Source organism: Theropithecus gelada, chromosome 4, assembly GCF_003255815.1.
Source record: "Theropithecus gelada isolate Dixy chromosome 4, Tgel_1.0, whole genome shotgun sequence".
NCBI lineage: Eukaryota > Metazoa > Chordata > Mammalia > Primates > Cercopithecidae > Theropithecus > Theropithecus gelada.
In genome coordinates, this window is record NC_037671.1 from 43,290,403 (window position 1) to 43,574,538 (window position 284,136).

At 43.7% G+C, this 284,136-nt stretch overlaps 10 protein-coding genes and 1 long non-coding RNA gene across 31 annotated transcripts; 5 read left to right on the forward strand and 6 right to left on the reverse strand.

Moving 5' to 3' along the window:
• Positions 1-42,801: 42,801 nt before the first annotated feature.
• On the reverse strand, positions 42,802-55,125 carry UNC5CL (unc-5 family C-terminal like). Its single transcript, XM_025383604.1, has 9 exons — positions 55,073-55,125; positions 50,565-51,010; positions 49,755-50,055; positions 48,761-49,023; positions 47,917-48,018; positions 47,562-47,629; positions 46,568-46,668; positions 46,301-46,414; positions 42,802-44,508 (listed from the first exon to the last, which is right to left on the reverse strand). Exons 2-9 carry the CDS (start codon positions 50,947-50,949, stop codon positions 44,286-44,288), a joined length of 1,557 nt encoding a protein of 518 aa, XP_025239389.1. The 5' UTR covers positions 50,950-51,010; positions 55,073-55,125; the 3' UTR covers positions 42,802-44,285.
• A 2,865-nt stretch (positions 55,126-57,990) lies between these two features.
• On the forward strand, positions 57,991-60,127 carry TSPO2 (translocator protein 2). 2 transcript variants are annotated; one of them, XM_025383932.1, is made up of 4 exons: positions 57,991-58,577; positions 58,765-58,957; positions 59,346-59,487; positions 59,729-60,127. In XM_025383932.1, exons 2-4 carry the CDS (start codon positions 58,785-58,787, stop codon positions 59,924-59,926), a joined length of 513 nt encoding a protein of 170 aa, XP_025239717.1. In that variant the 5' UTR covers positions 57,991-58,577; positions 58,765-58,784; the 3' UTR covers positions 59,927-60,127. The 2 variants fall into 2 exon arrangements, with proteins under 2 accessions (XP_025239717.1, XP_025239718.1); XM_025383933.1 differs by having other exon boundaries at positions 58,517-58,607.
• A 9,180-nt stretch (positions 60,128-69,307) lies between these two features.
• APOBEC2 (apolipoprotein B mRNA editing enzyme catalytic subunit 2) lies at positions 69,308-82,339 on the forward strand. Its single transcript, XM_025383117.1, has 3 exons — positions 69,308-69,583; positions 77,275-77,839; positions 80,245-82,339. Exons 1-2 carry the CDS (start codon positions 69,453-69,455, stop codon positions 77,816-77,818), a joined length of 675 nt encoding a protein of 224 aa, XP_025238902.1. The 5' UTR covers positions 69,308-69,452; the 3' UTR covers positions 77,819-77,839; positions 80,245-82,339.
• A 268-nt stretch (positions 82,340-82,607) lies between these two features.
• On the reverse strand, positions 82,608-88,684 carry OARD1 (O-acyl-ADP-ribose deacylase 1). 11 transcript variants are annotated; one of them, XM_025383120.1, is made up of 6 exons: positions 88,406-88,684; positions 87,672-87,751; positions 87,208-87,352; positions 86,152-86,210; positions 84,974-85,086; positions 82,925-83,571 (listed from the first exon to the last, which is right to left on the reverse strand). In XM_025383120.1, the coding sequence occupies exons 2-6, from the start codon at positions 87,708-87,710 to the stop codon at positions 83,469-83,471; spliced, it is 459 nt and encodes a 152-aa protein (XP_025238905.1). In that variant the 5' UTR covers positions 87,711-87,751; positions 88,406-88,684; the 3' UTR covers positions 82,925-83,468. The 11 variants fall into 11 exon arrangements, with proteins under 11 accessions (XP_025238911.1, XP_025238910.1, XP_025238908.1 ...); XM_025383118.1 differs by having other exon boundaries at positions 88,390-88,684; XM_025383119.1 differs by having other exon boundaries at positions 88,305-88,684.
• Positions 88,685-89,034: 350 nt separating this feature from the next.
• On the forward strand, positions 89,035-114,839 carry NFYA (nuclear transcription factor Y subunit alpha). 6 transcript variants are annotated; one of them, XM_025383866.1, is made up of 10 exons: positions 89,035-89,156; positions 91,694-91,829; positions 93,496-93,582; positions 96,405-96,551; positions 101,964-102,095; positions 102,588-102,693; positions 103,914-104,080; positions 105,285-105,458; positions 106,770-106,871; positions 109,813-114,839. In XM_025383866.1, the coding sequence occupies exons 2-10, from the start codon at positions 91,755-91,757 to the stop codon at positions 109,864-109,866; spliced, it is 1,044 nt and encodes a 347-aa protein (XP_025239651.1). In that variant the 5' UTR covers positions 89,035-89,156; positions 91,694-91,754; the 3' UTR covers positions 109,867-114,839. The 6 variants fall into 6 exon arrangements, with proteins under 6 accessions (XP_025239651.1, XP_025239655.1, XP_025239654.1 ...); XM_025383870.1 differs by having other exon boundaries at positions 103,932-104,080; XM_025383869.1 differs by having other exon boundaries at positions 93,499-93,582.
• A 14,650-nt stretch (positions 114,840-129,489) lies between these two features.
• Positions 129,490-151,946, forward strand: LOC112623263 (adenylate cyclase type 10-like). The gene is made up of 12 exons (XM_025383583.1): positions 129,490-129,613; positions 130,074-130,129; positions 130,873-131,056; positions 134,711-134,844; positions 135,532-135,660; positions 137,159-137,431; positions 138,388-138,723; positions 143,369-143,457; positions 149,713-149,830; positions 150,825-150,894; positions 150,971-151,320; positions 151,715-151,946. The coding sequence occupies exons 1-8, from the start codon at positions 129,513-129,515 to the stop codon at positions 143,386-143,388; spliced, it is 1,233 nt and encodes a 410-aa protein (XP_025239368.1). The 5' UTR covers positions 129,490-129,512; the 3' UTR covers positions 143,389-143,457; positions 149,713-149,830; positions 150,825-150,894; positions 150,971-151,320; positions 151,715-151,946.
• Positions 151,947-160,665: 8,719 nt separating this feature from the next.
• TREML1 (triggering receptor expressed on myeloid cells like 1) lies at positions 160,666-165,768 on the reverse strand. Of its 3 annotated transcripts, XM_025383644.1 has the most exons (6): positions 165,671-165,768; positions 165,183-165,515; positions 162,684-162,786; positions 162,222-162,310; positions 161,664-161,716; positions 160,666-161,321 (listed from the first exon to the last, which is right to left on the reverse strand). In XM_025383644.1, the coding sequence occupies exons 1-6, from the start codon at positions 165,711-165,713 to the stop codon at positions 161,007-161,009; spliced, it is 936 nt and encodes a 311-aa protein (XP_025239429.1). In that variant the 5' UTR covers positions 165,714-165,768; the 3' UTR covers positions 160,666-161,006. The 3 variants fall into 3 exon arrangements, with proteins under 3 accessions (XP_025239429.1, XP_025239430.1, XP_025239431.1); XM_025383645.1 differs by lacking the exon at positions 165,183-165,515; XM_025383646.1 differs by lacking the exon at positions 161,664-161,716.
• Positions 165,769-169,982: 4,214 nt separating this feature from the next.
• On the reverse strand, positions 169,983-174,771 carry TREM2 (triggering receptor expressed on myeloid cells 2). Of its 2 annotated transcripts, XM_025383373.1 has the most exons (5): positions 174,634-174,771; positions 172,747-173,097; positions 171,278-171,368; positions 170,348-170,541; positions 169,983-170,254 (listed from the first exon to the last, which is right to left on the reverse strand). In XM_025383373.1, exons 1-5 carry the CDS (start codon positions 174,761-174,763, stop codon positions 170,238-170,240), a joined length of 783 nt encoding a protein of 260 aa, XP_025239158.1. In that variant the 5' UTR covers positions 174,764-174,771; the 3' UTR covers positions 169,983-170,237. The 2 variants fall into 2 exon arrangements, with proteins under 2 accessions (XP_025239158.1, XP_025239157.1); XM_025383372.1 differs by having other exon boundaries at positions 170,001-170,541; positions 174,634-174,762.
• A 32,975-nt stretch (positions 174,772-207,746) lies between these two features.
• Positions 207,747-218,511, reverse strand: TREML2 (triggering receptor expressed on myeloid cells like 2). 2 transcript variants are annotated; one of them, XM_025383415.1, is made up of 6 exons: positions 218,466-218,511; positions 217,495-217,659; positions 214,647-214,967; positions 210,973-211,381; positions 209,316-209,413; positions 207,747-209,021 (listed from the first exon to the last, which is right to left on the reverse strand). In XM_025383415.1, exons 2-6 carry the CDS (start codon positions 217,556-217,558, stop codon positions 208,942-208,944), a joined length of 972 nt encoding a protein of 323 aa, XP_025239200.1. In that variant the 5' UTR covers positions 217,559-217,659; positions 218,466-218,511; the 3' UTR covers positions 207,747-208,941. The 2 variants fall into 2 exon arrangements, with proteins under 2 accessions (XP_025239200.1, XP_025239199.1); XM_025383414.1 differs by lacking the exon at positions 218,466-218,511 and having other exon boundaries at positions 217,495-217,738.
• A 6,655-nt stretch (positions 218,512-225,166) lies between these two features.
• Positions 225,167-226,351, reverse strand: LOC112623775. The gene is made up of 2 exons (XR_003119201.1): positions 226,215-226,351; positions 225,167-225,770 (listed from the first exon to the last, which is right to left on the reverse strand). It is a non-coding gene; the product is annotated as an uncharacterized LOC112623775 (long non-coding RNA).
• Positions 226,352-255,903: 29,552 nt separating this feature from the next.
• Positions 255,904-269,060, forward strand: TREML4 (triggering receptor expressed on myeloid cells like 4). Its single transcript, XM_025382333.1, has 8 exons — positions 255,904-255,939; positions 256,309-256,380; positions 258,806-258,979; positions 259,204-259,534; positions 260,015-260,065; positions 260,556-260,616; positions 267,173-267,302; positions 267,740-269,060. The coding sequence occupies exons 1-8, from the start codon at positions 255,904-255,906 to the stop codon at positions 267,761-267,763; spliced, it is 879 nt and encodes a 292-aa protein (XP_025238118.1). The 3' UTR covers positions 267,764-269,060.
• The last annotated feature ends 15,076 nt before the right edge of the window (positions 269,061-284,136 follow it).

The following is a 284,136-nucleotide window of genomic DNA, read 5'->3' on the forward strand; positions in this document are numbered from 1 at the left end:
ACCTTGCAAAGGAAAATGCCTGTGGCCAGTTGTTGCTGCCCACTCCTTCCTATGTGAGACTCTCCTGTTCTTGCTTGTCGAGTGCTCACCTGTCCCACTCCCCTGCAGTTCCCTGTCTGACTTCTCTTCCCTCCCCACTCCACACTGTGCCTGCTCCAAGGGCCCTTTTGCAGTCCCTGGTCTTGCCTATCCTCTCTGTTATTTCTCCCTGTTCCAGCTAACACCTTCAAATCTCCATCTCCATGCAGGATCATCTCTCAACTCCCTTACCATCTCTCTAACTGCCTCTCGGACACACACCTCCAGAAGCCCTGCTGCCCCTGGAAGCTAAGCCTGCAGCCAAATGCGTCTTCTAAAGAAAAAAGCAAACAAACGAGCTAAAGTGGGTTCAATGGATCCTTACTTGCTAGTCCTGATAACAATTCTGCTAGAAACAATTTCCTCTTGTGCTTCCTCTTCTCATCTCAAACTAAACTGATCATGTCCCAAATGCTATTAATACAAACTTTCATATTTTTTTCTATCAGGCCCTTCCACCTGCCCCCGTCCCAGTCCAGAGGTCGATAGGTCACTGCAGCAGCTTCCTGACTAGCCTGCTCATCACTGCATCTCCTCTCCCCAATCACTTGTAAATGCCACTGTCAAGGGGAGTTTTGCAAGACAACACTTTCTCCTTACTTGGATTCTCCCAACCAAGGCTTTCAATGACTACCTTAAAGTCCTATTAGATAAAGAACAAATACTTTTCCTAACATTCAAGCTCTTGAGTCCTAGCTAAGGGCTGGATGAATGGAAATGTCTTGGCCAAGTTCAAGGGTTGGGCCACGATGGTGGCCAACATTAGATTTCGAGCATGAAGGCTAGGGATACCAGTTGTCATGAGCTAACTGGCCATGGGCTGGGTTGTTCATGGTCAAAAAAAGAGTCAAGTCTTGGGAAAGAATATAATTGTCAACATTTGAGCGTAAAGAACAACCTCCCAGAGCAGAATCATTCCAGAAATGGAAAGGAACACAGAGATGAGAGGCAGGAGGGTGGGCTTCAGAAACATTGACCAGGTAGACAGAAGCCAAAGTTGGGGCCAAAGAGGCCCTTCCCATGAGCAGACCGGAAGTGTGCTTGCTCAGAGCCCAGGAGGCTGAGGTTGGGCAACATAGTGAATGTGAAGCCAACTCTGTGGAGCACTTGCTCCCCACACAGTTCTCACTCTTCTCCATAGAATAAGGCAACCTGTAGCTCTGACAAAGGCAAGAGCGTAGCTTCTGGAAAATCAACCTAAAAGTGTAGAAGCCACTCAAAGCATAGAAAGCATCCATTCATCAACTGATGAATGGATGAACAAAATGTTGTATATCCAATACAATTGAATATTATTCAGCCATAAAAAAGAATGAAGTATGTTGCATACTGCAATATGATAATACCTTGAAAGCATTTTATGCCAAGTGAAAGAAGCCAGAAACAAAAGGCCACATATTGTAAGATTTCATTTATATAAAATGTCCAGCGTATGCAGATCTCTAGAGACAGAAAGTATCACAGATTGGTGATTGCTTAGGGCTGGGAAGATTGGGAGGCTGGTGGGTAGTAATTAAGAGGTATGGGGTTTCCTTTTGGGGTAATAAAAATGTTATAAAATTGATGGTGGAGGAATGTACAACTCTATACTAAAAGACATTGAATTATACACTGTAAATGGTAAATTGTATGTTTTATGAATTATATCTCAATAAAGCTGTTTTTTTTAACAAGGTGGCAGTTGGTTCAAAGTAGACTTCAATTCTACAAGACCAAGGAAAGAATCAAAAAACAAGTCAGCGAGGAAAAAGTGAATTTTATAACACCTCTACCCTGGCAGCTGTGGAAAGCCCAAAGATGTGCTATGTAACCTTTTCTGTCTCCATTGTTAGATTATTTTCTTTCTCTGCCCCTTGGTGCTACCTCTGCAGCTTACACATCTTTCTGTTTCTCCTTTAATAGCAATAGATTGTAATTGTTGGCCACCCTGGCTGCTCCCCTACTGCACACTGTGGGTCTCAGAGGACTGAGACCGTTCCCTATTGGCTCCTATATCTCTAGTACCTGGCACAAGACTGATGCTGAATAAATAACTGTTGAGTTGATATCAATCGTATAAACCCTTATCCCTTTTATCTAAAAAATCTTACTATCTCATGAGAAATGAGTAACACTAGTTACTGATGAGGAGAACTCAGTAGTTAGGGAGAGGGATGGGAGAGAAGCATTTTGCACACACTTTAGTACCTCTGGAATTTTATGTATGTCAATATGTCACCTACTCCCCAAATACATTAATTTAATGTTTTAAATTGTTTAAAAATATATCATTTATTAGCAAAGACACAGAATTCATGCATTTGACAAAACGGAGAACAGTAGAATGTGACAAAGCTCTCAGGAGATCTGACTCAGACAGCAAACTCTTCAGTGGGAGGCTCAGGGGAGTGGAAATCTGTGTGTGTGTGTGTGTGTGTGTGTAAAGAATTATAGCTCTCTTCTCATAACTCTAAAGAAGGTATTGTATTTCTCCATTCATTCGTGGTAATGACATCAGAGTTTCTCTGCCAGCCTCAACAATCAGACCACCGCCAGTCTCAAGGCTGATACAGATTCATCCGCATCATGTGGCATTCACATCCTTGCTGCCATGCCCAGCTGTCCACTCAGGAGGACAGCTGCTACAGCCAGAAACTAGGAGAGAAGACCTCAATGCTGGGCAGAATTACTCACTAACTAGTACAGAAAAGGAAGACCACCCTTGCCACTCAAGGAGAGGCACACCTGGAAGCACTGGAAGACAGGCAAACCTTGTCCCCCATGCCCTTTCCTCCACTCCTTGTAGGTTTTTCCCCTCTCTTGGGCCCCCTTATGCACCCCAAGACCCCTGGACCCTCATGCTGCAGCCCATTGTCCCTAAGCCGTGACCCACATCACAGTGAGAAAATAGAAAATAATGGGACCCAAATGTCCCCAAAAGATGCCAGCCCTCACAGGGAGCCAGCACCTGGTTGGGGTATGCTTTGAAATGGCCTGTAGATGTCTCAGCCTCCCTCTCCTCCCAGAAAGCACCCTGAAAGCAGGTCTGCATCTCCTCACTATCCATCACCAGCCCCAGCATAGTCCTGGTACGTGACAGGCACTGAGGATTTGTTGTTTAGCTAACAATGAATGAGCACACAGTAGTGCCATGCACTGTTGCAGTTTATTTAATCCTGACATCAGCCTTAGGAGGCAAATGCTATTAGTCTCATTTTACAAGTGAGTCACAGAGAACTTGAAATCACTTGCCCAAAAGCCCACAGCTACTAAGTGACAGAACCAGGACACAAACTCAATCGGCTCCAGAATCCATTAGCTTAACTGAAATGCTCATGATTCATACAAGAGATATTGAGAATGTGTGTGTGTGTCAGGGTGAAGGTGGGCAGGGTTGGGGTAGAAGGAAGAAAGAGAAAGATGAAAAAAGAAGGAGGGGAGGCAGGGAGGGACAGAGGAGGAGAAAAAGGGAGGGAATGGAAGGGAGGTCACTAGGTCCCGGGCACAGGCTTTCCACCTTGAGAGGCAGCAGCTCTATATGGTCAATACCGTACAGGCCAGAGACTGACCCAGGTTGAACAAACTCTCAAGCGACAGATGAATAAGCCAGAATATCAATCAGTGTATTAGTTTCAGAGAGAACTATTACTTCCAAGAAAACCAGGCCTCACGTCCATTGGTGGGAGGCCAACATACATGGGAAAAGGATTGGCCTCATCTGAAGCTTGCATGGAAGGCAAGGACTCAGTGCCAGAGGACCACAGGATGATGTTAATGGCTCATGTCAGTGAGTAATGATTGTCTGGTGCTCCCTGCTCCTCCTAGACCCATCTGTCAAGCAGAGCGGATGTTTCTGTCAGCCAGTCGGGCCCCCTTGCTTTGGACAATGCCGGAAAAACACTGACAAATTACTGCTCCATGGCATCCCCTTCCTCTAGACGATACACAGACCACCCCACTTTGGTTAATACATTTGTTTCCCAGACAAGGCACATTGTGATTGACTAGATTTCACAATTGATTAGGTTTCACAATTGCAGATGTTTAACTCCATTACGCATGGATTCTTCTTACTAAAATAATCTCAGAGGACAACCATTCTGAAAAATAAAGAGGGGAAAAAAACAGGCCTTATTCTCAGGCCTGTTGCTGCTGTCAGCCTCTAAGTTGGCTCCTTGTCTCAGAAAAGGGTCCAGTTTGTGTCTTGACAGTGTGAACATATTGGGAACTGGTTGGGAGGGGGACATGATGGGATGGGATGAAAACCAAGCCTGGAGTAAAGAGGCTTCTCCAGTGCAGAGGAATGAGCTTATAGCTCAAAAAACTATGATGCTACTCCAATTAGTCTAATTTAAACCTAGCTGCTTGTGAAGGCCATGTATAGGCTGCCTAGCTTATCAAATGTCTGTGGTACAGGACAAGACCCTATAACCGGTAGCAGAATTTTTTGGTATCACTACTAAGAGTCATATTTAAATTTACCAAGCACCTTCTACATTCTAGATGTTGTGTCAAATTCTTACATGCATATATTAGTTAACCATTGCTGTGTAACGAATTATCTTCCATGATTTAGCATCTTAAAACAACATGCATCTACTATCTTGCAGTTTCTGTGGGTCCAGGCACAGCCTAGCTGGATCCTCTGGCTCTCACAATGCTGCAGTCTTACCTTGAGGCTGGACTGGGAAAGACTCACTTCCAAGCTCATGTCCATGATTATTGTAAAGATATCTTCCCTCTTGAATTGTTGGACTGAGAGTTCACTTCCTCATGGAACCCCCATGAGCTTTCGGTTGGAGACCTCCACACTTCCTTACTATGTGCCCTTCTCCATAGACCATCTCATACCATGGCAGCTTGCCTCGTTAGACTGAGCAAGTGAGAGGTCAAGGAACAGTACCAGTGAGAGAGAGAGAATGCTAGCAAGAAAGAAGTCACAGACTACAGACTTAACCATAGGAGTAACAACCCCTTACTTCGCTATATTCCATTTGTTAGAATCAAGTCACTAGGTCCCATGCACACTCAATGGAAGGGGATACAGAGGGAATAAATACTAGGAGTTGGGGATTGTTGGGAGCCAGCCAGAAGCACATGACTTCCTCAAGGCAACCCTGTGAGATAGATGCTATTCCTGTTCTATGAATTTTCTAGATGTGGAAGCTCAGAGAGGTTAAGTCAGTTGTCCAAAGTCACATAGCTTGCTGATGGTACAATCAGATCTCAAACACAAATCTGATTTTATAATCATTCACTGAGTTCAGCTTGGTCAAGTGATTTTTCCATAGTGGTCCCAATATGCTATTAAAAGAACATCACTCATTCTGTCAAGGGGTAAGGTTGGTTGCCTCTAATTTAGAATGAGACTAATTTGAAGGGAGCCCAATTTTTGGTGGCCACTAGTATCAAGACCAAGATCTGGGCCTTTCCAATTCTGGACTTTGAATCTCAGACTTGCTGCAGAGATGTCCTGTGCTCCTCATCCATCCTGGCTCTGTCAACACAAGGCAGCACCTCCCTCGGTCACTGCCTGGTTTCCCTTGCCTGCTATTGTAGCTGATGTTTGTATATACATTATTCCCCTTAGCAACCTGCCCAATGACATAACCCTGTAGCTACCAGACTTAGTTCAATAATGTCTCATAAACACTTATTAAACACTACTTTGTACCATGCATTGAGTGATGCAGAAAAAAATCAGACATTGCACCTACCCTCAAGACAGTCACAGAGTGTCTCGATTCTAGCATTGTACCATCCAATACAGTAGCTACTGGTTACCTTTGGGTACCAAGTACTTGCAATGTGGCTGGTCTGAAATGAGATATGTTGTCACTCTAAAATAACAGTGGATTTCAAAGACATATGAAAAAAGTAAAAAATCTCATCAATTTTTTATATTGATTGTAAAACAATAATATTTGGGGTATGTTGAATTAAATAAAATATACTATTGAAATCCATTTCACTTCTTTTTGCTTTTTTTAATGTGGCTACTAGAATTACACATCATGCTTACATTTGTGGCCCTTGTTACATTTCCCTTGGACAGCCCTGGTCTAGAGGCAGGGAGTCACATGATACCAACAATTCCCATTTATTGAGGGTTCACCCTGTGCCAGGCTTGTGTTCCACATGCTCTCTCTCTACATCTAGTCCTCATAATAAACTCATGCAGTAGACATTATTATTTCCTCTTACCGCTAAAGTGGAGGCTCGGTGGGCTGAAGCACATTGCCTACAGTCACACAGTAAGTGGGAGAGCAAGATTGAGAAGCTACGGGGCTCCAGAGTCCATCAGAAAGAGGAATACACACCTGTGCTGTTCAGAGTGATGGACACTGGAATGGAGCCACATGGGGAACCCAGGAGAAAGCATCCAACTCCACCTTGGAAGGCCAAGGAAGACCTCCAGATAGACATGATGCTTAAGCTGAGTAAGCCCAGAATAAAGATGTCCATGAAGCCAACAGGCAGGAAAGAGCTTTCCCAGCAGAGGAAGCAGCTGGCGTGAAACCACAGAAGCGTGAAATTGCGTGGTGCATTCAGGGAACAGTGTGGGTTTGCAAGTGGAGGGAGATAAGACCAGCAACATAAGCAGAAACTTTGCAGTAAAAGAACTGCACGCCGTGCACAGGGGTTTGGACTTTGTCCTGTTGCGTCAGTAGTCTCAACTCTGGCCGCACATTGGAATCACGAGGAGTTCTTTTTAAAATACCAATGCCTAGGACCCATTTCAAAGCAATTAAATCAGAAGATCATAGGAGATGATGATGAGGTGACCCAGACTCCAGAATTTGTTAAATACTCTCTCCAGTGATTCTAATGTGTGGCTGGGTTGAGGAGCGCTTCATAGTATTAGGAATTTGTGGAAGAGCTTGAAGAAATGAAGTCAAATGATCAGAGTTTTGTCTTAGGAAGATCATTCTGAGGGTTGCATCGAAAATGAATTATTTTCCATTCTCCAGTAACACTGGAGGTTGGGAAACCAAGCGGGTTTCTACTGAAATAGTCAGGTCAGGGATGTTGAGGCCTGAGGCCACATAGATGAATGCAATGACTGTGGGGGTTGAAGTGAGGAACCACCTGAGAGAGGCCCCTGCTATGGTTCTGACCACCTCCAGCCTCAAGCACTTCCAACTGGCTCCTGCATCTCTCCCACTAGGTATCCCACAGACATCTCTAGCTCATCACACCCTAATTGGAACTATTACATTCCCCCAGAGCCTGTTTCTGCAGGTTTTCCTAAGGTTTTCCTAATTCTCCTTATGGCTCCTTAGAAACCCTCCACCCCTCCAGGTCCATCATCAACTCCTCTCCCTCTCTCCCCTCTTTTTCCACATCCAATCAATCACTAGGTCTTGTTGCTTTTACCCTCAAAGACCCCCAGAACTGCTCTTCCCTGTTCACTCCCCAGCCCCTCTCCTATTCAGGCTCTTTCATTTATGGCTTGAATCCCTATGACAGTCCCTGTGACAATCGCTACTAGATTTAGAGGTCCAAAGCCATTTGCAATTCTGATTCAATAGGCTGGGTGTAGGGCTCAGGCATCACACACACACACACACACACACACACACACAGAGAGATAATCTCCCAAAGTTATTCTAACTTTCTTCTAGACATATGGTTCTAAAAGTACGGTCCTTGTACCAGCGGCATCAGCATACCTGGGAACTTGTTAGAAATGAAAATTCTTGGACCTCCACCCCAGGTCTACTGAATCAGAACCCTGGGGGTAAGACCCAGAAAGCTGTGGTTTAACAATCCCTTCAGGTGATTTTGATGCACATTCAAGTTTGAGAATCACTTGTCCAAACTACTCATGGAAATCTCATTCCTATTTGCTAATGATTTATTTTCATTGTGCACATAACCCAGTTCTGGCCAATGAAACATCAAAGAAAATCTTCCAGGAGCGCTTCTGGAAAAAAAGTGTTCTCCCTGATAGAAAGAAGGAGCCATATTAAAAGAAAGCTCTTTCTCCAATATGTATACTTTATGTGAGTAATGGGACCTGTTCTCATGTGAGGCTGTGATGCTTGGAGCTATGGCAGCTATCTTGGGACCATGAGGAGAAAGTGGAGAGGGTCACAGGAAAGCTAATCCAAAACCTGATGTTGAACTTCCAAATTAATCAATTCTGGAACTTCCCAATCTTCATATTTGATGTGAGATCATTAATTGTAATTTAAACCACTCTTAGTTATACAGTTTCTTACTTGCAGCCAAAAGCATCCTAACTTCTATAGCCTCCTAACTGTTATCCATAGTATCCTAACTTCCCTTCAAATCTGTCCTACTGTGAGGAACTGTGAAGGGTCTTAGTTTTTACCCTATCTACAGGCTAACAACTTAGCATGAACCCTGGTGAAAGGCATAAGACTTCTTGGCCAGAGGCAAAAGATTATATTACTCATGATACAATAAGCACCATATTTGCAACAGTTCCCCTTCTCAAGTCACACACGGACAACACTGTGGGCCCATGTGGTACCTACACACCCAGTGGGTTGCATTACAGGAGAAGAACCCCAAGCCAAGGGCCCAACAAAACAGCAAGCAGCAAACAAAAAATAGGTTCTCCTCCTGTCCTCCCAGGTAGGGATGGTTATCTTGCCCTACTTAGTTACCTTTATGACCAGCTACAGAACTGCTCAGCATCGAGAAAGAGATAAACCCTGCAATCTGAGACATTCGGCAAGAAAGTGCAGGGAAGTTCAGAGCTCATGGTGAACTGCCTCTCCAACACTGTGTTTATCTTCCAGCTAGAGCTCCCAAATGTCCATGGCTGTAGTCACCTAAGTCCTTGCCTCAGATACTAGCTAGCTCAGAGCTCTTAATCATCCCTCCTCATTTCTGTCTGAAACCTATCACACCCTCCAAAAAAGACTGACTATGCCCCAGCGGCTCAAGAATACTCACCAGGCACTTTCTCTTACCTCCGTGCAGAGTCCACTTCTTGTCTCGCATCACAGTTTTCCAGACTTTCATCTTTCACCCGGGCCCCTCCTCTCATCTGCATCTCTTTGAATTTATGCTTCAGTGAGAGTCTCAGTCTTGATTCCGCTTTTGGTCCTACGTGCCCAGGGTTCTGCATTTTCCAGGGCAGTCTGAGTCTACTTTGTTCTCTCACCGCCAGCACCCCGGACTTCAACCAGTCCAGATGAGAGTTCAGAAAAGCAGCTCCCTGTTGCCTCCTAAGCACATAACACTCCTCACTCTGGAATCAAAGCCCTACACGCCCTCCTCCAATTTTCTTCTCTGAAATTATCTCCAACTATCCCTCTACAGTCTACACATTCCCCAGGGTTCCTGGAGTATGTGATTTTCTCCATCCCATCTGTTGTTTTTCCCCTCTAGATCTTTCCTCGTGTTCTTTGCTGGACTTAGAAAGTGCTCTTCCTCCCCACTCTGCTCCTGGGGAAATCCTATCCCTCCCTTAGGCTCATCTGAAATGAAGACTTTGGTAAAGCTCTGTATGGTTCTCTCCCTGCTGGCCAGGCCTTCCGCTTCTTTTCAACCCAGGGGCTGTGAACTTCTCTTACAGTTCTCATCTTTCCAGTCTTCTGTGACAATCCTCCTGGGCTGGTCTCATTCCTGCTACAAAATAAAAGCTCACAAAAGCAGGGACTACTTGATACTCCCTTTTGTCTCCCTTTCTGACCTGAGTACTGTTGCTAGCTCTCTTACTAGTATAATAGTGTTCCCCCCTAGATGCGTTTGAACACCATGACTGCTTTTTCCCAACTAAAGCAAATGAGAAAGGCCTGCTGTGAACTGCATCCCCGCCATGCTAGTCCATTTTTCTGCTGCCTTAGATACCAGAGGAGGGATGAAGCCTTCATGTCACTGAAACTGATGTCACTTGTTGAGTCCACCAAAGGGCAAACAGGCAAAATACAACTCTATAGGGGAAATATGTTGTGATCGGGGGTGTGCAAACCACACAATCTCCCAAACAGTGTGCTGAGAATTGATTCCAGGTATATCTGGATACTTCAGCCCTGGGTTAGCTAGGTGGGACCTGGATTGGGCTGAGCCCAGAGGACTGTAAAAATATCACTTTTGCGTATTTATGAAAATAAAAAGGATGGAAAGCCCAGCTTTAGGGATGTCAAATTCCTAGCACCAAAGGGCCTAGCATCTTGAACGTCTAATCCTGCAAAGGTTTAGACTCTTTTATTTATGAGCACCAAATAAAGAGAATTGTAAATGAAATGAAGACTAGAATGAGGAGTTGAGAGGGGGACAGGCTATGCTGAAAAATGTGATGAAAGCTTGTGTATGGATGGAATGGATCAGAAGAAATGAGATGGGGGTAGATCTAGCATGAATTGTGGTAAGAACAGGAGGCAATTGGTTAGAGAGGGAGTTAATGGAATTTGTGTGAGCTGGAAATAGGGTGGATGGATAGGGGAGTCAGGCTCCACCCAGAAAAACCCACGTGGCTCCCTCAAAGTTTCCTTTCCTCTATCCTTCCCAGTACCCTGATGGATAGCTTTACACAGATAAACTTTGCTCCCAGTCCATGTCCAAACAATATGACAAAATCAGCCCCGGCCAGTTGTTTCTGTTTACAGTCCTGTCTGTGATTGATCCAGCTCTGGAAAAGCCCATTTATCATGAGGAACCAAAGCTTCATGGCCTACTATCTATTTTGTTGCTTTATTCCCTAGCACTAAATGGGACTTCAGGACCTCCCACTTGTTCCAGTACCTAATGACATGCCTATATTTCCACACTCAGTTTGCCCCTCCCTTCAGCCCCTCTAGCTCTCAGCTTTCCTGGGACCTTAAATAAACCACGTGGCTCCTTTCACCCACTCTGTTCTTGTTCCGTTACTTCTGGGGTCTTCCGCCTTTCTATCTCGTCTCCTTCTTCAGCAGCTCATTGTCCTTTCCAATTTCAGCTGAAATCAGATTCCTTCTCCCTTGCCTTTGCTTTCCCACCTCCCATGGCCTCTCTTGTCATTTATTATTTAACTCACTGTATTATGTATGCACAAGAGCCATTTCTGAATACGGTCAGCATGAAAAAAATAAGACCCAAAGCAGAAGCAAACTCACCTCTTCCCCACCAGTCTCACAGCTCCATTGTTATCCTGCTCCAGTCCTGAGTGAGGTCCCAGCGACAATGGCCAAATCTGGCCTACACACCCTCAAGTCCAATAAACAACTTCTTAGGTTGGACACGTGGAAAATTTCCAGATGGCTTTTTACAGATATCCTTCAATTTATGTAAGAGATGCCTTCCTGGAGGTGGATGTTTGAATGAAATTCCAAATGGAATATGGGGAGTGGCAGGCACATAGGATGAGTGGTTCAGGGACCCAGCTTCTATTCTTCTTGAGACAGAGTCTCCCTCTGTTGCTCAGGCTGGCGTGCAGTGGTGCAAGCTTGGCTCATCGCAACCTCCACCTCCAGGGTTCAAGCAATTCCCTGCCTCAGCCTCCCAAGTAGCTGGGATTACAGGTGCCCACCGCCACGCCCGGCTAATGTGTGTGTGTTTGTGTGTGTGTTGTTGTTGTTGTTTTAGTAGAGACAGGGTTTCATCATCTTGGCCAGGCTGGTCTTGAACTCCTGACCTCGTGATCCACCCGCCTTGGCCTCCCAAAGTGATGGGATTACACACCTGAACCACCATGCCTGGTCCACAGCTTCTATTTTTTAATGGCCCTCATTAACTTACTACCAGACCTTGGGTAAGACCTTTAGCTTCTCTAGATCTCAGTTTCCCCATCTATAAAGCAAGGGAGCCAGACCATAGTTCCTTAAGTTTCTTTCAGTGTGAACATTCTAAAACTCCTATTTACTTAATGATCCACATGATTCCACTGGAGATCCATTCCTACAGTTAAAACTCAGCTCTCTCCTCATCAGTAGGTCATTACCGAGCACGTGCTATGCTGCTGTTCCTCATTAGAAGGGAATTTAGATTAACCTGGTGAAGCCCTTCTTTTATAGATGAAGCACCTAACCCCAGGGTCACATGGCCAGTGAGAGGCAGAGTCAGTCTAAAATGTACAGCTTCTGGCCTGAGACTACTCTTTTTTTCCTGTGTGATATTTTAAGCATGACTGCAAATATTTTTACCCTCCTTCCATCAAGAGGTAGATCTATGTCCCCTACTTTCTCTTTTTTGAGATGGAGTCTCGCTCTTGTGGCCCAGGCTAGACTGCAGTAGCATGATCTCAGCTCACTGCAAACTCTGCCTCCTGGGTTCAAGCGATTCTCCTGCCTCAGCCTCCCAAATAGCTGGGATTACAAGCATGTGCCACCACACCCAGCTAATTTTGTACTTTTAATGGAGACAGGGTTTCTCCATGTTGGTCAGATTGGTCTCGAACTCCCAACCTCAGGTGATCCACCCGCCTGCCTCCCAAAGTGCTGGGATTCCAGGCATGAGGCCCCACACCCGGCCCTGTCCCCTATGTTTTATCTGAATGGGTCCTTGGCTGCTCCCACCAATAGTACATTTGTAAGGAATGCTATGTAACTTCCAAGGCAGGGGGCATAGAAGGCCATACAGTTTCAACCTAACTCTCAAAGAACATTTATTTTCTCTCAGAGCCTTCACATAATAAGTCCAACAGGCCGGGTGCTCACGCCTGTAATCCCAGCACTTTGGGAGGCCGAGGTGGGTGGATCACTTGAGGTCAGGAGTTTGAGACCAGTCTGGCCAGCATGGTGAAACCCTGTCTTTACTAAAAATACAAAAACATTAGCTGGGCGTGGTGGTGCACACCTGTAATCCTCCTTACTTGGGAGCTGAGGTGGGAGGATCTCTTGAACCCCGGAGGCGGAGGTTGCAGTGAGCCGAGATTGAAACATTGCACTCCAGCCTTGCTCTGTCTAAAAAAAAGAAAAAAGAAGTCCAACAATCCTGGGAACTCCATGCTGTCTCAGCTGAGCCCACCTGTAAGCCAGCCCAGCCCTGCTGCCAGACATATGAGTGAAAAAACTACTGGAAGTGGATCCTCCAGCCCCCAGTGGCTGAAAGCACCCCTGTTTGCGTCCTCCCCCGAAAGATCCACCTCTGTGCTTTTTTCTAACTTCTGATCCACAGAATTTGGGATCACAAAAAAATAGTGGTTGTTTCATGCCACAAAGCTTTGGAGCAGTTTTTTACACCGTATAGACAACCTGAAGAACTAGTAAACTCTCATGTTGGCTAACATTCTTGGGTTCCCTTCCCCCAGGTGACAAATGCCAGGAGTGTGTGACTTGCAGCACATGTGCTGAAGGTGGAGAGAGGTAGCCTCTGCCTCCTCACACCGCACACCCCTCACCTGCCTCCAGTGCGGTCAATTCACATAGGCTTTCGCTCTTCTGCCCAGGCAAAGTTCTCCTCTCTCCTGCCACGGTCCTTTGTTTATACCATGAGTGCAGCCTTGTCACACCGGATAGTAACCAGATTATTTATGTTTGTCTTTACTAGACTACAAGCTCTACAGGGACACAGCTGTGTTCTGTGCATTTTCCCCAGGCCGGTGCCTACCTAGCACATAGTAGGCGTGAAATAAATACACGTGGAATGAAACTATCAAAGACCATGTGACCAGCTGGCCCTGACCCCTGCTAACAAGCATCAGACCCTGAACCCCTTTTCCGGTTCTCCTCCAGGCAGGGCACAGTTGTTTCCTATCTGAGCAGGCTCCATTTGCTTCACATCAGCCCAAGAACAGGGAATGGGAAATGCCTCGTGTTGCAGCAGGGAAGACAAAGTAAGCCAGAGCACTTGGCCATCCGGGGCTGGGAGCGGAAGACAGTTGAACCATTCTGGAGAGGCAGACATTTGTTTTGCAGTGATTGCCTTTGTGAATGTACATGTCCTGAAACCCTGGTTAATTTTCTTGTTCAAACATTGGTTTAAAATTGCTGGCTCTAGGAGAGATACCGACCTTCAGCAGGTTCTGTTATAAACTTTGCAACTCCAAGGTCCGATTCAGCAACAAGCTGGAAAAGTTCCTGGTTGCTAAGAGACCAGAGAGCAAATTAGCAGCTCACAAAAGACCCAGCTAAGACCAGTAAAAAATAAGACAAAAGGAAACAAGGTAGGAAATGGGCCTCCTCAACATCAAAATAAGGTAAATAAACTGGCTAGGAAAATGTCTTATTGGAAAAGACAATTATAAATATTCTTCATGCTGAAGTAAAATGCACTATAGGTAGCTAAACTCTATCTCTGTCCTTTCGTCACTTGAAGAAAATAGCAGAGGAGCCCCTTTCTAGTCCTGAAATTCCGGATCTGTGAGTCGGCAAAACAAACTGTCCCAGTTGATAAGGAGGAAAAACAAAAGTGAAATAGGCTGCCTCTTTTATAAGCTCTCCCTGCCAGGAGGGTGAATGGGCTACCTGGGGTCGTGGCCCAGAAACATTCCTGCAAGCAAACAAAAGCTGACCCCCAGGAAAGGTTTCTGATCACTGCTGGTCCAAGGCCCAGCCACAATGGAGGGCTCTGACCCCCACAGGACTTGGCCAGACACTTCAAGCTTCCATCCGGCGTTAATCAAGCGTGAGAATTCAGGTACTTGTAATAAGAAGGGGCAAAGAGAAAAGTACCAAATAGGTCCCAGGTATTAAATATTTACTTTGTTAAAGTGCCTCTGTAGCTATGATTTTTAGTAATTTCTTTTCTGGTCAGACAATTTAGTAAAATATTATAGTAAAATTATTTTTAATGATAAAGAGAAAAAAGCATGCCAATCATTTATCTCTGATGGAAATTCATTCTCAAAGACACACAGTTTTCCTAAGAACCCACTGCTTAGCTAGACAAAATAGTGGGAAAATGCTCCAAGTGGAAATTACCAGTCTGCTGAGGGAGGAGCTTGAAAATCTTAGGTGATCACAGAAAAGTCACAGTCATCTGGGTTTTGGAGAGAAAAGAAGAAATGAAGAAGGGCAAAAAAAAAAAAAAAGATGAGGGGTGGGGAGGGAGATGGGGGGACATGGAGCTAGAAATTGGGAGAAAATTAAGGCAGCCAGTAGGCATATGTCAGGGAGCTATGGCGTGATATGCCTAAGAACTGTGTGACTGAACAGCTTCCACTTATTGATATTTGTTGGACAGCAAAAAGATTTCAGAATATGATGGATCCAACAAGCATGAAATAATCTTCAGGGGAAAAAATTACAATTCCCCACATGGCAGCTTCCTTCAGATCTTTTCTGACAATCCTGTTTGTCAGATTTCTAAATGGCATGCAACTGCTATATTTTAGGCAGAACTGGTATCCTCCTAAAGAAAGACTGTCCCGAATAGTCAGTGCCCCTCCCTGCAGGAGAAACAGACACCTCCTTTCTGAGGTATGCAGCTCTGGCCAAATGACTTGCTTTGGCCCATGAAATGTGAGCAGAAGTCACATGTGTCACTCCGGAGTATAAGTTTTAAGAGCTAGCACGTGGTTCTCTGGCTCTTCTCCTGCTGTCACAATACTAGAAAATGTTCCAGATAGTGCCTTATCCAACATGCTTGGTCCCCAAGAGAAGAAAGCATGGAGCAGAGTTGTGGCCAGATTGCAGTGGACACATAACAGAGGTGAGAAATAAGTTCTGTTGTGCAGTTATCTGCAGTTGCAGCAAAACCTAGCCTATGTGACTAATATACATGGCCCATGGGACTAAAAAGTGGCCAGAGTTGCCCCTCGTCCTCATTCACATTTTCTCACTAGCTGGCCACAGTTTCACCTGGAGAGGAAAGTCATTATGCTCCAGGTGGCTTTCTTAGAATTCAAATGTGTTGCCTGACTGACCCAGGAAATCAGGGCTGGCAGCCCTGCTGCTGAGCATGGTTCAGTACCCAAGAAACAGGTAAAGATGGTGCACAGAGCTGAGAGGAGACAGAACCATTACCTTTGAGTTGGAGATGCCAGGTTGGAGCTGGCTCACCAGTTCTAATTTAACCCCAAAAGAACAACAAAAAACAAAACAAACAGAAAAAAAAACAACAACAACAACAAAAAACACTAGACCTTCTTATTCCTACCTTTAGAACTTTAGAGAGTATTGATATAAAAAAAAAAAAAAAAAGGCAAACAAACAAAAAACTGACTCCCAAAGCCAAAGGAAATAACATGTCTTTATTGAAGAAATGTCCATTCTTCCTTCCTCTTTCCCTTAACAAATGTGGTATGCACAGCAAAATGGGAAGGATGTCAGCCTCCACAGCAGAGAGGAGGTGAGGAGAGCTGCCTCCCAGCGCACTGTGGAAAGGCAGGGCCTGGAGCAAAGCTGTGACCTCAACTGTACATCTGGGTCCTACGACCACTAGAGGGGGCTGTGCTGAGTCAAGGTTAGAGAGGCCTTGGCAAGCAGATCCCCAGCAAGGCAGCCAAGCCAAAGAGGAAGTTGGAACACTTAACGGGACATCAAATGGGATTTTCCCTGCAGTCTCAGAACTTCTGCTAAAGCACTAAAGTGAATAACAATAAGTAAAAGTGCCCCACAGTCTAAAAAGAAAGTGATCAGAGCATGCCTGCAGGATTTACTCAAAGATGAGTGATCCAATCCTGCCATCCCACCTCCACCACCCCAAGAGAATACTAGAAGATTTGTGAGTCCATTGAAATAGGCGCATTTCTAAGGAGTAGGGAGTTGTCAGCCTAGTAGGAAAGGCTAGGGTATTTCTCCATCCCTCCCTTTCCCCATGAAGGCAGGAGGAAGATATTTCTCCCATCCTCAAGCCAGGCACGAGGATCCAAGAGACCAGCAGGGAGGTCAGGAGGCCTTCGAGAGGGAGAGAGCGAGTCCAATACCCAGCTGGGTGCTAGGTTGAGCCACAGAAACCAGTAGGCTGACATGGTGCTCCCCAGACAGGAGTTTGGAGAATGTCCTTGCCCTTGCCCCCAGGCTCTGGAACAGGGAGGCTGGCACCTGCTTTTTGTCCAGAGACTTGTAAAGGAATGTGGGAAGTTGGCTGGGCTGTCTTGCAGTAGCAAGTACAGAAAGGGCATGAGGTGGGCATCCCTCTCATCTGGGTCACATGACCACTACGGAATGTGTCCCTACTCTAGGTCTGATAAGACTTCCTCCCAAAAGGGAAGCCCAGGAACTAGAGGCAAGGTGTGGAGGAAGGTGGTAAAAGGCAGACTAGGCCACCTCTCCAAGGCAGACCTAGCTCAGGCTTGAACTGAGGGATGGGGAGGGGAGAAGTGTAGAGCTGGGTATGAGATTGAAGTTTTGATTTAGCCTGGCCACGACCTTTCAATGCTTGAAAGTGAGGTGAGGCAGCCAAAATAAAACTAGTTATTATAACTGAAGGTGACCAAAAAGCTGTGGGCTGTGCCTGAGACAACGTCAAGGGATGGTCCAGGAATAAGGAAGAGAAATGCAACAGAGGGCTAGAAAACAATAGTTGGAGAAAAATAAAGCCACCTCCTAATTGTACTCCATTGAGTCACATCAGTCAAAAAACCAATTACAATAGGAGGGAAATTCACCAGAGAGAAGTGCTGTCTAGAGAGTGTGCACCTTGAGTGACTATGAGGAGAACTGCCCAAGGACATTCCATTCTCCATCTCATTAGAGTATGCATTCTCCAGGGTGTGAATGCTTCCAAGGGCTCCCAAGGGGGTGAAAATTGGCTGGGGTGGGGATGTGAAAAAACTTAGATGTTTCAAAGTTTTATGACCCTCCAAAGTTTAACCCTACCCAACAAAATAGTATTTAATTATTTCTTAATTTATTTTTACTATACATTTATTTATCAATACATATGTTATATCTCTATACATTTATATTATTTTATGTTATTATTTAAAATAGTGTTTAGGATAGGGAAAAATGAAAGAAAGGGAATTTTTTTTCCTTGGGGGAACAATAATGAAGAAAAATCTAGAAACACTGAGTTAGAGAGAAACACAACATTCAACCCCAATCCAGAACTGGTGTTGGGATAAAATTTTTCTGGCTCCCAGTAGAATTGCTTTCACTGAATTTGTTTTGATATCTTACCTTTTGAGGACTTTATCCTCTGCTTCACAAGGTGTCCTTTTCATAAGGAACCAGAAGAGAACATTCTTTCAGGTTTCACTGTAAAGAAAAGCAGTGCTTCTCCTGGATAAATGGTTTGTTTATCTTTTATGTTTTATCTTTTATGAGATTTGCTATGCACATCTCAAATTAGATCAAGTTTCCCTCTTTGCTTCAGCCACAGGGGAGCTCAGGGCACCTTTTGTAACATGTACAGGACTGGACCATATGCATATGTGGGACTTTGCCTTATCTGCGCTTTTAATATTTTTCCACTTTTAACTTTGCCCCAATTCTCTCAACTGTGTCTTAACTCTTTCCCATTTCATGTATGTTTATAAGCCCCACTACAATCCTTTGTGGAATATGTGGGGTATAAATATGTAAAGAGGAACACTACCTCTCCTTCCAAAGTTTTCTTTCCACCCACTGTTATTAAGTCTCTCCTTATGCAGTTGCTCTTTTTTTTTTTTTTTTTTAACTCAATGCACAACTAAAATGTATTCTGTTAGGTTTTACCTTTTTCTTAGTTTTCCGGTATATTAAGATCATCTTGAAAACTGATTCTGTAACCCAACATGTTTGCCAACTTTGTGTTATCCATAGTGTTGAGGACCATACCTCCCATGTCTTCATCCAAGTCATTGATAACAATGTTGAATGGAACAGGGCTAAGACAGACCCCTAAGGTATACCGCTAGAGACCTTCTTCCAGCCAATATCAATGCACTAATCACCTTTCTCTTCTGATATGGTTGAACCGGCAATCAGTCCACCACATTTCTACCAACTGTCTTCTGGCTAAGCTACTTGGTCAAACACCTCTCTGACCAAGGAGCCTCTGCCTACAGCATTCCTTAGACCTGTTACTCTTAATATCGCTCCCCAAAAGGAAGTAGGCTGACACTGGATGCCAGGAACTCAACTGTACTGCAATTGTGTGGCTGCCACCTCTGCACTGGAAATTTGATACTGGATCCCAAAAACAAGAAGCCTGAGCTGCCAGCAGCATGAGTAAAATGAATACACCACCCAGAGCTATGTGTTTCCAAATCAAAGTCTAATGTAGGTTCTCCTCACCGGTGGAGTCTGGGTCACATGACTGGCGCCAGCTGCAAAGAATACTAAAAATCTCAGTTCTCTGGATTCTGCCTTGGAGCAGCAGTTCCCATATGTCAGGAACTCTAGCAAGGATTAGAATGATGCTCAAAAAGTGCTAAGCAGCCAGATGTGACAAATGTCCCTACAGCCCAAACGATGGGGGGACATGGCTGCCCCACTGAGCCCAGGCTCCATCCTGCAGTTCTCAGACCCTTCTCCAAGCTCCAGGAGGGTTGACCTTGGACTGGGTGCTTTCCAGAGACAGACTCAGCTAGTTTGCCAGGGCTGCGGGGTCAGGCAGTGCTGTGAAGGCTGTCGGTGCCCTCCTGGTGTCCCCTCGGGGCATTTGGCCTCCTCCTGGTGTGCTTCCACCTGAGTCAGCCAGCACCTGAGTCTCTGTGTCAGAGGACTGTTCTTGGGAAGCCTCAGCCCTGGGAATTCACATCCCCTAAGACAACCCTCAATCAATATGACTGACAACGTAAGGGGTAAACATTCTCCAACCTTCTCCACGATCAAACAACTCTGAAGTGAGACTTACACTATTAACAGATGTCCCCTGTGGGACTTTTCCAAAGTTACCCTTGGGGAGACTTTGCTTCTTTCCCATCCCTCTCCCACTTCCCTACTCCCTCTGGATTTTCTCTAGGAACACGCTTCCTAACACTTTCGCACAAACCTTTGCCTCAGGGTCTGCTTCTGGAAGCCAACCTAAAACAGGAAACCATGGCTGCCGGAAGTCCATGGTGATAAATCGGGAATTACTGGAGAAGGAATGAAGAGAAGACCCCAAACGTGTCCATCGTCCCCCTGGTTGGACCCCCTCCAGACCACCTTGGTTCTGAATGTAGAAACTTACCCTCTAACTATCTGCCCAGGCCCTGCCCTGGTCCAGAAGCAGAGCTGGAACTCAAAACCAGTTTTGCTGAAGGTGTGCACCTTCCCATGATCCGCTGGTGAGAACATCCCAGCACACTGCTCTGTAACTTCCAGAATGCATTCTTTTCCCCTTTTTGAATGTCAAGAGCTCATATGCCCATCTCATGTCTTTGAGCACAAATCCCCTCCCCTATAATTTATCAAAGATTGATGACAGTGACTCTGAAATCGCATGTCAAGTCCCTCCCGGGGTGCAGGACATAATTCATCAGGCTCAGAACCCTGAGTTTATTACAGCTGCTGCTACTGGATTTACTGCTTCAATGCCTGTCCTTGACTTCAATCCCCTCTTTGCAATGTTTGTTCTACGCTTTCCAATTGGAAGACCACTTTCCTTATTGGAAAAGAAGGAGGTAAAATCGTAGTTAGGCAGCACTGCCCTCGCTTTATCTTCGGCGAATGTTAAATCATTTTGTCCACGCAAATCTTTCCCTTAATTTTTGCATGCAGAACAGAGAACAATGGGATTCTTCAGAGAGTTCATAACCCCAGCTCACTTGAGACAGTAGATTTCCCTACCCCACTTCTTACAGGTTGGGCCACACTGATGGATTCAGCCTTCAGCCCTTGCCCTCTGTCGCTTAGGGGACGCTGAAGGCCATTTTACACAATGTGAACCTTCATGGCCACTTCTGAATCCTAAGCCAACTGTTTTGGGACCCAGGTTGCTTCTTCTCTTGCTGACAGCTGTCACTCCTTTATTCTCAGCCACCTCTCTCTTTAAGAGCCTGACTAAAAGTTCTTTTTTTTTTTTTTTTTTTTTTTTTTTTGAGACAGAGTCTCACTCTGTTGCCCAGGCTGGAGTGCAGTGGCATGATTTCAGCTCACTGCAACCTCCGCCTCCCAAGTTCAAGCAATTATCTTGCCTCAGCCTCTCAAGTAGTTGGGACTACAGGAGTGTGCCACAATGCCCGGCTAATTTTTGCATTTTTGGTAGAGATGGGGTTTCACTATGTTGACCAGGCTGGTCTCAAACTCCTGATCTTCTGATCTGCCCACCTCGGCCTCCCAAAGTACTGGGATTACAGGCGTGAGTCACTGCACCTGGCAAGAGACTAAAAGTTCTTAATTATAATCCCTGGCCCATACTTTGAATTCTCTTGGCTTTTATTCCTGAGGGCAGGCCTCAAGAAATCACCCCTTTCCCTCACTTTAAGAGAAGGACCACCCTGCCCCATCCTCAGGGAGTAACGTTTTTCTGCAAGTTTAGCCACCAACAACTGCCTTTAGGGTCATCAAATTTTTGAGACTCTCGAGCCCAGAAGATGGCCTGGTTCCCTGGCTTCTAAGCCTCTTGCATCCCTCATTTCCTACTACAACTTTCCCTTCCATTCTTGTACTATTTTTTTCTAATCTATCTGTAAGAGAGATTCACTTAGTTTCTTTAGCTAAATTTCCATTTTCCTCTTCAGCTGGATCAATGCTATTTTAAAATAACAACAATACCAGGAAGAGTAAATGAGAATCTAATGAAAATAGTTGTCTGCAGGGTGTGAGTAGAAATGTAGAAATGTAGCAAAAGGGCTAGGGATGGGAGGCAGACATCTTCTAGTATACCTTCTTATATATGTTTGACTTTTCAATCATTTAAATGTTTTTACATGTTCAGAAACAAAATTAAATCACCAAGAGTGAAAAAAAAACTAAACCTAAAGACGAGTTTTAACAAAAGCAAATGAAATCTAATTCTGTATCAAATCATATAGAAAAATTCTAATTCAAAGAATTTGGGACACAGTACCCTGACTCTGCACCCTTAATGGAATATATTCTAAACAGAATAAGCACGACAAAGACGCCTTAAACCTGACTTAGTAGGTTTGTTGTTAGTAGTGTAACTGGTACAGTAACTCTGAAATGACTTGCATGTGCTGTAGAATAGAGAAAGTTAATGAATATGTTGGCATTTTGAGAACCAAGTTCTCACTGTGAGAGAAAGAAAACATCAATAGGGATTGTGGGAAGGGAAGGAAGACCCTGGGGTGTTGGATTTGAATTGGAAGTATCAAAGTAAATACAAGATTTCTTTTTTTGAAAAAGTATTTGCTAGCTCTATCCACTGAAAAAGCCTAGAAATCACAATGCTCCAACGGAATGAGTGCACCAAGCACTCAGAATTTGGTTTTTTAATAGTGTTCTCCATTAAAAGGAGCCAGGAGCCTTGGGAGAAATGACTGATCTGATTCTGGAGCAGAGAAAGTACAAGGTGAGCCTAGGATGTCAGGTTATGCTAACAATCAAGAAAGTCCTCAAATTCTAACGGAGACATGTCAAAGGAGCACAGGAGTCAAACTGAAAGGGCTCCCACCGGGTAAATTTTGGACAATTTGAGTTTTAATATTTGTAATGAATTACGACACATCGATTTTTTTTAAGTCCCCCAGTTCATGGTGATATTCAAAGGGGTGGGGAAACTCTTCTTCATGGAAGAATGCCTGTTAATGAAGTAGAACGATAGAATTAGACAATTACCATTTTACAACGTAGTAAGTTACTCGGCTAAGAATCCTCGGTGTATTCTGTTACCATTGAATGAAAGGTTGGTGAGATATTTATACAGTTCAAATATAACCCCTTCAGATTACTTAGTAATTAAAAAGGGGCAAGGGTGCAATGGAGAACAGTGGTGGACACCACTTAACCAAATGATCAAACTCAGCATCTGATAACGGGACCAACTAACATGAAATGGCAGCCAATTTCTCCACAACAGAAATGGCATGGATTCTTCAAAAATCTCAAGAAGGACTGAGCGCAGTGGCTCACGCCTGTAATTTCAGCACTTTGGGAGGCCAAGGCGGGTGGCTCACTTGAGGTCAAGGAATTCAAAACCAGCCTGACATAGTGAAGTGACGTGGTGAACTCAGCCTGACATGGTGAGCTCGGTCTCTACTGAAAATACACAAATTAGCCAGGAGGTGGCGCTCGCCTGTGGTCCCTGCTACTCGGAAGGCTGAGATAGGAGAATCGCTTGAACTCGGAGGCGGAGGCTGCAATGAATCGACATCATGCAACTGCACTCCAGCCTGGGCAATAGAGTGAGACTCTGTCAAAAAAAAAAAAAGAAAAAGAAAAGAAAAGAAAGTCAAGAAGGATTTTAAAAAATTATCTATTCTAGACTCAAGGATAGTAAAGACACATACAATGCATGATCCTTGAATCAGGGAGGGAACTACAAAGGACATTGTGGGGACAACAGAGGATATTTGGATGTGGATAGTACATCAAATAGTACTGTATCAGTATTATATTTCTTTAACGTAATATGGTATTGTTGTTGTGAAGGAGAGTATCTTTAGAGGAGACATGCTGTAGTGTTTAAGAGAAAGTGTTATGATTATGATGTCTCCAACGTATACTCAAATGATTCAGTTTTTAGAAATATATATACATATATGTGCTAGATGTGGTGGCTCATGCCTGTAATCCCAGCATTTTGGGAGGCTGAGGCAGGCAGATCACCTAAGGTCAGGAGTTCGAGACCAGCCTGGCCAACATGGCAAAACCCTGTCTAAAAATACAAAAATTAGCCCAGCATGGTAGCACATGCCTGTAACCCCAGCTACTCAGGAGGCTGAGGCAGAAGAATCACTTGTACCTGGGAGACAGAGGATGCAGTGAGCTGAGAGCACACCATTGCACTCCAGCCTGGGCAACAACAGCAAACTTCCATCTAAAAAAAAAAAAAAAAAAACCAAGAAAAAAAAAAGAAACATAGATAGATAGATAGACAGACAGATAGATAGGCAGGCATAGACATAGGCAGAGAGAGAGAGAGAGAGAGAGAGGTGGCTAACATAAGTGAAAGGTTCGAGGTGTTCATCGTACTCTTCTTTCAACTCATTCATAGATTTGAAACTTTTTGAAATTAGAAATTGAAGTAGGAGAATGCTCTGGCTCACCTCAAACCATTTAAGTCAAAATCTCTAGGGGTGGGCCCAAGTTTCAATATTTTATAGTATTTCTCCAGAAGTGTTTATTGTGCATCCAGGGTTGAGAACTACTGGCCTACCTGATTCATGATGATGTCTGGGCCCTCAGAACCTGCCTCAGCCCCCAAGGACCCTGAAAATAAGTCTCTTCAAGGTCACAGGGGCATCTGAGTCTCCAGCAGGCCCCTGCAGCCCTGAGTCAGTAGCCCAGGCTGAGGAGGAGGAGTAAAGAGTCTTCGTAGAAGTGTCTGCTTAGCATAGGAACCCTGACTGCTTTTAGGTCCTTCTGGCTTCCTCCTGCCAGGCCTCCCTTCTCAGAGGCCCCTCTGAGACAACCCTCATTCTGCCCGTTTGAGATGACTCCGAAAACCTCAAGCCTCTCTTCCTCCTCCCGTGTTCATAAGGCCTCCAGCAAGTGACCTTGCATGGCACACCCTCAATAAATGAGTGCCAGGTGAGCCGAGGTGGGCTCACTCACACTGTGCCTCTCACTGTCACCCTCGGGGGGAGGAGGAAAAGCCCATATCAAACATGAACAAAGAGTTTTACTTTGTCCCCAAAAAAAAAGAAAAAAAAAAAGCAGAAGCTGAATGTCGAAGAAGAAAAGAGAGTGGGAAGGAAGAGTCTCTTACAAAGAACAGAGTCATGGCACCTCACACTGGGCCCTTGCTAGGTGTAGGTGCTGTGGCAGCACTGAATCTGTGTTATCTCATAAAATCGACAGCCTAACCTTATGGGGTAGGTCATAGTGTCATCATCACTTCACACCATGTGTCCACAGCATCACACAGCTGGAACCTCAGCAGTCTGGGACGAAAGCCCACACTTCTAGCCATGGTGTTAGACTGCCTACATAGGACTTACGGAGGAGAAGGAAAGCAAGAGCCAATATTGATGAGGCACCTACTAAGATGATCTTGTTGAATTCTCTCTGCAGCCCTGTGAAGTCAATCTTACCTTCTTTTGATGAAGCTGAGCAAATGCACTCTGAGATAAAGTAATTCCGTTCCATCATGTTGAACAAGCCTAAAAGGCATCACGATCTGCGTCGCCTTCTGTATGAATGGCAATCTCTGGAATTGTGCAACTCAGGATCAAGTGTGACTTGCCCAGGGCTATGCTGCCAGTAAGGGATGGTCTCTGGATCTGGAAGCAAGGTCTCTCAGACTTTGGCCTCCCTGGAAAAGCCCTGCTGTCTCCTCACCCCCACCACCTCAACTGTTCTGTTACCAGACATCTCTCTGCAGGGATCAGAACCTCCCTTCTGTAGGGAGAAGTGAGTCTTCCACTGTGCTGCCCTCAAGGAGGTGCCAGAACCCTGAGTTCTTCTAGACAGACCTCAACTGTTGAACATGTGAAAAACATGCCTTTCTGCAGATGATGAGGTGGGGTGTGGGGGATGAGAAAGCAGAGGCAGAAAAGTCTGAGGCATACCCCCCACAACTCAACAGACTGTGGGGTAGTGGCCCTCATAGCTAGGATGACCAGTTCATCCCCGTTTTCTCAGGACTTTCCTCATTTTAGCACTGAAAGTCCCACATCCTGGGACAACCTTCAATCCCAGTCAAGGGAGACAGTTAATGTCTTGGTCAGCTTGAGCTGCCATAACGAAATCCCATAGATGGAATAAAACAACAGACAAATTTCTTTCTCACAGTTTTCCAATATCAAGGTGCCAGCCAATTTGGTTTCTGTTGAATGCTCTCTCCCTGGCTTGTAGAAAGCACCTGCCTAGCACGTGCTCATGTGGCCTTTCCCTGGTGTGTGCACACGGAGAAAGACTAAGAAAAAGAGGGAGATCAAGAGACAGGGAAAAAGAGAAAGTGCACTCATGAGAATGCTCCAACGTCTCTTCCTAAAGGACATTAATCCTGTCATGGGGGCCCCATCCTCATGACCTCATCTAACCCTAAATACCTCCAAAAGACTATCTCCAGATACAGCTACATTGGGGCTTCAACATATGGATTTTGGGTAGACACAGTTCAGTCCACAGCAGTTGAATACCCTACTTGCAGCCAAATCCCTCTTCTCAATCCCTGGTCCCTGAGATGCCCAAGGGGAGAAAGCTATCTATTCTTCCAGAAATCCACTCATCCACAACAGCTAGTAGATGAGTACCTCACACTGGAGTTTCTGGGTTTTGCCAGATTCCACCTAAGGAACTCTAAGTGGTGCCTGGCTTTCTTTTCCAAGGCAGCATCTCCTAAGAGTGGGCTGGGTAGGGAGGGTGACCTTCAGAACTCCTAGTTGCTATGGGTAAGGTTCTGAGAGACCCCACATCTGTACACAAAGTTACACCCAAATGCTTCTTTTGTGGGCCTTTCCAGATGCCCCAGTCAAGAGGGAGAAAAGGCAAGGAGGCTGTGCATAGACCAGGGCTAGAATTCTGGCAAACACTCATAGCCTGTATAACTTCCCTGTGCCTCAGCTTTCTTTCCTGTAAAATGGGGATGCATTATAAGGGTTAGAATAAAATGAGTTTCAAGTGTTTGGCACCTAGTAATTGTTCAGTAAATGGTAATCATCTTTATTTCTCTCCTGCCTACCTTGCATTCTCTCCATCCCCCCTGCCCACCTTTCCCATTCAGTATTTACTGAATAACTACTATGCTGTAGTCACTGGGGATGCAGGAGTGAATAAAACAGTTTTTCCCTCCAAGAAGTTTATATCATGGCCTGAGAAAACTAACAGAAAAATAGATATCAAAATAAATATGAAAGTGACATTATGTGATGGTCAACTTTAGGTGTCAACTTGACGGGGCTAAAGGATGCCCAGATCTTTGGGAACACAGGCTCTATGGGAATGTCTGTGAGGGTGTTTCTGGAAGGGATTAGCATTTGAATTGGTAGCCTAAGTAAAGAAGATCCGACCTCACCAATCTGGGCCGGTATCACCCAATCCCTTGAGAGCCTGGATAGAGCAAAAAGGTGGAGGAAGAGCAATTTCCCTCCTCTCCTTGAGCTGGGGCATCCATCTTCTCCTTCCTTTGAACATTAGAGCTCTTGGTCCTTGGGCCTTCGGACTCCAAAACTTACGCCACCATCCTTCCTTCCCCCTGGTTTGTAGGCCCTCGGCCTCAGAACTACACCACTGGATTTACCAGTGAATTATTATTTACCAGTGAATTATACCACTGGCTTTCCTGGATCTCCAGCTTACAGACAGCAGACTGTGGAACTTCTCCGCCTCCAAATTGCATGAGCCAATTCCCATGATAAATTTCCTCTTATGTGTACAGATGGCCCCCGACTTACAATGGATCAACTTACGATTTTTCAACTTTACAATGAGTTTATAAGGGTGTAACCCCCTCGTAAGTCAAGGAGCATCTGGACTTACAATGGTCCGACTTTTGATTTTTCAACTTTACAAGCGGTTTATCAGGATATTAAATACATTTTGACTTACAATATTTTTTACTTACAATGGGTTTATCAGGATGTAGGCCTATTGTAAGCCAAGGAACATCTACATCTAAATATATCCTACTGGTTCTGCTTCTCTGGAGGACCCTGACTAATACAGACTCTAACAGAAGCAGGAAAGGAGGCCAGAGGAGGCAGGAGAGTGGATGAATCTGCAGTCCAGATTCATCTAGGATGGATAAATGGAAAGGGATGAAAGGGATGGAAAAAGATGGAAGCTGAGGGAGAAAGAGATCAGAAACATAAACTTGGGAACCATCAGAGTCAAGACAGCCTTTAAAGTCAGAAGTAGATAAGATAATTGAGGGAGCAATTGCAGACAGAGAGAACCTCTGAAGCCTGCAGGGCTCCAACCTTCAGAGGTTGAGGAGCCAAGGAAGGACCTCTAAAAAGGGGTCACAGCTAGTGATAGGAGATTGAGGGAGAGGGCAACCTAGAACTCCACACTGCAGAAGATCTGAGGGGAAATGGGAAGAGAGGTCAGGAGAGAGCAGTGTGGACAGCTCCTCTACATTGGAGTGTGTGCCTGGGAGTCGGCATCCCAACTGCAAGGAGAAGACCCAAACGGCATGTCCATGTTTCTTTTATCTCTGGGTCTCCCCAACACACAGTGGGTTCTCAATCAAAATCTACTGAGTTGGCATCAGTTAAATGTCCCGTTTATGGCTGAGGCAAAGGCTGGAGATTTCCCCTACCTCTCAGGCCCTTGCTGCAGGCCTCTGACACTCCAGGGATAGCTGGCAAGCCCACAGGGCCTCCCCAAGAGTCCTTCTCTCTCAGGAAATATCAGCACATGTGTTCAGCAGAGCCTTTGATGGCTTCACACAAGAGGAGAGTCATGTGGGCATTTCTGGCTCTCTGGACAAGAAATAAATGTTCAGGCGGAGAGGGAGAACTTGGCTGAAGTGGAGGAGGGAATTGAAATCACTGAACAAAATAACAGCAACTCCAATAACAACCATTTATTGATCTCCTGTTCTGTAGCAGACACTGGGCCAAATGCAGGCTGTTTGTTGACATTGTCTTTCATCTCAGTCCAGTTCAGTCCATCTCCAGTTACCCGGTGAGGGAGATGCTGCAAACCCCACGCTAGAGTGAGTTACCCTGCTGCCTGAGGCCACATACACAGTAATTCCAAGGCTGGTGTTCCTCAACCACTGTGTGAAGATTTGCCATTGAAGAAAGGAGAGATGGAGGTAGGAATAGCAAAGGCTAAAGACAAAGCTACCCCCAGCAGCAGCATCTCCTTCCACGACTTCAACTCCACTGACACCAGGCTGACCTGGGATTTCCCTTTGCCCTTCCCACCATCACTTTCACTGGCTGGTGGGACTTTGAGGCCAATGGGTATTGGGCTGGGGTCAGCAACCACCGAACTTTCCTCCTCCTTAGTCATTGTCATTAAGTAGGCAGAGATTTCCTGACCCTGTCAATAGCCCTGTATTAGTCCATTTTCATGCTGCCAATAAAGGCATACCCGAGACTGGGTAATTTATAAAGAAAATGAGGTTTAATGGACTCACAGTTCCACATGGCTGGCGAGGTCTCACAGTCATGGCAGAAGGTGAGAGGTACATCTTACATGACGGCAGGCAAGAGAGAAAGAGAGCCAAGTGAAAGGGGTTTCCGCTTATAAAATCATTAGATCTCATGAGACTTATTCACTAACATGGAACAGTATGGGGGAAGAAGCCCCCATGATTCAATTATTTCCCACCGAGTCCCTCCCACAACACATGGGAATTTTGGGAGCTACAATTCAAGATGAGATGTGGGTGGGGACACAGCCAAACCACATCAAGCCCCTTAGCCAACATTTCATGGTGGCAGCTGCTCATGAAGTGTCATCTAAAAGGACTTAAAAAAATTCATCACACACACACAAACGCACACATACATACACACACAAACATTCATCACACACACACACACTCAAAAAATCTCTCCCACTGGCTCACCTCAACACCTGAAATTCTGCCAAGTTAAGGTCCTATGGAGCCCGGAGTACTTGTTATGTTTATCAATATGTGTACACTCACTGACTGCACTTCAGGGAAGCTGGAGTTTAAAAACTGGAGGACTAGGACCAAAGAAAGAACAGTTGTGCTGGTGGAGAGGAAAGGAATTGAGACAAGCTGAGCCTTGCCAAAGAAAAGGCAGCCAGGATAGTGCAGAAGAGGGAAAGGTGGAGGCTCTTGAAGGGGTGGAAGCCAAGCATGGAAGAGGGAAAGAGTTGGGTCTTTTTCTGCTCTCCTAAGAGTTCTGGTTTGGTACCGTGGTTGGGGGTGGGAAATCAAACAACCAGGCCAGGCGCAGTGGCTCATGCCTGTAGTCCCACCAGGCAGGTCACCTGAGGTCAGGAGTTCAAGTCCAGCTTGGCCAACATGGCAAAACCCCATCTCTATTAAAAATACAAAAATTAGCCTGGTGTGGTGGGGCTCGGCGAGGCTGAGATGGGAGAATGGCCTGAACCTGGTAAGTGGAGGTTGCAATGAGCCGAGATCACACCACTGCACTCCAGCCTGGGTGACGAGCAAAACTCCATCTCAAAAAGAAAAGAAAAAAAGAAAATCAAACAACCAGGGCCCAAATCCCAGTGGTGTCACTTGCTAATTCTGTGGCTTAGGAAATTACTCAATCCTCATGTCTGCATCCTTAAAATGGGAAGAATGACAGTACACATCTTGAAGGGTGATCTTGAGGCTTCAGTGAGGTAATCCATGCAAGGAGCTTAGCACAGTTCCCAGAAGTGAATAAACACACAGTAAATGTTTAATATTATTATTAATATTTAAACTGAAGTCTGCGATCTGCTTCCACCATCAGCTCCTCCAGCCATGAGTTGGAGTCTGCCAAGGATTTTAGAGTTCATTGATTCTCTGGATGTGAATCATTGTAAACAGATAGATTGGTGTGTTCTGTTTGGAGACACTATCTCCCCTTCTTCCAATGGCAGAACATCTGGTGACTTCCCGGGAGATAAAAGGGTGGAGTACAAGAAAGGCCAGAAACCTGATTCTCCCTGACGGAGCAGAATGAGAGGAATATGTCCCAGTGGCATATGCTGCTTTCCTTAACCTTGGCACCTGTTCCAAGCTGGCCTAATGCAGAGGAAGGAGCACTGGGGACACAGAAATTGGTATAACACCTACAGACAGCAATGTGCTCATAACTCAAGATTTTAAATGCGTGTCCCCTTGACCCTAAATTTTGGTTTCTAGGATTTTTTTGTGAAGATATGCCCCCATACACGCAAAATGATGTAAATGCAAAGTTATTCACTGCAGGATTTGTAATGACACAGAGACTGGGAAAAAATCTAAATGTTCACACTTTACTGAATATATTATTGTCCATCCATTCAAAGGAATATTATGCAACAGTGGAAAACTATGAAGAAATTTCTATAAACTGATTATGAAAAGATCTCCAAGATCCATTGTTAAGTAAAACAGCAGGGTCCAGAAGAACATAGAAAAAGTGAAAAAGAGTAATATGTATTCAATATGCATAGACTATATATTCAATACGCATAGAATAACAACAAAAGAGAATAGAATGCATAGAATATCAACTCAAGAGATGATGGTATTGATCTCTGAAGAAGGGATCCAAGAAGCCAAAGACAAGATAGTCACTGACTTTTCTTTCATGCATTTTGAATTTTAAAATGCTGAAAACAACTACGTTTTGTTTACAAGCACTGGACTTGGAGTCACACAGACCCAGGTTCAAAACCCAGATCTACTGGCTATGTGATGTTGGGTAGGTCACTTCAGTGACCTTTAATCACTTTAATCTCTTTAAGCTTTGTTTCCCATATGTAAAACAAGGATGAGAATAAAACCTATATCACAGGGTGGTTGTGAGCATTCACTGAGATGGTATTTTTAAAAATATCCTATGTGGAGACAGGCATGGTGGCTGACACCTATAATCTCAGTGACTCAAGAGGCCGAGGCAGGAGGATCGCTTAAACTCAGGAGCTCGAGGTTGCAGTGAGCCAAGATCACACCACTGCACTCCAACATGGGCAACAGAGTGAGGCTGTCCAAAATAGAAAACAAAACAAAATGTGGAGGTAGCTAGAGCAAAGATGACTTTTAATAAATTTATGATGAATCTGGATTTATTCCCTTTTATATGCCTAGTAGAGCATTATAAGGTAAGGTTCAGGATTGCCAGTAGACAGAATAAAGAGAAATGAAAGTAACTATCTATCTTACAAGGAGTGGAGGGTGGCAGTTCCCTCAGTGCATGTGTGCTGAGGAATTCGCATCACTCACATGTGCTGAAGAGTCCACCCAGCACACTGTTTATAATGCCAGGGTTTGCAGGGGGCAGTCCCCTTCGCCAGGTCATTGGATCCTCACTAAGGACCCTATGACATGAACAAGCTGGAGACTCGTGGCACCATTTTACAGATAAGCTCTCCCAGGGAGATGCGTGATGGGCCTAATGTTATTAATCAAACAGACAGGAGTGGAGAGGCAGTAAGTCAGTGTAAAGTGAGCATAGGTTCTGGGAAGAAAACAAGTTCTGGCCTGGTCATTTACCTGTTCTGAGCCTCAGCTCCTGCAGCCACAGAAGGGAGATCATAACACTGACTGCAAAATGTTGTGTGAACCAGAGCTTCAGGCACTGTGACAAAGACATGGGAAAGCTCAGTCAATGGAAGCTATGATGATTTGTGTGGGATTATGACTGGAGGAAGGCAGTGTGCCTGTATACCCCCACAAGTGCCTTAACCACTCAAATGAAGAATCTCTGCCTTCAAGGAGCTCACAGTCTAATAAGAGAAAGAGAGAGACAGATCGTCTCTATTCAATAACGTTCCCCCTAAATAAAAATACGGCTTACACAAGTGTACTCCTGTTTATCATGGCCTCATTATAGGTGCAGTGCTGGGTGCTCCCATCGGCCTTGATTTAAAAAATCAAGAGGTCTGTGTCAAGGAGTGGAAGGGTGGGAAGGCTGGACGCAAAGCAGAGGAGAAGTTTGCAAAGATCCCTGCACGATAAAGGAAGATGGGGAGGAGTCAAATGGGGCCTCCAAGGAGTTTCCTTTGGGAGGCATTGGTGAGGAGGAAGTGCAGTGAGCTGTGTACCGGAGCCTGAAGCAGGGACCTGGGCCTAGGGCACCACAGCAAGCATCTTAGGGAGGGGCTGAGAACTGCGCCCCCAGGTGTGCTGATGACATCACATGCAAGTCCTGCTTTCCTACTTTATTTTTCTTGTGAACCTTAATTATTCCAGAGAGTGAGTCAACAAACAACCCTGAACCATAAAGTCAAAAGGCCTTCACAAAAGGATGCTGATAATAGCATGTTGTGCACTTACTCTGTTGGGAATGAGATCCTTCAGAACCACCCAGGAGCAGGGTTCCATTTTTCATCCCTCCGTTCTGTGGATGAGAAAGCCAACTCAGAAAGATTCATTCATGTCTGAGGTCACACAGCCAGCTAGGGGAGAAGCCAGGATTCAAGCCAGGTCTGTCTGATGAAAACACTCTCGCTCTTTGTCACTTCGCTGTAGGTTTTGAACATACTTTTTGCTGCTGTGAAGCAAAATAAATGCAGATGTGGCAGCAGTAGTGTATGAATCTATACATGTGATAAAACGTCGTAGAATTATGTGTAAGGCATACCAAGAAAAATGAGTACTTGCAAAAACTGGGGAAATCCGAGGAAGATCTATGATCTAGTTAATTGCATCGTGCCAGTGTTTGTTTTCTGGTTTTGATAATGCACTGTAGTTAGTCAGATGCCACCTTTAGGGCAAGCTGGGTGATGAGTCTACAGAAGCTCTCTTTTTGCAACTTCTTGTGAGTCTATGCTTTTTTCAAAGTAGAAATCTGGAAAAGATATAGGTAGAAATCTCCTGTTGAAAATACAAACAGGGCCAGAGTAGGACCAAGGAGACTCAACAGCTCCTAGTGAATAAAGAACAGCACCAGGACATTACCAGGGCAATAGGAGCCCTCATCCCAAACGTAAGAATTACAAAATGATACAGCTGCCCCCTTACTTACTGGACTCTTGTATAGTTTTATTTTAGGGTAACCCAAGTTTTCCAGATTCACCTGGCTACAGGGGGGCTCACATTTACAGACATCACCCATGTTTCACCAATTTTTCCCCTCCTTGCTATGACAGAGCTTCCAGAACACCCCAAACCTCACCCACCCAGTCATTGCTGGGGTCCTCTGAAGGTGTCTCACACAAGCCTACTGACCAGATGCTGTGGTCTGCTGCTCACCTCCTACCCTGTCTGCAGGTGCCCTCTGTGCCCGGAAATTCCAGGGTGTTGCATCAGCAGGGCCCCTGTGCCAGGCACAGAGGTGACTAGGGTCTGTGCCCAAGACTGGCCTCTGGATTTTAGCAAACCCCAACCCAATTCCACTGGATTCCCCTGGCCTGAAGCCTCTGCATTCCACACAGAAAGTGGATGGATGCCCACTGCAGGTCAATCTTGATTACCTGGCACCAAAGCAGGACAGCACATGTCCAACAGAATCCTCGTGAAAACTGCTCCCAAATCCTCCACTCTGAGGTTTAGAGATGTGTGCAAGGTTTTGAAACACAAATACAGTAACAGTAAGAGCTAACATTTACTGAGCATTTACTATGTGCCAGATGAAGCAATTCACATGGGTAAACTTGTCTAACTCTGATAGATAGGTAAGCTGCTGCCACAAAGAGACGCATCAATCATAATCCAGTGGCTTAAAGAAGATAGAAATCTAGTTCTCTCTCACATCATCTGAGGGAGTCCCCCTGATCAGCAGCAGCTTTGCTTCAGGCAGAGTCCACGGCCCAGGTTCTTTCCATCTTGTTTCTCTGCCATCCCCCAAAACGTCCTCAGCATCATGGTGGCAGCTGGGTCATTGCCATGCCTGTTTGCAGAGCAGGAGGAGAAAGACAGCAGGCACGAGGCATGCTGATCGCCCCACATCACTGGGCCTGGGACTCTCATACATCACTCCACTCACATTCTGCTCATGAGAACACTCTGCAAGTGAGAACTTAGCTACACAGGCTCACCTAACTGTAGGGAGCCTGGGGAGATGGGGATATGTGTGCCCGAGCAATTCTTTTACAGTGAAAGAAGAGAAAATGTGTTCTGCTGGACCACTGTCCCTCCAGCACACTTCCTCACAAGTATGACCAAAGATGTTCAGAATGGTTCAACGCTTGCCCTAGGTAATAACTATCTGATCCGATAAATTAATTTTAACCAGTGAAGTAGAGCTGGATGCCTTTCAGATAAAATATGTGTTTTGTGTGTTTCAATATGGATCTAATGGAGATGCAAAACTTAACCCAGAAGCATAGCTCTAGCGGAGATACGGAGTTGGGGGCTGGGCAGGACTTTTTGAATGGCATCATAGTCCAGGCTTTAGAATGGGGAGGCTTGAATGAGTCCAGGTCCTTTGCATGGGAAAACCACTAAGCATCTCAGCCCTCAGCTCTCTCTGAGACAGAATCCAGGGTGATAATGGATGTGGCACAGCCTAGTGAGCTGCAAGGGACTGTCACATGTGGGGGGTTATTTTTGATCTAAGGGGATCTGCACATCCCACCACCAAAGCTGCCCTTTGGGAAGGTAACAGGTGACCCTGTCCAAGGTCTGGGCTGTGAATGAACAAGGTTCCCAAGGTGAACTGCAAGGAGTTTGGCAGGTGTGTGTGTGCGTATCTGTGTGCATGTTTGGTTTGTGTCTATGTGCACACATTTGTGTGCATGTGTGTGTATGTGTGCAAATGCACATGACCAGCTTCAGCCAGCTGGGCAGCCAGTCATTTATTCATATGGATGACCTGATTTTTGATTGAGTTAACAAGTACTTATTGAACACAGTTTTGCAAAGCCCTGCAGTAAATTGGAAGCTATACCGGAACCCTATAAGTTTTTACAACCCTGCATTCTTCAAATATTGGAATAATATAAAAGATAAGTAAGGAGTAAGGGGAAGGAAGAGCAAACACTAGAGAAGGAGGAGCCATGGGAAAGTGGGTTAGAGGAGAAGGAGGAGGGTTGGTTGTCCTTCTGGTTTCCAAGCACCAGTGGGTCCATTCACCAATGAGTACAAACCAACCGATTGTGCAAATTATTAGACTATCCATCCTATATCTATCATCTATCCTATATCTATCATCTATCCTAGTCTGAGCTAATATTCACTACAACAGCTCATGTTGCTGAGTGCTTACTAAGCTCTAGGCACTATACTAAGTGTTTTATATATTCTATCTCATTTAACCCTGACTACCCTGAGAACTGATACTATTATTGTGACTGTTGTTAGCCTATTTTATGGGTGCAGAAATGAAGGCAAACAGATGTTAACAATTCACTCAAGGTCACACAGCTAGTAAACTGCAGACTCAGGCCTGTCTGATTCCTAACCTAACCACCATGTCTAACACTTATTGGCCATAGGCCTCAGTCTCCTCATTTGTGAAATGGAACCACTACATCCAGCTCTACTTGCCCTATGGGCTGTTGCAAGGATCCACTGAGAAGTGATTGCCAAGGTACACCGTGAACTTTTACAAAACCTAATGCAAAAGAACCAAACCATATTGCTCCAAGTTTTGCTAAGATGACTCTACCTTAGTATCATCTAGAGAACAAAACAGTTACCAGCAACCAAGATTAAAGTAAGCCTCCTCTGTTTGGAAACAACTTTAGAGGAAGGATATTGTTGATTTGCCTGGCAGAGAATGGTTCCAAGCCTAAGAGCTCACAGTTGTTTTTATCCCAATCACCTTATCAGAATATTTAGGTATCAATAATGTAGTGGCATGCTCTGGGGACTCTCAAGAAGTCCTTTGGCAAGCCCCACATGCAGAAAAACTAAAAACCCCTGGTCAATAATCAGCAACAACTTGCCAGCCATTGACTGGGTCACTGTGGAAGTGGATCCTCCAGCCCCAGTCAAACCTTCAGATGATTGCTGCCTCATGGAGTCCCTGAACCAAGAACGCTTCTGACTCCTTGAGCCACAGACACAGTGAGGGATTATAAATGACTGCTGTGTGAGGCCACTAGGTTGGAGGGGTTGGTAATTTGTAATACAGCAATAGATAATTCATATAGCACCTATGATACCTTATGACTTAAGTACAAGGTTACTGGGTATTAATCAAAATTCTAGTTTTCAAGCAAGAGAAACCAATTCTGGTACATGTAAGCCAAAGGGGAATTTTCAGGGAGGGCGTCAGGGCTCACCAAATCCAAGAAAAGACTGGAGACTCCAGTGTAGGATCCTCTGGCAACAGAACTCCAGTTCCAGTTCAGGGAGAGGAACAGCCAGGTGTCCACACCTCCATGACTCCAAAGAGCCACTAATCATTCCATATATCTTGATTTAGTCTGTTCAGACTGCCATAAAGAATACCACAGACTGGGTGGCTCAAACAACAAACATTTGGTTCTCATAGTTCTGGAGGACGGGAAGTCCAAGATCAAGGTTCTGACAGATATGGTGGCTGGTGAGGGCCCTTTTCCTGGTTCTCAGACCACCATCTTCTCATTGTATGCTCAAGACACAGGAAGCAAGCTCTCCTGTATCTCTTCTTATAAGGGCACTAATGCTACTCATGAGGGCTCCACCTTCATGACCTAATTACCTCCCAAAGGCCGCATTTCTGAATAGCATTTTATTGAGGGTTAGGATTTTAACGTATGAATTTTGGGGGCATACAAACGTTCAATCCATAGCACATCCTCAGTCTACTCACAGAGGATTCAGGGTCTAGAGTGACAGAGACATTGATCATGTTCCAGTCCCCTGGCTACACCAAGGGCAAGAAAAAGCATCTGCCCCTTGGTATTATTTCCCTCTGAGACAATCCCACTAGGGAAAGATGTTTCTTGAAAGCAAGTCATGGTGCTCTTAAAGAAGGGGATGGGATGCTCTGCAGCCAACATCAATAAATGTCCAGCCCAGTGATCATTACAAGGTGTTAGAAAGAAGAAGGCTTTGAATAATATTGAACCAGGCTACGTGTAGGCCATGGGCTTCATAGTCATTAATCCTCACAATAATCTTAAAAGGAGGATGATATTATCCCCATCATCCAGACAAGGAGGCAGAACCTCAGACACATTAAGTAACTTGCCAGAATCCACATGGAAAGTGAAGAAGCTGGCTTCTAAGTTAAAGTCTGTGGGGTTCCAGAATCCTTACTTGTCCCACATAACCAGGCTTCCAAGAAGGGCCTCAAGGGAATGGAACCACATTCTTGCTTTGATGAAGTCAAATAAATTAAAAAGAGTTTATTAAGGGAAAGAGACGGAGACTGAAGTAAAGGATTCACCTGATCTTCTCCCAAGGAAGAATGTGCCTGAGTCATATCTGACTGGCTCGACCCAGAAAGAAGAGGGTAGTCACAGGCAGAAAGGAAGGACAACACAGGCTCACAGAGACGGGCGATCTCCAGAACTCGAAACTTCCCAAGGGCTTACACCCTGTGTACTAAACATGGTCTGCTTCTGCCACCTAGCCACAGATGGTCTCCTCAGCCAGAGCACAAGAAGCCCAACTGTGATGAAACCCTGTGGGTGGGTATGCAGCGAGGACAAGCCACATGTGAAGACTTTCCTGGTAGATTTCCAAGATAACCAATGCCACTGGGTCCCCTTGTCTGTCATGTGCCTTCTTTGTATTTATCTGAGATTCCCAGGGAAAGGATGGCCAGCTTCTCCCTTAGATTAGGGGGGGGTGTGCCCTTCCCCACCCCCATCTATACTCTCTGCCCCACTAAAGAACTTTTCTATAATCTCGTCTTCACCCTATTCAGCATCTTCCAAATATTATTCTTCATTTTCCAATTGTGTCTTTTCTAGTTTATTTGGAAATGAAATCTGGTTTCACCTGAAGGTTAAGAGCCAATATGAAGCATATTCCTGTCCTTGGGCTAATATCTTTATGATGTCATGACACTAACCAGCTAGGATTGACTTAGCTTTTTTTTGGCCAGAAGGCATAACATCTCTGCCAACAAGAAACTAGCATAGGCTGGATTAAAGTCAGCATGAGAAAGAGTACCTGAAGATAAGAAAATAAATGAAGGCCCACCATGTTTCTAAGCACATAGTAAATAGTCAAATATGTGCAGAGGAGATGAATAAACATATCTGTGTAAGGCTTTCGAAAGGATCAGGATGACAGGTCTCACAAAAAAAGCATTTCCAGGCTTTTGTATTTTACAGACCAATATTTTTGTGTTTTATTTTTTAATTTGGGGAGGAGAAAATCAACATAGGATTATTATCTTTTTACTTTACCAAGTAGACATTTTAATAAAGCTATCATTGCTTTACCATCCTTTCATAAGGTAATAGGCCTGTTAACACAAGCAAAGTAAGAAGTATATGATCACAGAATAAAGAACAGTCTTTGCAGTGAAAAAATCATTGGCACACTGGATACAGGTCTTTGTTTTATACTATGTAGTCCCTCTCTGGCTAGTTTAAGCACAAACAATATATTATGGAGCCAGATAGATAGTTCACAAATCACTGGAAAGGCTGTAGGGATATACTCCAAGTTGAATTCCATATTAACACCCCAAACTATGCATGCAACTTGCCACTAAGGGAGCTGCTGCCACAGCTGCTGACCACTCTAGCTCCTCAAAATGAGCACCAGCTTCATGCCCTCTTCAACTCCCTCCATTATTCCAAATCATCCCTCCATATTCCAAATCAAAGTCCTGCATGAGTCCAGCTGATTGGCTGAACCTAAGCATATCTAGATCCTCATCTGCCAAGAAGTCTGGGAAACATCATTTTAGTTTTCAGCCTCTGCAGTACAGGGAGGCACAGGGGCTGGAGAAGGCATGGAATGAACCAATTTGCCACTGTTGATGAGCTTGTTGTCAGACCATAGCACTTCTAAACCATGTCAAGGTCTAAGCCTGGGTTACAGGATAACATTTGTGTGTACTGGCATGAGAGCCATCCTAAGGAACGTGTGCAGGCATGCTTTACTGAGAAGATTCTGAAGGTCAGTGGTCTTACACAGGCACCGTATCAAGGTTCTGACTGGTGTCTGGTGACGGCCCTCTTCCTGGTTCTCAGACCACCATCTTCTCATTGTGTGTGCCCATGTGATAAAAAGCAGAGAGAAATGAAGCAAACTCTCCTGGGTCTCTTCTTATAAGGGCGCTAATGCCATTCATGAGGGCTCCAGTTTCATGACCTAATTACCTCTTAAAGGCCAACTTCCTAATACCATCTCATTGAGGGTTAGGATTTTATCATATGAATTTTGGGGGCACACAAACATTCAATCCATAGCACATCCTCAGTCTACTTTCTGCCAGGACCTTGATACGGCACCTACTGAGTGCATGGCTATTCTTGAGAAGGGAATTTGCTGCCTGAGGCTACAGCATGACTACACTCTGACTGTAGTAGACATCTGTCTTATTTGTGGCTTCTCATCAACTTTTGAGGAGCTTTCCCATATTTGGGGATATTCTCATGTAATAAGTCCCATTTCCCTGATACTGAAGTCAGAGTTCCAGTCAGATTTCAGAGCTTCCAGGTGTCTTTGCAGCTAGGATTCAGGCATGTGGTCTGAGCTCTCACAACCCAAGGCCAGCACTAGAGATTTGATTCAGAAGTGAGTAGTGTAAAGAGCAGGCAGTGCATGGAGCTTCTGTTTTTGCTGGCATGGAAGGCAGAAGAGGCCTTAGCTTTCAGAAGTGGTGGTGAGGGACCAGGCACAGTGGATCACGCCTGTAACCCCAGCACTTTAGGGGAGGCCGAGGTGGGCCGATCATGAGGTCAAGAGAGCGAGACCATCCTGGCCAACATGGTGAAACCCCGTCTCTAGTAAAAATACAAAAATTAGCCGGGCGTGGTGCCGCACGCCTGTAATCCCAGCTACTTGGGAGGCTGAGGCAGAAGAATCGCTTGAACCTGGGAGGCGGAGGTTGCAGTGAGCCAAGATCGTGCCACTGCACTCCAGCCTGGCAACAGAGCAAGATTCTGTCTCAAAAAAAAAAAAAAAAAAAAAAAGAAGTGGTGGTGAAGTCTGGTTCCTGACTCAGAGATAGCATCAGTGGTGGTAGCGGGGGTAGCTGTAATAAAGTCAAGTTCCTGGTGTCCAGTGCTCAGTAGCAGCAGCCATAGTAATACCAGTTTCCCTCCATGATCTAGTCCTACAGTACAGTTTAGGGCATTGTTCCTGGACACTTTACCCCAAATCTATTTCTCCACCCTCCAAATGATTGTTTTTCCTTCAGTTTCCTTTAATAAATCCCATCTGCCTCAACCAGCTAGAGTGAATCCTGTTGTCATCAACCAACAACCCACCTGATGTACTAGGTAAGCCAGGAACACTGACCCTGAATCTACTGCCTCTACAGCAGGCTGCAGTGTGAGCCATTTCTGCAACACAGAGTATCGGCCTGAACCTCATCTCCCATTACCTTCTTGAGTCAGGTACAAAGAAGGATGGGAGGAAAGCGTCCTTCCTTCTGACTCCCAGCTTCTCAGGAGCTCCTACGAAACAAGAATGCTCTTCTTCATTGGATTTTTATCACCAACAATTTGTGCAGGGCTTAGCACAGAGTAGGTATTCAGCAAATGTTTGAAGAATTAACAAATAAGTGAATGGTCAAGTATACTATAAAGTTATACCCAGCTGGATTCCTAACCCAGATCTGTGCTGTCCATTAACAGTACCCACTAGCCACACATGGCCACTAAACAACTGAAATCTGGCTAGTGCAATTGAGGCACTGAATTTTTATTTTATCTCGGTGAACTAAAATTTTAAAACTGATACCTAATTCCATTTTTGGAAAACTTTTGGCTTGTTTAATTTGCGTATGTAAATGTACGTTTTAGTTATAAATTGTATAAAAGCTGAATACAGAAGAAATCTTTCCAATGAAAAATTAGCATACAAATTGAGATGTGCTGTAATTGCAAAGTATACCCCAGATTCCAAATATTTAATATAAAAAAGAATGTAAAATATACTATTAATGTTATCTTGATTACATGTGGAAATAATATTCTGAATATATTAGGTTAAACGAAACTTATTAAAGTTGACTTCACCTGTTTCTATTTACAATTTTCGATGTGACTACTAGAAAATGTAAAATTATATATGTGGCTTTCATTGAATTTCTGTTAGCACAGATCTGAACATTAGCATAAATATTGCTCAGTGGTCAAAGGGGATGCCAAGGACACATATTTGCTTTGAGCGCTAGAGGCTCCAACCCCACAGACCTAGGCCCAACCTTACCCTTTCATTTCCCCAACCCCTTTCCCCAGACTCCAAATCCAGCAGGAGGAAGTGTAGATGTGGGCCTCTGCAGCATGTGAAAGAGCAGAAGTCACAAATGCGGTGTTTTTAGGCAGGTGATTTAGGCAACTCTTTATCAGTGAGAGGGCTGGAAGTAAGGCCACAAGCAGTGATCAATTGTTCTATTTGAAGGCAACTCAAAAAGAAAAAAAAAAAAATCCCCAAGTGAACGTTCCTTGGGTGACCAGTGTGCCACCTCTGCATAAGTCTGTGAAACCAAAGGCCCTGGGACAGCCTCTAACATGGTAGCTTCATTCCAAGGAAGAGTTTAAAGCCCAAAAGAAGAGCTGTTCTAGTTAGTATGAGTCAGGGCTAAATGTTAAGTCTCCTGATACCCAGTGGGGCACACCATCTCTCAGCATTAGGTGCCAATACATAACATGCCAACTGCGTTTGATGTGAGAAAGGAAGGGTCTGCCTTGTAGGAATCACTCAGCCTGCAACTACCCCAGGATTTCCAAGCCTCCCTTTGCCAGCACTGGAAACCCATTTTGAGAAATTGGAGTTGGGGCCAGAAAGCATTCTATTCCCATCACAGGAATCTCTGTGGCTTCTATTTGCAACTCCAGAAGACGTGAAACTCTTAAAATGATTTTTTCCAGGGTTGGAAGAAACACAATGATGTCTTTGGCTAAACAGTGCCAGGCTACTGCACAGTTCAATCCTGAGCTAAGTGAAGGGGGAAAAGCCCGGGGCACTAATCTGGCATGACTGGCAGTCCCTGGTGGGGTAAGGAGGACAGATGAGAAGGGTAGGAGAGGACGGGTGGCACTAGGGGAACAGGGAAGGGATGGAAGGGCCTGCTTCTGAAGGCTTGCATCTAACAGAAAAGAAGGGAACCTCCCTGACTTACCATGCGGGACCCAGATAATTTTCATACTGGAAGCACAGTCTACAAAATGCTTCCCTCCAACCCATCCCCATAGGTACAATTTTACCAAATAAAATCATTGATACTTACATCCAAATTTGCCAATCTGAGCAAACTACAGTTAGTAACAAAGAAAGGCGATTTTCATATTTTATCATTCATCATAGAAAAAAAGCTTTAATATTTTTTAACTAAATACAGAAGAAAATTGTATTGCCAGAGAGATTGTTTGCCTGCCTTTGAACAAATTAACAACACCTGTTTGCAAACAAAAGCATTTCCAGAATGGAGTCAAACCCTTTATTCTCTGTTCAGGACCCAGCCCATTCACGTCTTTTGTATACAGTATCTAACACATAGTAGGTGCTGAATAAGTATCTGCTGACTGAATAGGGTGCTCTTTCATCCCTATCCTTTATTTCCTGACCCTAAACTGGATCTTAATCCATGGGGAAGGAAAATATCCCCACCCATCCATTCCTAGAGTGGCCCTGTCTCTTTCAACAGTCTTTGACACACAACATTGGTTTAGAGACATATGCCTGAAGGGAAAAGAGGGAGGGTTTCAGACAGAGAAAGAAACAAAGACAGGGCACAGAGACTAGGCAGAAACAAAAAGATCTAAGAGAGAGAGAGAAACAGAAACACAGGTGCAGAGACTGAACAACTGCGGGAGATAGGGACAGAAAAACCAAGTCAGAGAGACTCAAAACGCACACCGTTGGAGATAGAGAGATAAAAGGATTGGGCCAGAATGATCATCTTGAAGTTTCTACTCAGCTTTAATGTTTTCTGATAGAGAAAATGGCAGAGAGAGGGGAAGACAAGACCTGAGCAGGAGGATACAGAGACAAAGGAAGTTAGTAGAGGCAGAGGCAGAGGCAGACAGCCAGGCGTGCCTAGCCGGGAAGCCAAGTCCTACCCAGGCCTCACACCCATGGGGCTGGGCTCCCATGGCCACTCTCGGCTCCTACCTAAGTCCAGCCACCCTCTTCCCCCACCCGCACCTAAAGATCTACAAACCACTCAGCAAGTCAAATCCTCTCTCCCCAATATCCTCCGTGAAGCATTCTCGCTGCTCCAGCCCGCACTCAGCTCTTCCCCTCTGAACTCCTAAAGCCACACACACATCCCCCAACCACAGGTCAGGGCTGTTTTCGAGTTTGCCCCTGGCTGCTATGAGAACATCTTGACTCCTGCAAAAGAACTGTGTGCTTGTCAGGGCTCCAGTCCCTGCCTCCTATATTCCAGTATTCTTCATGACACCAGCCCAATGTCCGGTCTGCCTGAGCGCTCAGTGAATACTCGGGGCCTGACTGGCCCTAAAGTGCACGCGGGGACCGTGGCCGTCCCCTGGTCATTTTCGGCAGCCGGGCCACGCTGAGGCCATCTCCTGGGCTCCTGCGCCCTCTGCCGGCCAGGAGGGGACCCGCACGCGGGACAGATCGCGGCCCGAAGGGCGCGCCTGCTGCTGGGAGGCTGGCGAGGACGCTCCGGCTTCGCGGGCAGCCCCGGGCACCGTCCGAGGGTTCTGGGAAGGGTGGTGGGCACAGCCAGGAACAGCTGCTGTGTTCCTCATAGGCGTGGGGGAACAACCCCTCTCGCCGCCACACCTCCTCCAGCCCTGCCCGCTGGGCGCTCAGAGCTTCTCGTCCAGCTCCAGGCCCTGGTTATACCGGGCGCCCCCGCGCTCGGAGCCTGGGCTGCCGCCGTGGGTCCCGCTCAGGTAGTTCTGGATGGCGGAGGCGCAGTCTAGCCGCTCCATGACGGTCATGAGGTAGTGCAGCTCCTGCAGGCTGCCGTTCTGCTCCTCAAACAACTCCAGGATGGCCGCTGCGGGGCTGCGCTGGCAGGACAGGAACCTGGCCCGAGGCAGGGGAGGAGGAGAAGGGGGAAGGAGCAGGGAGGGGCTCCTTCCCTGCTGCAGGCTCCCTCGGCTGCGCAGCACGAGGTCCATCCCTCCCCCACTCTGTAGCTTTTGTCCTCGTCCTGCTCTTGCTTGCCTTTCAGGGGACAGGGGGTGGGAAGCCCCAGGCCCTTGAAACTTGAGATTGTCCTCGCCTGGAGGCTAACTCTCTGAGCCCTACTCTTCTCTAGGCTTCAGTTGCCTCTCATTAAACTGAGGGCTTAGATAAGAGGACCTCTAAGTTTGCTCCAGCTCTGATGTTCTGTAATTGCCTTCTCTACCTCCCCTACTCCAAATACAGCCCTAGCCTCCCCCTAGCCTCCTAACTCCCTCCTTCCTGCCTCTCTCCTAGGCCACAACATCCTGCTCACTACTAAGGAAACAGTTGCCATAAACCATGGCTTTTTATCACGATCCTCCCGTCCACAAAAACCTTCCAGAGTCTCTCACTTCCTAACCAGTCCATGCTCCATGAGCCTTTCCGGCTCATCCAGCACCTGGCCTTGCCCTGTCTTTATGCTTTCTCTCCTTTCTCCCATCCTGAACCTCCTTAGCTCAGGCCTCTCCCTTTCTCGTCTTGCAAACACTACACCCACAGCCACCTCTGCTGCTCCCCAAAACAGAATAGCTGATCTCCTCCATCACTTCCTCCCTGAAGCCTTTTCTAGTTCACCCCTCCCAGGTGGAAGAGACCATTCTGCACCCCCCAGTTCAGACTTCTGATCATAACGCCCACAGTTCATTATTATTTTTGCTTCGGCTGTTTTCTGTCTCTCTTCGATGTGTTATACAATACTGGATTCTTACAGGAAGGCACAAGGAACACTTGCCTTTATTTTTCAAGCTCTCTGAACCCCTTACTAGTGTGTGCGCTCCTAGGCGCTGGGACCATGCCTCATTCCTCTTGTATCACAGTGCTTAGTACAGTTTCCAGGGCATAATAGGTACTTGATAAATGCTTAAATGAATGATTTAAAAATCCACCCTGTAGTTGGAGACCAGCCTGGCCAACCTGATGAAACCCCGTTTCTACTAAAAATACAAAAATTAGCTGGACGTGGTGGCGCATGCCTGTAATCCCAGCTACTTGGGAGGCTGAGGCAGGAGAATTACTTGAACCCGGGAGGCGGAGGTTGCAGTGAGCCAAGATTGTGCCATTGCACTCCAGCCTGGGCAACAGAGCAAGACTCCATCTCAAATAATAATAATAATAATAAATAAAAATCCACCCAGTTTTCAGGGTCCAACTGTAGCCCCATCACCTGGATAAAGTCTTCCCTGACCACTGCACTCATAGTGTAGTTTCTGGAGCTTAGCTCGGTATTCTACTGCTTTCTGAGTTCCTTGACAGGGATCATGACTGCACTGTCACCATTATTGCTAACATTTATTGAATTAACAAGTGTCAGGCACCCCGCTACATACTTTACACATATTATCCTATAATCTGTCTTTCTCCTCCTCAGGGCATAGCATGGCAAGCACTCAACATGTACCAAATAACTTCCATGTTAATGGATTCACTGTTAAATGTTAATTGAGCACCTACTATGCACCAGGCATCATTCTAGGTACTGATGATACAGTGATTAATAGAGCTGCCCTTTTATGGGAAATAGGATGGAGAGTAGCCATTCTCTGACTTTTAAGTCACTCCCTTGCCTGTGATCCAGTCTCCAGAGTGTCCTGAGGACCCCCACCCCAGCCCACCCTCCTCTACCATCCACAGACATCACCCCTCTTCCTACCGGATCTTCATGCCGCAAAGCCCCAGGTGAGAGGCTAGTCTGCGCCAGTCATTGCCTGTGATGCTGTTTGGCTCCAACAACATCTGCAGCTGCTCAAAGAGCTCTGGGGGCAGTCTGAGGCAGGGGAAAAGGTGTTCTTGGAAGAAAGGGACAAACAGACCCACTCTGGTTCTCCCATATACACCGTAAATGCTGTAGTCACCCTGTGGGTGCCAGGGTAGGAACCCAACATCCCCCAGGCAACAGCCCAAGCAACCCCCATCTCACCTATTGCATGGGGGCGGCTGGGAGACAGGGGGCGGCGCTGCCCAGGATTCCTCCTCTGATGCCTGGAATCTGAGGATTTCCATATACTTGGTCTCCAAGCCCTGAGTCAACACAGGGCAGGGAACATACTTAGGGGTCACAAGGCATCCCCTTGAGTAAGAAGCTGGAGTCCTGCCTCCATTCCTCATGTCTCTCCTTCAGTCTGTCACTTAGAGCCACCTTACCAGGAGATATAACCCCACTCCACCCAGCACCCTCTACCCGCTGTCTCCCTGACTTCAGAACCCCACCTTCAGCCTTATGTTTGCCCACTGAGCTCTTTGGGAACTGGGACATGAAGACCAAACAGGATGCATCCTGAGCCACCAGGGGAAATCCTGGGAGGGGCCATGGTGCAGTGGGAGGTCATCCAACCATAGAGACACTGATCTCAGCCATATGTTTCCCTTCCTCCATTCCAACCTTCCCTGCCTCTTCTCCAAGTGACAACAGGGTATCTGCCTGCCCTCCAATAAGGTGCCACTATGGTTCCCCAAAGACTCTCAACTCTGATTTCTTCACATCTTCCCTTGGTGCAGCAGGAGAGGAGAGATACCTAACTCCCATCCCGCCTACTCAAGACCCTCTTCCTGGCCACTTCCCACACTGAAAATACAAAACATCGTCTCTCAAATGTAGACAATCAACCTAGAAAGAAACCATATCAACTTGATGCCCCAGTTCTCTGAGTTGGGAGAAGGGGTTAAACTAGGGTTTGGTTCTTTTAGCCTCCCGCTGGATTCATCCACTGACAGACAAGGAGAGTCAGGGATGAGGGTAACTTGGAGCCCAGATGATCTGAGCCCCTCAAAGAGCTGGTATAGGGTCTCTATGGAAAATGCCATATTTACCTATGTGATTAAGACCATAATTACTGGGCACCATACCCTGTGCCCACTTTGCCTAGGAGTCCCCCCAGGCGCTGCCCTTCCTCTGCCCCTCAGCTCCAACTCACATCCTGGAAGGTGTGCATGGTGACAATGATCTCATTGGTTAGTGCTGAACAGTCCTCATTCTCATTGGCTATAAAGAGAAGATGAGAGCATGGCCAGTGAGTGAGGAAATGGCCTGGGGTAAGAGGAGGAGAGGGTAAGGGACTCTATAGTAAGACTTGGAAAATCTGAAGAAGCTGGGGTCCAACACTGCATTTTTCTCTCTGCAAAGATCTGTGTGGCTCCTGGCCTTTCAGGGAAGGTCTGTGTGCATGGCTGCCTCAGGGTCTGCAGAGCTCCAGGGTTACTGGGAGGGGAGAAGAGGAGACGGGAGGGGAAAAGAGAGGGGAGGAGGTACACACAGGGTTCCCGAACTACCTGCTTTTCTCCGGAAGCAGAAGGAGCGGAATGGGCACTTTCCATGCCAGATGTGGAGATGGGGAACCAGCTGGCAACTGCTATCATCCACATTCTCCCAACCTGGCGAGTAGGCAGAGAGGAGAGGGCCTCAGAGAGTGGGGCCTTCCACAAGTATTGAAGGGGGCTGTGGGGAGGCATGAGGACAGAACAAAGGCAGGAGGGTCTCAAGGGGATGGGAATCCCCAGAGCCTGGGCAGGGACCCCAAGAGGGCCCTTGCACTGTAAAAGCCTTCCATCCCTTCCTGCTTCTGTGGGGTATAACCCCTCTCCTCCCGCCTCCCACCTGGCATCACCCTGTCCTAGGAGTGAGTGGCAAGGGCTCAGTAGACAGCAGAGTGGTCAAAGTCCTGGGGGCTCCATGAGGCTACTGCTGGCCCAGAGGTCACAAAGAGACTTGGGGCCTGGTGCGGTGGCTCACACCTGTAATCCCAACACTTTGGGAGGCCGAGACGGGCAGATTACTTGAGGTCAGGAGTTCGAGACAGCCTGGTCAACATGATGAAACCCCATCTCTACTAAAAATACAAAAAAGTTAGCCAGCTGTGGTGGTGTGCGCCTGTAATTGCAGCTACTCAGGAGACTGGGGCAGGAGAATAACTTGAACCCAGGAGGCGGAGGTTGCTGTGAGCCAAGATCATGTCACTGCACTCCAGCCTGGGCAACAGAGCAAAACTCCGACTCAGGGAAAAAAAATAAAGAGACTTGGGGTCCCCAGATCTCCAGATGTCCAGGGGAGCCCCAGAACCCTTCATTCCTGTGGGGCTCCTGATCATCCTTTCGCACAGGCTACTGCCTCCCTCACCCTCTGAGATGTACTTGAGCTTCAGGCACTGGTCACCCCTGGCCCCACTGAAGTCGAAGAGCTGGCAGGGCCCACGCAGGCGCCCACCATGGGGCTGCTCGTTGGTCAGTGCCCACTGCAGGGCACAGGGCGTGTTGTTGAGGAAGTAGATACGCAGCTGCAGGTGGGACTGTCCTGGCGCCAGCGGTGAGCAGAATACGGCCAGCTGCAGCCATTTGCGAGCTTCGCGTCCCACAGGTGCCTCCATCACACAGGTGTAGAGGCTGCAGAGGGAGCCATTGGCAGGCACTCATGTGCAGGGAAGGCTAAGACACCAGCACACTGCCACCAGCCTCCTGCCACCTGAGGGGCCTCTGTGGGGCCTTCAGGGAGGTTCGGAGAGCACTCGAGGGGAGCACTTAGGGAGGAACTGGTGGGGGGGGATGAAAAGTGAGTACATCATGGTGACTGGTGACTGAATGGGGAGGAGAACTGGCAGGGGAAAGAGGGGAAGTGGGCTCAGGGTGACCATGCTTGGGAGGGCACCTGCACATGGCTCTACTCCTGTCAATGGCTAGGAAGGAGGCTGGGAGGCAGAGGACCTAAGACTCTAGAAAGACAAAGAGATGAAGGACAAAGATGGAATGGAGTCTTAGAGAACTGGCACTAAGTTTGGGGACAGTCCTGAAAGAGGCACACAGTAGAGAGAGATAATTTGAGACATAGAGAGAGGTGGAGAAGGACAGGTCCCTTCTAGGTGGAGAGATGGGGCTGAGTCAGACACTTCCAGACAGACAGATACAGCGGTGGGATTTGCAGTCCTGGACATGATTAGTGTGAGAAAAACTGCTACAGACATTAGGACAGAGGGGCCAGAAAGGGTCACCAGGGTATAAAGGATTTGCAGACCATCTTCTATACAGAGAGCTGGAGATAAGGCAGACAGAGAAAGTGGGCAGGAAGACAGTCCCCAGAGAGATGGGTGTGGGAAGACAGGCCAATGGCATGTGCCTACCTGAAGTGGGAGAGGTGGATGCGACACTCATCCCGGGAGGCGTGGGCCCCCGGCTGCCCCAGGGGCCTCCATACCTTGGCATCGAGCAGGGCAGTGTTGCTGCTGTAGGTACGAGCATGGCTGGGCTGCTGGGCACAGTGTTTAAACGTGAGAGTGCAAGGCTTCAGGAAGGAGGCCCCATGGGGGCCACATGCCACCACAGGGCTTACCAGCCCCTGGGCTCGGGACAGTGATGGGGCGTCCGAAAGGTCCCACACCAGGATCAAAGACACCCGCTCCTGGCGGCCCACAGTCACAGCACCTGGGGAGGACAGGGAGAGATGAGATGGGCCTGGTAGGCAGGCACACCCCTGCCCCTGAAAGAGGCCAGGCCAGAGAGAAAGGAGGTGGGGCAGAAGCCCAGGAGAGACGTCCCCAGCAGGGCACACAGGGCGGTGGTATGAACAAGAGTAAGATGACTGTGGAGCTGACTTGTAGTGTAACCCTAAGCAAGACACTCCCCTTTCCACCCAGGCTTTTGCTAGCCCATAGTGTGCCTAGTATGAATTTGCAAATGGTGCTCTTGCCTCCCTTTACTGGAGAATTGTCACAGCATACTGATTCATTAGAACAAGGCACTTTACTTCCACCTGCCAGGAAGTTGTCCTAAAAGATATGTAATATGTCCATCCCTGAAGTCAATAAAACTATACTCACAATACAACAATTATCAGAAGTAAAAAGTGTCTATGAACATTGCTCCCTCAGATGTGGTGACCTGATGTACAGTCTGAGCAACTGTATGTGGAGAAGAGAGCCGGGAGCTGTTACCTGGTGGGATGAGCAAGGAGATGCCTGCATCCTGGAGCATCAGGCAACCGCCGCGGTGATCCACCTCTCGAGCTGAAAACACCAACAGCTTGTGCATCAACTGGCGGACCATGGTCTGGCCTTGAGTGGGTGTGTGCAGCTCCTGATAGAAGGCAGCCATCTCTGGCAGTGTGGCTGGCAGGTGCTGCCTTGAGACCTCATTTTCTGGTGGAGGGGTAGGCTGGGACACTGGTTCCTCTTGACCATTCGGCATCCAGCAGGCCCCCAGTAGCCTTCTAGGGCAGTGCCATCGGAGGCACTGGGCCAGAAGGAGGACACTTGCCACCGGGACCCCCACCAGCAGTAGGAACTGGGAGGGTTGGAATGAATTCTCCTGGAAGCACATTCGCCCGGTCACTCAATGCTGCTGGCTCTCCTTCACCCCTGTGCCAGCCAAAGCCAAAGGCCTGGTAGGGAAGAAGGGGTCAGTGTCAGGGTAAGCCCTTTTAAGTTGTGGAGGTCAAGGCTTGACTTCCACATAGTTGCAAGTTGTCTTCATCCCAGCGCACCCTGCACACTTTAGTCACACCAATTCTTTTAACCTGTCTCTCTTACTCGAGAACCTACCCTGGCTCTCTGTGAACTGCTCTGAAGCAGAGTGAGCTTGGGTTTACAGTTAGAGAACATGAGTTCAAATGCCACCTTGGTCACTATGGCTGGGTAAGTTTTATCACATTGATGTAAGGCAGGACAGCCCCAAAACTGGGGCTTGGCCTAGGAGGGTTTGTGGCTTCACCTAGGAAAGAATTCAAGGGTGAGTCAGTGGTGTTAGACAGCAACTTTCCCTGAAGTGGCAGCGTATAGCAGCAGCAGAGGTATGCTCCCTGCAGAGCAGGGCTAACCCTAGGTAGTGTGCCCAGGGTAGCAGCTTGGGGGCATTTCTGCCATCATATTTATGTCCACTTTTAACTACATGCGATAAGGGGCGGGTTATTCAGAAATTTCTAGAAAAAGGGATGGTAGCTTTGGGTCACTGCCATGGAAAGGGGCAGTAACTTCCAGGCATTGCCATGGCAGTGGTAAACTGTCATGGCACTGGTGGGCATGTCTTATGGAGAGGTGCTTTTGGTGCCTCTTCCCTGTTTCAGCCAGTTTTCCATCTGGCCTGGAATCAATTTCCTCCTCCTGCCTCAATATTGCTTAATGTACCTCAGTTTCCTCATCTGTCCAAATATCTACCTTGATCTACAAATGCTGATACAAAAAAATCTATAAGTGGAAAAAGCAAGTCACAGAGAGATAAAATGTTCTGAGCTCATTAATGTGAAAAACAAAACTGCATATAAATACGTATTTATGGGTTATATATGTAAATGTAAAGGTATAGAGAAAGGTCTGGAGCAGTGGTGTACAATAAAAATATAATGTGAACTACACATGTAATTTTAAATTTCCTGATGGCCACATTAAAAAGAAGAAACAGGAGAAATTAATACATTTTATTTAACCCAATATATTCAAAATGTTATTTCAACAGGCAATCAATATAAAATTATGAGATATTTTTACTTTCTTCTTTCATACCCAGTCTTTGAAATCCATGTGTAACTTATACGAATAGAACAGCTGACTTGGGACTGGCTGTATTTCAAGTGCCCAGTAGCCACGTGTACTAATGAGTCTGGTCTTAGACTGTGCAGGTCTGGAAGGACACACCCCCAAACTATTCCCATGAGTCATGACAAATTGAGAAGGTGGAAGGTGTGAACAAAAACTTTGTATTTTTAAAAATCCTTTTCTCTGTACTTTGAATTTTTCACATCAAGCATGTAGTTTGTATTACCTTTGTAATTCTTTTCTGAAGCTATTAAAAGTGGGGGAAAAGTGCCTCTTTGGGTAATGGTGAGGATGGCATAAGGTCATGTGAAAAGTATTTGTAGATGAGAAAGCACTGTCCAAATGTATGTGTTTCTTTATGCCCCTGCTTCCGCCAGAAAGGCCTGAAGGTAGCTCACAGGGACAGGTGACATAGAGGAGTAACAAAAGCTAAAACTGGAAGCAAAAAAAAAAAAGAAGAAGATGAAAAACAAAGATGCGAGCCTACAGTGAAGCTGGAATGAGGCAGGGCAAAAGCAAACACTCACCTCCTGCTCACCTGGCTACCCAGCCAGGCCACAGGCTGAGACTTCCCAGAAGCTCTTCCTGAGGCCCTCCAGAACCCACCTCCGCCTCCTCCTACTTCCCCTCTTCCAGCCCCTACAATTTCCAACACCCCTGCCCTGCAGCCTGCCCAGGCTTCCCACACCTGCTTAATTCTAGCCTCTGGCTTTTGCTTATGCTGTTTTCTGTTTCTCCACTCACTTGCTCTCCCCACTTGTTTCTTCTCCCTATGTGGACCCTCCCATTCAATAGCGCCTCCCGCTGGCACACCAGCCTTTGACAGCCTCCAGCTCACAAAATCTCTCTCCACAGCCATCCCACCATGCTGAGTCATTCTTGATTATGTGCTGTCATGTGTGATTTTCCCACTCAAATGAACATTTTCTAAGCACTGGCTGTGTATCGGACACTGTGGGAAGTTCAATCCTGCCAAAGATGACGTCTTATTCCGCTCTCAAGAAGCTTCTGCAGAAATGGAATTCATTGGCTTGGTAGCTGAGTTCTGTGAGGCACAACGTCCTCCTTCAGAGCCCTGGGAGGCCCCTCTGGATAACTCACTAGAGACTGCAATGGAAGAGCTTCCAGTGTCCAGTCCTCCCTATGCCCTTCACTCACACTACCCACCTGGAACTGAGGCTTGGCCCACCTTCTTCCTTCCATCCCCAGGACCATGAAAACTAAAGCCCCTTCCTAGTGCCTCTTAGACTGGGGCAGAACCTCCACCGTATCCTCAGGATTGAAGACTGGGGCAGTACCTGTTTCCTCCATGTCCTCACTGAAAGCATGAATAAGAAGCGGGGGATTGGCATTGTTCTCTTTGCCTAAAGAGCCAACCCGACAGACAACGCACTAGCCTTTTTCAACCAGGCCTCTTAGAGGGCACACAGGTGAACCAGGTAAATTGGCAGTGCCCCAAAGCTGATGAGAAGGGGGTTGGAGCAGCAAGCTACCCTTGATGTCCCATCATTCCTTTTGGTTCTTTCACATTAGTAATAATTATAACTCCAACTGTAATAACAATAGCTAACATTGGCAGAGCTTTACTCAATGCCACTGTGTTAAAGCTCTCTCCACGGCTTGTCTCATCTCATCCTCACAGGAGCCTTAGGAGCGAGGTGTTATTTTTATCCCCATTTCACAGATAAGGAATCCGAGCTTTCTCCCCACAGTGAGGATGGATAGGGAATTACTAAACAACTGAAGACAGGCAGGAAAGAGGAGCGAAGATGAACACCCTTCCAGAGACACCCCCTTTCTCTCTCCACCCCTTCTTTTTCCCCAAGTATCTTCCTTTCCTTCTCTAGAAGAAATAAAGTTGGAAGAGAAAGAAGCAAAAGTGAAGTAAAAACAAATAGAAGGACCTAAAGGTACATCCTCAGTTCTGTGGTAATACCTACCCCATCACCCACATCCCCACCCACCAAGGCACCAGTGGCAGGGGATGGAATAGCTAAAGGAATGAAAGGAGGGGCCCCACCTCGGTTACACAGCAGTAACCTGCCTGGGGCCACTAAAGACCAGAGTCCAGATCCCCAGTGAGGTGCACCTCACTGGGTGGTGCAGCAGAGTCCCCTGGCTCAACCTCTGACCCTGGAGAAGTTGGCACGCACCACTCCCAAAGCCCCACTGGGCCTCTCATGGGGGCTCCCTCCTTTACCTGGCCTGAAGCAGGATAACTCCTCCTGGGCCAGCCCCAGGTCTCCCAGGCTGACAGCTCTTCCAGGCTGCCCTGGCCCTCACTCCATCCTCCCTGTGGCCCCAGAATGGGGAAAGGTCCCGAGTCTGGTTGAATGGCATCTATAGCACTGCAGCCATTCAAGTGTGACTTGGAGCTTCCCAACCCCATGCTGGACTCCTCATTACCCACTCCTCCAGTTTGTCTTGCCCCAGACCCCAGATCACCCTGGATAGCGGGTCCCCGAAACAAGAGTTCTTTAGAATGCTGCCATCACCTGTCCCTAGGCAGTTGCATCCTCCAGCACAAAGATCCAAACTCCTGCTGCAAAGTTCTGCTCATACCCTTTAAGAAAACTCTCAACCCTTCCTCCACTTCACTGGTTCTCTCTGTGCCTCCCCAATGCCTGATAGATGTCCAGTTACTGCAGAACATAACAAGTACTGGGATAGATGGTCCAAACACAAGTCATGAACAGCATTTGTTAGTATAGTAGACATTTCCGTAGGACACAGATCATCCCAGTGGTCCTCATACCCATTGGCCAAGTCCCATTTTCCTCCCCTCCTCCAGCAGAGGGTCCCTACACTCCAGCAGGTAGGCTGAGCTGGCCTGGCTCCTCCCTGGACCTCCAGGTAACCCCATCGCAATGCCCATCCCCTCTCCAGCTGCCCCAAGGGGGTGCTCACCTTACCGTCTAGGTGGTCTTAGAGGCTGCTGGCTGGTCCAATTCCTTCTCTGAGAAACGGATCAGCCAGACCCAGTCGACAGGCCAGCAGACAAGTGGAGGTGGGCGGGGAATCCAGGCAGGAGTGGCCTGGCATTTCCTGGCAGAGTCCTGCCTCCCAGCTGCCCTAAAGAGGGGTGAAGGAGAATGTCCCTCTCTATTGGCAAAGTCCAGCCCAGGTAAGGGAGTAGCTGAGGATCCCAGAAGTCAGTGACCTTGCCAGTCTAGGTCTGCAAGGAAGGAGGGAGGGAGGGAGACAACCTGGGTGTAGGGGCTGCACCTTGAAACCCCTCCCTACAGTGCCCTCTGCTGCTGAGTGGCTGTCCCCAGCCAGAGGCTATTATTAAATTAAAATGGCAGATAGGAGGAGGAGGGAACTTTCATCTGAGTTTCTGAAACTATAATGTGCCCCGCAGTCACCTGGGAGATCTTGTTAAAATGAAGGCTCTGAATCTGTCGGTCTAGTGTGGGGCCTGAGATTCTGCAGCTCAAAGAAGCTCCCAGCTGATGCCAATGCAACCGGTCCAGGGAGCTTAGAGAGCATCTAGTTCCACCCGCTCCCTGCACAGAGAAGACAATGGAGGCACTGAGAGGGTAAATGACTCACCAGTTGCTGGTGTACCTGAGATGTATCCATATCTGTTCCTTACACCAGGTGCTTTCTACTTCCCCCACCCAAAGTTGGCAGAAACACTACCGCTTGGGAGATGGCTGAACTTTGGGGCCATTTGCCATTCTGAGTTCTGAGAAACTCTGACTAGGAGCGATGGCACCACAGAATGAAAACTCCTTGTGGAGAGGAACTTTTCCCATGTTTTCTGCTGTCTCCTCAGCTCCTGGTACAGCCTGATAGATAGAAGGTGTTCAATAAAGATGTCTTGAATGAATGAGTGAAGAAGTTGAGAGGGAAGAGGATGCATTTTGGATCCAAGTGACCGACACTGAGCCCAGGTGAGCGACAGGTTGGCTATGTAATATTGGGCAAGCTACTTAATTTCTCTGAGCCTCAATTCCCTTGTCTGTCAAATGCAGATAAGAATATCTACCTCGTGTGAGATAATAATTGTCGTTATTGAGCTAATAAATGTAAAATGCCCACCACTGAATGGGTGGTCAATAGATGGTAACTGTTATCACCAGGGTCTGGCCTCCTGCAGTTGAGGAGGCGTGGTGAACGCCCCTAGGCCACTAGTTATCATCTCCCGTAGAAAATAAGTAACTTCCTCTGCTTTTGTCTCAGTTAATAATTCTCTAGCCTCTTGTCTCTGACTGCAATCCCCTCCCCTCTGCTTCCTTCCCTGGTGGAGGTGAGAGGGTGGAATAAACCTCCCACAGGAGCCCAGTACCCCAAAGTGCAGACATGTATCAAAGGAATGGGTAGAGAGCAGGCAACCTGGGAAGCAGACCTCATGCTTAAAGACAAGCCAGGAAGGGTTGCTCAGAACTTTGAGAGGGAACGAAGGGAGTAGGGTAGGGATGTTCGTCTTTAACAAAGCTCTGTTTGAGTCACACAGGAGGCTGGACTTCGCCAACAGATAGGGACACTCTTCCCTACCCCTCTTTAGGGAGGCTGGGAGGCAGGACTTTCTGCCAGGGCACCAGGTCACTCCTCCCTGACTCCCCACCCACCTCCACTTGTCAGCTGCCTTCTCCTCTGAGTCATAAAGTCCTAGGGGTTTGTGAAAGATCTGTCGAGCTAGGGTTCTAAGCCAGGAAGGTCATGCCAACCAGGAGGCTATAACGGGGGGCTGTGTTCATGGATTATGAACTCACTTCCAAAGCTGGTGCTTGCCGCTCTTGGGGACAATCCCAATTATAAGGAGGCTCCTGGAGAAATCTGAAGGCTCATACCACTCACTCCCATGGCCACAGAGCTGTTTCATGGGATGCAGAGACCACAGGCATCAATAGCATTATAACTGGGGGCTGGGCTGTCACAGTAGGGCCAGGTCTCTCAGTGTCAAACCCTCAGCACAAACCCTCAAACATTCCATCAAGGGGTAGCCTCCAGAGGCCAGGCACCAAGGAGAGTCTAGTAGGCCAGGGGGCTCCTCCTGAGAGGAACTCTTTGGGGCCATGAAACAGCAACTTGGACTTCCCAGCCAGTGTCACCACCCTTCTCATCTGAGAAAAGCAGACCAGCTGGGAGCACCACTCCACCCTCCTCCCAGCCCCACCTTCTTCCCAGCCCCACCCTCCTCTGCCTTCCATACATCATATGTCGTCAGGCCCCCCACCAGGAAGGTGTGCTGCCAGAGGTAAGGGGAGCACAGGCCTGGGAACGAGGAGGTACTGGGAGAGGCAGGTGTCAGGAGAAAAGAGGATGGGGGCAAGGAGGGCCAGGGAGGGGGCCTCCACCAGTGGACAGAAATGTAGAAAAACAGGAAGGCAGAAGATGAGCAAATGGACAGTGAGGAGCAGAGAAAGACAAGTAGAAATATGCACAGGTGGGCACACTGCTCAGCTGTGTCCCAGATCCTCCAGGACCAGTGTCCTCGACCCTTGACAGAAAAGGATGGATTAGGGCCGGGCACAGTGGCTCACGCCTGTAATCCCAGCACTTTGGGAGGCCAAAGTGGGTAAATCACCTGAGGTCAGGAGTTCAAGACCAGCCTGACCAACACGGCAAAACCCCGCCTCTACTAAAAATACAAAATTAGCCAGGCATGGTGATGCACGCCTGTAATCCCAGCTACTAGGGAGGCTGAGACAGGAGAATCACTTGAACTTGGGAGGTGGAGGTTGCAGTGAACCGAGATTGCACCATTGCACTCCAGCCTGGGCAACAAGAATGAAACTCTGTGTCAAAAGGGGCCTTGGTTGTAGGAAGGTCTGTACATTGTCCCACATGCAAATGACATGCAAAGCAACATGCCAATCAGCATGGCAGCATTTTAATCAAAGACCAGGCAGTTGTTTCCTTGAAAAGTCAGGCCACAAGAAACCTGAACACTTGTGCTTACATCCTGACACTCTGGGAATGGAAAGATGGAGCAGGAAGCTCATCCCCCCTGGATCCAGGGGTAGAAGAGAGCTAAAGGTTCAGAAAAAGGAATCCACAGTGTCAACAGGCCAAGTTTGAATTTGGGCAGGAGATAAGCCTGGGTGTGCCCCATGAGTGTGCCAGTCTAATATGGTGAGATAAGCCTGGGACAGATGGGCTGCCGTATTTGTGACTAGAAAATAGCCCCCAGGAATCTCTGGCTCCTGCCTTCAGATTGTGATCTTTCCAGGTTGGTAGATCAGCTTAGGTAGAACAGTTCTCAATGAGGGCCAGCTACACACCTGGCTAAGTGCTGCCCACTGTGGGAGGCAGAAAAGCTGGTCACCCGGGACCTTATCTCCAGGAGTCAGAAGCACTTGGAGGAAGGTCTTTCACTCAGAAGCAGTTACCAGTGCTGGGCAGTGTCCTCCAAGTGCCAGAGGAATGCTGTGGAGAAAAGAAGTCCATGGAAGCCAGGAGATGGGCAATGTGGGGCCTGGGGTTGGAGAGAGCTCAGAGGTACAGGACTGGAGCTGGACCAGGGAGAGAGGAAGGACCTCCATGACTAGACCTCCTCTGAGGGGCTCAGGCCAGGAAATGAGTCAGGTTAGGAGGCAGAGACAGACGAGGAGCCGCAGGGGAAGGCTCATCACTAGCGTGTTCTCTGCCTCCCCAGATTTTGCCTCCTCAAGGTGAATGCAGCTTCAAGGGGCCATCTTTGTGCTCCTGCCCCACCTGGGGCCCATCCTGGTCTGGCTGTTCACTCGTGATCACATGGCTGGTTGGTGTGAGGGCCCGAGGATGCTGTCCTGGTGCCCACTCCACAAAGTCGTATTGCTTGTACAGACAGCCATCTACTCTGTCGTGGGGTAAGTACTTGTTTCTCACACATGGCCCTGGTACCCAGTGGGGTGGGAACAAGTCCCCTGTATCTGAATTACTCCCATATATTGGCCTCCAAAGGCAGGCACTTTGGCTTGCCTCTTATGGTGGGTCCTCCAGAAAGTAAGAAACCCTCTATGCCTGCCTGGGGTTCCAATTAGCCCTTCTTCCACCCTCTCTAAGTCTCCCAGCCCCTCCCCAACCTCGCTGTGCCCAGCTCCTCCCACCAACTCCCTCGCTAGCCCTTAAATGATGCGTAGACCCATTCGCCCCCATTTCAGCCCACAAGGGTATCCAAGAGTCCTTATGCCAGAGAGTCTCCTCCATTCACCGTGGAACCTCCCATTGAATGATTTTGCCACCATCTCTCCACAGCTATGCCTCCTACCTGGTGTGGAAGGACCTGGGAGGGGGCTTGGGGTGGCCCCTGGCCCTGCCTCTTGGCCTCTATGCTGTTCAGCTCACCATCAGCTGGGCTGTCCTGGTTCTCTTTTTCACAGTCCACAACCCTGGTCTGGTAAGGCACACGGGGATCAGTAGCAGAAGTAATGGGGGAGAGGGTGAAACCACCTGGGCCCAGAAGCACATAATTTGGCAGAGCAATTGAGTGCAGGCAGGTAATGGATAGGCAGACTTCTCTGCACTTCCATGGTGTGCACAGAGCCCCAGGGACTTAGCTTGCGGCTGGGCTGGGTACTGCAGAAAGGTGGAGGTGCTGGTTCTTGGGCGGCCAGCTGACCCCCGGCCCCTGTGCCCAGGCCCTGCTGCACCTGCTGCTGCTGTATGGGCTGGTGGTGAGCACAGCACTGATTTGGCATCCGATCAACAAACTGGCTGCCCTGCTACTGCTGCCCTACCTAGCCTGGCTCACCGTGACTTCAGCCCTCACCTACCACCTGTGGAGGGACAGCCTTTGTCCAGTGCACCAGCCTCAACCCACGGAGAAGAGCGACTGAGGCCTTAGGGCACGGGAGAGGAGGGACGGCCAGGGTGGGGAGGAAGAGTCTGCAAGCAGGGCTGTGGAGCTAGGGTTCACCCCAATGGGACCACCCTCCTGGGTTCCCTGGTGCCGTCTTTCCTTAGAAATCAAAGAAATGGGAAAGAGGGGGGAAAGCGATTTCACACTTAAATAATAAAATCCTATTAGTAACTCTGAAGGTATGATGTGAAGTGTGTATTTGAATGCATAATATGATGCCTAGGGCGGCAGAGTGGGATGGAAGCTTCTGGACCTGTGTGTGAGTGTGTGTGCGTGAATGAATGTGTGAAGGCCCATGGGGGAGGGGTGGGCACACCAGCTCACCTCCACTCACATGCCTCCCCACCTGGCATAAAGATTTAGCACTCAGATGTTTAATTGCCTGAAAAACAAAAGGCTTTTAAACTGACAAAAAAGCCAAAACAGAAAAATACACTTTATAAAAAGGGTACTAGAGGGCCAGGCACTGTGGCTCATGCCTGTAATCCCAGCACTGTGGGAGGCCAAGGCAGGTGGATGACGAGGTCAGGAGTTCGAGACCAGCCTGGCCAACATGGTAAAACCCTGTCTCTAAAAACACAAAAATTAGCTGGGCGCAGTGGTGCGCACCAGTAGTCCCAGCTACTCAAGAGGCTGAGGCAGGAGATTCACTTGAACCCGGGGAAGCGGAGGTTGCAGTGAGCCTAGATCATGCCAATGCACTCCAGCCTGGGCAACAGAGTGAGATTCCATCTCAAAAAAAAGTGGGGATACTAATTATACATGTTAAGGTTATATAGTATATATTATACATTAATTTATATATCAGATTTATGATGCAGTATCTCGTTATAACATATACTATTGTTGTATGATATATATGTGATGCATCTCTGATAAATAAGATTATAGACCTCCTTTTTTGCTTTCATATATTCCTATGCTTTCTTTATTTTACATCAATTAATCACTATTAGAATAAGGCAAAGAACATTGAAAAAAAAAGAGATTATGCCTCAGAGTGCTGACAGGTGAATTCATAGGAGCTTCTTATTCAGCCTTCTATCTTGCTTCTCTTTTTCTAAACCTTCTTAGTGGCTTTTTAATTTTTGTCTCCTCCCTTCTCTGATTTTCTTCTGTCCTTGTTTCAAAGCCCTGATGGTGGCAAGGAGTGACTGCCCCTGAGTATGCCTCCTCAAATCTTTAACAAGGTCAGCTGGAAGACCCAGACACCTTGCAGTAGGGGGTCTCCACCTGCTGCATGATGGGATCACCAGCAGTGTTTAAAAATCCTCATCAGCCTCTCCAGGGAGGAGGCCTGAGCATCAACATTTTTAAAACGTCCCAAGACCTCCTCAGGTGCAGCCAAGGCTGAGAACCACAGCTGTTTGGTGCTTTTTAAAAAAATGCATATTCCTCAGACCCCACTCAAGACCCATAAGTGAGAATGTTGTGGGTGGGCTCTTGGCATCTTTAGATTTAAAACCTCCTGAGCACTTCTGTCAGCTGCTAGCTAGTTTGAGTGCTTTGGGCACAGATCATTTATCAGGGCCCGTTTAGCCTTGACAATCTGAGGTTTCGTGAGCTGAGTTTTAGAGCTGAAACAAACTGTGTGCTCTCAGGTGAGAAGCCAGCAGGGCAGCATAATTTGAGAAGGGGAGTGGCTCTTTCCAGAGCTCACCCAAGAGAGGGAGTCTGCAGCCTCCCCTCCTCTACCAAGGGCATGCTCAGCCCAGTGGGTCAGGTCACAGGCACCCCAGGACACAGTGTCCCACCCACCTTTGTATCTCCAGCCCCAGGGCAGGGCAGAGCACAGAGTAGGTGCTTGTATGTTTTTATTTGTTGATTAATTTAATGAATACATGAACACATTGTCATACTTCAAAAACAAATGCTGACCAGCACCCTGCCGCCACCCCTACCCCCACCCCTACTCTGGAACAACTGAAAAAAGAATGGAAAGGCTTAAATCATTTTGGAAACTCCTGGTTCTAATGTGCAACCAAACTGAGACCCGTTGCTGCAGGACACTGCTTCTCAAAATGTGCCCCAGAGACCTCCTGAGACACTTGTTGGGACTCCAGACCCATGAAATCAGATCATCTTGGGGAGTGAGAGCAATAGGGCATGGTGACTTGCAGTTCTGGTCGTGGAGTCAGACCAACCTGGGGTTGGATACTGACTCTGTTATCTATTAACTGGTAACCTGGTGCAACTTTTGGCTATAAATACTGATTGACAGAGGAGAGGCTAGGAACCCACAATACATGGGTTCTTACCCCAGCTCTACTACCATTGTGTGATCTTGGCAAGTGGGTACTCCAGACTTTATCTTCCATTACCATTACTATCATCTCATAATAATATATGCATTGTAATATTTGCTACCAATTTTATTCATTACCAGCTAATTCTAGAAGTTAGGCGGAACCTCCATAAAGATGTACGATGCCTGTGGTATTACTTTGACCTCCCCAAGGCAAGCTGGAACCACTAACCCATGCCTCTAGCTTTGGACTTAGCCCTAGAAGAAAGCTTAATTTGGGCAGTGTCCCAAGCCCTGGGCTGGCATGACTGCCTGATACAGTGAGCCAAGCTAAAGAGATTTTTGGCCATGTGCAGAAACTCAGCATGAAAGGGCAGAATCCCAACTCCAAACTCTTATCCTCTGACTCCAAAGTTGTCCTTAAAATCCCCCTCTGCCCCAGTTCCTTGCTTCCTGAGTGAAGGGAGCCTCTAATCCCACAGTCTCCCAACCTTCATGGGACTCTTGTCTTTCCCCTTACCCACTTCCCAGTTCAGAGCCCAGCCTAGTGGACACCTGCCTTTGGCCCTCTTGTTACTTAAGAGCTGTGCCTAAATAGACTTGGAGCTGCCTCTTCTCTTTGCAAGTGTGTCCCAGGATTCCACCATTCAGATTGTGTGCACATTTTTGTTCTGAGGCAGTATTTTTCCATTTGCCTCTGATTTGGTGAGTCGGAGAGAGACAAGATCATAAGGCTCTGCAGATCTCCCGTCCAGTGGCTGCAGAGCTACTAGGTAAAACAGCAGATCCAGGAGGTGTCATATCTCATTCTTTTGTATCCTAGTCCATCCTTTCCTCCTCTAAATCTTCACTCTTCCTCCACTCTTCCTCACTTTGCCAATTTCTGCAGAATGGAGACATAGAGGGGCTAGGTGAGATGGCAGACTAGTAGGTGTATGCCCAGTGGACAAAGGTTGGTCAGCTGGGCTAGGAACGGGGCAGAGTGCAGGATGTATTTATTCTGCACATCTCTGGCCCCTCCTACCTACAGGCAGGTAGAGCTGCTGCGTAGGAGAAGCCTGGAGGCCCCTGAATGTTGTCAGTTCTGGGCCAGGGCTCCAAAGTCTCTTTTCTTTTGTGAATGGCCACCATCTGCTCTATCTCTTGGGGTTCCCCTGCACCCCAAGCCCAGTTTCAGAGTCTTCCCAGAGGTCCCCTTTCTTGTAGTTCCAGAACACAAGCACACAATCCTTTTAAGGATTTTACCGCTGATTCTCATCAGCAGCTCACAAGGTACTCAGTCCAAAGCCCAACTTTGCTGAGAACTTCCTCAGATCTCCACCTGCCTCTTCTATCCTCAGGTAGAGCCCACCAAAACATTTACCCACCTCCCAGACTCCTTCTCCCCCCACCCCTACAAAGTCGAGGACACGCCATACATTTAGGCTCTTCTTCTGATATGGAAGCCAGGGGAAGCTATCCCTGGTCATACCAGGGCCTCGGTCATATTCATCAGGGCCTCATTTATCCCTTTCCAAGGTCCCATGGCCCACACAGAGATTATCTGCTAAGAGAAGCACCAGAAAATCCCCCTAGCTCTTCCACTTGCACCTACTCCAACACATTTCTCATCTTAAGGGCTGAAATTCTCCTCTCAAAAGTTGACTGTAGTTTGTCACCTCCTCCCAGTAGGTTCTTTGGCCTTGCAAACACCCCTTCAAAGAGGAATACTATTTTTTTTTTTTTGAGTCTCGCTCTGTCGCCCAGGCTGGAGTGCAGTGGCCAGATCTCAGCTCACTGCAAACTCCGCCTCCCAGGTTTACGCCATTCTCCTGCCTTAGCCTCCCGAGTAGCTGGGACTACAGGCGCCCGCCACCTCGCCCAGCTAGTTTTTTGTATTTTTTTAGTAGAGACGGGGTTTCACCGTGTTAGCCAGGATGGTCTCGATCTCCTGACCTCGTGATCTGCCTGTCTCGGCCTCCCAAAGTGCTGGGATTACAGGCTTGAGCCACCGCGCCAAAGAGGAATACTATTAGTCACCTTAATGTCCATGATCCTTATCAGATCACTTTCTTCAAAGACTGAAAGTGCCAGCCGCAGTAGCTGGGCGGTGCCAGGAGTAGCTACTGGAATGGAAACCATGGTGACCAGGACTCAAGTCCCGGGAGTCACCATTTTACCCAGGGTGGCGTGTCCCACATGGCAAGGCAAGGATTGTGTCCTGTACAGAAGACTGTAAACCCTGCCCTGCCCTGTGATTCTGGTGCCTTCTCCAATCCCAGCCTCAGACTCTGGGAGACCCTTGGCCCCCTCCCCTCTTCACTGGCCAAGGCTGCTCAAAGCCCTGGACACCTCGTGTTTATATCAACAGAGCAGTTGCTAGAGGAAGCAGCCTCCTGCCCTCCAGAGGGGTGTCTGGTGCCCGAGGCCTGTTGTTTGTGTACCTTGTCTCAGTAGTGACCGGAGGGGCAGGCACGCCTGGGCTGGGTCTCTGGGGCAACGCACTGTTGGGGTCCCAGCTGTCCCTGCACATAAAGCACCAACTCCATCAATGCACCCCTGAGGTATCCTCTTTCAGAGAGTGAGAATTTAAACCTTCCTCTAGTGAGGCTTCTATTTTCCACCAGCCCCCCTCCTGGCCTCTCTGCTCCCTTCCCAATGAGGGCAGCTCCACGTCCGGCCAAGATCCAAGGAACAACCGTGCCTGACCCTGTCCTCTCCTTCTCAGCCACCTCCTGGAATCTCTGAATGTTTTCTGAAATGACCGTGGGAAGTGGGACAGGGAGAGGCATGCTGCAGTGTATCCCAGGCCTAACCCAGCTCCTTCCAGCCACTGCCATCCCAACAAGAAGGGGGCAAGGACCGGCAGAGACAGGATGGGAGGATTCCAATTTTGGTTTCCATCCCCAGATACTAGCTGTCTGGTGTCTCTTAACCTGTACCCCCACCACACAGAGATATATACACACACACATACACATACATACACACACACACACACACACACACACACACCTTCATGTACCAATTATTTCCTAGAGTCTGTTCTTCCTGCAAGAACTCCTTCTCAGCCCCTTCAACTCCCACTGGTCTCTGTCCTTCCCTTCTCCCAGAGCTGGGCCTCAGGGGTGCTGGCAGCAGTTGAGACTGAATGGTGAAGAAGGTAAAATATGACTCTGGAAGCACATGGCTCTGCCCTCTCTAGCTGCATCACTTTGGGCAAGTCACTTAACCTCTCTGGTCTCAATTTCCTCACCAGAAAAATTAGGATAATAATAGTACCTACCCCAAACATCCTTGTGAGGAATAAATGAGTTAACCTACATAATATTTTAGGGCAATGTCAGGATGTCAGCTCTCCTTGTTACTAAATTCCAGGGAATATGACACAGTAGGAGAAGCATGGAACTTGGGAGCTGACAGATTTGGGTTCAAATCCCAGCACCCCACTGACTCCACGTGTGACCTTCAATGAAATACCTTACTGCCCAGTATCCTCCTGTGCAGGAGGGGGACTATTGATAGAACCTGACCCAACAGGGTTAACACTGGGGATGGGGTGTGCCAGTCCTAAAGAGTATAGAGGCAGCTGTAGGGAGAGGAGTCAAGCTGCTGGCATCTGATCCCCCAGATTAGTTGTTGCACTCTGGGGTGAGCAGGGTAAACTGGTATGACTTGGAAAGGAGAGCCAGAGACCAGCCAGGAATTCAGGCCCCCAGGAGGTGCCATAAATAGCCAGAGCAGATCAGAGGGCCTCCAGGGATGGCAGGTTGGGAGACGAGGAAGGCTCAAAGAAGCAGTGAAAAAGGAAGCTGTCAGTCATCAGTCTGGGGGCAGACCCAGGGCCCTCTCCCAAAGGTCAAAGGGAAAATTGTCTATAAGTAAGAGAGAAGAAAGGGGTCAACTCTTAAGAAAGGACCAGGCTGAGACCACCTGTGCACCATTCACTCTGAGCTGTTGGGAGAGGCAGGAAATTCTCGTCACACCATTCACCTGTGGTCTTCACAAGCCCACTCTGCGCCCTATTTTCTGCTTTTTGACCATTTGGAAATAGAAATCAATAGCACAGCCTGTGTCAGAGATGGGAAAACAGAGGCTCAGAGATGTCAAGTGATTTGTCCAAAATCACACAGTGAATCAGGGGCTAAGATGGGGATATGAACATAGAATATTTTTTGCCTCCTAATCCAGGGTTATACATGACAGCCAAAATAGAAGGCCCTGTCCTCAGGGAGGAAGTCTTTCTTGCAGGAGAACAGTGAACTGAAAGGATCCATCCTCCTTGCTTTCCTCCCCAAGACATTTTACTCTTCCTCCGTTGATCCAGGCATATCACTGTAGCTGGGCCTGGGAAGTGGGAGACGGATGCACATTTATAATGCTTCAGAGATGTTTTATCAAAGGTAGCTGTGTGCAGCCCTGGGACTAGGCTGAACTTGGGCTCCAAAGACCTGAACTCAAAGCCCGTGTGATCTTATACAAATCACTTTACTTTTCTCAGCCACAAGTCCCTAACTTGCAAAATGAGGTCCATAATTCACACCCATGTGAGACTGGTGTAAGGACTAAATGAGATAATGCATGCTTGAGTGCTTGATTAATGCCCCAAATATGATAAAAGCTGGGAGCCCCTGGTGAGGCAGCACCTTATTCATCTCTGTACTCTTGGTATTTACCACAGCACCTGGAACAGAGGAACCTCTGATAAATGTTGACTGAACAAGAAAATGAAGTAAACTCTTTGCATTTAAACGTGGGATGTTTGTGTCATAACACATTCTTTGCAGTTTATCAGCTGCCACTGTCTTTTTATTGTGGACACAGGAACTATTACCTCTACTCTGTGCTTTATTCTCCTGGAAAAATGTTTGAAAAAATAAGATGTGGATAAAAATGCTTTCAGTGGCCGGGCGCGGTGGCTCATGCTGCCCAGCACTTTGGGAAGCCGAGTCAGGCAGATCACGAGGTCAGGAGATGGAGACCATCCTGGCCAACACGGTGAAACCCTGTTTCTACTAAAATCACAAAAATCAGCCGGGTGTGGTGGCACACACCAGTAGTCCCAGCTACTTGGGAGGCTGAGGCAGGAGAATCACTTGAACCCGGGAGGCGGAGGTTGCAGTGAGCCAAGATCGTGCCATTGCATTCCAGTCTGGCGACAAAGTGAGACTCCATCTCAAAAAAAAAAAAAAAAAAAAAAAGCTTTTAGTAGTAAATCCAAAAGGTAGGGGACCATATAATTTATTGTTCACAGCGGGACACCTTTGGGAGTAAAGGGGTGCTATTAGTAATTATGTCTGGACAACAGGAAGAAACCATGAGCATCCTGGCAAACAAAATGCTGGGCATCACACTAACGGAGCACTCTGCTGCTCACTCTCTGGAGGAGGGAGCCCAAATCTTCCAAGCCATCTTGACTCCTCTTCTCTAGTCAGACCCTCTAAAGGGTGCCCTACCCTCTCATCTCCACCAGCCAAACCCATTTGGAGCTATTTTCAGATCCACTCCCCAGTGTTCTTGGGTTCCTCATTTTCAACCTACAAGTGACCCCGACCCCTTCCTTCTGCTTCCCTGAGAATGGCCTAGAGTGTTTGCACTGCTCTAAACACAAAGACTTTTGCCCCTGCTAAGTACCCATCATGAGAGCTGCAAAAATCATCTAACCATCCTCTGCTGCTGTTCCAGCTCAGGGTCTTTTCTAGGAGACCCCATCATCTCTCTCCGGCCTCAGTAGGTTTCTCATTGGTCCCCTGCCTCTGCTCTTCCCAAGTGCTCAGACCACCTGTCTCATCTGTTCAGAGACAAAGGCTTCCCACCTCACTCAGAGAAAAAGCAAGGTACTTATGACAGCCCATAAGGCCCCAGTCCCTTTTAGCCTTGTTATCTCTTTGGTTTGATCTCTTGGAACTCTCCAGTCACCCAGATGTCCTCACTACTTCCTCAAACACCCCAGGAATGCTCCCTTCTCAGAGCCTTTGCTCACGTTGTTCCCTTCCTTGGAACGCTTTCCTCTTATATATCCAAATGATTAGTTCCCTTGCCTCCGTCACACCTTCTTCAATTGTCTCCTTTTCAAAGTCCTTTACCCTGGCCATCCTATAAGGATGTAACCCCACCTCTTAGCACTTCCTGTTTCCATTTCCTGTCTTTTCTCCTTGGCACTTATCAGCACCAAATAGACCATGTATTTTACTTATCTTATTTGTTGTCCAGTTCCTCAAGCTCCACAAATCATCACAGCAGGGATTTTCATTTGCTTTGTTCTTTTGCCATATTCCCAGTACCTGAAACAGCACCTGGCACAGAGTAGATGCTCAATAAATATTTGTTAAGATGAATAAAAGACTGACTGTGAGGCCACATAGCACGGAGGTTGAATATTTGGCCTGAAGTACAAAGGCCTGCATTTTAATCTTGGCTCTGCACACTTCTGTGAGTCTCAGTTTACCTGTAACATGGGATAATACACATCTCCTCCCATGGCTGTGGCAAGCATACATCTGATTTCATTTAAACCCCTAAACCCACTGCCTGGCCTATTTCAAAATCTCTGAGCTAAGTAAATGGCAGCTATTGTTACTTAGGGAGGCTCCTGATCGATTTGACATTACATTATGGCTTCGTAATAGGCAAATCAGCACCCGCCGCTTTTGAGTCACAACTCACACACTTTCTCCCCAAATTGTCAGTTTTGATCCCACCTCTTCCTGGGCCCCTCCTTTCCTAAACCCACGTTCCCCCAGAGGAAATGGCCTGGGTCTTTTTGCAGTCATCCCCTTTCACACACATCTCCTCCTGCTTAAATCTCAGAAGGCCACCCTCCTAAATCTCAAGATGCCTGCCCTGGGGCCCCTTCCACACTCTGCCCCAGTGGAGCTAGGGAAGTTGGGTGGGAAACAAAGGGGAGAATATGAGGTGAGCTGAAAGGGAGAGGGAGACGAGAGCAGGCCAAGCCATACCCACCTGCCAGGTTCCTGTCTTTGCCTACTGATAAATAGGGGATACTAATGGCCAGATTTTCCATTCCCCCACCCCAGCACCCGCCGTCACTCAATTAAAAAAAGATAGAGGGAGAGAGCCTGGGGGAGGGGCAGGAGGCCTTGGCTATAAAGCCTGTGGCTAAGTGGGGAGAGCACGAAGTCTGGCCTGCTGGGTCCTTTTCCCGTCATCCCCAGCCAGATTTAGCTGCTGACAGCTGCTTGGGACTCTGCCGCCAGAGCCTGGCCCAGATCTGCCTGCCTCTCCTTTCTCTCAGTGACTCCTGAGCCACAGACCCTCCATGGCCCAGAAGGAAGAGGCTGCTGCAGCCGCTGAGGCTGCCTCCCAGAATGGGGAGGATCTGGAGAACCTGGACGACCCTGAGAAGCTGAAAGAGCTGATTGAGCTGCCGCCCTTTGAGATTGTCACAGGGTAAGCCTCAGATGTGGGCCAGGGTTCTGCTCCGTAGAAGAGTGCAGGCTTGGGGTAGGCTGTGGAAATTCAGGATGGTATTTTATTAGGCGTCAGGGCCAGCTACAACCCTGCAGCAGTGAGAGTGCACCAGTGGGCACGGCAGGGGTGGTAGGGGACCCAGCAGCAAATTCTCATGGCTTCTTAGGGTGACACCTTGGGCTCTCTAATCAGGGAGAGGTAGGAGGAGCTCCTTGGAGGCAAGAGCCCAGAAAATAAAACCACCCTTCAGGCCTCCTGGTATTGGGACAGCCACCTGCCTCTCTGGGTAGAGGCTTAGTCCCAGGGAGTTTGGTGAGGACAGAGGATGAGACTGGCACATCTATATGTGGCTCCGGTCAAAGCACCCCTTCCCCTCAACTTCTCTCTCTGTTCCTGAGTGGGTCTCTCCACTAGCCATAGGCCTCTAGCCCTTTCTTTAGAGCTCCTTCCTGGAGTAGAAGCTCCCAAGACAGGAAAGATAGATCCATCCTTTCCCAAGACTCAGAAGCAGCTTTTTTCTTATTAAATCTATTCTGAGTCTCCTCAGGGGCTGTTCCATAGAGAAACAGGGAAATTACATGCAGATAACGCAGCCCAGGAGCTTATGGACATAGGAGCTGTTCCAACATGTTCAGGCATTGCCTAGAGGAACTGGGACCCAAAGAAAAGGTTCTACAGACTGCGAGGAGGGGGCTGTGTGCAGGGTACCTCTGTCTTACCCAGATTATGTCATCTCCAAGAAGAAAACTAAGTAGGCTTCTTCCTCTTCCCTTTCTATTCCTGTAGTGGAAGACCCTGCTAAATCCTGAGCAAAGAATAAAGGAATCTATGAGGCCACATTTCCTCCCTGAACCAAACGTTTCCTTCATGGGGTGTCCAGGAATGCCCACAGGGAGAGTGGGTGCGAGACTAAGAGAAGTTTCAGGAAGAAAGGAGGCATGATGCTTTCAAGGGGGAAAGGAAGCCCTGAATGGCAATTTGGACTTGATATTTCAAGCTTGGCAAGTGATTTTCCAGTCAGCCACAGTTTTAGCACTTATAACATGAAGAACCTATACTAGTAAGGTCCCTTCCAGCTCAGATGTTTTCTGATTTCCAAGAGAACCTAAGGGAAAATGCATCCTATTTCCTGAGGCAAGAGTAGCCCCTGAACTTCCATTTGCCCATGCCCACCCAACTAATCTCACCCTCATCCTAGGATTAAGGGAGCAGCTGGGCACAGATTAATATAGACACAGGGAAAGCCTAGGGCAGCCTGGCCAGGACAGTCCTCAATTCCAGTGGCTTTCTTATGGAAGGAGAGCCTTTTTCTAACACTCAAGCATGCTGGTACACACTATCCTTAGTCATACACACGCGTGTGTGCACACTACACTCTGTGTGGCATTCCAACACAGAGGCAAGGTGGGTCAAGAACAGAATTAGACTGTTTGTTGAGCTAAACATGCTTTAGGGGTCCCAGAGCAATGGATCCTGAAGGGTTAAGTCCACTGACATAACTTCTATTTGTCCAGGGCTTTATAATCACAACATAGTTTCATGAACATGAGACCATTCAACACTCAGCACAAAGGTAGGAGAAGGAGATGTATTATTGCCACTTTACAGAGGGGGAAACTGACACTCAGGGAGATTGAATGATATGTCCAAAACCACAGAACCGGGCACATCTTCTAACTCCCAGCAAAGTATCCTTTCTACTGGTCTCTTATCATTCTGGGTTCCAGGTTTCCCAGAGCTCCACGTTATCTCCATCTGGGAGGTAGAGAGGATCAGAGGCTTCTTAGGACCCAAGGCTCAGAAAAAGAGGCACAGAAAGGGCAGCGTTCTGAGCATTCTGTGAGCAGTTCAGGTGGGAGGTAGAGCCCTGAGTGTTTCCTGGCCACAAGTAACGGCTGTGGAGAGCTGTCTCCTGGGCTCCTCTGGGTAAACAGATGGCTTAAAATAGCCCAGAGGTGCAGCTGGGTCTGTACAGGGACAGGTTGAGGGAACAGCTTTCCTCTCCTTCCCTCTTGAGATGCATTCACCCCAGGAATCCCTCCTGGAGTCAAGGGGGTCACCAAAGCAGCTCCTTTTCTAGCCTGGTCTCTAATAGTGAAGATCTTTAGTGCTCCTTATATTTGGGCCACAAACTAGCAGAAGAGCAGGTGGCTTTTCAGGAAACAGTCCGACATGAGGAGGGGGTAGCTGGTAGGAAGGAGAGATGCCCAGTTCATGGTTGAATAGGGCATTCAGGATAGAAAGTGGAACTGAGCACATTAACAAAATAACATGGTAGAATGTTCTGGAAAAGGGCCTAGGACTGCCGTAGCGTGCTGAAGCCAGCTCCTGTTGGTTTATAAGTCTCTTCCCAATTCTGCATCCAGTGATATCACCTCAGGAGCTTGAAATCTCCATAATGGGAGTACTTACCTTATGGAAATCAGCAAACTTTAGAAATCAGGGATTCTTCCTTCTATCAGAGAGCTGAGCGTTACACTTACCAGCACACCACTGAAAACCAGAAACCTCTGAAAGTGAGAAGAAGAGCAGTGGAAAATGGATCGAGTTTGGTAATGCTTAAGATGGAGCTCCAAAGGATACAATTTGAGGCCTGGAGAAGGCATCATATGTATCATACATCAATTTCCTTTTTGTTTTTTGGAGATGGGGTATTGCTTCTTGCTCTGTTGCCCAGGATGGAGTGCAGTGGTGCAATCACAGCTCACTGTCGTCTCAACCTCCCGGGCTCAGGTGATCCTCCTGCCTCAGCCTCCTAAGTAGCTAAGACTACAGGTGAATGCTACCACGCCCAGCTAATTTTTGTATTTTTTATAGAGATGGGTTCTCACTGTGTTGCCCAGGCTGGTCTCAAACTCCTGGCTTCAAGCAATCCTCATGCCTCAGCCTCCCAAAGTGCTAGGACTACAGGCATGAGCCACTGTGCCCAGACTAGCTTTGAGTGTCTACTGTTGTCCAAAACCTTAGAAGTTGGATTATTCACTCTTTCAGGTGAGGAAACTAAACCTCAGAGGGATTAAGTCACATGGCCAAAGCTTGTAGATGGAGTAGGATGTGAACCCCAGGACTGTCTGACTCCAAATCATCACACTGCATCCAAAAAACCAGAGAGGATTCTTTTTATATTTACTGAATAGGAGTTGATCATTTACTGCCTGTTTCCCCCGTTAGTATTCAACCTCTACGAGGATAGCACTTTGTCTTTTTCACTGCTTTATCCTTAGCACCAAGCTCCTGATAGGTACTCAATACGTATTTGTTGAATAAATGAATGACCTAATGAATAAGAACCTCTTGTGTGGTTTTTAGGCTCTCTGTCAGACAAGATAGGGAGTGAACTGGGGGAGGGTTTCTTGAGGACAGCAGCTCAGGGTGTATGAAGATCCAGCAGCATGAGGCTTAGGTAAGAATTCCCCTGGCTCATGCCTGCTTCTGGACACAGCACGTTTTAGTGGAGCTCTGGGGCACCAGAGCTGGTTGCTCCCCAGCTTTCCAACCCAGTGAGAAGTGACTGTGACTCTGCCTGGCAACACCCTTGATGTGAGCTTGGCTTTGTCTCTAGTTATGTTGTGTATGTTTTTACAGAAAGCAGAACCTCCTATCCAAGGGATTATTATGGAACAAAGATAAATGGCACACAGAATGATTCTTCTTCTAACCACTTCTTTAGCTACCAGTAGTTTACTCTGGCCATGTAAGGAACACAGAGAGGCAGTGTCCAGAGGAGAAGGGCGAGATAAGGAGTGAGAGGACTTCGATACCAGTTAACATCACACACAGCCCTTTACCCTCACCCTGGCCTCTGGAGCACGCTGGGTGGTGTGTCATCAAGAAAAGAAGGCGATCCACTGACTGGCCAACCTGCCTTCCACAGTGGGTTGGGGGCAGGTCAAAGCTAAGGTGTAAAGACCATGCCTCCCAGGGAAAACAGGCAAGTCCAGGGCTTCCCTTGGGCAAAATCCCATCCAGTCCCACAATCTGGAGCTCCCTTCTCAGCTCTAGGGAGTCAGGCTGCTAGAATGCTCTGCTCCTGCTCTTACTACTCTTTCTGATTATGTCCACTTCTTGATATCTGCTTGGAAAAGTGCTCTGAGAAAGCAGAAGGCCAATGAAACCAGCAATCTTCCCTCTTTCACGCCAGTCACCAGTAGGTCTAGTGAGGGAAAGCTGAAACAAGTCAACACATAATAACCTGTGAGTAGATTTTTCCACTCATGGATTATTCTAGAGCAAATGTTTAATCTCAGCCTAGCTTCAACTGCCCTCTGGGTTGCTTCCTTTCACAGTATAGATTTATGCTTAAAAAATTCAAATGTTTTGAACGTGAACCTGAGAAAAATGTATTACATTTACTCACATTCCTTCTCCCTCCATCAAGAAGATTATCTTCCCATTTTTTTTTTTCTAGATATTTGGACTCTCTGTTTCCTCCCAAGTGAACTGAAATGTCCAGTAGCCTGGGTCTAAGTAGATGAAGTGTGACTGGCCTTGTTTGCAGAAAGTATGAGGAAACGGTGCTTAACAAGGTGCTATCAGAGGCTGGGGAGAGGGAATAGAAATCAGGCTGTAGCTTTCTATGCATGAGGAAGTGACTGGATCAGGGAAAGAAATCTACTACCAGCATCTCTCTCCTGACCACCACCACCACCCCCAGCCCACCACCACACACACACACACACACACACACACACACACCCCTCTACTGGTAAAATATTTTCTGGGTTAAATGTAAAGGACTATAGTTAAATATGATACTTAGACCTATCATGCTACTTTTAAAAACCTGCTGGTGATTATTTAACAAGTAGGTGTCATTATTTACTTCCTTCCACTAGTGGGCATAATAGTGTTAATTTATTCTCTGAGTCTACAAAATTGCCCGAGATGGCCATGTTGTCTAGCTCCCTGTAGAAATTCCAGACCTCTACTACCTCTGTTCTCCTAGTTTTCCCCCAGGACCTAGCTATTTCAGTATGTGAGAGGCCTAAAGAATCTCATCTGACCTTTTTGCTCCTTCTAGAAGACCAAGAAACCCATTCAGAAATCAAACAAGTTTAGTCTCTTAGCAAGCCCAAGGGAACGACTAGGAACCAAACCTTCCCTGCCTTTCCTTTGCTCCTTGAAAGCACTTCTTTTCCTGAGGCATCTAGTCCAGAAGACTCTGCTGAGGGACAGAGTAGATTCTAGGGCTGCTCGCCAGAGGGGTCGGAAACAGGTATTTATAGAGATGACCTTTCTTCCTCTCCCTGAGGTTTCAAGTTTCTCTGGGTCTTCTCCTCTTGCCTAGGGAAGAGGAGAAGGGGAAAATGTCAGAGCTTAAGAAGGGCAGAAAGAAACAGTCACCTCACAACCATCCAGGCCAATTTGCAATTGCATGCTGGGCCAAATTCACACTGGCCTAAATTCATACTTTCAGCTGGGCTATACTGAGCAAAGTTGGAGCCATGCTTTTGGGAGCTTCAGAAGGAAAAGAGGGACCACACAGCAACTACTGTTCAAGCCTCCAAGCTATTTGAGTAGCCATGAATACTTGCAAGGGTTCCACCTGACAATCCATCATATAGGTGGCCCTGGATTAGACTTGGGGAGGGGGGCAAAAGGGCTTGAAGAGCAAGTTTGGGCAGGAAAGGTAAGCTCTGTGCTTCTCAAAAGCAAAAAGGCACTCCAGGAACTGAAGGGACCATTTGGCAACTGGTAAAGTTCAGGAGTGGTCTGGTGGGGTCAGTACCTTTAGGGAGCACTCACTATAAGTGAACGCCTAACAGGGACTGAGAAGAAGAGCAGGGAAACATCAGGCTATCCATTCTCCTAAAATGTTAAGTAAACAATAAACACCTCCAACTAGGGACAGAGGGGCTTAGAGAGCTAAGTATAGTACCTAAAGGAATCCTGGGGCTGGGTCCTCAAACACATCCATCTCCACAGTGGAAAACGAACCTGACAGCAAGGGACATGGAAACTTGGGTGGTGGATACATTTTGGTGATGGGCGGGGGTGAGGGAATCCTGCAGGGAAATAAGTCAAGTTTACTCATATCTTTGGCATCTGCTGCTTATCCCTAGGCAGCCAAGGCCCTGGGATACCAGGGATTCCCCTGCAGCCCAAGGAGTCTGGTGACTTCTTTGCGTAAAGAGAAGAGGTGGAGATAGGCAATAGTAGAATCAATGGTGCCATAGCTATCTCTTGGCGTAGACAGAGAGATTACATTTTTAAAAAGGAAAACATTGAGTCTTTCTAGCTGGTACTCATCTCTTCCTCTCCTGACATTTTTCACCTCTCCTATTAAAACTTCATTTTCTTTGGCCTTCAAACTTGCACAAATCTTGCCTATTTTAGAAAAACACACACATACACATAAAAGTAAAAACAATCTTCAACTCTTTTTTCTTCTCCTTGTTATAACCAAAATTTTCAGAACTCCTGGCCTCTTCCCGCTATAGTTAAATATGATACTTAGATCTATCATGCTACTTAAACAAATCTGATGGTAGAATGTTCTGGGAAAAAAAAAAAATCCTGCTGTTTTCATTTCCGAACCATCCATCTCCTCCTCAAAGGCACCCACACAATTCATCACCGAGTCTAGTGTCCTAAGACACCTACTGAACTTGTTCAATTTGAGGTTTTTCCTCAGCTTCACACCATATGCCTATTGCCACCAGAGTAATCTTGCATGGACATCACTTTTATTGTTTTTCTTCTCAAGAACCTGTAACAATTCTCTACTGCCTCCTGAATCAAGGCTATACTTTCGAGAACCTTCATAATACTTCCCCTACTGTACCTATCCAATTTTAGCAGTCTTGTAATGTTCTCAGCTGTTTCATTGACATCTTCTCTGTCCAGCTGCAATCTAGCTGCTAAATTATAAGCATCTGGAGGGCAGACACCAAGTCCTTTAAGATTTTGAAGTGACTCAATACTAAATACAGGCTTAATTATCCCAAGATACCCTTGAGTAGTCTGGCCTCACAGACAAAATTTCTTGGACACTTACCATGTGACAATCCCTTTACCTGAAAGTTAACACAGACTTGAGAAGTAGTCACTAGGAGAGCATGGTATTGCAAGTTTTAGGCCATTTCACGCCAAGATGCAATTTACATGAGTTACAAGGAAGAGAAAAGAAAGCATAAAATGCCTGCAAAATCTTTGTCTTGCTCTGTCTTGAGAAATTTTATATGCTTGCTACTTACCTGGCCACTTATTGAAATCATCCAAAGAGCTTTTTAAAAATACTGATGCTTGGACCAACTCTCCACATGTTCTGATTTAATTGGTTTGGCATGAGGCCCAGGCATTAACATTCTTAGTCTTCTAGGTGATTCTAAGGTATAGGCAGGTTAAAGATTCAATGATTTAGAAATGTAGGGGTGTGTTGTGCTGGAAGAGAGATGGTGGAGACAATGTTTGGAGACCCTTCCTAGTAGGGTTACCAGAATGCACACCTCAATCCAAATTCTCCTCTCCTTCAGAGAGACCCTTTTGGATTTTTTAATACTTTTTTTTTTTTTTTTTTTGGTCACTCATGTTACCACAGGCAAGAGCTATTTCTAGTAAGAGTGAATGCATATCTGAAATACTGATCTGGAAGAGCTACCTACTCTAGGCTGGTTCTAGAAACAAGAACTTATTATTCTTTCCTGTCCTTTTGTCTCCTTGACCTACAGAGAACGGCTGCCTGCCAACTTCTTTAAATTCCAGTTCCGGAATGTGGAGTACAGTTCCGGGAGGAACAAGACCTTCCTCTGCTACGTGGTTGAAGCACAGGGCAAGGGGGGCCAAGTGCAGGCATCTCGGGGATACCTAGAGGATGAACATGCGGCTGCCCATGCAGAGGAAGCTTTCTTCAACACCATCCTGCCAGCCTTTGACCCAGCCCTGCGGTACAATGTCACCTGGTATGTGTCCTCCAGCCCCTGTGCGGCGTGCGCTGACCGCATTACCAAAACCCTTAGCAAGACCAAGAACCTGCGTCTGCTCATTCTGGTGGGGCGACTCTTCATGTGGGAGGAGCCGGAGATCCAGGCTGCTCTGAAGAAGCTGAAGGAGGCTGGCTGTAAACTGCGCATCATGAAGCCCCAGGACTTCGAATACGTCTGGCAGAATTTTGTGGAGCAAGAAGAGGGTGAATCCAAGGCCTTTCAGCCCTGGGAAGACGTTCAGGAGAACTTCCTATACTATGAGGAGAAGCTGGCAGACATCCTGAAGTAGGGCAACTGGGCTCGGCCTCACGTGAGTTTTCATGGTGCCATGGCACCATCACTTTATGATGCTAACTCCAGTAGAAGGTGTGAGATCAGGTAGAATGAGTGATACATCTGATTTTCCTTTGGAAGGGTTTCATTTCTCTGCTTTTGACTGGTTGTAAATATAGTTTAGAACATCATGTCTCTTTACTCTGAATCCCTTTCTAAACTTTTCCCTCCCACACTTCCGTATCAAAGTAACTTTCCCCTAACTTACAATACTCAAGGTTGACAGGAATCCTAAAACTTTCATGAGACAAGATGACCTTCTTTGGTAAGATTGAGATGTGCAAGGACCTGCTACTGAACCACAGCAGAGAAGATACTGAAATCCTCTGAGTATGCCCCCGTGTACATGTCAGAGCTTACTAACTCTAGACACCTTCTAGATGTCCCGCTCCCATATCCACTGGCAATCTTACCATTCCATTTTTCTCTAATGAATGTTTTTCAGTCCTTCAGGGCCAATTTTTTCACTTATGGTAATTTTGAAATTCCCCAAATGTACTGGTATTTAATTCTTTTTTAGCCAGACCTGCTTTCATGTTTTCAAACAAATGGCTACACTTTGAAGGAGACCAATAATTGCTGAGTGAAAATATAATACGAGAACATTTTCCTTATGTTGAGAAGACCTCAGCAGAATTCATGAAGGACGTTGAATGCAGGAATGGGGATAATACAGTAACAAGCTGGTCCATGCAGGAATATTTAAAGAGTTAAAAAAGATGTTTGTAAATTAGGCAGCAGCTCAGAAGTAACCTCTCACAGATATCAAGAGGTGATAGGAGAAAGATTAGCTATTTAAGCAAATAATTAGGACACAATTAAGGCCAATTTGGCCCCTTGCTGAGGGTAAATTAAACTCTTAACAGAAACAGGCCAATTACCCTCAGGAAAGAGGGCTAAACGATCCTTTACTATCCTTTTTTGCAGTCTGATGGAGTTTGCACCTACAGAAATGCTATGACTAAGCCCCCCCTGCAAGGTCCCAGTTACTGATCAAAATCTTCCAGTAATAGAGGAGGGGTCCTCACGACACTCTTACCTGACTTTAATTCTGCAACAACTCACATATTACTAAAACATGAAAACAACATGCTTCCATGAAGATAATTTACTTTTGGTCTTTCTCACTCCTAACACACTTAAGAGAAGATGTCACTTCATAGACACGTTTAGGAAATATCAGTGTTCCAGGGCTTGATGTTGACAGGTGTTTTCTATCAGACATGCGCATGGGCACCTGATCATTCTCAAGCTGAGCATTTGCCAACCCATGAAGATACGACTTTCAGCCATTTCTTTAAAAAAGCAGGACTCAGTCAGTGAAGTCAGTGAGCCTATGGTAGGGTATACTGTGTGGTACTCTGCTCACATAAAATAAGACACTTGGTAGTGGTGAACAGTAGTCAAAACAGATTTCTCAGGGTACCCTCTGAAAATATAAAATTTAACTTTTAGAATTCCTTGAAGATGTTCTTAGTGTATGTACTATCACTCTAATTATAAACCCAACATAGATTCTACAGACTTAACCGGCAGCTTAAAATTTAATCCCAGTATACTTTCCTTTCAAACAGCTTTCAGAGTCAAGGACTCAGCTGCCTAACTAGCAAGTCCCTAGGGCTTTTAAAATTTTTTTTTCAGTGATTTTTTTTTCATTAAAATTAAGCATTTCAAAGAAGATTTAAAATATGTTTAAATTTTGGATTGAGGGTTGTATCTTATACTAATCTAAACAGAAGTAAAAGAAATAAATCACTGAGGAAAAAGTAAATAAGTCAGATTCTTTTTAAATAAAATATTACTAGACATCTTCAATTATAACCCTCCTTCCATTAAATATAACTATATTATCTGGACCCATTAACATGCTTCCCTGTCTTCTATTTGAATTGCTCATGTTTCTGAAGGGAAAGGTTAAGATACACTAAGTTAAAAAAAAAAAAAAAAAAAAAACAAAAAAACTGGCATGAGATACAGTTGTAATCTAAAAGCCCAAAAGAACAACCCTGCTTACTTAAAATAATCTTGAGAAATGAGCATTTGTTAAATAAAGTGTCTTATTTTACACATTTCTTATTTCATCTTTTGTTTTTTTAAAAAAATGACAAAATAGTATTTAATCCTATATTTAGTCAAAAGACCAGAGTTAAAGCAGATCTCCTCTGGGGCTTTTTCTGTGTAAACTACATCAAAACATGAACGAAAGACTGGCTTCTGATTTAGTCAATCCTGGGTAAATCAGAAACCAAAGGAAACTCTGGAGGAGAAATTAAGGGACTTGTTGGGAAGGGCACACTGAAGCCTTAGTTCAAAAAGAAACGAGTCATTGTTGGGGGTCAGCAGGGCTCTCAGTAAGACGTTTTGTTTGTTTATTTTACCAAGGTCTTCCTGTTGCCACCAAGACAGCAGTGACATGTATAGCCATCTGGGACATGCCTGTCTTCCTAATATCATTTGGAGCTGGACAACATTTGACACCAACCAATCATACTGGACAAGGCCCTTAGAGGACTTGAAATATACTTCTCATGCTGTAATTCATTTAGGCTGTGCCTCTCTCTCTAATGCTGCTCTTGGGAAGGACGAAAGCGACCTGCAAGGAGAGAAATGCAACCATCCATGGGCTCCAGTCAACTATGGGACTGAAGGTCCTAATTGCTCAACCAAGGGGGCTGCTTAACACAAACAGCCTCAGACCCAAGGTTTAGATTTCTGAAATATGCAGTTTATGTTAAGTTGGGTATTTTTTAAAAAAAGAAAAACAGCAACATTAATAAAAGAAGTGGTGTGTTTTTCCTGTGGCCAGATTTTTAAGAAACTCGAACATTTGGAAGTTGCCACAGACCAGTGAGCCAGTCCCAGACACGGGGACACCCCAGGCTATGAACCAAGCCGTGGTTAAACCAGGACTTGCCTAGACAATGTAGAATAACTCTCCCATACAGATTTCTTACGACAATCAAATGAAGGCCTTTCCCTTCTCTGAAGGCAAGTAATCTGGCAGAAGGTGGAACAAAAAGCATGAGAAATCTATGGTAGCCACATCCCAAATGCCAGTTAAAAAGCAACTAGCTTCTTTATTAGAGAGGAGCAGGTGAAAAGTAGTAGTTTAATGTTCAGATATACACTCATTTAAAAGTATTCAATACATGATGTTTGATGGTAATGGCAGAATGATGTCAAGTCTCTCTTTTTTTAAAAGGTTTGAGTCCTATGTGGAAGCAAAAATTCACAGGTGAATTTCTGGGTGTTTGCCAAACTCTAACTAGGTTTCCAGGAATAATGTGTTCACCCTGATTACCAGGACATGCCTCCTTTCCCCAGGCTTCAAGTGTGATAAGTCGTCGGAATTTGACCCAAGACTACTATCAGCAAATGAAGAAGTGCTTTATCACATTCCTGCTGAGTCCCAGAATTCCACTGACAGCCAGTCCTGGATGAGACTAGGTTCTGTTTAAAGAATCAAGGCTCAAACGCCACGAAAAAAAAAATAATAATGATAACCATAATCTCTTTAAAAAAGTAAAGGAAGCCTAGAAAATCCATGTTTTGACTTGTGTTAAGGTTTACAGATGGTATTCAATTTACAATGGTTTGTCTTGCAATTCTTTGACTTTACAACAGTGCAAAAGCCATACACATTCAGTATACTCTTCAACTGAACTCAACTTAAGATATGGTTACCCAGACATAGCCCTAACATAAGCTGAGGAACATCTGTAATTGCAGAGTTAAGCAAAATACTGTAAGTTTCTTATCCTCCACTCTCATTTTCAATTTTTTGTATTTAGACAATCTCTCCTTCCTTTTTCCCTTCAATTTTATGTGGACAAACGCAGTGCTTCAAGAAAAGCCTCAGTCTAAAAGTTTGATAATGAACTTGACCCTCCACTGCCCCTACCCCAACAACATGAAGAATCTGTCTGTTCCACCTAGAAATACAAAAGTGCAATACTTTTTTGAAACTGTTGCCTCTTATCAGGCTGATTTGTGATAAGAACACAGTCTAAGGTACAAAGATCATATTTAACCAGTACTTTCCTGGTGTTTTAACCAGCCCGTTCTAAAATACAGTTGTTCTTTCTTTTATACCTGGGAAAGCAGCAAGTCCTGTGACAGACCCAAAGTCACTCTAGGGAGAAAATCAATAGCAAGTCTGGCGTTTTAACTCTCAATACCACAGTAAGGGGAAAAAAAGAAAACGTCTAGTTTCCCAAATAGCTCTGATACTGAACCATTGGCTAAATCCATGAACTTTATTTTCCTACCATAAGCACAATAGAGGACTGGTCCTTGCAGCTTTGGAAGAAACGAGGACTAATATTTAGACCCCAGTTGGCTGTACATCCAAATCTTCTATGGAGGTTAAAAACACAAAAGTGGCCATCCCACCCCACCACCAATTTTTTTTTTTTTTTAAGATACGGTCTTGCTCTGTTGCCCACACTGGAGTGCAGTGGCACAATCACAGCTCAATGCAACTTCAACCTCCGGGGCTCAAGCCATCCTCCCGCCTCAACCTCAACTCAACTACACCTGTAGTTCCAGGTGTGCACCACCACGCCCAGTTAATTTTTAATTTTTTTTTTTGTAGAGACAGGGTCTCACTATGTTACCCAGGTTGGTCTCAAACTCCTGGGCTCAAGTCATCCTCCAGTCTCAGCCTCTCAAAGTGCTGGGATGACAGATGTGAGAATTTTTTGAGAGGAAGTTGCCTTTATTTTTTTAAAGAAGGTTCATAAGGATTTTTGAGAATCACTGATTCACTGGGTCACTACTCTGTGCTAAGAACTCTAACAGGCATTTAACATGTATTATTTCACTTGTTTTCATGATTAAATTCAGACAGGTTCAATCACAGAAACCAAGCAGTGGACAAAAGAGAGGAAAAGTTCACCATGAGGAGATTCTAAAAAACTGCCTTTTGACTTGTCCAGTTTTATCTCTTATTTCTCACTTTGTTTCTCCTCCCACTTGGACCCTTTGTCTGACTGTTTGAAATTAAGTTGTAGGTGAATCTTCCATTACCCACGTCCAGAACACACACACATAAGCACAGAACCTCACTAAACCCACCCAAATATTTATTTTTCCATTTTTATCACCACAAATTTCTTAACAATGTAGAATTTAACTTTGTAATTAAAACAAAAACTCTCCCCTAGGAGGAATCTGATGACATAAGAATAACACCAAGTTAGGTGCACAAACGACAAAAAATGCCAAACTAACTGATCATCCTTCCTGAAATTTCTCTTAAAAAGCAGAGAAGTAGAACCAATGCTGCCACCTAGTGGCCAGCCAAACAAATCAGGTAGCATACTGGAGAAGAAGGTCATAGTCCCAACAATCTGGTTTCCCTGCCTATTATCAAGCCACCTACTCCTTACTTTTCTTCAAAAAAAAAACACAGCAACATATCCTAAGCAACCCCTCCTCCACAGTCATAGTCCAAATACTTGAATACAGCAACCAAAGTCTGTCTTGTTAAACATACTACTTCTCATGAAACTTTCCTCTGCCTATTTTACGGTAGGTTTGCCCAGTCCTATGGCCCAGTAGAGATGACACAGGAGAACACGGAAACATCCAAAACGTTCACTGGTTCAGAGTGTGTACACAGTAATTTTGATGTCTGTTGCCTCAAATACTTCCTCGATCATCGCAGATACATTTTCCCATTGCAGACGATCAAGACCACATCCAATCCTGAAAAAGACAAAATATCTCCATTGATGGTAATGAAAGTGTCTAGGAAACTGCTCCTTCTCTCTTTCAAGTTATATCCACTCAAAGCATAAAAACAAATAATCTAGTCTGACACCTTTATAGGCAACCATGGTAGGAGTTTGGAAGTCAGTTCTTGTTGTGAGTCACCTAAGACCATTCCTAGACAGCTCTGACATCCAAAAACTATCACTTCTGTTTGCCTAATAAAATACCACTTTCCAACTATTTCATGCTACATTTAGAAATGTATAACTGTCATGACATGGGAGACTCATTATCCCTCTATGACTACTGACTAAAATTGGCTGTGGATGGATGGGGAAAGGTTGGTATTTTAAAAATGCACTTATGGTAACAGAATGTTAACGAAAATAAGGAGAAAAGGAATGAGGTACAGGAGCCGCAAAAAAAAAAAAAAAAAATAGTCAAGATGGAATGCTGGGAAATGGCAAAATGGCTGCAATCCAGGAGTAAGGTCTTTTCAACACCCTGGTAAGAATAAACTCAGTCATAAAACTCTACTACCTGGCACCTCCCAAGATGTTACTCTAGTGATCCTCAACAACCCTAGGGAAAAGACACTTAAAATTGCTAATTTCATGTCAGAATGTGATAATTAAGTCCGTTAGGAATTGTGATAAAAAAATAGTTTCTGACACATACACCATAAATATATCAAAGACCCGTGTAAACGGACATTGAGGCCACATTCAAAGTAATGTGGGGCTTGAGACAAAATTGCATGTATGCTCAGCATTGACTCAAATCTACCAGGGTGACAGGAAGAAAAGAGGTGAGGCCCATTGCCTGAAAAGAAAGTAAAGGGACTACTGAACGAACCCTCAATGTCATTCCCTTAAGTTCCCAATAGCTAAGGTCTAAGAAGTTACATCAGGGACAGATCCTCTGGCTGTTACCCATACTGACCAAAAGAAGCATGCAGTATAAAAGGGAATGATAATTTACAACTTTCTTGACACAAAGTAATAGGTTTGGGAGATGGGAAGTGGTCCAAGAGGGAAACCACCATTGCTCAGTCTTGATTCTTTAGCTCATATTGCTTCAGGAATAAAGGCCAAGCTTCAAGCAGAGGGTGCTGAGAATTCAACAAATGTGGCTCAATGACAACGGTCGCTCTCAGCTAAGCAGGCTGAGGCAGATGTATACTTCAAGGTAATTGTCCTGATTCATTCAACTCAAGCTAGAAAATGGCTGTGCCTTGGCCTAAGACCAGACAACTGGTTCACTGGTGGTTTTACAAAATTTTGACTTTTGTCCACCTTTAAATCTGTATTTTGGGTTAAGCTTTTGTTTGTCTTTGGGTAAGACAGCAAACCCCACCAATCAATTAAATCTCCATTTAGGGCCTGGATTTCCTTGCCTGGGCATGGAGAGGTCGGTGACTCCATTCTTCAGACAATGAGACTTCATTGCCTCTAAACTCTTCTGTAAGTTTTCGTAAGTTGGCTTGTGCGAAGCCCTTTTCTTTGTAATCTGAACACAAAGAATTCAAACTTTCATCATCCCAAAATGATAGCCAAAGAAAAGTCATCACATTGCCCCAACATCCTGATAAGTAAAAGAGTAAGCACATTTTTATGGGAGAGCCTCAAGAAAATCCACTAAATAGAGATGGAGAAACCCAGACTCTGCCACATAGTAATCTTTCCTTTTCCTAGGAAACCCATGAGATTAGCTAGTGGTGCCTATTGTCAATATTTTTAAGCAAGGTAAGTGAAGTCTCTGTGCCACATCCAAGAGATAAGCTGCATATCTGTAACAGCGAAGAACGCATACCACCTGAAAATTCCCTGCTAAAAGCCTCTATTTATTTAGAAACTGTGCTTGCTTGCTTCTTGTCTCTCTATATAAAACAACAGAAAAAACTGGTAGGGTCCCAAAGTTAAAACACTGGAAGCCACATAAGCTTTAAGGACAGAATTCAAAGGGGCTAGGACATCTCCCCACTCAGTTTGCCATCCAGATCAGGCTTGTAGTGGGTTAGCTGTAAGTTACCCACCACCACCACTAAGGAAGTCACCCCCTTTCAGGAACCAAATGCCATCCTGGACTGTCGAAGAACCCCACATTCAGGCAGTAGTTAGGAGAGGAGCTAGGTATTATTTGGGACTGTACTTATTTTATTTTGTTTTTATTCACCCGCTTGCTAGCAGTGTGCTAGTTGACACGGAATAAGAGAAAAGCTCCTTTGGGAAATCTGTCTCTTGAGACATTATTGCTTTTATCTCACAATGCCTAGGAAATACAGTATGGCAGGCATTCCTAACTTTTCCAAGTCTTAGAACAGGCCTATGGTAAATGGCACAGGAATTTCCCACAAAGCTGGGATGCAGTCTCACATTTCTTTCTAACCCAGTGCTCCAAGTAGCCGCCATCACTGTACTGGAGTTGTCATAAGATGGAAGCTTTTTGACATCCTTAGTTGTCTAGAATGGACCATCATGATCAACACAAATGTAGTACAGCCCATCTGTTTACAAATCCTCAAAATGTATTAAGTATTGGCCCTGAAAAAAAAAAGGAATTGGCCCATCTTACCAAGTAATATATATATCGCCCATCTCTCTTCAGAACAGCCACTTCTCCAGATTTCTTTTCTAAGAAAAAGTTATTTAATAGTAGAAATGAAAAAGAAAACCAAACACTGATCTCTAAGATTTTAAAATCTTTACAGATCTGAGTTTACTTCAGAACTAGAAATAATTTTCACCACTGAAGAAGGGAATACGGAAGATCTATTGTCTCCCATAAACACTCTGCTTTTTATCAGCATTCCCAAATACTATATTCCTTAACTTACAGCTTTCTTACAATCATGTCTCCTCACAACCCACCTTTGATCCCACTACTACTTTCAAATATAACCTCATTTGTCCACAAACTTTGTCTATTGCCTTGAAATTGTTTTATAATGTATAGTTTTTTACTTGCCAAATGTGTATTTACTCAATAATTATCTTTTTACATACAAAGAGCTGTATAAGGCATTAAGAGGAATATAGACACAGAAAAAAGGAATTATTACGGAGTTTTCAATCCAGAGACGGTATCATCATTACAAATAACTATAATACAAAGCAGTAAGAATTGCTTTTGTCTAAGGCTAAGAATTACTGTGGACAATGAGTCTGTTAAGCCTGGAATGTGGTCTGAGAGACTGTTTCAGAAGCTTTACATAGGATTCTAGTGCACATTTTTGGTTTAAAGTCACCCGTAGAAAGTGATGGGAGGGGTCTGTAAGGAAGAAGAGGTTTCTAAATTCCTCTTCGAAGAAAAAGCAGAATATTGGTAAGGAGGGGATCTTGAATGCCAACCTATAGACTAAGCACCTCAGTTATTTCAAGTTTCAGAGAAGTGCAGTAATATCGTCAAGAAAGTTTTATGATACAAGAGGAAGAGATTAAAAACATTCACAGGAGTTCAGGTTTGATAATTATAAAGGTCCAAACTAGAGGCCATTCTTGGGGAGGAAAATCTAAAAACATTTGGTTCTTAGGAATCCCCTCTTTACCCGCATGTTTTCTTTATTAAAGTGTAACAGATTAAAAGGTGCTCTAGCCAGGGCAAACCAGGTAAGTGCTTTCCAAAACTCACGTTGATTTAAAAGTTCTTGCACCCCTCCAAATTTCTTCTTGAAGAGGACAGCTATCCCAGCGCCCATGCGACAATCCTCACTGATACAGTGGGCTAAAGAGTCTGTTTTAGGGCATGCAAAAAGGTCTCCTTTCACATAAGTGATCTAAAAAAGGCGCAAAGGAAAAGACAAAGTTTTATTAGACACAGAAAAATACTAAGTTATTTTTCTGTATTTCGTGTCCCCCACGACTACCTCTCCCAGCACCCCTTCCTGCAATCTGATTTAAAGCCAAATCAATTACAGCATGTGTAAAAGGAAAGTAATGAATGATCCCTGCCTAGAATTTTGAGCCTTTCTTAAGTAAATCAGCTAGCGAAAAAAAGAGATAATTCAATCATTAATTTAATTAAAACGTGCTTATGCTTTTGACCTCCATGATTACGAATTTCAGTTCACCAATAGGTTAATAGTTGTTACCCACTCTGCTTCCTTCTGGATCTTCATTAAGGCTGCTGGCCATGATACTGAGTCGCTATTTCCAGAATTTAAGTGTTTCTTCAGCTATGAGAAGGGAAAAGGAAGTAAAAATGCTTAGGCAGCCTTAGTATATAATATTCTGATTGCCCTGTACACTCGCTTAATAGGCTTTTTTCCCCAACGTTTATCGATGAATGTGAGTTTTTTTCGGTCCCAGGTACGTAATACAAAACTCTTCTGGGGCAAAAAAGAGGAAGAATGCTTAGCGACGCGCTCTCATTTCGCGCTTTCCTGGAGCGCCCCGCTCCGTCAGCGGAAGCAAAGCCCATCCCCAAGACACGCCTCCTCCTTTCTCCAGGGCCACTCCCGAGCAAGGCGGATTTAGGACGCTCCCCTTTTCTGTGCACGACGCAAAAGTAGTTCCCCAGTGGGTTTAGCTTAGGAAAAAAACAGAAGGGACTTGGCCATAGTCCCGTTAAGCCGCAACCACAGAGTGTACAAGGTAGTGGCGTGCTGAGCCCCAGGTGTGGGGAAAGGAAGGCCGCCTCTCAAGGAACGTTCAGCCCCCCCACTTTTATGGGGGGGTGCGTAGGAGAAGGAAAGAGTCTAGAGAAGCCTCCCATTCTCTGTCTCCTACCCTAGGACGGGTCAGCGAGGACGCAGGGTCTGTCCTGGGGTCCTATGGGAGGGTGCGGGGAGGCTCGCTCAAAGCCCCAACGTACCCAAGTCACCCTTCACCTGGAAAGGAGTCGGTTGTTTGGAGGTCCCCGCCCCGCGGGGAAGGGCTCCGGATCCGACCCTGGTAGGTGGGGAGCAGCGGACCAGCCCAAACGCTGAGCCAATCCCACCAAAGCCCTTAATTGCACGCGTCTAAGATGGCCGCCCCCGCCCGGTAGCGGGGCGGAAACGAGCCCCTCTAGCTTGCTAGCCGAGCCACACTCTTTGGCGAAGGCCGCCGAACTTCCGGCAGTAAATTCCGTGGTGTCCCGCCGCCGCCCGCGCATGCGTAATGAAACTGCCCACCACGAGTCGGGAAAAGTGGCGCTTGCGCATTAGCCGCACGGGTGTGTCCTAGTGGCCACTTGGAAAGCGGTGGGCAGCTGGCAAAGGGGCTAGTTAGCGCCTGCGTAGTACTAAGCTCAAGGGAGCGTTTTGAGTTGAACGAGCTGGCGCGTCTCGAAGGCGCCTGCGTATTCCTTCGACTGGCGGTGGTGTCAAATCAGGAAGGCGGGCGTGGCTGCAGGGAACGCCTGCGCGTTGCTCCTCCAAAGGGGTGGGGCGAGCCCAGAACTGGAGTTAGTGGGCGTGGTCTCAGAGGCGCCTGCGCGGAGGCGGTTGGAGGGAGGCCCGATTCCCCTTTGTTCGGGTTCGCCATTTTGCTAGGCAGCGGCAGTGGCGGCGGCGGCGGCGGCTGGAGCCTCTGATTGGGTTTCGGAGTCCGGTACTGGAGCCAATCAGCGCGGGCAGCGAACCGGGGGAGCGAGGCACGGTGAGTGTGAGGAGCCAATATCCAGCGGCCCAGAGCCGGCCCCAGCGCCCCGATTGGCGGGTCTCGCTGACCACTCAGGAGAGGCCCAGGCGCCCGTCGAGCCCGGGGAGTCGAGCTGAGCCTAGCCCAGCAGGGCGGCCAGCGGCCCCGGCTCGGGGCCTGCGAGCGCCTCGGGGCACTCCCGGCCGAGGCCTGCAGGGGCCGCCCCGCGCGGGGATGGCGCCCCGGGGAGCAGGCACCTCGGGGCTCCGACCCTCGCCGGGTGCCAGGATCAGTTGGGAATGCGTCCCCGTTTCCCGACTCTTAGGCCCAGGTTCTTAGGCCCCAGGCCCGGGGCCACGAATGGCCCTACACTAGGGGACACATGCGCGCCCTGGGCCTCGGCGATTTCCTCCTGGTCGTTCTGGCCGCAAACTTAAACCTGCCCTTGCTCTCTCTACTCTCCGGCCCTTGGGGCAGGAAGTCTCCCCTAGGCCCCCCGCTCCCCGCGAGCCGGGTCTGTATCTGCAGCCCCACTAGGTCGGGAGGGAGGCCTGGGGAGGGTGCGCGCCCTGGCCGCGGGGTCCCGAGTGCGGCTGGCAACGGGGCTGGCCCGCCCTCGCCTTGGAGCCCTACAGGCCCGCCCCTGCTGTCTTCCTGGTGGGGAGAGGGGGCCGTTAGTTCGCCCACTCCCCGTGCTCCGCTGCGCCCCTCCTCCCAGCCCGCTCCGCCCGGGTCTCCGGCCCGGCGCCGTTACCACCCCTTTTGGCTCGTCATTTCCTCTCTTCCCCGCCCCGTTCGCAGTGGCAGGACCGCACACCTCCGTCTTGGAGTCCAACCAAGCGGTCTCCTTTTCTTGTCGGGGCTGTAAGACTAGTCCATTCGGTGCCTGGAACCTCACTCTTAGAAGATTGATACCCTTGCGCATTCTTTTTCCCGGAGGCTGCACAACTTGCTGTTCATATTACTAATCTTATCCACTGCTCATTTTGTGAAATCTCCCTCCGTTGGAAATGTAGTACAGTTTCGGGTTTTTTTTTTTTTCCTTTGTTTTTGCTTTCGCCTTTCTATGTTACTTTGTATCAGGCTTGACCCAGTCCACTCATCTCTTGGTTTATGTTTTTCTGATACACTTTCTAATGCTGTGTTAACGTTTTCTCAGCAGATGTTTAGAAGCTTTAACAGTGTAGTGGAGTTTTCCTTAGGGTGAGAGGTTGCTTTGGCAACCAATTATCCAGCAGTATATGCCAGGTATAATCCATGTGTTGGGGAGCGAGTCCGTAGAGGTCAATAAGAACTGTGCCCACCTGATGGAAATTGACAGGTGAACAGGTAGTTAATACCTAACGGTTAGGGCTATAAAGGGGCCAAGTTCAGTGCTGTGAAGTATCGATGCGTGAACTAGCCTCCGTGAAAGGCTTATCACCGCCGCACTTTTGACTGCCCTTGAGGAATGATGGTACTTCTTCCACAAGAAAGATGGAAGAGCATTGCTATATTTTTTGTTATATTTTGTTATATTTTTCCCAACATTCCAACATTCATTTGGGAAATAAGAATTTTCAAGTATGCAGTGAAATCAAAGAAATTTGAAAATAAACACCTGTATACTTGCCAGTTAGGGTCTATTATTAACATCTTACTATAATTGCCTTACCAGATATTTCTCCACCCATTCATCCATTTTTTTGATGCATTTCAAAGTAAATTTTAGATATCAATACACTTCTTTCTAAATAGCTGGACATATACTTGCACATATTTTGATTTCTTCTTTCAGACTGTCTTGAGACACCTTGCAAATGATGAATCCCACCAGCATGTGTGGACTTATGGAGAGTGGTACTCTGCTTTGCCACTATAATGAGCAGCTCAGTTAGGCCACGTCATTTTATTATTCAGATGTTGGAATTTATGAGGGCCTACTGAAAAATCGGAAAGACCTATCTACATTTTTGTTTATATATCTGTCCTCCCTCCCATATTTCCAAGATGAGTTACCCATTGCTAATTTATATCATTTTAATTGTTTAATGAAGTCTTTAATAAGCTTCTCAGATATCATTCAGTTTATCTAATTGTATCCTTATTTTTGAAAGCGGATCTTCAACTCTATGAGAAGGGTAAATTTTGGCTACCATATGTAGTGGACCTGAGTAACTTGTTTGGTGGGAAGCAATTATGTGTTACAACTTTAAAGAACCTTTATTCTCTAAAGTATATGTGCAAACCTGAAAATCAGCGTTACGTAGGCCTTGTATCAAAGTGATGTTGCAGCTTAATGAGTATCTCTAAGGTGCAGGTAGTGCTCTGACAGTATTGAAAGGTAAGGTTGTCAATAAGAAATGACTGAAAGCATTTTAGAAACGTGAAAATAGTACTATGTTATGATTGTGCCATATAATCCTAGTTAAAAATGATACTGAATATAAGCATTTCCTATTCTCTTATCCTGTTTTCTTGCAAATAAAGTACAGTGATAAATTATCCAGGTTAATTGTCTGGTAAGGCCTTTATTGACAATCTCACTTTAGTTTCTTTCCCCACCTTTCTAATAGGAGTGTACCTCACAGCCTTCTAGGATCTCCAGAGCGGACAGGAATCTCACTTGGAGGGACCATGGAGCAGTATACAGCAAACAGCAATAGTTCGACAGAGCAGATTGTTGTCCAGGCAGGACAGATTCAGCAGCAGGTATGGAAGTAAAACGGCTTTAAACATCACAGCAATGAAACTGATAACAGCACCACTCAATTGGTTGGTCTATTTCCCTGGGGAATTATTTGAAAGGTACCAGATCTTGTGAAATATTGGGTCTGATGGCTTGTGCTGAAATGCCATGTCTAGCCCATGACCACTTAGAATCTACTCTTCATGGGTGCCTAGTTATAGTAAATTGCCTCTTTTATCTCATTATAAGTAAAAACATCTAGTCTGGTTTTCAGATGGAAATTTGGACTTTTAAATTTTTCTGGATTCTATTTGGTCTTTTTCTCTTCTTGTTTGAGCTAACTTGTGATTTAGTAAGGCTTTGGCCACAACAGACAAACCAATATAGCTTCCAAGAAATCTTCTGTTCTTTGATTTGGTCTGCCACATTTTTTATTCAGAAAAGCTCTGGTTTAACATTAGGATAATACTTAGACAGTCGTTCTTATGGATAAGCACATATTAGAAAGGAATTCCCTGCTGCTGGTTTATTCCTAATTAATAGATTGCTTTCTTGAATTTATACACAGGTTAAATTTTCTGATGCTTTATGCTTGGGTTTATTATAGTAAAATTTCACTTTTTTCCCACCCCTAGAAGAAATTTATTATGCTTCTATTTGACCTTAGGCCAAGATTGATATTTTGGAAATATTTTGTTTTCAAAATGGAATTTAGCTAATATGGAAAGGTAGTAGGGAAAGCAAAGGAAGTATTGATGATGAGTTGTTCCCATCTAATGATCAAAGGAAGGAGCTACTCTTAATTAAAAGACAAACTCCCTTGATAGCTTTCCCTTCCATACAGCTGCTGTGGCCCTGGCAGGTTCCTTTAACTGCCTTTTTAGAGAAAGGGATTCCACAAAGGGCCCTCCATTCAGACCAGTACTCCGGAGGGTGGGTTTTTATTCTTTCAGAATTTGCCATTAGTGGATGTAAAAATAAGGTTGAATCATTGAAATGGCTCTTAAAGCAGTCCAGTTGGGTAGAAATAATCTTAGTTTTGAAGCTGGGCATGGTGCTGCATGCCTGTAATCCCAGCTACTCTGGAGGCTGAGACAGGAAGGTTGGCTTAAGCCCAGGAATTCAAGACCAGCCTGGGCAAAACAGCAAGACCCCATCTTGAAATAAGTAAATAAATAAAGTTTAAAAAAAAAAAAAAAGAATCTTAGTTTTGGGACATAAGAGCATTGACGTCATGAAGATGATTTTGGTTCACAGTGATTACTTCTCCTTTCTTTGTGACTGCATTTAAGCCCAGAATTTTTTTTATGGTAGTTTCAGGGCTATTAAAACCTAGTCATTTTTTCTTGTGAACTCATTTGAGGAGATAAAAAGAGCACTAAATAATTGTGTAAGTAGAAGTATCAGATTCCTGTTTCTGGAGGGAAAGATTGCATTACAAATCTTTGTGTTAATGATGACAACTGTTTTGAGTTTTTGAGTCACATTTTGAGGTCCACTCTAGAGACAAAGGGCTAATATCTTTAATGCTACTACCTTCAACAAAACAGCTTCAGTATAGGGAGTCTGTACATTTTGAAAGTCCTTCAGGCTTCCCTCCCTCTCCTCCAAGAGGTAAGGTGATCTCATGTCTTGAACTACACATTTCCTTCCTGACATATTTCAAGCTCTTCCTGTTCCTGTTCTCAGCAGCAGGGTGGTGTCACTGCTGTGCAGTTGCAGACTGAGGCCCAGGTGGCATCCGCCTCAGGCCAGCAAGTCCAGACCCTCCAGGTAGTGGTACCCTCTCTGATTCTCTGTGAGCACTGCATGAACTTCTCCTCTCCTCATGTCTGGTGCTGTTTGTGTTAGGATCTCCAGTAGGAATGGCAAAGTCAGTTGCATGTCTTTGATGCTGCTAACTTGTCTTTGAGGCTTATAAGATGCCAGTTTCCTAATGTTTTGTGCCAAGTCATATAGAGACCCCATATCAACTTTCTGAGAATTGGATTTGACTAGCATGTTTCTTTGAGAACACCTGGAAAAGAAATGATGTAAGTGACAGGAAGAAATTCTTATAAGTGACATTAGAATTTATTCAGGGCTCAAACTCTGATCCAATTAATTGCATGGTAAAAATTTTGTGTATTTGCGTTATAATGGAGAAGGAAATATATACATATATAGACACACATAAGCTAGGCTAGGCTGTGCTTTATTTTTATTCAAGGGGCAACTCAACTGAAAAATAATCATTACACTTGGCAAGGTTTATCTAAGCACTGAATCTTGTTAATCTCTTGTTAACTGCTATTGTTTCCACTACCTTTCCTGGGGAAATAGTGACCTGTCTTATTACTAGATCTGCAAAGATTACCCCAGATACCTCTTGGTTAGGCAGAAGCAGGATCTGCTTTCTGTAAGTCTTAGGTATTAAAGCCACTGTGATAATTTTTGGTTAATCAATACAGTTCTTTAGCATTGTGTATGGCTAAGTTAAGTATCCTAAATTGGGTTCTAATTTGACCAGTTCCTATAAGAAACAGGAGTAGAAGCACTAGTCTACTCTGTATCTGTAGGTTACTTTTATTAAAATGACTGTATTTTTGAAAAATTGGCAAGATTTGGGTACCCTACTTTTTCCCTCCATTGAATTGGAAATGATTCAAAGTAGAATCTAGAATGTAGAACTGGCATCTCACTTTATTGCTAGTGCTGCTAAACATCCTGCAGATAACTACCTCTTATTGTTATCACTTCACTTTATCCTTTCAGTCCCATCCCTACCCCTGCCACCAATAGTGTTTGGTAATGATATACAACCAACTTTGAAAATAAATTAAGCTGAAAGAAACTGAGCTTGTAGGCACTCCAAAACTGTGTTCAAATCTCACAGTCCAACAGCTTGTTAATGTTTTTCATGCTTGCTTCATCTTACTCATATATAAAACAGTATTTTGGATTGTCATTAACCCCTTGTGGAATAGGAATGTAACATGCTCTTAACTGTATGGCTTCTTGTTTGATGCATGTGTCTTTGTAACATTTTTCTGTTGTAAATACAGTGAGCTCTTTGGAGTCTCAAATCATTTATCATGTGCACGAATAGCACATCAGTTGGAGAGGAAATTAAGATGATGAATAGATAGAAAATTATTAATAGTTGTATCTTAAAACTTGTGTTTCCTACTTACATAGATTTTATTTAAAATAAGCGGAAACAATATGGAAATAATAGAAACCTTTCCTCTAGGGATCTGATTATTTTGGGAGAATTTTAAATAGTTATTTTGTTTATTCATGCTGCATGTATTCTGAGAAATCTCTCTTGATACAGAATATGCAAGCATTTGATGTAGCAAAGGGAATGGGGAAATAAGGGAAGGAGATAGCATGAGAGAGTCAGGCTGTAAAGTCCTTAAAAAAGTAAAGTAAAGGCTCTCATTGGACAGTTTAACAAAACTTAGGATTTCAGCATTCCTGGTGATTTTAATGCATTAGTGGCGGTGGCGGTGGTGGTGGTGATTGTAGGAGAACCTCACTATCTAACCTACTCATCTAGGACAGAATGATCTTTTAACTCATTGCTGTTACTTGCACATACATTAAGTGTGAATATTTCAGCCATGAATATTCTGTTCTAAGTAATTTCTGTCAAAGATAGAGTCTGAAAATGAAAGTTTTGGACTATTCCATGGATCATTCCAGTTTACTTCTAAAGCACTTTTAAAGCACTTCCAGAAAGCATTCTATTAGGTATTTTTGTGTTGGGACTTAAGATGTGACAGAGCACTTGTAGTGACCTGGCTTCTACAGTAGTCTGTTTACTCATAGGAGGTTGAAATTTGTACACTTGACTGCTCTGTGTAATTTCAATATTTGTTGTTGCTTCTGATAAAGCTAAAATAACCATGTGGATATTATAGAGGCCAGTGTGAGGAATTCCACCATGGAGACTGCAAACTGACCAGAAAGTATTTTTAAGAAATCTTTAGTAGTGAGCTCTTTAAACAACACACATATCTAGAATTCACAGAGTAAAATGAGCAGGGTAAAGGTATACATTTGATATTTCATTTTAGCTTGAGAGACTATAGGGAGAAAAGGGTCATCCTCTACATGAGCTTCCAGAGCTGCTTGCTACCCAGCCTCCTGGAGTCATTGCTGGGTACAGTTTTATTTACCTTCTTCACTTTATTTAGAATTTGTACTCAACCACCATCACCACCATCACCTTTCCCTCTCATTGCCTCCTCTCCAGCCTTCACAGAGACCATCCCTGGATTGATTTAAACAGGCAACTAACCTTGCCATTATGATTAAATGTTTGTCATGGATTTAGCCCGTGTTTGGTGACAAATGCCTTATATCTACTGAGACTTCTCAAAGACTCTGGATATTCTCCATTATGTCTGACCTTAAAGTATTGAGCTTGGCATTTAGTAACAGGTATCATAGATATTTAAAGATAACTTGAGGACTTAAGACATATATTTTCTTAGTCTTTTCTACCTTTTCCTTTTCTAGCAAGACAGCAGAATAGTTCCAGTGATTGTCTTTTGGTAAAAACCATTTTGTGTCTTATGTTATTTCATTGTTCTTATTTTATTTCATTCTAGGTCCAAGGGCAGCCATTAATGGTGCAGGTCAGTGGAGGCCAGCTAATTACATCAACTGGCCAACCCATCATGGTCCAGGCTGTCCCTGGTGGACAAGGTCAAACCATCATGCAAGTACCTGTTTCTGGAACACAGGGTTTGCAGCAGGTGAGTAGTATTTAAAAATGTTGAGCAGTATATCAGAGGAGAGGTTTCAAAGAATAGATTATTACAAACTGATAATTGATAATGCATTTAACTGCTTTCTAACCCACATTTTGCATTCAGTTGATTTTCTGCCTTTATAGTACCAGTGATATAAACTAGAACTATGCAGAAATTGGACAGCTCCAGTAAAGACCAAGATATTAGACATGATCTTGAATTGCTGTAAAGTATATAAAGAGGTTAGAATCTAGTTTATAGTATATTTTATTTTAAAAGAAACAAAAATGAATATTTAGAAAGTTAGAAAAATAACAAAATGAGCAAAAAGTGGGTCCAAATTTATTAAGTAGAAAACTGACGTATAGAAAGGATATATAAAATCTAGATTATTTAAGCAGACCAATAAAACAGGTAAATCCAGTTGAAAGACTGATTGAGAAACAGAAAACAAAAGTAAGCAAAGATGTAGAAGAGATTAAAGGAAGACCAGGCACGGTGGCTCACGCCTGTAATCCCAGCATTTGGGGAGGCTGAGACAGGTGGATCACTTGAGGCCAGGAGTTCAAGACCAGCCTGGCCAACATGACAAAACCCCATCTCTACTAAAAATACAAAAATACCTGGGCGTGGTGGCAGGCGCCTGTAATCCCAGCTACGTGGGGGGTTTGGGCATGAGATCTCTTGAACCCGGAAAGCAGAGGTTGCAGTAAGCCAAGATTGTGCCACTGCACTCCAGGCTGGGCACCACAGCAAGACTCTGTCTCAAAAAAAAAAAAAAGAAAAGAAAAAAAGAAGAGATTAACAGAAATATGTAGAAATGTTACATACAACTCTGGTATCAAATTTTTAAATTAGATATTTCTCATCAAGATGGCAAAAAAAAAACAAAAAAATCATTATATCCACTGCTAGGATGGATGTGGAGAAAAAGAATTATCATTATTTTTGGTAATTTCAAACTGTGGAGTTATTTTGGAAAGGCACCTTACTGTCTGTTAAATACAACGAACATTTGAGCTAGCAGTCCCACTTCTGAGAATCTGTCCTATAGGAAGAAAAGCATCAATAGTAGGGAGAAATTATAAAGACACTTTTCATAGCATTGTACTAGCAAAAAATAAAATTGTAATCTGAGTGTCTATTAATAAGAATAAGGAAATGGTTGGAATAAATCATAATATATTCACATGGAATATTGCATCATCGTTAAAAGAAATGAACTGTTGACTTGGGGTGGGTTAATATTGAAATATTTTTAGTGAAAATAATTTGCAGAGAAATAGTGTGTGATCTCATCTTTGTAATTCATGACCAACCCCTCATGAGTATATGTTTATAGTCATGTAAAAGGGAGTATGAGAGAACTATTAGTTATTCTATCTAAATCTTTGTATTGTTTCAACAGTTATAGCAGTCATATTAATGTCTTAGTTTTCTGAAGGAATTTTAAGTTGAAAAAAGCAGCCATGATCACACTGCTCATAAATCAAACTTGTACTTTTTGTGTATTCTCTTGTGTTTTCATGCATAATTTTTGGGCATAACTGTACCATGCATGTGGGGTTGTGTTTTCGTTGTTGTTGTTGTTGTTTTTTAATCCTTTCATAATGTTCAGTCACCTTGATGAATCAGAATTTCTACTTTATAAAATATAGTCAAGGATTTTGGTTTTCATTTGCTTTTGTAGGTAAACATATTTGGGCACAATAGTTTTATTTTTCAACTGAATTCTCAGGATAATTTCTTTGGATTGGGGATTGCTTGGGTAAACGGTAAGGGCATATTTGAGCCCATTGGCATATTTTTGCCTAGACAGAATTGTACTTGGGATTAAAAATAGTTTTCACATTTCTCCTTGCATAAATATATGAGGCTTTAAATATCTTTTCAACATGTGCTTTCCTCAATTCCCTATTGCTATATCCTTTCTGTTCTTCTCTCTTTGCTTCCTCTCCAGCCCCGCTTGCTGCGCCTTCTCCACTGTTGAGTAGAGACAGTGTGGTATTGTTAGGATCAGTATACTGTGAGTGTAGTGATCCAGCTTTCATTACCAGGTCTGCCATTAAATAAGCATTCTGATCTTGGCCAAGTTATTTAATTGTTGGTTTGCTCATCTAAAAATAAAATTTATATGAGATGATATCTAAAGTTCATTCTAGCTCTAAGTTCTGTGATTTTTATGGGGTTTTATTTTGCTATAAGGAACCTTCAAAGAGTTATTTCCCTGCTTCCAATAAGGCTATAACTAATCAAGCTGAAAAAAATATATTCTGTTACATAAGTAAAGCTCTCTAGGTGAGATTCCATAGCCTCCCTTATAATGCTTAAGGCTTTACTCCCCTTTGTATAGGAGTTTTTTTTTGTTTTTTGTTTTCCCTCATTAGTGTTCTTTGCGTAGCCATTTTTAAAAGAAGGGTACTTCTTAACCTTTTTTGAATTGTATTCTCTATTTTAGAATCCTAGTAAAGCTTGCACCCTCTAAGAAAAAGTACAGATGTCCAGTCTCATGAAAAATTCTGCATATAATTTTAGATTAAAATCCTTGGCCTGAGAAAGACACTGGAACCAGAGAGAGCCAAGAAATAAATAGAAGAATATTGGAAGTTGGCATATAATAAAAGTGATGTAAACATATCAGTGAAGAAATGGCTGAAGAATGATACAGAAAAGAAATTGATTTCTACTTCATACTGTATTTTGAAAAGTATTTGCTAGGTGGATTAAAGATCTAATTGTAGAAAAGTAAACTTGGAAAATTCAAAAGAAAATTATAAGAGAATTTTTATGCTACAGAGAAGGATTTTTTAAAAACAAATTGACTATTTTAAAACATAGTATGCATTGAAATACATCAAATAAAAGTAAACAAGGTGAAAACTTGGAAAATATATTTTTAATACATATAACTGAGTTTGTATTCAGAATATGTATAAATAACTTTTATGTATTTATACAAAAATAGAAAAATGGGCAAAGAATATAAATAGATAGAGGAAATCCTAATAGCCAATATAAACTTAGAAATGAAGTTGGTTCACATAACCAGATAAATTTGTTTACTTATTTGCCAATACTTTCTAAATGCCAATTAGCTAAGTATTTGGAAAAAATAATTAAGAAAACCTAGGCAATCTATCCCCTAACAAAGTAGGATCCATGAATGTCTCTAAGACGTGGAACCCATTGACCTGTTTTTTTCACCTTCCTTCCATCAGTAGTCCTTTTTCCTATCAGCTGGTAGACTTTGTGATAACTTCAGATTCTAGACATGTTCTTCTTTCCAGACCAAGGTGGTCCCAAGTTGAAATTGTGGATGGAAAGTGACCTGGCTATAAAAATCTAGCTTTCTGAAAGTATCCTCCTTCCAAACTGCCATCTCTGTTGAAGCAATGCTCAAATAAAAAAAGTTTGTTGATGGAATTAATGGTCAAAGAGGTAAAGAAAAGGTTACTTAGTAGTAGCCATGCATTCCGGCTTTTAAGTTTAGGAGGTATTCTTGAATATAAAATACTAGAAATTTTGAGCTCTGGGGCTCTCCTCACTGCTTTCTCTTTTGTGCCTAAAAAAAAAAAAATGTATCCACTAGTGATATGAAAATAGGATTTTGTACACCCAACATTTAAAGGGTTGTACTGCAGTTTTTTTAGTTCCAAATTTTAGAGAAATATTTTTCAAGATTCTTGTCTGGTTTTTGATAATACTCCTAATAAAGTGGCTATAGCCATTAAAAAAAGAAAGAAGATAGATTTGGATAGCACATGATCCCTTGCTTTCCATAATTGCTTTCTAAGGTTTAGCTAGCCAATCCTAGGACCAAATAGGAGATACAAATTAAATCAACAAAAATTTGACAAACATTAATGACAGTAGTAAGTATTGGTGAGGTTATTGGAAACTAATAGGAGGAATATAATGTGTCACACTGCCTTAATTATCTATTACTGTATAACAAATTATCCTAGAAGTTAGCAGCTTAAAGCAACAAACGTTTGGCGAGGCAGGTGGATCACGAGATCAGGAGATCGAGACCATCCTGGCTAACACGGTGAAACCCCGTCTCTACTAAAAATACAAAAAAAAAAAAAAAAAATTAGCCAGCCATGGTGGCGGGCGCCTGTAGTCCCAGCTACTTGGAAGGCTGAGGCAGGAGAATGGCATGAACCTGGGAGGCGGAGCTTGCAGTGAGCCGAGATCACACCACTGCACTCCAGCCTGGGCAACAGAGCGATGCCCCGTCTCAAAAAAAAAAAAAAGAAAAAAAAGAAAAGTTTATTTGATAGTTTCTGTGAGTTAGGAATCCTGACACAGCTTTGTTGGATTCTTTCAAGGTCCTCTCAAGCCCCTTATCGAGGTGTTGTCCTGGGCTGTAGTCGTCACATTTGACTAGGGTAGAATACATTTTGGGTTTTTTCTTTGTTTGTTTTTTTGAGACAGGTACTCACTCTGTTGCCCAGGCTGGAGTGCAGTGGTGCAGATCTTGACTCACTGCAACCTCTGCCTCCCAGGCTCAAATGATCCTGCCACCTCAGTTCCCCAAGTAGCTGGGACCACGGGCATGTCCTAGCATGCCTGGATAATTTTTGTATTTTTCAGTAGATACAGGGTTTTGCCATATTGCCCAGGCTGGTCTTGAACTCCTGACCTAATCTGTTCGCCTCAGCCTCCTAAAGTGCTGGGATTACGGGCATGAGCCATTGTGCCTGGCTGTCAACATTTTTAATATATATATTATTTCCTCTGTAAAAAAGTACTTCATTATTCACCAAAATGGCAAGGTTAAAAAAAAATAATAAAGCACTTTAGAGTATATTTTATTTTATTTTATTTTATTTTTTTGAGACGGAATCTCACTCTGTCGCCCAGGCTATAGTGCAGTGGTGTGATCTCAGCTCACTGCAACCTCCGCCTCCAGTTCAAGTGATTCTCCTGCCTCAGTCTCCCAAGTAGCTGGGATTACAGGCATGCACCACCGTGCCCAGCTAGTTTTTGTATTTTTAGTAGAGACAGGGTTTCACCGTGTTGGCCAGGCTGGTCTCAAACTCATGACCTCAAGTGATCCACCCACCTCGGCCTCCGAAAGTGCAGGGATTACAGGCATGAGCCACACCACGCCTGGCCCAGAGCGTATTTTAAATATACATGCTTTTCAATATATATGTTTATACCACTGCTATCTTTTATGAAAACTGAGATTGATTTCTTAATATCAGGTATCCAGACAGTGTTCAAAATTCCCTGATTGTTTCATAAATGGAAAATAAATTGTCTCCACTTCATAATGGAGGGCAGAGCAGGACTTCTTTTTTCCTCTTCAGAACATTTTCTGCTTTCTAGAGAAATGTGGATAACTCTCAGGACCAAAGGAGACCAGTGTCAGTAGAGTACAATCCTTTTTTATGTTCTTTTCTGCAGATACAGTTGGTCCCACCTGGACAGATCCAGATCCAGGGTGGACAGGCTGTGCAGGTGCAGGGCCAGCAGGGCCAGACACAGCAGATCATCATCCAGCAGCCCCAGACGGCCGTCACTGCTGGCCAGACTCAGGTAATTCCACTAGCTCTGTCACACAGGAGCACAACTGATTTGGAAGAGTCAGATAACTTGAGTCAGATATTTCATGTATAGCATGTATATAGAAAAGGGGATGAAAACCATAAAAAAATTTGGTTTTGGCCAGGCATGGTGGCTCACACCCGTAATGCCAACACTTTGAGAGGCCAAGGCAGGCTAATCACAAGGTCAAGAGATCGAGGACATCCTGGCCAACATAGTGAAACCCCGTAAAAATACAAAAATTAGCTGGGTATGGTGGCACATGCTATGTAATCCTAACTACTCAGGAGGCTGAGGTAGGAGAATCACTTGAACCAAGGAGGCGGAGGTTGCAGTGAGCTGAGATTGTGCCACTGCACTCCATCCTGGCAACAGAGTGAGACTCCGTCCCAAAAAAATAATTTTTTTTTTTTTAAGGACTACATGGTTCTTTGTTAGTATCTTTGGGATCTATTGAGTTGGGTCGTTATTTATTTCCTCCAGACACAGCAGCAGATCGCTGTCCAGGGACAGCAAGTGGCACAGACTGCTGAAGGGCAGACCATTGTCTATCAGCCAGTTAATGCAGATGGCACCATTCTCCAGCAAGGTAAGTGTACTCATAAGTTTCCCTAGGACTTCTTGGGGCAACTTTTTTGTCCTTTAGGCAACTGATACCTTTAGAATTTGAGTGGTGAACTTGACACCGCATATTTTTTGGACAAAAAAAAAAAGATTTCCTCTAGCTCTCCATTGATTGTTGGTTTCTTGTCACCATCCATGACCAACTGTGATTCCATGTGTAGCAGTTTCTACAGTGGTTGCTAATCTAGGGATTGTGTAAGCTTTTAGGGAAGAAGTGTTTCTAAACAGAAGATTAGAAATAGGGAGTTTATTGGGAAAGAGAGAAACAGATCAAAAATCAAGTTGACTTTAGAGTGCTGTTGCTGCTTATGTTTTTTTCTGGGTCACTCTATTACTTTAAATGACTATTACGTATACAGCACTTTTACTTAGAAGAGTTCTCAAAGAGCCTCTAGTCTAGTAAGAGAGACATGTGAACAAATAAATACAATGCAGGGCCCTCATGGAAGTATGTTCTAGGAATAGATAACATAAATAATAGAGAGATCTGTTTGGTCTGGGAGGAGGAGTGCACAAACTGAACTTGAAGGCTTTTGGAAGCGCTTGTTAGTCAAATAGTTAAATCAAAAAAGGACATCTTTGTTAGATTCCATGACTTTGTGATTGAAAATTTGCAATATACAAGATCCAGAGAGTGCACTGTGTGCTCTTGTATTACTCGGGGGAGGCCCTGAACTGGATTGAGCCCAGGCAAGAGCTCAAACAGAATGGTGAACAAATCCTGAAGTGCTGCTGTTGATAGTCTGGGGACTTGGAATGTTTGGTTTAATTTTAAGTTTTAATACTACAACTGACTCATTGTCAGTTTGAGATAAACAAAGTATAAGTTTTAAAATCTCTGTCCTGAAGCAGATTGCTCATATGTACAAGAGCAGTAGGTACAGCTATAGTCAGACTGACCTGTAGAAGAAGAGACCACCAAACCTTTTCACCTTTTGAAAACTGCTAAGGATAGAGTTACTCAAAACTGGGACCTAGAGAGTTAATAGAATTTCAAAGATTGTGATTACTTGGATTATATATAGCACACCAGAGTGGGAGAGTGCTTTTTCTCCCCTTGTGTTTTTCAGTATGTTTTGCCAGGATCAGTGAGTGTGTACCAGATAGAAGAGGGACTAACTATGTTCCCTTCTTTCTGTTCTGTGTGCCTGTTTTTTGTTTGTTTTATGTTTTGTTTTCTTAAAGTTACAGTCCCTGTTTCAGGCATGATCACTATCCCAGCAGCCAGTTTGGCAGGAGCACAGATTGTTCAGACAGGAGCCAATACCAACACAACCAGCAGTGGGCAAGGGACTGTCACTGTGACACTACCAGTGGCAGGCAATGTGGTCAATTCAGGAGGGATGGTCATGGTAAGAAAATGTATTTTTCACCTTTGTCTTCGAAATTTTCTTGAACATGCAACTTGATGCCTCCTAAAATTTATTATGTTGACCTCTTGGGATTGAGATCGATCCTTAAGGCAGTCAGTAATCTACTTTTACAATAACATTATGACAAACCATAATTCATTCTGGGCACCTACTGTGTGCCAGGGACTATTCACCAGGGACTATTCTAGATGCTGGAGATAAAGCAATGGATAAATAATGATTTTATGCAATTCTTTTCAGAATTCAAATAATGAAGGGAATAATATATTAATCTTTGAGAAGTGGAAAGTAGTATTGCCCATGATGGACGAAATAAGAAATAAGCTAAAAATTAGAAAGATTGTAATTGATAGAGAAACCAAAAAAAAAGTATGATATAAATGTATTGGGAAGATAGGAAGACTTGGGTGGTGTGAGTGAAAGCTAAATCCTCATATGGCAAAATAGGATGTTAAAATGCATAGATTAAGAATGAGTAACAGAAGTCTGCACAGAGGTGGAGGAAGCTATGAAAAGAAACAGAAGCAAGCCTGGCTCAGTGGCATGCACCTGTAGTCCTAGCTACTCGGGAGGCTAATCCAGGAGGGTGGCTTAAGTCCAGGAGTTTGAGCTCAGCCTCGGCAACATATGAGACCTTGTTTCTACGAACTAAATGATAAATAAATAATTTTTATAAAAGATTAATATAGTTATTAAAAGCGGTTGTATCTGGGAAAGAGCTGTGGGGTACAGGACTCTGTTACTTGTTTTCACATTTAGTACAGTGTTTTGGTGTTTTTTAAGAAAAATTAGGATTGAACTATAAGTTAACTATTAAATTATTTTTATAAATATAGGCATTTAGTAGCACTTGGTCTCATCTATTTTTGTGCTGTTTTTTTGTCTTATGACTACTGTTCCTGACCATTAGATGGCAGCAGAAATATCTACAGCCATGGGTAGACATGAATTAGGGCATGCTTATATAGTTTCTCAGAGTGGCACCTGAACCTTCTATGACACAGTTATCTGGGGTGTTTGTTTAAAGTGCAGATCTTAAATTTCTCCAGGGATCTGCATTTACCCAAGTACCCTATACAAATTACTTTTTGGGGCATTTAGAAAAAAATGGATGAAGAGAAACCAAGAAACTCTATGTCCATACTTCATGCCACCAATAAGCTCTGGTTTCCTGTTCACACAGATGGTTCCTGGGGCTGGCTCTGTGCCTGCTATCCAAAGAATCCCTCTACCTGGAGCAGAGATGCTTGAAGAAGAGCCTCTGTACGTGAATGCCAAACAATACCACCGTATTCTTAAGAGGAGGCAAGCCCGGGCTAAACTAGAGGCAGAAGGGAAAATTCCAAAGGAAAGAAGGGTATGTATAACATTGGAAAGGATATAGGAGAGGAGAATAGCAGGGTTCTAGTTTTGAAATTATCTTTTATAAGGCTTGTTTTCTCATGTACCTTCCAAAAAATTGACGTTAGATACTTATCTCTTTTGTAAGAGTTAGCATTTGTTATTACTGTATGCAGCTGCAGTTATAACAACGAAAACAAACAGTGGCTTAAATAAGATGTTACTCTTTTTCATACATAAAAGTAGTCCAGAGATAAATTATCTTGGACTGGCAGCACATTTTCACAGTTCTCAAGACCTGTTTCACTGCTTTAATATTGCTAGTGTGCTGTTCATAGTCCAAGATTCCTGCTTAGACTCCAGCCTAGGAAGAAAGGGAACAAGAAAGGTATCCTTTCTTTCTTTTTTTTTTTTTTCTGAGACTGAGGCTTGCTCTGTCACCCAGGCCGGAGCGCGGTGGCACAATCTCAGCTGACTGCAACCTCCCTTCCAGGTTCAAGTGATTATCCTGCCTCAGCCTCCTGAGTAGCTGGGATTACAGGTGCGTGCCACCACACATAGCTTATTTTTGTATTTTTAGTAGAGGTGGGGTTTCACCATGTTGGCCAGACTGGTCTCGAACTCCTGACCTCCAGTGATCCACCTGCCTCGGCCTCCCAAAGTGCTGGGATTATAGGCATAAGCCACCGTACCCAGCCAGGTACCCTTTCTTTCAAGGAAACTTTCAAGAAGTCGTGTACCTTTCACTGCCAGAATTTAGTTACCTGATCACACTTAACATGCAGATAAGGCTAGGAAAGTCCAGCCAGGTGTGGTGGCAAATGCCTGTAGTCCTACTTGGGAGGCTGAGGCAGGAGGATCACATGAGCCCAGGAATTCAAAGCTGCAGTGATTCATGATCATGCCACTGCAGTCCAGCAGCAAGGGTGTCAGAGTGAGACCCTGTTTCTAGAAAATAATAATAATAATAAATTTTAATGCTAGGAAAGTCTTTTTACTGAACACTCATTTGCTCAAATGAAATTTGGCCTGTTATTAAAGCAGAGGGAAGGGTATATTGGGAAGTATAGGTGGTAATCTGTTATTTTTTTTAAAAAATTCATACTGTAAGCATTCACATTCTTACATTCTTACTAATTATATGTGGTTAGCTATCTTACTTACTAGGTGTTTTCTCCAAAGCTTTCATCATCATTCTAAGTCATAATTGTCCCTTGTGGCTTTGATCCCAGCTGTCTTAAACTTTGGAGAATGGAATTTGTGCACTAGATAATTGTGCTGGTTCTGGATAGTATTAATAGTTAAATGGTTTTATTTCTCATTTTAGAAATACCTGCATGAGTCTCGGCACCGTCATGCCATGGCACGGAAGCGTGGTGAAGGTGGACGATTTTTCTCTCCAAAGGAAAAGGATAGTCCCCATATGCAGGTAGGAATACATATACCTTTTATTCTTCTCTTTATTACCTTGTATTGACTTGAGTTGAAGACTTCAGCAGTGTCCTCTTGCTATTTTCATACTCTGGGACTACTCACATTCTCTAAACTAGACGCAATCTTATGTCTCTTTAATCTTGAAATCACTAGGCCAGGCTTGGTGGCTCATGCCTGTAATCCCAACACTTTGGGAGGCTGAAGTGGGAAGCCCAGGATTTCAAGACCAGCCTGGGCAACATGGCAAAACTCCATCTCTACAAAAAAATACAAAAACTAGCCAGGCCTGGTGATGCATGCCTGTCGTCCCAGCTACTTGGAAGGTTGAGATGGAAGGATAACTTGAGCCCAGGAGGTTGAGGCTACAGTGAACCAAGATGGCACCACTGCACTCCAGCCTGAGTGACAGAGTGAGACCCTGTCTCAAAAAGAAAGAGTACTAAAGGTTTTTAATCCAGTGGTCTTTCTTTGCTCTTCATCTTTGTCAGTTATTACTATCCATTCTTTCTTGAAAGTCACACTTTTCTTAATTTTCAAGAAACAAGTTTTATTTTTACTGAGCAAGTTTTATTACCCTATCACAAATATAATTTGAATGTTTACTTTTTTCCCTTCTAACTGATGTGAGCCTGGCCTTATCCTCTCTTCTTTGGCTTAGGTTTATAAAATAGCTGCCTAATTTCGTTTCCCTTCTTCCACTCTTGTCCCCCTCTAGCCTACTCTCCACATCCTAGTGTCATCTTTTTAAAATGTTTATCCTATCAAGTCACTGTTCTGCTCAAGCTCCTTCAACGCTTACCCTTTCCCATTTGCACTTGGACTGACATCCAAAGTGATTACTACTATGCCCAGCAAAGTCTTGCATGCTCCAGCTCCTGTCTAACTTCATTTCTACTTCTTGGTCTCTATGCTGCTGCTTACTGTTCATTGGTCTATTTCCTGCCATGGGCCTTTGTCCTTAGAATTTTCAGTCTGTATGCCCTTTGCTCTATCTTTTTCATGGCTATCTCCCCATCTGTTAGGTCCGGGTTTAATTAAATACCCTATCTAGAGTAGGTCTCTTCTCTCTCAGTATTTTCTTACAACAGCTTTTCTTTTCTTTTTTTGGAGGCAGTGGTGTGATTATGGCGCACTTTAGCCTTGACCTCCCAGTTCAAGTGATCCTCCCACTTTAGCCTCCCGAGTAGCTGGGACTATAGCCACGCACCACATGCCCGCTAAGTTTTAAAAGTTTTGTGGAGATGGAGTCTCACTTTGTTGCCCAGGCTGGTCTCAAACTCCTAGGCTCAAGCAAGCCTCTTGCCTCGGCCTCCCAAAGTGCTAGGATTACAAGTGCACACCATTGCACTTGGCCCTTTTCTTTACAGTGTAATAATAATTAAGTTGTTGAATTTTTCGAGATTGTTTCCTTCACTAGACTATAAGTTGTATAGAGGATACAGGATTGTTTTGTTCTCTGTTATATTTATTGGACTTAGTTCTATTTAAGTAAGTTGTATTTAAGTACTGACTTAGATGTATTTGTTGGGTTTGGTATCCAGTTCTGAACCAAGCAATCAGTGTTTCTTGAATTAATAGATTCCTCCCATTTGCTGATACTCCATTCTATATTAACATCACATTCCACTTGCACTATTGCAATATCCATTAAATTAATCTTCAATCTCCTCTAATTGACCTTATATAGTACTGCCAGATGGTTAAAGTGTGTTTTTTAACCTGCCAGTCCCCAGGTCAAGAATGCATGCTTAACTGCATCAAATCTCAAACTATTTCTGTATAACATCTGAGCAACTTTGCCTTATCACCCCTCTCAACAGTCAAACTAGGTTTCCTCGGTGTCCCCACACATGAACACTAACAACTCTTTCAGTGCTATTAGTCCTCACCTGTAGTGTGAGAGCCCCTCCTTTCTCATTGCTGTTCATTCATACAGTGTATGAATGTGGGCCTGACAGCTATAGGAGGGCATTGTGCCAGGAACTCTCCTCATTCTTTGTGCTAACAATATGATCTTGGTCAATTCAGCCTCTTTATTTTTATCTGTAAGTGGAATACTGTTGATACTTCATAGCAATGTTATAGAGATTTCATTCAGTAATCCACATTAGGCATCTATGTAGCACCATACCTAGTGCATGGTGAGTTCAGTAAATGCTAGTTGTTTTTGCTCATTGTTCAAGATCCAGTTCCAGTCTTCCATCTCCAGAACTCTTTCAGCTTTTTCTCAGATCCTGCCTACCAAGGCTTCAGAGCCTTGGTATGGGGGAACTAAAGGTGGTTCTTGCGGAGTGTTGCAAAAAGCTTCCAAGGATTTATCCTTGTGTTAACACTGTAGGTCTTAAGTGAGAAACAGCATATAGAGTTTAGTGGAAAGAAGATTAAATGGGAGTCAGGAGATTTGGGAGTTAGCCCTTGCTGGGCTCCTAACTTTCTGACCCTGACCCTAGTCCAGGCAAATCACTTTACCCATCTGGCCTTCAGATTTATCTGTAAAATGAGTACATTAAAGTGTATAGATTCTAATGATTCTTTCCAGCCCTGCTAAGTACTTAGTATTTAAATGATGATCAAAAAACAGTGACAAAAATACAGCATGACATGGGTTTTCTGAATCTTTTCCTTAGCCACCTGAATACTCTTAACCCTTAAGTATAGAGAACAACACAAGGTTCTTAGGAAAGAGATACACTAACAGTTCCGGAGTGTTTCACCATGGAGCGCAGGCCAGACTTCAAATTCTTTTAAGAATAAGGTTTATTGTCTCTTCTTTCCTAGTGGGGCTGCACTTAAGCCATGTATGCAGACTTAAGATGTATTACAAGCCTTTGATTTACTTCGTAAAGTTATGCGTATTCTCTTGAGGATAAGTAGTGAGCCATCAGTCCTGTTGCTTTTGCAAAGGACTTTAATTATCGTGTCATCTTTGTCTCTAGGATCCAAACCAAGCCGATGAAGAAGCAATGACACAGATCATCCGAGTGTCCTAACCCCAGGCCATATGATGGAGCTGATCAAGGTCATGTTTCTCACCAGTTTCTCACTGTTCCAGGAAATTGATCAACTCTTCCAATGGGACATTGACGATCACATTCTGCCCTTTTCTACAGGACGGAAACCACTTAGTTTTTCATAAGTGGCTCAGTATTACAATTGCAGCAATGCCTGGCAAATTGAAGTTGCAAGCCTTTGTCTTACTCTTTCAGTCAGGACCTATTTCAGACTGTTGATCACACTGACATTTCATGGATTCAGATGATGCAAGGAGACACATGCCACCCCAGCAGTACACAAAGCACTTATGTTGACTGGTGACGTGAGCCAGCCATCTCAGCAGGGAAAAACAACCTTCTCAACCAAAACTGCAATCAGGAAAGCAGCAGCCCACTCCTTCCCATGGAATCTAGACAGTATTTATCCCTCTGGTGGGGGAATCTCACACTGACTAACTGAATGGACGCTTTGTATTCAGAGATGGCTTCCAAGCAAGGAAGTTCTATCTTGTGATATGGAAACAATAAATTTCTGAGATACATTCTTCTAATCTGTGGTAATAAGAATTCCTGTCTGCCTAGATGGTAGGTTGGTATTTTTGGACTCTAGCCAAGAAAAAGCTAACTCTGGGGATAGAATGATAAAAGCCTCAAGCACTAAAAATATACATTGCCGAATCTCTTTTTCTAGCTTTGAAAAGTTGTGGCCTGCTTGTCCCTCTGTTGACTGGTCATCTGGACCATCGTACTTGCTGTGGCTACTTCTAAGACAATGTAGAGGATATTGAACCTTGAAACTGCCTTTCCTAAGTAGAGAACAAGACTATTCAACAACTTCTTTGCTGAAGCACTGAGGACATTTGTAGTACTCCTAAAGGGAGAGCCAAACTAGAGATTTTCAATCATAGACTTTGTGACAGCATTTGGGGAGCTGAAAGGTTCATGTGTTTCATCCTAGGAGGAGAGAGTGGCGGGGGAGAGAGAGAGAGAGAGAGAGAGCATGTACACCCATATGTTATCATAGAGCACGATTCTCCAGTGGATGGATACCTGGAATGGATCATTAAGATGAAGAGAGTAATTCACACTCTAGAACCTTTAACAAGCACTGAAAGGAAGAAGCCTGAGATTTGGTCCTTGGCAATTTCTGGAAAGCACTGATCAGTCACGCTGTCCTGAACAGAGTCCAAGTTACCCACTAAAGCTTGAGGTGGATGTTGGCTTCACTCCCGCAGCACAATGCTGGCCCTAGAAAGCGAGCATTTTCATTCTTCCCATGGCAGCTGATTCTTTGGTGCCAGTTTTCATGTTTTCTCCATAGGCCTTGTGCAGAAAGGTTTTCTCATTGCATCCGTACTGTGAGAATAAACTGCAGACTAGAAAGAAACATGCCTGCAGGGTCAGGAACTGGGCCACTGTTCCCAGAATGGGTTGTGCCTCAGAATTCTATTTCTCTTTTAGATGTTGAACCCTGAGAGAACTAAGATGATATTTCAGAAGAGTTGGCTGCCTTCTCTGGAAACAAGGAAAACCCAATAATTCTGAGGAACATTGGAGGTCAAATACCAAGAATAAAAATTGGTTCTTTGACTTCAGCTTAACTGTATTAAGACAGAAATTAAGCCCTCTAAAAACACCACAAAGAGAGATCATTGTAATGATAGAAATAGAGGTACAGAGCTATGCAAAGGAAACAGGAAGTGAAATCTTCCTAGTCCCAGGGATCTGGTAATCTGTCCTGGCTTCCAGATGTCAAAGGGCTGATCCTTTGGTAAGCTCACTAGAAACTTCTGGCTCTCTACAAGAGTTTGGGATATTAATGTTATTCAGTAAGTCCCAAGTTTTTCAGAGGATAGATTACTAACAATGAGGAATTTATATTCCTTGGTTAATTTAGGAGTCTAAGATGCAGAGTTCAGAAAGAAATTACTCAGACCTAACTCTGAGTGCTTAAGCCGCCAACAGTTAGAAGATGCTATTTATTTGTGTCTGTAAGTTTGTACATAGTAATGCCAACCTTGTTGCTGAATTTTTTATTTGTGGGGGATGAGTTTGAATTTTGTTTGAAATGCTTCAGTTGTCATTTTGTCATTGCATTTCAAATAGCTCATGACCCTTTTCTTGTGGTCACTTTAGCACACCATAGTAGCCCACAAAGTGGGGGCAGGGTATTGACATTTAGATTTTTTCTTTGATTCTAGTTCTTTTATTGATTTTTATTTGTGACTGTAGTGATGACTTCACAGATGGAGAAAGAGTGAATGGATGAATGAATAATTGGTTTAATGCCTAGTTATGCAACTTGAGTGCTTTTTTTTTGGCAGGATAATTTAAGTGTATATATTTTAACTGCACTGGTACATTGAACATGTCAGTGTCGATGCCACTGGACCAACAGAGCATTTTGTGGCTATAGGGTGCCTGGTAATAATGTCTTGATTTTTCTTTGGGACTCAACTATATCGAAGGTTCTTCCCCCCGCAGTATGGGGGTGTACAGGTGATCGATCATTAATGTCATTGCAATTGTTATTTTTTAAAATAAATTTATAAAAATAACCAAAAAGTAATGTGACTTTTGGGGAATCTGCAACTCCTGGGTTCTAGGTTGTGTTTCCAATGTTGACATTGTGACCTCTGCCAACAAGACATGTCTGCATGGACGGTGTCTCTGTAAACAGTATCTAACTTGTAATGTCTGGGCCTCTTAGCTTTATCTCCCCTTAATTTCTTCCCTTTTGGCCCTTCCACCCTGTTGAGGAGATATTTTCTGTCAATTGCAGGCTGATCATACATTTGATGCTACTACTGAGTTTATCAAAATGTGACGAAAATTAGCCCTTATCACAAAAACAGCCTTGATTAAGTATTCTAGAATTACAGGTAGTGAAGATGTACTTTTTACATTTTGTTGGATTTTGTTTTGGCAGAAGACCAAAACAAAAGTACTTTTCTGATGGTTAAAAATCCACAGCATGCTCACCTTGTTACTGTTTTACCTTACGGTCACTGGTAATCTAAGCAACAACGACTAGAAGCCTCCGATATGCCATTGTCACACACGAGAGACAAACAGCCCCGGGTAGCATTCATGATGAGAGCAGGAGACCTGCCCTGGCAGATAAGAGGAGAAACTCACCACAACAATGAAGGAAAAGGACTGACAGTATTCGATAGATTTAGTCAAACTGTGCTTGAGGTTTGGCTTAGATTTATGCCAGTAGAACCTGTCCTTAACAAATTCAGAGATGACCCAAGATTCTACTCTGGTATGGGGGAAAGACCTCTCGATATTTATCTCACATCAACGGCTTTACCGCAGGAGCGTCTACACCTCTCCCGTTTCCTGTAGAAAAGACAGCTTTGCTCCTTTGAAAGCGCGGACTGCAGCACCTCCAGCCCCTTCTCCCCGCGGAACTAGGCCCGCGAAGGTTGTGGGAAAGTGGTGGGGCGGGGACTGCAGCCGCTTCCGATTGGCGTTGCCCCAAGGAAGCCTGCGCGGATTGGTCGGCGGCAGGACCCCCAACAGAGCCTGCCATGCGGATTGGCTGCTACGCTGCTGGACCCTGTTTCCGGTACCTGGGCGGGCAGCTATGGTGACTGGCAGGCGGGATGCAAAGCTGCCTGTGTGGCCGGTGGAGGCCCGCTTGGCGGCACTGCTTCCCGACCTACTGGTCTTTCGGAAGCCCAGGGGATCGGAACCCGAGCTGGCCACGGCCCAGGGAGTCCTCCTAGGCGTCCATGTGACGGGTGAGGGCGATGGCCGGCACTTCAGCCTCCTGGCCTGCGGGAAAAGCGGCCGTTGGGTCTAAGCCCCTGGAGGCCGCGACGGTTACAGACCTAGCCTCCCGCGAGCTAAGGCACAGTTTAACTTCGTCCCGCGGCTTCCGCAGGAAACTTTGAGGGTCTTCGTTTTAGCGTGGGAAGACATCTTTTGGGATGAACCAGCTCAGCCCTTGAGCTCACCTCAAAGATGATGAAATTGAAACTCAGAGGAAAGGATTTTTACAGGACCACGCAGCGGGCTGTGAACCCCTGTCTCCCAACCCCGAGCAATTTCTATTAAGCGTTCTGTTTCAGTTATTTTATTCTTTCAATTAATTCATTCTTGGCGTCGTTAAGTATGTGCTTGCCATTGTTCTGGCCGTAGCTATCTAGCAGCCACTCCTAGAGTTGTTCATTTAACAAATATTTATTCTGTGTCAGGGATATGAAGATGGGTAATACCAGGTGCCTGTCCTCACCGTGTGAGTGATTCTCTGGCCAGACATAAGGAGGGATCCTGTTGTTTCCCATAGCCAGGCAGCTGCCTAAGAGGGTGGGGGAAAGAGCTGGCTCCAGATGAAAAGGGCACCATCTCCAGCTCCTGGAAGCAGAGAGGGTGGTCCTCTGGATTCCCAGTGGCAGCGGCAACCAACCTGGCCCTTAGTAGTTTCTAAGTTACACCATGTTAATGGATAAAGGAATTACTCAGCTTGAAGAGATCTGTTTCCTTTACACCAGGCTGATGTGTGGGGAGAAAGGGGCCAAAAAGTTAGGATTTGGAGTTAACATGGTAATTTCTGCTTTGTTGGTCAGGGTTTACAGCATTAATGGACAGGTTCAGCCTGACCTGCAAGTCGGAACGTGACATGGACAAACTGGCCCACATCTTCAGTTACTACATTAGTGACATCGTGGAGCGTGAGTGATCATTGTAGGGTAACAAGGTGTGGTGCTGGGCTCCTGAGGGTTTATAAAAGAAGGTGGCCGGAAGTACTTTAAAACAGGTACTAAAGGGTCATTCCTTTAGCATCATTCATCTTTGGTTTCATCAAGTTGCCACTGAAAAGCTAGACCTTTGCCTGTTATGTGCCATTCTACCCAGTCTTACATTCTATTGACTCATTGTTCAAAGGTGGGGCAGGAGGAGCTAATTTACTTTGCACATTTGTATTTTATTTCAAAATAAAGTGTTCTAACAATAATGTATCTCAAGTGTGTATTTATACCAAATTTATAAAACATCTTTTTGTTCTATTATTATATTTTGATCCTGTGAGGAAGGAATAGGATGTTTTCTTATTTTCTGCCATGTATTAAGCTTTTAGATATTTGCCAAATTTCCAGTATCTGGAAAAAAACTCATTTGTGCAGTACCCATGTTTTGAGTACCTACTCTGTGACATGGACTGTAATAGGTGTAGGCGGGGTGAGAACCCACTCTTGGACTTTTTGGTTAGGCCAACCCAACAGAAATTACTCTGACCTTATACCTTTTAGTACTTAGGTAACATTCTCATCCTTTACTGACAGCTCGCTATATGTTTCTATCCATCATTCTGAGATTCACCAGAATAATTACTTTGTGGCATCTCCATTAAGAATTTGATTATTTTACTTACCTCTTATCCTTAAGGAATACATATGGAAGGGTGTTTGCTTTTTCTCATAGGTTTGGATGAAGGGGAAGATAAAAATTCTGTATCGTGTATGTACTCTAATACCAGCAACTGCTGGGTACTAGAAATACAGGGCAAAGTAAGACAGAGTACCTTCATTTAGTTTCCATTTTAGTGGGACAGACAATAAGTAAACAATAATTGTAGCTTCTACATTCTATTAAGGAAATAAACATAGTATAGTGGTATAAAAAAAAAACAAAATAATTTTAGGATAGGGGAGTGTATGAGACAGGGTGGTCATAGAAGGCTCCTCTGAGGAGGTATTATTTAAGCTGACACATGAAGGATGAGGGGAACAGCTTGTGAAGAACTAGGGGTAAAGCATTTCCGACAGAATACCAAGTGCAAAGGTCCTGAGACGGAAGAAAGCTCGGCACACTCCAGGAGCTAACAGAAGGCCAGTGCAGGCCAAAACGTAGCTTGCAGGGTGAAGAGTGGTTTGAGGCAAGGTTGGGGGTTGGTAGCTATGAGATCACCAAGCTCTGTAGTCCATAGTAAAGAGTTGGAATTATATATTTCTGTATAAAGGAAAACTGGAAAGGTCTAGCAGGGGAGTAATATGATCTGATTAACACTTTAAAACTGATTTTGGCTACTGTGTGGAGATTGAATGCTGGTGGAGAGTGAATTTAAGAATAGAAGCTGGAAGAGACAATTGTCCTGGAAAGATGATGGAGATTTGGTCTAGAGCAGTGGTTCTCAACCTCAGCGGTGGTTGCCTGAGGAGCTTTTTGATTGTTTTATTCTTTTTTCTATATTTTGTTTTTTTGTTTTTTTTGGAAGAGACTGGGGTCTCAGTATGTTGCCAAGTTTGTCTTGAACTCTAGAGCTTAAAAGGTTCTTCTGCCTCAACCTCTCAAATAGCTGGACTACAGGTACCGTCCACCTTGTCTAACTAAAAATCTTAATGCCTAAGCTTCACCCCAGGCCATTTAAATCAGAATTTCTTGAGGTTGGCCCAGGAATAAGATCTTTTAAAGTTTCATAGGCAATTCCAATGTGCAGTCAAGACTGAAGATTGTTGGTGTAGAGGTATGGCAGGGGAGCTGCGTGGGGTAGATTAACCTGAAATATATTTTGCAGGTTCAACAGACAGGAGTTGCTAATACATTAAATTTCAGTGGGAACTGGTGAGAAAAAGGACTCAGTTTTTTTGGCTTTCATAAATGAATTGATCATGTCATTTACCAAGACAGGAAAGACTGAACATTGAGAAAGAAAATCAAGAGTTCTGTTTTGAATATGTTGAGTTTGAGATGCCAGTAAGTCTTTCAAGTGGAGAATGACTCCATTCAATTGGAGAATCCAGCTATGATTGAGCCTGGAGCTCAGAGAAGAGATCCCTGTTAGAGATGAAAATGTGAGTTGATGGCATAAAGTGGGACTTAAGAACCGATTGAGTTCATGTTGGAAGAGCGTAAATAAAGAGAAAGAGCCTTTGGCTGAGGCTTGAGGAACTCCAGGGAAGGATTATGATAAGGGAGAAAGAGCCTGAAAAAGAGACTACAAACAGCCAGTGAGGTAGGATATTGTGGTGTTCCTGAAGCCAAAGGAGAGGTAGTGTCTCTAGAAGAAAGCTGCAGCTAGCTGGGTTGAAAATGACAGCTGTCAAGTACAGTGAGGCCAGAGAAGTATTGAATTTAGCAAGATTAATGTTGTTGATGACCTTGATAATTTGAAGTAGTGGAGATGGAAGTCAGATTGGAGTAAGCTGAGAAAAAGAATGGCAGAGAAAACATTTATGAGGAAAATATATGTAGCCAACTTTTTGAGATTTGGGGGTTTTGTTTGTTGTGAATATAGCAGGAAAAAAAATGGAGCTAATAGGCAGAAGAGAAGGTACAGCCAAGAATATGTGGGTTATTTTTGTGTGTTTTGGTTTTGTGTTTTGCTATGATGAGAATGTTTCAGTAGAGAGATTAGGAACAGTGTGAAGTTCTCGAGAAGGTAAAAGGGGATAAGATTCCTATCACAAATGGGGTGGCTTTGAAGAGAGCAGGAATACTTCCATTTTAGAAAAGATGTATGTAGGTGCAGATAGATTTGGGGAGAAAATGACTAGAAGGAAGAAGGAACCTGAGTCTTGGAGTGAGCAAATGGACAAGAATGACATGAGGATAAACTCAGTAGGCCATTCTTTTGACCATATATGATTCTTCCCTGATCTGGTTTATATCTGATTTTGACTCATTTTCCTCTCTCTTTCTTACTTGATTTCAGATGTTCTCTGTTTTGGAGGGGATATCCTAAATATCACAGGTATTTTTTCAGTTTTTCTAAACACTTAAAAGACTGTGAGTGAGGAGGACTATATTTAGGTGGAATTCAGCATATTGGTTTATTCAGCATTGTTTGATTAAAAGGTACTGGATACCAAGATGAGGAAGACATAGTCTGTGCCTCAAAGGATCCCCCAGTCTAATGGAAAAGCTTTGCCCAAATTAAACTCTCACATGCTTTGCATTTTTGTTTAGATTGAAGGACAGCAAAATAAGTGCCAATAAAGCATTCTTGAGAAAACTAATGAGAAACTTGGTCATTAATAGCAGAAGCTAAGCATGAGATGGGGAGGAGTCAAGCATGTCCTATCTGGAGAACTCAAGATCACTAACAGCTGTATGCCCCGGAGTTGGCCTGTCTTCTTATTTAAACATAATAAAACCAGCCATCAAATTAGATATTAACTTGAACCCACTTTTTATGAACCTTTTGCTAGTACCTCTCCTCCTCTGTTAGTATACTGGTGGAAGGAAGATTACCAAAAATATCCTTAGGATCATTTAAACTTCTACCTAGTTATGTTTTTATGTACTGGATGATTTTGAGGATCTGAAGCAGTATTTTAACCTAGCATAATGTATATAACCAAGAAACCTTGCCTGATAACTTACATAATATCCACACTGGGTCAAGTTGATCTTCTACGTTACTGGGACTTTGCCCTGGACCAAGTAAGACTAGATATTTGGTCCCCGTCAGCCTATCCTGTGTCTCTGCAGGGAACATGCTCCTGGCACTCTGGAGAGTAGAACAAAATCAACTGAGTGACATCATTACCTTGGTGGCAAAATGCAGTCTGGAGATACAGGAGAAATTTGGGATCTATCACACCAGAGAAGGCCAGGACCTGCAGTTAAAGATAGGTAGTACCTCCTAAAAGAGTGATCCAACTGGGCGAGGGGGAACCCACTATAAAAACCTCAAGATAAATGATAAACTGGGAAAAAAAATATTTGCAATTCATATAGACAAAGGGTGAATTGCTCTACTAGGGAAAGAGCACTTAGAAATCAAGAATAATACTCTTAAGAGAAAAGTGGACAAAGGCCATGAGTAAATTGTATATAGACAAGGAAACTCATGTCTTTTAACACGTCAAAAGATGATCAACATTCTTAATAAGAAAAATGCCAATTGGAAGTACACTGACTACCTTTCTTACCTATAGATAGGCAAAACTTCAGATGCTGGACAATGTACTCTGGTGAGTCTGAGGAATGAGCTTTTTCTTACTGTGAGTGAACAATGGTATAAGGGTGACTTGGCAATCTTTGTTATATTTATTTTTATTGTCTTTATTGTACTTTTTATATCAAGAAAAACTAAACCATATAAAAATATATATTAAAAAGTCTTGTTTTCACTTACATACCATCTATACTATTTACTCTTACAAGTACATTTATTCCTTAACCTCACAATCCTTCTGGACATTTATCCTATAGGTATGCCTACACACATATGAAATGTTGTGCGTGCAAGGTTATTGATTGTAATATGGTTTGTAATTTTAAAACATTGAAAACAACTTATTTATAGGAGACTGGTTAAGTAAATAATATGTATACTCAATAAGATTATCTGCAACTTTAAAAAAAATAAGATGTCTTGACATGGCAGTATCTCCAAGATATAGTTAAGTGAAAAAAAGTAAGATACAAAACAGCGTGTTTAGTATGCTATCATCTGTGTAAGGAGGAAAATAGAAACACTGGAAAAATATACAAGAAACTAATAAAATTACTAATATCAGGAAAATAGTAAAGATGGGCATGTAGGTAAAGCAAGATTTTAAAATATATATTCTTTATAGTTTAGTTTTTGAACTATGTTAGTGCTTGACAGAATCAAAAATATAACACAATATAATAAAAAAAAGCTATATACAGAGGCCAAAGTTTCACCAACGGCAGAGTCAGGATTGGAGGGGAAGTTCAATACACAAAGCTCCTTCACAAGGGTTCAGAAACCTCTTTAAGGGCAAAAGTTGGCTCCAGCTGTTCTTTTATGTTTTGAGGAGCAGTGGTAAAGAATTATATTCTGTTTTATATGGCATCTCTTTTGTCCTGCCATCTTTCATTTCTTTTGGTTTTTGTCTTATTAAGGATAATTGATACTATACATTGGCATATTTATACACTTTTGAAACCATCACCACAATAAAGATAGTGAACATACTTATCACTCAAAAAGTCTCCTTGTGCCCTTTTGTACATTCTTCTTCCACTACTCTCCTTCACCATCTCCAGACAGACAAAATGTCCATCTCCAGGTGTATTATATAAGAGAAGGAAATCTGGGGGAAGAATTTTTTTTTTTTTTTTTTTTTTTTTGAGATGGAGTCTCGCTCTGTCACCTAGACTGGCATGCAGTGGCGCGATCTCAGCTCACTGCAACCTCTGCCTCCAGGGTTCAAGCGATTCTTCTGCCTCAGCCTCCTGAGTAACTGGGATTATAGGCACGCACCACCATGCCTGGCTAATTTTTTTTTGTATTTTTGGTAGAGACGGGGTTTCACCATGTTGGTCAGGCTGGTCTCGAACTCCCAACCTCAGGTCATCTGCCTGCCTCGGCCTCCCCAAGTGCTGGGATTACAGGCATGAGCCACCGCACCTGGTCGTAAGGTATTGTTATTTTTTTGTTTGTTTTTTGTTTTTCCGTTCTTTTTTTCTTTATATATATATATACTTTAAGTTCTAGGACACATGTGCACAACATGCAGATTTGTTACATATGTGTACATGTGCCAAGTTGGTGTGCTGCACCCATTAACTCGTCATTTACATTAGGTATATCTCATAATGCTATCCCTCCCCCTCCCCCCACCCCACAACAGGCTCCAGTGTGTAATGTTCCCCTTCTTGTGTCCAAGTGTTCTCATTGTTCAATTCCCACCTATGAGTGAGAACATGCAGTGTTTGGTTTTTTTGTCCCGTAAGGTATTATTTTTAAAAGTTAGCTCACCTAAGACTTTTGCAGCTGAGGGCAATAACAAGATTGGCATGATGCATAGAGCCATGTGGGGATTCCAGACCCCTCCTGTTGCATAGTTTCCCAATTGAGTTTGACTATTCTCCATTTATCTCATTTTTTCTGGATAGGTCTGTCTGCGGGTCGGATTTCCCAGGTTATTGTTGGAGATGAGCGGCAGCAATACCTCTTGGTGATTGGGCGGGATGTAGATGATGTCCGGTTAGCTCAGCGTTTGGCTCAGGCAAATGAGATTGTCCTATCCTGGAACTGCTGGATGCTCTGCGAGCAGTATATGTTTGAAGTAGAAATCATGAGGGAAGATGAAGCTGTGAAGGTAGGAGGCTAGCTTCATCTATTCACATCCTGAAAAGGCCTTCCTATTACACAGGGCAATGCTCTGATAGTGTTCACATATTGCCTGGCCAAACCAACGACCATTGGAACTCAATTTAGGAGGGAGGCTGGGAATATTCTCCTATGAAGATGGATGAGGTAGAACAGTGAGGCTGAGGAGATAAAAGGCAAACAAGGGTGATAGAATCCTCAGCCTTTCTTGTGTGGGGGCACAGAATTAAGCAGTTTCCTTTCTGTAGTTAAGAGATATGCGGATCATTGACCCATTTGATTTTGATGAGCATTTTGACAAGTGCCTCGATTATCTACCACATTACCGTACAAGTGCTGGTAAGTTACTTTGTCCTTTCTACCTAAGCCCCAAATTTTAAACATTAATTTTCCACATGGCCAGGGACCTTTTATTTTTCTTTTCTCAGAGACTCTAAGAACTGCACTGGAATTGGATCCACACTCTGATCTTGACCAAAAGCTGCGGAAACACATAATGAAAAACCTTTTGAAGAAGGTTATTTCCTAGTTCTTGAATCCTCGTATAGTCTGTGTGTGTGTGTGTGTGTGTGCACGCGTGCATATAAACAGGTGTACAATTGTAAGTGACAACTTTTTTGTATTACCCAGTTAATCTCCAGCACCCCATTGTAATTCCAGCAGATTTACCCATCTGTGCCAACATAATACGGTGATGAACATGTCTTAAACCTTTAGCTAGATTTCTCAATCCTAGAAAGTAGAAACCATATTTGTTTTTTAGTTTGTTCTTCAACAATTTAGTACACTGTAAGAAGGGTATAGTGTGTATGTTTGGTAAATATAAGTTGACTGATTGTATATATATATGCATATATGTGAATTCCTTAGTAAGAGTGTAATGACTAATGGATGTGTCAAATTAACTCTTAGAGAGTAAATCTTGACAGATTTCATCAGTGAATTCTGCCTAGTCAGTTTTAATTCCAAGTGCATTGGGTTGTATATCTTCTATACTGAAATTTCTTTTAAGTTTTTGCTGAGACCCTTAAGTTATTTTCTCATATATACCATGAAATACATAATGAAAATGCCTGAACATGATGCTGATAGTTGAAAATACAGGTAGGTAATTCAATGTGTCTTTACAGATTGATGAAGGCCAGCCTGTAGAGTATGTATCTGAATTCCGTACGGTGACTCTGGTTTTGGTCAGCCTGGAGTTCCACAAGACAGCGTGGATGTTGCATTTGTGTCATCTTATCCAGGAGTCTGCCTTATACATCTCCACAGTCATTGAGAAAGGGGGTGGCCAGCTGAGTCGGATCTTTATGTTTGAGAAAGTAAGTACAAGGGAACTTGACCCATCAGCATTAAAGGTGAGTGAGGAGTGATGTCCTCCCACATAACACAAGTGTAAGTCAAATTCCCTGCTACTTATTTTGTAACAAGCTATATTACATTAAAACTTCAACTAATGCTAATTAAGAAATGGGATGTTCTTGTTAGTTTAATTTTCAGGGTTACTGAGGGTTACTCTCCATGTCATTTTTTATTGAATTCTTGTTGAAGAATCCTTGTGAAGCATAAAGAATGTTTTTCTGGTTCTATTAGTAAAGTAAATGTAATCAGGTCTTTCTCAGATAATTAAGGATCTTGAAAAAAAGCAGAATCTTAATACTTGACGTTATAAGTGATGAAAATGTGGGCAGATAGACTTAGCTCAAGGTATATACTAGAAATTAAATTTTTGAAAAGTTCTTGATAGCAGTTTTTCTTGTGTTTTAAATTTCAGCTCTTTGAATAGTGAAATCAAGATTTTTTAAATGTCTACATTGCTGGCCAGGTGCAGTGGCTCACGCCTGTAATCCCAGCACTTTGGGAGGCCAAGGCAGGCAGATCACGAGGTCAGGAGATCAAGACCATCCTGGCTAACACAGTGAAACCCTGTCTCTACTAAAAATACAAAAAAATTAGCCAGGCATGGTGGCGGGTGCCTGTAGTCCCAGCTACTTGGGAGACTAAGGCAGGAGAATGGCATGAACCCAAGAGGCGGAGCTTGCAGTGAGCCGAGATCGCACCACTACACTCCAACCTGGGCTACAGAGTGAGACTCCATCTCAAAAAGAAAAAAAAAAGTCTATGTTGCTGTGGCCCAGAGTTTCCATTTTATGAATCATGTAGAATCCTATATTTCCAACAGGAGAGTGTTCAAGGATAGGGTCTGGGTTCATTCAGGGGAGCTGGTTTAGTTTAGGCAAGCCATATTCCTTTCCCAGGTAAGTGTCTCATTTCTTTGTTTGTCATCTATCCCAGGGCTGCATGTTCCTCTGTGTTTTCGGCCTTCCTGGTGATAAGAAGCCAGACGAGTGTGCACATGCCCTGGAGAGCTCCTTCAGCATCTTTAGCTTCTGCTGGGAGAATCCTGCTAAGACCAAGTAAGGAGGAAGGTGGGGCAGAGAGGAGCTTCTCAGGCCCCAGGGGCTCTTCAGGCAGGGTAGGAGGCAGTAACAAGTGGCAGGGATTCAAGTAGTCCAGAATTTGCCTAATGTGAAGGGAACATGCTAAGGAAAGTGAGCAAACAAGATCTATTAAGAAATCACCAGATACAGATCTCTGTACTGAATACCCAGGGGAAATAAAGATACATTCCCATTCAGCGGGTCAGGAAAAGGAGAGAAACAGAACAAACACACCAAGATTCGAGAACACTGCAAAGGAACAAGCAAATGTGTAAATTAATATGATGCAAATAACATCCCTGTGGAGAGGATACAGAATAAAGGCTGCCTGTCTACAAGAGAGAGTATGAGAGAAGTTGTGGAGAGATTACCTAGATAGTAAGGAACCATAGCTGGTTAGCACTGTCTTGGCTTTCATTCTGGGTCTTTCACAGATCTTATTGCCTTTTCTGGCCCTTAAACTGAACTGATCTCCCTCTTCCACATCCACCCCTCACCGAACCACCTTTCACAAAACCTAACCCAGATGAAGGTATAGAAAAATCTATTTTCCCACTAGTTGCATTATGATAAAGTTGGTTGGAAGTTTTCGATTGACTTTTTAAAATAGAAAGCTATGGAGAAAGTGTGTACATGAATGAATTTTTAAAATAGTTACTTCCAGTGTTAACATTGAATCAGATTGGTTTGCTTGCCATAACTTAATTCAAAATGGATAAAAATTGTATCAAACATGTAAATAGTGCTTTAACATTTATAGAATACTTTAGTATATGCTACCAATGTGAAAATTTGTATCCCTCTTTATTTTTTGCTGTTTTTTAGAGACAGAGTCTCGCTCTGTTTCCCAGGCTAAAGTTCCGTGGCACAATCACGGCTCACTGCATCCTCAACCTCATCCTTCCAAGTAGCTCAGACTACAGGCACACGCCCCACACTGGGCTATTTTTTTTTTTTTTTTTTAGTAGAGACAAGGTCTTGCTATGTTGCCCAGGCTGGTTTCAAACTCCTGAGTGCAAGTGATCTCCCACCTCAGCCTCCCAAAGTGCTGGGACTATAGGTGTGAGCCACCATGCCCAGCCCCTCTTTTATACATTAAGGAAATTAAGGTCACAGAAGAGAAGTTACTAGCGTATAGCAGAGCTTTTAATGAAACCCAGATCTTCAGTCTTCAAATCCTGTGTTGTTTCATTACTTATCCCCCAGCTGCCTCTTATAAAATGCAAATGCTCCCCAAAAGAATCAAATATGCTATTAATGTGATATAATTATAGATACACACTCATAGAATGTTAATATTGGAAAGGAATTTAGAGATGATCTGATCCAAGCCTTATTTTAGAAATAAGAAAGATGCTACAGTTGCTTAATAGATGCTCAGACTCTTTGCCCAAGGCAAGTACATGTTAACACTGTTAACACTTCTTTCAGGTTTGGTGGGATCTGCAGATACTCCTACATCCTACCTCCCAGTCTTCTCTCTAGTGTGGATATGCTGGGCAGTATTAGTCAGGGTTCTCTTAGAGGGACAGAACTAATACATATATATATATAGTTACATATAATTATGTTATATATTATATAGAACATATATATATATAAAAAAAGGGGAGTTTATTAAGTATTAACTTACATGACCACAAAGCCCCACAATAGGCTGTCTGTAAGCTGAGGAGCAAGGAGAGCCAGTCCGAATGCCAAAACTGAAGAACTTGGAGGTCGATGTTTGAGGGCAGGAAGCATCCAGCATGGGAGAAAGATGTAGGCTGGAAGGCTAGGCCTGTCTCCCTCATTTCACATTTTTCTGCCTGCTTTATATTCGTTGGCAGCTGATTAGATTGTGCCCACCAGATTAAAGGTGGATCTGCCTTCCCCAGCCCACTGACTCAAATGTTAATCTCTTTTGGCAACACCCTCACAGAAACATGCAGGATTAATACTTTCAATCCTTCAATGAAGTTGACACTCAGTATTAACCATCACATGGGCCATCCCCTCCAGTGCTGGTCTGTTCTGTTCTTGAAGTTTGTATTGCCCTGTGGCCTTCAAGGGTCCCACCCTTGGCCCTTAGTCTTAAAAGAGTCATTTCTTTGGCCTTTAGAGACTGTCTTACAATGCCCTTAAGAATGTCTTCTGTCACTCTTAGGCTGTAACTTGGTCATTTCCATCTTATTTAGTTTAGAATATAATAGATGTTAAGAACTAGATGGGGTATTAGAGTTCATCAAATTTGACCTCTTTAAAGAAACTAAGATCCAGAAAGGTTATGCTGCTAAGTCAAACAGATGTCAAAGCCTCAAAGCTAAGTTTCAAGGTCAGTGATTTTTTTCCTTGAAGATAATTACTAATTCAGTATCTCCCAAAGTGTGTTTGTTAGAATGTTATTAATCCCTTAATATGCTCATGAAAAAAGAAAAGATTTTCATGACCAAATATGTCTGGGAAGGGTCGCAAATTATATTTCCTTCTTCAAGGTTCACAATGAACATTAACATACCAAAGGTTCTGAGTAGTGTTATGGGAAAGAAATGTGTTATATTTAGTTTTAGTCAGCATTTCCCAAATTTACTTGGTCATCAAACACTTTTCTCCAGAAAGACCTATAAACATCCAGAGGAGCTAATGTTCTAAGGAAGGTAATTTTGGAAATGCTGAGCAGATGCTAAAGCTTCAGAGGTACCTACATGGCCTCGGTAGCAGATACCATTGCTCATTTCTCTCTGCATCACATCAGCTCTCAGACCCAAAACTACTTTCCATGTCTTCTTTTTCAAAGACCCTGTTCACCTTGAGACATCCTCTGAATTCCTCTTTCTAATCTGAGAAATAGCTTCAGCTTTTAGCTCATTTAGAGGAAAGATGATTCCCTGAGTATTTCTTCAGGATATTTTTGAGACATAGGGAGTGCAGTCTCAGAATGTCATTATTATGGTTTTTCAGTACCAGAAATACTTTATATACAATTACATGTATCAAATAAAGAATACATTCTTTATCAGTGCAGAAAGGTTTTAAAGGAAAGAAGGAATATGGATTGCTGAGAAAAGCAAGGAGGAATTATAAAGTATAATAGAAAGAAATAAGAAATAACTAAATGATAAAAGTATTATTTGTTCATGATTGACTTGTTAATAGCTGAATTTCTGGCATGCATAAATGCATTCATTCAACAAGCATTCCTTGGACACAGTTATGAGCCAGGCACTGTGTTAGTGCTATGGACATAAAGAGAAGTAAGATTTTACCAGTTCAGCTAAGTAAACAACTAACTTTAATACAATGAAATTGAAGTGCAGAAATAAAATGCTATAGGAGTTACAACAATGTGCTATGGGAAGAAATGGTTAATTCTCCCCAGAGGCACCAAAGAAATCTTGACTATAAAGATGACTTTTGAGACAGGTTGAGAAGAAAAGTAGTTCAGCAAATGGAGAAGATGGGAAAGGGTATTTAGGCAGAGGAAGCATCATGAAATATTAAAAATTTTTCAGTCTTGCTCTTCATATGGCAGCAGAACTGACAGCATGGTCTTCTTGTCTTAAGTGTCTCTTTTTTTCACCCTGGGGGCAGTGAGCTGAGTGAATGAATGGTAAGATACTTTTTTTTTTTTTTTTTTGAGACATAGTCTCACTCTGTTGCCCAGGCTAGAGTGCAGTGGTGCAATCTCGGCTCACTGCAACTTCTGCCTCCTGGGTTCAAGCGATTCTCCTGCCTCAGAATCCCTCAACTGGGATTACAGGCACACACCACCACGCCCACTAATTTTTACATTTTTAGTATAGATGGGGTTTCACCATGTTGGCCAGACTGGACTCTCGAACTTCTGACCTCAAGTGATCCGCCCACCTCGGCCTCCCAAAGTTCTAGGATTACAGGCATGAACCACAGCACCCAGCCAAGAGCCCTTAATCCTGTCTTTTGAGGAAGACAAATAATTTTGATGGCTTAGGAGATAATAGTGTTAACATGATTGCTACTTTTCATGTTCTCTCTGAACCACTGAAAATTGTTTATAGATTTAATATGAGACTATGCGTCATTGCATATCTTTCTCCACCTGCATATCTTGTTACCTGTCACATGAAATTTTCATGTCAGTGAGTAAATCTACTTATTTTGTTATGTATGAATTGCTCCTTGCCACCTTTGGGCTTTTGCCTCACCTAGAACAGTATATGCCCTCTTTTAAAATAATTCATTTATCTAATACTCTTCCGTCCCTAGAGAGGTAAGACTACTTCTCCCATTACCGCTCTCTACTCCAAACACCCCTGTTCATGTCTGTGCTGTAGCCATCTTGAAGCACTTAGTTTTGCATGACCATACAAGGCATCTCAAAGCCTTTACCTTTTCCCACCAGATAGTACCATTCCCCCACTTTATCAGTTTTTTCAACTTTCAAGGTCCAACCAAATGTCCTCTCCTTTAATGAATACTGTATCTACTCTTCAGTGTGAATTAGTGCATCTGTTCTGTTTGCTCTGCTAATGTGCTGTATCAGTCTCTAATATGGAGCATTTGTCTTGGTAATATATAAGTATCTCTTTACCTCCCTCAAACCTACCACCCTCCTTCCCAAACTTAACTTCTCTAGGGCAGGATATTTTAAACATCCAGCCAAATACTCAGTACTTTGCACACTTCTCAGTGCTTAGTGAATGAAATGAATGTAGGTATGCATGAATGAATTTTTAAAATATTACTTATTAGAAAAATTTTGTTCCAAATGTAAATTTACTTCAGAAAGCCTTCTGTCTGCAGTCCTGACATTCTGATTATTCTTTAACTATGACATTCTAGCATTATTTGATCCATGAACCCTGTATTGATATCTCTTGATCTACTTTCATTTTTCAGTTTTATCTGAGGCAACATGGTATAGTAAAAATAATATCAGTCTAAGAGGCAAGAGGCCTGGATTCTCATTCTGACTCTACTGTTGGCTTTTGCTATATAACTCTGGGAAAGTTAACCCCTTCAATTTTTTTTTCTCAAATGGTATTTAAATATTTGCCCTACCACAGATGTAAATTTTTTTTTTTTTTTTTTTAGATGGAGTCTCGCTCTGTCACCCAGGCTGGAGTGCAGTGGCATGATCTCCACTCACTGCAAGCTCCGCCTCCTGGGTTCACGCCATTCTCCTGCGTAGCTGGGACTACAGGCATCTGCCACCACGCCCGGCTAATTTTTTGTATTTTTAGTAGAGACAGGGTTTCACAGTGTTAGCCAGGATGGTCTCAATCTCCTGACCTTGTGATCCACCTGCCTCGGCCTCCCAAAGTGCTGGGATTACAGGCGTGAGCCACTGCGCCTGGCCCAGATGTAAAATTTTTTAAAATTTTTTACTGGCCAGGTGTGGTGGCTCACGCCTGTAATCCCAGTGCTTTGGGAGACCAAGACGGGTGTATTGCCTCAGCCCAGTAGTTTGAGACCAGCCTGGACAACTAATGAAACCCTATCTCTCCCAAAAATTAAAAAAAAATTTAGTTGGATGTGGAGGTGTGTGCCTGTAGTCTCAGCTACTTGGGACGCTGAGGTGGGAGGATCACTTGAGCCCAGGAAACGGAGGTTGCAGTGAACTGAGATTGCACCAATGCGCTCCAGCCTGGGTGATAGAGCAAGACCCTGTCAAAAAAAGAAAAAATATTTTACTAATTATAACCCCCAACTAAAACTAAAACTCCTGAATTAGGGGAACCATTCTGTTTCTTTTGGTTCTCTCCATAATATTCAGTACTTTGTACCCCTCATGTTATATAGACTGACAGCAACCTCTGGCATTTTCCATTCTAAGCTCTAAGCTCTAAAACTAGACTTCTGGATCTAGGGAGCGGCAGATCTAGTGCCTGACTTGGAGGCTTCTGACTGTATGTTTATCCATTATTGCTTTTCTGATCTCTAGACTTGTTTCCATCAGTATCACCAATGGACCAGTATTCTGTGGCGTGGTTGGAGCAGTAGCAAGACACGAATACACAGGTAGAATAGGACATTGGACTGTTATCTTTGTGAGTTAAGGGAGGAAGGTGGAAGACATGGTCCAAAAATTCTCCACCTGTCTTTCTGACACAGTTATTGGTCCAAAAGTGAGTCTTGCGGCCAGAATGATAACTGCTTATCCAGGTTTGGTGTCCTGTGATGAGATAACATATCTAAGATCCATGCTACCTGCTTACAATTTCAAGAAACTCCCAGAGAAAATGATGAAAAACATCTCCAACCCAGGGAAGATATATGAATATCTTGGCCACAGAAGATGTATGTGAGTATCATTGTGTGATAGGTTCATTCTTATCTCTTACAGAACAGTAAGTTTTTGATTACATGAAATTGGAAAAAAAGATGCTGCTGGTACTGGCATGCTAAAATAAGACACACAAAAGGAGGGTTTAGTGTCTGAGAGATTTAGCTTTTATGTTTAGCTCTTAGCTAGTTCTTCAGTGAATATCCTGTTCTCCAACAGGAAGAGAATAGCAATAGGTCACTAACCCAGATCTTTGTTCTTTTTTTCTTTGTGTACTTCACCATTCATTTACTTCCCTGAGCCTGGAACAATCAATAATATTCCCTCTTTACTCCCTCTCCCCCCAAATTTTTAGTTTTTAAAAACCTTTTTATTCAGAACTCTGTACTTTCTTAATTATCTGAAAGTATTTGTTTATGAAGATAGTTGTTCCTAATCTATTTTTAACAGATACATTTCACTTTGTTCTTTTTCCCAGAATGTTTGGAAAAAGACATTTGGCAAGAAAGAGAAACAAAAATCGCCCTTTGTTAGGTATGTTTTCTTTTGTAACTTAAATCATATTTGTTTCAGCTATAGACAGCTAAATGTGATTTAAAAAAACAAAACAGTGTAAGACTAAATGCTTTTAAGCTTTGTTAAAAAATAGAGAGCAACTTTCTTAGTGAAATTATATTCATTTTGAAGAGGATTTACTATTTCTTTTCCATGTCAAGTATTCAGATTTCAGGTGAAGTCCTATAACTGCCTGAGAAACACCAACATTTAGTAATATTTAATCTTTGTAAGTTAGAGTTTAGTTATTAAGATCAGACAGCTTATTGTGGATCATCTTTAGAGAAAAATTCATCATCCTTAGAATAATGAAAATAGCACCAAGACTGTTGTCACCCACACTGTATATCCCCTATCTTTATATTTATTTTAGTCTATACTTATTAGTCCATTATTTTTACATAGTAGTGACAGATTTTGAAGACTAAATTGTTACTAAGAAAATTTTTACAAAAAATTAAGAGACACCTGTGTCCACAAGGTGCCTAATTTTTCTGAATGTTACTACTTAGGCTCTGGAATAAGCCCTCAAGACCAGCATATATTAACTCAGAATTGATTTTCTGGAAGGAGATATGAAGCCCCATCAATGAATGAGATTCTTCCAGGAATTCTGGAGAAAAAAAGCCATTCTTAGAGTTAGCTTTGCAAATTGATTCAAATCAATAGAGTATCTACCAAAAAGCCTGCAACAATCAATAATGTTGATTATTGATATCCAGGAGTGTTAGGTGCTCCCTGTCTCTCTACAGACCGGGAGAAAGAATTGGAAGCCTTCCAAATGGCACAGCAGAGGTGTTTGCACCAGAAGAAGGGACAAGCAGTTCTGTATGAAGGTGGAAAAGGCTATGGAAAAAGCCAGCTGTTGGCTGAAATAAACTTCCTGACACAGAAGGAAGGGCATAGGTAAAGACTCCTGTTTTCTTAGTCAGAACCTACTTCTCTTGAGGCCTCTTTCCCTTGTTAGCGAGACTCTCGTGTCATTAGATTCAGCATTCTTGGACTGGTGAAGTGAGTAACCTACGTGTCATACAGGGACTCTTGATGACCATAGTAATATTCACCAGGGTATTGCCATTGATGCTGAAGGAAGCAGATTCCAAGCAGTGCTTCTATGCCATCCAGACCCTCATGGCCATCTTCTTTGAAATTGATACATGCCCAGCCTATTACCGGCAAGAGTGCCTACAAAGACACCTTCGTGGGATAGTGGAAGAACAACTTCACTGCCTTTTTAATGACCTCTTATTTGTGAAGGTAATGAAGGCAGTGGCTTTCTGAATTGGGTTACTGTTATATTTTGTGGAAAGTCAGACCTAGGATTGTTTTCTAATCTAGTAACCTGCGGATATACATATTTTATATATATATATATATCTATAGTAGAGCCAAGATTTGGAATTCCTTTGACACCAAAACTCAGGCTTTCTCCTTTTGAAGAGAGTGAATTCTAGTATTGAACCTGACACTTGGTAGTTGTATGTCCTAGAGCAAATCACTTAGCCTCTCTGAGTCATAGCTTTTTCATCTGTGAAATAACAATTATAGTACTGTATGTTTTTATGTGAATTTTAAAGGAGATGGTATCTAAGAGATTGCATTGTATATTTTAAAGTGCTAAATACATTAAGGTGGCCCTCACCAGTGGCGTATCCCCAGGAATTATATCCATGTGTTCTTGAGTTGGTTACAATTTCTTTATTTTTTAACCCTACCTTCCTGTTCCCTTACCACAGAATATATCATTTGAAACCAGCATCTGGATCTCAAAAGCCTTCAGAGGTCTAGGATTTATGGGGTATCCAGTAGTGAACAAGCTAAAAATTCACTGGTCCACAATTTGTTTTATTTATCCTCTATCACTTCTCCTAATCTACCCACCCTGCAGAGTATTTTGGAATGGAACCCTAAGATCTGTCTAATCCCTCAACATATCGCTCTCTTAAGACAGGCCTTGCTTGGGTCTCTAAACCCTTGCCTACATAGATTAGCAGTCATCTCACTTTGGCTCTCAGGTTCCTGGTAGTTCATGTGCCTCAGCCTAGCACAGGAAACAATGTTACATGATGTCTGTTGCATCTTATTCTGACAAGTCTCACGTACAGATTTCATCCTGGTATACTTGGAATAACTGGGATACTGGAGCTGCCCAAAATGGCATTGCTAAGTTCAACCTGTCATTTACTCCTTAGTCATAACCCTTTAAGGGTTTTACTAGAGTCTGGTATGGAAAGGAGATAGATATCTGTCTCTAACCCTTCATGAACTTTCTGTCTCATCCTTTGAACTATATATTAATGTTGGATTGGCCCTTGTAACTCTGTGCTCAAACTTGCAGAAACCCATTCTCAGTCAAAATAGAATTGTCTTGTGTTCCCTTTGGAGAACCTGCATGTTTTTATTGGATTTTCATTTTAAATGCTAACATGTAATAATTTTCCTGGTCAGTTTCCTTTGTCCTTCAAAGTTTCACACATGGATGACGTGGCCAGACAAAAGAAGGTTAAAGCATGTTTTATTAAAGTACTTCAGGAGGTGGGTACTTTCACTACATGTCACTAACTCTTAATATGTGGAGATAGTTTATGTTTAATCTGTCCACATCACACTTTGATTCAGGCATTTCTTGGCCTGCCTATTTGCCAATATCTTCATTGTTATTTTCTACTTTTAAGCTTAGATTCATCCTACAACACAGCATGGCATACAAGAAAAGATCTTTGCTCTTCCAGATCCTGTTTCTAAATAAAATTTTAGTAGTTTAATTTAAAATAGTAGTTTCTAAATGCAGTTATATAGCTATTTTATCTAGTATTTGTTAAAAATGCAGATACTCATGTTCTAACCTAGGATTATGGAATCAAAAATCTGTATGAGTAGAAACTGATATAACCATTCTGGAAAGCAATCTAAAAGCAACTAGTCAAATTTTAATAACATGTATCCTCTAGACCCAGCAATTCTACTCCTGGGTATATATCTCAACAAGTATGTTCTTAACAGTGTGGAGGCCAGGGAGGTATCGGCATGAATGCATGCATGAACATGATGGAATAAAATGCAGAATTTAGAAACAGGAGAATATATAAAAACATAGTGATATGAAATGATCTTAAAAACACAGTCCTGGTTAGAAAGAGAGAGAGAAATAATGAGATCTGTAATACAGTTGCATTTACATTAAAAACAATTACTTGACAAAACAACAATGCATGTTTTATAAGAACACCATAGAAACAAAGAACTATGCAATGAACACATTAGAATGGTCATTTGAGGTAGCGGAGAGTGGAGTGGGAGTTCCAAATGTGATTAAAAGTAAATAGATCTTTAAAGTCTGTTTGAGTGGGGCCTGGTGATTGGGAGTGCTGGCAAGCACTCCCAGGTGATTCCAGTGCATAGCCTGATTTGGAAATTGCTGTTTTAAGGTATTATGAGTTCCCACACAAATGAAGCTTTTGCCAGAATGAAATATTTGAAAGCTTCAAGTTTGATTTGGAGAATATTTTGATGCATATTTCATGTTTCAGGTAGAATATTTTCTTGTCCACAGAAACCCAGTACTTTTTTTAGGAACTAGATTTTATATTTATAAAGTAAAATATTACCTGGATTTAGAATATATTTTACTCCAAAAACTCTAGCCTGTGTTAACATTTTATTTAAATTATTGATGGGAAATTTATGGTAGATTTGAAAACCAGGTGACTTCATTTCTAATCAGAGGTTATTGTTTCTTTGCTGTTCTTTCCAGGCAGCGAGGGAAACACCACTGATTTTCCTCATTGATGAGGCCCAGTATATGGATGCAGCTTCCTGGGAGTTTTTGGAAACATTGCTCTCCAGTATGCCCATCATGATGGTGATGACGTTGACCCCTATCTTCACCCTGTGTGGCTGGGCCCAGCATTTCCTGCAGAGCCCTCAAGCTATCCTTATGCCTATTACGAAGTTGGCAACAACCTCGCTGTTGAGAATGGCATGTTGGGAGCTAGGGGTGGTGAGCATCCCCCAAGAGCTGCAGATGTGAGTGGCTAGGACTAACTGAGCACTTCATTAAGGGAGGAACCAGTGCCATAATATAAATGAGAAGGCACAGGTCTTACTGGAGTTGGGGGAGAGAATAGCATTAGTAACCATGATGAGGCCCCAAGACTAGATTTAAGGGAGACAGTCTTCTTGTAATCAAGTAAGGGGCTGCCTCCCTGGGCTATCCACCCAGGTTTTCACAAGACAATTAGGACTTGGGTGGCTTGCTTTATGTGTCAGTTATATGTGATAAGGCCCCTTTCTGCCGGACCCTTTAGCAAGGGAATGTTAGTTCCTTTCAACATCAATAAAAGAAAAATAGTTGAGAAAGAAAAGTTATTGCCGAAATGCATTTCAAGGCCAATCAGAAATTACTTTTTTCTATTTCTGTGCCTCTGTCCCCCTCTGTTAGTGTACGTCATGAGGAGCTGACTTTAACAAAAGAAGATTCCTCAGAGTGAAGTACCGTTACGTTTGGCTCCCCTAAAGTGGTCATCTCTAATGTGCAATCCCTTACTTACCTCCCTGCAGCTACCTTCACAGGTGCTTTGGAAATCCCCTTTATTGCGAGGTCCTATGCCAGGACCTTCTCTCTAAGGACATGTTGCTCTTTCATGACCTACAAAAGGAGGAAGAGGAAAACAGCAAGTGGGAAACCCTCTCAGGTAAGCTTAGCTTCCCAGAGTTCTACGCTGGTCCAGCTGCTGAAGTTCATTCTCCAGCATGACATCACTTGGCCTTTACAAGGTACATACCTTTTCCTTGCTAACATTGTGGGCCACACTAGGCCTTCCCAGATAAGCACACTGTACAAATCTTATACAATTAGGGTGAAAATACTCAAGACTTGCTTTGGATAACTTAATCCAATCAATCTACAATAGTTCATTTTATAAGCAGCCCAAGAGGTGGGACTAGGAAATTAGGATTTATAAACATGAAAGTCCAGAAAAAAGAATTGTACACTATTGATGAGAAGGCTGACTTGAGGATTTGGATGGGGGATGGGAGAAGGGAGGAAATTATGAGAGGAATAAAGGGTAGAAGTATGTATAAAAGCAGAAAGGCATCCCAGAGCTGTGATGTAATAGAAGCAAGAGCTGTTATAAGGTGAACAGGAATAGTGATTAGTTGTAAGATACTGATTGGTACAGAGAATGTTGTTAGTTTATAAGAGAAAATTAGAGAACAGGCAGACAGGTGGGGTAAAACACTTTAAACCATGGTACACTCCAGTCATCTTCATCCTTTAGGTTTTTTTTTTTTTGACTAAATTATTATATTTTTGTGCCTTTGGAACTGCAGTCACTGAGAATGGTGCTTTCCTCAGTCATAGCCTGTTTTCTTTATAGCCAATGCCATGAAATCCATAATGTATAGTATGTTTCCTGCCAACTCTGAAGAAGGCCAGGAACTTTATGTCTGCACAGTCAAGGATGATGTGAACTTGGATACAGTACTTCTCCCACCCTTTCTGAAAGGTAAGTCCCTTGAAGACCTCAAGTGAACCAATTACAGATATCATTGCAATTAGTAATTTGGTGAGTAGTTGAGTGTAGGTCTCTCATTATCATTCTGGCTTCATTTCTTCTAAAAAAGAAATCTACCTTCTAGAAATAAGTTCTGGCATTGCCTGAAGAGCTCTTTGAAGACTTGTAAGGCTACTTGAGTAAGGTTTTACTTAAATGAGCTTATTGTTCTCTTTGGGGCTGACTGATGACCCAGAAAAGTTTTCCAATTATTTAATACAAAATAGGTCCAGAGTTTCCCTTTGTGCATATTCTTGTTCCAGAGTAGACAGTAAGCAAAGGAGATGATGTTGCTAAGATTTAAGAAAATCCATGGTGTTAGTGAAGATACAGTGTTATGCACATAGCAAGAGTTTAATAAAAAGGAAGAGTGCAAAGTAGAATGACTGATGCCATAAGAATAACGAAGCTATCAGAATTGGGTAGGCATAGTTGGAGAGGGGATGTTCTTCTTAGAAATGAATTTTTCTTATTTTAATATTTTATTCAAGTGTTTGTTGGGCAAGGTACTAATACTAAGCCCTCGAGGAATATTGTGATGAACAAGCATACCTTCAAGTACAGTGTGGTCTTGTTGAGAAAATAAGACACACACATGAAACAGCAGTTCAGGACACCATGGTAGTTAAGGGCCAGGGCTCTAGAGTCAGAAAACCCTGGGCACCATGGACTCCTGCACTTACTGGCTATGGAACTTTGAATAAGTTAGTCAACTTCTCATCAGTCAAATGAGGACAATAATAGTCCCTGCCTCATGGGGCTAGTTGAGGATTAAATTAAATAAATTATGGCACATAATAAATATTCCATGAGTGTTAGCTATTATATTATAAGCTCTTTACTCTGGAGGTTTCAGGTTCAACTAGACAGTTTACACTGATACAGCTGTGATAGACCATGCTTAGCAATGGCTTTTCTTACTCAGAAGGAAATACAGGATGCTAACAGGACAGCAGCAGGTACTCTTCTTCAGTCAGAGTTTTCACAGGAGTTTGCATAGCACTCCAGGGGCTATTCTCTGGAGCCTCAAGTAATAGCTCAGCTGTGGGGAATGAAACTATGACTCATGGGTGCTTAGAGGCCTCATGGACCCACTAAAGGCCGTATCTCTTATAATGGCCCAAACAGGCATCGCTTTCAGGCTCTGCAAGAGGCATGACCTTTTACAAGAATGATTATACCCAAGGAAGCCCAAATCTGTGGCTTACCACCAGTTCATTCAGTTTTACCAGTCCAAATTCAATTTCCCAAGCAGAGGTTATTCTTAGCATAAGCAAAGAAGTTTGGCTAAGTAGAGTAGGGAGGATTGAGGTGGGGGCAGTAGACATGGGTAGATGAAAAGCACATCTTTGTTTTTAAAAAAACGTACAGACTTTCAACATGATATATTCTAGATTTGTAGAAATCTTGTTCACTGCTGCTTGACTGATTGACTGATTGATTTTGGCAGAAATAGCAGTAAGCCAACTGGATCAACTGAGCCCAGAGGAACAGTTGCTGGTCAAGTGTGCTGCAATCATTGGGCACTCCTTCCATATAGATTTGCTGCAGCACCTCCTGCCTGGCTGGGATAAAAATAAGCTACTTCAGGTGTTGAGAGCTCTTGTGGATATACATGTGCTCTGCTGGCCCGACAAGAGCCAAGAGCTTCCTGCTGAACCCATATTAGTGCCTTCCTCTATTGACATAATTGATGAAACCAAAGAGAAGAAAACAAAGTTAGGTAAGGAAGGGCTGTTCCCTTTTACTCAGGTCTGAACAAAGAGTCCCTGTGGGGGTATCTGTGTTCAGAAAGACCATCAATATCATATATCAAGGGGTTCTCTCATTTGTTTGTTTAAAGATGGAGTTTTGTTATGTTGCCCAGGCTGTAACTCCTGAGCTCAATGGGTGCATACCACCACACCCAGTTTGAGGGTCTCTCTCTCAAAGCCTATGGCTAAGAAACAGAAAGAAAATTATCATTTAAACCATGAAGGAGACATGGATGTAGTGAAAAAATATCCTGTATTTTTCAGACTTGTCTTCATTTCAGGAATTCTATCTCCTTTTTAACCCAGGTGTTAGTATTTGTGTTTTGATTTTTGGTTCAGAAAATATTGACATAATCTTTTATTGGCTTCTAGGTACAAAGAATGAGATAAAAGAATAAACCATCCCCAATTTTAGAAACTCACAAGGAAGACAAACACATGTGGAATTGAAACAGACATGAACAAAGCAAGATATAAATAGTTTGCAATATCAAATTCTCCATATGAAAGAATAAGATTGTAACATGGATTACCCAAAGCACATATAATTCACAAATACTTTCCCTTTGACTTTGAAATATGTTTGGGCCCTATATTTGAACAGAGCATTTCCTATGATTTGGCATTTGTAGTAATTTGAAGTAAAATCTCAATTTAGGAGAAACAATTAAGAAATCAGTGGTATAGAAGTACAGGATTTTTTTGTACCACTGATCATTTCTTCTCTGTTGTACTTTATACAAGATATGGTCAGTATCACTCTCAGAATGGTACAAAATTTTTTATACAAAGGAGGCAGTAATATTAGCCTAGGGTTGTAAATAGAACTTTCATACACACTAGCAGCCATGTGCTTGAGAGTTTGCCATATTGAAGCACAAAGGATTATAAGGGAAAATCTCACTTAGATTTTCCTAAATTTCAGATGGTGGTTCAGCCTCTCTTCTCAGGCTAAAAGAAGAATTATCCCTACCTCAAACTGAGGTGTTGGAATTTGGAGTGCCTCTACTACAGGCAGCTGCTTGGGAGCTCTGGCCCAAGGAACAACAGATAGCTTTACACCTCGAATGTGCCTGCTTTCTCCAAGTTTTGGCCTGCCGCTGTGGGAGCTGCCATGGAGGAGACTTTGTCCCCTTTCACCGTTTTGCAGTTTGTTCTACTAAGAATTCCAAGGGGACCTCTCGATTCTGTCCTTACAGAGATACTGGCTCAGTGCTAACACAAGTGATCACAGAAAAATTGCAGCTGCCTTCTCCCCAAGGTAAACCCAGGAGGCAGAAAGAGGATATATGGGTATTCATGTACTTGGAATTCTTCATCAAAAAGTTGAAATCAGATTAAAGGAGAAAAGTAGGTAGAAAGAACCACTTATTTATTCTTTAAGTACTAGAGATTTAAAAAAATGTAATCTCAGAGTTAAAGACTACCTTAGAGATCATATTTGTTCTGATTGGCAATCTTGGGCAAGTTACTTAACCTCAATCAATTGGGGACAGTAACAATACCAACTTCACGGGCCGGGTGCGGTGACTTACACCTGTAATCCCAGCATTTTGAGAGTCTGAAGCGGGCGGATCACTTGAGGTCAGGAGATCAAGACCAGCCTGGCCAACATGGTGAAACCCCCTCTCTACAACAAATACAAAAATTAGCCAGGTATGGTGGTGGGCGCCTATAATCCCAGATACTCGCGGGGCTGAGGCAGGAGAATCACTTGAACCCGGGAGCCGGAGGTTGCAGTGAGCCGAGATTATGCCACTGCACTCCAGCCTGGGTGACAGAGTAAGACTCTGTCTCAAAATAAATAAATTAATTAATTAATAATAATATCAACTTTACTGGGACATTGTGGGGATTAAATTAGTTAAAATATGTAGTGTGCTCTGAACAGTGCCAGACATACGGTGATTGCTCAATACCCTTTAGCTATTGTTTTGATTATTACTATTATTTTTCAGCTCAGTACACACATATTGAGTCCTTATGTGTGTCAGATTCTATACCAAGGAATATGGTGTGAATAAGCCTTGCTCTTTGCACTTCTGAAGCTATCTGTTTTGGGGGTTACTACACACATATAGATAGAGAATTCTAGTATGGCATGGTAAAAGCAATGAAAATGAGACGGGGCCATTAACTCAGCTGGGGAAATATGTCAGTGAAGATTCTCCTTTGAAGTAGATAATGTCAGAATTGCGTCTTGAGGGATAAGTAGGAGTTAGCTACCTGAAGAAGGTTTTATTGGTTAATAGATACTCACCATAGCCTGTTAAACATATGAGGTCATTCCTCTTTGTTTAGCCTTTTCAGTTAGCTTACCTTACAGAACAACTCATCGTCTCCAGCTCTCAGAAAGTTTCTTCTTTCATCAGGATGTAAGCTGCCTCCTTGTAGCTTCATCCATTTTTCATAGTTATACTCTCTTCCATACTTGAAGATAGCTATCAAGACCCAACCAAATCCTCTTTCCCTACTTTGATAAAAGGGAGTTGGTTTGGTATTGGGGGTGGGGTGATGGTATGTGGAAAATGGTAGATAGTTGTCGACAAAAGGCTAAAATGAGGGATTTGGTGTATGATACAATTCTTCTTCTAGGTATAACATCATGACTGTGAAGGTGGATCAATGACTTGGAGCAATTAGTCATTGGTTGATGAGCTCTATGTGCATTCGTACCTGTTGTGCTTTCCAAAGTCTGGTATTGTGAAGAAACTGTGCTATTGTTCATATTTCCTGTGTGACTTTTTTGCTTTTAAGAGGTCAGTTTTGGCCCGGCCTGTTGGCTCACACCTGTAATCCCAGCACTTTGGGAGGCCAAGGTGGGCAGATCACAAGGTCAGGAGATCGAGACCATCCTGGCTAACACAGTGAAATCCCGTCTCTACTAAAAATACAAAAAAGTAGCCAGGCCTGGTGGCGGGCACCTATAGTCCCAGCTACTCAGGAGGCTGAGGCAGGAGAATGACGTGGACCTGGGAGGCAGAGTTTGCAGTGAGCTGAGATCCAGCCACTGCACTCCAGCCTGGGCAACAGAGCAAGACTCTGTCTCAAAAAATAAATAAATAAATAAATAAAAAGGTCAGTTTTGTTTTGTTTTTTTTTTTTTTTTTTGCTTTGGATTAGACAGCCTGGTCCATCCATAGGAAAAAGGCTCAAGACCTTCTCAGCCCAGCAGAACCCTGAGGAGGCTTCCCAGACCTGAGGCCTTTGTGCATTGCCATTGCAGACCTGGCATTGCCTGACTCCAGAGGGTACTATTACAGAGGCTATGATATGAGGGTGCCTCTTGGAGTTGTGTACTGCAGTAGAGCTGCCAATATCCTCAGTTATCTTAGCTGTGATTTAACATTATCATCAGCAAGCCAGTCCTTTTACTTAACCCAAGTTCTCCCTAAAACAGTCCTCTTAGACTCCTTATCAGTCCCACCATCCATGCTGTGAGTTGCAATGGGTAACATCTCAACATCATTCCTAATATTTGCTGTTATCTGTTAGAAGGCAGCTTCAGAACAAGAATCAAATCTGTAGGATAAAGGCTATTTAAAGCCTGCTACATAAAGCTGGAAAGCTCTCTTGGTCACTGACTAGGGAACTGTGGTATCTTATACTATCACAATTTTCTCCACTTGGTTTTAGCCTTTACAGTTCACTCTGATCTGGTCATGACCCTGATCCATATGTATTCAGGGATTTCCACTACTAGAAATAGCCAGCAAACCAGGATGGACACATTCTTTATTTTTCCTTCATCTTGAAAATACTGAGTGCCTCCTTCAAAATCAGAACTAGTTTGAAGGTTTGGGAATGATGAGAGTTACTATTTGAATCACAAGTAGTTGTGAAGGAATTTACAAACTACCATCCTAATTTTGGGTTGTAAACTGCAGAAGAAAGGTAGTCAAGAATTTAAAATGTCCTCAGTTCATCCAAACATGGAGAATTAATCATATTTTTTTTCTCCCTACAGATAGTTCTCCATTCCAGATGAAACCATCCAGAACTCAGGAGGCCTTCTCAAGTGAATGCTGCAGGTAGACAGAAATGCTGAGGGTGAACATGGAGGGACCAAAAGTGACAGAAAGATGACCATTAAACTAAGCCACTTATGTCACTTGCAGTTGAGGAGTGGTGACTCTTGTACTAAGCCCAGTATTAAGGTTAACAGAGAATATTTGGAAAGGCAATTTTTGATTCTCTATAGGGAAATTATTATTTTTTTCTTTTTCTTTTGTTTTTGTTTTTTGTTTTTTGTTTTTTTTTTTTGAGACAGAGTCTCACTCTGTTACCCAGGCTAGAATGCAACGGCGTGATCTTGGCTCACTGCAACCTCTGCCTCCCAGGTCAAAGTGATTCCTGCCTCAGCCTCCCGAGTAGCTGAGACTATAGGCGTGTGCCACCACACCCTAGTAATTTTTGTATTTTTAGTAGAGATGGGGTTTCTCCATGTTAGCCAGGATGCTCTCGATCTCCTGACCTCATGATCTGCCCGCCTCAGCCTCCCAAAGTGCTGGGATTACGGGCATGATCCACCACGCCTGGTGGGAAATTATTTCTTAATGGTTGAGAAAAACTTTTTAAAAACACGTTTTTCTTTCCTTTTTTTTTTTTTTTTTTTTTGAGATGGAGTCTCTGTTGCCCAGGCTGGAGTGCAGTGGCACCATCTCGGCTCACTGCAACCTCTGCCTCCCAGGTTCAAGCGATTCTCTTGCCTCAGCCTCCCAAGTAGCTGGAGTTACAGGTGCATGCCACCATGCCTGGCTAATTTTTGTATTTTTAGTAGACACAGTGTTTCGCCATGTTGGCCAGGCTGATCTTGAACTCCTGACCTCAGGTGATCCACCAGCTTCAGCCTCCCAAAGTGCTGGGATTACAGGCGTGAACCACCACACGCAGCCTTTTAATAGCTTTTAAGTGCATTTTATATGTAGCATTTTTATTTCCAGCTATAGATTTGTCTTCTTAATTATTTTAGCCCAGATGATATTAAAATGAACATACATTTCCTAACCATGTACCTCCTGGATCTCTAATGCTTTTCAGTTTCAATGTCCCTACCTGGAGTGCACCAGCCACTCTGTATACAGTTTCCCATCCCACTTATCTAACTTGATTTCTTACAGTTTTCAAACAAAAAACTGTTTTGAAACAAAAATTTCAAAAAAAAATCAAAAAAAATTTCTTACTGTTTTCAAACAAACAAAAAGACACACTAACCTGTGTGTCTTTGCTCACACAATTCTCCCTTGTAAAATGCTGAGTGACCTCCACATCTCTCCACCTATCAGTATGTTGACCATCCTTCAAGGCCCTCCTCAGTCTCCACTTTTTTAGATCATTATAGCTTAGAGAGATCTGACTTTTGAGCTCAGCGTGCCTGTGAAAAGTACACTAGATTAGAAGTCAAAGTGGTAAGCTCTAGTTTTGGTTCTACTTCTCAGTACGAAGCTATATGTAATTTCTCTGAGCCTCAATGACCTAAAAGAGGTAATTTTTGCCTGCCTGAATGAGAGAGTTGTTGTAGGATTAGATGATGATATATAAAATAATATTAAAATGTGGTATTAGAAAATTCAAATATGCTATCAGAAAAAATGTATTATTATTGCTTTGTATCATTTTTATGTTTTATTTAACATTTAGATTGTTATTTAACTATTCAAGTGTGGTATTTCCCCATTTAGATTGAGCTATTTAGATTGGCTTTCAGCTTTTAAAAATTCCTAATAGAGCTTTGCAGTTACAGCTCTGGTCCCTGACTTTTAAAATTTTATGGAGTAATTGAGGAGAAGGATAGACAAATAATTAATGAATGATACAGGAAAGCTTCCTGGAAAAAGTGACTTTGAGACCTGGTAATGCCCCAATAAAGGTGGCCACTCTCAGTTTTCCATTTTCTTTCCACAAAGAACAGAGGAAGAGTTCCTAGATCAAGTGAAGAGGAAGCTGGCTCAGACCAGCCCTGAGAAAGACCTGTTGACCACAAAGCCTTGTCACTGTAAGGATATCCTGAAGTTAGTGCTCTCACCCCTCACCCAGCATTGCTTGGTCATTGGAGAAACGACCTGTGCATTTTATTACCTGCTGGAGGCTGCGGCTGCCTCCTTGGACCTGTCAGACAATTATATGGTGAGCAGGCTCTGCAATCTGCCCTTCAGCTGAGCCTTTTACTTTGAGAATTTGATTGAGATCTCTTACAATCATAACCATGAGTGAAAAGTGGAAGAAAGTAGGAGAGAGAGAAGAGCTAGAAAGGATTTAGGAAAAAACATGAAGTGGGAATATGGTAGTGGAATAGCACCAACCTGTGCTGGCACTGCCCCTGACTCTTGCACAAGCAGTCCAGCTCCTGTTTCTAGCTTGAAGTCCAAATCTGTTTCAAATTCTGATCTTGACCCTCATCATAACCTTACTCCAGCCTTTGCCCTAATCACACCAGCATCATCCTAATCCTAATCTGGTTTCTTTATCCCTTGCCCTGTTTGGAGGCCTTCTTTTATTTAAGGAAGGCAAGCAGTCTTCTGGGCCAACCCTCAGCATTTTCATTTTTGAAAAAACACAAAGTGAAGATCTGTCAGTTTGAGGAGGCTACTTTCTGCCGTCTTCTGTCAGAGGTGAGGACAGGGGTGACCTTGAAGTGCTGGCTATTTCTCCTTGAGGGTTACCCTATTATTTCTTTTAAAATCTCTTCATTGTTTTTTGTGTATGATTATAAATGTGATAATGTGATAAAAGGTTTATTCACATTTAAAATATAGAAATATATAATAGGTAGAAAGTGAAAGAGCTCCCACTAATCCTACACCCCCCCACCATAATTAATAATTGTATGCATGTTCCACCAACTGTACACACACAGCCATATCATTGTTTTCCATTATTTTTTAATAGGATCATATTCTACATTTTCTTGTTCCTGCAGTTTGCTTTTATTCTTAATAGTACAGACAGAACCTATTTACATATTGGTGTGCATACCGATCCACCACATAGTTGCAACTGCCAAGTACTCCATTGGCTAGATCATAGCTTAGCTCTTCCCTTCTTCAGGTGCATTTAGGTTATCTCTATTTTGGGAATTATTATAAACATTGCTACAGTGAATATTCTTCTTAAGTATCTCTTTCTCTCCTTGTGAGAGTGTTTTTGTAAGAGAAATTTCCAAAGGTGGCAATGCTAAGACACAATTTTAAAATTCATAAATACATCACCAAATTGCCAAACAAAAATATTGTATCAACTCAAGTTTTTCCCATTTCCTCATATCCTTACTAACATCAGATACTACCAGTCTTTTCTAACCTTGCTAATTCCTAGACAAAGTTATATTGTTTTAATGTGTTTCTCTTAATTAATAAGGTACATCATTCTTCTAGGTTTATTGGTCATTTGTATTTTTTTGTGAATTATCCATTCATGTTCATTGAAGTAGATATAAACTAATTTGCTCATTGGAGTATATGTAAACTAATTTTAATGTAAACCTTAGGATAATTTGGTTAGGATAGTAAACTTAAGGTACATAATGTCTTCAAGGCCAAAGGGAGTATTAGAGTTGTCACATTGTTGCATTATTTATGCTTCAGCCAAGAGGTCTTCAGAGCAAAGTTAAATAATTATTCTTTCCCTTTATAAGTGAGAGTTATTGTACAGTCCTCCCAAGATTGTTCTTTGTTCTAGAATCACACAGACTTTATCACTTTCTTGAGGGATTCAGCCTTAGAATGTGAAGATATAGGATAACTTCAAGGTAGTTCCCCAGCTCCCACCCCACATCTACTGTGAGTCAACCTATTTTGGAAGAGAGATAAAGGATTTGGTGATATTATAGATGCTTTCTATGTCATGTGAGAGCATCTGAGTCTCCACTCAAATGACAATCCCTTCTCAGTCTAGCAGCATCACATTTTAAATCACAGCCTTCCTCTACTGCCCACTGACAAATGTGTGGGAGATGAGAAAGGAGGATACTTTCTCCATAATCCTACTTTCTCAACCCTTTACTCACTTATGGCCATACTGGTGCTTGTTAGGGTGACTGCTAACCAGGCTATGCTCTAGCTCAGCTCACTCTTAGCACCTCAGTAACCCCAACTACACATCTCAAAATGAAAGAGCCAGTGTGTTATATCCAAAACCTTGTATTTACATTAATTCTTCTTGTTTTCCCATCTCCAGGTCTGTTTCAACATGGGACACATCACTTTAGCCAAAAAATTGGCTAGGAAAGCCCTTCGGCTGCTGAAAAGGAATTTCCCTTGGACCTGGTTTGGTGTCCTTTTCCAGACATTCCTGGAAAAGTATTGGCATCCCTGTACCCTGAGCCAACCTCCAAACAACCCTAGTGAGAAGTGAGAAGGCTTCCTAAGACTGTAGTTAACTAGCCTGAGCTTTGCCTTTTTGACCTAAAACTACTCTTTTTCTATCAAATAATCTTCAAGCATCTAACAGACAAGCAGATAACAAGATATATAACAGATAACAAGATATATAACAAGATATATAACATATATATATATATGCATGTAACAAATAAGTATATAACATACAGTTCTAACTCTTCCACCTTACTCCCCCAGCCAATTACATGTAGCAAATAGGGATTTAAAGAATGAATCTTTCTTTGAAACCTCTCTCTGAACTTTTCCTGATCAAGAGGCATTAATTAAAATGGCATATGCAGTTAGGAGTAGTGGGAACCAAGGACTATTTCTGAATTTGGACATCTGTAGATGGCCCCATGATGAGTAGACTTGGAGCTCTTGTAGGGAGGGAACTTTGGGCATTAGTAAAGAATAAGGGTGTGCTAACCACCCTGTGCCTTGCAACAGTAAGAAGAATTTGGCAGTTCTGCAGCAGCAGGTGCATTGCCTGTCCCTACTCTGGCAGCTCTATAACCTGGAGGCCACAGCCAGTAGCTACAGGTTTGCCTGCCTGGCTACTCTTATGCAGAAGAATTCAGCTGAGGAGTTTGCAAATGAAGCCCAGGTAAGCAGATCCTTGCTTTACCTTTGGACCTCACTCAGAAACCAAGTTCCTGGTTTAGCATGGTTCTCCAATAACCCAGACAACGCTGATCATGTGTTCAAGTGAGGTTTCTCAGTTTGCAGTTTATAGATGGGTTTCCAGGTATAAGATTATCTGTGAACTCCCAGAACTGAATGCAGAATTTTATGTGTATATTCAAAAGAACCTTTGGGGGCTGGCAGGAGGAAGAAAAGGGGTCATTGCTTTCATCAGATTCTCAAAGAAGCCTGTGATCTAAAAAAGATTTAAAACTGCTGATTTAGGAAAAAAACAAAAGGAAATGTGTCTTCCTCATTTTAGTGTCTTACCTTTCTCTCTGTCTTATCCACATATTCAACAACGAACCATTTGGTGAACACCTATTATATGCCAGGCACTGATCTTGACTCCAGGGAAATATAATAAGTAAAATATACAGTATGTTAGGTGATAATCAATGCAGTGGAGCAAAATAAAGTGGAGGCAAGGGGATATGGAGTTCTGTGAGGTGAGGGGTGGGGTATAGTTTTGAACAAGGTGGTCAGAGAAAGCTTTGCTGAGCAGGTGACATTGGAGTAAATATCTGAAAGAGGCGAGAAAGTCAGACTGACTGGGAGTAGAGTATCCAGGCAGAGGGCACAGTGAATGCTCAAGGTATATCCTCTGTGTTTGAAAGACAGTGTGACTGGAGGGGAGGAAGAGGAGGAGAGAACCAAGAGATGAGGTCAGAAGGACCGGGAAGGGGTGGGGTGGCAAATGGTGCAGACCCTAGATAGGCCACTGTAGGAGTTTTGGCTTTTACTCTGAAAGAGATGGGAAGCCGTTAATGGGTTCTGAGAAGAGGGGTGACAGTATCTACTTATATTTTAATAAGATCATTCTGTCTGCTGTGTTGAAAGTAACATGAAGGGGACAAGGGAGGAAGCAGGGAGACCAGTTAGGAAGCTAATGCAGTAATCTAAGCAAGAGATGGTGATAGCTTTGATTATTGTGGGGAAAAAAGGTTAGGGGTTTAGAGGCAATAGGATTCACTCATGGATCAGTTCTGGGATGTGAGGGAAAGAAGAGTCAAGGATAATCCAAAAAGTTGTGACCCGAACTTCTAGAGGGACAGAGATGCTCTTAATTGGGATAGGGAAGTCTGCAGGAAGAACAGATTTGGGGGAAGATTTGGGAGCTAGGCTTTAGACATATTTTATTTGAGATGCCCATTAGACATCGAGGTGGAGACAAGTCTGGTGAATATGAGTCCAGGTGAATATTCAAGTCTGGGATTCATGGGAGAGGTCTGAGCTGGAAATAGACATATGGGAACCATCAGTGTGCAAATACTGTTTAAAGTCACAGGACTGTGTGAGAACACCAAGGGAATTAGTATAGAAAAGTTCCAGGGACTTTGTTAACAGCTCCAGTGTTAAAAGGTCAGAGTGGTGAGGAGAAACCAGCAAAAGAAACTGAGAATAAGTTGCCAGGGAGACAGGAGGAAAACCAACAGAGCCTGGCATGCTGGAAAGCTAGGGAAGACAGTGTTCCAAGAAGAGAACACTATTTCAAGTGCACACATAGTTATATAGAACACTATTTCAGATGTGCACATAGTTACATAGAGATCTAGTCAGCAGCCTTGAAGAGCTCTATGGAGCAAATATCAGAGGTCTTAAATTAGAAAACAAAGAAGAGGTAGTTTAATCAGTGTTTTGAAAGGGAAAGTCATGGATTGGAGAGGAAAAGCAGGAGCTTGTAGAGAAAGTGGTTTGTTTAAAGAACAGGCAGTGAGAATGATCCAGTTAGAAGTGTAGGGGTGAGAAGGAGCATATTTTTCTAGTTGGGTTGGAGGCAAGTTGTGGAATACCAGGAGTTTAGACTGAGTGAGCAGCAAGGCATCATAATAGGCTCTTACATAGGAAAGGAACAAAATGGAAATGTTACATGAATGTACAATGGGAATATTTTGCCCTGTGTTTGTTTCCCTGCAGGTTGTCTCTACCTATGTGGAGCTCTCTCAGTTCTCCCAGAGCATGGGCATCAAGGACAAGTGGCTGCACTGTGAGCAGATGGCCATTCAGAAAAGCAGTTTATGTTGGTTCTCCAGGGAGGGATTGTTGGCCACAGCTCAGCTCATGCAGGCCCTGGCCTACACCAAGCTCTGCCTTGGCCATCTTGACTTCTCCATCAAGCTGGGTAAAGGGACTTAGGGATGGTGGGTCTAGGGCTTTTAGAGAGTACATGTTCACAGCTGGACCTCACACGGTACTCTTGAACCTCCTCAGGTTTTCAAGCTCGTGAGATATGCAGACACCTCAAGAAACCAGCTCTGGAGAATCTGGTTCTCTCAGTTCTCTTCAGATCTGCATTTCTGAAGAAGAAGTATTAAGATCATTTTCTGTCATTTGTATTTGTTTCCTAAGAGGGGTGTGTATATTTTCCCAGAGAAGTTTGGAGTGGAGAGGGAGATGCTATTCCATTTCCACACCCCGGGATATCCTTCCCTTGGCCACTCCAGCCACATTATCTTAAGTGTGGAAGAATCAGGAGTGGAAATGCAGAGTCAGAGCTACTATATATTCCTCAGCACTTGGGGGCTCATGGACAAACTTTCTTCAAAAAAAAAAAAAAACTCTGCAGGGAGATAGAAAATTGCAGCAGCTGAAGACCCTGGAAACTGCCTCAGTGGCAGTCTCCCACTTCCTTTGCCTAGAGATAGGTCTGATCCCAGGCATAGATGTTCTCTATATAAATAGAGCTATGAAGAGATCTAAAGGATGTTAGGCTGCTTTGAAGGTGTAAGACCCCTTCCTTTCCTACCCATCCTCCTCACTCCCTAGCTGGTCCCCCTCACTCCCTAGCTCTGTCTCTCGGCAGATTTGGTCTGTGTGTCCATGTACTGGAGAGTCAGTGGGCGCTCATTTCTCAGGGTAATGATGTCCTTGGCCTGGCCTGCTTTTACTCTGCTTGCTTAGATCTGCTGCTCTATGGAAAAGGTAAATCTTGCACAGGTCTCTGCTGTACTCCTGAGGGATTCAGACCTCAGATGGGGCTCTAGGTTTGGAATACAGGCAGTCATGAACCTGTCCCTCAGGCATGGCCTCTGCCCCTGACCTCTGGCTCCTTAAAGTCTGGGAACCATGTTGTGATTCAGGGGTGTCTGCCTTTGGGGTCTTGTTTCCTTCCCTGTATCACATATCTTCTATACCCTGGTTCCTACACTGATAGTATATACTAGCGTGGTTACCTTCTCTGTCCACAGGATTGCTGTATCGGCCCTTTAGTGAGTGTCTGCGTTTCGTTCAAATCTACGAGCACAGCCGTGTTCTGATCTCTCAGAGCAATGTCATGCTGGGGGTCCACTCCTCCCTGGCCATGTGGTAATGTCTTACTCAAGGGTTGTGGAAAAGGATAGACATTTAAGTCATTTAAGCTGTCTCTCCCCACCTGACAGGACTGTTGAACATCTCTAACCAACTTTTAAAGACCATTCATCTCCCATACCCTCCCATCTTATTAAAAGGGCTTTTGTCCTTTAACAGGTTTTGGCCTGTAGGTCAAGGGTTACATTTAGGGTTACACTTAACTGCTGGAGTAACCCATAGCAAGGCTGAATATAATTGGTCTCTTTTTAAGTTTCCTTGTATGTGAGTTAGTAGCCTTGATCACTTTCTAGCATCACAATTCTGACTGTCCAGAAGGTCTTACAGCCTTAAAGAAGTGACGATTTTAAGCAAAAGTCATGGTTGGTAAGCAGCAGATATTGCTGAGAGCTATTACTCTTTTCCTCCAGGTTTGCCCAGGAATCACAGTGGGGCCTGTTTGAGCACTATTTCTCCAAGGCTTGCCAGTTGGTGAAAAGAACCAATGCTTCACTATTTGGTGCACATGGCTTTGTCCGATTCCTAGAGTGCCATGTGCTAATGTTACAGAAAATACCAGAGGGTATCTTCATGCATATTCCTCTAGAGCTTCGCAGCCAAACCCTTGAGGTACCTGTTTCTCAGCTGTCCTTCAACTAACACCTAATTCACTTAGTTCTACCCTGTGATGCTCTTTCTACCACCTGCATCTCTTCCTTGTTTTCCCTTTTACTGGTTCTATCTTCCTTTACTCTTTGAATCCTTTGTTTCTCCACCTAGAAAGTTTCCACCTACCTTATGTATCCTGCCAGATATTATTGTATCTAGTTCTGGACTGGGTTTCTTTCCACCTTTGCCAGCTACTACCCAGTATCATTAAAATATTAACATTTAGCCTTGCTCAGTGGACCTGTACTCTATGGTTCAGTCTGTAATTTGACACATCTCCCTATAGCCCTTCTGAGTCTAAAACACATTGCAATTCCTCTGTATCCCAAAACCAGTTTTCCAGGCCTATTTTGCCATCAGTAACTCCTCCCTGTTCCCTCAGCCATGAGTGAATATGCTGAATGAGGACCTTTGTAAGTTCTGATGAAGTGGCATGTTAGGAGAATGATGCACTAATCCCAGAGCTAATGGACCTTCCTTTCCTTTCAGTACTTTAAGGAGTTCTTCTCTCGATGTGTGACCTGCCCTGTCTATCACCAGTGGGTATCTGAGCTTAAGGCCTCTGTAATGAGATGTGAAAAGAGAGAATTCATGTCCCTGACTAACAGCATCAGACCTTTTGACACTTGCTTGACCAGGATTTGGATAAAAGGAGAATTTCTGCAGGAAAATAACTCTTAGAAAAGAAATTTAGGAATACAGAGTAAGCATTTCTTCCTGGAACCCTTGTGTGAGAGACATAAAGACAGTCTCAGATTCTTACTCATGAGCAGTCAAAGGCTGCACTTCTGAAGTAAAAAGGGACACACAGATGTAAGGAGTTAGTCCTTGCTCCAGAGGTAAGTATAATCCTCTTCCTAATGCTAGGCCCTGCCTGGACAGATAGGAATCCCTTCTATTGTTAAACAGCAATTTCTTCAGCTTCTCTCAGCTCTTTGTTTCAGTATTGGTAACCCTTAGGCATAGAAAGTTCTTCCTTGCTTTTAGCCAAAGCAATTGGGTTGTTTCCTTGGAATAACTGGATGGTCACTAAGGAGAGAAAAAGGTCTTAGAAGTCACAATGTAATGTCTGTGAAGGTGAATGATAACATTAGGCAAGAAAAGGAGAGGAAAGAATATAGTTCCTTTCCTCAGAGCCCTGCAAATCTCCTTCTTTCCCAGGGCCGCTATTAACTTTGTAATTGCTGAGGACATTCTTTGTATTTATCACATTCTTTATGTTCCTTCTTTCAGGATTTAACAGAGTGGCTGATGTCAAGGAGAACAAGGATGCAGAAGAAACTCAAGATGTATGTGTTAAAAGAACAATAACCTGAAGGGACCATGATTCTCTTATTGTATATAACACAAGGAAATGCCCCAGATTCTCCTTTTAAATATATAGTGTACATATTAAGTATACTAGCCTTTATAGTTACTGCTATCTATATGTTTATCAAAATAAAAGACTATTTTTTTCTAAAACGTGCCACTTAGATTTTTTTTAACTCTTAAAAGTCATTAGCACAACTCTACCAGAAGTTAAAACCAGGAGTAGACAGCAGGCCTGGAAGGCTTTAAGATGAACTGATTCCATCTTTTGCAAGGTGAGATCCATTAGCAGATGAAAAACTATGACCCTAATAAAGAAATTGCCATTACTTAAGGAGGGCTGGTAGTGCGAGTGCCTTCGTGTTGCCCTCTTTTGGCACAGATTTGGTGATGGGCTCCTAAGAAGTCAAGGAGTCTTTTGAGAGGTACAAAGGGTTGTGGGAACCCATTTCTCCTTTATGCTGTGTGATTTGGCCATTCCCAGGTAAAACTGCGAAGTTGCCAAAGTATGTGTAACTTTAGCTTTCTCCCTTTTTCTTCTCTTTGGAGTTGCCATCTTTGGCCTTTATCTATTTGATGGTGTTTCTTCCACTGAGTATGATCTTCCCATTGATTTCTTACACTTTGTAACTCAATCATCTAGTGTCCATAGAGTGAATTTGCTAATGTTATGATAGCTGCAATTCGTTATTTACTTACTTGTGCTTGAAATACATTGTTTAAATCCTAATATCAATTCTGTGAGTCAAGTACTATTATTATCCCATATTACAGATGAGGAAATGGAAGCCTAGAAAGAGTTTACCCCACAAACATAGCCACAAAATGATAGAGCTGAGCTTCTAACTCAGATTTGATTCCAGAGATTATGCTAGGCTATGCAGGCTTTCATGGGAACTAGGCTTTCCTGTACCCAGTCTTTACTATTCTCTTCAAATGGCCAAGATCAGAACTTTAAGGACAGGAAGGGAGACGTTTATGGAAGGGAGGCCTGCACTTACCCTTTAAATCATGCAATCTAATCTATACATTTCCTCCTTCCACTTTTCTCCCTCTTGCTACCTTTCTTTTTCCTGTCCCTCTATTCCCTTCATCTTCCCCCTTGCATTCCTCCCATCTTACTCCTTCCTTTCTTCTTCTCACCCACTTTGTGTCCTCCTCCCTCATTCCTTTAAATTTCTGGGAGGTAATATAGAGTAGCAATCCAGACGAGGACTCTGGAACCAGATAGGCTCGGCTGAAATTCTAACTCTGCTGCTTATTAGCTGCATTCATTTGGGCATATAATTTATCCTTCAATATGCCTCAGTTTCTTTTTCTGTAGATGGAGATAAAATATCCTCTTGTCCTAAAAATAGGACAAAAGACTGTCAATGTGAAGATTAAATGATTCTAAAGCACCTGGCATATAGTAAGCACTCAGTGACTGGTAGCTATTATTATTGGTTCAGCTTTTATATTTAAAAGTAGATGTTACATTTATGTGGTAGAAAATTCAAAAGAAACAAGTGTATAACAGTGAAAAACTCTCCCATCTATGTCTTCCAGACACCAGTTGCCCTCCCCAGAGATAATCAGTGTTACCACTTCCTTGTGTACCCTAGCAAAATTATTCTATGCACATGTAAGCAATAGTATATAGTTACTGCAACCTTCTTTCCCACAAATGGTGGTGATAGGTAATAACACCCTGCAGTACTTCATCCTTTTTTTTTTTTTTTTTTTTTGGCATTCCCTTTTGGCATTTTTTTTATTGAGAAAAAATTCACCCTTTTAAGGTATACAATTCGGTGCTTTATAGTATATTTGTAAGACTGTACAATCATCACCACTATCTAATTCCAGAACATTTTTATCACCCCAGAAAGGAACTCTGGTCCCATTAGGAGTCACTCCCCATTTCCTCTTTCCCCAATCTTTGTAACCACTAATATATTTTCTGTCTTTAAAGATTGGCCTATTCTGGACATTTCATATAAATGGAATTATTATACATGGCTTTTTCTTTCAGTTAGCATAATGTTTTCATGGTTTATTTATGGTGTAGGGTTACTCTTTATGGCCAGGTAACATTCCATTGTACCACATTGTGGCACATGATGCCACATTTTATTTATCTGTTCATCAGTTGGTGGACACTTAGGTTGTTTCCAGTTTTTAACTATTGTTATAAATAATGCTATGGTAAACATTCATGTATAAGTTTTCGTGTGAACATAGGCTTTCAATTCTCTTGAGTATATACCTATCTTGGCATTTCCAGGAATTTCCAGGTCATACAGAAATTCTGTGTTTAACTTTTTGAGGAACTGTCAAACTGTTCTCCAAAGCCTCTGTACCATTTTACATTTTCACCAGCAATTTCCATAGCCTAGCCAACACTTGCTTTTGTTTGTCTTTTTTATTATAGCTATCCTAGTGGGTATGAAGTGGTATCTTATGATGTTGATTTATATTTCCTTAGTAACTAATGATGTTGAGCATCTTTTCATGAGCTTACTGGACACTAGTATATCTTCTTGGAGAATGTCTATTCAAATTATATGCCCATTTTTTAATTGGAGTTTTTGCCTTTTATTGCTACATATTACAAGTTTTAAAAATATATTCTGCATACTGGACCCTTATTGGGTTTGACTTGCAAATATTTTCTCCAATTCTGTAAGTTGTCTTTCCACTTTCATGACGAAATCATTTTGCAAAATGTAAGTTTTTAATTTTGATGAAGTCAATGTATCTATTTTTTAGTTTGGATCTTTGTGCTTTAAGTGTCATATCTAAGAAACTATCAACTAATCTGAGGTCACAAAGATTTACTCATGTTTTCTTCCAGGAGAGAAAAATCGACTTTTTATTTTGGCTTTTACATGTAGGTCTTCAATTTATTTTGAGATACTTTTTGTATATCATGTGAGGTCATGTTACAAAATCATGCTTTTGCATGTGGCTATCCAGTTGTCCTAGCACCATTTGTTTTTAAACAAAATATTCTTTCACTTATTTAATTGTCTTGACGACCTTGTTGAAAATCAGTTGATCTTAAGTGAATGGGTTAATTTCTGGCCTCTCCATTTATTCTGTTGGTCTATATGTCTATCCTTATGCTAGTACCATACAGTCTTGATTATTGTAGCTTTATAGTAAGTTTTACAATCAGGAAGTGTGAATCCTTCAACTTTACTCTTCTTCTGCAAAATTGTTTTGGCTATTCTGGGTCCTTTGTGTTTACATACAAATTTTAGGATTGGCTTATCGATTTCTGCCAAAAGGACAACTGTAATTTTGATAGGGATTGCCTCAAATCTATAATTAATTTGGGAAGAATTGCCATCTTAACAATACTAAGTCCTCTGATCCATGAAACTGGGATATCTTTTCCATATATTTAGGTCTTCTTTAATTTATTTCAATAATATTTTGTCATTTTAATGTATAAATGTTAGACTTCTTTTGTTACATTTATGCCTAAATATCATATTCTTCTTGATACTATTATAAATGGAATTGTTTTCTAAATTTCATGTTTGAATTGTTCATTGCAAGTATATATAGAAATACAACTGATTTTTGTGTATATATAGTTTTCTTTTTATCTCAGACAAGTTAGATAATGTGTATTGATTTTGCATCCTGAAACTTTGCTGAACTTACTAGCTCTAAATTTTTTTTTTAGATTCCTTAGGATTTTACATATGCAAGATCATGTCATTTAAAAATAGATGCTTTTCTTTCTTTCTAGTCTGGAATCCTTTTATTTCTTTTTCCTTTCTAATTTCTCTTTCTTAGAACCTTTAGTACAATGTTGAATAAACGTGGCAAAGAGTGAATATTCCTGTCTTGTTCCCAATCTTGGGGGAAAGATTTCAGTCTTTCACCTTTAAGTGTGCTGTATGCTTTTGATAGATGGCCTTTATCATCTTGAGGAAATTCCCTTCTATTCCTATTTGTTGAGTATTTTTGACATGATATGGTGTCAGATTTTGTCGAATGTTTTTTTGGCATCTGTTGAGGTGACCATGTGGTTTTTGTCCTTTGTTCTATTAATATGGTATAATATCACATTGACTGATTTTTATATGTGAAATCAACTTTGCATTCCTGGGATAAATCCCACTTTGGCATGGTGTATAATGCTTTTTATCTGTTACTATATTCTATTTGCTAGTATTTTGTTGAAGATTTTTACATCTCCATTGATAAAGGATGTTGGTCTGTAGTGTTTTTGTTTTTGTTTTTTCTTGTGATTTCTTTGTCTGTTTTTTGGATTAAGGTAATACTGGCCTCATAGAATGAGTTAGGAAGAATTCCCTTCTCATTTATTTTTTAGAATAATTTGTAAAGGGTAGGTTTTTAAATTCTTTAAATATTTAGTAGCATTCACCAGTGAAGCCATCTGGGCCTGGGCTTCTCGTTGTGAGTTTTTTTTTTTTTTTTTTTTTTATTACTAATTTAACCTCTTTACTTGTTACAGATCTATTCAATTTTTTATTTCTTCTTGAGTCAGTTTCAGTAATTTGTGTCTTTCTAGGAATTTGTTCATTTCACCTAGGTTATCTTAACTTGTTGATATACAATTGCTCATAGTATTCCTTTATAATCCTTTTTCATATCTTAATGCCAGTAGTTGTCCCTCCGATTTCATTCTGTATTTTAGTGATTTGAGTCTTTTTTTTTTTTTTTTTTTTCTTGGCTAGTGTAGCTTAAAAAGGTTTATCAATTTTGTTGATCTTTTCAAAGAACCAACTCTTGGTGGTGTTGATTTTTCTCTATTATTTTTCTGCTCTCTATTTCATTTCATTCATTTCTCTTCTAATTTTTATTATTTTCTTCCTTCTGCTTGCTTTGATTTTAGCTTACTCTTCAGTCTAGTTGCTTCAAGTAAAAGATTAGGTTGCTGTTTTGAGATCTTCTTCTTTAATGTAGGTGATTAAAGCTATAAGTTTCATTCTAAGCACTGATTTTGCTACATCCCATAAGTTTTGGTATATTGTGTTTATATTTTTATCTCAAAGTGTTTCTAATTTCCCTTGTGATTTCTTCTTTAACACAGCTGTCATTTAGAAGTATGTTGTTTAATTTCTACATATTTATGCATTTCCAAAATTTACCTCTGTTACTAATTTCTAATTTTTTCCATTATGGTAAGAGAACATACTTTGTCTAATTTCAGTCCTTTTAAATTTATGGATACTTGTTTATGGTCTAATATATAGTGTATCCTAGAGAATGCTGCGTGTACACTTGAGAGGAATATGTATTCTACTGCTGTTGGGTGGAGTGTTTTATAACTGTCTGTTAGGTCTAGTTGATTTATAGAGTTGTTCATGTCTACTGTTTCCTTGCTGATTTTCTGTCTACTTGTTCTATCCATTTTTTAAAGTGAGATATTGAAGTCTCCAACTATTACTCTTTACTTTTCTATTTCTTCCTTTAATTGTCAGTTTTTGCCTCACATTTTTTGAAATCCTATGGTTAGGTGCATATATATTTATAATTGTAGTATCTTCTTGATGGATTGACCTTCTTGTCATTATGATGTCCCTTTTATCTCTAGTAACAATTTTAAGTCTTAACTCTATATTTTGCCTGATATTTGTATAGTCATTCCAGCTCTCTTTAGCTAGTTTTCATGGTATATGTTTTTACATTCTTTCACTTTCAACCAGCTTGTGTTTTTTAATCTAAAGTTTTTCTCCTATAGGCAGCATGTAGTTGGATCATGTATTTTTAATGCATTCTGCCAATTTCTGCCTTTTAATTAGAATGTTTAATCCATTTACATTTAATGTAATTACTATAAAGTTAGATTTATGCCTGCCATTTTATTTGTTTTCTATTTGTCTTATGTCTTTTTGCCTCTCTTCATCAACTGCCTTCTGTTGTGTTAAATGTTGTGTTAAATAGATAATTTTAACTTTAGCTTTATAATTGTTCATCTATGAAGTTCTCTTTTAAATCAAATAGATAGGGAGAAAGACATTTTTCCTAAGTAAACATTCCCTCTATTGATGCAAGTCTTTGGTTAATTTCCAGAGTTCTGAAAAAGTTGATTCTGAATATATTTGCCAGTTTTCTTGTTTCTTGTTGCTGGTTTTTTTTGTGTTTTTTTTTTTTTTTTTTTTTGACAGAGTCTTGCTCTGTCACCCAGGCTGGAGTGTAATGGCACAATCTCAGCTCACTGCAACCTCCACTGCCCAGGTTCATGCAATTTTCCTGCCTCAGCCTCCTGAATAGCTGGAATTACAGGCATGTATCACCACACCCGGCAAATCTTTGTATTTTTAGTAGAGATGGGGTTTCACCATATTGGCCAGGCTGGTCTCAAGCCCCTGACCTCAGGTGACCCACCTGTCCCAGCCTCCCAAAGTGCTGGGATTACAGGCATGAGCCACCACGCCCGGCCTTCTTGTTGCTTTTTGGAGGAGAGAGTTTTCACAGGTTCTTACTCTGGCATGTATCAGTTTTAATGTATGAGTTCTTTTATGGCTTCTGAGTTTGGTTCATTCTTGAAAGGGCTCTTTTCTCTCTAAAATTATTTTAACTATTCCTCAACAGTCTTTCAACTATTTTTTAGGCCAATTTTATCAAAATAGTATTTACATTTAGGAAAATGTACCCATTTTAGCGATAGGTTTTTGACAAATATATATACCTATGTAATCACTAGCACAATCATGATAGAGAACATTTCAACCAAAAAAGTTATTTCAGGTCCCTTTGTCATCATTCCCATTCCATCAATACTCCCAGCTTCGACACAAAATACTCTCATTATATTTTTCATTGTCTTTGTGTTATTTCTCCTTTGTCATTTTTTATTTCAGTCTTAAGTTGCCTAACAGTGTCTCTTTCATTTTATTTTAAAGAATCTGTTCTTTTATGTATTAGTTATATCATTTTTCTCTTTTAAAATTAACTTCGGTGGCTTAAGCCTGTAATCCCAGCACTTTGGGCGGCCGAAACGGGCGGATCACGAGGTCAGGAGATCGAGACCATCCTGGCTAACATGGTGAAACCCCGTCTCCACTAAAAAAATACAAAAAATGAGCCAGGCGAGGTGGTGGGCGCCTGTAGTCCCAGCTACTCGGGAGGCTGAGGCAGGAGAATGGTGTGAACCCGGGAGGCGGAGCTTGCAGTGAGCTGAGATCCGGCCACTGCACTCCAACCTGGGCAACAGAGCAAGACTCCGTGTCAAAAATAAATAAATAAATAAATAAAATAAAATTAACTTTTTGAGTAAGATGCTTAATTGTTAAGAGTGTGAATTTTCCTCTGAGTACTTCTTTAACTGAATTCCAAAGGTTCTGATATGAGGAGGTCATCTCACCATGTTGCCTGCATTTGCTTTGCTTTATATTGCATGTGTTTCTTATTATAAAATTTAGAATGGCAGTATTTTCATCTTAGAAGTTACTTTTATAACTATAACTTTGGTTGGTATTCATAGACTTCCTATCATGATCAATGATGGAATTTTTATATTTCCTCTTCCTTACCATTCAATTGATTGTTATTTTTCTTAGTATTTTCCTTTATACTCAAAAGTAAAAATACACTTTTTACTTCTGACATGTTCTAAAAAGTTCTAAATATATTCAGACCATGGTGAGTTTTTCCAGAGGGTTCTTTTTAGTCTTTATTCTGCCCTTTTTTCTGCCACCTGTCCACTCCCCAGCAGGCAGTCCCTAGTCATTAGTTGATTGGTGGGCAAATTGGAGCCCAGGGCACACCACTTGTCCTTCTTCCTGAGGTGCTTAGGCCAAGCTTAGGGCCCCTCCAGATGGCGAAAACCTCTTTATGCCTAGCTATTTGTGATTGTAACAAGACTGGGTTACTGAGCATTTCATCCCAATATGGGCAAACACATACATCCCTCAGTATCTGGGGGGGATTAGTTCTAGGACCCCTGTAGATACCAAAATCCATGGATGCTCAAGTCCCTTATATAAAATGGTGTAGTATTTGCATATAACCACACATCTCCTCATATACTTTAAATCATCTGTAGATTACTTAAAATACCTAATACAATATAAATATTATGTAAATAGTTGTTATACTGTATTGTATAGGGAATAATGACAAGGAAAAAGTCTGTACATGTTAAGTACAGACATAACCATTTTTTTCTAATATTTAAAGAAATATCTAATATTTCTTTTTTTTCAATATTTTTGATCCACACTTAAATCTGTGGATACAGAACCCATGGATATGGAGGGATGACTATATTTTCAAATTGAACAGTTTCAGAAGAAATTCTGGCAAGTCCTTAAAGGCTCTTTCACCCCTAGCCTGAACTAGCTTTCATTCACACTTGACCATGGCCATTCCTTTACCATTCCCTTTTCCCTCCCCTCAGTTCATTTCTCCATGGGGCCCTTCCCAGGCTCCAGAGTTTAGACCAAGGGAAACAGTGTTACTAGATGACCACCTAGTTAAGAGACAGCCAGCTCTGGTAAGACTGATGTCTGTAAAGGTCTTCTAGTGCTTGAAAATCCTGTGTCCTGCCAAGGAACAGACTTGGTGTCTATTTCCATTTTTGTCCTTGCTCCTGTTTCCTTTCAGTCCCATTTCTCATACACCATTTGTCCTGGGTCTCTTTTAACTATCATTAACCCATCACCACCCCCACCCCATCATATGGTGTCGCATCATGTCACATATTCACAAGGTGCAGAGCAGAAAGGAGAAGAACTTCCCTGACTCACGCAAATGAATCTGTACTTGGAGGCATCATGAGAGAAGCAAAAAATACTTTTGAGGAAGACTTTTCAGCATCCCTTGAATCAAACTGCATTGTAGTGTTCTGACCAGGGAAGGAAACCATTTCCCCACTGACGAGAGACAGGAGATCATACAGCACAAAATTCAGACCAGAGTCTTTTCCGTTCACAGGCCAAGCAATTAGTCAAACTTGGGCAGTTTCCTTTCTCATTCAGCCATTAAGAGTTTGCACATCATTATTAGGATTTATTTAGCCCAGTGTGTAATGGCAGAAGAACCAGTGGGGGAGTGGGGTACAGGGAGGTCTTCCCCAAGACATCTCAGTCATAGCTGAACATCACTTTCCCTGACAGTAAAGTTAGGACATTGGATTCGATCTTAAAGTCCCTGGTTGCTCAGATATCCTAAGGATCCTAGGGCATGAACTGGCTGAATGGATGCATAGAACCCCTAGGGATGGTCCTCATGAGTTTACAGTGTGATGAGTTTAGCTGGATGGAGTCTGATTGTTAGGTGGATTCTGGGCTGGCCCACAAGAGGCCCCTCCACCCTTGTTCCCTCCCGGGAAGATGACTGTGGCATATGTCACAGGCTTGGAGCAGACCAGGACCTTAGGAGGTAGAGTGGGCAATGAGGATGGAGCTGGGAGTGATGGTTTTCCTGATGGGGGATCAAGAGGTAGGCTGGTGTAGGTAGTATTGTCAAATGAAGGTGGTGAGTCAAGTCTAACGTGTGGTACATCCAAAGGCAATTCAGCAGCCAGTCCAGAGTCACTGACGTGGTGGACCACTGAGGAGGGATTCTGAAACAAAAGTAGGCAAATCAGGAATGCCTCCCTCTGCCCCAGATCTCCCTTTGGTGGGAAGCCCAGGACCACACTAGATCTCTCTCTTGAATCCTGAGTATGTCAGTGGGCAAGAGGGCTTCATTGTGAAGATTTTCCAGCCCCAAGTTTCTCCCCAAGTCTGGGAGGGTGGGATGCCAAGGGAGACCATTAGTGTCAAGTTTACAGCATTTACGAAGAGGGTTTCGACCCCAGCTAGGTCCCAGTCCTTTCTCCACCCCATCATCCTAGGACCTCTCAGTGAGTGTGATGAATGGAAAGTCTGGGGAATTTGGCTGCGGGCCTGCAGAGGCTTCTTACCATGCCTGAAACTCTGCTGCTCACGAATCGGCCACTGACACCAAGCCTGTTCCCTGGCAGAACAGACAACAGCAGCATAGTCTGCTTCCGGGGCTAGCTCAGAGCCCTTCCCTCACTCCCTTCCTTCAGAAGCCTCTGAAACCTCTTCACTACTGCAGACTCACCTTCCCCACTCCCACCACCAAACCTTTACCCCTTCCATCTCCCCAGCCTGCTGGAAATCTCCTCACCCACTTATGGTTTCCAGAGCTCCCTTCAACCCACCTCAGCACTCAGCCTACCTCCCGAAACCCTTTCCCCACCTTCTCCAATGCCTTTCCTCCCATTACATTGCCCCACCGTTTCTAATTCCTGTCTTTCTGCAGGCTGCTCCCATTGAATCTCCTTCCCTCCCCTCCATCCCTCAGCCCTGGAAATTCTAGGATATGGGGGCCTTGAGACTTAAGCCCAGGTAAATCCATTTGTAGGGGGATTGGACCTAGACTCCTGGCCTTATCTACACAACTGGTTGATACAGGAATGGTAGGGCCAGGCTGAGATAGGAAGATAGCCACCTACCTTTTTTCCTCTTGGCCATCACAGCAAACAGCACCACCGCTGCCACCAGCAGGCCTACCAGGAGCACAGCACCCCAGATCAAGGGGATGCTGAGGAACAGAAAGGGATAGGTAGGCTTAGACCTGAAGCCTGTGGGGAGCTGCTGGCCAGGAGCCCTGGAGCAGCGACAGAAGGGTTACGTTCTCGATTGGGAGAGGGAGATGGAATAGAATGGGGAGGGCTGACTGAGGCAGGGCAGAAGAGGGACTCATTAAGGTGTCCTGGCTGAAGATTCACCAGCATGAAGGGACCATTGCTGAACCAGGACAGAGAAGTATGTATCTGTCTGTCGTCTGTCCAGAAGTTCCCCAGAGGTGGGAAGAATCATAGGTTTTCCCCTTCGATTTAGTTTGGAGCTCTAAACAAGTCATTGTCTCCACTACCACCCTTTTCCTGGCCTCCCAAATCCAATCTTGTCAGTACCTCTTCTCATCCTGGCTGGGTTCCAAAGGGTTGGCACTGCCTGCAGGGTCTGAGAATGCGTTCTCAGCCAGACTGCCAATCTTATGGATCTCTTCTTCATCCTCTGTCAGGCCAGGAATGGAGTCAGAAGGAAACATTTAATGAGTGCATGCCCATGTGGGCAGGCTTCAATATCCTGTTGAGTTATGAGGGACTGGAGGAGTGGAGCCAAGGAAGGAGAGGACCCCAGGAAGAAACACAGAAAGGGGAGGATGGGATGTTCTTTAGGGGCCTGTCATTCCACAGGTCAGGAAATGGCACTGGCTTTTTATGTCTTTACCTGGTTGTGACTACACCCCCTTTTCCCTGTACCACCAGCTCCCCCCATCTTCCTGCTGCATTTCTTCCCTTTTACCTGCTCTACCCCTCACCCTTCTGGCCTTATCAAGCTGTTCAGTCTGTGTAAAAACACCTACTGGATGATCTGTACCCACCTCTCCTTCCCACCCGAACAGGTTTCTCCAGTTCTCATCCTCAGGGTGACATAGCTCCTGGCTCTCATGGGTCTTAAATGGGGCCTCCTCACATACCTGCAACCCTGCAACCCCAGCCCAAGCTCTGCCCTCAGGACTGAAGGAAATCTGGGTGGGTCCTCATGTGATGCAACACTAACCAACTGACCCTTGCTGAGAGGCTTGCTGGGATCCTGAGACTCAGTTTGAGGACAAGGCTTCTGTCACCCATAGGATGTGCTTGACTTCTGGCTGTAGGACTTGGGGTTGGTTTCTCTGGGCCTGGAGACTTGTCTTAGGAACGTGGCCAGTCCTTTCAGACCGACTGGAATGGGGCCTTGCCTTGTTCTTGAGAGATTCACCATTCCTACTCCCCTTCCTATGCCACACCAGGAACTGGGGCTGCTGTGGCACATGTCCTGCCCTCCTGGTGCCTATTAGGCTGCCTTTGACCACCTTCTCTGAAGCTAAATGCTCGCCTGAGCTGCAAGCCACATCATCTCTGGATGCTATGTGCCACCTGCCTGCCTGAACATCATTCTCCACAGCACCTGCCCCATAGCAGCAGGTCGGGGGCCCAGCTCCCTGCCTCCCTGACCCTCCTCCCAGGGAGTCTCATCTTGTCACAATTTGCCTTTTAAGGAGTTAGAACCTGAATTTAGTAACTCAAAGTGTCAAGGAATGAGGAGGGCAAAGAATGACAAGGATTAACAATATATTTATAATATAAGACAATAACCACGGGCTTGAGATGAGAAGGATTCTAATGACAACATAGTCTACCCTCTTATTTAGAGGAAAAAAAACAAGGGAAGGGGCTGGGGCGGTGGCTCATGCCTGTAATCCCAGCACTTTGGGAGGCCAAGGCGGGCACATCACTTGAGGTCAGGAGTTCAAGACCAGCCTGGCCAACATGATAAAACCCCGTCTCCACTAAAAATACAAAAAGTAGCTGGGCATGGTGGCGGGCACCTGTAGTCCCAGCTACTCGGGAGGCTGAGACACAAGAATCACTTGAACCCGGGAGTCCAAGGTTGCAGTGAGCCAATACTGCCATTGCAGTCCAGCCTGGGCAACAGAGTGAGACCCTGTCTCAAACAAAACAAAATGAAACAAAACAAAAAACAAGGGAAGGGAAAATGCTCTACTTAATTTTATTATTTGGGGATTGGGCATAAAATACTTGAGAAAAGGAAGACCTAAAGGTGAAAAAATGGCCAGTTCCATAAAAGAAAAGGAGTGGCTGTCTGTGCTTGAGGTAGCTGACCATTTTCCCTCCAGAACTTTATTTTTAGAACATCCTATCTTTCTTTAAAAAAACCCAACTTTTTAATATTTTAAAATTTTCTTTTAATAAATGCTTGTACACTAGAAAAGTTATGAGCTGTGGGAATGAAACCTGCAAAAACAGTGTCTTTAGTACTGAAAATAGGGTCAAGAATATTGGCTTAAAATATGAATGACAGTTTTTCCATTTTTAAAACGAAAGGAGTTGAAGTAGTTCAGGTACTGAATGTACCCACTTGTAGGTGAGACATACTAGATGCCATGTGAAGACTTATAAAATTAAATAAGATATGCATTCCATAATTCTTAAGCCGCCAAGCCCACTATTACAGGAATAAAACACTGAAAGCTACAAAAATTAATTCTGGTTTTATATACTCAGATTCAACATTGTTTAAAATATTTCTAATTAAAAAATAAATTAGCACCAAGTATGTTGAAAATGCTGGAAGAAGAGGCCAAGTCCCTGGGGTGGGAAGGACATGCCTTCCTGTTGGGAAGCACACTAGTGTGGAAGGGGGAAGGGGATGGTTTTCAGCTGATTTATCTCAGACTTCCCACCCAGTTTGGTTTCCGCTCCCTGCAGAGCTGTCAAGAGGATATCTCCTCCGAATGCCTCCTCCCCAGGGGCCCCCACTCCTCAAGAACCCAAGAGCCCTGGCAATAGGTGGGGGTGGGGAGGGTAGGTCCAAGGGGTGGTAGCTGGCCTAGGATAACTCACCTGGGGGCAGTATGTTCAGAGAGACTCTATGCAAAATCTGGGGCCCCCTGGCCCCATCCACCATGCAGCCATACTCGCCAGCATCCTCCTCCTGCAGGGTAACCATTTCCACCTGCAGCAGACCCCCACCCAGGTCTGTGAGAAACGTACGCCTGCCCGCTGGAGCTCTGCGATCCACAGCTGAGGACACCAGGGGCTGGCACCCCTCCGGCGAGAACCGGCACCACACCTTCTGAGCCTTGACATCCTGGAGCCTGTAGTGGCACTGCACCAGAATGGAGCTTCCCACAGGTGCCTGCAGCACCTCGGGGAGGCTGCCAACTATGCCCTGACCTGGGGAAGAAAAGGAGGTGGGAATTGTGGGCAGGAGCTGGGAGCACCTCCCAGCCCAGCTGCTGGTATGGGTGTGGCGTTCACAGTAACACTTTACTCCTGGGCATGGGGCTGAGTATATGGGGCCCGGAGCTGCAGCTCCTCCTGAACCTTACCTTCTAGTCCCAGGAGCAGCAGCAAGAGCAGGTTGGGGCCCATGGCTGGGCAGAGAAATGTCAACTCCTGGGCTTGCCTGGGGACTGACACAGCATTCCCCTGAGGGCAGGAAACATCTGCCTCAGACAGTCACGTGGGGTTCTCAGTGACTATGGGGTGGGAGACAGGAAATGATGGGCACCTCCAGGAGTGGGGAAAGGGAGTTCTTCCAAGCCCTGGTTGGCTCAGTGCTCAGGAACTGCCCTGAGGGTAAGGGTGGGCAAGACAGGATGAGAAGACCCAAAGAAAGCTAGAAGCCTGCAGTGGCTGGGGCCCAGCTAAGGGGTGAGATGGGAGGATTGTGACAATTGGAGGACAAGAGAGAAAGAGGAAAGATGATCTTCAGGATCTTCCTAATACAGAATCTGAGGGTGCACAGCTGTGACGGAGTAAGGTAGAGTGCCCTGCACCTCACCCAATGCCATTCTCACTCTCAATTCTTTGGGAGTGCTGCCCCACCACCCAAGCTTTTAAGAGGTTGTCCTCGCATGCAGTACAACCTCAAACAGGAAGTTTCACCTTGATCCTGTACCCTGGACTGGGTCTTTCTTCATTTGTTGTCCTGGACACTCTAGACCCCTTCCATCTGGATCCACATTCTTCGGTTCTGGGAAACGAATTATTTCTTTCATAATTACATGTCCATTTTCTTCTCCCCCTCCCTTTTTCTGCAACTCCTTAACTAGTTGGTTATTGAACGTCGTGTGTTCATTTCATTTTTATATCTTTTCTCTCTCATTTTCCATGTTTTTCTCTCTTTTGTTCTGCCTTCAAGGAGATTTCCTCATTTTTCTTCCATCCTTCTATTTTTGTCTTTTAAAATGTTATTTTTTAAAATATTTTTAATTTACAAGACAAGATATTCCTCGTTCTTTGAGCATTTTAAAATTCTGGCATACTATTTTTGTTTCATGAATGCTCTATCTTCTCTGTTGGAAGACAATTCTTCATGAATATTTTCACATTGCTGCATGTTCTAGTCCTTCCATGCAAAGGGTACTGGCCAAGTTTTGTTGGCGGGTGATTGAATAGCAAACATGCCTTGAGTGCAACATCCAGAGATTTGCTTGCATTCTTCCCTTCCTCACCGGAGATTTGTTTACATTCCACAGTAAAGGTTTCTCTCTCTCTCTCCCTCTCTCTCTCTCTCTCTCTTTCTTCCAGAGAGGGAGATACACCAAATTCTCTATATAAACTCCAAGTCTCATAATTTGGGGGTTTCTCTCCTGTGATCCAAGCTCACTGCCTACACAGGAGACTCCTGGCTCTCATTCATGTTGCCCTGTGGAAATGGGCTCAGGGAACTGGGACAAAGTGTGAGTAATAAACCTAATAAACTATCTGACCTCAGACACAGGGGAAGCACCAGTGGTCAAAGAGACTACAGCAGCTGGGGATGGTTAAGAGGGGAATATTGCTCTAATCTGGAGGGTAAGACCTAGAAAAGGGTCTGAAAAGGCCGTTCTCCCTCACTCCCATCTCCTCCCTTCTCACCTCCTTTTTTCCTCTTTTTCCTTCCTTCCTTTGGGAACAAGGGAGTGAGGAATGGGAAACTGGGAGCAGGAGCTTAAGAAAACTAGTTAATGTTTTAAACTGGGCCTTGTGGAAGTGGAAGATTGGGTGACCAACCTCCCCTTTTTGCTTGGGACTGAGGGGTTTCTTGGGACTGAGGGGTTTCATGGGACTTTCTGTGCAAAAACTGAAAAAGTCCTGAACAAACCAGAACGGATCACCCTAGTTGGTGATGTGCTTGCATCTGTCTTGCCAATGCATATCAGGCTTTCTCTGATTGCATTATAGGGAAGTTATTTTCATACTAACAAGCCACCCGGGCATGTTGTATGAAGAGGTGAACTGTATTCAACGCTGGACTAAGTGTTGAATATGGTCCACTGCTGGGTGCTGGGACAGAGGTGACCAGGCAAGTTCCTGGCCTTTACAGACGCATCATGTTGCTGGGCGTTAGATGGAGGAAACCAGTGTTTATTGAGGACCTACTACATGCCAGTCACCTGGCCAAGGACCTTCACAATGTTATTTCTTTCTTTTTTTTTTTCTTTTGAGACAGAGTCTCACTCTGCTACCCAGGCTGGAGTGCAGTGGCGCAACCTTGGCTCACTGCAACCTTGGCCTCCTGGGTTCAAGCGATTCTCTGCCTCAGCCCCCCACATAGCTGGGACTACAGGCAAGTATACAGCCATGCCCGACTAATTTTTGTCTTTCTTTTTTTTGGTACAGACAGTGTTTTGCCATGTTGGCCAGGCTGGTCTTGAATTCCTGGCCTCACGTAATCCACCCCCTCAGCCTCCCAAGGTGCTGGGATTGCAGGCGTGAGCCACCACGTCGGCCACAAATGTTATTTCTTTCAACCCCACAAAAACCTTGCAAAGTAGGGGAAGTGGTTGTTTTGTTTGTTTATTTCTACAGGCGAGGGCACTGAGGTGTAGAGGGATTGAAGAGGTTGCCTAAGGTGTCTTAATAGGAGGCAGAGTTGAAATTTGAGGCCAAATGGCCTCACTCCCCTTCAGTCCAGAGTGCTCCCAGAGAGTCTGAGGCAGGGGAGCCTGGGTGATTCCAATCCAGAGGGGAATGTCTCTGACACGGCAGAAAAGGAAAGAGAAAAGGCCAAGCTCCCAGGAGGAGGAAAGCCTGATTCTGGGCTGGGGCTGACGGCAGCCACTGCCCTCGAGCACAAGGCAGGCTGCGGGGAGCCTCCCAGGCCATGTCATCAGCACTGGTGCCCACAACTGGGGTGGGGGAGAGGGAGGTGGAGAAGGCGCAATTTGGGCTCGGCTCATTCTTGGTGTCTACCTGTGCCCTGGATCTATAGGAAGGGGGCACTGCCCCAGGACACAATAAGGAAGTTTAATGTGCCCCTGAGCCAGGCAGGCCATGGGAACACAGACTGGACCAGAATCCTAAGTCTCCAGGGCAGGGAGCCAGTGGAGCAGCTTACATTGGGTGTGGATAAGGCAGGGTTGGGGCACAGCTGGAGCCAGGGGAGTGACATGTTGAAGTGAGGCTGGAACATGAGGGCCATGCTGGGAGCTCCATCCTGGTGATTTAAACCTTAGGTGCCCAAGCCCAGGTTAGGTGGCAAAGCCGCCATGTGAGTGGTGGCCACAGGGGATCCTGGGCATCCACTTCTCTTGGGCCCAGTCCAGAGAGCCTAAGAATGTGGCCGACTCACTTCTTTCCCCTGCAGCTCACCCTCAGGGGAGTCTCCTCCCAGTTTCCCCCAGAGCCTTGGCCAGGGTGGTGTGTGTGTTGAAGAGAGAGATGAGGTTGCATGAGCTGCCCTGGCTGTTCACTCGCCCTGAATACTCCTCCCCGTGATGTCCTCATGGTTCACTTCGTGGCCTCCTTCAAGTGTTCCTCGCCTTCTGGCTGCTGCATTTAAGATAGTATCATCCCCTGTCCCTCCCGCACACCCATACTCCTAACCCTGCTTGATTTTAATTTTTTCTTCAGCACGTTTTGCCTCTAACAGGTGATCAGATTGACTTATTTACTGTGTGCATCGTCTGTCTCCTCTCCTCCCGCTAAAGTGAGCTCTGTGCGGGCACAACTCTTGCCTGTTTTGTCCACTGTTGTATTTCCAGTGTTCAGAATAGCACTCGCCACAGACTAGTTGCTCAAACTAATACTTGTTGAATAAATAAGTAGGAGTGAGTTAGAGGAAAGACCACCTTGAATGCCAAGTGAAATTTGGATTTCCAGGCTCTACTGGGGATTTTGGCTGGGGATTTTGGATAGGTTCCTTTCCATTGTTGAGCCTCAGTTTCCCTTCTATATGATGAGGGGCTTGAACCATCAGTTCCCAGTTTGATATGCTGTACATTATGAAGCCCTTGTCATTTCTCCAAAGGCGAAGTGACATGATAAAAACAGAGATCTAAGAAGATGAATGGATGAGTCTGCCAGGAGTTGACCTTGATGGGGAGGAACTGAGTCAGCTGGAGGGGGCCTTGAGGCAGGGACTTCCCATAATCCAGGGGAAGCTGATGGAGAGGGTGAATGCGGGGGAGGAGAGCAGAGGAAGACTGGATGCTAGAGAAACCCCAGAGGAGGAGGCAGAACTTGGCAATCAGATCTAGGGAAGGGAGGAGAGAAGAAAAAAACTGACTGGGCGATTGAAGCCTGTGAGAATGGAGGGATGTGGTATCCTGTGGTCTTGGTTCTCAAGGAGCAAGATCTCTTATCTTTTTCTCATCCAGATTCATTTTCTTACCCCTGTGGAAGAAAATGAGACTTTCATGAAGCCCACAATTATCCAGTTAAATATGACAGTCTTGGGTTTATTTGTGAGTGTTTAAAATGTCCAGTGTTCAATAGTTGTCAGGTGTTCTTACCACCTCCCCGCTCCCTCAAACACTCCCTGTTTCCAGAGTCCAGGAGAAGCAGTGTCCAGGCAGAGGAGTCTCTTGCCAGAGCAGAACAAGGAGTCCTGGTGGCCAAGTAGCACATATGCAGGCTGGGCTGGTCCCTGGTGGGACTTCTCCTGGGCTTTTCCTCCCATCGTCTTCCTCACGTGTCTCTCAGCCCTGCAATAGTCCAAGGACTCATGTGGCCCCTCTCAGCACCACCTCCCATCCCTGCCAAGTCCACCTTCGATTGGCTGTGCTCTCCAAGCTCACCTGGCAGAGTTTGGAGCTGGTGCCCTGGGTCATGGCCACAGTCCGGTTCACTAGGTGGATGTGTCCCTGGCTTCTGTCCATGCCAGGCTGCAGCCCAGAGGGCGCTGGCTGCTAGAATCTTGATGAGAAAGATGCAGGCCAGGAGGAGAAGGACGGAAGTGGGTGGGAAGGGGATTTCTCCTTCCAAGAGGCTCCTTGGAGAGACAAGAGGGCAGATGGGAGCCTTGAGATGGCCCACAGATTAGAATCTTCTCTCAGGGAATGAGGAGAAACCAGGAGCTTCTAGGACCTCAGCACACCTCCCCACCCAGCACCATCCCTGGGATGGGTCTTTTTGGGGCTTTGGGAGCCCATAGTCAAGAGACTTGAGTTCTAGGCATGCTCTGCCACTAACCTGCTGAGTGCACTTAAACACACCACCTTCCCTCACTGAGCAGTTTTCTTCTGTATACAGTGCTATGCCATGGGGGTGTGTGTGTACACACATGTGTGCTCAGTGGTTATATGAGCAACGTTTAAACACCAGTACACAGGGATGGACCAGTCAGAACTGATTCTGGTCCTACCAAAGAAGCAGAGATCGGGGGGTCTTAGCTTTGTATTAAAGTACTAAAACTTTCATTGTTACTGAATTATGGGGATGTCTGAGGCTGCCAGGGGAGGGGGGGAGCTGGTATTCGGGAGTCTTAAAGCAGCTGCTCTTTACAAACCATTATAGAAGTCTTCCAATAAATGAACAACTGACACAGTCACACTAACTAACTAACATGTAGCAGCTGGTGGAGGGGTGTTTAGATAAGACACATCCAGGGCCCTTCAGGCTCTCATTGCCTTGTAATTTGTAGTTCAGGATGCCCAGCCCCCACCCCCCGTGGGGCTCTGCAGGGTGGAAGTCTGCCCGCGGGTTTTAGGAAAGAACCACCGCTGTACCTGGAGATGCTGTGCTCCACATGGGCGTCCTCGAAGCTCTCAGACTCCCCGGGGACCCAGAGATCTCCAGCATCCCGGTGATCCAGGGGGTCTATGGGAGGCAGAGCCATGAGCCCCCAGCCCCTTCCTCCTTGAGGCAGGGGGAGAACTTTTATGGGTGGGGTGAGGTCCGCTAGGCACTGGTCCTATGTGGATCAAGTCATTACACTCCATAAGCCTCAATTTCCCCACTTATAAAGTGGGCAGTTAGGAACACTTCCTTAATAGCAGGGTTACCAGGATTCCATGACGGCACCTCTGGGCAGTGTCTAGCACCTCATCAGAGCTCAGTAACTGCAACTCCCCCCTCCTTCTGCACAGGGGCTAAGAAGAGCGAATACAATCTTGGATGTACTTGAAAATCCTATCTAAACTGTCAAGCTATCTACACAAGCTATGGGTTACTTTTATTTTTCTGTCTCCCTCTTGGGAGTTGGCTAAGGGAGTTCACTGCCACCCGCCATCCTTAGAAAAGTGGTAGAGGTGGGGTTTGTGTCTAGAACTGGCAGTCTCGCCTGACCTCCCCACATCAGGCAAATACTACTCCTGACCTCATTTCCATGCTAAAGAGCCATACTGGGAGAAGGGGTTGGAAAAGAGGAGAGTCAGAAATGGCCTCTGTAGCCCCAGATTTGTTCTCCTTTGGGGACACAGTTGTGTTCTGAAGACTCAAGCAGAAAGCCTTCTTGGAGGGTGGTCCCTGCGCAAAGCTCGGGGATGGAAAGAGACACCGTGGCCCACCTACTCCCACCTGGAATGGCGATCCCAAGACAGTTCAGTAGCAGGAGGCTTGGAGCACATGTCACACCCTGCCCCCAAATGCCCTCCCCCACAACAAAAACTCACCGGAACCCTGTGGGGTCAGCAGGACAGACACCACCCTCTCCATTTACAGATGAGAGAATGGAGGCCCAGAGAAGGGAAGCACATTGCCCAGCACAAGCAGTGTACTTTTCTAGGGGTGATTTTCTGTACCAGGTTGGTGCTTCACTTACGTTGATAGGACCATTGGTTGGTTGGTGAGGGAAGAAATTAATCTCCTCCTCCTCCTTAAGGACCTCCCATCATGTTCACATGCTAACTGGATGGAGATGGATAAAGCCGTTTGGGCAAGCAGGGACAAGGCCAGGCTAGTTCACAGAATGCCTTAATGCAAAGTAGAGAAAGGTGCCCTTCTTGCAGGTGATGCAGCTCTGCACCAGGGAACACAGTCTGGCAAAAGGAGTCCGGGCTGGGGCGTGGATTTTGGCCCTCTTGTGCAGTGAGCAACCTGCACAACTATCCTTGGTAGCCCTGAGTAGGGAGATGAGACCCACATGATGGGTTTTCTCAGGATTCCTGAGAGCCCAGTGGGTGGTTCTGCACACAGACGCCCAAAACATGAGGCTTGGAACAGGGGCAGGCCAGAGAGGCAGCCACTGCCCACTCACCTGCCAGCACCTCCACCAGGACCTTCCTGAGGGTGTCAGCCTCACTGCCATGGAGGCTTTGGCACTGGTAGAAGCCCGCATCGTGGGGTTGTAGATTCCGCAGTGTAATGGTGAGAGTGCCGCCCAGGGTATCATCTGTGATGGCTGTGCTCCCATTCCGCCTCCTCAGGAAGGACAGCAGCCACAAGTTGTGCGTGCTGACCACGCGCTGGCATGGGCCCTTCTCGCCCAGCTGGCGGCACCAGGCCTTGCGCCTCCCCCAGTGCTTCATGGAGTCATAGGGGCAGGATACCTGTAGGGACTGGCCCTCCACGCCCTGGAACACTGTGGTGTTGTGGGCTCCAGACAGCTCTGGGGAGGAGACATTCATTCACTCCTTCATTTACCAAATACGCATTGAACACTTGCTCTGTGCAGTGACCTAAACAGACAAAAACCCTGCCCTGAAGGAGCTTAGGTTCTTATGCAAGTTGGGAGCAGGTGGCACAGCATGTGTTTGTGGGAAATTGGGAACCAGGAAACCTGGGACCTGGGTTTGGTTTTCTCACAGTTGGTCTTGCTGGGCCTCCTTGGAGAAGTAACTGACCCTTCCTGGGTCTATTCTGGAGACACTTGGTCTTAAAATCCCCTCCAGTTCTGTTCTGCACATCTCTTTGCTGTCATACGGGACTAGGATCTCTCCTCTCGGCCTGGGGCTGGCTCTCCCTGCCCCGCCACTCTTGCTTGCTCTGCAGCCGCCCACATTGGTACCAACTTTCCTGACCTTTAGCTTCCAGCTTCCCTATTTCTGTGGCTTTGTTCCCCTTTCAGGAAGGATCCGTCTCAGAGATATTTTGGGGGAGACATGAGGCTGCTATTTTGGGAACCCTTCTTAGGGCGGGGGAGATGGGCTTAGAGCACTAGCTTGTTGCTGGGGCAGGGGCTGCAGCAGAAGCCCCCAGAGCCCCCTGCTTTGACTTCTCCTCTCTTGGTCCTCCCTTGCCTGCCATCTTCAACTATTACTGTGACAGAGGCTTGAAAGATAGGATTGGACGTTATGCACATGTACCCTAGAACTTAAAGTATAATAATAATAAATAAACTTTAAAAAAAAAAAAAAAGAAAGATAGGATTGGGAAGCTGGTGGCCTGCCTTTTGGAACTAGAGAGACCATATGGGCAGTGGTCCTCTCCCACCTTACCACCTCCCATCCATGCCTCAGGACCCCACCTTCCTCCCCGCCCCCACACCATCTAAAGCTGCAGAAACAAGACTCCATTTGGCACTATCTCTCCTCTTGCCCAGGTTTGTCCAATGCTGTGGGGCAGCAAAAGGTTCACTTCCCTCAGTGGGAAGAAGCAGTTGTGTACAAAAATTTGGTGTGTCAATTCGCCGCAACTCAGTGATGGAAATCTCCAGGCCCCTCACCTCCCATCAAGAGCTGAGGACAAGAGGACCTTCAGAGCAGGGGAGACAGTGCCCCAAAGATGCAGGTGAACATCCTCATGTTCTTTCCTCTTTTATAACTGCAGGGGCTCATAATTAGTGGCTTATAATTTCAGAGGCTATTATCAGTGCCGGCGCCCCCCGAAAGCTTCCCCCAACTGCCAGCTAGTGCCTGGGATGCCACTGTTAGCACTCCTTCCCTTCCAATGCAACCAGAGTCCACCAGCCCCTTACATGTCCACATGCAGGAAGAGTCTGAGGGTGGGTTTTGATACTGGGGAGGGAAGGAGGGTGTGAAGAATATGGGCAGGTTGGGGAGGAGAGGAGTGTAGAACAGGGCACTCAGGCATGCCAAGGACTGCCACCGCCTTCATAATTCACCCCAGGGCCCACCACCTGCTCCCTAACCACATACTCAAAGTGAGGGAAAGAAGGTATCACAGGGCACGGAGAAGATCCTACCTGTGGCAAAGAGTAAGATGAGCAGCCGGAGAGGCTCCATGCCACCCTTCCCTGGCCAAGGGCAGATGCAGAGTGCCTTGTGCAAGATCTTGTCTTTCCCTTGAACTGCAGAAAAGAGAGGATCAGGCATGTCAGGCGCTGCCCACAGGAACTGGGTTCCTGGGGATTAAGCAATAGTCAGGACTGGGGTCTGGAGGCGGTGCAGGGTGGGGAGGGAGGGGGAGGAGGAGTCGGCCACTGCAGCCCTGGCAGAAGGAGCCTGAGTCTCCCAGACCTCTGAGAAGCCAGCCCACCCTCCTGCTGGTGCCAGCCAGGGTGGCCCCCAGATGGCTGGGGCTGGTAAGGCCCTGCACTGCTCAGTTTCCTTGCAGAGCCTAGCCCAGGGATCACTATCCTCACAGCAGTATTCAGACCCTCCACCAGCTGCAATGCCTGCTGTCTTCTGGCTTCAGCCTTGCAAGAGTTGGAGAACAGCTGTGCCCTCAGAAGCCAGGACCCTCACCCAGCCCCTCTTAGTTCTTCCCTCCAGGGCTGTCATTCCTGCAGTGTGGCAGCAGTTCAGTACACAGCTCTGGAGCCAGACTTCCTGCCTTTCTGGGTGTGTAACCACACATCCAAAACCTACCTGTGTCTGTTCCCTGATCCATACAGTAGGAATAACGATAGTGCAAAGGGTTATCAGGAGCACTACATGGGTTCCTACAGGTAAAGTGCTTTCCAGTAGGGCCTGACACATACCATTCAACAAATATTAACTATTACCATTATCCTAGTTAGCAGGGAAAAGGGAAATGGGCTGTCCATAAGACAGAGAATTTTCTCTCCCACCTGGAGTTTTCTGCCCAGGTTTAGCCTTCTTGGAACTGTGGGGTGTCTCCTGTGCACACACTGGTGTTTATTTTGTGCACACACATGCTTGAACTCCTGATCATCCTACCCTACAGGACAGGACAGGGTATTTCCCAGAGTTCTGGGGGTAGGGGTGTGTTTTCCTACAGGTACAGGTTCCCATGAAGGGTGATCGAAGCACAGGGACCCACATGTGCAAAGGCACAGAGGTGTGAAATGGCCCAGTGAGTCAGGGATTGGATGGGGAGGCTTGAGGCAATTCTAGGAGTGGGAAATGGAGTTGTACTGGGAGTGGCAGAAGAGGCTGGAGAAGCCTGCAGGAGCCTGTAGATTGTCAGGGTCTACTTTAGTTTCCTGCAAACACTCACTTCTTTGTTCTTTTATTCATTTATTTACTCATATTTATGGTGCATCTACCTTATGGACAGGGAATGTGCTTGGAGATGGGGAGTTCATAGAGAGGAGAAGACAGGCCTCCACTCAAAGGGTCCACTGCCCAGCCTTGCCCCAAGGGCCTGGGGGCTGAAGATCACTCTGTAGGTACTCTTCTAGGGTCTTTTTCTAAAAGTGAGGTTTATTGGCCCATAATTTACATATACAAAAATTTAACCCTTTTTAAATGTCTGCTTATATAAATTTTGACAAACTCAAGCATCTCTATAACAACCACCACAATCACCAGGTCTATGTAACACAATACCATAATATAGAAAGGTTCATTTCACTCAAGCGAGAGCCCTTGTGCCCATTTTAGCCAGTCTTTTTCTCTCTAATCCAGGGCTTGGCAACTACTGAGCTGACATCCGTGTCTGTAGCGTCCTGCTCTTCCTAAAATGTCATAGACATGGAATTAAACAGTATGTAGCCTCTTGGATCAGTCTTCTTTCACTCATCAGAATAAATTCAGCATGCGTGAAGTTGCATTTCTCAAGAATGTATTCATTTTTATTGCTAAACCGTCTTTCATTCTATAGTTGTATCACAAGTAGCGTATTCATTCACTTGCTGATGGACATTTGGGTTTTTTCCAGTTTGGGACAATTATGACATTCATGTACATATATTTTGTGTGGACGTATGTTTCTATATCCTTGGATAAAATCCTAAGAATGGGAGTGCTAGGTCACATGTAAGTGTATGTTTAAGTCTATGAAAGCTGCCAAAGTCTTTTCCAAAGAGGCTGTACCATTTTTACTTCTTGTCAACGGTTAATATTGTCAGGTTTTTAAAAACCTTCCTAATAGGTTTAAGGTGATATCTCATTCAATTTTAACTTGTATTTTTCTAATGAGTAATGATATTGGACATCTTTTTATTGTTTATTGCCATCTGTACCTTCTTCAGCAAAGTACTTTTGACAAAGTGCAAAATTTTGTCCAATTGTAATTGTTTGTTATTATCATTACTATTGAGCTGTGAAAATTCTTTATATTCTGGATAGCAGTCCTTTATCAGATATGTGATTTGCTAATATTTTCTTCTAGTCTGTAACTTTTTTTCTCATTTGCTTAGCAGCATTAGCAACATCTTTTTTTTTTTTTTTTTTGAAACAGAGTTTTGCTCTTGTCACACAGGCTGGAGTGCAATGACAAGATCTCGGCTCACAGCAACCTCCACCTCCCAGGTTCAAGTGATTATCCTGCCTCAGCCTCCCGAGTAGCTGAGATTACAGGCAGCTGCCACCACGTCCAGCTAATTTTTTTGTATTTTCAGTACAGGCGGGGTTTCACCACATTGGCCAGGCTGGTCTCAAACTCCTGACCTCAGGTGATCTGCCTGCCTCGGCCTCCCAAAGTGCTGGGATTACAGGCATGAGCCACTGCCCCCAGCCTATATGGGTAGATTTTATTGCTAATGAAGTCCAATTCCTTGATTTTTCTTTTTACAATTTGTGCTTTTCTGTGCTCTGTTAAAAAGTTTACCCATCTCAGAGTCACAAATATTTCCTCCTATATTTTTCGTTGGAAGTTTTATAGTTTTAGGCTTTGCACTGTGGTCTATTATTCATTTTTCATTAATTTTTGCATGTGGCATAAGATGCACTTTGCAATTTTTTCAACATATGGATGTCCAATTGTACTAGCATAATTTGTTGAGAAGATTTTCTTTTCTTCATTGAATTACCTTAGTATATTTGTTGAAAATCAATTGACATGTAGGTCTAGTTCTGACTGTTCTGTTCCATTGATCTATATGTCTATTCTTTCTCCAATATCACACTGTCATGATAACTTACTGTAGCTTTATGGTAAGTCTTAAAATCAAACAATGGTTCTTCAAAATTGTTTTGACTATTCTAGTTACTCTGCTTTGCCATGTAAAATATAAAATCAGCTTGTGGGCTTCTAATCCTCTTCTTCTCACCCCCAAAAACCTGTTGGGCTTTCAGTTGGGATTGCATTGACCCTATGGGTTAGTTTTGGAGGGAAATAGACAACACTGCTGAGTGTTCCACGCGATGGACACAATTCAGCTGTCCATTTATTTGTTTCTTCTATGATTTCTCTCATCAGTGTTTTCAGTTTTTAGCATACAAATCTTACACATACATTGTTAAATTTCTACCTAAATATTTTATGATTTGGGGTGTTATTTTACATGATTCTAGCTTTCTGTTTCCTAGGCAGAAGCATAACTCGTCAGCTCCATAATTTTTTGTCTTACTTTCTGGTCCATTTAAGCTGCATATTGGCCCCTTGTCCCCACGCCTTCCCACATGAGGAAAAGATCTTTAAACCTCATGGAAAAGCGAAGGCACCAAGAAATCCTTACCAATTACTCACAGCACACATACATCAAATGCTCTTCCTTAAAATTGTGTTAATTTTTCTGATCCCTCGATCCTCATATTTGAGCACAGAAACAGTTCTGAACCACTCTGCTCCCAAGCACAGGATTCTTCTTTTCCCTTTGCTAAATCTGAGTTCAAAGACACCTGCCACCTCACATCTGGGCACAGAGCTTATGTCCTTCTATCATTACATCTGAACTTCATCACTCACTGATGCGTGCATTCATTCATGTGCCGGCCATGGTGTTACAGAACCGTGGAGCCTTTATGTTCCTAGATATGATAGTGACCATTCCTGGGGAAAGCTTCAGAACCAGAAGCATGACTGGACACATGACATGCTCCTGATGTCTAACTTTAACTGAGACCTCACAGCTGCCTGGTCATCCTCTTCAGAACTCCTGGAGGCTCACTAGTAAGCCCTAGTGTAACTGCTCCAAATCATCACTCTCCTCAAACACACACTTTCACTCTCTTCTCCTTTCTCCCTAGGAGTAAATCAAGACGGTCAAGTATGAGCATCCTCACCCTCTTTTAGATCAGATCCTCCATTATCTTCCTATCCGCACTCAGCCAACCTGAACAGCCAGGAAAGCACTAGATGTTGGTCAGGACCATGGCCAGTGCCAGCCCCTGTGCTAGGCTGGGGAGGCATGTGACTGGAACAGCTGACATAGGAACAGGCCTCTCAAAGCTGGAATAACCCCAAATTGATCAGGCTTATCGTCAGCCTAACCTGGGACAGCCCCTGCAAAGCTTTGCCTGAGAACTGGGCTTAAGGGGGTGGCTGGTGGTGTCCATTCCACCCTTGGCTGGGGCCACCAAACTACAAACATAAGAGCCCACAAATGCCATTCACTAGTAAGTAGCCACTTAAGACTTCTCTTTTCCAGTTCCTTTTTTGATTCTGTTCTGCTTTTACTTTATCCTACCTTCCTACATCCAAACCCCTGCCTTCAAGTCTCAATCTGTATCCCACCTCTGATCTGGCTCAGACTTGACCCTTCTTCCCTTCTCTCTCTTTGTATTTGTACCATCATCCTCTGACACCTTCAGCTCAGACAGCTCTTCCATTTTAACACTTCCTATTTTCCAAGTTGAAGATCTCAAGTCCTATTCAGGGCCAATGACTCCCCTGTCTAAGCCAGGACATCTCCTGGGGGAGTGTGTGTGTGCACGCGAGTGTGTGATGGCACTGGACTGGGTCTCAGGCAGGCAGCAGGCCAGTCTGGCAGCAGCCAATGGGCCCAACTGAAGTGATGCAGGATGTTAGACCAAGGAAAGGGCTGGATGAGAACTCAGGAGATGAGACGAACCCTGGTGCTAAGACTGGTGCAGACATCGCAGGCATCATAGGGCTGAGGTGAAAGCAAAGGGAATCTCTCCTGCCTCTTGATTCAATCAGAACTGCTCCAGATTCTGGCTGGGATCAGGAAGGATATCCAGCCTGCACATGAGGGAAAAGTGTGGGTACTGAAGCCAGGGTGTGAAAGAAACTAAAAATACAGAGTAGGGGTTAAGTACATAGACTTTGGCTTCTTACAAATCTCCGCTTAAACCCAGCTCTGTTATTTACTAGTTATGTGGCTTTGGGCAAGTTTCTTAACTCTCTGAGCCTAGCTTCACTATCTGGGTATGTAAAGTTATGGCATATTGTTAATTGCAAAAAGAAAAAAAAAAAGGTAGTCGGTATTATTTTCCTTCCTCCTCATTCTATTTCTCCCTGAAATCTTCCTTCCATCCTCCTGCCTCACTCCGTCCCAGATGTCCATTTCCTCTTCCCAGGTGACTGTTCTCTCTACCCTGGATGGTCCCTGGCAACTTGCTTTCTCTCCTAATCCTCTCCTAATCCTCTCTTCCAGGGTCTTTGATTTCTTCACTCCCTCCTGTCCACACATTTCTTCTTTAAAAAAAAGAAAAGAAAAGAAAAAGTTTCGACCTTTTCACTCTGGAGAATTTAAAATATACACAAAAAGAGAAGTATAATAAACTCCATCTACCAATAAGCCATCCTCAACCAGTTATCAACTCGTGGCCAATTTTGCTTGGTCCACTCCACTGTCTCACGTATAATTTTGAAGCAAATCCCATACATAATATTATTTCATCCGTAATGATTTCAGCTAAGAGACTCCTTTTTAAAACTGAAAATAAAACCTAAGGACTTTCCAATTGTTTCAGTAATGTCATACATATATTCCAGGCTTTAAAAAACGTTAGATCCAGGTTGGGTGCCAAGATGGCCGAATAGGAACAGCTCCAGCCTCCAGCTCCCAGCATGAGCGACACAGAAGACGGGTGATTTATGCATTTCCAACTGACATACCAGGTTCATCTCACTGGGGCATGCCAGACAGTTGGTGCAGGACAGTGGGTGCAGCCCAATGAGCCAGAGCCCAAGCAGGGCGAGGTTTTGCCTCACCCAGGAAGTGCAAGGGGGAAGGGAATTCCTTTTCCTAGCCAAGGGAAACCGTGACACACAACACCTGGAAAATCAGGTCACTCCCACCCTAATACTGTGCTTTAACAAGAGTCTTAGCAAATGGCACACCAGGAGATTATATCCTGTGCCTGGCTCAGAGGGTCCCATACCCAGGGAGCCTCCCTCATTGCTAGCACAGCAGTCTGAGATCTAACTGCAAGGCAGCAGCCAGGCAGGGGAAGGGGCTCCCGCCATTGCTGAGGCTTACGTAGGTAAACAAAGCAGCTGGGAAGCTCGAACTGGATGGAGCCCACTGCAGCTCAAGGAGGCCTACCTGCTTCTGTAGACTCCACCTCTGGGGATAGGGCATAGCTAAACAAAAAGCAGCAGAAACCTCTGCAGATGTAAATATCCCTGTCTGACAGCTTTGAAGAGAGTAGTGATTCTCTCAGCAAGGAGTTTGAGATCTGAGAACGGACAGACTTCCTGCTCAAGTGGGTCCCTTACCCCTGAGTAGCCTAACTGGGAGACATCCCCCGCTAGGGGCAGACTGACACCTCACATCTCACATGGCTGGGTACACCTCTGAGATGAAGCTTCTAGAGGAACAATCAGACAGCAACACTTTCTGTTCAGCAATATTCTGTCTTCTGCAGCCTCCGCTGCTGATATCCAGGCAAACAGGGTCTGGAGTGGACCTCAAGCAAACTCCAACAGACCTGCAGCTGAGGGTCCTGACTCTTGGAAGGAAAACTAACAAACAGAAAGGATATCCACACCAAAACCCCATCTGTGTGTCACCATCATCAAAGACCAAAGGCAGAAAAAAACACAAAGATGGGGAAAAAGCAGTGCAGAAAAGCTGAAAATTCAAAAAATCAGAGTACCACTACCCCTCCAAAGGAACACAGCTCATCGCCAGCAACGGAACAAAGCTGGACGAAGAATGACTTTGACGAGTTGAGAGAAGAAGGTTTCAGTCGATTAAACTTCTCAGAGCTAAAGGAGGAGCTACGAACCTAGCACAAAGAAACTAAAAACCTTGAAAAAAGATTTGACGAATGGATAACTAGAATAACCAATGCAGAGAAGTCCATAAATGACCTGACAGAGATGAACACCATGACACAAGAACTACATGACAAACGCACAAGCTTCAGTAACAGACTCAATCAACTGGAAGAAAGAGTATCAGTTATTGAAGATCAAATGAATGAAATGAAGCGAGAAGAGAAGTTTAGAGAAAAAAGAGTAGAAAGAAATGAACAAAGCCTCCCAGAAATATGGGATTATGTGAAAAGACCAAATCTACGTCTGATTGGTGTACCTGAAAGTGACGGGGACAATGGAACCAAGTTGGAAAACACTCTGCAGGATATTATCCAGAAGAACTTCCACAACCTAGCAAGGCAGGCCAACATTCAAATTCAGGAAATACAGAGAACGCCACAAAGATACTCCTCGAGAAGAACAACTCCAAGACACAGAATGGTCAGATTCACTAAAGTTGAAATGAAGGAAAAAATGTTAAGGGCAGCCAGAGAGAAAGGTCGGGTTACCCACAAAGGGAAGCCCATCAGACTAACAGCAGATCTCTCGGCAGAAACTCTACAAGCCAGAACAGAGTGGGGCCAATATTCAACATTCTTAAAGAAAAGAATTTTCAACCCAAAATTTCATATCCAGCCAAACTAAGTTTCATAAGTGAAGGAGAAATAAACTCCTTTACAGACAAGCAAATGCTGAGAGATTTTGTCACCACCAGGCCTGCCCTACAAGAGCTCCTGAAGGAAGCACTAAACATGGAAAGGAACAACCGGTATCAGCCATTGCAAAAACATGCCAAAATGTAAAGACCATCGATGCTAGGAAGAAACTGTATCAACTAATGAGGAAAATAACCAGCTAACATCATCATGACAGGATCAAGTTCACACATAACAATAATAAACTTAAATGTAAATGGGCTAAATGGTCCAATTAAAAGACACAGACTGGCAAATTGGATAAAGAATCAAGACCCATCAGTTTGCTGTATTCAGGAGACCCATCCAAAGCACAGAGACACACATAGTCTCAAAATAAAGGGATGGAGGAAGATCTACCAAGCAAATGGAAAACACAAAAAGGCAGGGGTTGCAATCCTAGTCTCTGATGAAACAGACTTTAAACCAACAAAGATCAAAAGAGACAAAGAAGGCCATTACATAATGGTAAAGGGATCAATTCAACATGAAGAGCTAATTATCCTAAATATATATGCATCCAATACAGGAGCACCCAGATTCATAAAGCAAGTCCTTAGAGACTTACAAAGAGACTTAGACTCCCATACAATAATAATGGGAGTCTTTAACACCCCACTGTCAACATTAGACAGATCAACGAGACAGAAAGTTAACAAGGATATCCAGGAATTGAACTCAACTCTGCACCAAGCAGACCTAATAGACGTCTACAGAACTCTCCAACCCAAATCAACAGAATATACATTCTTCTCAGCACCACATCACACTTATTCCAAAATTGACCACATAGTTGGAAGTAAAGTACTCCTTAGCAAATGTAAAAGAACCAAAATTATAACAAACTGTCTCTCAGACCACAGTGCAATCAAACTAGAACTCAGGACTAAGAAACTCAATCAAAACCGCTCAACTACACAGAAACTGAACAACCTGCTCCTGAATGACTACTGGGTACGTAACGAAATGAAGGCAGAAATAAAGATGTTCTTTGAAACCGATGAGATACAACATACCAGAATCTCTGGGACACATTTAAAGCAGTGTGTACAGGGAAATTTATAGCACTAAATGCCCACAAGAGAAAGCAGAAAATATCTAAGATTGACACCCTGACATCACAATTAACAGAACTAGAGAAACAAGAGCAAATACATTCAAAAGCTAGCAGAAGGCAAGAAATAACTAAGATCAGAGCAGAACTGAAGGAGATAGAGACACAAAAAATCCTTCAAAAAATCAATGAATCCAGGAACTGATTTTTTGAAAAGATCAACAAAATTGATAGACCGCTAGCAAGACTAATGAAGAAGAAAAGAGAGAAGAATCAAATAGATGCAATAAAAAATGATAAAGGGGATATCACCACTGACCCCACAAAAATGCAAACTACCATCAGAGAATACTATAAACACCTCTATGCAAATAAACTAGAAAACCTAGAAGAAATGGATAAATTCCTGGACACATACACTCTCCCAAGACTAAACCAGGAAGAAGTTGAATCCCTGAATAGACCATGGCAGGCTCTGAAATTGAGGCAATAATTAATAGCCTACCAACCAAAAAAGGTCCAGAACCAGATGGATTCACAGCCTTATTCTACCAGAGGTACAAGGAGGAGATGGTACCATTCCTTCTGAAACTATTCCAATCAAGAGAAAAAGAGGGAATCCTCCCTAACTCATTTTATGAGGCCAACATCATCCTGATACCAAAGCCTGAGAGAGACACAACAAAAAAAGAGAATTTTAGACCAATATCCCTGATGAACATCAATGCAAAAATCCTCAATAAAATACTGGCAAACCGAATCCGGCAGCACATCAAAAAGCTTATCCACCATGATCAAGTGGGCTTCATCCCTGTGATGCAAGGCTGGTTCAACATGCACAAATTAATAAACGTAATCCAGCATATAAACAGAACTAAAGACAAAAACCACATGATTATCTCGATAGATCCAGAAAAGGCCTTTGACAAAATTCAGCAGCCCTTCATGCTAAAAACTGTCAATAAATTCGGTATTGATGGAATGTATCTCAAAATAATAAGAGCTATTTATGACAAACCCACAGCCAATATCATACTGAATGGGCAAAAAATGGAAGCATTCCCCTTAAAAACTGGCACAAGACAGGGATGCCCTCTCTCACCACTCCTATTCAACATAGTGTTGGAAGTTCTGGCTAGGGCAATCAGGCAAGAGAAAGAAATAAAAGGTATTCAATTAGGAAAAGAAGAAGTCAAATTGTCCCTGTTTGCAGATGACATGATTATATATTTAGAAAACCCCATCATCTCAGCCCAAAATCTCCTTAAGCTGATAAGCAACTTCAGCAAAGTCTCAGGATACAAAATCAATGTGCAAAAATCACAAGCATTCTTATACACCAATAACAGACAAACAGAGAGCCAAATCATGAATGAATTCCCATTCACAATTGCTTCAAACAGAATAAAATACTTAGGAATCCAACTTACAAGGGATGTGAAGGACCTCTTCAAGGAGAACTGCAAACCACTGCTCAATGAAATAAACGAGGACACAAACAAATGGAAGAACATTCCATGCTCATGGGTAGGAAGAACCAATATCATGAAAATGCCCATACTGCCCAAGGTAATTTATAGATTCAGTGCCATCCCCATTAAGCTACCAATGATGTTCTTCACAGAATTGGAAAAAACTACTTTAAAGTTCATATGGAACCAAAAAAGAGCCCACATTGCCAAGACAATTCTAAGTCAAAAGAAAAAAGCTGGAGGCATCAAGCTACCTGACTTCAAACTATACTACAAGGCTACAGTAACCAAAACAGCATGGTACTGGTACCAAAACAGAGATATAGACCAATGGAACAGAACAGAGCCCTCAGAAATAATACCACTCATCTACAACCATCTGATCTTTGACAAACCTGACAAAAACAAGAAATGGGGAAAGGATTCCCTAAGTAATAAATGGTGCTGGGAAAACTGGCTAGCCATAAATAGAAAGCTGAAACTGTATCCCTTCCTTATTCCTTATACAAAAATTAATTCAAGATGAATTAGAGACTTAAATGTTAGACCTAAAACCATAAAAACCCTAGAAGAAAACCCAGGCAATACCATTCAGGACAATAGGCACGGGCAAGGACTTCATGTCTAAAACACCAAAAGCAATAGCAACAAAAGCCAAAATTGACAAATGGGATCTAACTAAACTAAAGAGCTTCTGCACAGCAAAAGAAACTACCATCAGAGTGAACAGGCAACCTACAGAATGGGAGAAAATTTTTGCAGTCTACTCATCTGACAAAGGGCTAATATCCAGAACCTACAAAGAACTCAAACAAATTTACAAGAAAAAAACAAACAAACCCATCAAAAAGTGGGCAAAGGATATGAACAGACACTTCTCAAAAGAAGACATTTATGCAGCCAACAGACACATGAAAAAATGCTCACCGTCACTCACCATCAGAGAAATGCAAATCAAAACCACAATGAGATACCATCTCACACCAGTTAGAATGGCAATCATTAAAAAGTCAGGAAACAACAGGTGCTGGAGAGGATGTGGAGAAATAGGAACACTTTCACACTGTTGGTGGGACTGTAAAGTAGTTCAACCATTGTGGAAAACAGTGTGGCGATTCCTCAAAGATCTAGAACTAGAAATACCATTTGACCCAGCCATCCCATTACTGGGTATATACCCAAAGGATTATAAATCATGCTGCTATAAAGACACATGCACATGTATGTTTATTGCAGCACTATTCACAATAGCAAAGACTTGGAATCAACCCAAATGTCCATCAGTGACAGACTGGATTAAGAAAATGTGGCACATATACACCATGGAATACTATGCAGCCATAAAAAAGGATGAGTTCGTGTCCTTTGTAGGGACATGGATGCAGCTGGAAACCATCATTCTCAGCAAACTATCACAAGAACAGAAAACCAAACACCACATGTTCTCACTCATAGGTGGGAATTGAACAATGAGATCACTTGGACACAGGAAGGGGAACATCACACGCCGGGGCCTGTTGTGGGGTGGGGGGACGGGGGAGGGATAGCAATAGGAGATATACCTAATGTAAATGAAGAGTTAATGGGTGCAGCACACCAACTTAGCACATGTATACGTATGTAACAAACCTGCACATTGTTCACATATACCCTAGAACATAAAGTATAATAAAATAATAATAATAATAATAAATTAGATCCAAAAAAGTCTGCATGTTGCAATTGGTCAATATGTCTTTTAGGTCAGTTTTATTTTATTTGTTTATTTGTTTTTTGGGTTTTTTTTTCTTTTTGTTTTGTTCTGTTTTGTTTTGTTTTTTTGACGGTCTTGCTCTGTCACCCAGGCTGGAGTGCAGTGGTGCGATCTCAGCTCACTGCAACCTCCGCCTCTTGGGTTCAAGCAATTCTCCTGCCTCGGCCTCCCAAGTAGCTGGGATTACAGATGTAATCTGTGTCCTGCTAAGTTTTTGTATTTTAGTAGAAAACAGGGTCTCACCATATTGCCCAGGCTGGTCTTGAACTTCTGAGCTCAGGAAATTTGCCTTCCTCGTCCTCCCAAAGTGCTGGGATTACAGCTGTGAGCCACTGTGCCCAGCTTTTTAGGTCTGTTTTAATCTGTAGTTTCCCCCTTCATCTTTATCTTCCCTTGCAATTTATTTGTTGAAGAAACCAGATTGTCCTGTAGAATTTCCTGTGATATGAAGTTTGCTGATTGATCCCCACAGTATTGCTTAGCTTTCTCCTCTGAGCCCTGTATTTTCTATAAATTGATTCTTAGCTATAGAGGCTTTTCAGACTTTTTTCTTTTGGCAAATACTTCACAAGCAGCGGTATATTCTTCCACCTGGAGGCACCTGATATGGAGGGGTGCTCTTTCTGTCCTGCTGGCAGCTGTTCTTGCTCAACACCCAGATCCACTAATTCATTTGAGGTTGCAAAGTTGATCATTCCTTTTTGATATGGATAAGGAAAGTATACTTACTCTCACCCATCGTTTGGCCTGTACAAGAAGGGCAAGAGGAATGCTTTATTCTTTCTTTAATTAACATGTTTTTAAAATTATGCATTAGTTCATTAGTACTCTTCAATTATGACTAATTCGATTTTCATTTTTAGTATAATTATAAATGAGTGATTTAGACATATTTGATATATAAAATCTATTATAGTTAGTATTGTTACTGATTTTCAGATTATTCCTTTTTTTTTTTTTTTAAGAGACAAGGTCTCACTCTGTCACCCAGGCTGCAGTGCAGTGGTGTGATTATGGCTCACTGCAGCCTCAACCTCCTGAGCTCAAGCAATTCTCCTGCCTCAGCTTCCTGAGCAAATAGGACTACAGGTGTGTGTCATCATGCTCAGCTAACTTTTAAATTTTTTTGCAGCAATGGGATTTCACTATATTGCCCAGGCTGGTCTCAAATTCCTTGCCTCAAGCAATCTTCCCACCTTGGCCTCCCAAAGTGCTGTGATTTCAGACACGAACCGTCGTGCCTGGTCAGAATATTCTATCTGTGACCAATGTAGTTCTTCAGTCCTTTGGGCTAATCCAAGTAGTCTTCCGTGCCCTTTCTGGGCACACCACGCCCGAGGCACCTCCACCTACTCAGCAAGCTGGAAGCTCTTGGAATCCTGTCTTTTGCAGTGCAGTGGTGCCATCACGGCTCACGGCAGCCTTGACCTCCTGGGTTCAAGCAATCCTCCTACATCTCAGCCTCCTGAATAGCTGAGACTACAGGTATGTCCCACCACGCCTGGCTAATTTTTGTATTTTTTGTAGAGACGGGGTTTTACCATGTTGTTCAGGCTGGTCTCAAACTCCTGGGATCAAGCAATCTGCCCATCTCAGCCTCGCAAAGGTCTAGGATTACAGGTGTGAGACACCATGCCCAGCCCAGACAACTTTTTATTCACGGTCTTCAATTGCTCCTGTGTATGTGCTCCCTAGAAAGTCATGAATGGCCTCCTCCCAGCTCTGGCATCTCTTAAGCTTTTCTTCTGCCTTTGACATGGGTGACCACTGTGATAGTTCTTCATGCTTGCTCCCACCCCAACCCATGCTGTGCCCTGCTCAGTCCTGCTCCGTCCCTGGGAGACTGATACCTCTGGACTCTATGACCAGGCTTACTGCTGGGCCTGGCCAAAGAGACATCAAAAGGAGCTTGGAACATAGGAAGAGAAATAAGTTGTGGTGTTTGTTTCTCCCTACCTTGTCCATGCTTTCATGTGGTTCAGACAGTGGCTGATTTCCTCTATGGCCACAACTCCTATTGATGGCTCCTCCATGGCTCCAGCTCTCACTTGGCTCCAGTAAGAGAATTCTCCCTCCCTGTTCTTTCAAGCCCAGGGGCGTTAACAGCTTTCTGTATTTGGATGCATCACCATCCCCTGCTGGTTCCCTTATCCTTACCCATTTTTAAAAGAACCTCATTTAAATTATCGGCAGTAAAACCCTTTGTGCATGCATCTGTTTTGAAACTTGGCCTACAGCTACCTTATTCTTTTCACTCTTACTGGATAAAGTGGGAGAGCCTGGAGTAACTCTCCTAAGTGACACAATCATTTATTCCATTAAGCACCTACTATGTGCCAGGCACCATGCTGGTGCCAGGAAGGCGCTGCCTCTCTGTTGCTGGATATGGACGTGCTGCTGATATTGTAAATCTGTAGTGGCTGAATTCTAGATCAATACCTCGGGTTGGGAAAGTGAAAGGAGATCCTCAAATGAGTTACCAGAAGGAATTTGGAACATATATGTGTCAGAGCATCTCAGCCAGAAAGGCTTATTTTGGCTTCTGGTCTTAGGGTGAGCTGAGAAGTCAGGATGCCCATCAAGGTGCAAATGGGCACCAACACTTTGACCACAGAGATCTGCCAATGAAGATGGGTCCTGCCATGGCTGGAAGCTTTTAACACCTTCAAAAGGAAAGAGGATTGTTAGAGAATTACTGCCTCTCTGAAGAGAAAGAAAACAGTTTTGCCAAGGAGGTGAAGTGGCCTTGTTGTCTGGGGTGACACCCAGAGTTCTTGGCCTCCCAGCCAAGGAAATCAAGGGCACGAAGACACAAAGGTGAAGTTTAGAGCAGAAATTCAATAGGAGAAAAGAAAAGAGGACAGCTCTCTCATACAGAGAGGGGTCCCAGCAAAAGGGTTGCTGGCCCACAGTGAAATTCAGGGGTTTTTGCCGATGAGCTAGTGGGGAGGCAGTATCTGATCTACATGAAGCATGGAAAACCAGTTAGGACTCGGTGTGCCATCTGCATAGGGCATGAATCTCTGCCAGCCCCCACCCCAATCTTTTATTATGCAGGTGGGTCCTTAGCCTGAGCTACTCCAAGTTGCTTATTTCTTTCTTACTTGGCATGTGCTTAAAAAAACATGAGGTAGAACCCCCATGGTGACCACGCCTGGCCCCAGATAGCCCTTTTTATCTGTGCAGCTACAGCCATCCCCCTGTGCCAGCTTCCAGCTTCTTTATCTATGTTTGCAGCCCAATCTTTCAGGCTGCTCTTTGTTAGAAAAGAAGTGATTTCTTGGGTTGCTTTTTGTTAGAAGTGAAGTTCAGCCGAGGACTCTTTGCCCTCACTATCTGCCTAAATAGCTTTTTTCTTTTCTTTCTTTCTTTTTTTTTTAATTATACTTTAAGTTCTAGGGTATATGTGCACAATGTGCAGGTTTGTTACATATGTATACATGTACCAAGTTGGAGTGCTGCACCCATTAACTCTTCATTTACATTAGGTATATCTCCTATTGCTATCCCTCTACCCTCCCCCCACCCCACAACGCCGGTGTGTGATGTTCCCCACCCTGTGTCCAAGTGATCTCATTGTTCAATTCCCACCTATGAGTGAGAATATGCGGTGTTTGGTTTGCTGTCCTTGCCATAGTTTGCTCAGAATGATGATTTCCAGCTTCATCCACGTCCCTACAAAGGACATGAACTCATCCTTTTTTATGGCTGCATAGTATTCCATGGTGTATATGTGCCACACTTTCTTAATTCAGTCTATCATTGATGGACATTTGGGTTGATTCCAAGTCTTTGCTATTGTGAATAGTGCTGCAATAAACATACATGTGCATGTGTCTTTATAGCAGCATGATTTATGATCCTTTGGGTATATACCCAGTAATGGGATGGCTGGGTCATATGGTATTTCTAGTTCTAGATCCTTGAGGAATCGCCACACTTTCTTCCACAATGGTTGAACTACTTTACAGTCCCACCAACAGTGTGAAAGCGTTCCTATTTCCCCACATCCTCTCCAGCACCTGTTGTTTCCTGACTTTTTTTTTTTTTTGAAACGGAGTCTCCCCAGGCTGGAGTGCAGTGGTGCGATCTCAACTCACTGCAAGCTCCGCCTCCCAGGTTCACGCCATTCTCCTGCCTCAGCCTCCTGAGTAGCTGGGACTACAGGCAGCTACCACCATGCCCGGCTAATTTTTTTTTTTTTTTTGTATTTTTAGTAGAGACAGGGTTTCACTGTGTTAGCGAGGATGGTCCCAATCTCCACCCACTTGGGCCTCCCAAAGTGCTGGGATTACAGGTGTGAGCCACCGCGCCCGGCATATTTCCTGACTTTTTAATGATCACCATTCTAACTGTTGTGAGATGGTATCTCATTGCGGTTTTGATTTGCATTTCTCTGAAAAGCCAAAACTGACAAATGGGGTCTAATTAAACTAAAGAGCTTCTGCACAGCAAAAGAAACTACCATCAAAGTGAACAGGCAACCTACAGAATGGGAGAAAATTTTTACAATCTACCCATCTGACAAAGGGCTAATATCCAGAATCTACAAAGAACTTAAACAAATTTACAAGAAAAAAATCAAACAATCCCACCAAAAAATGGGCAAAGGATATGAACAGACACTTCTCAAAGGAAGACATTTATGCAGCCAACAGGCACATGAAAAAATGCTAAATAGCTTTTTTCTACCTCCTGTATCAGAGGGTCCAATTCCCACTAGTGGAATAGCACTAGTGGACCCCATAGATGGTGGTGCTGTTTCCCTGGAATGTCTTCATCTAAGCTAGGTCACAAGTCCTTCCCTTTACACCCACAGCACACTGGGCAGCTCGGGACCAAACAAGAAAAACATCCTGAAACCAATGTGCATCCTAGTATTATTTAACCATGAAACCCTTTTAAAACTATTCTAAATTTTCACAACATCAACAGGAGGTCTGGAGTTACAACTTACGCCTGAATTAGAGTAGAAAGCAAAAATAGTCCTTAAGACAAATCAGTTAGTATAAAAATTTGATTCTCCAATGCTTTTAAGCAGAATTTTAAAAATAACTTAGAACTGTTAACTAATTTTTAAAGACCTGTGTCTTAAAATTATGACTCAAGGCATAATAGCACTTACTAAGGAGATGACATACATCAGTGATATCAGGAGATGACATACATCAGTGATATCAATAGTTACTTGGTAAGTACTTCTTTTTTTTTTTTTTTTTTTTTTTTGAGACAGAGTCTCACGCTGTCGCCCAGGTCTCTCCCTGTTGCCCAGACTAAAGTGCAATGGCATGATCTCAGCATCCTCCACCTCCTGGGTTCAAACAATTCTCCTGCCTCAGCCTCCCAAGCAGCTGGGATTACAGGCGCCCAACTAATTTTTGTATTTTTAGTAGAGATTGGGTTTCACCATGTTGGTCAGGCTTAATTTAACACTATTAACTGTATAACATGTGTTGAGCATTTTCAAAATCTTTTAAAAACCATATTTAATGACTTTTTCTGTGAAAAATACATAAAAATCCACTCTAAAAAGGTAAAAGTTGTCCATAATTTTCCCACTGAAAACACTTATTGAGTGCTAAATATGTGCTAGGTATTGTTCTAAACATTTTACATAAAGCATTTAGAGCATCATTATAAATCAATGTATTATATTGATGTTAATATATTAATATAGTATGTGTTAATATTGTAATGCATATTGTATTAACACATTTATGAGTAATATATTACACCATTATCTGTGAGGCAGGTAATATTATTTTTCCAGGTAACTGAGACTCAGAGATATTAAATAACTTGTCCAGGATCACCCAACTAGTGAAAGGTGGAACTTAGGTTTAAACCTAGGTAGTCTGGCTCCAGAGCCAGACCTGTTAACAATTTTATTAAGAGTGGAATTTTCTTCCACTCTTCGAATCCCATTCCCCAGAGAGAATCACTACTACTAATATTTTGGTGCTTGTTGACCTAGACTTTTTTCTGTGGTTGTACATACATGAGTGTGCACACACACTCTCACACACACACATACAAATAAGCTCATTTTAGGGCTTGCATTTTTCCCATTTGATATATCGGGGACATCTTTCCATATCAACAAATATAGGCTTACTTCATTCTTTATAATGTCTGTGTGTGACTCCTTGGTGTGGATATAGCAATTTATTTAATTATCCTCTTATTAACAGATATTAAAAGAGTTTCTAAAAGTTGGTTCTTGCAAATTGTAATAAACACAGCTTATTTTTCCTTACATTAAAAATATTTGGAGAAAATATATTAGTAGCATGGTCCTAGTAAGTTCACATAACACTTATTAATATCTCTTGAAAAATTAATGTTTTGTGAAACACTGAGAAGCGAGTCTCAATCCTTCAACAGATACAGTGAGCTTACTCGCCTTAGCTCTTGATTCACTACTTTTGTGTTACAAGGCTACTGTTATGTAACAGACCCACTTTTAGTCAATCTCATGCCCTGGATCTCCAAACCATCACCATAGCCTCAAATATCACAACTCCTAAAACACAAGACCTAAAATATCAGGGATCGAAGAGACATGGAGGATCCACTCTTTCATCTAACTCAGCCCCAACTTAGCAAATTCTGGTTTTGACTGAGGAAACATGTCTTCTTCAGTGGAGACACTGATGACCTATCAGTGGGCGGGCAAAGGATTAAAGAGCCAAGAAAAACTGGTTGGAGGAGAGATTTGATTGGAAGATGTGAGTGAGAAGGTAGCTGCCAGGTATTGACAGCAAGATAAATATGGACTTTGAGAACATAAACTCGCGTGTTTCCTTGGAGGACAGAATAAAGTTGTAGATTACTCTGATGATGATGATGATGATGATGATGTGTGTGTGTGTGTGTGTGTGTGTGTGTGTACTGAGTTTTCTAGAATGAAACTCCATGAAAGACAAGACTACTACAAAGTCCAGCTTGCAAATAAGTTACACATATGATAGTTGTAAGAGGAGAGGAACACAGCTTATTTTGAGAAATGCAGCAAGGATTCTCAGAGGAAAGAAGCTCAGGCAGGAGAAGTAGTAGCAGTTACGAAAGAGAAGACAGGCCAAATTTAGGTACTATAGGGAAACTTCCCAAAGGATTTAGAACTTTCATTTCACAACATTTTGACTATTGGAAGAGACCAAGTAATTGTTCACCCAACTATTTCCTCCTGAGAACACAGCTAGACTGTCTTCCAACCTCTCTTGCTCTTAGAGGTGGCCACATGACGGGGTTCTGAAAGAAATGAAATTTCAAGTTTGCTACTTCCAGGGTTGTCCCATAAAGCCTTCTGTGCAATCTTGAATGTTCTCTCTCTCTTCTCTCATTCGCTGCCCAGATATAGAGGATGCAGTGGAGGGCTCTGAGATTCTAGAGAACAAGAAAGCCACTAGCTGAAAGAAACTTGGGTTCCTGAGTGATGCGTGGAGCAGAGCAGAGCTTCCTCACCAACCTCCATGTGATGGGAGTGAGAAATAAATTTGTTAGCATTTTTTATTGCAGCAGCTAGCTAACCCTGACTAATACATTGTAGAATACTGGTGTGTCCTTTGCCTCTCTGGTAGCTTCTCTGACTCCTTGCTGGAATTCTCTTCTTTCTCTCATCACCTGAACAAAAGTATCCCCCCAAAATCAGAGCTCTTCTGGCCACTTGCCTCTGGGTCAGCAAGTGACCTAGTCCTGATGTCTCTTTTGAGTTCCAGATGCTCATCGGCAGCTTCTTAAGGTTAGCTGTCTTGCAGTTGCAAGCAGATGCAAACCCAAATTCATTTTCTTCCTCCCCAAACTGATTCTCCTAACTTATCTTTCACTGCCACTCACTTGTCACCAGGCTTCTCCTAGTCAAATTGGCAGTACCTCCCCGTGTGTTTTCAATTCTTCCCTCTTTCTCACCAGCTACGCCAGACAGAAGACCATCACTCCTCTTTCCCCCACATCCATCCCCACGCTTCTGCTATCCTCGTGGCCGTCTCTATTTTCAAGCCAGGTAGTGGCACCTTAAGTCCTCTCTTCAGTGCCACTCTCTCTTCCTCAAGTTACAGCACCCTGGACTATGGCTCTTGTGTGGACTTTTGCAATAGCTGTTTTTTTGTTTTTTGTTTTTTTAAAATTAGAAATATTTTAAGCACACAGGGAAGTATAGAGAATAATACAACACTTGTACCTATTACTCAGTTTTGTCAATCCTTAATATTTTGCTGTATTTGAAAATGAAGGGAAAAAAACAAAACTGGTTCAAATCTAGGAGATGAAAAGTTTGTTATCTCTTTCATTGTATTAGGTGGAATTTTATAGTAAACATACTTAACACTAAAATTTGTATATAGTGCCATGTTTAAATTTTTCCCTGTTCCCATGTGTTATTGCCTCCATGTTGCATAAATCACTGATGTAATAGAAACCTGATATCAATCAACACATACCTAAAGTGATTTTATATGCATTTTACAGAACAAATGCCACTGGGCTACCTAAATGCATCCATGGAACTATATATGTTTTTTCTGTGATTATTACCATAGACTCCTTGGAATTCGAAAATGTGAGGTCATCTCTCTCTCTGACTATGTGTGTGTGTGTGCATTTGTGTATAAATATATATTATATATATTAAATAATTACAGGCATATTTGAAACCCCCTACCAATCCGTATATAATTGCATCTAGCTGAGATTTGAATTCTTCTGATTACTAGTGAAGTTACACATTATCTATGTGCCTTTGGTTTTTAAACTTTCTGTGTTTCGTTTCTCCCTATAGCTCAGTTGAAAGTGGTTTGTCCTTTTTATAGATTTGAATGAGTTCTTCATAAATTTTGGCCACTAATCTTTAATCAGTTCTATGCATTGCAAATGCCTCTCCCTGTCGGTGGCTCATCCTTTCACTTTGTTTCTGGTATCTTCTTTGGACCAAAGTTTTCAATTTTAATATAGCCAGATATGTCATATTATTTTACCCTTTATGGTTTGTGTTTTTTTACCCAGGCTGGAGTGCAGTGGTGTGATCTCGGCTCACTGCAACCTCTGCCTCCCAGGTTCAAGTGATTCTCATGCATTAGCCTCACAAGTAGCTGGAATTACAGGCACACACCACCATGCCCAGCTAATTTTTGTATTTTTAGTGGAGATGAGGTTTTGCCATGTTGTCCAGGCTGGTCTCAAACTTCTGGCCTCAAGTGATCCACCGGCTTCAGCTTCCCAAAGTGTTGGGATTACAGGTGAGCACTATTGCTCCTGATCTTGCTTAAGAAATCATTCTGGGCCGGGCACAGTGGCTCAAGCCTGTAATCCCAGCACTTTGGGAGGCCGAGGCAGGCGGATCATGAGGTCAGGAGATCAAGACCATCCTGGCTAACACGGTGAAACCCCGTCTCTACTAAAAAATACAAAAAAACTAGCCGGGCATGGTGGTGGGCGCCTGTAGTCCCAGCTACTGGGGAGGCTGAGGCAGGAGAATGGCATAAACCCAGGAGGCGGAGCTTGCAGTGAGCCAAGATCCGGCCACTGCACTCCAGCCTGGGCGACAGAGCGAGACTCCGTCTTAAAAAAAAAAAAAAAGAAAAAAAGAAAAAAAAATCATTCTGGTCCCTGAAGTCATAAACAACTCATATTTTTGTCTAAACATTTTATTGTTGGGCTATTCACATTTAGGTTGATAACCCACCTGGAATTTATTTTTGCATAAGACATAAGGTAGGAATCTAATTTTATGTTTTTCCCCACATGGCTAGACTGTTGTATCAGCAGCATTAAATATTCTCTTCTTTCCACCTGATTCATAATGCCTGCTCTGTCAAATATCTAGTTGCCATATACATGGATCTGTTCCTCACTTCTTGATTCTGTTGCCTTTGCCAGTTTTCTATTCCAGGATTGCATGGTAATTACTATGATTTCGTAGTAAGTTTTGGTTTCTGGTGGGGTAAAGCCATCTCCTTTCCCTATAGCCTTGTTCTTCACATTTGTCTTGGCTATTTATTTTGATTGTTTGTCGCTGCATAATGAGCTATCTCAAAACAGTAGTTTGAAACAACCACCCAAAGGTCAAATACGCAGGTTGGTGAATAAAATCTTTTCTTATTGTGTCATATGCGTCAAGAGCATAGGCAGATGAAATGCAGGGAGGGCCCACTGTGTGGCCTGAAGAACCACCCGCAGGCAGAAGAAGGCTGCTTACACACTCAGCCATGCACAATAGGCCTGAAGCCTCCTGGGGACTCCAAAGGTCAAGGGCCAGCTCTCCCTCTCCATCCTGTCCTGGTTCTCCTCACATCTCCCTCCTGTGGGGCCTGAGGTAGACAAGGATGTCCCAGTACTGAGATAAGGAAAAGGTGTACATTCATGAGGTCACAGCTTTGGAAAGGTGCCTTCGGGCCTTTGATGGTAGCAGGAGTAGCTCTTTCCCTGGGGCAGGGTGGGGAGGAGGAACCCACATCCTCCTGTCTGGGGCCACTGGTTAATTGGGAATCTTGTCCCTTGAACTCCCCAGCTGAGTCAGTTGCACCCCTGCTCTCCCCTCTTGCCTCCTGGAGGCTTGTGTCAGGAAAGGTCATGCTTCCTCCATCCTCTCCATCCTCCTCTGGCACCTTCAACATTCCTCTAGCTGTAGCCATAAGTGCTTTATATTGTCATTGTTTTTCCACGCGTCTCCCCAACACACACACATACACACACACACACACACACACACACATGAAATCTTTAAGGGAACAGGGACCCAGAAGCATAGTGGTTAAAACTTCAGAGTTTAGAATTCGTCATTTACTAACTATGTGAATTCAGGGAATTAACCTCTCTGTGCCACAATATCTACATATGTAAAATACTTTACAGGGATGTTCGAGCCATTAATCCATGAAAACGAATCTGGCACATAATAAGCACTCCATAAATGCTGTCTTACTAGAATTAATCTCTGTATCCTCAACCCTGAGCACAGTGCCTGACAGTCAGTAGCCACCCCTAAATGCTTGTGTAATTTATACAGATCAGTCAAAACTGTTGGAGTTGGCCAGGGTGGTGGCTCACCCCTGTAATCCCAGCACTTTGGGAGGCTGAGGCAGGAGAATCACATGAAGCAAGGAGTTCAAGACCAGCCTGGCCAACATGGTGAAACCCCATCTCTACTAAAAATACAAAAATTAGCCAGGATTGGCGGTGCACACTTGTAGTCCCAGCTACTTAGGAGGCTGAAGCAGGAGAATGGCTTGAACCTGGGAGGTAAGGCAGAGGTTACAGGGAGCCAAGATCATGCCACTGTACTCCAGCCTGGGTGACAGAATGACTCTGTTTCAAAAAATAAAAAATAAATAATGTTGGGGTTCTAGGTCTGGGTAAATTCTTTGGGGTTTGACAGTTCCTGAGGGTGGCTCCTGGTGCTGCAGCCAGACCCATGCAGACAGGAAACCCAAGTGAGGGATCATTTGGTGGAGATGGGCTCTCCCAGTGGGCATGTAGTCTAAAATATACACCAAGCATGAAGGCACTGTCAAGAGCCTATAACTATGAAGGACCAGAGGTCAAATGAGGCCACAGTTCAACACCAGTGACCTTCTCAAAACAGAGCTAGGTCAGGTGGAAAGGCACGGTGCAGCAATTGCCTAGCCTTCAGCAGTCATATCCAGCTTGCAAGAGGAGACTAGGGCAGGCAGGGCAGGACTGGAACCTCAGGAGTCAGGGTGACACCCAGAACACTCCAGTCCCTCTTGTTCCCCATCTCCCTTAGCCTGAGTGTCTGGCCCTACAGGCCTGCATGGTTTGTGTCCCCATAGAGCTACAAGCTGAGGACAGAACCACATCCTTGACACTGGGACCCTAGAAGGTGGATGATGGCAGCAGAGTTGTCACAGTCAGAAGTAGTAGGAGTTTACCTACCTTCCTCCCAGAGGAAGACCTCATCCTCACAGCCTGGCCCTTCAGACCTCAAACCTCCCACCTTCTCCTCTCCATCCCCATCTCTTTCTGGCCACAATGTAGCCGATCTCTGTCTCATCCTGTGGACAAGGCTGATGTCTCACTGTGACTGAGGACAAGCCAAGTCCTATTTGACAAAAGCATTCACAAGCCAGCTGCCTAAGGAGGAGATGGTGAGCTCCCTGCCCTTTGACAGATGGAGGCAGAGACTTCATGACTCCTTACTGAGGTTTGTAGAGAGGGTTTTGGTGTCCCATTAGAAGCTAGAATCAGGGACCTTTAAGGTCACCATTGGGAAGTCATGAATCTCCAACTCCAAGCAATCTTCCCGTTGATGTAGCAGGACACCACTTCTGGTCACTTGGCCTGAAGTTCCCAGAGTTCAAAGTCACTTCTTGGGGATACACAATAAAAAGGGGACCCCTGTCTCCAGAAGGGCCCTTTGGAACATACGTGGGCCAAGCAGGAGGCAGCCCCCAGCCCACTCTGTTTGAGTAAGATGCAGCTAGCAGACTGGATAATGATCCTGTGCAAGGCAGGAGAGCCCAAATCAGTTTTAATGGAGCTGTGTGGATGGCCATAGGGAAGGAAGGTCCCTCACCACACGCTGCCTGGCAAAGACAGGGCAAGCGCTAGGGCCAGGGAGACTCCTGAGCAGTAGGCACTACCCACATCCTGGCATTCCTTCTGGCAAGGTCATAAGAATCTCATGAGTAGGAGGAGATTTTGAATCAGGAGGACAGGGAAGAGAAGAGGGATCTGGCCTGGGGGTTAGGGCAGGGGCAGAACTCCTCAACCTGGCTTAGAGGTCCTGAGAGGACAGTTAAGGGAGGGGTCTCTCAAGGACATAGGCACCAATAAAATACTTGCACAATCTGTCAGGATTTCGTAGCCCTTGGTCAGAAAGGAAGTGATGGCCAGAAGGAGGCGAGAATTGGGTTACTCAGAGGCACTGGGTCTCAGACCCTATCTACCTGGACTCTGTCCTAGTAGGCCCTGGGGAACAGGGGGGCAAGTGTCCAGAAATTTCCTCCATGATCTTATCACAGGCCTCAGACTCAAACCTTCTGCCCTCTAGTTGATAAGTACTTGACTTTGCTTTGCTCCTCCTTCCTCACATCCCTTTAAGGAGGAGGTGGCCCCTGCTGGTTGGTAGCTGTCTTTGCCACATGGAGGTCACCCATCACTGGTAAAGCAGCTCTATATCATGTGAGTACTTGATAAGTGCTCACTGTCCAGTGAATTCTTCCTTCAGTTCCCAGGCCAGTAGCACCAGATCACCTCAGAGCTTGTTAAAAGTGCATCATCAGGCTCCACGCCAGATGTATTAAGGCACAGTGTCTTAGGTGAGGCCCAGGAAACTGTTTTAACAAGCTCTTCAAATGGTTTTTATGCACACTCAAGTTTGAGTAGCACTGAGCTAAATGAGCACTTGGTAGGGAAACATGGAGAAAGGAAACACATAGATAAGCCATGCACGAGGCAGCAGGAGAATGAGTAGTCGCCAGTGCGAGTCAAGGTTTAGAGGAAATAGGTACTAAGAGTAAGTATAAGCCAATTTAAAAAGACAGGAATAAAGTTGCACAGGAAAGCTGTGGTACTGCTGTCCCAGGGAAAGGTCATTCTTACTCACAGTGGTTTTCTCCTTTTGGACGTCATCATAAACATGGTAGGATTCACCCTTGCCTGCAAAGAAGACAGTCAAGGTTAAGCAGGGAATCTCTCCCAACCCAACTCCTATGGAAACATGAGGGAGATATTGGGGTCCTAGCTGGGAAGAAAGGACATTGATGGGAAAAAGGCCAGGGCTGGATCAGTGGCCATGTCCTGCCTGGGGAGGTCCCCAGTGCCCAGCAAGAGTGGTGTCCAGGGATACGAAGGAGCAAAACAAACTGGCTGTCTGCGGTTAATGTGCATAAAATCCATAAACTTAATTATCAGTTCTAGATCACTGAAAATTCCAAATTTAAAATTAGACCTGAGTATAATCTATTTGCTGATGAAATTATATGTAGTACTGCCTTTCCAATTTTTTGAACCAGGAACTCCAATGTGATTCACAATTTACCTACCACCACGTACGCAAACACACTCATACACTCTCACACCCAGACACATATTCACACACACTCCTAAAACAAAAGTTTAACCAAAAAATGGATAAAGCATTATGACATTATGCTCTTCTATTATGTTTTTATAAAAATCCTATTGTGATCCATTAAATTGAGTTTACACTGATTAAAAATATACATATAAAATTTTACAACCCACTGATTTCTTTGGATTTTCATAGCTTGAATAATTAAAACCAATGAAGTCCAATATAATTCTGGCCCACTCCCATGTTTCAATCTTGTCAACAGAAACATCTTCAGTGTATAGGGTTATTAAGCTCACGGTACCTATATGTCAAACCAACCAACCAACATAAAACAGCAAGAAAGGAGGTAACATTCATTAAAGGGGACTAATCTGATAAATGTTACACAAGATGCTGCAGTTTTTGTTTGTTTGTTTGTTTTAAAAGTCTTAACCTAAAAGACGGCAATAAGACATGATCCAAAATGGATACTAGCACACCTAGTTGTAGACAAATTGGCACTGAGTTGAATTGACTTTGGGTGAACTGACCTGGAGCCTTAGAAGATGACGGGTCCACCACCCTCAGGGCTGCCCAGGCTGTTGCTCTGGCAGAAAGGAGGAAAGCCATTTGGGGCTCCGAGGGGATGTTGGCCACTTTACCTCTCAGGCCCCAGTTTCCTGGTTGGTAAAATGAGCATAAGAATCCTTGTCCTCATGGCTCTCAGGCTGCCTTAGAAATGGCTAAGCCCTTGGCTGTCTGCTCAGAGCCAGTGACCAGGACTCACCTTTCCTAGCTCTTCCTCGGGCTTTCTAAAGGTACTGGTTGCTGAGGAGGACGAGCAGCAGCAGCAGCAGCACAATGGCCATTGCTACACCCAGGATGATGGACTTGACTGGGGGGCTTTGGAATAAGGACCCGCCTGGTGAGGAAAGTCAGAGCCCAGACCAACCTCCTGCCCTGAAAATCATCCCTCCCGTCATGCCTGTTGTCTCCACAGGCCCTCCCCAGCTTCCAGCCTGTCCTGAGGTCCCCTTCGGCTCAGCTGACCAGTAGGCAGCCATGTGGTCAGGGGCTCTGCTCCACAAGCCGTGTTGTCTAGGGCAAGTCATTCCACCTCAGCGTCGGTTTCTTTCTCTGTAAAACTGGAATGTTGGTGCTATCTCAAGTCCTTGTCTCTTTCCCTTTTGCAACTGTTATCCCTTGACTTTCCATCTGGTCCCCTATTGTAGGGTCTCCACCCAGCTCTCCTGGTACCCTTCCCTTAACAGTTCTGTCTCAGGTCCTTAAGCTCAACCCTTCTGTAGGAGACGCAGTGAGCTCTCAGAGTATACTGATGTATGTCATTGACAAATGACTCTCCCAGTTAAAAAATACATTTTAATAGGTCCCATTTTAAGTCAAAGGAAGAACACAAAGGTAGACTATTTTATACCAGAGCAGGATTTTAGGGAAAATGTCTGGGGTGTCAAATGTCAAAGGGGAAGGACAAGCAGTTCAGGGACATCTCTCAGCTCAGGTGATCAGCACCCCTTGGTTTCTGATTTAATCTCTTGATGCAAGAAAGTATGGTTTGCAAGAGCCCAGTGTTCATCGTCTGCAGCGATGGTGGATGGAGAGAAGGGACGGGACGACAGAGGCAGGAAGACACTGTCAGTGCCCGTGGCTGGGGCCTGGAAACCATCAGGCAGAGGTAGAAAACAAAGCAGGCCACAGGTTGTGGTAACTACAGAGTGTGCCCTTTCCCTAGACCCACAGTACTCTGGGATAGCTCTCCTGCTCTTACAGGTACACGGTCAAGGGCTGGAAGGGGACAGAGGTGAAAGAAACAGCCCTGGTCATATTCTATGCACTGGACTGGGCCCTTCAAGTCTGTATTCTCCTTGAATATTCACAACAACCCTGTAAGACAAAGGTTGCTGTCCCCCTCCCTTGGCCCTGCTCCCCTTCCCCTCACCTGAGGCCAGGAGTACCAGCAGGACTCTCAACAGTGGGTGTGTGGCCTCCAAGGTCATGGGTCCTCTTCTTGAGCCGGGATGGTGGGAGGAAAGTGAGGAAACGGGGAACCCCTGGGAAGCGAGAACCAGCGCTGGCAGGATCTGGCCCTGGGGATGAATTGCTGAGGAAGGCAAGGCCTCCCTTGAGGAAGCAGGAGGCCTGTGAGGAAGCGGGACGCCTTGGCCTATATGACCCCCTCCAGCTGCAGGGTCTACATCCGGGCCTGGAAAAGCCTCAGCCTGTACTCTGTAGCTCCTGCTGGGCTCCTCTGGCCCCAGCCTCTTCCCGCTTGTCAGGCCACCTCCCTCCCACTGGGGCTGTGGGTGGGGAAAGCTGGGAAAGTCCAGGAAGAAACTATGATGAAATAAAAAGCTCTTTCTCCTCTCTCCCCTCTGTTCTACCACTTCCTCCCCAGCCTGAAGTTTCTCTTCCTCACCCAGCTAACGCCCAGGCTGAAGGTGAGTGACAGTGTTGGGGGCCTTTTGGAGGTCTGACCAGAACCTGAAGACCCCCGGCTCCCAGGGTTCAGAGACTTCATGCCCAGGCCTGCCTGGGAGCTGGGGAGTTCCATGGGGACAGGAGGGGAAGAGGAGAAAAGAGATGGAGATTTACTTCCAGGAATGGAGATGCAGGGGGTGTCTATGGCAAAGGTGGGAGAGAGTAAAGCCTTGGGAGGGGAAGATGGGGATGGGAGGAGGAGGGGAAAGGGTATCTCAGCCCCCAGATCATCTCCTTCCCCAGCTCTGAGCTGCCATAATCACTCCAGAGCGTTTGATGAAAGATGACACTAATCAAACACATTTTTAAAAAATTGTCCTTATATGAACTATAGAAAATCAATTTTCACAGGCTATTGACAGTTAACAGACAACAAAGAAAACAAAAACTGTAAAACTGTGGTGCTGCAGGTTGGGTTCCTGGGCACAGCGTCAGGTGCAGATTAGCACTGGAGATTTAAAGCGCTCTGGGACCAACGTCTGGGGAGGAGAAGAGCAGGAAGCAGGCCTCAGTCAATTCAGAAAGTCTACTTTGCCAAGGTTAAGGACAGGCCCACAAGAGCCGCAGGAGCCCTGATGACATGTGCCCAAGGTGGTTGGGGCACAGCTTGTTTTTATACATGTTAGGGAGACATGAGACATCAATCAATATATGTAAGATGTACATTGGCTCGGTCTGGACCAATGTACATTTGGTCCAGGGTGGGTGTGGACGGGGCAGTGAGAAAGGTGGCTTCCAAGTCATAGATAAATAACAGACAAAAGGTTGCATTCTTTTGAGTCCTCTATCAGTTTTTCACTGAATACACAATTTACTCTGGCTCAGTGAATCTGCATTTTTACATAAACAATAGGGCAGAGAAGCAATCAGATATGCATTCATCCCAGGTGAGCAGAGGGATGACTTTCTGTCCTACACCTGTGGAGATCAGCTAACAGTTTACACTGTCAGGGTGAAAATCAACAGAACTGTTTTAGGGCCAAGATCTTGAGGCCCACAAATAATTGTCTTGTGGGCAAATTGTGAGTGAGGTACATAGTTTTTAAATCTTTGTAGTTATCTTATTTAGGAATAACATGGGAGGCCAGTTTGCCTGCTGTGGTTCCCAGCTTGACTTTCCCCCTGGCTTAGTGATTTTGGGGTTCTGAGATTTATTTTCCTTTCACAGGCAGAACGAGAAGTCAGGTTGCAATAGAGGCCATAAGGAGACTCAGGCTATCCTGGGAGGAGTTCCGAAGATAGGATGGCCCTTGAGGACTTGTCAATCAGTCAGGGGAGGTGGGGTGTCCTGGGAGGGGATTCTGGCCTTGGCAAGGCGGCTCTCTGCAGCTGAGGAAGACTCCAACAGAGCTGGCAGAGGAGACCTGCCCTCACCACTCTTAATGTCCTCCATGAGGAGCCAGCAGCACGGCATCCACTCTCTCGATTTGATCTAGAGTGAAGGCACGTTGCAGCCATTGAAGAGAACTGTAAACCTAATGCCTGCTTGCTGGACTCCATGCAGGCATGTCTACATCCAGGAGGTGCTGGATTTACTTTATTTGTTCTTCCATTGGCCATGATGATCAGCCCTTCCCAGGTGTGTGTTCTGTGTCCACAGCCTGTTGCTCAGGAAGCTTTGTTGTCTCACCTGCTAAAGTGAGCAGCCTGCCCGATGCCCCACCTGCCCTGCATCTTCCTGCCGTGGATCTGCTGTGGATCTGGGTCCCCGGAGCTTCAAGAAGAAGGTTGAGAGAGGAGGGAGGAAGTGAAAGGCTGGCGTGTTTAGGAAAGTGTCCAGTTGGGGCTGGGGATATGAGGCTTGGTCTATAGCTCCTCAGCCCCCTGTGTCCTTACCATGGAAGTTCCTATGGGAGCAGGCTCCTAGGGTGAACAAATTGTGCTGGTTCACTTGGTTCCAGGAACCCCTTGGAGGCAAACAGGGACAGTTGGTCACCCTCACAGCTACCGTGCCCTACTTCAGGACACAGCTAAAGGCCTCTTCTTGGGTCCAGCAACCACCTGGTGTATGGCCATGTCCCCTTCCACCCTCCACAGCCCCTTCTCGTCAAGCCTCCCCACGGCTCCCAGCTGCCATGGCCTGTGCAGTCTCTGCAACTAGATCTCACCTCCTGACTCCGCCCCATGGTTTGGGCCTCAGATAGAGCCCCACCTCCTCCCTGAAGCCTGCCTGGCTGGCCAGAGCCTGCAGGATTCCCAGTTCCCCCATCTTGGACGGACTTGAGGACCTCCTATCTCTTGCACTGTGGTGTCTGACCACACAGTGTAAGGTCTGGGGTGTACCCAGCAGTGCCATGTCTCCCATCCCTCAGAGGCTGTGAGCAGATTGAGGCCAGGGCTGGCTCCTGTTCTTTCCCAGTGTGCCCCACCTCACTTAATGCTGAGCTGTGTCCATGCAACTGTTCTGCACACATTACTGGAAAGGGATCCTGATCCAGACCCCAAGAGAGGGTTCTTGGATCTCACACAAGAAAGAATTCAGGGTAAATCCATACAGTAAAATGAAAGCAAGTTTATTTAAAAAGTAAAGGAATAAAGAATGGCTACTCCATTGAGCAGGAACATAGGCAGCTTAGCTGCTTATATTTATTGTTACTTCTTGATTATATGCTAAACAAGGAGTGGATTATTCATGAGTTTTCCAGGAAAAGAGTGGGCAATTCCCAGAGCTAAGGGTTCCTCCTCTTTTCAGACCATATAAGGTAGCTTCCTGATGTTGCCATATCATTTGTAAGCTGTCATGGCGCTGGTGGGAGTGTCCCTTAGCATGCTAATGCATTTTAATTTGCATATAATGTGCCAATCTATCTCGCCCTGTGACTTAGAATGCCTAACATCTGCGAATGCAGCCCAGTAGGTCTCAGCCTTATTTTACCCAGCCTCTATACAAGATGGAGTCACTCCAGTTTAAACACCTCTGACACACATACCCGAGGAAGCGAGAAGAGGCTTCAGAGCTCATCTCCGTCCTCCTGTTACAGTCTCACCAATGCACCACAATGTAGCCGTCTCTTGTTATTTGAGGTATTACTGGAGTTCTTTGTCTCACAACCATGAAAATTAAGGAGCGTGGACACCAAGGATGAGGTTGGAGTGAAAGTTTAATGAGTGAGAGAAGAAAGCTCTCTGCTGTAGAGAGGGGGCCTGAAAGAGGGTTGCCATTTTTACAGTTAAATGCAACGGTTTTTATAAGAAACCGATGAGGACTGGGTGACTTATTTGCATAAGGCACATGGTAGCTTCACCCTATCCTTCTAATGTGCATGTGGGCCCTTAGCTTGAGTTACTCCATATTGCTTTGTTCCCCTTATTGCACATGTCAGGGGATGAAATTTTTCATTGCGGGCATGTTTGGGCAAGTCACCTGTGTAGTCTGTCTTATCTGTGAGGCTGTGGGCATGTCTTAGGCAAGCCCCCTGTGCAAATTCCCATATCTGTGCCTGCAGCTTGATTTTTCAGGCTGTTCTTTTGTTTAAAAGAATTCAACCGAGAACCCACCCTAACTGCCTGCCTGACTGGTTTCTTCCTTTCTCCTCTCTCATTCCTGTTCCAGATGAGGAAACAGGATCAGAGAGGGATAGTGACTTGCCAAGTTCACACTGAGATGAGTCCACCCTGTACCCTCCCCTCCTCAAAAGAGGACCTTTCCAAAGGGGCTGTCATCAGGGGGACCCCAACATCCATATAGTGATGACAATTGGGAACAGATAGGACAAAACTAAGAAATAGAATCCTAAGGTCTTAAATGTAGGAAACAACATTAGAGCTGGAAAACAACTTAAGAAACAATAGTAAGGAGGCATTTGCATCATTGTACAATGCTAATATTATTTTATCTTGAAAACAATCTTGAGAAGTAGGAATTATTGTCCTCTTTCACAAGAGAGGAAAAATGAGGCCAAGGGTTAGTGACTTGCTGAGGGTCACACAGTGACAGAGTGGCATCCTGGTCCCTGTCCCTGACTTATTCCCTAGGGCTCCTCCCCCTGGGCATCTCACTCTCAGAGGAAGCAGGTTCATCAGTGGTGCTGGTGCGAGCTCTTGGGGAGCTATTTTTCCCAGGTAGGTTAAGCTCCTTCCTAGCACACAACAGGATGGTGGCTATACCGTCATGACAGGGAGAACAGCTATCATAGGAGGTTGCTTGCTACAGAGATGGGTGTGTGTGTGTGTGTGTGTGTGTGTGTGTGTGTGTGTCTGTCTGTCTGTCCGTCTGTCCTGGGACCAGAGCCATCAGTTCTTCAGCCTCAGTCTTCCTTCTATTGCCCTCTCCTGGACATAGGGAAGAAGTGCCTCCTCCCTGCTGTCTCCCAGGATTACTCCCTGCCTCTTCCACTCTCCCCACATCCATCCTGAAGTGGCCCCTCTGGCTGTCCATCAAGGTCCTGGCTGTGTCACTCTCCTGGCCATTAGAATGTCCCTGACCCAGGATTGAATGCACAGTTGTCACATTTATCCCCAGGTGCTATTCCAGTCACTCCAGGTCAGTAGACACCCGTGTGTGTGTGTGTGTGTGTGTAGAGGAATCCAGGCTGCATTCTCCAGCCTTCACTGCTGGACCCCAAGCCAGTGGTCTGGACAATATAGGCTGAGTCCGAGCCCTGAGTCAGTGGGTGGGAGGCAGAGTCCTCGGGCCACTGGGTCCCTGGCCAGAGGCTACTTGGGCTCCATTTTCCCTGTCCCCTCCAGGCCGTGGTCAGTTCCAAGTTGCTGTCTTCACTGTGTCCCAAGTGTGTCTTCTCTGTCTACCCTGAGGAGTAGGAGTGGGGGAGTGGGGGTGCTCCACCCTTCCTCTGAGCCATGGTCTCCCCACCAGTGTCTGTGGGGTAAGCACCCTCCATACAGAGCCAAAGTCTCAGCCACCCCAGAGTATGGACTTGCTGGAGGCTGCTGGGTCCCCTGTGGGAACTCAGACTTGGAACCCAGGTGTAGAAGCTGGGGGAGAGAGCCCCAAGTCCAGCCTCTGCACTTCAGTCTTGGGAGAGGCTGACCCTGCAGCCGGGAAGCTCTTAGCTGCCTGGTCACAGCTTTCTAAGGAGGCAGTGGCCAGTAGGTGGCAGCAGTGAGAGCGTGGGCTCTGCGGGATATCATGACAGGAGGGAAGAGCAGCCCCAGTCAGGGCAGGGACATCCAGAGGCCCAGCAAAGGACACCTGGCCCGACAAGGGAAGCTGCCAACTCCTCTGTGGGTCCCCAGCTTTTAGTCACTGTTTCCTCTCCTCCAGGATGGGACATCACCGCCTCTGGGAATCATGAGCCCGACTCTTTCTTCCCTAACCTTAGGGGAGGCTAAAGCAGAGCAGAGGGAAGCAGAGGACACAGTGGCCCTGGTGGGGAGGGCAGCTCAGCCTGATAGGGTTTCTGAGGCAGACGGGAGCTGAGGTTCTCTGTAAACAGCACTCTCAGGGTTCCGCTGCCTCCACCAAGAGCCCTGGGGTCTGCAGCTCCGAGCAGAAACCACTGGACACGTTTCCTCGGGACTTTCTGACTGATGCCCTTTGCTCTGGGCCCCTCCCCAGGTTCCTGCCACCCAGGAGAACACTGGGCTGTGGGGCTGCTCAGGATGGCAGCCTCTGGTTTTGGGAAGTCCTGGGTGAGTCCAGCATTGCACAAGTCCTCCAGCTTCATCCGATCCAGACTGGCCCCAATCTTTACCCCTCCTCCAGACCCCTGGGGCCACTGTGGGAGAAGCTCCCCTCCCAATGCGTAAGTGGCCTCAGATCAAGCAGACTTCCACATGGGGCTCTGGTCTTCTAGGTGGGTCACCTCTAGAAGGATCGCTGCACATGCTGTAGCCTGCAAGAAACAGGGAGAGCTGAGGAAGGGTCCTGCCCTGCCCACAGTGCCCCAGTGCTCCTCCACCAGCCCCAGTCCCTTTCTGGCTCTGCCTCTGCTTCCTTCCAAGTCACCACATTAGGGTTGTGTTGGGTGGTCTCTGCCTGGCCGTCCTCCTCCCCAGGTGGAAGCTTCACGGTCCTTTTGACTGGACACAGGCCAAGGGCCATATCACTTGGGGACTTGAAGTCATAACCCTTAGTGCGGTTACCCAGAGCTCTGCCTTCAGGAGGCTGGGAGGTGGGCTCTACTCACTTGCCATGTATCTCTTCTTCCAAAACCCATAGACCATGATCAGCATCAGCACCAGGAGGGTCAGCGCCACAAGCACAGTGGAGTAAACTTCCTGGTGCCTGAGGAGAAGGGACAGGGCAGATGCGGGTGAGCACAAAGTCCCCCATCCTAACCCACTTTGGGTTCGGACCAGTAGCAGAAACCCTGAGAGCACGCCCTTCTCAGGGTAGACAGGAACTGTCTTCCTTGCAGTCCCGGCCATAGAAGCAAGTGTGACATCCGGAGTTAAGAGGAGGACGTCCCCAGGTAGAGGGGAGCATCTCTCTACTTTGGTACCTCTCCTCTATTATGCCCCCAAATCTGTTCATCAGTGAGGATGAGGATTCTAGGAGACTCCCATTTGTGGCTAAGAGATCAAGATGCTTGCTCTCCTCAAGGGGCTTGAGGATGCCTCTTCCCCACTCTGTCCTCTGTAGCAGATGCTGTCGGGCCCCTGCCTGTATCCCCTTGCCAGTATCATTTCCACATATAGATCATCAGCACCTCCTTTTCTGTGGGCGGGAGGCTGAGGCCTTTCTCTTGTCACTAGAGTCCCCCATGCCACACACGGCAGGCAGCCCTCTACCGATGACCAGCTGGAGTTGGTATGTAACTACACGGGCTCCTCTGCCCTGTAGATGTGTGTTTGACGCTGGATCTGACTCTCCCCATTGGGATTAGACTCTTGTGCACAGTAGCTGCCTGGTTAAGTACTCTTTATTAGAGGCCTTCCCTGCCCTGTTCCACTCCCTTTCCTTTTTTTCAGTGTTCCATATAAGATGCATATCCCTGCCTCAGAGTCAGCTTCTCTAGAGAAACCCAAATTAAAGCAACCCCCATTTTCCACTTCCTACTCCATGAGGCACATCCTTGCCCCATCCTCACCCTCTCCTCTCCATCCATAGACTCTTCAGGCCACCCATCCCCTGACATGCTCATCTCTGACTCTCATCCCGCCTGGCCCTAATTCTACCAACTCTCATTGCCCTCTACCCTCATCTCCACAACCCCTGTCTCCCCTGATACTCCTCCCACTGACCTTCTTCTTCTCTGACTCTCCTCCCCTACAACCTTCATTTCCCCCCATCCTTATCCCCCTGACCCTGATGCCCCCGACTCTCATAGTCCCCTGCCCTCATCCCTGCAACCCTCATCTCCCCCAACCTTTATCCCCAACCCTCCTCTCTGCTGACATTTTCCCCACCTTCCTCCCCCAACTCTGCTCTCCACTGACCCTCCTCCTCCCTGATCCTCTTCCCCCACCTCCTTTCCCCTGCCCCTCCTGCCCCCACCCTTCTTTCCCCTGCCCCTCCTCCCCACTGACCCTCTTTTTCCCTGCCCCTCCTCTCCCCACCCTCCTTTCCCCTGACCCTCATCCCCAGTGACTCTCTTTTCTCCTGACCCCTCTTTCTCCTGCCCCTCCTCCTCATGACCCTCCCTTCCCCTGGCCCTCCTCTCTCCTGCCTCTCCTCTCCATTGCCATCCTTTATGTCACTTCCAGTCCCCCACCTCCCATTCAGAAGCAGGCCACATTGGGTTCCTGGGGAGCAAAAGGGGAAGGTCAGATATGAGACTTGCACCTCCAGGTCTGTTTGGGCACTAGGTGCTAGTGCCACTCAATCCCAGGCCCCATGGGTACCTGATGGAGGGTATGGAGGGTAGTCTGTTGAGCAGAGATCTGCTGGTGAGGCAGAGCCCTGTGGTGGGCGATCTGGTGCTGAGGTGCCCAGACTTAGTGGAGATGGATTCTGGGCCAGCAGAGGAGTCCCTGGCATTGCTGGGAGACGCAGTCACTGTCTGGGACCCCGTGGTCCTCCTGGGTCCCTGGCTGGTGGTGCTGGTGGCAGTGAAGCTGCAGCCTCTCTTGGAGGCAGGTCTGGTGGAGGCCAAGAGTCTAGGCAAGGTGAGGAGTCCCGGGGTGAACATCGTCACGCCAGTGGTAAAAGGGGCATCAGGGCCTGAGGTAGGGGCTTGGCCAGTTGTGACCGTTCCACTCTTGAGGATGTTGGCCAGATGTGTGAAAGGAGTGTTCCTCTCAGTTTTGGGAGCTGAAGGACAGAAAGGGAGGAACATTAGACTGACTTGGGGGCCTCAGTGCTGGGAGCAGATCCTGGCAGCCCACACAGTTGCCCGGAAGCCTGGATGGGGGCCTGTCCTCTTCTCTTCTCCTTGACCTTGGGCCTAGGATTCTGGCTGCTGAGTGATCAGATGTGTATTTGTTCAGAAAATAATATCAAGAGGAAGGAAGTAGGCATACTGAAGAAGGGAGAGACTACCACAATTTCTTTTTCCCCTCCCATATCAGGCCACCTGTTCCCTCTCCATCCCCATATCTCTGTTGTCACTTTCCAGGCCCTCTTCGTTCCTATGGGCCAAAAAGATTTCCAAAAAATAATGTCAAACAGGGACTTTTCCAGCTGTTCCATAATTGACAAGCAGCGTCCAGAGATGAGGACAAGGAGGCATTAAGGGCCTCAAATTCCAAAGAAAGCTGCAGTCACTTGGGGTCAGACACTTTCCTTGGGGACTCACTAAGAGATATCAAACTGGTCCTGCTACACTCACCCATCAACCCAGCCCTTTTCCACCCCATTTTCTAGAAGAAGCCTGGGTTTTGGATAGTGGATGAGGAGGGAGGTGGAGGAGCTGTGAGGCATCGACCTAGCAGTGAGTGTTGGTTTTGTCTCAGCACAGAATGAGAAAATTGGAGACAGAGGCTGCTACATCCGACTACTGTGCATGGAAAGGGCAATTTCCTAAGGGCCAAATGGTCTTCATGGAAGGTGGCTGAGCTTGACCCATTTTTCTACGGAAGGGGACCCAGAGCAAGCAGCATTGGTGAGGATAGGGATAGAGCAAGAGGCTCACCTGGAGTCAGAGCTCCCACATCATCATACTTGGCAGTGGGGACACCCCTAAAGAACTCTTCAGAGAACTCACACATTAGTGCCTTGGGAGAGTATGTGGACACTCAGAGAGAATCTCAAAGGGCTGGCAGACAAGGAATGACATCCAACAGAGACAGCATTCCTACAACACTCAGTTAAGCCACATAACCATCTCCCCCTCCCGCATTCCTACATAAACACACTAAGAGGGCTAAGAATAGGTAACAAAGAGGAACCCCGCCTTCTCCACAGCCCAAGATGCAGGATGGGGAGCTGGGCAGCCAGCAACCTTCTTTCTCCACTTTAGGTGCCTTGGACCATACAACCTGGTCTTCAGGGATAGTGGAATATCCTACACTGCTAGATGACTAGAGTTTGTAGTTGGACTAAGGATTTCTTTATTTCCTAATAACGGAAAAGGTCCTGCAAAGTTGAAATCTTCACAAATTGTCCTTAAGAGGTAGAAAGTGAGATTTGACACAACACGATTAGAGGAAATGATGAGAAAAAATAAAAGCATGTAATGTTTAATGTTTCTATCCCTACATATTAAGACTTCAGTGAACCAGTTTCAACTTCCCTGGGTCTCACTCGGAACTGGAGAGGGGAGGAATGAGATTTGGCTCCACATTTTAGCGACAGCATTTTCCCTAGTTCAGACCCCATGGAAGATGGAGATGCAATTGAGTTAGGCGAATGGGGAAGGGTGGATAGTAAATTGCGTAATAACTGGCTGCCTTTTTCGGGCTCTTTAGCTGACTCCTTTCCCTTTTCTATCTAATAAATGTGGAAGGACCCCATGGCTTGGTGCTCCACTCTTTTTTACCTACACTCAAGGGAGAGCTTTTAGATCTTGATATTTTTAACAATTTTATTGAGATATAACTCACATCCCATTTATAGTATAAAGCTCAGTGGCTCTTTATTATGGTTACAAAGTTATGCAACCATCATCACAGTGAGTTTTAGAACATCTTCATCATCTCCAAAAGAAACCCCTTACCATTTAGCTATGACTCTGTATCCCCTTTTCCTTCCCCCAGCCTTGAGCAACCACTAATCCACTTTCTGTGTCTATAGATTTCTCTAATTCCCTGGACTTAAAACACTATCTTTATAGAGATACTTTCAAATACATACCCCAGCTCTGACCTCTCACCTGAGCTCCAGGCAGATATATCACTGCTGGCTGCATTTCCCCACTTGGTTCTAGGAGGTATCTTAAACTTAACATGACAAAAGAGAGCTCTTGATTTTTCTCCTCCAAATTAGCTCCTCTTTCAGATTTACCCTACACTATCAAGGGGACCATCATCCACCTGCTGATCAAATAGAAAAACCTTGGATCATCCATGATTCCCCCTTTTGGCTCACCTCTCAACTGAGCAAATCCTGTCCTACCTCCAAAACAGATGAGCTGAACGGAAAGTCTGAAAAACATAGATTTGAGCCCATTCACATCTCTCTGCCACTAGTGCCTACATTGTACTCCAGGCTACTGTTATTTCCAGCCAGATGCCCACAATGGCCTCTCTGCCCATGTTCATACCATTCAAATCCATCCCCAACAAGTGGCCACTACATTCTTAAAAACAAGTCATGACACAGCTCTCTGAGCTCTCTAGTAGCTTCCTCTTATACCCAAATTCCAACTTATGGTCTTTGGGGTCAACTTATGCTTGACTCTCCAACCTCATCGCTCATTGCCTCACACTCCATATGGAGCGACTAAATAAGCCTTATACAAGCCAAACTCCTTCTGACCTCATGACCTTTGCACATTTAGCTGTTGCCACAAAGTGCCCTTCAAAGCACCCAGATGGGGGGCTGGAGAACGCTCACCGTTCAGGGCTCTGCTTGGTGTTGCCTGCTCAGGGAGGTGTTCTCTGACCCCCCGTACTTCAGTAGCTCCCCCACCACCGAGTTACTTCCTAGTTCATGAAGACCTCTAGTTATCTGCAATTATTTGAAATACTTCCCAGTTTCTTATGAACACCTCTTGTTTTCTGCAATTATTTGTCTGGATAATAAGTGTGCCTGTCATCTCCCATAGGGCAGGATTGTGAGCATTTTTGCTCACTACTGTCTCCTTAGAGCCTAGAATAGTGCCTGCCACATAATAGGGGCTCAGTAAATTATGCTGAAGCAATGAGTGAATAAAACACAGCACAGACAGTGCCAGGTTTGAACCTCATCTCAGCCACCCGCTAGCTCTGGGACCCCAGACAAGCTCAGAGTCACATTGGGTTTTCAGGTCTCATTATCTTCATCTGTAAAATGGTGACAATAGTGCCATGAATAGTGCCATAAGGGCACTGCAACATGACCATTAATGGAGTATTATCCTTATTATCTCTGATGTTAGTGGAGTGTGGGGCAGGGAGGACTCCCTCCACCCGTCCCAGTGCCCCTGCAGCCCACTCACCTGGAGACACATCCAGCTGGATGCCCATCAAGGGGTACAGGGTCCCAGAGGTGTTGCGCATGCACCAGTATCGGCCTGAGTCCTGGAGCCTGAGGGCCACCATGGTGATGTTGACCACCTTGGCCTGGGCATCGTCCTGCAGCAAGTAGCGGGGCCCTTTCACCCAGACTCGGGCAAAGCCAAGCTCACACTTCTTCTTCCTGACTTTGCACCAAACCTTGCCATCCATGCGGCTTTTGTAGCCCTTATAGGAACACTGCACAGACAGAGTCTCCCCTTCGAGGAGCCTCACTTTTGTGTATACGCTGTCAGCAGAGGGGCCTGTGGAGACAAGACTTATTGAATAAGCTCTGGCAAGAGGAGAGGAAGACGGCATCATGAAGGTTGAAGATCATGGTGAAGGGCGAGGTGGATATTGTGCTGCTGTCACGAAAACCAGACTGATGGGGAAACATAGCCCCATCCTCAGGGAGCTTTCCCCAGTCTGAAGGGAGGTAAACGGGCCCTGAAAACAGCTAGCTCCCAGTATTACGGGGGACACACAGGCCCCCCTCTCAGGGAGCTTTCAGTCCGATGGAGGAGGCAGGTATATCCTTCAGGGAGCCCCAGGTCTAATGGAGGATACGCAGCACTTACACTGGGAGCTCCCTCAGACACAGCCCCTTTCCTCATGGTATTTTCTAGTCTGATGGGAGCGTGACAAGCTCTGTCTTCAGGGATTCCCAGGGAATTCATTTTTGTTTTGTTTTGTTTTGTTTTGTTTTGTTTTTGAGACGGAGTCTCACTCTGTCGCCCAGGCTAGAGTGCAGTGGCGTGATCTCAGCTCACTGTAGCCTCCACCTCCTGGGTTCAAACGATTCTCCTGCCTCAGCCTCCTGAGTAGCTGAGACTACAGGCGCCCTCCACCATGCCCGGCTAATGTTTTGTATTTTTAGTAGAGACGGGATTTCACCGTGTTAGCCGGGATGGTCTTGATCTCCTGACCTCATGATCCACCTGCCTTGGCCTCCGAAAGTGCTCGGATTACAGGCGTGAGCCACCGCGCCCAGCCTCCCAGGGAATTCCTGTGGGAAAAACCCAGGTCATGCCCTCAGTGAGACAGATGCAGAGACACAAATACAAGTCATTAAGTTCTGAAATTTCAGTGCCCAGCTAATTAGGTAGATAAGAAAATCCAGTATTTGTAAAAAATGATTAATAGTTATTTATTTCACAAATAGGTTCACTGTAGTCCTCTTTAAATAATAAGTTTCCTTAGTTCATTCTAGCTGGTGTTTAGTTTTAAAATATCCTAGTTACATAAAGCCCATAGCTCAAGCCTGTCCAAATGTACATGTAAACAAACTCCCAATGGTGTGTGAACCACAGGATTCTACAATTATTCACTTTCCACCTGCAATATCTTTCTCTCTATGCTGAGGAGTAAGATGTGGTCCAAGCCCTCATAATCCACAGTCTGGTAGAGAGAGAGCAGAACTGCAGTGTGCAGGGTGACTCAGGGGACAGACAGAGGGAGAAAGCTGCCGTGGGGTCCCTCCACCCCCTGCCTGCCCTAAGCTCACCACTGACTCTTGTGATAATTTCACCCCAGAGCCTTCCACAAAAACACACATAAAAAGACTCTTCCCCATAGTAGAGAACAGAGAGCACACATGTTGGAGTCAAAATAAACAACGGTTGAAACCCTGTTTTTAGCACTTAGCGGTGTGATCAGGTCACCTGTTTGATACAGAAATATCAAAACAGACACTTGACTGATACAGAAGTATTTCTGCTTCTTTATCAGTCAAGTGAGACGAGCACCACACCCCTCACAGGTTGCTGTGAGAATTCTGCCCCAGGTCAGTGCTTTGCACACAGTGCGTGCTCAACGCATGCTTCCTTTTCCCACATGCTAGGGGCTCCCAGTTCCCCTAATGGAACCCAGAGCTGTGACAGTCAAGGGCCCAGAACCCAGGACATCTGTCCCACCAGAACCCAGGATAACTGTCCCAAGTCCCACCCAGCAGCCACTAGAGCTGAGGCTCTGCGTAAGGCAACACCCCCTCTGAGCATCCCTCTGTCCCTTGCAGACTAAACAGAATGATCCAACTTCATTATTTGGTGGATGAGCCTAGGATTTCTTAGCATAAGAGAAACCCCTTTCTGTCCTGGCATTGGGAAGCTGTTTCTTTACTCTCTGGGAGATGCAGAGCTGGGTGACCTTGGGATGGGTCTCCAGGGCACTGTCTTCATGTGTGTCTACACCTCCCACCCCTCTCACAGGCAGTGGTGAGTCTTGCCAACCCCCACCATGCCCAGAACTGAACAGGAAGTGGTAACTTTGTTGCCATGGCAGCGAGAGGGGCAGGAATGGGTGAGGTCCCTCAAGGAGCATTGGTTTCTGTGAGGTGGGAAAGGCATTCACACACTGGTCCCTTCAGGACAGAGGCAGGGACAGGATGTGGCATCAGCATTTCAAGAAAAATGCTCAAATTCAGTTCAAAGCACGCATGATGCAATGATTGCTGTCATAACTAAACAGGGCTTCCTGACAGAGGCCAAGCAGAGAAAGCTATTTGTGTGAGGCAATTGAGGGCTCTGCTTTGAAGCCTGAGGAAGCCTAGCAGATAAAGGGGCCAATGCAGAGAGGGTCCAGAGCTTTATCTTAGCTTGGGAGGCCTGGGTTAGCTTTGCCTGGGGCCTGATATTAGGGTAAAGAGCTACTAAGTCAGCCCTAATCTCCTCCTTCCCCAACCCACAAAACACTAAACAAGAAAATTGCTGGTAAGGAGGGTAAGAAAAAGGCCCTGAGCTCCTGCCTCTGTACCCACTCCCTCCTCCACAAGGCAGCCCCTTCTCCCCTTACCTGAGACGCAACCCTGTGGCCACAGCAGCAGCAGCAGCAGCAGCAGCAGGAAGGCTGGGGCCATGGTTCCATCCAGCTGGTCAGTGTCAGGCCTGGAGATCCAAGGTGAGGGCCCACCCGACACAGGATGTGCCACCTGGGCCTGCCAGGGAAGGACCTGGGGTTCTAAAAGTGAAGCTGCCCATTTAGGGAAGTGAGGCAGTGTGGGACCCACTGCCTCCAGCCAACCGCAGGGATTCATTGAGCCCATGATGAGGGCGGTGCTGGCAGCTGTTTCCGCCCTTTTCCTCAGAACTTCAGGCAGGTGTGGCTGCTCCACCCAGTCTGGGGCCCCAGGCCAGGGAGGACTCACAGTCAGAGGGCTCTCCGCCCTCCCCAGTCTCCCCTGGAAACTGGTCCCTAGGATCCAGCTAGGGGACTGGGGTGAGGCTTCTGGAACCTCAGGTATAGACTTTCCTGGAATCTTCTGGGCTCAGAGACCCAGGGGTGTAGGCTCTCAGGCTGAGATGGAGCATCTCTGACCCTAGTTTCCTACATATACACATTCACAGGGAAGTTCTTATAAACTCTCATTCATTCATTCATTGCAGATTCTTTCTGTTCCTTCCTCTCTCTCTCCCCCAGGCTCCTGGCTGCTCAGAACAGTCACTTGTGTTCACTGTTGCAAATAACCTCTTACAGGCTCACTTGAAATCTTACTTTTGTCAAGGGCAAAAATGCAAATTGTAAGACTCAGGGCATAAAGTTTGGGTTGAGGGAGGGGTTCCTGTACTCTCACACATGGGTGTGCATGCACATACACTCACACACAGTCCTTGTCTTTTATTCACTTTCACACACACACACACACACACACACACACGCCCATGCACACAGTCTCATACACACCCCAGCGGCCTCTCCTTTTCCTTATCCATGCGTCTCCTGTCTCTATCCCTCTCTCTGCCTCTCCTCCTGTCGTCTCTACTCACCATCAGCTCCCTCTAGACTCCTAGTCCCTCGTGCAGGCTTCCTATAGCCACCGCAGTACTTCCCCTCACCCACCTCATCTCAAGAGCCCCTTCCTTCCCTGCCTCCAGCCTCTGTCAGCATGCAGGCAAGCACCCTCCACTTCCTTCTGCTCAACGCTATCTCGCCTATACAGCCACCAGCTCCAGTGGAAATGACCCAGCACTTGGTCCAAGACCACACCCTTCACTTACCCCAAGGCCTAGAATCAGAAGCATCGATTTCTGATGTCCAGTACCTGTGTCATCTGCTCCTTCAGTGTGTGGGGACCCAGCTGGACCCCCATGGTTATGTATGCTCCCCCTACTCACTAGTGCCATGTTTCTACTCCTTAGATGGGACTGTCAAAAGGTAAACTGAGGCACAGTAAAATTTTAAACAGATTATTTGAGAAAACAACAATTCATGAATCAGGCAGCTCCAAGCAGAAGAGGTTGAGGAGCTCCACTGGGGGAATGCAAGGGGAAGACTCCTGCAGGACAAGTAAAGTGAAGAAAATATTTAACTGGTTACAGTTATACAGTTCCCTTATTTGGCCTATCCTGTTGGAAAGACCCTAGTTATCTACATAAGCTTGTTGACTTCTTCTGACTGGTTGAGCTTAAGTTCTTTTCTTCCTTAATGTACACATTTACAAGAAATAGCTCAAGTTAAGTTTCACTGATGTTTGCAAATCAAGCAAAGTTGAGGTCACTTATGAGGCCTGTTTTTTTTTTTGTTTTTTTTGTTTTTTTTGTTTTTTTCCCCGCAGGGACTCTTCAGGCCTGGTCTCCATTTTCATTCATTTTAACAGGACTCAGAGCAAAAAGTCCTCAAGCTTTCACAGCCACAATCTTAAACTAACGTTGGACACCCAAGCTTCAAGCAAAGAAGTCTATCTTGACTGACCCTTATAGTCTCTCAACTCATTCACTCACTCATTCATTCATTCATTTGTTCATTCCCACAACCTCATTGCTATGCATGGGGCTAGGTAGGCACTGGGGGCACAGGAATGAGACACAGTTGTCACCTGAGACCTCTCAGCTCACAGGTGTGTTTTGTTTTCCTTCTTCACCCTTCCTTTTTCAGTATTTCCCACCCAGTCCTCAGAACTTCCTGAGCTCCCTGAGTTCAGAGGTCATCTCCCATCCGCAACACACACAGTATGTTCCTTCATCCCTTCCCCCATCAGAACAGTAAGCTGCTTCAGGAGTGGAGGATTTATCTCTTGTGGGGACTTCATGGGCTTGGAACCCATGATTCTATGAAACTGATACAGTGTGCCCAGCACTGAGCCAGGCATCGTCAAAAGTGTGACCCTCGGGATCACTGTGCTGATGAGGGTAGAAGGGTTCAAACACTCACTCACTGACTGAGGAAGTATGTACTGGATTCAACCTTTCTTAAGAGAAATTTGGAAGCATTGGTAAAAATCATTAAAAATATGTATACATTAGACTTTTACATCCATCATTTGATTTAACACAGCAGTGTATTTTGTCTTTATATTTATTTTTCCCATTAAAAAATTAAGGCCTAATTTACATACAGTACTTTTCACCCTTTTCAATGAACAGTTCTGGGATTTCTAGAGACTTGTATCCAATGCCATAATGGAGACAGACAAGAGTGCCATCATTCCCAAAAGCTTTCCCCTGCTCCTTGTTAGTCATCCCTTCAGTCCCAGAGAAACATTGATCTGGTGGGGTTTTTTCCTATCGTTTCTCTCTTTCCAGAATGGAAATAGTACAGTATGAAGCACTTTATGTTGACTTATTTTGGTGAAGTCCAAATATAATTTTTATGGATCATATTTTTACGTCATATCTAATAAATCTTTTCTTAACCCAAGGTCACAGTGACTTTTTTCAACAGTTCTGTGAGCTATAATTCACATAATATAAAACTGACCCACCTAAAGCATACAATTCAGTGCTTTTCAATATATTCACTGAGTTGTACAACTATCACCAATTTTACAGCATTTTCATGTCCCCTCCTCCCAAAGAAACCCCATGCCCATTAGCAGGCACTCCCTGGATCCGTTTCCTATTACTGCAGACTGGGTGGCTTAAAACAGTATTAACTTATTATCTCACCATTCTGAAGGCAGAAGTCTGAAGTCAGTATCACACTGTACTGAGCTGAAGATGTCGACAGGGCTACAGTCTCTCCAGAGACTCTAGGGAAGAATTTGTTCCTTGCCTTTCCATCTTCAGGTAGCCGCCAGCATTCTTTGGTCTGGGGCTGTTTTACTCCAATCTTCAAGGCCAGCATCTTCAGTCTCCCTCTGCTCCATCTTCACATCACTTTCTCCTCTTTGTGTTCAAATCCCCCTCTGGCTGTCTTACATAAGGATACATGTGATTGCATGTAGTTCCCATCTACGTAATCCAGGATAATCTCCCCATCTCAAGATGTTTAACTTATTCACGTCAGCAAAGATCTTTTTTTTTTTTTTTGCCATATAAGGTAACAATCACAGGTTCCAGGGATTAGGACACAGATATCTTTTAAGAGGACATTTATCAGCTTACCACAGTCCCCATTCCTACAGTCTCAGGCAATATATTTATTATATATACAATTCCAGGCACTAATATTTTTGTCTTTATAGACAAAAAAATCAAAACTTATTTTAAAAAAATAATCAAAAATTTCTTGATCAATTCTGGACATGTCATAAAAATATAATTGAACAATATGTGTTCCTTGTGACTGGATTCTTTCATTTAGCAGAATGTTTTTCAGGCTTGTCCATGTTGTAGCTGTACTTGTGCTATACGTTGTATTAATACATCATTCCTTTGAAAGGCTGAATAATATTCCACTGAATGAATATATATGTTTACCATTTATCGGTTAACAGATATTTTATTTGTTTCCACTATTTAACTACTATAAGCAGTGTTACTATGACTATTCATGTACAAGTTTTTGTGTGGACATACAAGTTTTGTGTGGACTCATTTCTCTTGAGTACATAACCAATAGTAGAACTACTGGATCATATGGCAACTCTACGTTTAACATTTTCAGGAACTCTCACATAGTTTTCCAAAGTGGCTGCAAATTTTTCACCCTCTTCAGCAATGTATGAATGCTCTCATTTCTCTACAATCTCTCCAATACTTGTATTGGCTTTCTGTTTATAGCCATCCAGTGAATGTACTTACGTTTTGAATTGTAGTTACCTAACAATTAATGATATTACACAGCTTCATCTTGAGCATGTACAATTTGCTCATTTGTATACCCTTGGAGAAATATTTATTCAATTGTGTTGTATGTCTTTTATAGCATTTGCACAATATTGTGCCACCTTTTTCTGGCTTCCATTGTTTCAGATGAGAAATTCACTACAATTAGAATTGGTGTTCCTTTATAGATAATTATTTCTCTCTGGCCATTTTAAAGATATTTTCTTTGTCTTTACTTCTCAGAAGACTATCTATGCTGTGTCTTGGTGTCTATTTCTTTGGGCTTATTATATTTGTGATAAAATCAGATTCTTGGATTTGTAGCTTTAGGTCTTTGGGCAGATTTGATTAGATGTTTCTTTGAATACATTTTCAGGCTCACATTTTTTCTCCTTTCCTTCTGGGACTCTGAGGATGCAAAGATTAGCTCTTATGTTAATGTCCTGCAGATAGCTGACATTCTGTTCATTTATTTTCAGTCTGTTTTCTCTCTGATCAGACTGAGTAAATTTTCTCAGTCTGCCTTCCAGTTAACTAATAACATCCTCTGTCATCTCCACTCTCCTATGGAGTCCACGTAGTCAGCTTTTAATTTTGGTTATTGTTGTTTTTAATTCCCACATATTCTATTGTTACTCTGTTCCCAAAAGAATAAAAAAGAGTAAATGGAAAGAAGAACTACTAATACTTGAAAAAATAGTACCGAGGATTTTTCAGAATTAAACAAATATCTAAGACTTCAAATTGAATGTGTTCAGAGAGTTCCAAATAGAATGGATAATTAAATAGTCCATATTAAACATACTATAATAAAAATTCAAAGGGAAAATTATAAAAATATTGCACAGATAAAAGTGGTCAGTAAAGATGAATAACCATCAGATTGTTATCCGACATTTCCATAGCAACTTTGCGAAGGTAAGAAAACAATGAAATATGTTCAAAATTTTGAAGAAGTATATGTCTTTTACATGTTAACTTATGACATAGAATTTGCCACCCACTTGAAAATTGTGGTTAAGAGAACTATGACAATTTTGAGGCCAAGGATGTTAAGATAAAATATTTAAAAGTTATAACTAAATGCTAGCTCTTAGCATCTGATTGAGGAAGACCTATTTTTGTTTAGTCCACTTTTATCCCACCACCAATGTTCTTTAAGTGAAGCTCAACATTTCCATACTGTAAGTGAACCCATCCCAATCTGCTGCAGTTGCATAAGTTCAATAAATTGAGAAAGGATTGGGTTCAGTCACATATGACTGAAAACCAAATAGCAGTGGCTTCAACACACAACTATTTTTAGGTATCATTTTAATTATGAAAATTCCCAAGAAGGCACAAAAGTATCTCACAAAAAAGAAATAATCGGCCAGGCACGGTGCCTCATGCCTGTAATTCCTGCACTTTGGGAGGCTGAGGCTGGCAGATCACCTGAGGTCAGGAGTTTGAGACCAGCCTGACAAACATGATGAAACCCCATCTCTACTAAAAACACAACAGATTAGCTGGGGGTGGTGGCAGGCACCTGTAATCCCAGCTACTCGGGAGGCTGAGGCAGGAGAATCGCTTGAACCCGGGAGGCAGAAGTTGCAATGATCCAAGATCGCACCACTGCACACCAGCCTGGGAAACAAGACAAAACTCAGACTCAAAAAAAATTTTTTTTGAAGATAATTATACATCTATCCCCTATGTAGCATCACTCAGTTACATTTATTCTTGCCTTCCATTTTTTTTTTATTGGCAATACCATTCCATAGGTTGTGCTGTTTACTTCACATAGACTCACAGAAAATAATCTCTAGTGTCTAGATTCGTGTTTTGGGCAACACAAGCTGACAGCATTACTCAGACATCTGAGATCATAAAACCCAGCCGATGCCATCTGGGTATAAGTCCTAAAGGAAGTCTCACCTGATTCCACCAGAGAACATGATGGACAATATTCCTCACAGTATTGTTTGCAATATGGAGAAGTGAAGGCAAAACAGCACATGCACCCTGGGTTTGGAATGATACACTGTGGAATATGTACACAACGGAATAAGCACTGAAAAGTGGGCTGTGTATATGTACCCGGGAAGGAACAAAACGAATATATGAAAAAGGTCTATCACAATTTCTTACATGTAAGTTAAAATACAGTCACAGAAAGAAAAGCTGCATGCTTTACAAGAATATATTCAAATTTAAGGTTACATATCAAGTGTATTAGAGTGGTTGCCTCGGAGGGGAAGGCAAGTGGAAATAGGGAATGAGGATTAAAAAAAAAAAAGAAAGCAAAAGTGGTGCCTCTCACAGCTAGGTGATGGTCATGTGGCAGGAGCAGAGATATACATGAAGAGACTTCTGTTTGATGCCTGTATTAGTCCCTTTTCATACTGCTATGAAGAAATACCCGATACTGGGTAATTTACAAAGAAAAAGAGGTTTGATGGACTCACAGTTCCACATAGCTAGGGAGGCCTCACAATCATGGCAGAAGGTGAAGGAGGAGCAAAGGCACATCTTACATGGTGGCAGAGAGCATGTGCAGGGGAACTGGCCTTTATAAAACCATCAGATCTTATGAGACTTATTCACTATCAGGAGAACAGGAAGGGAAAGCTCACCTCCACGATTCAATTACCTCCCACCAGGTCCCTCCCACAACATGTGGTGATTATGGGAGCTACAATTCAAGATGAGACTTGGGTGGGGACACAACCAAACCACATCAATGCCCCTCTCTAGAAAGAGCAAAAGAAAATGGTACTCTCTCTGTTTTTTGTTTGTTTGTTTGTTTTTGTTTTTTTTGAGCCTGTTGCTCAGGCTGAATTGCAATGGCGCAATCTCGGCTCACCGCAACCTCTGCCTCCCAGATTCAAGCGATTTTCCTGCCTCAGCCTCCCGAGTAGCTGGGATTATAGGCATGTGACACCATGCCCAGCTAATTTTGTATTTTTAGTAGAGATGGGGTTTCTCCATGTTGGTCAGGCTGGTCTCGAAACCACCGTGGTCTCCCAAAGTGCTGGGATTACCGGCATGAACCACCGCGGCTGGCCAGAAAATGGTACTCTCTTTATGGTGGCCTTTTTCAGGGCTGGCATTCAGCTGCTATGCACTGGTACCCCAAATTGGTTGTTCATGGAAGACCCCCATTCTGAGTAGTCAATCCCAGCCTCACTATGTTACCTGGTTCGAAAATGACTGTGCCTCTTCTTGTTTCACAGATGTGTGCTCCTCTTGCGTTCCCCAAAACATTTATCTTTCTCCCACCATCAATTATTGTTAGTTCAACTTAATTTTCTCTTTTAGGCTACGAATCTCCTCACACATTAAACATACAAAATTTTGACCCCTGATGATCAGATTCCATTGAATGTTCTGGGTCCTGTTTTAGGCTGCTGAATCCACTGCTCTTGTCATTTTAAGGCATCTGATTTTTTCGTTTACTTCTAGGACTTCCTCAGTTTCCAGTCTGCTGATTACAGCCTTTCTTAGTTTCAATTTTATCGTTTATTTTTAAGTCATTTCTCTCTCATTTAGGGTGGAAGGGGAGGAGGTTGAGGGGATACATCTGCCCTCTTGCTCAGTTGCCCCTGACACACTTCAGTTTAGAGGTTGAATTTAATTAAGCACAAGAGGAAACTGATAGGACTCTCGGGCAGACCACAGGCAACAAACAGGGAAAATGTGAGGGATCCTGGAGACCTGCTGAGGTGGGGCTGAGAAAACCACAGAGTGCTGGGGACGAGCGCTGGCACAGGGGAAGATGCTGAGCTGGGCGTTGACCCGGATACAGAAACCCCCGCCCCAGGTCTTCCCAATGGCGAAAGGCAGGGCAGCGGAAGTAGATGTAAGAGGGCTCCGGGCAGGGGTGAGGGGTCACCACCGGGGAGATCAGGGGCTGAAAGTTCTCGCCAATAGGCTTAGCGCTGGCCTTTCCTCACGGGGAGGTGGGGCGCAATGCTTAGGGCGGCTCCCAGTAGCTGGGCAGGGGAAGAACTGGGATTCATCCTGGATCCGCGCTGTGGCTCACGCACCCAAGGGTCCTGGGGCAAGGCTGGGCTAATACAATCAGAAACCTCCGTCATTGCTGTCCTGAAATGTGGTAAGAGAAAGAAAGTCATGAATGCAGGTGATGCTTTCCCTGATCCTCTTTCCTGCCCCTTTGTCTCACCCTGTCCTTGTTACCTGTTCCTCCTCTTTCCCTCCTTTCTCCCTGTCACCTGCTTCCTTCACTGCCCCTTCCTGTCTCCTAAACCTTCTACCCAGGCATTCTCAGCTTTGTCCTCCTGGCCTTGTTCCTTTCAGGACAAAGACAGAGGCAGAGCCCTAGGATGGGACTCCTACAAAGCCTCTGTCTTTTTCTAAGGTCTGTGTCTGCAGGAAGGCAGAGATTGCAAGAAAACACATATTTAAATTGGACTCAGCTGTCACTTTTCCTGCCTCTGTGATCTGTCTTCTTTTTTCTAGCCGTCTTTCTAGGAACAGCATCTGACTCCAGCTCCATTGCCCCCCAGGCCAAATCCAGGCCCCACTCACCTGTGGCACCTGCAGGTCAGGAACACAAACAGGACTCACAGCATCAGGGCCTTGGCCAGGAGGAGTCCACACAGCACAGAGACCAGGAGTTTGGGGTCAGCTGAGCCAGGGCAGATGGGGCACTTGATTTCCTGCAGGGAGGAAGGAGAAAGGAGGATGGACTTGGGCCAGGATGTCACCTGCTGCTGCTGTGTCCCTTAGCCAGGCCCCTTGTGGCTGGAGCTACTTGTATAAGGGCTCACCCTGAACTCACTATGACACAGGGGTGTGGGGCAGGAGCCACAGAGGTCTCTGGGACTGAGAGGAGACCTAGGCAGAAGGAACCTCAAAGTCTTGAATGGAGGAAAAAGCTGGCCAGGGGAAGAACAAGGGATTGGAGGTCAGGGAAGGGGAGGGATAGAGCCAGGGGAGCAGGAACTCTCCCTAACTAGGTCGGGTAGAACAGGACTATCAGGAGCCTCCTAGGAATCAGAGCCAAGTGCATCTTTAAGACCAGCCAAGATATCACACCTGAAGGAATGAGGCCCAGACACTGCACAGGACCTGACTAGACCCTTAGGAGCAGTGACAGAGCACAGACCTAGACCTCCTGTCTGCTGGTGCCAGGGGTCCTCCCAGGTCCCCTCTGTGTGGCACCTACTCCTGGCCTGCCTAGCTCTGATTCTGGGACTACTCTGTCCTAGCAAATCTGCTTTTCTCTTGTGGCCTCAGTAGCTTCCTGCTTCAGTATTACTTCATATTTGGTAAAGCTAGTGAGTTCTTTTTATTTTCACTTTTTCATGGTTGATTTAGCTAGTCATGCATTGTCTTTTTTTCATTTAATTTCAGAGTAAACTTTTAAAGTTCTTTACAAAAGTAAACTGAAGTTGTGTTTGGGATTGCACTTAAAGACTTGAATTTGGGGGAAATTGACATCTTTACAATGTTATTGCCTCTTCCAAAATCATGGATTATTTCTATTTATTCAGATCACCAGTCATTTTTTAGCATTTTGTAGTTTTCTCCAAATAGGTCTGGCTTAAATTAATTCTTTCTAGAAACTTAATGATTTTGTCGCTGTAATGAAAACTATCTTAGGTTTCTAAATGATTATTTTTCATAGAGATCTATTTGTGATGTACGTCGGTTGATTTTGTGTCTGGCAGCCTTGCTAAATTCTCTTGTGAGATTTAATTGTTTGTTGTTTCTCATTCTTTTTCTGGGTAGATGATACCATCATCTGCAAGTCATGACGGTTTTTTCTCTTCTTGTCTAATCTTCTTTATTGTAACTTGTTTTCCTTTCCTTCAAGCATTGATCAGAACCTCTAATATTATAGAAGACATTAATAGTAGCTGCAGAAATCCTGAATTTGTTTGTTTATGCTTTCTTCACTAAATAATGTTTATTGTAATCATTGCTGTACAATCTTTACCAAGTTATCTGTTCTTATTTCCATTTTATTAAGAGCTTTTTCATATAACAAAAATGTGCTCAAGGTTCCCAAATGCTTTTGGTGCAGCAGTTGACTTTTTCCCCTGTAGTTTATGAATTTGGTTCACTTATATTAATAGATTTTTCTGAAGTTGAACAATCCTTTCTGTTTTGTGATAAAACTGTACTCGATCATAATACAGTCTTCTTTTTGATGCACTCTTGAATTCAGTTAGCTAATGGTAATTTGGGAATTGACTCCACGTGCGTCAGAGAAATAAACCTGTAATTTAGTTTTTTTATTTCCCCCTAACTGGTTTTGTGATTTTGATGACACTAGCCCCTTCAAATAACCTGGGCTGTTCTTGCTTCTTTTCTATTTTCTGCAACATCTTGTATGAAATATAAATCAAATGTTTCTTAAATGATTGAGTTACCTGTAAAACCAGGTGAGTCTTGAATTTTCTGTGAGGGTGGAGCTTATCTACCATTCCAGTTTTCCTATTTATTAATCTATTGAAATTTGTTTCTTCTTGTGTTAATCTTAGCAGTTCATGTTTTTTAAGGAATGTGTGCACTTCTAAGGTTTAAAACAACAAGATTTTGTTCAGGATTTATTTATTTTAAAATCTCTATAGAATGAGTGCATGGTTATTTTCTTCTTTTTCTTCAATTTGTTATCATCTTCTTTTATCTTCATTTGTCTTGACAAGAATATGGCTATCTTTTTAAACTTTCAAAGAATGAATTATGACTTGCCTTGATCTTCATTTTCAATCATTCAATTTATTTCAGCCCTTACCGTGATTGTTTCCCTCCTTTATGATTCTTTGGGCATGCCCTGGTGCTCACGTTCCATCTTCTTAAGATGCTTCCTTAGCTCATTAATTTGAAAGCTTTCATGTTTTCCAACAAATATATTCAAAGCTACTAATTGATCTCCAATATTAACTATGCCCCATACTTTTTTTTTTTTTTTTTCAGACGGAGTCTCGCTCTGTCGCCCAGGCTGGAGTGCAGTGGCCGGATCTCAGCTCACTGCAAGCTCCGCCTCCCGGGTTCACGCCATTCTCCTGCCTCAGCCTCCCGAGTAGCTGGGACTACAGGCGCCCGCCACCTCACCCGGCTAGTTTTTTGTATTTCTTTTAGTAGAGACGGGGTTTCACTGTGTCAGCCAGGATGGTCTCGATCTCCTGACCTCGTGATCCGCCCGTCTCGGCCTCCCAAAGTGCTGGGATTACAGGCTTGAGCCACCGCGCCCGGCCGCCCCATACTTTTTGATATGTAGTGGTGATATTATCAAAATATATTTTATTACATACTTAATAATTCACATATGAATGTATTAATAATTAGTTTTAAAGTGCTATTTTATCTTTACTTCTCTTATGCATTCTTAATGTTATTGCATTGGGTTTGGAGAATATATTCGGTGTCATACTGATTCTTTGGAATTTCTTCATGTTTCTTATATGTCTTCATACAAGGTGTCTTTTTGTAAATACATTCCTTGTATTTGAAAGAATGTATACTATCTGTTTTTAATTATGTATAGGGTTATAAACGTGTATATCTACTTATACATGGTTTACATAATATATATTATGAATACTGTATTTTATAAAACATACATAATACATTTATATAGTTTAGAACAGTTTCAATCTGAAACTACATATTTATATATTTGAAAATATTATTTATTTAAAAGTATAATTTATTACATATTCATCCTATATTCTTATACATATCTTATAATATATATAACACATTTATAAATATTATATGATGGCATAGTACCTGGAATTTATTAGTTATTTGGCTTAGAACTTAGATCCCTCTATTTAGTTTTGGTCTGATTGGTCTTTGCTCCTCTGAGAGGTATGTGAGCCTCCAACTACAATAGCTAATATTTACTTCTCCTTGCATTTCTGGTAGTGTTGTTTCATATATTTCATGGCCAAAGTTTAGGCACACGTGCTCTATTTTCACATTCAAGCACATCTTTCATCAGTATATATAGTGTCTCTTTGTCTATTTTATAGACAAATTTATAGACATGATATTTTACCTTAAATTCTATTTTGTTCAATATTAAGAGTACCAGAACAGTGTATTTTGTTTCCTAATAGTCAAATATAGTTTTCTTTTTTTTTTTATTATTATACTTTAAGTTCTAGGGTACATGCAGATAACGTGCAGGTTTGTTACATATGTATACCTGTGCCATGTTGGCGTGCTGCACCCATCAACTCGTCAGCACCCATCAACTCATCATTTACATCAGGTATAACTCCCAATGCAATCCTTCCCCCTCCCCCCTCCCCATGATAGGCCCCGGTGTGTGATGTTCCCCTTCCCAAGTCCAAGTGATCTCATTGTTCAGTTCCCACCTATGAGTGAGAACATGTGGTGTTTGGTTTTCTGTTCTTGTGATAGTTTGCTAAGAATGATGGCTTGAACCGGTCTGATGCGGTTTGATCCGGTCTGATCCAGTCTGAGCCGGTCAAAACCGCTTTGAACCGGTCTGATCCGGTTTCATCCGGTCTGATCCGGTTCGATCCGGTTTGAACCGGTCTGATCCGGTTTGATCCGGTCTGAGCCGGTCACAACTAGCTTGAACCGGTCTGATGCGGTTTGATCCGGTCTGATCCGGTCTGAGCCGGTCAAAACCAGTTTGATGCGGTTTGATCGGTTTGATCCGGTCTGATCCGGTCTGAGCCGGTCAAAACCAGTTTGATGCGGTTTGATCCGGTCTGAGCAGATCAAAACCGGTTTGAACTGGTCTGATCCGGTTTCTTCCGGTCCGATCCGGTTCGATCCGGTTTGATCCAGTCTGATCCGGTCAAAATCGGTTCAATCCGCTCAAAACCGGTCTGATCCTTTTTGATCCGGTTTGATCCGGTCTGATCCGGTCTGACCCGGTTTGATCCGGTTTGATCCGGTCCGATCCGGTTAGATCTGGTCAAAACCGGTTTGATCCGGACCGATCCGGTTTGATCCGGTTTGATCCGGTCAAAGCCGGTTCGATCCGGTCTGATCTGGTTTGGTCCGGTCAAAACCGGTTGGAACCGGTCTGATCCAGTTTGATTCGGTGTGATCTGGTTTGATCCGTTCTGATCCGGTCTGATCCGGTCAAAACCGGTTCGGTCCGGTCAAAACCGGTTCGAACCGGTCTGATCCGGTTTGATCCGGTCTAATCTGGCTTGATCCGGTTTGAACCGGTCTGAGCCGGCCACAACCGGTTTGATCCAGTCTGATCCGGTCTGATCCGGTTTAATCCGGTCTGATCCGGTTTGGTCCGGTTTGAACCGGTCTGATCCGGTTTGATCTGGTCTGAGCCGGTCACAACCGGCTTGAACCGGTCCGATGCGGTTTGATCCGGTCTGATCCGGTCTGAGCCAGTCAAAACCGGTTTGATGCGGTTTGATCCGGTCTGAGCCGGTCAAAACCGGTTTGAACTGGTCTGATCCGGTTTCATCCGGTCTGATCCGGTTCGATCCGGTTTGAACCAGTGTGATCCGGTTTGATCCGGTCTGAGCCAGTCACAACCGGCTTGAACCGGTCTGATGCGGTTTCATCTGGTCTGATCCGGTCTGAGACGGTCAAAACCGGTTTGATGCGGTTTGATCCGGCATGATCCGGTCTGAGCAGGTCAAAACCGGTTTGAACTGGTCTGATCCGGTTTCTTCCGGTCCGATCCGGTTCGATCCGGTTTGATACAGTCTGATCCGGTCAAAATCGGTTCAGTCCGCTCAAAACCGGTCTGATCCTTTTTGATGCGGTTTGATCCGGTCTGATCCGTTCTGACCCGGTTTGAACCAGTCTGATCCGGTTTGATCCGGTTCCATCCGGTCCGATCCAGTTAGATCTGGTCAAAACCGGTTAGATCCGGACCAATCCGGTTTGATCCGGTTTGATCCGGTCAAAGCCGGTTCGATCCGGTCTGATCCGGTTTGATCCGGTCAAAACCGGTTGGAACCAGTCTGATCCGGTTTGATCTGGTGTGATCCGGTTTGATCCGGTTTGAACCGGTCTGATCCGGTTTGATCCAGTCTGAGCCGGTCACAACCGGTTTGATCCGGTCTGATCTGGTTCGATCCGGTCTGATCCAGTTTGATCCGGTTTGAACCGGTCTGATCCGGTTTGATCCAGTCTGAGCCGGTCACAACCGGTTTGAACCGGTCTGATCCGGTCTGATCCAGTCTGAGCTGGTTACAACCGGTTTGATCCGGTCTGATCTGGTTCGATCCGGTCTGATCCAGTTTGATCCGGTTTGAACCGGTCTGATCCGGTTTGATCCAGTCTGAGCCGGTCACAACCGGTTTGATCCAGTCTGATCTGGTTCGATCCGGTCTGATCCAGTTTGATCCGGTTTGAACCGGTCTGATCCGGTTTGATCCAGTCTGAGCCGGTCACAACCGGTTTGATCCAGTCTGATCTGGTTCGATCCGGTCTGCTCCAGTTTGATCCGGTTTGAACCGGTCTGATCCGGTTTGATCTGGTCTGAGCCGGTCACAACCGGCTTGAACCGGTCTGATGCGGTTTGATCCGGTCTGATCCAGTCTGAGCCGGTCAAAACCAGTTTGATGCGGTTTGATCCGGTCTGATCCGGTCTGAGCAGGTCAAAACCGGTTTGAACCTGTCTGATCCTGTTTCATCCAGTCCAATCCGGTTCGATCCGGTTTGATCCAGACTCATCCGGTTTGATCCGGTCAAAACCGGTTCGATCCGGTCTGATCCGGTTTGATCCAGTCAAAACCGGTTGGAACCAGTCTGATCCGGTTTGATCTGGTGTGATCCGGTTTGATCCGTTCTGATCCGGTCTGATCCGGTCAAAACCGGTTCGAAACATTCTGATCCGGTCTGATCCGGTCAAAACAGGTTCGAACTGGTCTGGTCCGGTTTGATCCGGTCTGATCCGGTTTGAACCAGTCTGATCCGGTCTGAGCCGGTCACAACCGGTTTGATCCGGTCTGATCCGGTTTGATCCGGTTTGAACCGGTCTGATCCGGTTTGATCTGGTCTGAGCCGGTCACAACCGGCTTGAACCGGTCTGATGCGGTTTGATCCGGTCTGATCCGGTCTGAGCCGGTCAAAACCAGTTTGATGCGGTTTGATCCGGTCTGAGCAGGTCAAAACCGGTTTGAACCTGTCTGATCCGGTTTCATCCAGTCCAATCCGGTTCGATCCGGTTTGATCCAGACTCATCCGGTTTGATCCGGTCAAAACCGGTTCGATCCGGTCTGATCCGGTTCAATCCGGTCTGAGCCGGTCGAAACCGGTTTGATGCGGTTTGATCCAGTCTGATCTGGTCTGTTAAATGAAATAGGGAGGAACAGAAAGTAAAATGCAGCATGTTGTCACTCACATGTGAAAGCTAAAAATGCTGATTTCTTGGAGTAAAGAGTAGAATAGAGGTTACTAGAGGCTGAGAATGATGAGGAAAAGGGTAAGGGGGTTAGGCAGAGATTTGTTAAAGGATACAAGGAGTTGGTTTTTTGAAACAATAATTAAGATTGGTAGACCACTAGCTAGACTAATAAAGAAAAAAGAGAGACAATCTAAATAAACACAATCAGAAATGACAAAGGGGACATTACCACTGATCCCACAGAAATACAAAAACCCTCAGAGACTACTATGAACACCTCTGTGTGCACAAACTAGCAAAGCTAGAAGAAATTGATAAATTCCTCAAAACATACTAACTCCCAAGATTGAAACAGGAAGAAATTGAATTCCTGAACAGACCGATAATGAATTCTAAAATTGAATCAGTAATAAAATACCTATCAGGTGAATCACCTGAGCTCAGGAGTTCAAGACCAGCCTGGGTAACATGAGGAAACCCTGTCTTTACCAAAAACACCCTTGGGATGTAAGATTGGCTTAATATGCAAATCAATAAATACAATTCATCACATAAACAGAACTAACAACAGAAACTACCTGATTATCTCAATAGATACAGAAGAGGCTTTCAATAAAATTCAACATTCTTTTCATGTTAAAAACCCTAAACAAACTAGACATTGAAAGGACATACATCAAAATAATAAGAGTCATCTCTGACAAACCCATAGCCAACATCATACTGAAGGGGCAAAAGCTGGAAGCATTCCCTTTCAGAACCAGAAAAATACAAGGATGCCCACTCTCACCACTCCTATTCAACATAGTACCGGAAGTCCTAGTCAGAGCAATCAGGCAAGAGAAAGAAAGAAAAGGCATTCAAATAGGAAAAAAGGGAGTCAAACTATCTCTGTTTGCAAATGTTATGATTCTATACCTTCAAAAAGCCATATTCTCTGCCCAAAAGCTCCTAGATCTGACAAACAACTTCAGCAAAATTTCAAGATACAAAATCAATGTACAAAAATCAGTAGCATTTCTATACACCAACAGTGCTCAAGCTGAGAGCCAAATCAAGAACATAAATCCATTCACAATATCCACAAAGAGAATAAAATACCTAGGAACACAGCTAACCAGTGAGGTGAAAAATCTCTGAGAAAGAAAAGAATTACAAAGCACTTCACAAAGAAATCAGAGATGACACAAATAAATGGAAAAGTATTTCATTCTCAGGGATAGGAAGAATCAATATTGTTAAAATGGCCATACTGCCCAAAGAAATGTACAAATTCAGTGCTATTCCTATCAAACTGCCAATGATATTCTTCACAGGATTAGAAAAAAAAATTCTAAAATTCATATGGAACCAACGCAGAGCCCAAACAACCAAGGCAATTCTAGACAAAAAGAACAAAGCTGGAGACATCACATTACCCAACTTCAAACTATACTATAAGGCTACAGTTACCAAAGCAGCATGGTATTGGTACAAAAACAGACATGTAGACCAATGGAGCAGAATAGAGGGCTCAGAAATAAAACTGCACACACATAACCATCTGATCTTCAACAAAGTTGACAAAAACATGCAATGTGGAAAGGACTCCCTATCCAGTAAACAGTGCTGGGTAACTGGCTAGCCATATGCAGGAGATCGACACCAGACCCCTTCCTTACGTCATATACAAGAATCAACTCAAGAGGGATGGGAGACTTAAATGTAAAACCTAAAGCTATAAAAACCTTGGCAGATAATCTAGGTAATACCATTCTGGACGTAGGCCAGAGCAAAGATTTCATGACAAAGACACTGAAAGCAATTGAGACAAAAACAGAAGTGGTACCTAATTAAACTAAACATTTTCTGCACAGCAAAAGAAACTATCAACAGATTAAATAGACAGCCTACAGAATGGGAGATAATATTTGCCAACTAATGTAACCAACAAAGGTCTAATATCCAGAATCTATAAGGAGCTTAACAAATTAACAAGCAAAAAATAACCACCTTAAAAAATGGGCAAAGGACATGAATAGACACTTCTCAAAAGAAGACATACATGTGGCTAACAAGCATATGAAAAAAAAAATGCTCAACATCACTAATCATTAGAGAAATGCAAATCAAAACCACAATTAAATGTTATCTCCCACCAGTCAGAATGGTTATTATTAAAAAGTCAAAAAATCACAAATGCTGGCAACATTGTAGAGAAAAGTGAATGTGTATACACTGCTGATGGGAATGTAAATTATTTCAACCATTGCGGAAAGCAATTTGATGATTTCTCAAAGAACTTAGAACTACCATATGACCCAGAAATCCCATTCTTGGATATGTACCCAAAAGAATATGAATTGTTCTACCACGTACACAACACATGCATGACATGTATGTTCATTACAGCACTATTCCCAATAAAAAAGACACGGACTCAACCTAAATGTTCATCAATGGTAGAATGGATAAAGAAAATCTGGTACATATACACCATGGAATGCCACACAGCCATACAAAAGAAAGAGATCATGTCCTTTACAGCAACATGGATGAACCTGGAGACCATTATCTTAAGTGAACTAATGGATAAACAAAAAAACAAATAACACATGTTCTCACCTACAAGTGGGAGTTAAACGTTGAATACACATGAACACAAAGAAAAGAACCACAGACAGTGGGACCTACTTGAGGGTGGAGGGTAGGTGGAAGGTGAAGAGTGAAAAACTACCTATTGGGTACTATGCTTATTATCTGGATAACAAAATAATCCGTATACCAAACCCCCATGACACACAATTTACCTAACTAAAAACCCTGCACATGAACACCTGAAACTAAAAGGTTTTTTTTTTTTTAGGAAACCAAATAATGATGAAAAATAAAACATAATCCACCAATCTTCATAGTTCAGCTGTGATAAACACTTGTAAAAATACTACTAAAAGGGATTGCTGGGTCAAATGGTATTTCTGGTTCTAGATCCTTGAGGAATTGCCACACTGTCTTCCACAATGGTTGAACTAATTTACACTCCCACCAACAGTGTAAAAGTGTTTCTATTTCTCCACATCCCGTGGTTTCCTGACTTTTTAATGATCGCCATTCTAACTGGCATGAGATGGTATCTCACTGTGGTTTTGAATTGCATTTCTCTAATGACCAATGATGATGAGCTTTTTTCATGTGTTTGTCAGCTACATACATATAGGATTATAAATCATTCTACTGTAAAGACACATGCACACGTATGTTTATTGCAGCACTGTTTGCAATAGCAAAGACTTGGAACCAACCCAAATGTCCATCAATGATAGACTGGATAAAGAAAATGTGGCACATACACACCATGGAATACTATGCAGCCATAAAAAAGGATGAGTTCATGTTCTTTGCAGAGACATGGATGAAGCTGGAAACCACAAATCTCAGCAAACTAACACAGGAACAGAATACCAAACACCGCATGTTCTCATTCATAAGTGGGAGTTGAACAATGAGAACACATGGACACAGGGAGGGGAACATCACACACTGGGGCCTGTCAGGGGTTGGGGGGGCTAGGGATAGCATTAGAAGAAATACCTAATGTAGATGACGGGTTGGTGGGTGCAGTAAATCACCATGGCACGTGCATACCTATGTAACAAATCTGCAAGTTCTGCACATGTATCCCAGAACTTAAAGTATAATAATAATAAGAAGAATATAAAGAGATAACCGCCCCCCAAAATACTAGTGAAAGATTGTAAATGATGAATATGGATTTCACCAAAAGCTATGATATACGTCAGGAGGGTGGAGACTTGGGTAGTTTATGCAGCTAAATCTTCCTTTCAGACAGGACATCAACAATAATAAAAAGCTGACATTTTGCTATATATACATATATATGTATATTTCATATATTTATACATATATACATATATATGTGTATATATATGAAATGCTGCACAGATCATTTCCACATTTTTAAACTGGATTTTTTGGGGTTTTGGCTGTTGCAATTTTTGAGCTCCCTGTATATTCTGGATATTATTCCCCTGTCCGATGAGTAGTTTGCACATATTTTCTTTCATTCTGTAGGCTGTCTTTCCACTTTGTTGCTTGTTTCCTTTGCTGTGCAGAAGTTTTGTATTTTGTTATGATCCCCTTTGTTTGTTTTTGCTTTTCATGCTGTGGTTTTGAAGTCTTATCATACAATCTTTTTTTACAAATCATTATCTTGAAGAGTTTCTTCTTTTTTTCTAGCAGTTGTATGGTTTTACACTTTGGTCTTTAATCCATTTGAATTGATTTTTGGACAGGGTGAGAGATGGAAATCTAGATTTATTCTTCTGCATATTAATATCTAGTTTTGCCAGGACCATTTATTCCCCTAAAACAAGTTCATGATGCTGTTCTTAAAAATCAGTTGGCTGTATATACATGAATTAATTTATTGGTTCTCTATTCTGTTCCATTAGTCTACATGTCTGCGTTTATGTCAGTGCCATGCTCTTTTGGTCACTATAGTTTTGTAGTATATTTTGAAATCTGAAAATTCAGCTTTATTGTTTTTGCTCAAAATAGCTTTTGCTTATTTGGGTTCTTTTATGGTTCCACATGAATTTTTAGGTTATTTTTCTATTTCTATGTAGCATGATCATTTTAACAATATTAATTCATCCAGTTCACAAACGTGGGATGTTTTCCCATTATTTTGTATCTTTTTCAATTCTTTTCCTCAGTATTTTATAGTTTTCCTTGTAAAGTTTTTTCTCCTACTTTGTTAAATTATTCTTGATATTTTTTGTCACTACTTTAAATGGTATTGCTTTTTAAATTTTATTTTAGCTACTTTATTGTTCATGTATAGGAACACTACTGACTTTTATATATTGATTTTATATCCTGCAACTTTAGTGAATTTAATTATCAGCTCTAAGAGTTTTTTGGAAGAATCTTAAGGTTTTTCTGAATATAAAATCATGTCATGTGCATACAGGGACAATTTGATTTCCTTCTTTCCAATTTGGATGCCCTTTATTTCTTCTTTTGCCTAATTGCTCTGCCTAAGACTTCTAGTACTATGTTGAATTAGAATGGTGAAAATGGGCATCCTTGTCTTGTTTCAAATCTTAGAGGAAAGGCTTTTAGCTTTTTCCTGTTTAATATGATGTTAACTGAAGGTTATCTTATAAGACCTTATTGTGTTGAGGCACTTTCCTTCTATACCTGATTTATTGAGACTTTTCATCATGATGGCATGTTGTATTTATCAAATGCTTTTCCTGCGTCTGTTGAGATGTTCATATGGTTTCTATCCTTCATTTTGTCGATCTGATGTATCACATTTATTGGTTTGCATATATTTAACCATCCTTGCATCCCTGGAATGAATCCCACTTGATCATGGTGTATAATCTTTTTGATTTCCTGTTGAATTTGGATCCCTAGTATTTTGCTGAGGATTTTTGCATATGGACTCATCAGGAATATTGGCCTATAGTTTTCCTTTATAGGTGTGTCCTTATCTGATTTTGATATCAGGGTTATGCTGGCCTCACAGAAATAGTTTGGAAGAATTATTTCTCCCTCAATATTTTGGAGTAGTTCGAGGAGAATTGGCATTAGGTTTTCTTTAAACTTCAACATAATTTAGCAGTGGAGTCATCTGGGCTTTCCTTTGTTCAGATATTTTTTTATTACTGATTCAATTTTGTTACTCGTTATTTGTCTATTCATGTTTCCTACTTCTTGGTTCAATTCTGATAGGATGTGTGTGTCCAGAAATTTATCTGTTTCTTCTGGGTTTTTTAATTTATTAGAGCATAGTTGCCAATAATAGTCTCTAATGATTCTTTGTCTTTCTTTTATATATGTCGCAGAAGAAGAAAAGTTGTTCCAGACACCTTGGAGGTCTGTCTCCAGCTCAGATTAAGTCACCCAGGTGGAACAGATGGCATGGAAAGCTCAGAATGTGCTGTCCCATCATTCTCAAGCAATAGCTGGGTGTCTAGTAGGGACGGAGGCTTAGGTAAGGCCCTGAAGAGCTTTTATCTCTTCCAGAACATGGCACTTCCCAAACAGAGTCAACCCTAAAAGACACTCTGGATTCAACATAACTTGTGTCTGAATGAGGATCGCTGCACAGAGGACAGAAGAAAGCAGAGTATTACTTTGGGATTAGCTGAGGCCCTAGGCTCATGCCTCTCTTGTGGATTCCAGAGAACCAGGCTGGACCACATCAGGGACTATCTCCAACTCCAAGCAGGCCCAGGGGGTCCTGAACATGAGCAGGCAGAATGACCTTCCCTTCAATTTCTATCCCCATGCCCTAACACAGGTCTTAGATGTACCCACTTCAAGCCAGCAAAACTCCCATTCATCAACCCCAGAGGAAAGGAGCTGGGGCTTGGGGCACTATGATCATACAAGCTTCTTATACCCCTTGGACAAGGTGTGTCCCTGTCTGCAGGAATCACAACCGTCTTTCCAAGTTGTGACCCTACCTCAAGCCTCTCCCCAGGCTTGAGATAAGATGCAGGAATCCAACCCTCTCCTCCCCCAGGGTCACAGCACAACCACCAGCTATCTCCAAAAGTCCTCTCCCAGTCTTCACACTCCTCACAACTTTCTACCCTTGATGTGTGTGAGGGATTCATTCCTCAAAGAAGGTTTCAATACCTTTTGCCATGTGCTCCACACTGGCCTCCCACCTCACTCTGACAGATAGCATATATTTTCTTGGGACTTGCATTAGCTAAGATTTAGTTGCAAACTACAAAATCCAAGCTATGGATTTTAAGTAGAAAGGGATTTTTAAAATCAAACATGAAATGCTTTACAGAATCAGATCCTATGTAACTTCTGGGCATGACTCTTAAAGCCACAGGATGGGCTACTAAGGGACTGCTGCCTTTGCCACAGTCAACAGCCTTTCCAAATCAGGCAACTTTCCAAATCTGGAAGCTGCCAGCACAGCCCTGGCTGCAGAACCCCTCCATCTCACCCATAGTCTACCAGCACAATAGATGCCTCTCTTCCCATTCAGCTCACTTCCACATTTAAGTCTCATACAAATACATTGAATGGGTAGGACCTAAAATATATCTGGAACCCTAGCTGCAAAGGAATCAGAAATGATCTTGTAGACCTTTTACTATAGAAAGACCCATGAGAAAGAGGTGGCAGCCACTCATAGTGGCTCACACCTGTAATTCTAGCACTCTGGGAGGCTAAGCTGGGTGGATCTCTTGAGTCCAGGAGTTCAAGACAAGCCTGGCCAACATGGTGAAACCATGTCTCTGTGAAAAGCAATAAATAATAATAACCAGGTGCATTGGTGTGTGCCCATAGTCCCAGCTACTCAGGAGGCTGAGGTGGGAGGATCACCTGAGCCCTGGGAGGTCAAGGCTGCAGTGAGCCATGATCACACCACTGTATTCCAACCTGGGCGAAAGTGTAAAACTCCATCTCAAAAAAAGAAAGAAAGAGAGAGAAAGAAGAAAGAAAAAAAGAAAGAAAGAGAAAGGAAAGAAAAGAAAGAGAAAGGAAGGAAGGAAGGGAGGAAGGAAGGAAGGAAGGAAGGAAGGAAGGAAAGAAAGAAAGAAAGAAAGAAAGAAAGAAAGAAAGAAAGAAAGAAAGAAAGAAAGAAAGAAAGAAAGAAAGAAAGAAAGAAAGAGAAAGAAAGGAAGGAAGGAAGGAAGGAAGGAAGGAAAGAAAGAGAAAGAAAGAAAGAAAAAGAGAAAGAAAAGAGAGAAAGAAAAGAGAGAAAGGAAAGAAAGAAAGAAAGAAAAAGGAAAAGAAAGAGAAAGAAGAAGGAGAAAGAAAGAGAAAGAAGAAGGAAAGGAAGGAAAATGAACAGAAGGAAAGGAACAGAAGGAAAGGAAGGGAAGAAAGAAAGAGGTGGCAATGAATGTATAGTGAGTTCACAGTGTCTACCTGAATACTGTCAGCCAAAACTGAGATCACAATAGTTAAAATTTAAAAGTTTTGTTGTTTCTTTTGCTGTCAGTGAAAGTCAAATATGATTAAGTGAAAAATAAACATATAGTATTTGTTTTGTTATGTCAAATAAACGTTATTTGTCAAAACATAGTATTTGCCTTGTTACACCAAATAAACTCTATTCTGTAGTATAAACGTTATAGTAACACATTTTCATTTACAGCAATCAGTACATCAGACACTATGTGCGACATATCACACTGAAGGCATCAAATGATACAGATGCAGAGAATAAATCCTATTTTCCTCTTCCAGAATTTATCACACTTTTCTTAGAAACTTCAGTGTGTTTAAGAAAATGACTCTTATTACCATCAATCTTCTTTATCTATTCCTGAGAAATCTTCATTGTTACAAATGGTTCAGTAACGCTTGGAAAATTCAGCCCAAACAGCAGTCACATAAGTGAACACAGGTCCATTTTAGCATCCTGTAAACTGAGAGTTTTCAAAACCTTGTAAAATCCGAAAAGATTACTTCGGGAACGAAAGGCAGGCTTTTCTGGGTAGGGGATGCTCTTCAAGGACCAGAGTCCTCTTTGGTGCTTGAAGGGAAGCAGTCATTTGCTTCCACCTCTTTTGCCTGCATAGTTGTTAGAGACCCTCACCAGCGCATGCCTGCCCACTTACTGAGTTCATCTCAGTTACAGTGAAATGTCCTTGCCTGTCTCCTAACTCAGTCATTTCCCCCGCTTGAATTTGCTGGGAAAAAGCATGACATTTGGCATCAGAAGGCCGGATGTGGAATCCCATCCTCCCCACCACTGCACACTGGACACTTTCAAATATGTCAGTTCCTCTCCCAGGCTGGAACTCAATCCTTGCATTCATGTTATAAAGGAAAACCTACCTTTATAACATGAGGTAGGTTTGCTCAACCGTAAACAAAGAAAAATGCAAACATGCTGTGTTTCTGTTTTAGCTTTAGGTTTTTTTGTTTTTTGTTCTTTCCCACAAAAGATTTTAATGTAACCAAACTGAGTTGACAGACTCCTTATTTCACAGCCCGCAGTCATCAAAGGAAACACTTTACCACTCATTTGGTTTCATGTGTTTTTTTATGTGTATTTTTATGTATAGAGATGGAGTCTTGCTATGTTATCCAGGCTGGTCTTGAACTCCTGGGCTCAAGTGATCCTCCCTCCTTGGACTCCTAAAGTGCTGAGATTATAGGCATCGGCTACACACCTGGCCTAATGTGTTTTTTTAATCTTTCCCACTTTCATCCTGAACTCCCCTCCCTACCATTCCCTCATAAGCATCTTCTTCATTATATTTAATATACGTCTTTTCAATCAATTTTCCATATGTTTACTTGCATGTATGCATACCTTTGAAAATATATAGAATCGATTTTGTGTGCTTTTATTTTTTTACACATTTTACTCTGTTGTAGGGAAAATCTGCAATTAAATTGAAACCTCTGCATTGTTTATTGCATTCTCTTCCCTAAGTTATGTGAATGTGATTCTACGAGAGCAATCTTACAACTCTCACAACTGTGGATTATGGATAGACAAGCAAATTCTTTCCTATCTTCCTTCCCCTGCTGTTGGGGGAAAGAACGCAAACTGGTGCTTCTCCACATGCAATTTATTTCAACATTCCTTTACTCCATATACATTTGTGAATCTTGACAGCTTTTTTTTAACCAGTTATAACCTCTGAATGAGTATGAGTTATGGAGTATACATTGAATAAAATTTTAAGATGTGTTTATTTTGTCTGTATGAGAGGTATAAATTAAATCTTTGAAAATTTTAATTCTATAAGTTTTCACGCAATATCTTTCTTCCGTGACTATTTTTTGTTGCTACATGTGAATCTAATTCTTTGATTATTTTGCTACTATGTAAGTTCTCCTATAATGTAAGAACAGTAGTGGATTTTGCTTTTCCATTCCCCTTAGTGATGGACCTGGAAGTTGTTTCAACTCTTTACTATGCCCAAACAAACAACACACACACCTACATGAACAGAAATATAAAAACCATAAATTTGAAATAAATATCTTGATTTATGTTCTTGAAGCGACCGTGTAAGAATTTTCTAGAGTACATGCCCAGTTGGCATAAAGTAAAATAAATGAAAGGAACAGAATAGAAAGTTCAGGGACATACCCACACACTGACAATCACTTGACTGCCACAAAGGGGCCTCTGAGACTTTGTCGGGAAAGGATGGTGTTTCCATCAAATGGATAACCACACACACACATACAAAATGGGCTTTTACCTCTCTCTCACACCATACACAAAATTAATTCAATTTGAGTCATAAACCTAAATATAAAGGTGAAAACAATATAGCTTCTAAAAGAAAATATAGACAACATGATCTTGGAGTAGGAAAGCATTTCCTAAACAGGACGTAACAAATAGTAAGCATAGTAGAGCATATGTCAGGAATGGGATATTGGGTGTGGGATATCCATGTGTTTATGCCTCACAGAAGCTCCAGATTGTTCTCCAGAATGCGGAGTCATGTTGCATTCCCCCCAGCAGGCTCGAGGCTTCTTCCCCCTTTCTCCGATTCTCATCAACACAACAGGTGTCATCCACCTTCCGTGTGCTTGCCACTCAGAAGAGTTCAAGGTGACAGCTCTATGTTTTTAACTTAGTATTTCTCTGATAACTAACAATGTCAAACATCTATTTATGGGCTTCTCAGGCTTATGGATTTTTACTGCAATGTATCACCTATTTTTTACCACTTTCTGTAGGATTTCCTTGCTTCTGTTTCTTGATTTTTAATGGCCACTTGATGAGTTTAGATAGTAATTTATGGAAAGCGTTAGATGTTGCAAATATCTTGTCTTAGTCTGTCTTTTGTCATTTGTCAAGCTCATGCAAGGCAAGACGCGGCTAAGGTCAAGGCCTGACAGATTTGTCTGATAAAGACAAAATGAGCCACTATTAGATTCAATGAGTTTACTACTTACATAAACAAGGAAGATTATGTAAGGAAGATTAGCCAAAGGTTCCAGCTCCTTGTGTTCCTTGTCTCAGACCCCAAAACGGAAGGGGCCAAACAACTGCAATATGAGTTGTGAGATACCCATTGCTAAGGAATCAATTCTAGAGGCAGCTAAGTGGTTTCATAGCCTGCAGCTCTATTCTGAGGGGCAGGACAGAGTCTCTGAGCCCAGGAAAGGATGGGAAATTGTCTTTCAGAGGAGAAAGGGAGGTCACTCAGAGATCTTGTCACAGGCCTCCATCTTTTTATGTTCCGGGAGAGCCACAGAACCTTCTACCGTGCCTCAGATTAGCTGTAGTTCAAGTGTCTGCCAATGCAGCCTATGTGGCACATGCAAGGTCATCAGGGCGACATCATAGAGCTACTGCCCTATGTTGCTTTTGCCCACAATAGCTTTTGCAGAAAAATAAAATTTTTTGTTGGGAATTGAAACTGTCTATACTCACATTCAGTCTTGACACTGAGAACTGAAATCACACTTTTGTGTCTACATTAACATGGCTTTGCGATTCCACTGTCCTTGTGAGTATAATTTTACTTTTCTAGGAGTTTTCTTGTCCAGGAAAATGGTTTACTTGTCCATTATGGGGACTTCCTAAAAGACCCACCCGACTGTTCAATGGAAAGCAGTCAGAGATAGTTGGCAACCTAGGATTCTTTGAATCCCCCCACTTCAAAATCCTCATCTTGTTATTTCTGCCAATCCTGAATTGTTGTGTCATGATCTTTACTGGCCCTTGCTTTGAAGGGCCCTTGCTTTGAAAGACCTACCTTAAAGCAAACTTTTCAATAAGTCCTTATCTTGCCTTCTCCCTCTAAGACACTCTCAAAGCCTTGCCAAGGGGATGTTCTCCTTTAGGGCCATAAACTGTGCATAATCAACAGGTTATGTTGGTAACATTTGGGGAGCTAGAATTAGACAGTATAATTAAATCCATACATTTTCCTCTTATGATTTATAACATGAGCACCTTATTTAAGATGTTATTTCCAATATGTAACCCAATTATATTCTGAATATTGTCTTTTACACTATATGCAAAGATATTCTCATAGGTTAATAATGATCAAAGCAAAAATAAAATTGAGACTAAAGAAATAACAGATAATATCAATAATACAAAAATATGGCTTTTTAAAAAATGAAAAACCAACAAATTTTTAGTTGGACTAAATAAGAAATAAAGAGAAAAGATTCAAATATATAACATAAGATATAAAAGTAGAGACATCACAACTGATAGAACAAGAATACAAAGGATACTTACAGATTATCATAGAAAACAATATACCAATAAATTTAAAAACCTAGAGGAAATGGATAAATTCCTGGACACAAACAACCTCTGAATATTGAACCAAAAAACAAAACAGACAAGACCTGAATACACCAATAATGAGTAATAAGATTGTATCAGTAATAACAAGTCTCTCAGTAACAATTTATTTTATTTTATTTTTTATTATTATACTTTAAGTTCTAGGGTACATGTGCACAGCATGCAGGTTTGTTACATATGTATACATGTGCCATGTTGGTGTGCTGCACCCATTAACTCGTCATTTACATTAGGTATATCTCCTAATGCTATCCCTTCCCCCCGCCCACAACAGGCCCCGATGTGTGATGTTCCTCTTCCTGTGTCCAAGTGATCTCATTGTTCAATTCCTACCTATGAGTGAGAACATGTGGTGTTTGGTTTTCTGTTCTTGCAACAGTTTGCTGAGAATGATGGTTTCCAGCTGCATCCATGTCCCTACAAAGGACACGAACTCATCCTTTTTTATGGCTGCATAGTATTCCATGGTGAATATGTGCCACATTTTCTTAATCCAGTCTGTCACTGATGGACATTTGGGTTGATTCCAAGTCTTTGCTATTGTGAATAGTGCCGCAATAAACATACATGTGCATGTGTCTTTATAGCAGCATGATTTATAATCCTTTGGGTATATACCCAGTAATGGGATGGCTGGGTCAAATGGTATTTCTAGTTCTAGATCTTTGAGGAATCGCCACACTGTTTTCCACAATGGTTGAACTAGTTTACAGTCCCACCAACAGTGTAAAAGTGTTCCCATTTCTCCACATCCTCTCCAGCACCTGTTGTTTCCTGAATTTTTAATGATTGCCATTCTAACTGGTGTGAGATGGTAGCTCATTGTGGTTTTGCGTTGCATTTCTCTGATGGCAAGTGATTGTGAGCATTTTTTCATGTGTCTGTTGGCTATATGCATGTCTTCTTCTGAGAAGTGTCTGTTCATATCTTTTGCCCACTTTTTCATGGGGTTGGTTGTTTTTTTTTTTTTCTTGTAAATTTGTTTGAGTTCTTTGTAGGTTCTGGATATTAGCCCTTTGTCAGATGAGTAGATTGCAAAAATTTTCTCTCATTCTGTAGGTTGCTTGTTCACTCTGATGGTACTTTCTTTTGCTGTGCAGAAGCTCTTTAGTTTAATGAGATCCCATTTGTCAATTTTGGCTTTTGTTGCCATTGCTTTTGGTGTTTTAGACATGAAGTCCTTGCCCATGCCTATGTCCTGAATGGTATTACCTAGGTTTTCTCTAGGATTTTTATGGTTTAAGGTCTAACATTTAAGTCTCTAATCCATCTGGAATTAATTTTTGTATAAGGAATAAGGAAAGGATCCAGTTTCAGCTTTCTACTTATGGCTAGCCAATTTTCCCAGCACCATTTATTAAATAGGGAATCCTTTCCCCATTTCTTGTTTTTGTCAGGTTTGTCAAAGATCTGATGGCTGTAGATGGGTGGTATTATTTCTGAGGGCTCTGTTCTGTTCTATTGGTCTATATCTCTGTTTTGGTACCAGTACCATGCTGTTTTGGTTACTGTAGCCTTGTAGTATAGTTTGAAGTCAGGTAGCTTGATGCCTCCAGCTTTGTTCTTTTGGCTTACGATTGTCTTGGCAATGTGGGCTCTTTTTTGGTTCCATATGAACTTTAAAGTGGTTTTTTCCAATTCTGTGAAGAAAGTCACTGGTCGCTTAATGGGGATGGCATTGAATCTATAAATTACCTTGGGCAGTATGGCCATTTTCACGATATTGATTCCTCCTATTCATGAGCATGGTATGTTCTTCCATTTGTTTGTGTCCTCTTTTATTTCACTGAGCAGTGGTTTGTAGTTCTCCTTGAAGAGGTCCTTCACATTCTTGTAAGTTGGATTCCTAGGTATCTTATTCTGTTTGAAGCAATTGTGAATGGGAGTTCATTCATGATTTGGCTCTCTGTTTGTCTGTTATTGGTGTATAAGAATGCTTGCGATTTTTGCACATTGATGTATCCTGAGACTTTGCTGAAGTTGCTTATCAGCTTAAGGAGATTTTGGGCTGAGACGATGGGGTTTTCTAAATATACACTCATGTCATCTGCAAACAGGGACAATTTGACTTCTTCTTTTCCTAATTGAATACTCTTTTTTTCTTTCTCTTGCCTGATTGCCCTAACCAGAACTTCCAACACTATGTTGAATAGGAGTGGTGAGAGAGGGCATCCCTGTCTTGTGCCAGTTTTTAAGGGGAATGCTTCCATTTTTTGCCCATTCAGTATGATATTGGCTGTGGGTTTGTCATAAATAGCTCTTATTATTTTGAGATACGTTCCATCAATACCGAATTTATTGAGAGTTTTTAGCAGGAAGGGCTGCTGAATTTTGTCAAAGACCTTTTCTGGATCTATTGAGATAATCATGTGGTTTTTGTCTTTAGTTCTGTTTATGTGCTGAATTACGTTTATTAATTTGTGCATGTTGAACCAGCCTTGCATCCCAGGGATGAAACCCACTTTATCATGGTGGATAAGCTTTTTGATGTGCTGCCGGATTCGGTTTGCCAGTATTTTATTGAGGATTTTTGTATTGATGATCATCAGGGATATTGGTCTAAAATTCTCTTTTTTTGTTGTGTCTCTGCCAGGCTTTGGTATCAGGATGATGTTGGCCTCATAAAATGAGTTAGGGAGGATTCCCTCTTTTTCTATTGATTGGAATAGTTTCAGAAGGAATGATACCATCTCCTCCTTGTACCTCTGGTAGAATTTAGCTGTGAATCCGTGTGGTTCTGGACCTTTTTTGGTTGGTAGGTTATTAATTATTGCCTCAATTTCAGAGCCTGCTATTGGTCTGTTCAGGGATTCAACTTCTTCCTGGTTTAGTCTTGGGAGAGTGTATGTGTCCAGGAATTTATCCATTTCTTCTAGGTTTCCTAGTTTATTTGCGTAGAGGTGTTTATAGTATTCTCTGATGGTAGTTTGCATTTTTGTGGGGTCAGTGGTGATATCCCCTTTATCATTTTTTATTGCATCTATTTGATTCTTCTCTCTTTTCTTCTTTATTAGTCTTGCTAGCGGTCTATCAATTTTGTTGATCTTTTCAAAAAACCAGTTCCTGGATTCATTGATTTTTTGAAGGATTTTTTGTGTCTCTGTTTCCTTCAGTTCTGCTCTGATCTTAGTTATTTCTTGCCTTCTCCTAGCTTTTGAATGTATTTGCTCTTGCTTCTCTAGTTCTGTTAATTGTGATGTCAGGGTGTCAATTTTAGATATTTTCTGCTTTCTCTTGTGGGCATTTAGTGCTATAAATTTCCCTGTACACACTGCTTTAAATATGTCCCAGAGATTCTGGTATGTTGTATCTCATCGGTTTCAAAGAACATCTTTATTTCTGCCTTCATTTCATTACGTACCCAGTAGTCATTCAGGAGCAGGTTGTTCAGTTTCCATGTAGTTGAGCGGTTTTGATTGAGTTTCTTAGTCCTGAGTTCTAGTTTGATTGCACTGTGGTCTGAGAGACAGTTTGTTATAATTTCAGTTCTTTTACATTTGCTGAGGAGTGCTTTACTTCCAACTATGTGGTCAATTTTGGATGTGGTGAAAAAAAGTGTGATGTGGTGCTGAGAAGAATGTATATTCTGTTGATTTGGGGTGGAGAGTTCTGTAGACATCTATTAGGTCCGCTTGGTGCAGAGTTGAGTTCAATTCCTGGATATCCTTGTTAACTTTCTGTCTCGTTGATCTCTTTAATGTTGACAGTGGGGTTATGGGAGTCTAAGTCTCTTTGTAAGTCTCTAAGGACTTGCTTTATGAATCTGGGTGCTCCTGTATTGGATGCATATATATTTAGGATAGTTAGCTCTTCATGTTGAATTGATCCCTTTACCATTATGTAATGGCCTTCTTTGTCTCTTTTGATCTTTGTTGGTTTAAAGTCTGTTTTATCAGAGACTACGATTGCAACTCCTGCCTTTTTTTGTTTTCCATTTGCTTGGTAGATCTTCCTCCATCCCTTTATTTTGAGCCTATGTGTGTCTCTGCGTGTTGGATGGGTCTCCTGAATACAGCAAACTGATAGGTCTTGACTTTTTATCCAATTTGCCAGTCTGTGTCTTTTAATTGGACCATTTAGTCCATTTATATTTAAGGTTAATATTGTTATGTGTGAACTTGATCCTGTCGTGATATTAGCTGGTCATTTTGCTTGTTAGTTGATGCAGTTTCTTCCTAGCATCGATGGTCTTTACATTTTGGCATGCTTTTGCAATGGCTGATACCAGTTGTTCCTTTCTATGTTTAGTGCTTCCTTCAGGAGCTCTTGTAGGGCAGGCCTGGTGGTGACAAAATCTCTCAGCATTTGCTTGTCTGTAAAGGATTTTATTTCTCCTCCACTTATGAAACTTAGTTTGGCCAGATATGAAATTTTGGGTTGAAAATTCTTTTCTTTAAGAATGTTGAATATTGGCCCCCACTCTCTTCTGGCTTGTAAAGTTTCTGCCGAGAGATCTGCTATTAGTCTGATGGGCTTCCCTTTGTGGGTAACCCGACCTTTCTCTCTGGCTGCCCTTAACATTTTTTCCTTCATTTCAACTTTGGTGAATCTGACAATTATGTGTCTTGGAGTTGCTCTTCTCGAGGAGTATCTTTGTGGTGTTCTCTGTATTTCCTGAATTTGGATGTTGGCCTGCCTTGCTAGGTTGTGGAAGTTCTTCTGGATAATATCCTGCAGAGTGTTTTCCAACTTGGTTCCATTCTCCCTATCACTTTCAGGCACACCAATCAGACATAGATTTGGTCTTTTCACATCATCCCATATTTTTTGGATGCTTTGTTCATTTCTTTTTACTCTTTTTTCTCTAAACTTCTCTTCTTGCTTTATTTCATTCATTTGATTTTCAGTCACTGATACTCTTTCTTCCAGTTGATTGAGTCGGTTACTGAAGCTTGTGCATTTGTCATGTAGTTCTCGTGTCATGGTTTTCACCTCTCTCTGGTTGTTTATGGACTTCTCTGCATTGGTTATTCTAGTTACCCATTCTTCCATTCTTTTTTCAAAGTTTTTAGTTTCTTTGTGCTGAGTACGTAGTTCCTCCTTTAGCTCTGAGAAGTTTGATTGACAAGACTTCTTCTCTCAACTTGTCAAAGTCATTCTCCATCCAGCTTTGTTCGTTGCTGGTGATGAGCTGCGTTCCTTTGGAGGGAGAGAGGCACTCTGATTTTTTTAATTTCCAGCTTTTCTGCACTGCTTTTTCCCCATCGTTGTGGTTTTATCTGCCTTTGGTCTTTGATGATGGTGACATACTGATGGGGTTTTGGTGTGGGTATCCTTTCTGTTTGTTAGTTTTCCTTCCAAGAATCAGGATCCTCAGCTGCAGGTCTGTTGGAGTTTGCTTGAGGTCCACTCCCGACCCTGTTTGCCTGGGTATCAGCAGCGGAGGCTGCAGAAGATAGAATATTGCTGAACAGCAAATGTTGCTGTCTGATTCTTGCTCTGGAACTTCATCTCAAAGGTGTACCCAGCCATGTGAGGTGTGAGGTGTCAGACTGCACCTAGTGGGGGATGTCTCCCAGTTAGGCTACTCAGGGATCAGGGACCCACTTGAGCAGGCAGTCTGTCTGTTCTCAGATCTCAACCTTCGTGCTGGGAGAACCACTGCTCTCTTCAAGGCTGTCAGACAGGGACATTTACATCTGCAGAGGTTTCTGCTGCTTTTTGTTTAGCTATACCCTGTCCCCAGAGGTAGAGTCTACAGAGGCAGGCAGGCCTCCTTGAGCTGCAGTGCGCTCCACCCAGTTCGAGCTTCCCAGCGGCTTTGTTTACCTACTTAAGCCTCAGCAATGGTGGGTGCCCCTCCCCCAGCCTTGCTGCCACCTTGCAGTTAGATCTCAGCCTGCTGTGTTAGCAATGAAGGAGGCTCCGTGGACATGGGACCCTCCGGGCCAGGTGTGGGATATAATCTCCTGGTGTGTCATTTGCTAAGACCCTTGGTAAAGCACAGTATTAGGGTGGGAGTTACCCAATTTTCCAGGTGTTGCGTGTCTCAGTTTCCCTTGGCTAGGAAAAGGAATTCCCTTCCCTCTTGCACTTCCCAGGTGAGGCAATGCCTCGCCCTGCTTCAGCTTCGCTGGTCGGGCTACACCCACTGACCAGCACCTACTGTCTGACACACCCCAGTGAGATGAACCTGGTACCTCAGTTAAAAATGCAGAAATCACCTGTCTTCTGTGTCTCTCATGCTGGGAGCTGGAGGCTGGAGCTGTTCCTGTTCGGCCATCTTCTCAATAACAATTTTTTAAAAGCCCAGGCTCAGATGGTTTCACTGCTGAATTCTGTTGAGGTTTTAAAGAAAAACTAACACAAATTCTTCTCAAATTACTCCAAAAAATTGAGGGCGAAATAATTTTTCCAAACTAATTCTATGAGGCCAGCATAACCCTGAAATCAAAGCCAGATAAGGACACAACAATAAAAGAAAACTACAGGACAACATTCCTGATGAGCGAGATGCACAAATCCTCAGCAAAATACTAGTAATCCAAATCCAACAGGAAATCAAAAAGATCATACACCATGATCACGTGAGATTCATCCCAGGGATGCAAAAGTTGTTCAACATATGCAAACCAATAAACACCATACCTCTCATCAACAAAATGAAGGACAGAAACCATATGAACATATCAATAGATGCAGAAAAAGCATTTGATAAGATAAAACATGCCACCATGATTAAAATTCTCAATAAATTAGGTATAGAAGGAAAGTACTTCAACATAATAAAGACCCTATGAGACAACACATAGCTAACATAATATTGAACAGAGGAAAGCTGAAAGGCCTCTTTTAAGATCTGGAACAAGGAAAGAATGCCCATTCTCACCACTCTTATTCAACATAATACTGAAAGTCACAAGCAGGGTAATTAGGCAAGAGAAGGAAATAAAGGGCATTCAAATTGGAAAAGAGAAAGTCAAATTGTCCCTCTTTGCACATAACATGATTGTATATACAGAAAACCCTTAAGACTCTTCCAAAAAACTCTTTGGACTGATCAATGAATTCAGTAAAGTTGTAGAATGTAAAATCAACATTAAAATCAGTAGTATTTTTATGCATGAACAATAAACTAGGTAAAAAAAAAAAATCAAGAAAACAATCCAATTTACAACAGCTACCAAAAAATACCTAGGAATAAATTTAAGTAAAATTGTAAAAGATCTCTACAAGGAAAATGATAGAACACTGATTTAAAAAAAAAAAAAAAAAAAAAGAAGAGACACAAAATAATGGGAAGATATCCCACGTTCATGGATTGGAAGAATAATGTTAATATGATCATATTACCCAAAGTGATCTATGGATTCAATGAAATCCCTATCAAAACACCAATGACATTCTTCACAGCAATAGAGAAAAACTTTAAAATTCATATGGAATCACAAAAGAACTCAAATAACCAAAACAATATGGAGCAAAAATAACAAAACTGGAGGCATCATACTACTTGATTTCAGAATACTTTATAGTATAGTAACCAAAAGAGCATGATTCTGGCACAAAAACCAATATACAGATTAATAAGCAGTATGGAGAACCCAGAAATTAATCTACCTATCTACAACCAACTGATATTTGACAAAGGCACCAATAGCATACATTGGAAAAAGGACAGTCTCTTCAGTAGATGGTACTGACAAAAGTGGCTATCCATATGCAGAAGAATAAACCTAGATCCCTATCTCTTAGCCTATACAAAATCAACTAAAAATGCATTAAAGAACTAAATGTAATCTTACAACTATACAACTACTAAAAGAAAACAGGGGAAATTCTTCTGTATATTGGCATGATAAAAGATTTTATGAGCAAGACTTCAAAAGTACAGCAACAAATACAAAAATAAATGGGATTACAAGAAACTACAAAGCTTCTGCATAGCATAGTAAATGATTGACAAAGGGAAAAGATGACCTATAAAATGGGATAAAATATTTGCAAACTATACATCTGACAGAATATATGTATATTATCCAGAATACACAAGAAACTCAAACATCTCAACAGAAAAAAACACAAACAATCCAATTTTAAAAGGTGCAAATGACCTGAACAGACATTACTTAAAAGAATATATACAAATGGCCAATAAATACATTTTGTCTTGACATCACTTATCATTAGAAAATAGCAAATCAAAATCATAATATGATATCATCTCACCAAGGTTAGAATGGCTGTTATCAAAAAGACCAAAAAAAAAAAAGACAAATGCTGACAAGGATGTGGAGAAAAGGGAAATCTTTATACACTGCTGGCAGGAATATAAACTACTATGGACTCTATGGATAGCAGTATAAAGGTACCACAAAAATCTGCAAATGGAACTATCATATGATCTAGCAATCCCACCACTGGGTATGTATTCAAAGGGAGGAAAATCAGTATACTGAAGCAATATCTACACCACCATGTTTATTGCAGGACTAATCACAATCGCCAAGATGGGGAATCAACCCAAATGAAAAATGAACAGATAATGAAAATGTGACATAAATGTACAAGAGAATATTATTCAGCCATAGAAGAATAAAATCCAGTCATTTGCAACAATATGGATGACCCTGGAGGGCATTATGTTAAATGAAATAAGGAGGAACAGAAAGTAAAACGCAGCATGTTCTTACTCAGATGTGGAAGCTAAAAATGCTGATCTCATGGAGTAAAGAGTAGAACAGAGGTTACTAGAGGCTGACAATGGTAAGGAAAAGGGTAAGGGGGATAGACAGAGATTTGTTAAAGGATACAAAATTACGGCTAGAGAGGAAGCGTATAGTGTTCTATACCACTGTTGCATGACTATAGTTACAATAATATATATTCTCAAATAGAGAGAGGATATTGAATATTCTCAACACAGAGAAATGATAAATGTTTGAGATGATGGATATGCTAATTATCCTGATCTGAAAACTCTACATTATGTGTATCAAAACACTATGTATTCCCACAAATATGTACAATTATTAGGTGTCAATAACAAAAACAAATAAAAAGTAAAGAGTAAATTAATGAAAATTGAATAAAAAATAAACATTCAGTCCCTCAGTTACACTTGCCACATGACAGGTGCTCAACAACTGCATGGCTACTGGCTACTATGATGGACGGGGAGCGAGAACATTTCCACCATCACAGAAAATTATATAGGATGTTACTGCTACATATAGGATGGCATGCTTCATTGAGGCATAGACTTCTGCCTCAGTATAACTGGCCAGCTAATAAAGCATTCAGCTCCTTACTATAAATTTATCTTCTTATTAATACAGATTAAACATCTTATAGCACAACATGCTTTGACACCTCCTGAGTGCTTTGGTTGGTAGTTTTTATTTCTTTAAAGTAGTTTTTCCTCTGAAAGGGAAAAAAATTGTATTTCTGATCTTTTGTCTCAAGGAAAGACTTGCTATTTTTCTTCTTCTTCTTTGTGTGTGTGGGGGGCGTGGGGGGGGCACCTCAGGCTCTTTGTCCTTTATCCCCTGAGTCTCCTCCATAAGGGTCGTATCTTTGGGCCTACCAGTGCAGGCCATTTGGACGGATGATGGGCACTGTCAGGGAGGCAAAACATCCTCTACCTTCTTAGGATTTTCATCTCAGAGCCTGTGAATTAAACTAACAAAAGGCAGATCAATAGGAGGAAAAGCATACAATTTTTATTAAGATTTATGTGCATGGGAGTTCACAGGAAAGAAATGAAACTCAAATAAACAGTTAGAACCAGGGGTTCATAGACCATTTTACAATTGAAAAGGGGATCTGGGCTTCAAGGGGCAACCTATCTTTGGAAGTGACTAGGAAATCTATGGGGGGAACTAATGACAGACAAGGGCTAATTTAGCAAGATGTTTATGCAAACTCCTCTCAGTGTTGACTCTCCATCTTTTATGAGTGCTGTTCTACTCCAGAAGTGGGGGGACACATCCAAAAACGGAATTTTATGCTCTGATTATAGGCAGATATGGGGAGGGCAGAGAATTTTGCTTGGACCTGCTGGTTCACACTTGTCTTCAGCTCAAAATCATCCTTATGCTGAAGTGGCATATTTTGGGATAGTATATTCCAGAAACCTTAAGGACATACTGCCTGAAGTCAGGGTGGACGGAGCAGCTCCGCAGTGGGTATGCACTGGGTATGTGTTCGAGGACCAGGTTCAAATGCCCAGCACAGCTGTGACATTCTCTGTGAAATCTTGGGCATGTCCCTGCCGCACTCTCCAGCTCAAACTCCACAGTGAAAAGGGAAGGAGGCTGGAGATGTGCTCTGTGGCCCCTTCCATATCAGACCAACAAAAACGCAGGGACAACACCACAGGGATGAGCAAGGCAGGGCTCTGGAAGTGAGAGAAGCTGCCCTGGCCCACAGGGAATGGACAGTGTGGCTGGAAAGGAAGAGTGTGCACTGTAGGGTAGCAGTACAACATGGCACAGGTTCAGGAGCCATAGTGTGCAGTCAGCCACTAAGTACTCATGGGCATGGGGATGTGCAGGCTGGAGTCATCTACATTAGCTTCAGCAAGAGGAGCTGCCATGTGACCCCACTCATGTGAAGTTAGTTTACTGGGAAGGGGGCCAAGCACCAGCACAGTCTGAGGCAGGACCCGCATGGCAGGCAGTGCTGGGGCCATGGCGTCTAGACATGTAGGAAGCTAGAGACGGTGGTAAACATCGACTATAAGACCTTAATGCAGGCAGAGGCCTTTTCCTGAGCCGAGAAGTCCAGTTAGACAAAGTAGCTGAGCTGCTAGGTCAGACGGTGAAGAGAGCACAAGGCCACATGCAGGAAGTAGCTGGAGATCTCTGCTCCTTTTTTTCCCTCTTACTTGACTGTTCTCCCCATGCCTAATGACAGGTTGGGCTCCAGGCCTTCTGGTCCTCTTCCTCAGAAACTCCAGGTTCTCACCTCCTCCTGCCTCTTGTCCTTCTTCTTGGGGCTCCTGGGGGCTCCATTCCACAGCAGGACCAGGGACAAGTGGGTCTTCAGAAGACCGGAATTCCTGCCCATTTTAGGGTGTTGAAGTGATCCCGTTATCTCAACAAGACACCATGAAGACTGAACGCACCAAGGGAGAGCTCGCTGATGTAACACTAAGGAAAAACCAGCCCTGTGAATTCCACACCTACAGGGACATATCCATGGCCACTGTGCAGAGCGGCAAGCAGACCTGGGATGAACGAATCCCTTGAATAGTTACAGTCATTGCAGTCACTGTGCTTTACACCTAGCCACACTAAGATTTCTTAAAACTTTGCTGTTTGTTATGTATCAAGCGATTATTCACATGCTTTGGGTAAATCGTTTCTATACATATTAAAATTAATCTTTTACACTTAGAATGCTTTCAGATTCACTGAAGAATTGTGTAGGTATTGCACACATCCCTGATGTGCTATGTTCAATGTCTTCTACTATTAATCTAGTCCACTAGTATGCTACATATCTCACAATTAATGAGTTGATATTGATACATTACTATAATTTTACAAAATTGATGAGTAGAACTCATGTATTTATAGTGCATGGTAGGATAGTTTGATGTGTGTATTAACTGTGATATTACTAAATCAAGCAATACCACATACACTTAATTCTTTTGTGGTGAGAACATTTAAAATCTACTCTCTGTCATTTTCAAGTGTACAATTCATAGTTATGAACTGCACTCACCATATTGTGCAATAGATCTCTTGAACTTATTTTTTCTGTCTAACTTAAATTGTGTTTCTTCAACAATACCTACCCAGTCTGTCCAATCCCCAGCCTCTGCTAATGCTATTCTACTCTGTTTCTGTGGTAGATTTTATTAATTGAAGTCCTTACTTCATTCAGATTTCCCTGGCTTTTACTTCATGTACTTTCTGTGCTCCAGGATCCCACCTAGGACACCACATTGCTTTTAGTCTTCATGTCTGCTTAGGCTCCTCTTATCCATGGCAGTTTCTGGGAATTATTTCTTAGTTTTGATGGCCTTGACAGTTTAGAGGAATGCTGTTCAGGTATTTTGTAGAATGTCCCTCATGTGGAATTTGTTTGATGTTTTTCTCCTGGGGCTAGTGGCTTTGGGGAAGGAGTCTGCACAGCTAATTACCCTGTCATCACATCAAGTCAGTGACACATTCTAACAACCAGAGTTATCCCTGTGGGTCTGCATCTTGGTTGCCTGGCTGCCACAGTAAGCGTGAGGTTTCTCCACTCTACAGTTACTCTTCTCCTCCTTCCCCATGCTGTCCTCTGGAGGAAAGTCACCTGCACAGCCCACGCTTTAGCAGTGGGAATTTACGCTCCCCCTAGAGAGCAGAACCTGTAAGAGTTGTTTGCAATCTCTCTCAGTTCCTTCAGGCTGCTATGAGAAGATGCCTTAGACTGGGGACTTTATACATAATAGAAATCTCTTTCTCAAAGTTCTGGGGGCTGGGAAGTCAAAGATCAAGGTGTCAGTGGATTTGTTATCTGCTGAGGGCTGCTCTCTGCTTCCAAGGTGGTGCTTTCTTGCAGTAACCTCAGTTGACTGAAGGTGTGAACACTGTTCTCACATGGCAGACAGGGCAAATCTGCTTCCTGCAGTCTCTGGTATAAGGGCATTAATCTCATTCTTGAGGGTGACACCCTCATGACCAGATTTTCCCACAAGATCCCACCTCTTAATGCTATCACATGGAAATTAAGTTTGAATATATGAGGTGGAGGAACACCAACATTCTGAACACAGCAGAATCCTTATACATGGGATATTTGTCTATTCTCCTGCAGTTCTTTATTCAGTCATTTACTTACATCAGCATGGACTCCTAGAGTTTTAATATACACATTGGGTGGTAATCCAGTACCACTTGATTTTGTTGCTAGATAGTTCTCACTTTGGCCATTTTCTTCTACTGTACATTTTACACACACGTTGTTATTTCATCCACTCATGTATTCATCCAACAAGCAATGATTGAGATGATCCAAAGCTCCCATAACTGATCCACTCCTGCCTGCCTTCCCCTCCAAATATCCCTGACCAGCACTCTCTTTCCTCCCTGCTCTCCTGGCCCCACCATTTCCAAGGTACATCTTATAATTCCTGGGATTAAAATTTGCCCTCTACAAAATGTCCCAGGATCAAAACTCATCATCAATCCACCGTGGCTGAGACCAGAAGGACTCAGGGGTCTGGTTATGCCTCCAAGCGCCCTGACCACCTATAGGAAGTGCATAGAGAGAAGGAAGGAGGGATGACCCAACTTTATTCACCAGCTTTATTCTTGGCCATCCTGAGAGCTGCCCCTAGCAACAGAGGAGCAGTATGATGGGCTGGAAGGCATAAAGCAGCAGACGCAGGGAGAAGTTCAGTGAAAGGCAACAGAGCAACACAGGAGGGCTGAGGTGACCAGGCCCAGAGACAGACCCTGTAGCAGATGGCTGCTGTCCAGGCCTGGCTGCCCCTCCTCCCCTGGTCTGCAGAGCCCACCCTCCCAGGCCAACCATTTCGGTCAAGGCATTGACCTTCCTCAATTTTCCCAGATGAGAGACACTGGGAACCTGGGGCAGAATCAGGCAGAGCATCTGACTCCCTCTCCTGAGAGGACTCCCTTTTTTATCCTCTCCTCCACTATCAGAAACAGATTTGGGCTGGAATGGCCTGGGAGGGTCCACACCTGCTGCTTCCACCTGTGCTGCTGCTGCTCCTGGCCTCAGGTGACATGGAAGGAAAGAGGGCAGGGGGTATAAGGAGTGGGATGAAGAATGAGTTGAGCAGGGAAGCAGCGTGGCTCTGTGACCACAGGACAGAATTTAGGGGCCCTCTTCCATGTGTGGGCATCAGAAGTAGTTCCCTCTCCCCTTCCCGAGCCTGTGATGGGGGAAGTTGGGTCCCTTCAGAGCTCTGACCTCGGTATCTTTCTGCAGGTTCCTGGGTAAAGGGTGCCGTGCCTGAGGAACTTCACAAACACCCAGGACAGACCCTCCTCCTGCAATGCCAGTACTCACCCAAGACAGGACCCTATCAGTCCAAGACCTGGTGTCAGCAGACATCTCCAGATTGGTGTACCATACTTGTCACCAGCTCCAAGCCCCGGACAGCAGTTCAGAAGTCTCGTTACACAATCTGGGATGAGCCCGACGCTGGCTTCTTCAACATCACCATGATTCAGCTGACACAGAACGACTCTGGATTCTACTGGTGTGGAATTTACAACACTTCCAAAAAAGTCATCACTGTTCTTAGAGATATCAATCTGGTGGTGTCTCCAGGTGAGTGCTTTTCTTGAGGAAATACCTCTGTGCCACCCCCCACGGACCTGAAGGAAATGTCATGCACCCCCTCCCATGGCTCTATCATCCCCCATCCTGCCAGGTCTTCTGCTCCGACCCAAGGGGAGCAAAGATTCTGTCCCTAGACATGGACTCTTACCTCTCCTTCACCCGGCACATCCTGGCCTCAACTGTTGGGAAGATACCCCCAGAGATCCCTGGACAGAGACACAGTCTCTCTGTCATTCTGCATCTCTCTTTGTGTTACACAGGCACACCCACAACTCTTCTTTTCACACACACACACACACTAACACACACACACCCCCACAGCTCTGTTATGCAGATCTGAGGCACAGGACACTTCCGGCCTAAGACATCCTGAGGGTCTGGCTCTGGGCACCTACCTCCTCTCATGTATGGGGTAGACCCCACTCTCTTCTGGGCCCCTGGAGAGTCATTGTCTGCTTTTTTCTTTAGCCCCAACAACATCTCCTATGTGGACCTTCCCCTGGCTCGCAACAAGCACAGGTAGGTTGGAGGCCTCAGTGGGGGGAGATTAGAAGGGTCACCAGGCAGCTTGGGAGCCTCAGATTCAGGGAAGGGGAAACCAGGGAGGACTGCCTCTGAGGACTGATCTCCTGGGGCCTGGGCCGGTGGGAAGCTACCTTCAGGGCCCACTGACTCCCAGGGAGAGAAACATGCACTATCTGATGTGATCAGAAGATCGCTATGTTCTCATGATGATGGGCGGGTGTCCCCAGAGAGGAGTCCATATGGGACACCTTGCACACATGTGTCCCAGCCCTCCTGCCACTGGCCTCCCACCAGCATGGAGAGGACAGTGCCAGACTTAACTTTAGCTGGATATGGAGATTTCAGGCCTCAGTTACCCTTAGCCTGAGGGACCCTTAGGAGCTGCCTCTGGTCCCTCTCCCCTTCCTCTCACACTTTTGGGACCCAATCCCATTCTTTATTCTGGTCCCCTGGGCAGCCACTGTCTTCTTTGTGTCCTCCTTAGTTCTGATCACTTCTCCAGAGGGGACCTCTGGCCATCCCTCCATCAAGGGCTCTGAGACCAGGTAGGTCAGAGGTTTTAACAATGGGAGGGAGGTCTTGGGGAGGGAGGACCTGATTAGCTCCTGAACCTTCAAATCAGGTCCAGGGCACGCAAGGATCCTTCTCTGGTGGGTTGGGTGGGTTGGGGCATAGGTTACAGCGGTGGAGCCCCCAGGCCATGACTCCAAGTTTGGAAGAGAGGAAAGGGGAAGAGGATGCAGGTTGTTAATTGTGGAGGAACCATGGAAAAGACAGTTCAACATGGATTTCTGCAATGAGACAAAATGGAACCCAGAAAATGTGGAAACTGGAGGCCGTGTTGGTGTGTTGAAGGGTGAGTGTGAATAGAGTGACTGCAGCCTGGGGCAGATGGTGGCTGGAGAAGTCAGCCAGAGAAAGATGAGAGGAATACTCTTAAATTCTGCTTCTATCCCTGTAGTCATGGGTTTTGAGGCCATCACAGCCTCCCCTTCACTGTAGGAATAGGCTGCAATAGACTAGGTCACAGGTGCTCTAGGGGACAATGGAGCACAGCAAAAGCCATGAGCGACTGATGAAAATAGACAACTAACTGCCAGAGCATTTGCTCCCTAGCCCTCTCCTCCTGCAAACTCCAGCACGGGTGGATTACAAACAGACTCTCTCTCAGGGAGTTTGAAGGTGAAACCCTAACCAGAGAACAAGCATGGCAGCTAATGGGGGTCCCTGGGGTCTTGTGCTCTAGGGCAGTGGTCCCCAAGCCTGTTAGAAATTGGGCCATATATTAGGGAGTGAGTGGCGAACCACTGGAGTTCATCTGAATTACAGCCTCTTTCCATAGCTTGCATTACCGCCATGTGAATTACAGCCTCTTTCCATAGCTTGCATTACCACCTGAGCTCCACCTCCTGTCAAATCAGTGGCAGCATTAGATTCTCATAGTAGCATGAACCCTGTTATGAACTGTGCATGCGAGGGTTCTAGGTTGCATGCTCCTTATGATAATTGAATGGCTAATGATCTGTCACTATCTCCCATCACTCCCAGATGGGACCATCCAGTTGTAGGAAATCAAGTTCAGGGCTCCCACAGATTCTACATTACGTTGAGTTGTATAATTATTTCATTATATATTACAACATAATAATAATAGAAATAAAGTGCACAGTAAATATAATGTGCTTTAATCATCCTGAAACCATCCCAACTCTCAGGTCTGTAGAAAATTTGTCTTCCACAGAACAGTTCCCAGGTGCCAAAAAGGTTGGGAACTGTTGCTTTAGGGCTTTTTCCTCTCATTTTTAACCCTCAACGGCTAGAGGAGTTAGTCTTCCATTCTTCCCCATTACCAGATCCGTATCTAATACGCCCAGTGGAATCTGAATTCACAAGCCAAAATACCTAGGTTTCTTAGCAGAAGCCCTACCTTAAAAGAATGGCAACACACCCAACAATAGAAACCTGTGAAGCAGAACTATGGGAACTGCCCATTCCCCAGGAACTGAAGTACCTATCATCAGTCTGGCTAAAGGGGTGAGGGGAAATATGACCTATGTGGATCATGAGAACGATCCATTGGAAAAAAAGAGCCAAATGCTAATCATAGTTGTGAAAAATATTATAGACCACAATATATGTAATGAAGGATGGCCGTGGCTGGCCAGTGAGCTGTAGGAAGTTGAGGAATTCTCACAGAAGTTCCTGGAAAGAACTGGACATTTAAAAACAAAGAGAAGTCAGGAGACATGAAGGAAAAGAGTAGATGTACTAGTGTATGGGTATCAAGAACCCCTGTGGGAAATAAAGGATGAAAGAAAGAAATATTTGAAGAAGGAATCCAGGAAAGTTTTTCAAAATTATAGAAGAAAAGACCTCAAATTGAAAAGATTCATACATTGCCAAATAGGGGAAAACAGCCAACACACACAAAAAAAATACCTCTACACCCATTATGTAAAACGGAAGAACTTAAAAAGCAGAGGGAAATGTCTGAATGCTTTCAGATCACCTACAAAGGAACACGAATTAGACTTCTTAAGAGGAACACTAGAGAAAAGAAGACCATTGAGTAATATTTCTAAAGTACTAAAGAAAAACTTTGTATCCAGTGTTTTGTATTCAGCCAAATTGTCACTCCAATGTGAAATCATAAAACCTCTGGATTCTCAAGGCCTCAGAAGGTTTGCCACATGCAGAGATCCCCATTGAAAACAGTCCTGGAGGAAGGACTCAGCTAGGATGAAAAATAAACAATGGAGACACTGCTAGAAGTGAGGGAGTAAGTGTGCCCAGCATCTTGGGAAAGTTTATTTTTATCTTTTTTAATTCATAGAAATGGCAGCTAAGAGCAAAATGAAGAACAAGAGAAAATACATTCATGGTCATTGAAAAATAACATTCTAGACCAGCAGTCCCTAACCTTTATGGCACCAGAGATTGACTTCGCAGAAGACAATTTTTCCATGGACTTGGAGGTGGGCGGTGGTTTCAGGATGACTCAAGCGCATAACATTTATTGTGCACTTTATTTATTTATATTATTATTACATTTTAATACATAATGAAATAATTATACAACTCACCATAATGTAGAGTCTGTGGGAGCTCTGAGCTTGTTTTCCTGCAACTAGACAGTCCTATCTGGGGGTGATGGGAAACAGTGGCAGATGATCAGGCATTTGATTTTCCTAAGGAACGTGCAACCTAGAACCCTCACATGCCCCGTTCATAATAGGGTTCATGCTACTACAAGAATCTAAAGCCACCACTAATCTAACAGGAGGTGGAGCTCAGGCAGTGTTGAGTGCGATGGGGAGGCTGTAAATACTATGAGGCTTCCCTTGCTCACCAGCCACTACCCTCCTGCTGTGCAGCCAGATTTCTAACAGGCCAGGAACTGGTACTGGTCTGTGACTCAGGGGTTGGGGACCCCGTTCTAGACAATATCAACATGGCGTGAGAAGGAGAGACCAGAAGCCCATGAAAGGATGGTTGGGTATTTGTCTCATGAGAGGCAATATGTAGATATTGATAAGCTCAGTGTAGCAATTGTACTAAACCAATGTGGATAAGAGTCTTCAGGTTAAGTCAAGAGAATGTATACCCTTTCATCCAGCAAAATAAAACTCTAGCCAAAGGAAAACTGGAATCAAATTTTTTTTAAATAAAGCACAATAAATGGAAAAAGTGAAATAAAAAGGTAGAATTACGTCCTAACATAAATGCAATTCCAATAAATTTAAGTGAATTAAACTCACAAAATAAGGACAGGGACACTTTGAGTTTTAAAAATTGCAATATTATACTATCTATAAGAGATACACATACCAAAAGATTTTAAAAGGTTAAAAGTTAGAAAAATATATTTGACTATTAGGAAACAAACTGTTCTGGCACTCTTAATATTGAATAAAATAGAATTTAAGGTAAAATATTATGTCTATAACGTTTGCTTATAAAAAAGACAAAGATATGTAATATATACTGATGAAAGACACACTTGAATATGAAAATAGACCCATCATAAATGTGCTTACATTTTGGCCATGAAATATATCAAGCAACAATATCAGAAATGCAAGAAGTAAATTATTAGCCATTGTAGTTGAAGGCTCACATACCTCTCAGAGGATCAAAGACCAATGAGACAAAACTAAATACAGGGGTTTAAGTTTTAAGCCAAATAACTAATAAATTCCAGTATAATACCATCATATATTTATCAATATGTTACATATTTTATGAGATATTTATGATAATATAGGATACATATAAACTATACTTTTAAACATATATTTTCAAATATATAAAAATGTAGTTACAGATTGAAAAATGTTCTAAACTATATAAACCTTGTTTTAAATAGTTTAATAATATATAATAGGGTTCATGCTACTACAAGAATCTAAAGCACCACTAATCTAACAGGAGGCGGAGCTCAGGCAGTGATGAGTGTGATGGGGAGGCTGTAAATACTATGAGGCTTCCCTTGCTCACCAGCCACTACCCTTCTGCTCTGCAGCCAGATTCCATATATTATGTATGTTTTATAAAATACAGTATTCACAAATATAAATAGTGTATAAGTACACATATATATGTTTATAACCCTCTACATAATAAAAACAGATAGTATATGTTCTTTCAAATACATGGAATGTATTTACAAAAGGACACCTTGTATGAGGACATATAAGAAGTGTGAAGAAATTCTAAAGAATCAGTATGACACAGAATATAGTCTCCAAACCTAACGCAATGACATTAGGAATGCATAAGAGAACTAAAGATAAAATAGCACTTTTCAAACTATTTACTAATACATTCATATATGAATGTTTAAGTATGCAATAAAATATACTTTTATAATATGACCACTATATATCAAAAAGTATGAGGCATACAATATTAGGGAGTAATCAGTACCTTTGAATACATTTGTTGGAAAACATGAAAGCTTTCAAATTAATGAGCTAAGGAAGCATCTCAAGAAGATGGAACGTGAGCTTCAGAGCAAGCCCAAATAATCATGTAATTGAACGATTGAGAAAGGAGACCAAAGAAATTCATAATTCATTCTTTAAAAGTTTACTAAGATAGACATGTACTTGCCAAGACAAAAGAAGATAAAAGAAGATAATGAATAAACAACAAATCGAAGAAAAAGAAGAAAATAACCACACGCTCATTCTACAGAGATTTTAAAATAAATAAATCCTGAATAAAATCTTGTTGTTTTAAATCCTAGAAGCACACAATTTCATAACAATATGAACTGCCAAGATTAACACAAGAAGTAACAGATTTCAATAGATTAATAAATAGGAAAACTGAAATGGTTGATGAGACCCATCCTCACAGAAAATTCAAGACTCACATGGTTTTCAGGTAACCCAATTTTTAAAGAAACATTTGATTTATATTTCATACTAGATGTTGCAGAAAATAGAAAAGAAGCAAAAATGGCCCAGGTCATTTGAAGAGGTTAGTGTCATCAAAATCTCAGAACTAATTAAAGGCGATACAAAAAAATTACATTACAGGTTCATTTATCTGATGCACATGGGGTCAATTCCCAAATTACCATTAGCTAACTGAATTCAAGAGTGCATTGAAAAGAAGACTGATTATAACAGAGGAGAGTTTTATCACAAAACAAAAAGGATTGTTCAACTTTACAAAATCTGTTAATATAAGTCAACCAAATTCATAAACTACAGGAAAAAAGTCAACTGCTGCACAAAAAACATTTGGGAATATTTGGCACATTTATGTTATATGAAAAAGCTCTTAATAAAATACAAATAAAAACAGAAAACTTGGTAAAGATTGTACACCAATGATTACAATAAAGATTACTTATTGGAGGTATAAACTCAAATTAAGGATTTTCACAGCTACCATAAATGTCTTCTAAAATATTAGAGGTTCTGATCAATGCTTGAAGGAAAGGAAAACAGGTTACAAGAAAGAAGATTAGACAAGAAGAGGAAAAACTGTCATGACTTTCAGATGATGGGATCATCTACCCAGAAAAAGAATGAGAAACAACAAACTGTTAGATGTCACAAGAGAGTTTAGCAAGGCTGCCAGAGACAAAATCAACTGACATACATTACAAATAGATTGGTATGAGGAATAATCATTTAGAAAAATAAGATAGTTTTCATTACAGTCACAAAGTCTATAAAGTTTCTAGAAAGAATTAATTTAACCAAGACCTATTTGGAGAAAAGTATAAAATGCTAAAAAATGACACGTGATCTGAATAAATAGAAATAATCCATGACTTTGGAAGAGGCAATAACATTGTAAAGATGTCAATTTCTCCCAAATCAAAGAGTCTTTAAATGTAATCCCAAACACAACTTGTACTTTTGTAAAGAACTTGAAAAATTTACTCTAAAATTATACGAAAAAAAGAATATACATGAGTAGCTAAGTCAACCATGAAAAAGTGAAAATAAAAAGAGCTCAGTGACTTTATTATATATTAAGTAACACTGAAGCAGAAAGTTACTGAGGCTACAAGAGAAAAGCAGATTTGCTGGGACAGGGTATTCCTAGAATCAGAGCTAGGCAGGCCAGGAGTGGGGACGACACAGAGGGGACCAGGGAGGACCCCTGGGACCAACAGACAGGAGGTCTAGGTCTGTGCTGTCACTGCTCCTAAGGGTCTGGTCAGGTCCTGTGCAGTCTCTAGGCCTCATTCCCTCAGGTGTGATATCTTGGCTTGTCTTGAAGATGCACTTGGCTCTGATTCCTAAGAGGCTCCTGATGGTCCGGTCCTACCTGACCTGGTTAGGGAGAATTCCTGCTCCCCTGGCTCTATCCCTCCCCTTACCTGAACTCTAATCCCTTGCTCTTCCCCTGGCCAGCTTTTTCCTCCATTCAAGACTTTGAGGTTCCTTCTGACCAGATCCCCTCTCAGTCCCAGATACCTCTGTGGCTCCTACCCCACGCCCCTGTGTCACAGTCAGTTCAGGGTGAGCCCTTCTACAAACAGCTCCAGCCACAAAGGGCCTGCCTGGCTTAGGGACACCGCAGGAGGTGGTGACATCCTGGCCCAAGTCCATCCTCCTTTCTCCTTCTTCCCTGCAGGAAATCAAGTGTCCCTGCCTGCCTTGGCTCAGGTGGCCCGTTTGCTGGTCTCTGTGCTGTGTGGACTCCTCATGGCCAAGTGCCTGATGCTGTGAGTCCTGTTTGTGTTTCTGACCTGCAGGTGCCACAGGTGAGAGGGGCCTGGTTTGGTCTGGGGGGCAATAGAGCTGGGGCCGGATTCTGTTCCTAGAAAGATGGCTAGGAAGAAGCAGCCAGATCACAGAGCCAGGAAAAATGACAGCTGGGAACAATTTAAATATGTTTCCTTGCAATCTCTGCCTTCCTGCAGACGCAGACCTTAGAAAGAGACAGAGGCTTTCTGGGAGTCCCATCCCAGGGCTCTGCCTCTGTCTTTGTCCTAAGAGGAAAAAGACCAGGAGGACAAAGCTGAGAGTGCCTGGGTAGAAGGTTTAGGAGACAGGAAAGGAAAGGGAAGGAAGCAGGGGACTGGGAGAAGTGGGGGGGAGGGGCGGGAAAAGGAGTAACAGGTAACAGGGACAGGGTGAGACAAAGGATCAGAAAAACATCACTTCCATTCATGACTTTCCCCCTCTTGCCCCGTCTGAGGACAGCAGTGACAGAGGTTTCTGATTGTCCCAGCACAGTCTTGTCCCAGGACCCTTGGGTGCATGAGCCACAGCTTGGATCCAGGATGAATTCCAGTTCTTCCCCTGCCCAGCTATTGGGAGCTGCCCTAAGCATCAGGCCCCACCTCCCCATGAGGAAAGGCCAGCACTAAGCCTGTTGGGGAGAACTTTCAGCTCCCTATCTCCCCGGTGGCGACCGCTCACCCCTGCCCTGAACCCTCTTAGATCTACTTCCGCTGCCCTGCCTTCTGCCATTGGGAAGATCTGGGGCGGGGCTTTCTGCATCCGGGTCAACGCCCAGCTCAGCATCTTCAGCAGCGCCTGGTCTCCTCTCCAGCACTCTGTGGTTCTCTCAGCCCCGCCCCGGCAGGTCTCCAGGATCCCTCACATTTTCCCTGTTTGTTGCCTGTGGTCTGCCCGAGAGTCCTATGAATTTCCTCTTGTGCTTAATTAAATTCAGCCTCTGAACTGGAATGTGTCAGGGGCAGCTGAGCAAGAAAGCAGGTGTATCCCCTCACCTTCCTCCTCTCCCACCTCAGATATCCTAAATGAGAGAGAAATGACTTAAAAATAAATGATAAAATTGAAACTAAGAAAGGCTGTAATCAGCAGACTGAAAGCTGAAGAAGATCTAGAAGTAAAAGAAAAAATAAGATGAGTTAAAATGACATGAGCAGGAGACTCAGTAGCCTAAAACAGGACCCAGAACATTCATCCATAAATGGAATCTGATAATCTGGGGCCCATATTCTGTTTGCTTAACATGTGAGATTCATAGCCTAAAAGAGAAAATCAAGTTGAACTAACGATAATTGACGGTGGGTGAAAGATAAATGTTTTAGGGAACAGAAGAGGAGCACACATTTATGAAGCAAGAATAGGTACATTTTCCAACTAACATCTAGTGAGACTGGGATTGACCACTCAGAATGGGGGTCCACCATGAACAACCAATTTGAGGTACTGGTGCATAGCAGCTGAATGCCAGCCCTGAAAAAGACCACTATAAATAGAGTGCCATTTTCTTTTGCTCTTTTGGGGACGCGGCATCAAACAAAAGTCTCTTCATGTATATCTCAGCTCCTGCCGCATGATCATCACCTATCTGTGAGAGGCATCACTTTTGCTTTGTTTCTTTATTTTTTTAATCCCCATTCTTTATTTCCACTTGCCTTCTTCTCCGAAGCAACCACTCTAATGCGTTTGGCATGTAACTTTAAATTTGAATGTATTCTTATAAAACATGCAGTATTTTTTTTCTGTGACTATGTTTAAACTTACTTAGAAGAAATCGTGATAGACCTTTTTCATATGCTTGTCTTACTCCTTGCTGGGTGCATATACACAGCCCACTTTTTTTCAGTGCTTATTACATTGTGTTCATATCCCATAGTGCATCATTCCGAACCCAGGGTGCATGTGCTTTTTTGCCTTCACTTCTTTATATCGTAAATAATGCTGTGATGAATACCCTCCTTCAGGTTCTCTTGTGGAATCTTGTGAGACTTCCTTTAGGACTTATACACAGGTGGCATCAGCTGGGTTGTAGGATCTCAGACATGTAATTAATACTGCCAGCTTGTGTTACCTGAACCAAGAATCTAGACACTAGCGATTATGTGTTTTCTTTGAGTCTATGTGAAGCACATAGCACAACCCTTGGAATGGTATTGCCAATTTAAAAAAAAATGGACGGCAAAAATAAATGTAGCTGAGTGATGCTACGTGGAGCTAGATATGTGATTATCTCTACTTTTGTGTATGCTTGGAAATTTTCATAATTAAAATGATACCTAAAATTAAACAATTGTGTCTTGAAGCCACTGCTATTTGGTTTTCAGTTGTATGTGGCTGACCCCAATCCTTTCTTGATTTATTGAACTTTTACAACTGCAGTGGGTTGGGAAAAGTTCACTTGTAGTATGGAAATATTGAGCTTCACTTAAAGAACATTGGTAGTGGGATAAAAATGGACTAAATAAAAATAGGTCTTCTTTAATCAGATGCTAAGAGCTAGCATTTAGCTATAACTTTTAAATATTTTTTCTTAACATCCTTGGCCTCAAAATTGTCATAATTCCCTTAACCACAATTTTCAAGCAGGTGGTAAATTCTGTGTCATAAGCTAACATCTAAAAAAAAAATGTATCTTTCTTTAAAATTTTGAACATTTTTTATTGTTTTCTTATCTTCATAGTGTTGCTATGGAAATGTCTGATAATAATCTGATAGTTATTCATCTTTACTGACCAATTTTATCTCTGGAACATTTTATAATTTTCTTTTTGAAATTTTTATTACAATGTGTTTTATGTGGGGTAATTATCCGGGTTTTTTTTCTTTTTCTTTTTCTTTTTTTTTGGGGGGGCGAAAAAGTGGGATAAGAGTCAGGGAGTGGTTGGGAAGCCCGGCGACAAAAGGCAGAAAGAGGGAAGGAGCAGGGAGCCAAAAGCCTACATCACCTGGTATTCCCAGGCGGAATCCCATCCACCTACTAACCAGGCCGACCCTGCCTGGGTCATGCCTCGGGCGCGTTGAGGGTGGTATGACCATAGAGGCCAGCAGTGGCCCCTGGCTGCCCCAACAACCCGCCGTGCTGCAGTGGCGGACCCCCACGAGGAGGTCCCGGGCTCCCGCGGGCACGCAGGTGGGCGGAAAAGAGGGAGAAGAGTCAAGGGGTGTTTGGGAAGCCGGGCGACAAAACAAGGAAAGATGGAGGGAGCGGGAAGCCAAAAGCTTGATTATCCATTCTATTTGGAACTCTCTGAATACATTCAATCTGGTGTCTTACATATTTGTTTAATTCGGAAAAATCCTTGGTATTATTTTTTCAAGTAGTTCTTCTACTCCATTTACTCCTTTTTCTCCTTTAGGGACTTCTTTGAGGAGATATTGACGTTTCTATTTCTATCCTCCATACCTCTTAATGTTTCTCTTACACTTTCTATCACTTTATTCCTTCCTACTGCCTTTAGGGAGCTCTCCTTGACTCTTTTCCTTATGTACTCATTCTTCTGCTAGTCATTGCATTCAGAGTTTTCTTTCAACAATGATCATTTTCTTAATCAATATTTCTAATTTTTTCTTCTTCATTATTGCTTGCTCTTGTTTCATGCCTCTAATATTGTCCTGAGAATATCTACTATGCTCTGAGAATATCTACTATGCTTCTTTAAATCATTGTTCTCCCACTGGTTCTGCTTTCTCTGTAACAGATTGTTCAATTTGTTTCTCTATAAGAAATTTGTTCAATTTGTTATCTTTTATAGCATTTGGTAATTTTTCTTGTGTTCTCATCTTTTATTCCCTTCCCACCCTTTTTTTTTTTTTTTTTTTTTTTTGAGGATCAGTGAATTACTACAGATTTCACTACCTAAGGAAGCCCCAGAGGTAAATAGAGTTGATGAGTTTGCCATAAACCGTCCAAATATATAGATACACTTACTATATCACAAAGATAGCCATTCACATCAATGAGTTTATTTAACAATGAAAATAGCATATGTTTAACTATTTGGAAAAAATTAAATGCTACCCTCTTTTCATACTATAATCTAAAATAAATTTTAAGTAGATCAAAGAATTAAGTGTTAAATGAGAAAATATTAAATAACTAAAAGAAACAACTCTATAAGGATTCAATTCTAGTAAGGACGGGCATAAGCAGCCAATATAAGAGAGACAGAAATCATAGAGAAAAAAGGCTGAGAGATTTTCCAAACTTAAATTTTTAAAACTAATCTGTGTCCAAAGTAAGTCATAAAGAAAATAAACAAGAAAAGAACAAACTCAGTAGCGTTTTTTGGAATTAAACTAGAAATCAGTAGCAGAATAACAAAAGGATATTTGGGAACTAAAAACTATAATAACCAAAATTAAAAGCTCACTAGATGGACACTATAGGGTAGTAGAAATGAGAGGATATAATTAGTGAACTAAAAGACAGATCAATAAATTTACTCAGACTGAACAGAGAGAAAGCAGACTGAAAATAATTGAACAAAACCTCGGCTATCTGTGCGACATTACCACAAGAGCTAACTTTTGCATCATCAGAGTCCCAGAAGCAAAGGAGAAAAAGTGTGGGACTAAAAAATTATTCGAAGAAATGTCTGAGCTTCTCAAATTTGGTCAAAGACATAAAGTTACTGATCCAAGAAAGCTTTTGGGATGATGGCACCCTTCTCTCTTGATTATGGCATTGGATGCCTGGAACTCTCAGAACTGTTCATTAAACAGGTGAATAGTACTGTATGTAAATTAGACCTTAATTTTTTAATGGGAAAAATAAATGTTAAGACAAAATACACTGTTGTGTTAAGTCATTTTGGACATAAAAGTCTAATGTATACATATCTTTAATGACTTTGACCAATGCTTCCAAATTTCTCTTAAGAAAGGTTGAATCCTGTGCATACTTCCTCAATCAGTGAATGAGTGTTTGATTCCTTGTACCCTTATCAGCACAGTGATCCCAAGGGTCACAGTTTCAACGATCCCTGGCTCAGTGCTGGGCACACTGTATCGGCTTCATAGAAGCATGGATTGCAAGCGCATGAAGCCCCCAAAGCAACTTACTGTTCTAATGGGGGAAGGGATGAAGGAACATACTGTGTGTGTTGGGGAGGGAGATGACCTCTGAACTCAGGGAGCTCAGGAAGTTCTGAGGACTGGGTCGGAAAAAGGAAAGGTGAAGAAGGAAAACAAAACACATCTGTGAGCTGAGAGGTCTCAGGTGACAACTGTGTCTCATTCCTGTGCCCCCAGTGCCTACCTAGCCCCATGCATAGCAATGAGGTTGTGGAATGAACAAATGAATGAATGAATAAGTGAGTGAATGAGTTGAGAGACTATAAAAGCTTAGGGTCAGCCGAGATAGACTTTGCTTGGAGCTTGGAGGGTCCAAGGTCAGTTTAAGATTGTGGCCGTGAAAGCTTGAGGACTTTTTGCTCTGAGTCCTGTTAAAATGAATGAAAATGGAGACCAGGCCTGAAGAGTCCCTGCGAAAAAAAAAAAACAGGCCTCATAAGTGACCTCAACTTTGCTTGATTTGCAAACATCAGTGAAACTTAACTTGAGCTATTTCTTGTAAATGTGTACATTAAGGAAGAAAAGAACTTAAGCTCAACCAGTCAGAAGAAGCCAACAAGCTTATGTAGATAACTAGGGTCTTTCCAACAGGATAGGGCAAATAAGGGAACTGTATAACTGTAACCAATTAAATATTTTCTTCACTTTACTTGTCCTGCAGGAGTCTTCCCCTTGCATTCCCCCAGTGGAGCTCCTCAACCTCTTCTGCTTGGAGCTGCCTGATTCATGAATTGTTGTTTTCTCAAATAATCTGTTTAAAATTTTACTGTGCCTCAGTTTACTTTTTGACAGTCCCATCTAAGGAGTAGAAACGTGGCACTGGTGAGTAGGGGGAGCATATATAACCATGGGGGTCCAGCTAGGTCCCCACACACTGAAGGAGCAGATGGCACAGGTACTGGACATCAGAAATCAATGCTTCTGATTCTAGGCCTTGGGGTAAGTGAAGGGTGTGGTCTTGGGCAAAGTGCTGGGTCATTTCCACTGGAGCTGGAAGTAGCACAGGCGAGACAGGGTTGAGCAGGGGGAAGTTGATGGGGCTTTCCTGCGTGCTGACAGAGGCTGGAGGCAGGGGAGGAAGGGGCTCTTGAGATGAGGTGGGTGAGGGAAAGCACTGTGGTGGCTTTAGGAAGCCTGCCCAAGAGACTAGGACTCTAGAGGGAGCTGGTGATGAGTAGAGACGACAGAAGAAGAGGCAGGGAGAGGGATAAAGGAGACGCATGGATAGGGAAAAGGAGAGGCGGCTGGAGGGTGTGTGAGACTGTGTGCATAGGCGTGTGTGTGTGAGAGAGAGAGAGAAAGCAAGACTGTGTGTAAGTGTGAGTGTATGTGCACTCACATCCATGTGTGAGAGTATAGGAACCCCTTCCACAACCCAAACTTTATGGGAAACCAAAAAGATTTCAAGTAAATCTGTAAGAGGTTATTTACAAGAGTGAATATGGCTGGGCATGGTGGCTCACGCCTGTAATCCCAGCACTTTGGGAGGCCGAGAAGGGCGGATCATGAGGTCAGGAGATCGATACCATCCTGGCTAACACAGCGAAATCCCATCTCCACTAAAAATACAAAAAATTAGCCGAGTGTGGTGGCCGGCACCTGTAGTCTCAGCTACTCGGGAGGCTGAGTCAGGAGAATCGTTTGAACCCAGGAGGTGGAGGCTACAGTGAGCTGAGATCACGCCACTGCACTCTAGCCTGGGTGACAGAGCGAGACTCTGTCTCAAAAACAAAACAAAACAAAAATGAATTCCCTGGGAATCCTGAAGACAGAGCTTGCCACTCTCCCATCAGACTAGAAAATACCATGAGGAAAGGGGCTGTGTCTGAGGGAGCTCCCAGTGTAAGTGCTGCGTATCCTCCATTAGACCTGGGGCTCCCTGAAGGATATACCTGCCTCCTCCATCGGACTGAAAGCTCCCTGAGAGGGGGACCTGTGTGTCCCCCGTAATACTGGGAGCTAGCTGTTTTCAGGGCCCGTTTACCTCCCTTCAGACTGGGGAAAGCTCCCTGAGGATGGGGCTATGTTTCCCCATCAGTCTGTGGTTTTCGTGACAGCAGCACAATATCCACCTCGCCCTTCACCATGATCTTCAACCTTCATGATGCCGTCTTCCTCTCCTCTTGCCAGAGCTTATTCAACAAGTCTTGTCTCCGCAGGCCCCTCTGCTGACAGCGTATACACAAAAGTGAGGCTCCTCGAAGGGGAGACTCTGTCTGTGCAGTGTTCCTGTAAGGGCTACAAAAGCCGCATGGATGGCAAGGTTTGGTGCAAAGTCAGGAAGAAGAAGTGTGAGCTTGGCTTTGCCTGAGTCTGGATGAAAGGGCCCCGCTACTTGCTGCAGGACGATGCCCAGGCCAAGGTGGTCAACATCACCATGGTGGCCCTCAGGCTCCAGGACTCAGGCCGATACTGGTGCATGCGCAACACCTCTGGGACCCTGTACCCCTTGATGGGCATCCAGCTGGATGTGTCTCCAGGTGAGTGGGCTGCAGGGGCACTGGGACGGGTGGAGGGAGTCCTCCCTGCCCCACACTCCACTAACATCAGAGATAATAAGGATAATAATCCATTAATGGTCATGTTGCAGTGCCCTTATGGCACTATTCATGGCACTATTGCCACCATTTTACAGATGAAGATAATGAGACTTGAAAACCCAATGTGACTCTGAGCTTGTCTGGGGTCCCAGAGCTAGCGGGTGGCTGAGATGAGGTTCAAACCTGGCACTGTCTGTGCTGTGTTTTATTCACTCATTGCTTCAACATAATTCATTGAGCCCCTATTATGTGGCAGGCACTATTCTAGGCTCTAAGGATACAGTGGTGAGCAAAAACAGACACAATCTTGCTCTATAATAATTGCAAATAACAAATTTTTGTAAGAAAAAAAAAACACCAGTGAACAGGAAAGTAACTCAGTAACGGAGGAGCTGTGGAAGTACTGAGGATCAGAAAACACTTCCCTGAGCAGATGACACCAAGCTGACCCCTGAATGGTGAGTGTTCTCCAGCCCTGTTGAAATCTGGGTGCTTCGAAGGGCACTTTGTGGCAAGGGCTGCATGTGCAAAGGTCCTGAGGTCAGAAGGAGCTTGGCTTGTATAAGAAAGGCCTATTTGGCTAGGCGCAGTGTCTCACGCTTTTAATCCCAGCATTCTGGGAGGCTGACGCGGGTGGATCATCTGAGGTCCAAAGTTTGAGACCAGCCTGGCCAAAATGGTTGAAATCCTGTCTCTACTAAAAATACAAAAATTAGCTGAGTGTGGTGGTGCATGCTTGTAACCTCAGACACTCGGGAGGCTGAGGCAGGAGAATGCTTGGACCTGGGAGGCGGAGGTTGCAGTGAGCCAAGATCGTGCCATTGTGCTCCAGCCTGGGCAGCAGAGTGAGACTCTAAAAAAAAAAAAAAAAAAAAAAAAAAAAGCAAAGAAAAAAAGGCTTATTTAGTAGCTCCACATTGAGTGCGGACAGTGATTGACGAGGCTGGGAAGTCAAGCAGCCCTGAAGCCTATGAGATAAAGTTTGGGTGATTCTAAGTACAAGAGGAAGTTATTGGAGAGTTAAGAGAGGTGTGTCACAGCTTATTTTTAAGTATGTAGTGGCCACTTGTCAAGGATGGACTAGGAAGGGAATGAACATGGGCAGAGAGGCCATTGTGAGCAGAGTGGACAGAGTTGCATCCCAGCCTGAGGGCAAGGCAACCTCTGTAACACACCAGTACCAGCCCTCCCAACATTTACAGGTGGAAAGCTGGTGCAGGAAAATGTCAGCCAATATGTGTGCCATAGTAGGGGATAGTCCCAGGACAGCGACCTGGGAGCCTCGATTCTTCATCCAGGATGATCACCTCTATGGCGTCTTCACCGTCACCATGACTGAGCTCAGAGTAGAGGCCTTGGGATTATGGGTGTGGAATCTCTAAATCCCCTGAGATCTCCATTGTCAGAATCATCTGCCTGGTGGTATCTCAAGGTGAGTTCTGTCCCTTCTTATTTGTGGGTCTCAGACTTCCTGAATCACAAGGTGTTAAAGCTGGAGAGGATCCTAGAAATCTTCTCCTTTCACCTTCTCATCACTGAAAACTGGGGGCATGGAGAAGAAAAGCCCCTGGCCTAAGGTCACCTGCTGGCTGAAGGGCAGAGCCAGCCCCAGAACGCAGACCTGCTGGCTTTTGGTTCTTCCTTCCACATCATATATATTGCTCTTAACATTTTTGCTGCTACTAATAGGACTCCTCAATTTATTTGGAATAAGTTTAAAGCTTCCCCATGCTCAAGCACAAAGGGCTTAATGGTCCATTCCAGACATCCCTACCCTTGGCCCTAACTCCCAGCATCCTCTCAAAGGGCTGTAGTCAAGAAAGATCACTGAGTAATGGAGTTGCGGGGGAGAAATGTGACACAGGAGACAGCTAAACAATAAGGCTGACATGACACTTAGGGTGTGAGGCTGGGAGGTGTAGTAGCCAGGGGCTCAGGGGACCTGGGTCCTCTCCCTGGACCTGCCCTTATCCGTTGAGAGTCATTAAGCTTCAAAATGAGAAGTTAGGGGTCACCACTAATCCTAAGGCCCCTGGGCATTCCTCCTGAAATTAGAGTTGCCAAGCTCTCCTGCCTTTTTCTGTGATGGTCAGAAACAGTGGTGCTTTTTCCCTCCTGCTGAGTATGCCCAGCCACTTGGTCAAATGGGCACCTAGAGGACCCCAATAAGCTTCTCAATCTTCAATGCCCAAGCTTTGGCTCAATGCCCATTCCCTGGGGGGCAAAGGGCTAAGCTAGGCCCTGGATGGGGACTCAAAAGCCTTGAGATCCCATCCTGAGCTGGAGGAGCCCACAGTTGGGCCAGAGAAACAACATGTGAGGAAGGGTTATGATGCAAGGTGGTAGGTGGCATTAGAGAAATATGGTGGATGGAAGAATAATGAAAGAGAAAGGAGGGAGAAAGTTTAAATTCCCAGCACCAGGGGAATTCTAAGCCTAAGGAAAACAAAGTACATATGGAATACATTAATAAAAGATAACTTATAAAGCAATACACCACAGGTATAGGTGAATACAAGGTAGAATGAATAATATAAGGTAAAATAATCAAGGATTTATTCTTGAAGAAGTTGGGGGCATTTGGATTAATGAAGAATAGCAGGCAAGTGCAGTTCCAATAAAGTGAATAGCCTGAATATTTATTTTTTCTTCCTCTTTCTGCCTTTCCGCCCTCCCTCCTTTCCTCCTTTTCTTCTTCCTGACTCTAACCTAGGCTGATCATACACTATTCCTAGGTTATAGCAAAAGAAAACCCTGCTTCTTGGCCATGTGCATTTCCTTCCTTAGCTCCATTTACCCTAACACATACCCATTCACTCACTCATCCATCTTTTCATCTACTTATTCTTCCTACATCCTATCCATCCCTCCACTCATCTATCTATTTATCCACCTACCCATTCATCCATCCACCCACTTCCAAATAGTTTATCCATTAAATCACCCACTTATCCATCCATCCATTCATCCAATGTGCCTTTTCACAGGTCTCTTAGGTACCCCTGCCTCCAATGTTAATCCTACCCAAAATGTGCCCCAGATTCCCACAGTTCTTCCTACTAGCACTAAGGTTCTGAGCCCACTGTATACCAGCCCAAGAACCGTGACCCAGCCTCCACCCAAGTCAACTGCTGATGTCTCCACTCCTGCCCACAGTCAACATTAAATGTGGCAAATGTCATCAACTATGATTTCCCAGCCTCTGAGCCCTGGGTTTGGACACCAAGCCCTTTGTTCCCCAGTCCATGTGCTAAGAGGATGAGGGAGTTAGGGAAAGGGGAGGGTGGGGCAGGAGCAGACTTGAGTCACATTAGTCTGGGTAGAAATGTCCAGGGGAAGAAGGAGGTGGTGATGGAGAACAGGGGAGGCTCTCAGCCAGGCTGTCATTCTCCCTAAGTCACCTTCCTTGTTTTCTTGCAACCTGAGTATTAAGGAGAGGGAAATGGCATCTTCCCCAAATTCCAATGGAGCTCATCCAACCCCAGGGGCCTGATGAGTAGTGGGAAAGCACTCCGAGTGAGGGACCCTGGATCTAGTGTCGGTCTGACTAACTGACTGTGACTTTGGGTGAGTCAGGAACCCTCTCTGGCTTTACCTTCCTTGACAATTCAGTAGGCATGCTAGAAACCCACAGCTGGAAGACATTGCTCACCTAACAGCTCTCAGCAGGAGCCACATGTTAGGACTAAATGCAATATTGGTTTTTACCTTGTTTGGTTAGTTTAAAAAAAGTACTGATGTGTATGTTCTCATACACAGACCAATAGAATCAGAATTTCTGGAAAAGAAGCCCATCTCAGTATTTTTTAAAAACACTTGAGAAAGAAACTCAGAGAGGAAAGGACAAACAGACTGAGGAAGAAGAAAGAATAAAAACTCTTTCCTTTGAAATAAAAAAAAATTAATGCGATTTTTTTCCCTTTAAGAGGAAAATCTGCTTTAATTAAATGGAAACTATGATCCAAGCTACTTAAATGTAAAAGCACATTGTGCTATAAAATGTTTAATCTGTATTAATAAGAAGCTAAATTTATAACAAGGAACTGAATGCTTTTTAGTTGACTATTTATGTTGAGGCAAAAGTCTATAAAGCAGCATTTCCTATGATGGTGGAATGTTCTCTCTCCCTGTCCAACATGGGTAGCCACTAGCCATGCGTGATAATTGAGCATCTGACCTGAGACAAGTGAGAGTGAGGGACTGAATTTCTATTTATCATTTATTAATTTAAATGTAAATAGCCACCTTGACAAAACTTTGGGAGTGTTTTAAGGCAAGATTAGGACTTATTGAGCAGTTTGATTTAAGATAGGTCTTTCAGAGCAAGGGCTGGGCTATGATTAAGTAAGGATCATGATCGAATAGTACTGGATTGGTAGAAACAATAAGATGAGGATTTTGAAAGTGGGGGATTCAAAGAATCTTAGGTTGCCAACTACCTCTTAATGCTTTCCATTAAAGAGGTAATGAATCTTTCAGGAAGTTCCTGTAATGAACAAGCAAACCATTTTCCTGGACAAGAAAACTCCCAGTAAAGTAATATTCACACAGACACCCGAATAGTAAAGTTATGTTAATGTAGACAGCAAAGGTGTGATTTCAGTTCTCGGTGTCAAGACTGAATGTGGGTATAGACAGTTTCTATTCCCAAAAAAAAAATTTCTTTTTCTGACAAAATATATTGTGGACTAAAGCAACTTAGGGGAACAGCTCCATGATACTGCCTTGACAACCTTGCATATGCCACATAGGTCACACTGGCAGACACATGAAGTACAGGTAATTTGAAGCATGGCAGAATGCCTGCGACCCTCCTAGAACATAAAAGGATGGAGGCTTGTGATGGCCCGGTAACTTCTCTGTCTCCCCTGAAAGACAGTTCCTCATGCCCTCCTGAGTTCTGATGAGGCCAGAGGCTCTGTCCCATACCTCAGAATAGGGCTACAGGTTATGAAACCACTTATCTGCCTCTAGAGTGGACTCCTCAGCAATGGAATGTCCCACAACTCATATTGCAGTTGTCTGGCCTCTTTTGTTTTGGGATGTGGGACAAGAGCCATGAGGAGCTGGCACCTTTGCCTAATCTTTCCCTTGTTGTCTATGTAAATAATAAACTGACTGAAAGTAAAAGTGGCTCATTGCTGACATTGCACCACTGCACTCCAGCCTGGCGACAGAGCGAGACTCCTTCTCGAAAAAAAAAAAAAAAAAAAGTGGCTAATTGCGTTATTAGCAGTCAAATCAGTCAGGACTTGGCTTTGGCGCAGCCTTGTCTTGTATGAGCTTGACAAGTGACAAATGACAGACTGAGACAAGATATTTGCAATTTGTAACATAGAATAATATCTAGTTTTTTTCCAAGGTGGCTGCCTGGAAGCATTTTAACCACATCTCATACACTTAAAAGAACCAAATAGTGTGTAGACAATCACACTTTGAATACAATATCCAAGAGGGAACTTGAGAGTTCAACAGAAAAGCAAAAGAAAAGTCCAAAATCAAGGAAAATAGAAAGAAAACAGGAAGCTTGTGTAGTTGGGACCAGCTGGGAACCAGAAGAGACCCTTCCAAATGGGAGAGAGTGAGTGAGAGTCTTTTTTTTTTTTTGGAGACGGAGTCTTGCTCTGTCGCCCAGGCTGGAGTGCAGTGGCCGGATCTCAGCTCACTGCAAGCTTCGCCTCCCGGGTTTACGCCATTCTCCTGCCTCAGCCTCCCGAGTAGCTGGGACTACAGGCGCCCGCCACCTCGCCTGGCTAGTTTTTTGTATTTTTTAGTAGAGACGGAGTTTCACCGTGTTAGCCAGGATGGTCTCGATCTCCTGACCTTGTGATCCGCCCGTCTTGGCCTCCCAAAGTGCTGGGAGTGAGAGTCTTTCTGTGATCCACTTTCCCACTGGGGAATCCTTCAATCCAGGACATGGGAGAGCACCTTGACTCTCCAATCCCTGAATCTAACTTATGGAGCTGCTGGGAGACTGTGAGAAGAAACTTCCCCATGGAGGTAGCATGCCCTGGGTTTCACACCCTTCCTGAGACTTAAGAAACTGCCATTCTTGATCCTTGCTCTTAAAAAATTGTGTGTGGTCCTGGGAACCAGTAATGGCAGTCTTAGGCATTAGGGGAACTCAGGCTGCAGCCTGCAGAACCAGGGCTTGAGTGGGGAATAGGTTCCCACAAACAGGACTAAGAAGTAAGCATAGTGTGGACATCAGCTTCAATGCTGAAACAGGGTACACCTCCTCCCCAAAACCTGAGCAGGACAAGATTTACTTCAGTGACTTGATTGAGCTGGGCAGGGCCTCCTATAGCTCAGGGCTAAGTTACAGGCCAGGTGCAAACTGCCTGGTCTGACTGTAACTGGGTTTACTATGACAGCCAGCATATGGGAGGGAGCCCCACCAGGACTAGGGCATAAGAGGAATGCAAATCCTCAACCAGTTACCAAATCTGTGGCTACTGGGACCACCCCCACACTCCCTGTGGCAGGACCTCAGTGCAACAATTGTTGCCCCTCACTCAAGCATTTTTCCAGGGGCCTGAGTACTGCTCCATCCCCCTGTAGTAGCTGGTGCATGCACTCGCCATTGGAGGGTCTGAGTATAGGCTTTCTTGGCCCAGTTGTGCCCAGCTTCATCCTACCTCCCACCCCGAGACAGAGTGCAGAATCCAGGCTTCTCTTTCTTGGGATCAGGGTTGTTCTGTCATGAGTTGCTCTGATGGCTTGTGTTGGTTGGCCTCCAAACAAGAGGTTGGGCTTTCAAGAGAGCCCCATCTGTGGTATTAGTAGGGGGATCCAAGTATGTCCTGAGTTGGACAAGATAAGTATTTTGGTTTCTTAGGTGTTGGGTGGGGCCATAAAGCTCGCAAGAGTTTCTTTTTTGTTAGCTACCAGAGCACATACAGAAATACCATCGGGTGTCGGAATTCCACTGCCTGCAATATCCTGGCTAGCCAAAGGTCCTGAGTCTGGGCTCAGACTCTCCTTGGGCAGAGCTTGACATAGCCACTGTGAAGGATGATGGGGTGATTCTCAGGCCAATGGTGGCAGAGTTAAGTGGGTCTGGGAATTGAATTGTGGTGGCAGGTCTTTCCCATGCTGTTCTCATGATAGTGAATAAGTCTCATGAGATCTGATGGTTTTATAAAGGGGAGTTTCCCTGAACAAGTTCTCTGTCTTGGCCTGCCACCATCCATGTAAGACATGATTGCTTCTCCTTGCCTTCCACCATGATTGTGACCCCTCCCCAGCCATGTGGAACTGTGAATCCATTAAACCTCTTTTTCTTCCCAGTCTCAGGTATACCTTTATCAACAGTATGAAAATGGGCTAATACACCACATGATAACTTCACTGCTAGCATAACCAGCATTTGACAAAGCCAGCACACTAAACATATCTACAACCAAAGACTCTCACAGAGTTTACTTCACTCCCCTTTCACCTCTACCAGACCAAGTGTTGGGAGACCTGAAGATGGGTCACATTGCAGAACTCTTTGCAGACCAACACAGAGCCTGGTAGTCCCACTGGATGGCTACAACCAGAAGAGCAATAACAATCACTACAGTCTGGTTCTAAGGAAGCCTCATCCTTAGGAGAACAGAGAGAGCACCACATCAAGGGATCACCCTATGAAACAAGAGAATCTGAACAGCTGAACAGCAGGCCTTGAGTTCCAGATCTTTCCACTGAAATAATCTAGCCAAATGAGAAGGAACCAGAAAAGTAATTCTAGTAATATGACAAAACAGGGTTCTATAACACCCCCAGAAGATCACACCAACTACCCAGCAATGGATCCAAATTAAGAAGAAATCTCTGAATTGCCAGATAAAGAATTCAGAAGGTTGATTATTAAGCTCCTCAAGGAGCTACCACAGAAAGGTGAAAAATAACTTAAATAATCTTTTTTTAAAATACAGGATATAGATGAAAAATTCTCCAGAGAAATAGTTATCATAAAGAAAAAACAATCACAACTTCTGGAAATGACGTACATACTTAGAGAAATACAAAATGCAATGGAAAATGTCAACAATAGACTAGAACAAGTAGAAGAAAGAACTTCAGAGCTTGAAGGCAAGGCTTTTGAATTAATCCAGATAAAGACAAAGAAAAATGAATTTTTTTAAAAAATGAACAAATTCTCCAGGAAATTTGGGATTATGTTAAGCAGCCAAACCTAAGAATAATTGGTGTTCCTGAGGAAGAAGAGAAATCTAAAAGTTGGGAAAACTTATTTGAGACAATAATTGAGGAAAATTTCCGTGGCCTTGCTAGAGATCTAGACATCCAAATACAAGAAGCTCAAAAAACACCTGGGAAAGTCATCTCCAAAAGATCATCACCTAGGCACATGGTCATCAGATTATCTAAAGTCAAGATGAAGGAGGAATCTTAAGAGCTGTAAGACAAAAGCATTGGGTAACCTATAAAAGAAAACCCATCAGATTAATAGCAGATTTATCAACAGAAACCTTACAGGCCAGAAGAGGTTGGGGTTCCATCTTTAGCCTCCTGAAACAAAATAATTATCAGTGAAAAATTTTGTGTTCAGCAAAACTAGCTTCATAAATGAAGGAGAGATAAAGCCTTTTTCAGACAAACAAATGCTGAATTTGCCACTACTAAGTCAGCACTACAAGAACTGCCAAAAGGAGCTCTAAGTCGTGAAACAAAACCTCAAAATACACCAATGTTACATACACTGCAGGTTTATAGCAGCACAATTAGTAATTGCAAAAATATGGAACCAGCCTAATTGCCCATCAACCAACAAATGGATAAAGAAAATGTGGTATGTATGTGTGTGTGCATGTGTGTGTGTGTATATATATATATATGTATATGTGTGTGTGTGTGCACGCGTGGTATGTATGTGTGTGTGTGTACATGTATATATATATACACACACACGCACACACACAATAGAATACTATTCAGCCTTAAAAAGTAATGAAATAATGTCATTTGCAGACTCACCAGGATGAATTTGGAGACCATTATTCTAAGTGAAGTAACTCAGGAATGGAAAACCAAATATTGTGTATTCTCACTTATAAGTGGGAGCTAAGCTATGAGGACACAAAGGCATAAGGATGATATAATGGACTTTGGGGGCTCAGGGGGAAGGATGAAAGGGTGTGAAGGATAAAAGACTATACATTGGATACAGTATACACTACTTGGATGACAGGTGCACCAAAATCTCAGAAATTACCACTGAATAACTTGTCAATGTAACCAA

Bases quoted from the DNA above. Each gene is read 5' to 3' on its own strand.
- UNC5CL (XM_025383604.1), bottom strand. From the start codon at position 50,949: ATGTGCTTCCAGGAGAATTCATTCCAACCCTCCCAGTTCCTACTGCTG. The intron at 48,019-48,760 runs GTGAGGGAGGCA...CCTACTCGCCAG, and splicing joins GCTCAAGTACATCTCAGAGG to GTTGGGAGAATGTGGATGAT. The intron at 47,630-47,916 runs GTAGTTCGGGAA...TTCTCTTTATAG, and splicing joins CTGCTTCCGGAGAAAAGCAG to CCAATGAGAATGAGGACTGT.
- TSPO2 (XM_025383932.1), top strand. From the start codon at position 58,785: ATGCAGCTTCAAGGGGCCATCTTTGTGCTCCTGCCCCACCTGGGGCCC. The intron at 58,958-59,345 runs GTAAGTACTTGT...ATCTCTCCACAG, and splicing joins GCCATCTACTCTGTCGTGGG to CTATGCCTCCTACCTGGTGT. The intron at 59,488-59,728 runs GTAAGGCACACG...CCCTGTGCCCAG, and splicing joins CAGTCCACAACCCTGGTCTG to GCCCTGCTGCACCTGCTGCT.
- APOBEC2 (XM_025383117.1), top strand. From the start codon at position 69,453: ATGGCCCAGAAGGAAGAGGCTGCTGCAGCCGCTGAGGCTGCCTCCCAG. The intron at 69,584-77,274 runs GTAAGCCTCAGA...CTTGACCTACAG, and splicing joins CCCTTTGAGATTGTCACAGG to AGAACGGCTGCCTGCCAACT.
- OARD1 (XM_025383120.1), bottom strand. From the start codon at position 87,710: ATGGCCAGCAGCCTTAATGAAGATCCAGAAGGAAGCAGA. The intron at 86,211-87,207 runs GTGAGTTTTGGA...ACTTTTTCTTAG, and splicing joins GCAAGAACTTTTAAATCAAC to AAAAGAAATCTGGAGAAGTG. The intron at 85,087-86,151 runs GTAAGATGGGCC...CTTTGTGTTCAG, and splicing joins GGCGATATATATATTACTTG to ATTACAAAGAAAAGGGCTTC.
- NFYA (XM_025383866.1), top strand. From the start codon at position 91,755: ATGGAGCAGTATACAGCAAACAGCAATAGTTCGACAGAGCAGATTGTT. The intron at 105,459-106,769 runs GTATGTATAACA...TTCTCATTTTAG, and splicing joins AAATTCCAAAGGAAAGAAGG to AAATACCTGCATGAGTCTCG. The intron at 106,872-109,812 runs GTAGGAATACAT...CTTTGTCTCTAG, and splicing joins AGGATAGTCCCCATATGCAG to GATCCAAACCAAGCCGATGA.
- LOC112623263 (XM_025383583.1), top strand. From the start codon at position 129,513: ATGCTACCTGCTTACAATTTCAAGAAACTCCCAGAGAAAATGATGAAA. The intron at 130,130-130,872 runs GTATGTTTTCTT...ATTGATATCCAG, and splicing joins CAAAAATCGCCCTTTGTTAG to GAGTGTTAGGTGCTCCCTGT. The intron at 131,057-134,710 runs GTAAAGACTCCT...ACCTCCCTGCAG, and splicing joins ACACAGAAGGAAGGGCATAG to CTACCTTCACAGGTGCTTTG.
- TREML1 (XM_025383644.1), bottom strand. From the start codon at position 165,713: ATGGGCCCCAACCTGCTCTTGCTGCTGCTCCTGGGACTAGAAG. The intron at 162,787-165,182 runs GTGAGTTATCCT...CTGGCCTGACAG, and splicing joins TCTGAACATACTGCCCCCAG to AGGATGAAGAAGAGATCCAT. The intron at 161,322-161,663 runs GTAAGAAGCCTC...CTTTTGTTTCAG, and splicing joins GCAGCAGAGTTTCAGGCATG to AATCCCTCCTCAGTGGTCCA.
- TREM2 (XM_025383372.1), bottom strand. From the start codon at position 174,673: ATGGAGCCTCTCCGGCTGCTCATCTTACTCTTTGCCACAG. The intron at 173,098-174,633 runs GTAGGATCTTCT...TCTCCTCCCCAG, and splicing joins CATCTTACTCTTTGCCACAG to AGCTGTCTGGAGCCCACAAC. The intron at 170,542-171,277 runs GTACAGCGGTGG...TGTCTCTCCAAG, and splicing joins GTGGAGCACAGCATCTCCAG to GAGCCTCTTGGAAGGAGAAA.
- TREML2 (XM_025383414.1), bottom strand. From the start codon at position 217,735: ATGAATCCCTGCGGTTGGCTGGAGGCAGTGGGTCCCACACTGCCTCAC. The intron at 214,968-217,494 runs GTAAGGGGAGAA...TTGTCTCCACAG, and splicing joins GCCACAGGGTTGCGTCTCAG to GCCCCTCTGCTGACAGCGTA. The intron at 209,022-209,315 runs GTGAGTAGAGCC...TGTTTCTTGCAG, and splicing joins GAAGAAGAGATACATGGCAA to GCTACAGCATGTGCAGCGAT.
- TREML4 (XM_025382333.1), top strand. From the start codon at position 255,904: ATGGCAGGCAGTGCTGGGGCCATGGCGTCTAGACAT. The intron at 255,940-256,308 runs GTAGGAAGCTAG...TGCCCATTTTAG, and splicing joins GGGCCATGGCGTCTAGACAT to GGTGTTGAAGTGATCCCGTT. The intron at 259,535-260,014 runs GTGAGTGCTTTT...TTTTTTCTTTAG, and splicing joins CAATCTGGTGGTGTCTCCAG to CCCCAACAACATCTCCTATG.